The sequence below is a fragment of the Athene noctua genome, chromosome 2 (genome assembly GCF_965140245.1).
Source record: "Athene noctua chromosome 2, bAthNoc1.hap1.1, whole genome shotgun sequence".
Classification (NCBI taxonomy): domain Eukaryota; kingdom Metazoa; phylum Chordata; class Aves; order Strigiformes; family Strigidae; genus Athene; species Athene noctua.
In genome coordinates this window covers 38862070-39150427 of record NC_134038.1, presented here as the reverse complement: position 1 = coordinate 39150427, position 288358 = coordinate 38862070, and the positions used below count along the sequence as shown (strand labels likewise).

The 288358-nt window shown below is 38.5% G+C and overlaps 3 protein-coding genes and 1 non-coding gene across 10 annotated transcripts; 2 read left to right on the top strand and 2 right to left on the bottom strand.

Moving 5' to 3' along the window:
* Positions 1–146581: 146581 nt before the first annotated feature.
* ARMC1 (armadillo repeat containing 1) lies at positions 146582–180507 on the bottom strand. Its single transcript, XM_074898896.1, has 7 exons — positions 180374–180507; positions 177991–178194; positions 173720–173811; positions 152553–152742; positions 149029–149145; positions 148872–148946; positions 146582–148332 (listed from the first exon to the last, which is right to left on the bottom strand). The coding sequence occupies exons 2-7, from the start codon at positions 178162–178164 to the stop codon at positions 148141–148143; spliced, it is 840 nt and encodes a 279-aa protein (XP_074754997.1). The 5' UTR covers positions 178165–178194; positions 180374–180507; the 3' UTR covers positions 146582–148140.
* A 1197-nt stretch (positions 180508–181704) lies between these two features.
* On the top strand, positions 181705–205703 carry MTFR1 (mitochondrial fission regulator 1). 5 transcript variants are annotated; one of them, XM_074898892.1, is made up of 9 exons: positions 181713–181766; positions 186414–186526; positions 187742–187884; positions 191202–191300; positions 196729–196847; positions 199978–200216; positions 201830–202085; positions 202262–202430; positions 204017–205703. In XM_074898892.1, the coding sequence occupies exons 3-9, from the start codon at positions 187819–187821 to the stop codon at positions 204074–204076; spliced, it is 1008 nt and encodes a 335-aa protein (XP_074754993.1). In that variant the 5' UTR covers positions 181713–181766; positions 186414–186526; positions 187742–187818; the 3' UTR covers positions 204077–205703. The 5 variants fall into 5 exon arrangements, with proteins under 5 accessions (XP_074754991.1, XP_074754995.1, XP_074754993.1 ...); XM_074898890.1 differs by lacking the exon at positions 186414–186526 and having other exon boundaries at positions 181705–181766; XM_074898894.1 differs by lacking the exon at positions 186414–186526 and having other exon boundaries at positions 181712–181740.
* On the top strand, positions 194022–194094 carry TRNAV-AAC (transfer RNA valine (anticodon AAC)). Its single transcript has one exon. It is a non-coding gene; the product is annotated as a tRNA-Val (tRNA).
* A 1870-nt stretch (positions 205704–207573) lies between the features above and the next one.
* PDE7A (phosphodiesterase 7A) lies at positions 207574–285139 on the bottom strand. Of its 3 annotated transcripts, none has more exons than XM_074898887.1 (13): positions 285002–285139; positions 243656–243716; positions 236024–236107; positions 223653–223804; positions 221902–221965; positions 219544–219639; positions 216348–216448; positions 214340–214471; positions 213912–214003; positions 213142–213286; positions 212183–212279; positions 211075–211155; positions 207574–209712 (listed from the first exon to the last, which is right to left on the bottom strand). In XM_074898887.1, exons 1-13 carry the CDS (start codon positions 285137–285139, stop codon positions 209501–209503), a joined length of 1455 nt encoding a protein of 484 aa, XP_074754988.1. In that variant the 3' UTR covers positions 207574–209500. The 3 variants fall into 3 exon arrangements, with proteins under 3 accessions (XP_074754988.1, XP_074754989.1, XP_074754990.1); XM_074898888.1 differs by lacking the exon at positions 285002–285139 and adding an exon at positions 250484–250570; XM_074898889.1 differs by lacking the exons at positions 236024–236107; positions 285002–285139 and adding an exon at positions 250484–250568.
* Between the last annotated feature and the right edge of the window lie 3219 nt (positions 285140–288358).

Here is a 288358-nt window from a genome sequence, read left to right as displayed (position 1 = left end):
TCAACAGTTGGTGTGAGCAGAAATAACCCAGAAGAAGAGAAACCAAATCCCACAGCCTGGTACACTCCTTTCTCTCTTCCACTCCTGCATGGACCCCTGAAACATTTTCTGCAGCCAAAAGGTCTTTCTGAACATTGGGTTACCATGAGTTATGCACTCATCCATGTCCCCAAACTTTTTAATGCTGTAGGGATAAAAGATTGTTAAACTACCTACAGAAAATGATGACATAATAGTGGTGCTATAGAAAACTCTCAAATATATGGATATTTTAATTTATTTTAAGTGTTCCATCTGGAATATCATAATGCACTATTTACTGCTGTTCCTATATTTAAAAACTGATAGGCTACACTTATAGCAGCTGTTAAGATAATAACCAATGGGGGACAGATTGATATATAACTTAATATGCCAGTCTTTCAAAAGCTCTTAAAATAGTACAAACCCATTTCAGCTTCAAGGGTTACATATGTGCAGCCTTTACAATTGTAGGGTGAAAATCTCTTATGACTTACTGAGCCTTTAAAACCCAAGGTATCACCTGAGACAGTCTGAGCTAGGAATACTGTGTTTACCAAATGCCCTAATGAACACAAGCTAACTAAACACGAGTTCCAGGTATGTTTTTTTCTTCAGGTTTAAAATCATTCCCTCTTTTCCTTTTCTCTTCTTCCCCTTTTAAGTCTGAGCAGTTAGGCTTCATTGTTGGGATTGATTTTTCACTCACACTTATACTGAAAATCTGCTGAAGTAAAGTAATCAAAGAAATGCAGACCAAGACCCATGATTTTCACCTCAAAATGTATAATTCTTCATCCTTCTCTCAGGACACTAGTCTCCTCTCACAGATCAAACATAGGACAAAACCATCATGCTGTTATGAACAAGATGAACATCATACTTTCATGTAGGTATAGATTTCTTGCCCAGAAGACACCTGGAGTCATCTTTACCTCTCCTCCACACTACCAGGACCTCAGTGAATGTGAAGAGGACCAGCACTAGGGAAAGACACCACCACATTTTTCCATGACAGCTGACACTACAGCAAAAACCATGAGGCTCTAAATGGTAGAAATGGAAATAGATTTGATCTTAGGAAAAATCTGATTGGATCAATTTTATTGTATCAGGGGCTTTTAAAGGACAGATTATCTAAACACTGACTTGCCGTCACTGCCACCTGTACTCCATTGCTTCAGCATAGCCATTCCTGTTTGGGGGCAGGAGTGTGACTGCTTAGCCTTTTGAACTCTCTCTCATGTTTTCATGAGTATTCAAAAATACTCGTGATGGGGAATTTAACCCATTACTGCATGATAAGGTGAAATGGAAAACTGGAAATGATCAGAAACTTGAAGGTAATAGTTCATCTTCCCTTTCTTACTCCACGTCTCCATCCTCTATCACTGCTCATCAGTTGTTCATCTATCCATTTCCTTCACCTGATTTTCAGATGTTCTGGTCACTGGCTTGCCCCTCTGACTTGAATGGGAGCAGCCAACACCCAGCACTCGGAGTTTCTGGTGAGATTGGCTTAAATGGAATTACTTCTCTGGCGTTGAAACTGAGAGCAGATTTTTCAGCCCCTTCTCTCTCACACCCTCTTTTTCTCACCACTCATCCCCCTCCTGCTTTAGGGTGCTTCAATGTGATAAGGTGCTATACACAGTTAGTCTAAGCTGCTGTTTCAGAATTGTTAGTGAGAGCTATCTAACACATGTGCACTGTGCTTACATATTTTATTATTACCTTTCTAGCACAGTCAAGTCTGTCAAAGGAAGTACAGCTTTATTTTAGTTTTCCATTATATTTAATGTTTTACACCTCAGGAATATTTTATAAGTAGGGCATAAGTTGTAGAAGCGATTGAATTCGCATCAGCTACACAGTCTAACTCCAAGTCCCCTATTAACTTTTTCATCTCCCTGCAGAAGTTGTTTCTGTCCATATTTTTATTTCAGCTGGGCTGAGTGGGAGAAAGAACTCTAAGGGAGGTCTTAGCAGATGGTTGTCACAAACTGCATACGGCAATTGAGAATTAGTGTGCAAGCATATGCAACCTGGTACAGTATGAAACATTCCAGCATATGAACACTGAAGTAAATCAAGCTTGGACAGGATTTTTTTTTTTTTTTTATTATGAAAATTAGAATTTAGTTTCTCTTTTCATCTGCACATATGGATCTCAGGGTTTCACAACATATGGGGCCAAACTCTGGACTTAAGCATGACTCCTTGGAAACCTAGGTAGTTAAACTTAGTGCAAATTTGGTTCACAGAGATTAATGCAAAATAAAACATGCACAAATACAAACACAGCCATTGTGTGTGTGTGTGTATATATATGCATGTATATACGTGTATATATAAAACACCTAATTTTATCTTCATCATTCCCCCTGCTCCACACACTCTCTAAATAATCTGTGAAAGAAACCTAGTGAAGAATTGAGAAGAAAGGTGGTTCTGAAAATTATAACTTAGGTGCATATGTTGTTGATTATTTTTTTTTTCCTTTAGAGAAGCAGCACCTTTTCTGGAAGAACTGACTGGAACAGGAAAAATATCAAGTGGGGGAGAAAACACCCTTTTGTAGGTCATGTTCTAACAAGCACAAGGAAGGTATTGCCTTGAGATACGGCAATGTTTGAGCAGATCTCTGCCTAAGCAGGGGTTCAGGTAGCATCTGTTCCCCCGTGCTCTTCTTTCCAGGCAGCAGGAGTCACCCTGATCCAGGCCAGTGTCACCCACCTCCCCTCACCTCCCTCCCTCCTGTCCTCTCTGCACTCTGGGTGTGGAGCAAGGGAGCAGGGGAGCGATTTTGTGACTGGGATTTGCTGTGATGGAGGCTTCTGGAAAATACGCCTCAATGCTTTCTTAACCTTCCCACTTGCCCTTCTTGCTAAGTTATGGCGGAAAAATGGAACTGGAATGGAGAGAGGGGAAAGAATGCAAATACTGGCACACAAGGAAATACTGAATTACATATTGGTCGACCAAAACACAAATCAACTCAAAACTACAGGAGTCCACCAACATGCACATAAATCATTTATAACGATAATCCAAGGCTAGGTCCAAATCTCATTAAAGTATATGAATCCTTAATCTATTTTGGCAAAAAAGAGCCAATACACATTTTTTCTTTTTATCATAAATTACAGTTCTGTGGCACTGTGCAAATATTACCAAGCTGTAAGACAGCTGTGCTCCATTAAAATGTGTAATGGTCGCTGATTTCTTACAGCACATGGTCATCAGGCTGAATCTACAGCCAGTAATTAGGAAGATGAAATGTTTAATTGTGCCTTAATTTTGATAAAATTTATCTGTCACACATCCCGTAGTCAAGCAGTATGCTCACAAATCAATGTCATCAGGCCTGAGCAAGAACTGAAGCACCACACTCTTGTTCCTGACAGATTCATTTGAATATCAAACTGCTCTGGATGAGCCACCAGACTAGCAAAACAAGTGAAAACTTTCCCCAATAAGCATAGTTTCTGTAGCATATGTCTCACTGCCTAGGCTAAAAGACGCAGAGGTCAAAGCAGAAGGCGTCTAGTTGCCTTTTGCTTCTCTCTCAGCAAGTTCCCTGGGCACAGTAGCCCACCTAAAAATATTTAAAAATCAAAAAAACTTCTTATTGACTGCTTAATCAGGCCTCAAGGATCAGGAGGTGATGGGGTCAGGCAGTGGGTTTCATTCCTTGTTTCCCCCTCTTTTATTTGTTCTCCTGCTGAAAAACCATGTGAGGCAAAGCCGGCGTCCATTGTGTAGGCGAGAGGCAATCACTCACTTCCCTGCTGGCAGTACAGCAGTGCACATTACAGCAACCAGTCATGTGCAGATTATTACCACACATATGCATTATTTTTTTTTTTCTTTTTTTTTACACCAGAGTCCACATGGCGTGTCAAAATGGTAGAGCACTGCCTGAATAGTGCTCAATTCCATTTTTTAAAAATGCATGCTTTGCTTTTAATGCATCCAAATATGGGACACATTTTGATCAGGAATGATTTGTTTTCTTTCTTTCTTTCTTTCTTTCTTTCTTTCTTTCTTTCTTTCTTTCTTTTTTTCTCTCCCTCTTTGAATCAGACTAACAGGAACGGTATTCAAGATAGACTGACTACTTTACCATGATGGTGGGCACACTGGTCTCTGCTCAAAAATGCTTCTTAATTGTTTTCAAAGAGCCATTGTTGATATTGCCCATCTGTCCTACTGGAAAATACAGTTGTAGTGTAATAGCACCCCAACTATGGGGCCTGAACCCATCAATGCTGGATTAATGAACATAAGCCTTCCCTTGCTGGATCAAAAAGACAGCACCCATAACTTCAGATGCTGTAGCTGACCCAGAAGTATTGATACATGGTCCAGACAGGCTTGAGGAAGGAAGGATAATACTGATTTTCCCATGGGTCACAATTCAGCAGAGGCTACATAGGGACCTTGGTGAGTCCCTATGAGTGAGAGCAGTTATTATCACCTCCTTTATTTGGAGAAAAGCTGCACCGAGCCCAGGTATCATACTGTTTTGTGGTTGGAAGAATTTACCACTGTGTGCTCATTGGATGAAACATCCTGGTGTTGGGAATCTGGTTTCCCTTTTGCACCTATTGAAGGATGAGTGCCTGTGTGTCCCAGCAGACCGCAAGAACACCATTTTTGTTCCCCTAAATTATAGCCCTGTACACACAGCCATATATTCGGCAGATAGCTGTAAAAAGAAGATTATTGAAAGAGTGGCAAAAAGGTAGCTTTGGTAACATCTGCAATTCTGATAGCCAGTTCAGAGGGGCAAAAACTTAGGACTATATTCAGTTTGCTGCTAGGACTGGAGATTGCATGTACTGGGTTGCTTACTAGTCTACTTTTCTCTACAGAACAGTCAGCTGTCCATCCCTGTTCTTTTAAATCTGAGAGCAGGTTTTACTAACCCTCCTCATGAGGTCCGTTAACCTACCTGCTGATTATATTGTCTTTCTGGTTTTTCTACCATTCCTACTCTAGACTTAGTACATCCTGTGGAATGATTGATCAAAGTCTCCAGCTAGGGTTGTCCCATGAAACCCTGTTCTCCCTCTGTCTGTTTAACGTTCATGTGAGCTAGATTTTAAAAAGTCTAAATAGATGAGGGACCAGAAATTTAACATCTCGGCAATAAAGGTCATAATTAAATGTATGAATATGGTCCTGTCTTGTTTGTAATAACCTTGCCGTTGCATTTCTGCTGTGAATATAAAATGTGTATTTCTTATCTATGACCTCTCTGAGACTGCCTCAGTCTTAATCTGAAGCATGTCATTTATCTAAAATGAGTTATTTTACCTCCAGTCTAGAGTTCTCTTATTCTTTTCCACAACTAGATAACAGCTTTAACAAATGCTGAAGGATCACAGGCCTGGACTCTGTCTTCTTCAACATAACATTTTGATATAATTTTCCAATAAAATATTAGATAATCAGATTTACAATCTAAGAATTAGCTAAATTATTTGAAAAAGTTAGCTACTGTGAACATGTCAGTTGTTGGCGTTTTTCCCCCATTTAGAAGCATATATTTACAGATAGGTACTAAATGTATCTTTCAGAGACAATTGTCAACTATCATCCAGCCCTTTGTATTTTCCAGATTACATTATCATAACATACTCTAAACAGGACTACACACTAAAACAATGACAAAAATGAGCTAGGGCAGAATTGTTGCTTGCTCCCCACTGGCATAGCTCTGCATCGTGCTGTGGCCAGCACACCCTGACTATGGGCTTTACAGTTTTGACATCACAGCACTAAAAATCTTAAAGCCCACCTCCTGGAGAGGGCTTTCCATGTCATATCTCTTGCTTTGAACAGCCGGAATTTATTTATTTATCTGTAATTTATTCTATATTTTGAGTTTATTTCTTGCACAGTGTTGACATAGGAGAATCTGCTCACTTTCTCATCCTGGTTTTTGATGAGATGCTGCTCTTATCATACAGATTGTTGTAATGTAAAAAGAATTGCTTTGTTTTATGCTGAACTGCCACATTTAGGATTTCTCTTGAGTCTGTGCATTAGGACTGCCTTACATCAAATAGAAAGCTACCCCTTTTTAAAAATCTACATAAATAATGAAACTTCAAAATCTTGTAAAAATATCATGGGTGACAAAAAGGCCAAAACACCTGATTATATTATCTTCATCAAAAATTTTGCAATTCTGACTGCAAAACCAGCAATAACCAAGGTATACAATCTAGTTAAACTCACCAGCTCCTTCTACTTGGGATAAGAACATAAGTACAAAAATGTTGATTTCTGCTTCTAACCTATTAGGAAATTTTGACATAAACAAGAATGTACAAAAAAATCATTGAACAGATATGCAGGATTTTTAACAATGGAGAAAGTTACGAGCTCCACCGTGCTCCACCATTCTGTCTCCTTTGATTTTATTATTACTGTTATGTATCATTTGGATACACCCCTTGTCCCCCATGACAGAGCACTCTTAACAAACATTAGTTTGGAGTAAAAGTGAGATCTTCAATCGTAAGTGCTAGAAAGGAAGGCGGGAGATATTTAATCACAGCTTTCATTTCATCAGCCTCTTCAAAAATGTTCTTGCTCGTCTTCATTCCCTCTTTTATTTCACAACATTACTGGAGGCTATAGTAAAAATATTTCTTATCTCTTTTGAATCATTTTCAGTTTTGTTCAGTTTGGTTCCAGTTCTTTGATGTTAATGAGATTACAGATTTTAACAGTGATTATGACAGTGTTAGCAGCCTGTAATCTGTCAAATCCCTCAGAAGCGTGTTTTAGCTAAGATTTCCTATATAATTGTCTGTTTTACTTATTTACCTAGTTAATTATATGCATTTAGTGCCTTCTTGTAACATCTCAAGGGATAAAGCTTGCAATCAAAATATTTTTGATTACCAACCTACATTTCAAGATCTTTGAGGTAGACAAACATAGTTATAAATCCCTTCTGAGGTAGTCAAACATGCAGGTAACTATGCTGTTACCATTAGTGTTATCAGAACATGATAGTCCTTCTTTTTCTTTTTTGGGGTTCTTGGGTTTTTTGCCCCAGACAATCCACAACAGGGGGCTTGGTGGGGGACATTTTCAGCTCAGTATGTAAAGTCTGTGGTAGTTTCTTCATGAGCTTCTAGATCAATGTAAGTGATCTGTGGCTGGAACCTCAATGTAACATGTTCACACCCAAGTGATAGTCTCACTATTTACATTAAACCTTTTGTTGTCTGAGGAGTGACAAAGACTTTTTATTATTCATTTATATTAGAGTACCTACCTGCATGGATAATGAAAAATGGGTGCCTGACACAGACAGCTCACATCCTGACTTTCTGAAGCGACAAAACAGATGATGGAAAGAGACAAATAGTTTGGGTAAGTGAGGAAATGGAAAAAAAAAAAAAATGTTTTGCCATGTGAAAAATAGACTTCTCTCCCTCTGTTTAATTATTGTCAACTGGCATTCTTCTACTGACACTTTGTTAAAAACGAATTGTAAAGATGAAATTACAGGAGCATAGCATGGCAGATTTCTGGATTTAGACAGAAGCTTTTCCCCAAGCATAATAAGTGCTGATAAGAAGAGGGTAATTATGTTCTTTATTGGAATCTCTGCATTTTTGGAGACAGTATCAGTACTTTCGGTCCAGTACTCTGTGATTATCCTTCTAAACCCCAAAGTGTGATTCCTTCTGATAGCTTCCAATTAAAAAAGAGGTGTTCCTGTAATCATAAATATAATCATTCTACCATTCAATTAAGGTCAAAGCTAATTCCTTTAACTATTCCTTCACACCATTTTAGTCCAGTTTGCAAAGGGAACAATCAATATGAAATGCATCAAATACAGATTTGAATAACTCATCTTGCACGGGGCTAGCTTGGGTTAATTTGTATCCATCAATCTTGCTTGCTCATTATATCTCTTTCCTCTTTTTCTCCCAACTTTATAACTGGAAGAATATGAGAAGACTGCCATTCCTATGGGGAGCTCCTTTAAGGTCAATGAAGCACCAGTGGATGCAGCAAACTGCCTTAAATACCACCACTGCAGGACTACCAACTCTGTGATTTTAAAAATCAGTGTTTGCTTAGATATTGTGTTTGTAAAGGGGGTAGTTCAATGATAGCCTCTCCTCACTGATCTTCAGATGTTACAAACAATGCAAATTAATCATCATTAATGTAACAATGTTATACAAACCTACATTTCACTTGGCAGCAATGGAACCAAAAAAAGTCATTAGAATCCACCAAACATGCTAAAAAAGTCTGATAAATTCTGTAAATGAAAATATGAGAGGTCATAACTATCAATCACAGCCAATATCATGATCTTACTTCAGAACAGTGCATTGTCCTGCTGAAACACCAATGGAAGGAAAAAAAAAATTAAATATATGAATCTTTAAATCTTAACCTTTTGGGGACCTTTTTACCTAGGTTTTATGAGACCTCAGGATATCAGTATCAATGTGTCAGTAGAATGAGAACGAAAATGTACAGGAATGTACACTTCATAATTATTTGGAAGGAAAAGAATGTGGTGCTTGCATAACATTCAAATTAGCTATTTTACAATAGCTTTTTAGTATGTTTTCCCTACACACATTCTTTGGTTGTTGCTTTATATACTGTTATATACTTTATATACTGTTGGTTATATACTGTACTGATATTAAGATAATACCTAAAGGAAGCTAGTTATAACGAATGTCTTTTTTACTGGTGAACTTTTTGCTCATCTAATCAGAGAGAAGGAATAATGTAATGTAATTAGAAGACCATGGAGCCTCCAATGAGTGAAAAGAGGTTTCAAATAATTCGCAATTAAGCAAACAACTTTCGCTGTTTGCAGTATCAGCATACAGCATTTCATGTGCTGAACAAATCTGGAAAACATCAACTGTTTTGAGGAAAACCCTTAGAAAAAAAGGGTGAAGTCTGTTGAATACATTTTCAACATAAACCATTCATCCATTTCTATTTAGGATTTATTTCTTAGCACCCTGGTTTAGAAGGCTACAAGCCAATACTTGGTTGTAGTCCAACAACATCCCCCATCCCCCGGGCAGATGATTTTACATTATAATAAATTAATGTATTTTAAAACAAAAGCCACACATGAACTTACAAAAACCTCTGCCAAACAAGATGCCCTTACTCCTGGGTCAACATTTGGAACCTGGGACAGAAAGGTACAGGGAACAGTATTTTTAAGGAACATGCTTAAATTCAAGATTTTCTGGATTATCAGGACCTGGCACAATCCCAAATATCTGAAAGCTGCTTCTTCAGAAAAATGGGCTCCGCAGTACTGACAGCGGGAACAAAGCCTCATCTCCAGCCTGCGTAACGCTGCGTCCATCTGGACTGCAGCCATGGCAGCAAGCGATGGGGGCAAATGGAGGAGTGGGCCCAGCCTAGAGGGCCCCACCTCAGTGAGCCGGTGGTAGTGTACCTCGGCAGAAGAGGCTCTGCTTGGGCCAGCCAATCTGCCTCTCTGCAGTTGTATGGGCTACATACCATAACGCCACAAGCTGCCACGCCGTCGCCTGCGCTGCTCTTCCACAGCAGCGCGTGCCTGAGCCCAGCCATGCCTCTGCTCTGCAGTTTCACCCGGACTGCAGAGGGGGAGCAGAGGGTTTGTCCTAGAAAAGGACAGAAAAACCTCAGACCTGTTGGACCGTTTGTTACCAGCTGTAAAGACTGAAAGTAAGGAGGTAAATGCAAACCTCACCCGAGCAGTTCTGTTCTTTCAGTAAAATTTATACTGTATCTTAAGACAGGCTCAGTGTCTATATTCTTATGCTACGAGGCAAATGTGACATTTCCTGATCCAACCGTGTGTTGGGGACTTGCATGTATCTGCCATACAATCACAGTGTTGCTTTCAGGGAGCACTGTTAGACTCATTGTATGTGCAATAATTGGCTTTTGTTTGAGCTACTTGGACCAGAAAAAAACCCAAACTTCTCCTGCGCTGACCCCGGGCGCCAGCCATATTGAAGAATGAAGGGTTGTTGGCCTGCGGTGCCAACATACTCCACCTTCACGGGGAGGCCGTGCCCCTCACGCTCCAGCAATGCCAGACGGCGCTCGGATGAGGCGGGCTGGGTCTGGCAGGTGGCGGCACAGGAGGTAGTAAGTGAGAGCAGCACAGCATAACTAGCTGTAGCGTAGCAGTAGAATAATATCCTCGCGTCCTCAAAACCGTAGGAGTGTTTTTGACTTTGACTGCTTCCAATACCTAACAAATATGAGATCATGGCTTCTGGCATAAAAAGAACAAATTTATAGCCATGCCACTAAGACTGCCAGTGGTGGGAGGAGGTGTCACCCACTCTGTCCCAACAGGTAGTCCACTTTCAAACCAGCATCGACTCCTCTGTATACTGCCCCAAAACTCTTAATATTAACCCAGTTTACACCCATGCAGTTCAGCAGCTCCCAGAAAGGGAATCTTCATGTGAAAAATGCCCCTTTCTTTGACACTGGGAAGAGCAGTGTCCGTGCTATGTCCTAGGTTGGCTCGGTTTGCTGTTTTAACTGTACACAGTAAATAAGTGGTTTTTTTCCCAAAATGTGTTCCTTCTAAGAAACACAGATCTGGGGAAGCAAACAAGCAAAAATTTAAATGTGAGAGCAGAGGCAGACGAGCTTACAAGCACTGGGCCCAAACACAGCTAGACAACTTCACTATGCAATAAAAGTCTATGAATAATTGATTTCACTAGCTGAAATGAAGATTGGCTTTTGAAAAGCTGGTTTGGTACCAAAAGTAGAAACTCTCTGGACTGAAAAATGTCACAGTGCAACATTTTACCAAAATCATGCTCCAAAATGTGTACAAACCTCCCATTTTCCAGTGATGAGTATGTCAGCACCTAACTTTTTTTTACCAAAAATCCTTGTCTCTGCCAGCTAGTTTAAGGGAGAGCAAATCTGAAGCAGGGGTTTTCACTCTGGAGGATCTATCCTATTGGTAACCGCGGCTGCAACTCACAGGTGAGAGTGCCAGAAGGTAGGATTAAACAAATAGATCTAAACTTCAGTGACACATATTGTTCTGTTGGATGCATGCCCAAAAGCAAAGGCGAGAGAACGTGTATGTGTGTGTGTGAGACTGTGTGTAAAAAAGTTACAAATTCATATAATTTTGATGATATTTGCATTCTTTCTGGGAGACCAACAGAAAATAGGAATTATTGGAATTCACTGCAGTTATAGGGAGAATATAGTCATGAGCTGTGTTTTATGAGTCATCCATACCAATGTGGCCTTTCACTGTGCTAAGCATTTGGCCAACGGAGTTGTGAGATGTTGAGGTACAAGCAACATGGTCAAAAATGTACAGGTACAGTAATAGAACAATGAATGAGACATTCTGTTTACATCAGGTAGCAAGGAAGGGCATCAGCCAATAAGGATTTTTGGTCACTTCCATGTACTCTAGATGAAACAAAGAGGCATCTGAAAGGCCTTTAGTTCTGTAATTTAGCTTCTAGAGCAAAGAGACAAAATTACATCGATTGAAAACCTAATTTCTGGTTGTTCTTGTGCAAAGAAATCTCCCAGAAACAGAGCCTGGCCTAGGCACAAGAGCCACAAGTATGCCAATGGATGGTCAGCTGACAGTTTGCCAGAAAACCAATATATGGCCCAGAGGAACTTGATCCAGAAAAATGTTGGTTTGTCCTAAAAATACCTGTGAAATAGAGACTGGCTGATGTTTTCATGATTATGCTTCTGATTGGTTCCATTTCCACTTGTAAGCCTCCATTGGTATCAGCTGTATTGATATCAGCAGCTGCATGATTCCTCTCACAGTTAGCACTGAAACATTCCACACAGAAGTTTGAGGTTTTGCACTTTGAGGAAGCAATAAAGAGGAGAGAAGAAGGGTAAAGTAAATGACAGATAAAACCAATGAGACCCAGACATTTTGAAGAATGAGCCAAATGTGAACAGAGCAGAAAAAAAGGGTTAAAGCCTGAAGAAGTTAGAAAGATATTGTGCAGCTCTGGGCACAGGTTTCTACATTTGTTGCACTTTACACTTCTCCCTTCTGAATCCTGCTGGTAAGTGTCATACATTATTATCAACTTCTGTGTTACCATGGAGAAAAAGAGAGGCGGGAAGAGGATGAATGCAAAAAGACAATGGTAGAGGACAATTTATTTCAGAAACAAAAATCAGTGCTTTTATAGACAACAGCTACCTTTGAAGGTACAATGGAATCACTCAAAAAGGGGTCTTTACTTTTAATGGAAACTTGGCACTGAAAAATGTTTTCTAAACGAAGGAAGAGACTTCTGAAGAAATTCCTTTCAGCTATGGAGTTATGTAATTGTGGTTTTGGTCAAACTACGCTTCTGTCCTGGGGAAAGATGCTAAAAAAGCATACAATGGTTCTCTGGGATTTTTGTCTTTAAGAATTCTCAACTGAATTTCTTCAGTTCCTAAGTAAGAAGACAGTGAGCATTTGTTGTTATTTTTAAATGTAATTTCTGCAAACGTAACCTCAGATCTGAAAAAAAGTCAAGTGATATTCTTTCTGCTTTGAGTATCACCTCAAACAGCAAAAGGCCTGAAAAGCTTATTCAGTTCTTCATTTACCTCTGTGCAGTGCCACAGAATTCAGATAATCCAGAATGCAAAATGCAAGCAAAAATTCAGTTTGCACTGATACCTGTGCTAACATTTCACTGAGCATGAAAAGGAAGAGGAATGAAATACACTCTTCTTTTTGCTAAAATACCTATTAATCTGATTCAAAGTAGACAAAGATTTGATGAGAAAGAAGGTTATTGACCTAGAATGAATTCAAGCTTTATGGGGCAGTGAGATTACCAGGACAGAAATTTATTTACTTCCCATGGGAATCATGTCTTCTTGTCAGCATATTTACAAATCATAGAATCATGGAATCATTTAGATTGCACAAGACCCTTGAGATCACTGAGTCTAACCATAAACTTAACACTGCCAAGTTTCCTGCTAAAACATGTTCCTAAGCACCACATCTACAGGTCTTTTAAATACCTCCAGGGATAGTGACTCAAACAGTTCCTTGGGCAACATGTTCCAATGTTTGACAACCCTTTCTGTGTATAAATTTTTCCTAATATACAATCTAAACCGTCCCTGGTGCGACTTGAAACTGTTTCCTCTTGTCCTATCACCTGTTACTTGGGAGAAGAGACCAACACCCACCTTGCTACAACCTCCTTTCAGGTAGTTGTAGAGAGCAATAAGGTCTCCTCTGAACCTCCTTTTCTCCAAGTTAAACAACCCCAATTCTCTCATCTGTTCCTCATAGGACTTGCTCTATAGACCCTTCACCAGCTTTGTTGCCCTTCTCTGGACATGATCCAGCACCTCAATCTTTCTTGTAGTGAGGGGCCCAAAACTGAACACAGTATTCAAGGTGTGGCCTCACCGGTGCTGAATACAAAGGGACAATCACTTCCCTAGTTCTGCTGGCCACACTATTTCTGATACAAATGTTGGCAAGTACTTGTATTTGCCACAAATTCTACACCAGTAGCTTTTTCTATTTAAAATATTGCATTTGGTATAACAACTATTTTATTGGGAAATAAGTACGGTACATTTGACTAGAGTGTTTTACTAAGATTGGGCTCGATGAGTGTACATTGATTATTATGCCACACACTGGAGCTGATAGATCTGGTCTGGTATTTGTTGAAACACTACATTCATCGGGCGATGAAGCCCTGCAATAAAGAGAAACTAATGGAAGCAATTAGGAAAGAACACCTGTCGGTGGAAGACTGCAACCTCTACATTGACCATAGCCAGAAATTGCTCCCAATTGTTATTCACAACAATGGAAGGCCTCTGGACTGTGAATGCAGGCAATGATGGACTGCAATAAAATTTGCAAATGAGTTTTCACTTTGTCCAATAAAATTCTATGACTTTGTCAATCTGTGTTGACACAAACACATGGCTAAACAAAAAAATGATATAAGAAAAGTGCTAATCGCTATGGTTGGTGAAAAGTATCTTTGCTCTTCTGAAGGACCTGGGTCCAAATTTTCCATTAGTCACAAACGGGCCTGAGTCTTTTGTTTTTATCTTAATCTCTGGTGGAAGTTTAGCCTTATTAGACTAGTTAGGACAGCTACTGTTATTGGTTCTACATCCAGAACTGTAATAGCAAAGTTATTTGTAAATCAGGCATGGCATCAAAGTTGTAAGGAAAGTATCTTTCTGTACTGCATGGGTTTAGCTAGCATATGACACAGAACTGTTCATTTTACTAACAATGTATTTTATTTGTTACCTGAATTGTAGACGTAAATGGTCCACAAAAGGAGCAACTTTTGACTTTAAGAACTAGAGGGGCTGTTAGAAAGAAAAATTCAGGTAGAAGCATATGTTTCTTTTCCAGTTCTCAGTGGGACAATAAATATTTGACACACGGTTTAATTCCTTAGCTTTCCCTGTGAAAACAGGGAAGTGGAGGGGAGCAGATACATCAACAGTATTAGAGAGTGAGAAAAGGATGTGGAGAGAGAAGAAAAAAAGATGCTAAGAGGAGTCTGTCAGCAGTGACATCAATGGACTCAGCACGCTGTAATGCACGTGATCTGTGAAAGACCTCTGAACATGTCCTTCGAATGACCATGGTGTCAACAAGGGAAAGACTGGTAGGACTGGCACAAGATCTCCAGCAGAAATCTGAGAAGTCAATCAAATATTGCTTTTGAAATTGTTATCACCAAAACTTCACAGAAAAATATTCCTTCTAGTTTATAATCGCATGACTTTTTGTTATTATTAGTCAGTAAAATGTGTATATTGCCACTGTTCTGGAGAGAAGAAGCAGTTCCTTTTCCCTTAGATAGACTTCCCCTCACTACTGCAATGTAACTAAGTGCCTCCAAACAAGCCCAACCACAATATGAAGATTTAATCAATAGACTTAATTTAATTCCATAATAATGAGCTGACTCTCTTCAGGGCCTAATTTTCTGTTCTCTGCAGATAGTAGAACACAATTTTTTGTAGGCACAACTGTTTATGTACAATGAGACACAAATTTGTATATAGAAATTGATTAATTAGAAATCCATTAAAGAAATATAAATTGTAAGCATAATTAAAATTAAAGAAACACTGGTTTTGCTTGACTAGAATCTTGCACTCTTAATTTCAATATGCTCTTTACAAGGCAGATAATTACTACTACACTTCATTCTCTCTCCTCTTTTCTACATTTTATCTTTTTCTTTTTTCTTTTTTTTTTAAATTTTTCAGAAACCAGGTACAGAAGAGATTTCTGAAGATGTGCTCACAGTCTGAAATATTCCACAGGACCTTCCAGTTAAGTAGACTACTTTTGAGAATAGCTTTTACTTATGATATAAGAAGCATCAGAAAGAGGTATCAAGACATCTCATCTTAATTATTTATTAAAAATCTAACAGTAATTTGTAGCAGAAACATGCTCCTTGCTTTCAGTTCCAACCGGTCCAAGGTATGCATGAAAGCTTATACCTGTCTGATAATTTGACAGATTTCACACCTAGAAATACAATATTTTATTGAATCCATCTGAAATTGTGTCTTAAGATCCCACTCTCAGGAAAACAAATGGTTTCTTGGAATAAAAGTTTTCAGCAATGAAGACTTCAAACAACAGATTTACTGTAGGTTCTGTAGCATGAATAAAGAAATACATAACAATTTTGTGAGTAACTGTGTTTCCTCTGCATTAGTCTTATAGCAAACTCTGTGAAAGTGAGAAATAGTAGAAGGGAAATGAACATGTTCTCCTTCTCCAGATGTGGAAATTCATCACGTATTTTGTGAGCTGAGACGAGCACAGAGTTGAGGATGAGTCAGCACTGCACCCATCCAGCAGAGGAGGCCAGCCACATCCAGCCTGCAGAACAGATCTTAGCAGTGCACAGAGACAGCACATGGGCAACAGCCACAAGTTGCAACAAGGGAAATTGCAGTGAGATACCAGGAAACAAATGTTCACTGTGAAGGAGGTCAAACACTGGAACAAGTTACTCAGAGAAATTGTGGAACTTCTGTCCTTGGAGATACTCAGACTTGTCTAAACAAGGTACCTGATGCAAATAGCCTTGTATTGAGCAGGGGTTTGGACCAAATAGATGACCTTCTGAGTTAATTTCCTTCCTAAATTGCTCTGTGCCTTTTTATGAGTCTACAGAGCTACCTTACAAGTTGCTAGAAAGAAGAAAAGTCTACCCCCACACTTACATTAAAGTTTCTTTTTAAAAAATGAGTAGCATCATCTATTCCTTGAGTCACTGTGAAATCAATGAAAATGGTGTTTCTAATGGAGAAATCTACCTATAACCTGTGGTCATGTCCACAAAGTTATTGCAGTTAGGAGGAAGGTGAAGCTAAATTACTCACTTCTAATACTTAACTAAAAATAGGACCGAATATGAAGCAAGAAAAAAACCCACAGTACTCCCTCTTTTCCAGAGACGAAGATCCATCACACTCTGAACACACAGCCCCATACTAAGATCATGATGAAAACACATGAGTCATGATGAACATCTCTGGGATTCATTTTTTTAAAGAGAATGGCACCTGAGCAGAGATAATAGCATTCATATTTAATGATAATTTCACAAAATGGGCTGCTTTTGCCTTCTTTTTTCTCTTTCTATTTTCCTTTAGGGAAATTCTGCTCATCAGCAAACAAACATGCAAAGTAGACAGACTGATACAAGACCACATGGGTGCTCTTTTCTTCTTTCATCAATAAACATTTAACAAACTTTAACACTTTAATATACCTTTAAAATGCAAAATAACTATTTATGTTATAGGAACTTGTTTTACCTGAGCCAGATGATAACTATTTGTTCCTCCTGGGATTGTTTCCAGTATAAACTTTATCCTGAAACATGCTTGCATTGTTTGGAGTCTGACTCCTTTTTCTGATAATGTGTTAATGACTGGTCTGGATGGGACTATTCACCTGGAGGTTGAACGTCATGTAAGAACTTTGGTTTTCTCTCTTTGGTTTGGCTCTTCCTTGGCTTAAGCTAGGTTACAGCAACACAAAAATGAATACTTTCTTTTTAGGATCACACTCTGGCAGCCTTATTCACATTGAATAGTTCTTTGCTCTTAGGGTAATCTCCTAAAATGTAGAAACTCTTACTTTGTTCTGTAGAAGTTGATCTGCATAGGACAAGGTGTGAGGTTAGAGCTTGAGGTGGGACACTGGCAAGCAAGTGTGGTACAGTACAGCACTCTAAGAAATCATTTAGAGTGAAATTATTTGTCATTCTCTATCAGCACAGAGGTCTTCCTGCACAAAATCTTCAAGAATGGACTCACCATGTACTTGAGGAAACAACTAAAGCACTGAGATTTGATTTTCATCATGTCTGTCAGTATTTAGAAGCATATGTATTTAGCATGCTAACTGATACAGAAGTTATGTTTAAACTCTTTCATATTCAAAATAATAGTGATCAAACTTTTATTTTCATTTCTGCTAATGAAAGGGAGTGGATCAGATATGAGAAGAGGCAAAAAGGTAGGAACATGGAAAATACAAGAAAACCTTAGCAAAAAAATTCTTAAATGGGGAAATATTAGTTAAGCTGCTAGCCCAAAAGAATAAAGAAATCTGGTAATGCCACAGCTAAACAATATCAGAGATGTATACTAGGAATAAAAATCAAAGACTGTGTGGATTTTCCTTGTAAAATAGGATATTCTTATGAAAGTAAAAAACCTATAGTATGTGCCGGTGAGTATCTTGAGTTCAACATACAAATTCACACTACAATACCTTTTGCCATTTAAATGTCATTAATTCTTATACTGTATTTCTGAATTTATCCTCGTGTTGGGCTTGTGTGTGTAGCAGGGGGTTTAGTAGCAGGGTGGGGGCTATAGTGGTGGCTCCTGTAAGGTGGCTCCTTCTTGAAGCTCCCCTGGCTCCTATTGGGACCCTCCTCTGGCCAAGGCAAAGCCAGTTAATAACAGTGGTTGTGACTGTGATAACATATTTATGAAGGGAAACATGAGAAAAAGAGGAACTGTGAGGAAGACACCTATGCAAACTGAGGTTGGTGGAAGAAAAGGAGGAGGAAGGGGATGAGGTGTTCTGGCGCAGAGACTCCCCTGCAGCCTATGGTGAGAGGGCAAGCTGTCCCCTTGCAGCCCATGGAGATCCATGGTGAAGCAGATGTCCACCTGCAGCCTGTGGAAGATCTGCATCCAAGCAGGTGGCTGTGCCTAAAGAAGGCCAGGACTCTGTGGGAAGCCTGCACTGGGGCATTCTGTTGCTGGGAGGATTGCAACCCATGGGAGGGCAGTTTATGAAGAGCTGCAGCCCATGGAAAGGACTCACATTGGAGAAATTTTGTAGAGGACTGTATCCTGTGAGAGGGACCCCACATTGGAGCAGAGGAAGAGTGTGAGAAGTCCTCCCCCAGAGGAGGAAGGAGCAGCAGAGACAGTGGGTGATGAAGTGACCACAACCTCTGTCCCCTGCCCCTCTGTCCACTGTGGGGGAGGAAGTAGAGGGGTCAGGAGAAAAGCTGAGCCCAGGAAGAAGGGAGGGGCAAGGTGTTTTTAAGATATGATTATATTTCTCACTGTCCCACTTTGATTGGCAAATTAAGTGTTGATGGTGGTGGTGTTCACATTAAATTGATGTTCTTTTTCTTCCCCAAAGGAGTCTGTCTTTTGCCCGTGGCTGTAACTGGTGAGTCACCCCTCTCTGTCCTTGTCTGGATCCCCGAACCTTTTGTTTTATTTGCTTCTTCCCATCCCTGAGGGGGAAGGATTGAGTGACTGAGTGGCTGTGTGGTGTTCAGCTGTTCTGTAGGCTTAAACCATGAGAATCCTTTATGCATAGTAGCCAGGAATTATATGAGAAAACCTCACAATGCTGATACATCCCACTAAATTCCTGACAAGAAAGTATTTACCAGGAGTTGGATTAATCTCATCTGAGCATTATTCATGTCTAAGCAGTCACTCCAGTAACTGGAGACAATCCAGCTTTTCCAGGGCATGTTTCATCTGGTCTCTAGGAAGTACTTTAGAATGATATGAACCCCACTAAAGCATGACTTTTCCAATCTGCTTCTGTTAGGATAGGAGGGTTCCCCTCCTGGAGTCATCTAGCTCTCTTCAATGACTTCAGAGAAAGTCTATACAACTATCTGAGGTGAAATGCCTGATTTCCAGGTGACTGAAGTATCTGCACATTTTAGTATATATCCACCAAATACTATTTCAAGAAAAGTGTCATCCTAGCAGTTGCAATAAATCTGTTTCCAGAGCAAAAGTCAGTATATCCCTAATATGGGATTATTAGAATAATAAATACTTTACAGCTGAGCAAAGTAACATAAAGAGAGAAATAATTTAAATTTTGCCAGGAATCACATCCAGGTTTTGCATTACTGTCTCAATCCCCTAATACATGGAGCACTCTCCAATACATCTTCTGTCCCACTTGCCACCTACTGCAATGACTGGCAGGCAGCAATGGCTCCATATGGCCTTTTCATTTCTTATTGTCATTTCTGGCATGTGTCACAGTGATTTTTGGCCCACCAGAAAGGTGTGGCTGTGCTGGTGTACAGCAGTAGGGCAGGAAGAGCTCACTTTTGTACATGTTGAAAAGGCCCCTCATTCTGGTCACAGTCACACTGGGCATCTGTGATTGAGCAGGCTTTGTCAAAAGCCTTGGATCCACTTGCTCCAGTGTCCTATTCACTGCCTTGAAAAGATAAAAGCAAATTAGTAGCAGTAGCAGTTCTACTATATTTTATATTCATTCCCATAATAGCCAGATATCAAATTATTATCGAGATTTTGAAAATTGTTCAAAAGACTTAACTTTCTTTTGTTTAATTTAGCTGACATATTTAGGTTGACTAAGAATAACTTCTAGCATTTAGTAGAATAAAACTTATGAGGCATGGGGAAAATTGATCCCAGGTGTTGACAAACAAAGGAATGTATAGAGAATAACCATGCATATAGCAAATTCTCAGTCTGCAGTTGGCCTAGTGAATAGTGAACTACTGCTGAGAAGTCAAGCTCATTTCCAGTGTGTTAATCTCAAAGCATCAGGACAGGATCATGATTTTGGTAAAGGTAAATATGGAAAATCCACATAGTTTTGTGGGTAATTAAAACTGGGTGCCCCACTGGTCATTCCTAACTCAGTTATCAGCAAGAATCTCACTAATCTTAAATCAGGGATGAGTCTGTGCATGTGCTGTACATGTGGCTTTCTGCATATGTCTGCACATCATTTCACAGGAAACTATTTCACACTACACCAGCTTGGTGAGTAGCTGTTGTTCACACCCACCAAGAAATAAGTACATGTGAGAATAATACCTTTACAACTTTGAAATGTCCTTAGACAGACTTTTAATCTCCAGGCCATCAACCTGCTGTGAACTCTCCTCCTGACTTTTCACACTTACAGAGAACGAGAGTCAAGCAACACACCATAAGGCAATATGAAAAGACAGAAAAATTCTGGGAAGTGCAAAATTAAGTGTAAATAAAAATATGTCATCTTTTAAAAATACATGACTGTTTCATCGTATATTTAAGCATAAGCAAGCATACACTCGTATAAATTGGATTAGTAAATTAGATTGCAGTGCTCAAAATGCAAGATGATACTGATGCGTTCTAACAATAGTCTTCAGTTCCATCTCCTTGGTGTCTGCTCCATATGTCATGGCTGGCACAAAAACACCAGTAGTTAAAACACCTGTGTTTTCACAGATTTCCTACTAACGTTAAGCTTAACCGCTGAAGGCCTTTTCATTCAGTCTGCTACTATTATTTGTATATTGAATGAAATATATATCTCACTTAGCAAGGATATAGCATAACAAATTCCTTGACCTCAGGGTCTTTCAGCTGAAGGCCTTGATATGGTGCTAGTATAAACCTTGATATTAACACCAATTGATCATTTTTAGAGACAAAAAGAAAATGAGAGAAACAAAGGCAACGCCTAGTTACCTGCATCCTTTTAAAGAGGGAAGATACAAAAAAGAAGGGCAGATCATGCCAAGCAGGAGAGTTAGTATCTAATGAAAACAGACCATAACATTTTCAAATCTTGTGTCTTGATATTTCTTTTACTGGTTTTGTTATTTGCTTGGTGAGGAAATGGTCTACTGGCAAGTGAAAAGCAACAATGTGAGTTAAGGATGGATTTGAAAGAAGAGGTACTTGATGTCTAGTGGAGAAAGAAGGTGGTTTCAAGGACATGGAAAAGCTCACATAAATGATGATGGGAGAACTACGTGGATGGAGAAATGAAGTAGAAAGCATGTTAGTAATAGGTAAACCAGGAACAGGAGGAGAGAACAGAATCCAACAATTTGGACATGAAGAATTCTAGTCTTGTAAAAAACAAGGATTTCAAATTAGAAGGAAGAAACCTGAAGTCATCATCAGTGTTTTATGCCCTTCATAAAACTGGGAGAAATGGGGAGCAGAATATTGTTACATAAAACATAAGTGAACACAGCATCAAGAGGAGAAAAAAATCTGAAGCAATGGAAGTGTTTCCGTGAGAGAATTACTGAAAAATTCAACTGAAGAGTTAGGTAGCTAAAAAAGCAGATTTAATTTCAATAAAATGATCTGTGGGATGTTGGTGGGCATAAGTGACCGTGTCAGGTTAGCTTAAAACCTAAATTTCTGTCTGTGAGGACAGTGTTTTACAAACCTTTCTTTATTCTTCTGGAAGGGAGTGCTTAGTTTGCTACAAAAGAGTTATTCCTTGATCCTAAGACCCTTGATCCTTACTGTTATTGGGATTCACAAAACCTAAGGGGTAACTTAATTTAGTTTTCCAGCTGAGCACTTCACTTTTTTGAGTTTATTTATACAAGACAGCAGAGACTTGAAAATATGATTACCAACCAAGGCCAGCCAGGTAGAATTTTGTCACTACTAAATGCCCCAACCTCCTCAGATTCCTTATTTCCTTTTCCTCTAAAACTGCATCATAACACAATCTGCATCTTGAGCAAGCACATCTCCCTAGATGTAGCAGATGCATATTACTTTCTAAACAACACAGTTTACCCAATCTTCTGTCTAGAATGGATCTCTCCTTCCTTGTCACTTTTGTCAGTTGAATCCTCCTTATCTGAATACCAGAGGAAGTGAACAGAACAACTCTGCACACGATGCACAGATTGGGCAGCCCATCCAATTTAATTTTAAGAAGTCAAAATGGCGGTTGTTCTCACTGGACTTTGGATATTTGCAAAGGATGCCAATTGGTAGGACAGTTTTGGTTTACTTTAAACAATTCACAAAAATTTCACTCTGAAATTGCCTGCAACAAAATGTCACCTCCCTGTAAAGAACGATTAAGACAGGCAACACTGAACTTCACAAACAGGCTGTCTGACAATCTTGCTCCGTCAATACATGCTAGAGAATCATCATCCAAACAAACTAGACAAGCTGTCTCTTTTGACATCTGCTCCTGTTTCAGTACATGAATTATCCTCTTGGGTTATCCCATTTTCAGCTGCTTCAGCATGGATGCTATCTCATAATTTACCTATTCCAACAATTTCTCCATCTTTTCAATTGTACACATAAGTAAAGGAATAAATAGTATAGAAAGAATAGCCAGAAAAACATCACTGATGTTTTCTGTGATGACAAATATGTAAAAAGGGAGCACTGAGGGATATGGGTTGACATGGAATTCTTAAAAATTCCATATATAACCTTAGTAGAAAATTTCAAGCAATCAGTTTGTGAATATGTGAAAATGTAAGATTCTTCTGCTATTGTCTTAGCACTGAATAGTACATTAAAAGCCTAGCCCCCCATTTGGAATCTTTCTTTAAAATAAATAGTAAGGATTCTGAGCAAGGAGAGCAGATCTCTATCCCTTTGAATAGTTCCAGAGACTGGAATTTCAATCTCATGGTGACTTTTAGGTTCTACCGTATTATGGATAGTAATAGTTACATTCTGTCACATCCTGCTCCAATGTTAGCACTTCTGTCTTCTTGCCGAGCCTTTTAAAAGGTCATTCAGGTAATTTGTGTGCATCTGAGTACCATGATATACTTATGTTGCCTCTTAAGGAAAGTAAGGCATTTCTTCTTCATGACCATCATCGTATAACAACTGGGGAAGATTCACATAAACGGGGTTATTAGAGGAAGTGAAAGTCTTAAACGTCTTTAATAAAGTGATTGATAGACTTTCACCATGAAACAAAAACACAGAGCTGGATAAGCAGAGAATCTGATATTTGCAGACAGCTCAGCCAAATCAATCATAATAAGACTGAGAGGAACAGAAAGATTCCACATAGAATTACACAGACAACACTTCTGCATACTAAGAAGTAACATTTCATGGAAGTAGAGTGATAGTTTTTCTTAGGACATGATTTGGCACAGAAGGGTGGAGAATCTGTACATGATACAAATAAAAAAAGTTCAGAGAATCCTTTAAATTATCATCAAAACCAATGCACAATGTACAAAGCAATAGCAGTTTCTCTCTTATCTGAAAAATGAACCAAGGTCATTGGTCCAGAGCTGGGTGAGTTCTGAAGGGCTAGTTAGCTCAAAGGGCCTTAGCTGCTTTCTACATTCACAAAGTAGCAAACCCAAGCTAATGGAACAGAGGAGGCACCAGAAGGAGCCAGATCAGGTCTAGAGGTTAAAGTATATTTGTTGATGGGGTCCAAAATTAAAAGCTTGTATTTTTAGCACAACACAACATGCCTCACAGAAGGCACTGGTATGTCAAGTTACCCCCCTAGTAGCTGGATGACACAGCAAGCAAGGCTGCTAATAAAAACTACTTTTTGACCAGCATCTAAAAGGTCCTTGTCCATTTTGCAAATATTTCTGAATATGAAGTTAATAGATAAGCAAAGGTGAGTTTCCATTTCAGCATACATTACCATTTTTCAAGGGGGAAATGTTACAAATGTACAATTTCAAGCAGCAGTCCTCATCAATAGCCTTGCCAGAAGAGTGACCCAGCTGGAATATCTTATCAAGTGTTCTTCTCACTATCCAACAAAGTAATTTCTCTTTGCATTTGATGACACTCAGTCAGCTGACTGATAAGTTGCTGTCAGTTTTCACTAACATATCCACTCAGTTTTCTTATTTTGCAGAACACTAAAGTTTGGAAAACACTGAGAGTTGCGAAAATTCTCCTTTGTGCTTTTCAGGAGGCAAGTTTTTCTTCCTTCTTATTATCCTTGAAGTAGTTCTGCAGGAGCTAGGATACCAGCACCACAACTATTTTTGGCCACCAACCACTCTGAAATTAAATGAAGCTTGCATGGTTGGATTAAGAATGTAAAGTTCATGAGTGCTTTGCAAAACAAATTCAATGAGAACCAATATTGGTCTATTTTTCTTTCCAGCTCTCTTTACACTCAAGTAACATCTATGTAGCAAAACCACTTTCATTTACATACACTTCACTCTCACAGTTATCACAGACTTGGAGAAAGTGAAATTTCCACAGACGTCTCTGCTTTAGTAGCTGTAAATTCCAGCAAATGTAATTAATTCTGCAGCAAAAATTTCAAAAATTTCAACTGCCTATAAGGCACTACAGAGAAGTAAGAACAGAAAACATAACCAATGCAGTCACTGAAACTTCAAGCCACTGTGATGAGACTTTTTAATTTATAGCAACCTATTGTTTAAGATATTTTTCCTCTGACTGGAACAACCAAAGAATTACTATACTAAAAATTTAGTAATACTGCCAGATTTTAAATGTAACCAACAACCTGTTGGATAGTGGTCTTTATTCCCTGAGAATAGATACAAATTAGATAAGAGAATGCATGAAGGAAAGGACCGTGAAAAATGTCCTCTAGAAGTGGCCAAATATTTCTATAAAGGAGGATTATTTAGTAGTGTAGTAGGAAATTTTCCTGAGAGAAACAAAGATTCAAGTCCACACAAAACCACATTTGTATAGAATAGACCGAAGTCACAAGTGGACTTGGCTTAGTCCAAAATCAAGGATGCGAGTTCAAGTCCATCTGTGAGAGCTGGTATTACTACAAGTTTGCTGTATTTCCCAAGACACACAACCCCTGCAAAAGTCTCAACTGCGCTGTTACTAAGAAGAGTGCCATGATCTTTTTTATTAATAGGAAAGGTGACAGGGTTTCAGAGATGTGGTAGCAATATAGGTAATCATCTTAATTTTTAACGTTATGATCTTCTCTATTTAAAATTAAATTGTTAAAACATGAATTAGTGCATTGAATTTTTTTCCACACTTTACTTGTGTGCAATTTCTTGATTTGATTTATTTTCCCCTTGTAGATGGGGAGATTGGACCAAACAGAGAAATATGGCAGACGTGTTACCACTTTAGAATCAAATTTCCAAGGGAAGTCACCCAAAGGCAGCAGAATAAAAGTACCATAGGAAGCAGGACTGATATACCTGGTATACAGGACTTCTGCTTTCTTGACAGAACATTTACTACCCAAACCCAGTATGTTCTAGCCAACTTCCAATATAGAACTCAAATGACTCTTTAATGGGTTCCTATAGGCTCAGCAGTGCTACTGTGTAAGATAATGTCTTACTATTCTTTAACATCCATTATTTATATTGATATCCCCTTCTTCATTCTCTTAGTAATAAGAGATTTGTATTTGCAGAGCACAGCCAGTTAATGGAATTAGCCTGGAACAAACCCCACAGATAAAATGCTCCTTTTATTTTATTTTTTCTCCTTCTCTACAAGACAGTTAATCAGCTGAGTATTCTTCACACTCCTTTATTATTATTTTTCCCCTGCAAGGACATAATTCCTTCCAACACTAAGCACACCTTACAGCATGAAATAGATTACAGGTAGAGCTACATGGGATTCAAGAGTTACAATGGAAGTACTGAAGCCAAGTATTTGATTTTAGCCACCTGTGTTTTAGAAGGAGCGTGACGTTGTCAGATAAGGATTTCACATTAGTGAGAGACTATTTCATTAGATGTACAGATATTATTCCAGCACTGAGCCAGAGTGCAACAAGGAGTCTCTTCTGCTTTTACCAAGAGGAGTACAAATAATATGGGGTCCAAGAGAGTCACATTGGTGCACAAACTCGTCTGAGATCAGAATGCAGACAGACTTTGATCAACATCTGTGTTTTTACCCTGTTGGGTACAAATGTTTCTACTGGTTCACATTAGCACATAATCTGTAAATGTTCTAGATCAGAGAAGCTCATTATTTTCTGGTGTTGCTTGCCTACTGCCATTCCCAAAACTTCTGGACTACTTTCCTGGCACTCAGTATATCCTGAGATCTTAATTTAGCACTCATTCAATGACATTTGGAAAGGTTATGAAAGTCAGCAAGAGTTTTCCTTTATTATTATGAGCCAGAACTCATTCCTGGGCTGCTACGTGGGTTGAGAGATTTTACCATACAGCTATAAATGATGCAGAGCAGTCAGTCTGCATCAAAACTATCAAAGTAATTCTCTTCCACTGATCATTTTACAGATTACATCACTCTCTTTCCAGGAGGCACTGTATATTTACTTATTTCCAGCTGATGATCTCTTGAAGCCAGTGTATGTGCAATAGCTCTGGAGCATGTTCAGAACTGGACAATAACCCCTGAGTCCAATGGCAATCTCCCACAAAACAGATTTCGTCCCTTAGACACTACAGTGTGTATCTGTTTTTAACATTCTATTTGATGGCAGTATTTAAAATTGCAAAACCACAAGGTCAGGCCTTGTTTAGGTTTTCATGTATCTCCAAAAAGGAAACAGAGAGTATGAACAAATAAATGCACAGAGATATGTATGGACATTTATATTCTGAGTTTAATCTTGTTTGAACAATATAGCTAAATACAATGCTTCTGTCCTTAGTAGAACACAAAATCCAGCCTACAACCTATGATGAAATATATATATTTATTTAATTGCTACTTCCCTTTTATGTCACTGAATGCTTCTACAATCTTTTCATTCATCCCAATGTAAATGTCTCTTTAGAGAACTTTATACTAAGTCTTTACATAAAACAAATGCTTACCTATCTAAACCCCAGATTACCATTTTTAGTACCTTTTAATATCCTAGTGATTTTTTTATCTGTTAAACTACAAATTTGATACATTTACAAATTTCATTTTGATACTAAAAAAGAACTTTATTAAGAAGAACTTAGGAACATGTTATTACAATGGAAAAGGGTACAGACCAATATAAGTTGTCATTCCTTACACCAAAACTCTGTCTTAGGAAGGTTAATTATCATATTCTACTGCATGTGACATATAGTGCTAAAATGAAAGTGCCTTGGTACTAGAGGATTAGAGTACTGTACACAGCTCTAGCAAACAGAATGAATAATTGAAATCCAGTGCTTTTATGCTTCACTGAAAAAAAACAATATTTCATGGCACATAAAGTTATTCAGCTTATTTGCATTAAGGTTGAATGATCACCACTGACCAAAACAGAAGCAGTGATGGTACCTTGATGTAAGTGCCGAAGAACATTCATAAATATTCTTAGGAAGCAAGATGTACCTGCATTTAATCAGTACTTATTAAAATTTTATTCCCTATAGTTATTCAACAGGATCTGTGGTATAAAAACATAATTACAAAAATCAGATTTGAGCTCATTTGACAACAGAAGGGTTTTATGGTGACCTATCTCCAAATGTTCCTATTTGTAATTAAATGCAGCGATCAGCAGTAAGGATTTTGAAGCTGTTTTAGTAGTTCCGCTATTCTGCTTAACATGTGGCACCCGTAATAATTAAAATGATACTAACACATGCACAATTTTATGGCCCTTATGGTGCAACCCATTATGCCAAATAAGGGCCTCTGTTTTCACAGCATACTGCACATGGTCTCATTACACCCACTTTTCTTTTCCTGTCTTCACACTAACAACTGTTAAAGTGAATCAACACACGAAACGTACTATAACAGCTTAGTGTTTATGATATGTGTGCTGTTAGTCAGTGAACAGGAAAATCTAAACATTTACTGTTTATGTAAAGAATAGCGTTAGTGTTAGCGAATTGCTTGGGTCTGCTTACTTTATTGTCTAGATCACAAACATAATGACGGGTGTCAATGGTACCTATATTTTCCCTTTGCTTTGCTCTCCTGTGTAGATGTCTGTAAGAATTACAGGAAGTTCACATTTGCAGTTCTTGAAATGTTTTCTGTTAAGTAGTTTTCCTTTTCTGCATTAAAGCATGAGAAAAATATTTCTACCATAAACTCCCAACATAAAAAAATATTTCCATAAATTTTCTCTTCCTCTTCAACATATTGTGCTTGAATCAGTTTGGTATATCCAAGGTGTAAGAAAGTTACACAATTTTCCTGCCGCACCTCAGGAAATTCTACAAGAAACTGGGAATTCTAGATTAGTGCTTTTTTATCATGAATAATTTTGCAATTACGCAGCTACTCAAAGACCTCCTACACTCATTTTACAGTCATCAGTTCGGAATGGCTTTCACTCTCTTGGTCTGGGATCCATTCCAAGGCAAGTCCCATAGGTGGGACACCAATGGATTGAACTAAATCTATCCTCTGCATTTCATATTATAGCTTTGTGTGAACATTAGTTGAAAGTTCATATAAAGAGTAACAACCTGTCCTTTCATTTTCCCCCGTTTTCCCCTGTGGACTGCCACTTAATCCTAACAGTTTCAGAAATTTGCTGTGTTATCAGTGGTAAGGGGAAACTAAAGCCTCTGAATGCGAATGGCAGAACAACTCCATTGATTTCAAAGATATAAAGTGAAAATTTTCACGAAATTACAGTGGTTGGGCTCCAGATATGATGAAAATAGAGAAATAAACCAGAAAATACTAAAATGTGTCATATATAGGGTCCTCATACACATTAAACTGCAGTTTTTAAAAAGTATGCCTGGAACCATGATATTTTGAAGAGCAGCAGCAGTGCCATAATGCAGGAAAATGGAGTAACAGCCAACATTGGACTACTTTCACTGTTGTTTTCATGCTCACTGGTGAGTGATACTGTGCAGAAAACTTGCAGTTTTGCTCTCTGAAGTTTCAGGATGAGTATATGGTGGGGAGAGATATGAGGGAGAGGACCAAGGCAAAGAATGATGATATCTGTGATGTTACAACTTCTCCTTGGCTTGTTCTGAAACAACCTTGCTGAAAAAATAAAATAAAATAAAATAAAATAAAAAGGTACCCAAATCACTGATATTAAAAAAGATTAAGAAAGAAAAACACCTGATAATTATTCTGTCTGAACTTCAGGAAAGTTGAGTTCCACGATCCCTTTCTATTTGATTAAAATGAATGTTTGTGATCAGCATTACTATTTACTACCCCATGATCAAAAACAAATAACCCACTTTGTTTGTTTCTTACTGCAAATGAATTAAATTAGACGCCATTAGGAGCACTAGCTGTTTATATCCTTGTTTCAGCAGTGGTAGTATTTGAAGTTTCCTGCGGTAAGTTCATTACTCGTATTTTGTCCAGAATTAGTGAAGCGTGCTGAAAATTGCTAATGACAGATGTTTCTCCACTCTGTCACACTTCTTGTATCATTTGATTTGGAAAGCAACATACGGTGTTCTGCTCTATCAGTATGTCACAGACTGTCTGTAAACAGCTGGTCATAACTCAGTTCAGTGAAAACCATTACTTTCCAATGAAGTGCTGGACACCCTCCAAATTGCATTTTGGCATGGCCTGAGCTGCATAATGCACAAAGTTCTTCTGTTCTGAGGTTACCTAAGGAAGGATTTTTCTCCCCCTTCCACTTGTTTATTGTGTTTCAGGAAACAAAATATCTTTTAAAATGGTTAGATAATGGATGAACAACACAGGAAATAAAAATGCTTTTCCTTGTCTCAGGAACCCATAAAAGCTGTGACTGGTGCTGTGCTAAAAGAAAAAAAAAAATGCAACCCTACCTTACTATGTCTGTTTGTGCCTCAGGTTGAATGGGGTGTATTATCGGGGTCAGGGCACACAAGATGATGACAGATTGAAATGTCTCCTATCAAATAGTTGTGGCATTCTAACATTGCTATGACTATGGGGCTATTCCACAGCTCCTAATCACAATGAATCCTATTAAAAACACCTCCCTGTGGTTTATGCGTTGGTCAGATGCAAAGAAATCCATTTCACTTATGCATGTGAGAAGCATAAAACAGGGGGCAGATTTAATGCCATGCACATTACATGGGGATATAAGGCACAATTTACTGTTTCTTTCTAACAAAACCACTGCCTTGGTTGTTTTAAGACAATATGATATGCTATTAGCATATATTTAACTGAATATATATCATACATTTAATTAATACCTGTATCCATTTCTGTGGCAGAGAGAATCTGGAATAGATATGTTATTTATAATGTAAGCATAAAGTATTTAAACAGCACGTTTTAATAACTGTATTAATTGACAATGATTACCACTCGTATTATATTTAAATGAAATCTTTACATAGCTGCTCTTGGTTTAGAACATGACAGTAGGAAAAGGCATCAAAGCCACCTGTAATCCCTGGAGATGTCTGCAATGTCTGTACATTACCGGGTGAAGAACATCTTTCCAACTACTATAAAAGAATTTTTTTGACATTTAAATTTAGGACAACAGAACAAATATTTGCAATCTAGAATCATGAAACTCGAAAATCCCTGTGGAAAGGGATAGATTTTAAGCTATCCAGTTATTTCTTCAGCCTATACCAAGGTTAGCATCAGAAAAGATGGGGAAAAGCCCAACATTACCATATAAAGTTGGATTTTCTAACGTTTGATAAGATAACATTCCAGCCTATCTTAAGATGCTATCAAAAGTTGTCCTTGAAGAGAAACCCACAGATAAAAAAAGAGCTCTCATATACAGAAACAAATCTTCCAGAGTACTAAGACACTGAGAAAAACATTACATCTCAATGGCTCTTTTGTTTCTTTGAAAAGCATCGATCTATTGAAATAACAAGCCCGTTACATTAGGTAAATTTTTAATTTTTTTTTTTTTACATGTTTGACAATTATGTCTTTAGACAACAGATGGGATTTAGTGAGATATAGTCTCACAGAAAGTGTTCAGCAGAGTTTTGTTGAAGAGGATACAGCTTCTCTTTTGGTGTAGGACTTTTGTTCAGCTTAGAGTATAAGCCTGCTTAGAGGATCTGAAGGAATCTACAAATGAGAAAAAAAGAAAGTCACAAAAGTGTCTAGCCCATTCTTATACCTGTACTACATTTACTTCTGCAGAGAAACCATGCAAAATGTTTCACAGGCCAGTAGACAAAAAAAAAAAAAAAAAAAAAAAAAAAAGGCCCCTGCCCTTAAGAATTTATTATCTCAACAAAGAGGAAGAAAAGGATGAAAAAGGTCATACAGCAACAACACAAAAAGCAGCACTCGAGTTTTGCCATGTGTTAACACAATGACTTCTGTATAAGCTACTGGCATCTGTTGATTTAAGGAAAAAGTTTTGCAATTACTATTTAATTGAACTCAGTAAGTAGACAGCAAAATTTACATTGTCAAAATTTAAAATAAATCAATTGCTTTTCCCTTATCAACAAGTGGGTACCTGTTGTTCATCATTACACATGCTGCCTATAACAGGATTATTCACTCCTACAGTTTTTACCTTATCAGAAAATGTCAGAGGTTTTTCATTTGGCTTGGTATCCCATCCCACACAATAGGTCAGAAATATTCTTTAGCTTATGTTATGACTTATAACTTATTTTATATAATGAAATCTAATTAAGCAACTTCACTTTCTTTTACAGCTATTTTCCTGTTAATTTTGTGACTGTGCCCTCTGGCCCAAGCAAACTGCTGTAACATTTGTAATCCAAAACCGTTGCAATTTGTCTACAACTCTTCCATCAAAAATAATTAGTCATATAGTTTTGTGAAGTCTTCACCAAACTTGAGCTTTGGACAAAATATTTAATTGCAGTTTTTGAACTGCAGTGAGTTTGATTCAGAGAAAAAGTTCAGTTCTATCAAAAGAAAAAGGCTTAACATTCACAAAATATAAGGGGAGAAGATGCTGCAAACTCCCTTATGCTCATCCCCCAGTGCAGGCCAGTCAGAAGCACAAATTCATTCAGCAGTAAGATGTAACAACAGATCGTGGCAGACTTACCTGTTTGTGCAAATCAAATCAAAACCAAGCATGAACACCCAACTGAAGGTCTCTTCTTGCTTTACCAAACCATCCCCTAGTCTGCCCACTTAACTCCTTGGATTTCTGTTATTCTCCCACTTACTTAACCCTCCAGGAACAATTATGTTCTCCAAGGGTACTGAAGAGATATCATTCAATGGCAGTAAATGCAAAAGAACTTGATGACTGAGCTGTAAAACCATTGCCTGAGATCTCAGCAGCTCTCTCTTGCACACTACCTTCTAGTTTGACTAAAATAACCTCCAATGTTACGGTATCACTGAGTCTCCATAAGTTTTGATCTAACTAGGCTGAACACATTTAGGTAGCCAGTACTATACATTACTGGGCTGAGTTTCAAGTTCTTTGTTCACCATATGGAGGCAATCATAACAAGACACAAAAGCATGCAGAGTAAGGGGGGGGCTGTCTCATATCTCCAATAAAATTTTGCCAAAGTGTGTCAATCTCAGCACAAGTTGCAAAGACACATAAAAAGGAAACATATTCATGAGTGCACCACAACAAGGCAAAGCTCGGATGATGTTGATACCAAAACAGAGGTCTTTGTTGGGTCTGTTGATCAAAGCAAGATTCTATAACAGATTGGCTTTGTGAAAATGGAAATAACCAGTCAAAGTAAATTTCAAAATAGATACTGGAGCTAAATACATTATCATCATTCTAAGCACATGCAAAATTAAGATTGACCTCCCAGTACTAAAAGCAAAACCTAAGTTTTCCTCATAAAACAATCACAGAAAGTAGACAGGGCATAGAAAGTACGAACTCATACTGGCACAAGATATCTGTTGAAAGATATAAGATGAAAGGAAGTGGTATAACTGTCTACAAAACAGTGTTCAAAAGCTATTCTTAAAGAATCTGATGAGGCAGTTAGCAATCTGCGAGGCTCTAAGAATATAATGTATCACAGTTGCAGAGATTTCAGTGTGCCATCAAAATGCTTGCTCTGTTAGTACTAGGAGATAGAGTCTGAACTTGAGTGAATGATGAAGTGAGAAGTTACTGGGCACATTCACACATCAGTTGGCTGGAGTAGTAGCTATGTTGCCATAACAAAGCCAACAGTTAAAGATTGTCAAAATCTATAAGATTCCAACATGATTATCAAATATTATCATTAGCCAATAATGACAGCTGATATGGAGTAGACCCTGACACTCAAAAATATTGTGATTTCCAAATGCAAGCCATAAGTAGTACACACTGAGGAAATGTCACCAAACTGAGCAATTTCACATGCCTTCCTGGTACCTGCCTACATGGATGACTTATTTTCAGATTTCTACCGATCTTGAAGGTCACAGTCCTACAGGAGTGGATTAAGTCCTAACATTTATTGTCTTAAGTCTTAATTTCTTGGTTTTCATCTGTGTTGTAAGCAAGCGTTCATAACCCAGAATACTACATCCATATAATCTCCACAAATACGTCCTTTGCTTCAATGATGAACATGTATAAATTTTTAACTCGAAAAAGGGATGTTTGCAATGCTTTAACACAGAAAAAGTAATCTTTCATTTGTTGTGTCTTTGAATGCTTCAGTTGTCCAAGGCACTCACATATTTGATCCAATGTTGTGATTCAAAACAATTTTTTGAATGCCAGACATTTGCTATTCAGCACTGTAACATGTACCAAACTTTCCTGGAATAATAAAAATCTTAGAGGATACTAATGCAAAACAAAAAGTCCAAGAACAATCCAAAAAATGACATATGTACATTAGCTCATATTTATGGAGCATGCCTAACCATGAAAGTTGAATATTTTGACATAACCTTGTGTTTATACTAGGAGAACAAACCACATGTGACAGATTCTACTCATATTGTTTAACGCTCTAGGCGAAAACTCAGGTACTGTGGCACTGGGTGTGGTAAAGAACCTGAACAGACTAGAGTAGTTTAGAAAGACATTCAAATAGCTTCTATCATAATCCATAACTATAGATTTTTATGCGGTAGCGACACCAGCATATCCTAATCACCAAATGTGGGCATTACCAAAAAATTAACAAAAAAAATCAAAAGATACATACAGCAGGGATCCAATTGCTTTACTATAATAGAAACGTATATATCCTTCTTACACTTCCCTCCTGGGATTTTGATGCGGCCCGTTATGAGAAGATCAGATGCATGAAATTCTCAGGTAGGGTTTTCTCTTGTCATTATAGCATTGTCTGAAACATGCAATACTTTTTTCATTATAAAATACTAGTGCATTTTCCCATAGACTATTGGGATGTTTTATTTTAAAACTGTCAAATGGTACTTGGCTGAAGAAAGGAACAGTAACTCCTTTGATAGTAACCCCTACTCAGCAGATCAAGTTTTATCCCTTTATATCCTACATTTTTAAAGAGTAATGAAAAAATCCAGTATCACTTGTGGAGGAAAATGTGGTAAAAAAATCTGTCCACAAATTTTAATTTTTATTCACAAACTGAATGAGGTCTCTTATTCGTCCTTACATTACAGAGTACTGCTTCAAGGACGATCGCATTAGGCTGTTCCGTTCCCTCCTTAATTACTCTTCCGTATAGTTATAAATAGCAGACAGAAGGTGAGTGGAAAATGACAAAACAAGTTTATTCTAAAGTCTAACATAAAACACTACAGGCTAAATATGTACAGGGAATTACATAAACAAGTGTTGAACTATATACACATGTTATAACAGAAGGAAAGACATTTCATACATGCAAGGAAAATCTTCCCAAAATAACTTCAGCAAAATGCCTATTTATCCTTATCTAAACTAATCTACGAGACCTCAGCAGTAGCTTTCTCTGGAGACTAACATCTTCCTGAAGGTAGTTTTTTGGTGGCTTCTCAGACTCTAAAGGGTTTCCAGCAAGCTTTTCTTCTCTCAGTCCTTTGAGCTGCCCTACAGTAGCCAGCTATCTGTACTCAGGTAAGGCTGTCTCATCTTTGGATGTGCAGGCAATATATATGACTTTACCAAGCTGCACTGGATCCTGCCTCAGCACAACCAGTTGTACTACCTGGTCTTTTCAGGCACCTTTCAGGCCCATGTTTCAATCATTGCATTGTCCCCTGTAGATTATCCAAACTCATTTCAACTAAAGCGAGTCATAGCAACAAACCAACCTCTTAGGCTGGATTCCTGATACAAAATAAATGTTACAAGACTTATACTATCAGATACAATGATGCATCAAATCTGCCATGCTTAGTTTCCATAGAGATGCCATATGGATGTCTCCTCAGGTTCGCTGGTCCCTGGCTAGAGCAGCATTCACATCACAGAATGAAAACTGCACTAAATCTGTGCCTTGTCTACACACACAAACCAAAGTTGGTAAGATCATTTAATATTTGCTTTCTTTTGCTTAAGAATGGAAGATCTTAACAGAGTTTTGACTATAGTAAAAAAAAAAAAAAAAAAATCATAAACTAGCAGTAGTAAAGTGTGTACCACTTAAAAAGTATCCAGAAAACTTGATTCATTTTACATGAATTATTAAGCTTGGGAAATGTCATCTCTAAGGCACAAGATAGAATTACAGAACAGGAATCAGTTAGTGACTAGTGAGGCAAGGCTTAGACAGCCTTTGCAATGACATATCTGGACTCAGTTCCTACATTTGAATCCTCTTTCCAGATGTGATTCTGCTAGATGAGTGGAATAGGACCCAGGTCTGGATTAGACAGATCTGATACCTTACCTGACAAACTTTTCAGGAAAAGGACTCCAGAAGAGCTTCAGAAAAAGGAAAAGAGCACTTTGCAGTGAACAAGTTAGGAATATATTATTTTAACGAAAGTTTATTTTAAACATCAGATTTGGATCTAGAACTAGTTTATGCCTTAAAGCATGAGAGTTTTATTTCAGAAATGCTTGCACGCTTAATATAACTATGACTCTTCATATCTATAAACATGAATAATCTGAAATCCTAAATTATTACACTTACTAATATCCTGCACTTTCATAGTATCCTGCACACAGATCAGCTGTGAGTGATGCAAAGAAGCCTCTTATGTCACATTTAAATGCATCACTTTTCAGATTTGGTACATATTTCTTTTGCTATTATGAAGAAAGAAAAATGTGAATGTCTGGTTCACCTCTTAACCATTCATGACTTACAGATATCTAAAATTTTTGCTTTCATTCACCTTCTCTGAACAAACCCAGACATCCCTTCTCTTGTCAGATAGAAGTTTGACATACATCTAATAATTTTCCCCATTTATTCCAGGACCTTAACTTTGTCTCTTAGATCTTTTTTGTAATAAGTTTTATCCACTACTTTTGTGGTAAGGTTCATCAAGTGATATATATTTATACATGGTTTTACAGTGTTTCCCTTTTTTCTCTTACAATTATTTATATGTGCCATCATTTTCTTTTGCTGTAACAGTATATCTATATCATACATCAAAGGGAAATTTTCATTAGTCTGATACAATTTGAATTTGAGTATGCAAACTGTAAGTTTTATTATTCTTTGCAGCATACATGACTTCACATTTATCATCACTTAGTTCTATTACAATCAGTATTTTCATAACTCTTCTCAGATTAATCTGTATTTGATCACTTGTCTATACTTGATTAATCCAAATATCATCATATTACTTACAAACCATGCCACTTACTCTCCAAATCTTGCCTCAAGACTGAAAGTAGATCTGACCTAGGCATGGGATGAAGCCCAAGGGAAAAAAGTGATTCATATAAAAAAAGACAGCATATTAATGCCTGCCCTTGAAGGTGCCACAGCTTGCCAGACAGCTTTAATTCTGACATTCAAAATTCTAGTTTGCAATGTTAATAAAAGTCTTTTAACCCAGGGGGATATTTTTTGGAACGTTTTCAAGCAACTCCCCCCAAAATATCCAAAGCAAATGCCATGATGTGCTTTCAGACTGGCTGTCAAATGGATCCTAAGAAGGGTTGCAGTCTTCGGACCAATGTACAGACCTCCAGCTCAACAGTTAATGATGGACATGTAAACAACAAAATCTTCTTTCAAGTGCACAAAGACAGGGATGACACACTAACAGGGGACCAGATACTTGCCTCACTAGTGCCACAGATTTTTGCTTATAGCACAAACATGGTGACACTCAGGAACTTCAATCCAAACACAATAAGGGACTCTAATGAGAGCTGCCTCTTTCAATTTCTTTTTTTTGAGAATGTTGATTCACCGTTTGGCAACCATTAGCTGCAAATAAATATGCTCTAACGTAGCTTTTACAAAAAATCTGAAATTTATTTTCAGAATAATATACTATTCATGGTGAAAGCAAGTATATTGTTTAATGTACATGTATTCTCCTTATTTTTATTTTACTATGAAACACTATGGTAAACCACCTTTCCTATTTACTAGATTGTGTCTTTACTCACATTTGTGCCAGACTGCTTTTGGGTGGATATCAAAATTCAATTAACAATGCAGAAAATTAACACTGCAGATTTATAGAAGTTAAATAAAATTATTGCAAATATGCTGGATAAAAATATCAATACTGACTTGCATTTCAAAATAAATGAATTATTATAAAAAGACTTTATGATCTGTAGTTAGAGAGTCCTTCAAGACAAGAGAACTAACTGTCCTTAGAACGTTGAACCTATTGTTTAAATAATATAAAAAGGGAGCAAAACATAACATTGCCTAAAATTACTTTTATTACATTTTGAGCTCCCAAATACCTTTCTAGCCTCCATTCAGATATTTAAGAACTTCAAAAAAACCTGAATACATGGAAGTCAACTTAGTACAGTCTCCAAAAAAGGGTATAGATACCCCAGAAAAAACAGGCATTTTTTTCCACTTTCTTTTTAGACACTGAACTAATGATTTCTCCCAGTTTAGCAATCTGACTTACTTTAAAGATGTGCTGTTTAAGTTTTACTCATCGTAAGTTATTTAAATAGATTATTGGAAGTTATGTCTAAACATATGCTGTCATAGTTTCAAGTTTAAGTTTTAATATGTTTACATTTACAAGGAGAGATGTATGCAAAAGACAGTCAAATTGCAGTAAAACACATATCTTAAATAAATGATTAATTTATTCTGCTTCATATTCAGCAGTTATAACACAGACTTGCAATGAGTAGTGCATGCATGGTGATGTATGGAAACACCTGTACCAGGACACATTTTGTAGGATGGCCTCAGTCATATATCACCATCCCTAATGAAAAGCTAGACACTAAAAATATTATAGCTAACATACTTAGCTTAAGAGGCTATCTAGTTTACAGATCAGCTCCGTTAGTTCTGTAAAAGATTAGTTATTTGTCTAGGTTTTACTTTAAAATCAAAGAGAATTACTAAAAACAAAGCCATCTTGACAGCTTTTTAAGAGGTCCTGGAAACTACTGTCTGAGAAATAGTTACTTATACTGACAACTCCTAAATTTAATGATTTTATGATGTTGCTGTTCCAGGACAAAGTAATAATTTCTTCCAAAACTTGAGCTTAACACGGACTTCTTGATTAGAACTTAACTTGAATGTACAAAAGCACTCAGAAAGCAAATACCAAGACTGGAAAAGAAACTAGGACAGAAACACTGAAAAAATATCATTCCCTCTAACAGTAGGTGATTTGTCCTCATTTATTCTCTTCCAAGCCCACAATATTAAGAAGAAACAGCAGAAATCAAATATCGTCTTGTTTCCCAAGAAAGACAACTTAAAGGACAAGTAGTGAGGTGTAGCTTCTGTTGGAATGAAATATTATTTTGTTTGCAGTGAAAGATGGTCATCTTACAAAAGTGCTATAGAGAGTCCCCAAAACTAAATAATCAGATTCAGGGGGGAAAAAAAAAAAAAAAAAAAAAAAAGCTTAAGCTATGGAAGTTTGCTCCATTTTTGCTCAGTACAGGGTATCCCACTGCACAGTATAGATGATTTAGCCCATAAAACTATGGCCAAATGAGAGTTGCAAAGCTGAGACATGAACACTTTCTTTACTGCCATGGCAAAGACCATGTGTGTGTCACCATTTGAGCCAAGCATGCTAAAAACAAATCACAATTGCCATCCCATGAGTTGCTGAAAATAGAAATTTCAGCCACTAACAAAATGCCCTGTCAGTGTAAGACAGAGTGGTCTTGGAGACACCAAGCAACATGACTGCAAGAAATCAAGATTTTACTTTTCTGCTTCTTCCAACGTGTGGTTCTTCAGCAGCTGCAGACCTCACCTTGGTATCATGTAGTTGTATTGATTTGGTGCCTACAGTCACAGTAATGAAAGTGTGAGTGATTCTGCAGCCCATAACCTGCCTGCTGCAAAACAGGACAGGAGAGTGTAGCAAATAAATGCACTCTGTTCCCCTTTAAGAATTGCAATGGGATTAATTTGAAACAGAAATTTACCTTTCCCTACCACATGGTCTATTAACATATCTGTTAGCAAATAACTGTCAATATCTGACAAATAATTGCCCTACCAACCCATCCGTTATGGCAGTGAATGCTCATCTTGTACAATGAAATCTCTTTTCTGTTTGGGCACATAGGAAAATCAAGGTGATTTGAACAGTTTCATTCCCTCAGGTGAGATCGAAGGTAAGAAGCCCCAACTTCTACTCGTTACCACAGTACTTTTCTGCCTGACCAAGAACCAGGTGGTGATAACCTTACCCATGTAAAACAAAGGGCACTTCTCTCCAAGGGTGCTGCACCCCACCACCCAGAAGACACACCCCACCTGTTCCTGCAGGAGCCCCTGGAGCCTGGGCCATGTAACAGAGAGCACACCAACATGGGGTGAGATAATCAGGGCTGGGTGCCTGCTCTGGCAGACCAAAACTAGCCAGCCAGAAGCCAACCCTGCCTGGATGTTGCCTAGCTGTTTCTTTCGCAGGGATTAAGGCACTAGGTACAGAACCACAAAGACATAACCACGCTGTTCCCACTGGGGCACATGGTGCCAGTGCAGGCACTTCTCTACCTTCCCAGGCCAGGCATTCAGGTAGCTGAAACCCGCCTGGCATGTTTGCTGAGGCAAAATAGATGTACTGTGGTGTCATTATCCAGAAAATGGTGGTGCTGCTGCAGAGGCAGGGTTGACACGGAAAGAAAAGCTTTGTGGTCACTATAAGGAGAGATATTCAAGGGATGCTGAGTAACATTAAGCAGGAAACGCAAAAAAATCTTAACTTTTGTTGCCCAGAAAGCAAATGAGCATCATTTCTAGTGCCCCACGGAACTGTTTTCTCATGCCTTGCATTCAACATATGGCCCAGAGAGACACTCTGTACCCGCAGTGCACATGGAGTCAAGGACAGCCCCGGATGCTCCGTGACACTTAGCACCCAGCTCACTGCAGCTCACATGTTGAGGTCCTGGCAAGCTGAGAAAAATCTTGAGAGAAAGCTGTGATCCTAGAATAACAAAAGCAGCGTCTTCTAGGACATCTCTATACCATGGAAAAGGGAATGGCACAGATGCCCCTCACTCTGCAAAACCTCAACAAGTAAGCCCATATGACACAGCAGAGCTAAGCAAATGTATCAGCCTATGTCCAAGAGAAATTCAGTTATGTTTGTACAGCTCTGCGCCCGAACCATGAAGCCCTGCCTCCCAGCATGACCAGATGGCTGAGAGTAGTCCGCAATGACCAAAGCCTTTACACACACTTGTTTTAATCATGCTGATGAGATAAGTTCTCCTCAGATTTTAAAGAGCTTCAAATTTGTCTGTATTTCCTGTATCTGCCACTTATCTTTTCACAAGACTATTCCCCCATGCCCTCCAAGGGCTAAATCCATTAAAATATGCAGATGGATTTAACTGATTCTCTGATATTTTATTTTCAAGGAGACTGCAATCCCAGGTCACCCTGTAGCCATGGATATTCTAGGTTACTGGTGAGCACAGTTTTATGTGATAATGAAGATACCTCTGTTTGTCCAGAGATGCTCTCAAATAATGGAAATCAACACAGAGCCTCATTCAATAAAATAGAAATTGTCACCATTTTGCTGTGCTTCCGCCAGAGCAACATATGGTAGCACAGCTGACAAATATAATCTTTTCCTTTTTTTTTTTTTCCATTTCACATGCACATTTCATTTTGCAGAATACTAAGACTTTACATAAATTGTCTGTTAACCCCTTGCAGCCACAACATGCACTGCTTGGGCTGCCTTGAGCTTTTGAATACTTGAAAGCTGGAGTTAAAATGCAGTCAACATTCAGAGAATGGTTTATGCCGTCAGCATACAGCCTACTTGCATCTTTCACGAGGAAAATCTGCTCTTTTTTACCTTCCCCCCCTACCCAAACTTTCTTTTTAGCGGAAACAGTCTACTCTAGATATATATGAGCTTGCTGATATAGAAAAATGATACTCAGTTAACTTGCTGCTTCTTTAGGTGTTTTTCAGTGCAATAAGGCAAGTCACACACACCCAGAGACTTTACACTGATGTAACTCATTTACGCTGGTTGTACGAATTTGATTGTATAAAACCGAACTCCGTCCACTTTGCAACACCAGTTTAAGACACTTCACTTGCTATTTATTATATCCACACCCAGATCAGCTTCTCCACATTCTGGACAGATAGTCTCCAGTGCAATAACATTCTTGGTGCTTGGTGGCCTTTCTGCAGCAGGTTGTCTGCAAGGAGTCCTGCATCTAGAAAAATCTCATGAGCTTTTCTGACTCTTCACCGGAGATGATTGATTCATTTACTCATGCCAGTTTTCAGCCCTTGTCCAGCCATCCAAGTGATAAACTATGAAAGATCCACTCATAATTCTCATGGATACAAGCAGGATTCACTTTGAGTTCGACAAGGGGATGGAGGTGTCTTTTCTTTTTTGGCACCCAGTAATATGACGCAGGGCTGCAGAAGGCATACAGAGATATTCACACTGTCTCACTGGAAGTAGTAACTTGGTTGTGTAAATTAGCCTAAACTAATCTATTCCCATTCTCAGTTACCCTCCGGAGGATCCTTTCTCTCTCTGCTGAACATATAGGGAACCCAGAGAAACTAGTCTCTAAATTCTGTATCTTACAAGAAACTTAAAGCTGGGCAAAATAAATGAAATCTAACAAGGATGGCTCCATTCAGAAACAGCATTTGTGTATGGGGTACATCTTAGAGAACTCTGAAATGGACCAGCATGACTGTAAAGCAAAGAAGCTCACTGTAAGGTGAAGCTGCTTGTTACAAGGAGGATTATTTACAAAGAAAAAAATTTCTCATTTGTTTGGTTTAAAATCCAGTTGGCACCAGTTGCAACTGTGGTATATCTTTGTATACATACCCAGTGTAATGTCTTGACACAGATAAATCATAGCTCTGACCACCATTTGCCTCCAATTTGTGAGCAGAAAAGAAAAACCTGCTTTTCACAAATGTCAATTGCCTCCTGACAGTTTGCAAAAACATACTCCAACAAACAGTTGCTTTTAAAGACTGAGAGCACCTGCACAAGCTAAAAGGGAAGAGTGGGGGTTGAACCACAAACTTCTGACACACATGCGAAATATTCTACAATTAAAGGCTAACACCACACACTTCAGGGATGCTAAACTGAAATATGAAGGAAAGTCTATATAAGCTAAAACCAAGAGTTAAATACGACCTAACAACTTGTCTAGATTGTCAGTTTTACATGCTTTACTCAAACGTTCGGTATTAGCCAGCAGCAGCATCAGCACATCAAACTAGATGGGGACTTTCGGGCTAAATCAGTGTGTATGTTCTTATGAAGTATTGATACTTTGGGATACCTGAAAACCCGAGTCTCTGTTCATTAGATGGATTTTAAATGGACTGGAGGTAAGTTTTGCCTAGAGTAGGAAGGTCTCTGTCACAGTAGAACATAGCCTAGCTAATGGCAATCAACATCAAAGTATTAGACACAGTCTGAAGGGGCTGATTTTAAGGGGGAAAAAATGTTGCCGAAGCCTTTGATTTTCACTTGAATGAGTGTTTTAGAACTTGCTGTTTTGTTAGCTGACACATCTTGAGCATTTGCTTACTTTTTATGTTGTTCATTTCACAGACTGATACTTTCATATTATATCTAAACAAATTATCAGATCCCGTCTCCATGAAAAACTGTATCATATTTTATTACATACTGTAAACAAAACCTTTTGGGGAAAGAGGCATATTATGTCTTTTACAAATCACTGCATTTTTCCAGATGTACGGTATGTTAGAAAACTGACACAAAAGATGTGAATTGAGTTAACGAGCCCTGCTATATTTCCACAAAAATGGGCTGTTGGTTCATTTGAATAACTTTGACCTTTTCTGTTTATTGCCTTTCTAAAAAGAAAAGCACAAAACCACCCAAAAAAACCCCACAAATCCACAAAAACTATCCATAGCCAATCATTATGATGACCACAAGTCTACTCAGGCACCTTGACAGCTGAATTGCCATCTCACATCAAGAGATTTAGCCTTGGGCATCTGGCTGAGCTGACACACATTAGTTGGTCCTTTTTACACATTAAATGTCTTTACAGTTTTCATATTTCTTGTTTTTACACTCTCCAGCTCTGCTTTGTTGTAGAAGGGAAAGTTAAGATACATATTGCACAATGAACACCATTAACACCTTGCAACTCCTTGCCGTCTTTAAGACAAAACTAGACACAAGGAGGATGCTCAGATTTTAAAAAGGAATATACTACATGTGCCATATATTTGGGCAAGAATAGAATGAAAACAACAAACTGGTAAGAGCCTAGAATTATCGAATCCAACAGAGAGTTTCCTTTTTAGTCACACTGCAGGAAGGAAAAATGAGGGAAATGTGAGAGGGGAAAAGCTAAAAAGACATTATTCCCCATAATTTGCATTCACATACTTTTTTGTCTGATGCTCTAGAAGAAAATTTTTTTTCTAATGAGATGGGAAAAATACCTTTGGGACACAGAAAAATTCACACGTGGGCCTAATTCAGCAACCTGACTCACTTCACATGGGAATAGTCCCAACTGGTTTCATCTTCTAGTTATGACTTCAGTGATAGCCACTTTAGCTGGTTTACTCATGCAAACAAACATTATTCCAAGTGAACAGAGACTGTAGACTGGAAATGTCCCCCCCTGAGCTATGGCCAAATGGAAGAGAAAATGGAGGGAGGCTGAAATGTGAACACTGAAAGGTATTTTTCAAGGCAAATCTCAAGGGAATTTTTCAGTACAGTCAGAAATCTATTTAGCAGTCTCTTTGCATTTTAAAATCTCAGGAAGGAAAATGTCATTTTTCTTAGATTCTACCCCCTTGCCAAGATTTGTGTATCAGGAATAAGAAAGAAGACAACATAGCAGACAGAAATGAATGAAAACCTTAATGCACCAGCTTGGTGAGGCTATGTTTCCTGACTAATAATTCAGGTCTTTCTGACCTTTGAACAGGTTTTTCACTAAAACCCACACTAAATCTTTCCTTTTTCTTCAGCTCTACAGTCTTCCCATCCATAGCTATGTCTTTTGCAGTCAAATCCAGACACTACAAGTGCAAAATGTATTGTGTATTTTGATTAACTGAATTAATTAGCAAATATAAATACCAGGCATAAGGCTGGTAAATCTGTTTACCTGTGTTTATTAATTTAGACAGCAGGCAAACTACAGTCTTCTTTTGAGAGTTAATATTTTACATTCAACTAATATGGCATGGTTGCATCTTGGACTCTCTTTAGTACTGGGTATGTATAAGTAAGACAATATATGTGGGCTTATTAGTTTTGTGTCCACACAGATGTGTCTCACAGGAGGCAGAAGGACAGTTTAGGCATTTTAGGTCCTTAGTGTGTCATGAACTTTCCAAGCCAGTGCTGAGGCTGCAGGAGAAATGCCTCGGGTTACATCTCACGAAGGCGGTGGGCTTTGTCTGAGGAATGGCTGCCTTTTCTGCTGAGCACAGGGAGGGTCTCAGGAGCAGAGCTCCTACGTGTTTCTGCAACTTTCTAGCCAACAGTGGTATCTTAAGTTTTCCTTAAAATGAAGAGGAGGCAAATACATGGTACTGATCTTTCTGTTATCACTGGAGAAAAGCATTACAGAACTGAAAATAGGATAGAGGAGGCAAAGAGAATGAAACTATCCACATGAACATTATCACTGCATGAACATGACATCCCAGGATAAGTGGATTTAGTCTTCCATGCTCTCCTTGTATTATAAAATTTTACTGATTGAGTTAAGATTGTAATTCAAAAGGTGAGAAGTAGTCTTGATTCCAAAGGACAATCTGTGTTGATTCCTCCCTTTCCCACTGAAAAACAAACAAACAAACAAACAAACAAAAAAAACCAGCAGGGATGAGGAAGAGAAAATTTGTGAGGCTACACAAGAGAAGTATTAGGGTTTGAGTAAAAAGTAGCAGTACATCTATGCTAGGGAAGGAGTGAGAGCAGTACTCCTTGCTGCTCTCATAATCCTGCTGAATCACATTGGTCTAAAACTGGTAAATTCCCCCAGTTTTCGGAAAAAAAAAAAAAAAAGAAAAAAAAAAAGTATAAGAAAGCTTTGGATCCATATATCTTCATTTTCAGAAGTATCTTCAAGTACCTTTGCTGGAGACTTTGCAGACTCCCAACTCTGTGCAGCAGAGCCCTGATCTCAGTGGTCCATAACCCTAACCGTGAAGGGTCCAGAGAGCTGTTCTGAGCTATACAATTCAAATGAGGATTTATTGCATCTCTCTATATTACCACCCAATTAGTATATTCATTGCATGCCCAATGTCTCCCACCAATCTGCTCAAAGGACTTCACAGATCACTGTTCAACATAATCCACCAGAAGATGAACAAATCCTAAACAGAGTTCCTCAAAATTTTCTGATTTTTAGTATTTCAATCACACTTTTTAATTGATGTTTCTGTTTCCAGTGAAAGATGTGAATAATAAAAAAACAAACTTTCACATATTTTTAGAACCAAAGTTCAGCCTGTTTCAGTTTTAACTGTTCCTCTTAGATAAATGGAAAATACTTCCCTAACATAGCATTTCTCAAAACTAACAGTGTATTTTGCTTGACAGCATGATCACGAAATTACAAGATATTCAGTCCAGAGCAGTGAGAAAATGTCTTATTTTTCCAGTAAATACTACTGCTATTTTCCAACTTGGTATGACTGCCAGAGAGAGCTTAGGCAAAATAAATATATATAGTGCAAAATAAGCCATACAGACAGCAGGGGAGAATTTTTCAGACACCACTGGAATCATATTAAAATATTTAAAGTGAGAAGGCCCAAATTATCAGACAAATCCAGCTACAGGAAATACATGAGACTTTATTAACAGCTGTGATTATATGTTTATAATAACTTTCATCTGTTTCATGTACATCCAGGTTGTTCTTCCCCTCGTTTATCACCTCTGCAATACTAAAAAGTCAATCAATGCCCACGGGTGAAAGCTCTGCAAGCACAGCCGGTGCCTCTTCTCTGCTTCAGCCTCAGCAGGAGAAGCTTCCCCACCCGGCACTGCAGGGACTACCACCAAGGGTAATTGAATTTCCATGCCTATTCAGCCCCAGGTCTGCACGCTGACACCGCCAGCCGCCAGCTCCGGTTTGTCGCTGCAGAGTGCTCTCCACTGCGGCATCAAGGGCTGCTACCAGGGGACAATGGTTCCTGTGGGTAACATATCGAGGAATAAGTAGCTTAACCAAGATAACCAACACGCTGCAGAAAAGCTTTTTGCTAGACATCATATGAACAATCATTGGCTGCTATTGACTTCAGCTCAGTTTAAGCTTAAAGAATACATCTGAGGGACTATGTGTTTCTTTCTGGTTTCTATGAACCATGTACTCCTTTCTGTGTTGGTTGTCCCTGCGCACAAGCACACCCCATTAGATTTTCTCTTCTATTTTCATTAACCTGCCAAAAGATAATCTAGAAATCTAAAAGAGCACTGTCATCAGGACAGTCGAGTGATTCACATTTGACTGTGATGTTTAAAGTTTAGCCTGGCAAATACATACTGTAACTGCTAAGGCAAAACATTCAGTGCAGATGAAAAGGGACATCTTTCTTCCCCCTTATCATCATGCCTAAATATCCCCTTTTTGTAGAACAGTTGAGCTGTTAAGTTCTATGCTAAGGCACGTACACACTTTGGAAAGGTAATTTGAAAGCGAGTTGAGCCATGACAAATAGGGACAGCTGGCCTAATTGAATCATTTGATCTAAGACAGCTCAACTTGGTTATCCTCACTGCAGCCCACATTGATATTAGCGAGTGAATCATTAGCCATGAAATCATGTCGACTTTCCCGATGCAGCGTTCTTGACATGACAGGGAACGCAGTCTGCCTTTCATTACAGCACCAATGAGTTCTTCAGTCTGTCATGAAGGAAGGAAAAAAAGAAAAAAAAAAAGAAAAAAGAAAAAAAAAAAAAGTGCCTTGAAAACTTTTAGGCTCAGTAACAAAAAGTAATTTGTTCCTACGTACATCACAGAGAAGTTGAAGGAGGAAAGCCCCTTTTGGTTGGTCTCAGGTTATCCGTTAGCCTCAGTCTTGCTCACCCTACTGCTGCAGGAACTGTCTGCTGGTGGAACATCGGGTCACAATTTAGTAACTACTTCCTTATTTCCTAGGGTTTATTTCCTTTTCTTGTGTCTGTGTGGACAAGAATCTGCTGTGTCATACGCATTTGTACAGGCTATTTATAGGAGTAACTTCTTGTGTCATAGCTATTTTGTATATTAATTAATAGCAGTCTAGAGCTGCGTCTTTGGCATTTGGACCACAATTTTTGGCTGTTCTAAGTGCTAACTGGACTGCTCCTAATCTAACTCACATTTCATCTATCCTAGCAGAAAAATAATCACCAGAGTTATTTCCCAAATATCTCCAAGGTATTTAGGAAGAGATATCACTCTTTAAACTCCTTCCTTGATTTGCAAACTAATGGGCTTATCCAGCTGCCATTGAATGGAATGGAAATTTTCTGTGGGAACACAGCCAAAGATCCCAGGCTCTTTTAACAGGCATAGGTGGACAAAATTACCTGATGGTTTAGATCAGATTATTGGTGGCAGGACCAGACAAACATAATTTGGGCAAAACTAGGAGCCTGATGAAATTTGGATAATGTCCAATTAAGGAAGAGCGACAGAAGCAGATTTTTTTTTTTTTTTTTTTTTTTTTGCAAGTCAGAGAGACATGCCAGCACTGGATGGGGACAAGATTCAGACTTTGGAAAAGAGAACTACTGTATCTTGTCTTGCCAATAGTGGTCTAAATAGTATCTCTGTAATCTCTCAGGGAAAGCAGAAGAAAAAAAGAAATAAGCACAGGGGCAAGCGTGTTTATAAATCAAAACCAAGTGAACCTAAAGACAAAGCTAAAAAAATTGAAACCTGACAAGATACCAGGAAGTCTGTTAATGGCCCCAAAATCTTATTTTCTTTGTGGGGGATTGGTTAATAGGAGGTTTTCTTCCACTTAAAATATGAAAGATAGGTGCAAAGATTTCATTTTAAAATCTGTTTCCCTGTAACAAGTAGCTATCAGTTTGGTAAGCAGGGCTCTTTCCATCCCAAATGTGGAGTTACATTCTATGTCATGAAGGTTGGGAAGTGATCATTATTTACCAGAAGGGGAAAACCTTGCCAGCTTGCCTTCTGGAGAGATGGAAATATAACAGTAGCAAATGGGTAGGAGCTAATCAACATAGAAATTAGATGTACGGAAGGGGCACAGACTTTTTTCAAAGAAATAAAATCGTGAGGAATTTTCAAGTCATTGACACCAATGTTTTTCTCAATTTTTGCATTAAAAAAAAAAAACACTTATCAGGATGGCTACTTAGGTTCAGGACAAAATTTCTGTTCATTACAAACCACAGTGCTTAGGAAATTCATCTGATTGAGTTAGTGTCCTAACTGCTTGGTTATAATACAGTAGTAATCTTTAATTTTTGTGTGAATAACTATATAAATCATAGAGAAGGCAGCTATTTGTCTATTCTGGTGATTAGACTAATCGCCTGGGATGTGGGAAACCTGTGTTCAGGCCTCCCCTGTGCCTGATAAACCATGTTTACACTTCACATACCACTAGTGTATCCCCGTGGTGTTTCAGAGTGTGCATGGGGGCCGGGTGTGTTGGCCCGGGAAGTGTTCCCAGTGCTGGACCTGAATTCATAAGTCCTGAACAAGCACTGTGCTGCAGCCGGCAATCCTGGACTGTGCTCCACAAATCTTGAGCCAGCTCAGTCCGAGCAGGGATGCCAGAGCTCAGGTATCTCCACACCATGCCCACTGAATCAGCTATATGGAAAACACTTCCAAGAGATGTGTGTCTTAAAAGCCTTCAGAAAAGGAGCTACCACATTTCCCATATGTAAACCATCCCATGCTTATCTATTCCTCTCATTAGAAAAGATTTATTCACTCTGCAGCATGAATCTCACCTGTGTAACAACTTGAAGACTGTTGCTATATTTCCCCTCAGTCTTCCAAATCAAGATGAAGACATCCCTTATTTTCCTAACTACTTGTCAAAGATAGGGCTGAGGTAAGTTTGTAACTGTAAGTTATGTATTTTTAAAAATATTTTGTTGTTTTGAGGTAAGAAAATAACAACATATATCAACTAAGCTTTTGGACAGGAATTACTTCTTCAGCCCTTCAGCCTTTGCAAGCCAGTGAGATATACTTATGGGTTTTCTGCCATTGCTCAGGCTTTCTACCAACTGATTAGGTGATGTGGCATATTTGTTTAGGATATTAGTTTGTCTGCAAGACACAATGCTTATATGTAGGTCAGCCCAAACATGTGTCAATGAAACTTTCATAGCATCATTGTCTTGCATTTGGTATATGTCAACATGCCACAAAAAAGCTGGTTCTGAAAGATTTTATTAGTTCTGAAGTTTTTCATTAGCAGTGTATACGTGCATGTCTGTAAAATATGTCAGATTCTTACATTTCCTAGGGAGAGGAAAACATATATTTCAGAAATTTCTGGAATGGTCTCAGATGCCTTCTTTAAAACATCAAGAAAGTGACAGTTGATCTCCTGAGCTCTCCCAAAGCAACCTATGCACAAGCCTTTTACATTTTGAAAGTAGGTTTCCTGCCTTTCTAAAACACAGAGCAAGATCATTTTTTCACTTTGGACTGTTCAGATGGTGGTAGGCCTTAAATCCATCCAAAAAACCTATGACTATTTTCCACTTGATCTGCAATATGGTTTTTCAGTGCACACAGCCAGCTGCAAGGAAAAACATTTCTTTGTCAACCCTTTCAGACTGGCTGCTGAAGGAACTGGAATTTGAGTTAGTAAATGGTGAATGAGATGTCTAGTGTGCATGGATCATGTCGCTATCGTCCACATAAAAGCTTTGCGGGTACATGAAAACATACGTGCACCTTTGTAACACAGACATATCTTCCATTATTGCAAACTCTAAGCATTCAAGCCCACGTCATAAGACTGACTAAAAAATTATAAACTTTACATATATCTAAATATATATATTTGATTATATTGAGAAAAAAGTGCTGAACCTACAGATGAATGAAAGGGGTTAATTGCCATTGACCTTTTTGCACATGTTGTCTTTGGAGAGCAATTCCATCAATCCGGCTCAACCAGCCAAGCTCCTGTTGATTTTTCACCAGTACAGAAATGGGAAATAAACAAGGGTAGAGTAGACTATTCCCTTCATGCATATGCTGCACAGCTTCTCTGGTTTCATACTTCTAATGCTTGATCAGATTAAATTTTATTCTTTTTTTTTCCACCAAAATAATCTTGAAAAAGAACAAGCATTGGTTTTCTGCACCTTTCTGCCTTCCTTTTCTGCAACCTTTCTGATTTTTTAAAAAACTAATTTTAAAATGTCCTCAACAAACACAATTTTCAGTTTTCTCAAAATATATAAATATACAACTTAACTTCCTTGACACTAACAATCAGCCATAAAACTCAGCCAATTTTAGGGATCTTCCTCAAAAACCTTTCAAAATTACAGAGATAACATTGGCCCTGATTTCTTCATCTGTCCAATTTTCTCTAACCTAAAGATGAAAGGTTTATTTAGTACTTAAGAAAAGTGAATGTTCGCTGTCTTGGAAGAGTCTGATTTAGTAGCTTGTTTCAGCATGAACCACAATAATGTAATGCTTTTATTCACTGATGAATTTGAGCAGTACAGCGTTAATCACTCTCGCTACCGTATGTCACCTGAATAATCAACAAACCTCAATGATACATGTTCCTAGATCCTGTGGAGTGCCATTTATCACTGATGCAGAGCCTGTTTATTCTTGACATGTCTTATTTGTGCAGAATAAGCAGGGAATTTACTGCATAAATAATGCTAGGTGGGTATCGTTTAAACCAAAATACAAGGCATTTGAACCTACTCAGTACTACTTGTGTCTGAAAGAGGTAGAAAAGGTGGGAAAGTGGAACTTCAGCAGTAATCATAAAAACTCATTTCATTTATTTATAGCTTTTAAGGATGTTCTGGTGAACTCTTTAAGATGGAACCTACTACTTGTGTAGGTCATCAGATTTCTGATGGTGACAGTCTCAATTGTAGTTCAGAGGAAAGTCTTTCACACAACCAGCCTCAGCTTTTACAGGGTTTTTTTGTAATGTCATTTGCATATCCTTACCTGAGTGTATGAAGATGGTTTTATTCTTTGCACAGTTTTGAGATGGGGGTGGCACAGTGAAACAGGCACCAAATGACAGGATGGGGTCTAAGGTGGCAGAGATGATTCTCCTTACCCCTCATTCTGCCTGATGCATGCGGCTGAGCAGGCAGATGTAGCGCCTTTGCATTTGCCACGTCTCCACCCTCATCCAACACAGATTGTGGCAGATGCAGGATCTCACACACTGTATGTTGTTTCTTGATCTCCTACTGGAGTTAGGTTCCAGTCTGCAAACTGGTAGAAGCAGTGAAAGTCTAGATCCAAGCTTCTGTCTCCTAAGAATTTAAAGTTGCATTTCAGGAAGAAATAATGCAAGAGGTAACAGTATCTGTCTTAGTATTGAAAAACAGCAAGAGACGATTATGAAGCCTTGGCAAAGTAGTACAAATCAGGTAAATTTAGCCAGTTTTATGTGCAAGACTGAAAGCAACCTCTCTGGCAACATGGAATATTTAACTATATAAAGGTGACACATCAAGTACAAAATGGCAGAAAATGGACAAATATTGAAATCACACATTTGTATCATCAAAACATCTGACTCAGGCACTGCCTTGTATGAGACGTAAATTAGGTAATCCCTCAGGGACAGCCTAGCAGCGGTAACTCTCACACTTCTATATGTCAAGTATTTTCTGAGGTGATAGCTTGTTGAAAATCTCAACCTTAACATGTCTGAATCATGCTGTAAACCCAATGAGGTTACTTGTAGTTACTGAAAAGGCAGAACTACTGGAACATGACCAGCCTATGAAAGGACAGCACAGTACTTCAGAGTTTTATTGGAAAAGTCCTTCAAATGGTCTTGAAGAAGTTTTTCTACAAGCTCTGCAGCCCAGCCTGGGACAAAGTAGTTCATCCTGCCACAGATAAACAACTTTATTTAGAAATTTGAGGGCTATTAAACAAGGTGAATTTCCCCAGTGAATCAGCACAAATTTATTAATCCAGGTGTTACTCTAATTGTGATTCATTGGGGATGGGAACTCTGTTCAATGGTCCTCAAACTTACACTTCCATTTAGTGCTGTGCTTCAAATGCAGGACTGGGAGCTGCAAACTGGCTTAAAATCCTGCATGTTTCTTTATATTTCACCCTTATTTGTACTTAACTGTGTTAGCAATTCTGTATTTATTTTTCTAGTTATAAAGAGGTTGATCACAGTCAGGTTTGCTCCTCTAAACTCCTGTACCTGCAGTATAATACTTACCAATTTCCAATCACAAAGCAATACTAAAAAGGAGGAAAATCAACACCCGATTACAAAACAGGACTGGGACAGACCTTAGTTAGAGCAGACTTCACTATCAGTCATAGACAAACATGAGTTTAAATCTTTCACAAACTAATCCCACTCCCCTTGAAAAACACTTTTTCTTTTTCTTCCTTTGCAGTGGAAGATTGTTTAAAAAACCCACTCCTGCCTGCTCTAAGTATCTTGCTTAAATTCCAGCTACATCTTTTTTACCATGCTGTTGACTCTTTATAATCTTTATCTTCACCCTTTTAACAATCTTTTTTTTCCCCTATACTTCTCTGCCATGCTAGAAGAGATGGACAAAGTGGCCACTTCTTTCAAAACCTTCTTAAAATGCTACTCTACAGCAATGAACCTGCACAAACACAGCCCACAGACACCATACAGTGGGATCAGATATCAAGAACATGGTTGCTCAGTGTGATATTGCTGCATATCTGTGCAGTGCCAAAGTGATTCAGTGTCTTATTTTCCACATCCCTGAAATTGTGCATGTATAAGCATCAATGATGTTCAAGGAAAAAGTGGATGTATCTACCTCTGCATATGCACAGACATTTAAACTGAATTAAAAATACTGGGGCACATGATGTGAGTGGCAATTCTGCTCCATTGGTAGAGTGCAAAATGCTGCACATAGCTACAGCACCATGGAAATGTCAAGCTATCACCCAGCAGGACACAAACATTTACCTAATGGGTTGCAGGTATCTGTCTACTGAATAAACAGATACAGTCATGATAGCAGCCTTTCTGTTGCCCACCATCCATTTACTCCCTAAGCACTGTGTATTTATGGGTTTAATTTTGTTTGCTGAAATCGTTAAACAGGGAAACATCTGTATCTGGAATGAGTGTGAGGTAAAGAGAGACAGAGATTTAACACCAGTGTATTAAGGATAAGAGACCATCTCATCTTTTAATGCCACCTCTCACTCTACTCAAATCTGTTCAGCCTAGCTGTAACTTGCTGCTGGATGTTGAGACTACACTTCCAGATATAGAGGTTTTACCTCTCCAGTTCAATTTCTCCTGCCTCGGATGGGAAATTTACTTCAGTATTATACCTGCCACTCTCAATGATTCCTCTATATTGCTTAAATGAGCTGTGTAGGAAATTTTTTCAGAGTAGAGATATACCCATATAAGTTTGACTCTACAAACAAACCAGTGCTCTCTGGTGAAATAACCACATGATACTACAAGGAAGAAATTCCCATACTGATGCACTGAACTCAGTATGCAATACAGGACTTTCAGCTCTCTGTGGTTTCAAGCAGGTTAACACTTTGAGATGTTAGTTTCCTTCATGTTTGCTTTGAAGTTGCTATCCCTTGAATAAACCATGAATACAACATGAATATAGTAAACTCTGCAATTCAATGTCTGGAAACTTTCCCAAAGATATCACCCCTCACTTTACCTCTCCAGTTTACTAGGAAAAAAAATAGTTGGTCTGAATTATCAGATTGAAACTGGCAGACTTTTAAAATTTATTAAAAACATATTTAATGGAGTTCATTTTAGTATCACCAAAAGAAGTTGAAAATCTTGCAATTGTTTCTTTCCCTTAATGACACCCAAGATCGCAAATCATTGTGATTCTCCTGAATACAGTGGGGCTTCACATATTTTCAAAGACCAAAGATTAACCCATAATATTTTGTTGTGGTGACTGTAGAGGGACTGAAGTAACCAAAGCATCCAGTCTAGGATGAGATACACAAAAGATTCATGAAAACTGTCCACAGCCTCCGCAAACAAGTGCAGAAGTGGAGCCAGGCAGCCACCACTAGCTCTGTCCAGCTGTAGGGTGCCTACCCGTCCGTATCAGCCATGTATGGATGAAACAAGAAAAGGGGAGGCTGGGGAAAAAATGGGGAGGAAGCTGCATGGTGTAATAGATCTGTGTTTGAGCAGATGTTGGTAACTGCTTACCCAAAGCACCTCTGTGGTGATTGCTGCCATCTTCACTCAGTCAGCCACGTCTCCCCTTTGACAGCAGATCAGTGACCTCAGGCTCCAGATGATAACCACTTCCTCTACTTCGTCTCTCATGGTTAGCCAAAAACCAGGACAGGTCAGAGGGCCTCTCTTCTTGGAAGAGTTTTGAGTTTTGGAAGGATTTATTAGCCCTGGTCCAGATTTGAGAAACAGGAAACACTGTACAAAAGTCCAGCCCACAGTATTAGCCTCACCAACTCCACCAGACAAAAAAGTTAATAATAGTAATAGTAGTAGCTTGTGGTTTGACACATCATTCTCCAAAGCCTAGAAAGAGGAAGATGTTTTCAAGAGCAGCTTCCAAATTCACATGTAAAATTAGAATGCCAGAGGAAGAGACAAATAGGGAAAGGCTGTGACAACAGAAAGTGAAATGAGACATATGACTTATTTATAATGTTAGGTTACCTTTTTAATTAATTTGCATTCATGCAAATCCCCAAAAACCCTATCAAAGATTTTTTTTTTTAATTGGTAATTTCTGCTGGTTTTAATTTTTTGCACCTAATAAGGAAATAAACAGGACTTTGAGACTACTTTTTAATTGCACCTTTTTAGAAAGTTCCAAAGGAGTATTCTGAGGCTGGAACAGCCTACAAAGAGAGTCACTGATATGTTCATAGCATATTGCAAGTTTGCCTATAAGTGGAAGTCTAATTGAAATTTCTTTACGCAATATTAACTAGTAAAGAAACTCTCATTCAGCTGCCTTCCACTTTCCATAACAAAAAAACCTCCCAAAAACTTAGAGGCAAAAAATCTCACCATCTCACCCACTTATGCCATTATTTTAAAGTATAAGTATTAAGGGAAAAATCCCTACTTTGTCACATTCCCTGTAATCTTCTGGACAATATGCGAGTGAAGACATTCACTTTCATTTCGAACACAAGGCAGAAGATGTAGCTGGACACTAATCACACATTCCTGCAAAATTTTAGAAGTCTTCCCCTTTTCTCAATCACATGGTTCATTCCTTTTGAAAATTACGCTGGTTTAACAACAATTCAAGTTACTACTAAGGATTAATGTGAGATCAAGAGTGGAATGGAAAAACTTGCTTTCCCTTTGGCTTAAAGAAAAAAAAAAAAAAAGTGGAAGAATTTGATCCTGTTTTGAACATTTTTCACCACATCTAAGGTGAAAAGTTTGATGCCACTGTGGTTGCTATGTTATTAACGATTCACCATAGCACACAATTTTTTTGTTATGCTGTTTTAAGCTAAAAAACCTTTTCATTTCCTAATCAAAATTACTATCACTGCAGAACCTGAACATCAATAGCTCTATTCAAATCTCAGCCAAATGTTGTTTAACATCCTAAAACTTGAGACCTTCATTAAATGTTAAAGGGGGGTGGGGGGGTGGGGTGTCAGATTAATTTCAGGTTAATTTGCATATAGGAATTTGTGCAGTTGAAGCAGTATCCTTCCTTTCTGTCAGTTCCATCATCTGATGGACGGTGGAAAGAAGAAAATGCATAGAGAAGCTGCACAGTGATAAAGTAAGTTGAGGAAGATTTAATTACAGACTATTATTACATATTTTGCCCTGGCAATCATGAAAAGGTAAAAGAGTAACATAAATTTGCTAATGATTAGAGGGATAGAAGACACTGGAACATCTTAGATAAATAAATTGGGCAGTTTGAAATGGCAGGGCAAGGTACATGACTATTATTAATGCTACTGCACTTGCTGCTGAAGTTTAAAAATGGTTTGACAACGTAATATGTTTTATGCACATCAAATGAATTGAATATTTCTACTAGCACAGTTAAAAATACATAAGAAATTTCAGAAAGTGGGTTTATGGGTGTCTGAGGGAAATCACCACAGATGGGTATGGGAATTCTGAACTGTTGTGAAAATTGCTAACACTTGCAAAACACTAGCTGAAAGAAAACAGAAAAATATTCTTGCTGCTCCCAGCATAATAATTTATTTATTAGGGACATGCCATTTATGCTTGGAACTTTTTCATATGTTTCCAATAGAGTATGCCTACAGGGAGAAGTTGAAATGAAGCAAGTTATGGCTGAATATATATTATAGTAAGGTTCAGATCCAGAATCTTACTAATTATTTGTTTGGGATGCCTGTAAATCTGACCTCCATACTAAGGCTTGGATTTCCATTGGTAGCAATAAAAATCCAAATTCAGTTATTGAGAGGTTATCTCTGCATCACGTGGCTCCTTGCATGTTCATACAATGCAACCTGTTATATTTCCACCAGGTACTTAGTATCTCGTCTTCTAGAACACATTAAGCACTTCATATCCCCATAACAGGTAAATGGACCTGTTATTGACATACATTGCAGAAGATATCCTAACTGGCCAAGAACTCAAAAATTAGTGCTATGCTGTGCCCACTGGAGATGGCAAGGATGACCACCACTCTCCCCTGAGCCTCCAGGACAAAGCCTGGGTGTGATGGTGATCCCCCATGTTTAGATGTCACCACTAGCTGCTTCTTCAGCATCTTCCGGATCAGGACATGAAGGAGAGCAGCAGCAGCAGCCCAGAGAGCCATCTCTTGCATATCAGGATACTTCAAGTATAATCCCTAGGGCATGGAAAAGAGCTCTCTCAAGAGAAGAGAGAAAATATGGTTTGCCCCTTAAGAAGAAGAGCCAACCATGTGTGATAGAGACAATGGCTTAAATCACCAACTGCCAAGAAAAACATTGTTTTGATTGGGGGCCACAGGAGAGAAGCATAAAGCAAAAATCATTAAATAGCTTGAGCAGGGCGGTAGCTACTACAAAACAATCTGCTAAAAATGGCAATTCATGATAAATCATTCTTATCATCGTACCCTAAGTGCTATCTCATCATAGCTCACAAAAGAAAACATTGTCAATCTGAGTAATAATAAAACAAACACAGAAATCATACCACAATATTGACAAAATGTAAGATAATCAACAAACTATTAGAATGGGCCTGTTGACTCAAGCAAATGGAATGTAGTAGAACAGCTGTTCGCTTTATCCTGCCCATAAAGGAAAACCTTGGTGACTCACTGAAGGCTTTATGAATTACTGGCTTTTTTTTTGTCCTCCCTTGTATAAATAGAATTCTTCAGCCCTGTCTCTCTTGCACCCATCTTGACTCTGCTTGCCATAGCAAGTGCTATTAAACACTCACCACCTTCAACAAGAAAATGAGATAAGAAAATCACTAATCTATTTTCAAAATTGTTAACAGTGAGTTAAGTGATTTAGCTTCCACCAATGGGCAGAAAAAAGCCTGAGATCTTTTGGGAGCCTTTTCAGCTTCTGCATCAAAATGTAAAGAGGTCCAACGGGAACAGAAATTAGATTTCGTTGACTGATGCCAAAAAATATTCTTATTTGGGCTTTCAGGAAGATGGTATAGTAATAACCATGACTTAGGGGAAACTACAGACCAAAAAGATCAATTCTAGATCATTGCAATGATCTCAATCATAATTTTTCCTTGTTCAGGAACTTGAAATATAATAGAGACGTAGTACAGCAAAACAGATGCTTAGAGGCACTCCCTAGGGACTATAGACTTTTCAGATTTTTTTTTTAGCATTGAGTCACAGCATGGGGCAAAGACATTTATTTCCCTAAGAATATGCACTTTCTAGAAAAAAAGATGTTTTATCATTGGTTTCAATACTAAAATGACATTTAGTATGCTGTATGCAAAAGCACTCAAATAATCTCTAAGACATTGCATAGCGAAATAGAATATATCTAAATTGCTCCATCATTGCAATTATAAAAAACTACTCAAGGCAGGAAAGTTAAACTAGAGGAATACATTTACATAAGCATGACTGCATTTATTTTTGATGGCTGATACTGAGTAGCACAGTGAAGATCAAGCCCAGAAAAATGAAAGGATCTAGCCCTACTTTTTGAAGCCACTGCATTGAGATGTAGCCCAGCAGCTCTCATGGGGAGCTGTGAAGCTGAACCTAACATTTTAAAAACTAAGCAGTTTGGGAGTAAGAGACAAAAAAAGAGAATAAAACACATAAAGGACCAGTAACTGTAGAGGGAGAAAATTCTGCCAGTATAGAAGGGAGCAAAAAAATCCTGAAAACCAAACAAAAAATCTCAAACAATCAACCTAAATTAAAGCAAAATACTTTTTTAAATTTTAGTTTTATAATATACTTAACATTTGTAAATGCTCTTGTTCAACACGTGCAAACAATGCCCTGATGTGTGCTAGCTCAGTTATTGAGCTGCTGTAAAACTCAGGTGAGACTTTTCATCGGGTGGGAGCAGCCAGCTGAGTTATGAAAGATATCATGTCATCTTCAGAGCTACACCTTTCTGGCCATGGCGAAGGTCTTGTCTGCTGCCATGAACAAGTCAAACTCGCTAGTCTGAGTGAACTTTGTTCCTATTTCCAGTGAACATATTTCCCTGGAAAACAGAGATCATTTCCAATAGGTAATTTCCAAGAGTTGGGGAGGCCGGGCAGGGCTCCACCACCACCATCTCCACCAAAGCCGGGTGGCCTCACCAGTGGCCGGCCGGGAGCATCCGACTGGCAGTTGCTAAGAGACAGCACATGCCAATGTGGCTTGAACAGAAGCCAGCCTAAACGACGGGTCTGCAGGAGGGAACAGCTCACTCCCGGAATACCAACTCCTGGCGTCTTTTTCCTCGGCTCCCGACAGCTCCTTAGCATGGTGGGAGTCGGTTTTTATTGGGGAGACCATTGCAAGAGTGACAGTGGCTTTGCCAATTCTCCCTGGTCCCACTTTGTAGCATTTATTGATAACAGCAATGTATTAATTATAGGAGACTTGCTCATGGCTTGTGAATGCAGCAGGAAGGAACACATTGTGGTACAAAATGTTCCCCTTGCACCAGCATGTGCCCACCCACCTAGTTTCCTCCCATTTGAATTATTTTCCATTTGTCTCTCAATACTGCCACTTCTCCTTTGTGTTTCCTGAGGAACCAGAGCCATACAGACAGCAGGATGGGTCCTCCAGACAAAAGCATCATGTTTGGCTCCCCACAAACTCTCTGATGCAAGAGCACTGAGAAATTATAAGGCAACTCTGAAAGTCTTCATGAAACTCAAGAGCTCCTTAGAGTTTAGTCTCAAGGCTGGTCCTCAAAGATAAACCAGAAATATTTTAATTCTAAAGTTTCAGGCATGCTAACCAAGAGAAGTGCATTCTTCCACTCCATTCAACAGACACATTCACATAAGCCATAACTAGTCACAGATTAAGCATTAACACCATTCTCTTACAAAGACCATTCCAACTGCTGCAGCTAGAGATTTTTAGCAAAGAGTGTTTCTGAATTTTTAGAGGAGACACTTACATTGGTCACTGAGGAAACTAAAGGTTTTGATAGTCAGAAATCAAATGTGAATTGGCCTCTGAATGATGACGTAAAACCACTAGCAGTATACTGAATTTCTTGCTTTAATCTTTTGTCAGGTCTCTTCTAAACTGTATCAGAGTCACCTCAGAAGAATACAGGTGAGACACTTACAGGATTGGTCATGTTCAATTACATCAGTCTGTCTCTCAAAAAAAACAGTCAACAAAACCTCTAAATATTCAATTTCCTAACTGAAATTTTAAAAATCACCATGTGCATAGCGCCTACCGCAAAAATACATATTTGGAAGGCAAATTATAACAGTGTAAAAGGAGATACATAAAGTGAAAATATTTTAAAATTGCTGTCTACTATTCAATACATAGTTTACTGCTGATCAAAAAAACATATTTAGAATATTTCCCTGTAATTATTCAATTTTCTGGAACTACTACTTTCTGTTAAAATGTTATGTGCCCTAATGCAGAATTCAAAACTTAACTTACAGTGTCTTAAAACAGAAATAATAGACATTCAATTAACAAACATCAGTTAATATATCTATATAATCAGACATCATTGATATGAGACTATCCCAAATAAGGCCTCCTGTGAAGGTAATCTTTCACTCACATACCTAATAATTTTTTAGATTGTTTAAAAAACTACAAGATAGTAGTTGTAATAGCTTTAATGGACATTTTTGCCAGTTTAATAAAATACCTTTAATAAAATACCTTTTTTAGGGTTGCATACCATCTTATAAAATCAAACTTTAAAAATATAAACTAAGTGTCAACGCCTGCAATCCTTTGTCATAGGAGTCCCACTGAGATAAATGAAATGTTACAGTTGGAATGAGACAACAGAATGGACTGTTCATATCCTATGAAGTCTTGCCCTGAAAACACATTATTTTCCAACTTTATACAGACATAATCCTTAATTCACCCTTGGTCTGGCAACTTCCCCCACTGGGAGAGTTACAGACGAAATGACAGTGCAATAAGGACACAGTGGCAGCCTTATTTCTGAATTCACTGGTTTTTGTCACTTTCTGTTACAATATTAAAATTATTTACATCTGGGGGGAGCTTTTCTGTGAAGCAAACAGGCTATTGACACTGTGTGACATGGGTGACTGGGGGAGATTTTGCATGTCACAATATATTTGCGCTTTGACTGTTCTACCTATGGATAGATCTGTTTTTAAAAGCTTCAGCTTATACTATGTTCCTGCAGGCCATTTCTTTGAGTTGATGAAGCAAATAATGTTTTTTTGTTTTGTTTTAACACAGCTTTTAAGGGGCTGTCAGGGAAAGACTGATGAGGGGTTAAGAGTTACTTTTTGAAGTTGTACAGAATTACCAACTAATGAGTTGATTTCTTTGATGGGTCTTTTATAGTTGGCTGCAGCTGGACAAGAATCAACCACAAAGGGATCTTCATTTTGTTCGTCGTTAATTCCAACTCAACAGATGAAGTCTGGCTATCATTGTCACCTTCACAGTTTGCCTTTGTATTATGTGAAGCTCGTGTACTCAATTAACAATCTGATTAGCAAGTTCTTGCGTTCTTCAAGTAGCTTTCTTCGCTACTGCCAACATATCAGGTCCTTCAAGCAGGATTATAAAACCGTAATGCTTTTTTGGCAATGACATAATTTATAATGCTAGTATTTAAGTTACTGAAGCACAAAGGCCAGCAGGGGAAGTTAGCAATGAACTTCAGAAAAATCATAAGAATCACAAAGATAGGGAGAGAGTTATTTCATTAAAAGTTACAGCAGAATTAATCTTTCTTCCCTCCTTCGTACAGAAGCTGTGTGTAATGAGAAGGTTTTTAGTTTTGCTACTTTTGTTCAAATTATCAAATTCTTACGAATTAAAACAGAACAAGGAAGATCTGGTTTAGCAAAAGGCCCAGGTTTTCTGGACCCCAGTGCAAGTTTAAATCCTGCTCTGGACTGGAAACTGGTGTTGATGACTGCTTCACAACAAATAGATGCCACAGCCTTCTTGGCCCCTCTTCTCCAGTCTGAAGCCTGAAACCACTGTTCCAGAAGGTTGAACCACAGGGAGACAACACGGCAGTGGCTAAACTTGACATGGTTTAAGGCTTTGCTTCGTATTGGTTGTTTAAATAAGAGTAAATACCAGAATATTGAATAACATTTCGTTGGTTATTAAAAATGTCAGACTTGTGCCTATAGGAGGTACACTTGGTTTTAATCAGATTGAATATTCATGAAAATATTCAGTTTCATTTTACAACTTCATCTAGCCCCAGACAAAAGCAGAAGCAAGTACACAAAAGGTGATTACAACTTTTTAACCAAGTCATCCTATTACAAACACACGAAGAAAAAAAGAAAGACAGAAGCAAGGGGGTGAAAACCATTGCATTTACAACTTTATTTACAATGATGTGTTAATGTTTATTTTTTTCTATATCATATCTAGCAGGTACAAACTGAACCATTCCATTTTTTCCCCTGATCATCTCAAAGGGAAAATTTTGTATCCACTTAACTCTATAAATATTCAGAAGCTCCTGTTTATTAGGTCACTTCTATAAAATAACACAGAAATACGAATTTTTTCCCTATTCCCTTTGTAACATCACATCATGTTCCCATAACATATTATGAGGCACCCCTGTTACCCTAGTATCTTAAAGTTTAAACTTGCATTTTAAATTCAGCACAGTGAAAGCAGTCTCTTCCTTCACACTGTCCTATGGAACAGGCCATTGAGATATGATGCTAGACTGGACCCTGCATGCTTCAGAGGATGCTGTATTCCTTGGAGAAACATGAAATGATAAGTCTTTCTAGAAATATAAAGGTGAAAAGAAATCATAGTTTTTCAAGGAAACGCTAGCACTTTTATTACTGCTTCTAAAGGTTTATATAATGCTTTGCACTTGAATAGCACTCTCTACTCAGTGATCCCAAAATCCTTTGTAGTAGTGTATTTCACTTTGTGACAGCCCAACGAGATAGGCAAATAACACCATCTCCTTTATATAAATTGGTCAGTGAGTCTGAGAAAGTTAAGCACCTAATTCAAAGCCCATTAAGGCAAATGAAAAGACTCCCAGCAGGCTTTTGGTCACTTGCTAATGAGACGTCTCAGGTCATACAAAAAATTTGTGACAGAGAGCAGAACTCAAGTGTCCTTATTCCAATTCATGTGTCTTAGGTAGACATCGTCCACCTTCCATATAAAAAAGATTTTTTAAAGGGCACATTTGTGCCTGTCATCCTCATAGAGGAGTGTCAAACCTGTAAGGTGATATTACATGGATTAAAGAAATAACTACACAGCAGAAGGTCCCAGGTGGGCACAGAGAGGTCTCGTAATGAACAGCTATCTGAATCATGGTTCCAGGAAATTAAAGCCATATCTCAGACCAAAGTGACCCAAGTGTGTGCTGACCATTTTTATAAGTACAGGAAATCTTCACCAACTAAAGCATGGAGAAATAGGAGGAATAACACAAGGAATAATAACCTGATGGGATGGAGTGAAGAAGTTGTAGCCAACCACTACTCAGAGATTTCCAGTGACAGGATAAGAGGTGATGAACACAAACTGAAATGAAATAAATTCTGTTTAAACACAAGAAAAAACTTTTTTACTGTAAGGATGGTCAGACACTGGCACAGGTTGCCCAAAGAGGCTTTGGAGTCTCCATCCTGGACAACCTCCTCTGGCTGACCATGCTTGTCCACGTTGGTGGGACTAGAAAGCCTCCAGAACTAACCTTATGCTCAAGGAATTCAGTGGTACCTAAAACAGAAGAAACCCTCCTGGGCTGCTCAGAATTTAAGCGTGCTGTGCAATGGCAGAAAGCCTTGCAATCAGTTTACAAACACAAGAAGTAATTGCAAAGGAGATGCTTTCACCTCTGCTGATCTCTAAGATCCCCATCTACCTCATGCTGCTCCTCCAGGTCTCATGCCACTACCCATGATACTGCAGTGGCTGCTGGGGAGTAAGGGGTGTGAAGAGGTACTGGAGGGCTGCAGTTTCAGTGATGTTGTTGTTTAGAGATCCACCATGCCCAGAATGACGTATGTATTGCTCATATCCAGCTACAGTGAAATAACTCCTTAGCCATATTTCATAACATTCAAAATGGACAGTTCTTTTTCAAATAATCATTTAAGAGACAGGTAAAGAAATTAGGTGGGGGAGGAATACCTTATATTTAATCTTCCTACACTTTCACTGGAAAGGTTTGTATTTCTCTTTACAAATTCTGACAGACCTGTTTTTTGATGGATTTTACCTTCCTCCATCTCAGGTTGCATATTTAAAAAAAAAAGAACTTTCTTAGTTAGCATGCATTCCTTTTATTGTTAATCTTTTAAGTTCTTTTTAAGTTCTCCCAGGGACCTAGGCAGATTCAGACTTTGTTTTCTACACTTGTCTAGTTCCTTCTGTTTGAGGGGCAGCATCAGTTCACTTATTTGGCAATACAAATCTTTCATAAAACTGGAGAACTTCTGTAGTAACAAAGCAGTTAGTGGTCACTGTAATAAACCTTGAATCTGATATCACCCACATTAAGATCCATATCGGACACAAGAAGACATGTGGATTAAATTCCTACCTCTCTATTATCTCTTAGCTGGTACCAAACACAAGGGCTACTGGCTTTCTGGGAAACATGACAGGGCTTGAGATATTTGACTCAATCAGACAATCGCAGTAATGATAACTTGGGATTTCATGCCCAGTGTGTCTATACCCCTCTTGTGAAGCTTCAGTCCTTTTCTTAGATGTATCCCTATGCTTTCCTTCCTGAACAAAATGTATTTTTTAAGTAGAAGCAGAACATTTCCTTTTCTGCAGTGTCTGATCAAAGTTTATTTTCATCAGCATATAGCTTGACAAAAGTAGTCTTTATCCATGAGTGAGGATTTCCAACATAATACCACAAAAAAAACCAAATCAATGCTGTATTTTAGTTATGGAGAGACTTACAAAGAATATATTTATAAAGAATAAACTCCTCAGAAAAGAAGTAATTCTCCTGACACTGTATTTCTTCAGCTATTAGATATATTCTCAAGCTAAGGAGAAATAACTTTACTAAAAATATAAGTAACTGATACACTTATGTCCATTTAAACCTAACTAAAACCATACTACAAAAGCCAGCTTTATGAAAGTCATGCCCCTACCCCTCATATTCATTTTAGTCACCATAATCCTATACTGAGTGCAAAAGGTAGAGTTAAGCAACACATTTCCCTGAAATGGCAATGAAGTGCAGCCAAAATAGAGATAATTATTTTAATTAATGGTAATGATTTTAACGGTTGAACATTTTAACTAATTAATTATGATTGATTGCTTGTTACTAATCAGGAATGTGATTCAAAGTTCTAATTGAAAACCTGAGAGCAACGGGCACTAAAATATGATATACTTCTGCTGAAAGAACAGGCATTTATTTTTGATATGAAACACTTCAAACTAAAATTTATTTTGACATTTAAGATGGCCAGAAAATAACATAGATTTCCTTCACAGGAGGCTTTTCACCCACAGACACAGGTATCTGAAAACACCCAGATAACTAACTTGAAGGAAAATGGGGTGCTCTTTCTGGTCTTGTTTAAAATCTGCTAAACTCTCCTCTGCTATGTTCCCTGTCAACATGGCATCACGCTGTCATTAGTACACAAGGGAGAAGCTAACTGCACAATATTTATTCAGGATATGAACTCACTGAAGTAGCTTTATAGATCTGAAGCTGTTCTAAGGACCTCAGTGAGGCATTTATTGAATTAAATAGCCTTGTGATCTTTTTTCCGTGGATACTATCTTTCACTAACATGCTATTCCTGGCATCCTCAAGCCTGGGTTAAGGAGCACGCTCATAGACCAGCATCTTTCGTACCAGAACATCTCCTGTTGCATCTGTATGCCTGGAGGCACAGTCAACATTGTGAGGGGACGCTGTTCCCAGAGCTATAGGGATGCATGCTGAGGCCCTGTCCCCCCACCAGTGGCCGGGACCCTGGGGCAGCTGTAGGGTTTACCAGCCACTGTTGTCTGCCCCATCGCTGCTAACCAGAATCACAGAATAGCAGAATCATCTAGGCTGGAAAAGACCTTGAAGATCATCCAGTCCAACCATTAACCTAACACTGACAGTTCCCAACTATACCATATCCCTCAGCGCTGTGTCGACCCGACTCTTGAACACCTCCAGGGATGGGGACTCCACCACCTCCCTGGGCAGCCCATTCCAACGCCTAACAACCCACTCTGTAAAGAAATGCTTCCTAATATCCAGTCTAAACCTTCCCTGGTGCAACTTGAGGCCATTCCTTCTTGTCCTATCGCTTATTACTTGGTTAAAGAGGCTCATCCCCAACTCTTGCAACCTCCCAGAGCAGCTGCTGGGCCACTGCAAACGGCAGCGGGATGTACTGAGGAAAACCAGCCCCGGCACCAGGTTTCCCCAAGATGCCAGGGGTGACTCAGCAGCTGCAGCACAGCTGAGCCATCTGTCCTGCAGGCTGGGCACCACAGCAAGAATGACTGCAGGATGACTGAGAGCTCTCCATCTAAATCCCAAGACTGCAAGAAAACAAAATCAAGTGCCACAGAGGACAGTTTGGTATTGTTCTTTTAGTGGGGGTAAAGGCAGGTTACCCCTGAAAGGGGCAGCCCTGCTTATACACTTATCCTGGCCTTATTTTCTCTTCCCTTATCCCAGAAGATCTCTTACATCAGATCTAGACATCCTGTGGCAGTGGGGCAAGTCGATCCAGCAAGCTAATCCAGTAGATAACTTGTCTCTTGAGGAAAAGGGAGACAAATACCCCTATCAGCAGCAGCCCATAGTCAATGGCTCAAGTGGAACAGCCAAATACCGGCACAGAGAGTGATTCACAGGAGGCAGCAGCCCCAGGAACAAGCCACATCAGGCTGCAAGCAGGAAATATTGTGGCGTCAGAAGATCTGAAGCAGCCCCCTTTCCAGGAGTGGGGCATCAAATGTTGGGCTGAAAGAAGATCCTCTCTCAAAAATACATTGTCAGAAATCTTTCCCTGCAACTGGTGCCTTCGTGTGTTAAAAAACACAAATGGGGCTGGCTTAGGAAGAAGGGAGTAAAGTAAGAGTTGTAGTGCCACCAAAATGTTTACCGAAGAACCATGAAGCTGTCTCACAGTTTTGATAGAGGATTTGCTCCCTCGTTAGCTGATTTTAAAAAAGGAGAATCCCCAAAGTACCATTTGGCAACTACTATAAATAAATGTTGCAGACATAATATTGCTTTCTTCTTCCAAAAAACGTATTAATTTTCACAATAGATGTATGGGTTAGAGGCATGTAGAGCTCAATTAAGAGAATGTGACATTTTAAACACAGCCTTGCTACTGCTGGTACCAGTGAGACTGCCCAGGGTAGACAGTGCTTAGTCTGAGCTGGTGGTGATTTTAGTTAGCTGAGATCCAAGCAGGCAGTTCTGTGGGGCTGCAAGGCAACTGCTTATGAACATGTGGATGACTGGAGTAAGCACCATGCAGAGAACAGAGACTTGAAGAATCTGCCATTCTGCATCGTGTAGCTTAGCCACGGGTTTCGGGGCTCTAATGCATTTTTGTCTGGCTCAGGGGTCTGAGGATGCTTGCCTCCAAGTTCACACAAACCACTGCAGTGATTTACCATGGGAGCATGATTTTAAGATTGTTTTCTAAACCTGAATGTTGTTTTAATGTAAACTGTTATTTTCATCGTAAACCTTTAAGTGTGTTTTGCAGGGATGAAGGTGAAGCAATTTGCCCACATTTCTAGATGTTTAAATTCATTAGGCACTTCCATGCAGTCCCTGAGAATCCCTGGGCATTTAAATATAATCCCATATACATGACAAAAAAAAAGCATGTCACCAAATACTTCATCATGATCCAGGTTTAAGCAGTCATCCCATCTGAGCTCCACCTAAATCTTCACAAAGCCCAAATGTGGTCAGATCTGTGCTTAATGACGATAGTAATAACCCCTGAGTTTAGCAGCTCAACCGCTCACACGTGCAGCAGGTGCCCTGTGCCCACAGTGCTGCCCTGCCTGTGGGACACTGCATTCCCACCCCAAAACCAGCCAGGAGTGGCAGCTCAGGAACTGATTCATGACTGGACCAAACATCCCTGATTTAGGCACAGCAATGCCCATCGAAGGAATACAGGCAGGGACAAATTCATTCACCTTAATTTCCTATCACAGATGTATCACTGCCTCAAATCCAGCCCTTAATGTAGAGAGAATGGATTCCATCCCTGGGCACTGCACATTTACCTGCTGTGCCAAACTGTTAAGTTAATCTTGGAACAAAAGAAAAAGGAAATGTAGACAGCTTTGTTGATCTGAAGAAGTCTAGAAGGGAGTTAGTCTCAAAGGTAAAACTTCCACATACTTCTCTTCATATCACAGGCAGAGAGAATTTAGCAACTCAATCACGCAAATAAATTTAAAGATTTTAGCACACTTCTTTAATTATTGCACCACAGTAGAGGTAGGAATTCCCTTCCACAGCACTCCTATTGCATCAGTTCTTTAGTACAGCTGACCAGCAAACACTGATACGTGATAGAGCAATTGCAATTTTACCTTCTGGAAGAGGCAACCCAGAACAGATTCTTTCCTGGCCTTACCCCACTCTACCTCCAAGCAGCAAGCTGGGGGAACCACAGCTCCAGGGAGTATGGCTGCTAGCCTAAAAAGAGGGACAAACTGGGAGTGCAGTGGGGAAAAGACCGTGCCCTTCAGTTTACTATTTGTATGCTGAGCTATTTAGCTGGGGGGGGGGGGGGGGGGGGGGGGGGGAAATGTATTTGCTGATTGTATGAATAAGCTCCAAAGTTCCAGCCCTATGCATTCTTCTCCGTTGAAGGACTGCCGTATCATATTAGCAGTCATCAGAAGAAACCATGCCTAGAAACTTCTCTGAAAAGCTGCAGCACTTCAAGAAGGATCAGAAAGAAATGTCACCAGGCAATACACCCTCTTGCCCCTTTAGCATAATGGCTCAGGAGAGGGAGATTACAACAGGTTTTCATCATGAATATCTTCTGTTTGAGCAAGGAGCAATTTCCTGACAGCTTTGATTCCAAATTTCAACATTATGTCACTTGCTGAAGTATCAGACACATCATTAACCAGCTCTAGCAGGTTTTGTTATGATATGATGAGTCAATATCTGCCTAGAAAATTTAACCCACTTTTCTCTCTCACACATTTTGAACGAGATCTATCCTGGAAATGTCTGCCTTTCTGAACATTTCATTTGAATCATAAAATACCCTTTGATGCCTTAGTATTTACACAGCACTTGCACATGCTCGTGCCTTATTCTCCGGCATTTCCACGAAGAGGCTCTACACAAGATTCAAGGTGCTTTCTACGTTTAGCTTTAATTGTATTCCCTTTCTTAGGCAGTTTAGCATTATCCCCCACCCCGATTTTCAGAAAAAGGGAGAGAGCTCTGATATCTCACTGACTGCTGCTGGGTAGCTGTGGGGTCAGGCCCTCTAAATAGCCAGCTGCCAGGATGCACAGCAAGCCCAGACCACTCCTGCTAGACTGCTTCTCCTGGACCACCCTTTCTTTCTCATTGCACGTTTCTGTGCACTACCCCAAAGTAAAGGAGGGTCACAGGTTTTACAAAAAGTACCATTTCACAGTAGACATGCAGGATGATTCAGATAATCTAGCAATTTATATGTATCGCTGTGTACAATACTTTGCAAGACTAGGATTGAGAGGATTTTTTTAAACTGAGATATTTTAAGTATGAAGAGGGTTCTCTGAAGTCAAAGACTACTTATGCCAGAAAAAAAATACATCAGTGTGGCATTAACTCTCCCTAACCTTTGCATCCAGGGCAGGGTTGCACAGATGTCTAAAACATGGTGGAGAGATGAGGCAAATTAGACACTTCCCAAGTTATTCTTCTGCAGGGTAAAGAAGTTAAGTCTACCTTATTTTCCCTTTTAATTAAAACACCATTAGATGGGAAGGTAAAAGGAAAATTATTTATTACGTGGGGTCTACTGATAAGTACTTATTAAGTTATTTGTGTTATAGAAAATCTGTTTAAATGAGGGGACTAAATAAATTTATGTTCTTTAAAAGCAACAGAGAGGCAGAAGAGACAATATCCACAGCTTAGTTCAGCTGAGGGAAAATGACTAAATTATAGCCAAGATTTAGAAGTTAGGTTGCAACATTCGAGGAGTGCAAGCTCATTACAAAACAGCTGCTTCTGAACTGCAGAAACATGCCTGGAAAATGTAAAAGACTAGACAAGACACATGTATGAGAAATCAGGAGCTACTATTGTGCTGTACACATCACAAAACCAAAAATAGAAGATATTTTCCCATTCACATTTGACTCTGATCTCCAAAAAAAATGCAACACACAACCTCACCTGGAGACAGGAATGTCCCTTGCAGCTGCCCATAGTCTTCAAAATTCAGCTTCAGACAGGCTTTCTTACAAATCTCTGCTTGATCTGGGAGCAGGGAGGGTGTCCAAAACCAGGTGTGACCTGGTATTTGATAAAATACATTTTCTACGCTATATATCTGCATTCATTTAGCTCATCTATTCTGTTTCTTTAAAGCTAGCACATGAAATATTTTCATCAAAAAATGTTTGTCTGTTTAAATGCTTTGGAATATGCTTAAAGCAATGCATTTGTGTTTGTGAAACTGTCAGCCCAATTTTATGTTCAGCAGGTTATGACTGTTTGGAGGACTGCTTTCCCTTTCAGAGAGGGTTCAGGGAAGGAAAGCCTGTGAGGAGGATCTTCTCCTGGAAATCTCTTATACATCGTCTTCTAGACCACCATAGCAGGGGTATATGCTGAGATAATGTCATGGGTTATGTTCAGAAAACAGGGACGGTTCTGGACCATTAGTCCTGAGCTCTAATGCTAAATACTTTTGCATAAGAACACATATATTTTTAAATTAAACTGCCTGAAATCTGAATTAGATGTGAATTTAGCTTCAGGTTCTCCCTGCTATTTCTTGTGCTGTGAACAACTCAGTTACTCATAAAATGCACCCAAAAAAATATTATTTAGCTGGTAGGCTGAAATGCCAGTGCAACAAGCCAGGACTTGGACAAATATTTTTTCAAGGTGTTCACACACGTTTTCCTGGCTCTGAATAAAGCTGTTTTTCACTAACACCATACCATTTGTATTTCTGAACTTGTTTGCCCTTTATTCAGAAATACCAATCAGAAAAATAGAGTCAGAGATAGTAAAGACATTGCTCCCCTGAAAACTGTTCCAAGTGTCTCACCACTTAGAAGGACGATGAGTAGGATGTTAGAGGTATGATGAAGGCTCTAGTTCAAAATTCATTCCTGCTAGGTTACACCCACATCTGCTATGTCTGTTAATCATTAATTAATATCTCTAGAAAAAGTACCTAAATTAATATTATTCACAGAGAGAAATATAATTGCATAGACTTTTTAGAGTTGTCATTCAATCTATCAAGATGTTACAGAAGAATAAAAAACAGATTAAGATTCAAACTTGTGCCCTTTCACTCTTCAAGGCTGGTTTGAAATATGCTTGTTCCATACAGCAGCATCTAAACCCTCAGTTTTCTATTGAAAACTGCCTTGGAAAGGAGGGTCACACTGCAAAACCCCGGGAGGAAAGGTGGACTTGAGACAGAGAAAATTCTTCTCTGCATTCACGTGAGAGACATACAGACACAAATCCCTCAGACTGAAACATGAAGCATTGTTATTTCAGCAAATGACTGTCTACTGAAACAGAAAACAACAACTGCTTGTTGGTAGCCTCAACAGAAACACTGAGTATTCAGCAGGATAAAGCTCCCTTACTGGTGACTCATCTGGGGGAAAACTGAGGCACGAGGCAGGTTTTTGCTGTCAGTGCCCATGCCAGGAGAAAAAGCTTTTCCCAGGCTGCTGGCCTGACTCCTTCCAACACAACACTGAACATTTCCATCCGTCTTGCAGCTCCCTGACCTTCCAGGAGTGGAAATTCTTCCAGTTGGTAGCCAAATTGTCACCGTCTAACTGAAACTGGGTCCCAGAAATGCAGTGGTACAAGTCCATGACTGTCAGTAGAAAGTCATTTCCATCTTGTGAAGCCTAAACTGGAAACTTATTCCGATCGCTCGGGGTTTTGTTTTGTTTGCATTGCAGAGTAAAACAATATGGAGAGCCTACTTAATTTCTGTACAATTTGGAAAATCATCTAGATCACCCAAATCTGTGATAAGTGTATTATGAACTCGATAGGATGTCACTGGCTTAGATCATCTCCTAAAATATTCCAGTAAGAAAGAGAGGAAAGCAAGGCAAAGAAGGTGAGTTGGAAGGAGAGAGAACTTACTGTGAAGAATGCAGAAGTCTCTTTGACTGTTTAATAGATAAGAATGAATGCTGCTGTTTAACTAGATCCAGCCGCTGAAATATCTAATTAAAACTGATGTGCTTATTTAGTTTCCAATTCATCACAGGTGGGCCCACGTTAATGTGAAAATGAAAGTAAATTACCAGCATTTGGCAATCTCACTGAATGTCATTCACATTATTAGCTCAAATCTCAGAATGCATTTTAAAATATGGTTCATAGATAATACTGTGCCTGAGAACGAGTGAAACCTTGAATCGTTGTCTTTTAGTATTTTACCCACATATGTGAATTCAAACTTTACTGGAGGAGCTACCAATTAACACACGTGATGTTCTGTACGTAAGTGCCTTTAGACAGAATGTCCTAGGAGAGTTTCACCCACTTTCCTACCACTAATATCACTTGGGAATGGTTGTTTATATTGGCACAACTCCTTCCTGCCCCCTCCAGCTAGAAGCTCATAATAACTTCAAGCCATTTAATTGTAACTGCATTTCAGGCTCATATACAGAGACCCTGTGTGCTTCAACAGCAGCGCATTCAGCTTCATAAATGCACAACAGAAAGAGACAAATAGATGTGAAAATCAAGCATCTTTCAAAAGCATTTGAAATTTTTTATAAACATATTTATGAATTTTTTCTGTTATGCATGTCTTGAGCTGGTTGGAATAGAAAACAAAAATACATTTGAGTTTGACTTAGAAAATCTATTCAAATCTTTCCAAATATGTAAGGATGCATTTAAGCCACAGGTTTTTGTGAACTGAATGTTTACCCTATGCTCAAAAGGGGACTGGATATTATTGTCAAGAAATATACATCCCTTCAAATCCAGTTTGCAGGATTACACTGAACAGAAACAATTTTCAATCTCAATTTTTGTTCGGGTCAATGTAACCAACATTTCATAAAATGAAGTACTGTACTCAAGGGTTTACCCCAGGTGCTCAATGTGGTCAGTTTATGAAATATTGTGATGTCAGGCTGTGGATCAAGTTTCTCAAGTTCAGACAATTATTTTCTTTTACACCTAATCACAGCATTGTCTTGAGTATTATTGATAACTTAGAACTGCAATGTGGGATTACTATAGTGAAAAGGGCAATTTTTGTTTCAAGAATTCAAAATAATTTTTCCTCTGTTGCTTTCAAAAACAATGTTTTTCATCTTAAAAAATAATTGTCAAAATATATTTACTGGATGTTGAAAATATATTTGACTTCTTTTTCTGCTTTAATAGTCCTCCCCACTATGCTTTTCCCCGTAAAAAGGGGAAGAGAAATTAGAGTGAGAAATTAACAAAATTATAAAATCTTTTGTAACTGAAAAAAGACCACAAAAAAGTGCTGATTTTTTTTTTTTTTTATAGTTCATATTCTGTTTCTTAAAACATGTTTTTGTCTCAGGAAAGGTCTTGAAATTCAAAACAAAAGAAAGAGACACTTTTTCCTCATAGAAATTACTCAAGGGAATTTATTAAAACTTGGAGTGGCATATATATTTTTATACACATCTCTCTCTCTCAAAATGTAGACAAATTTCTTCACTGATTACACATGAACCGCAGCCTGTGTTTTTACTGGACAACTGTTTTTATCTTGGCCAAACAGCTATGTCAAGGCACTGCAGCCCCATGCAAACACCATTTTAAACTCAGTCTTCCATCATCAACCACAACAAAACATTCTCAAGAGCTGTACTGAAAAGCCAAACAAGCTACAAAATCTCATCTTTTTTAGAGCGAGAAAGTGAAGAAAGGGTGGAAGGTGAGCCAGAGCACCTGGAAGGAGAGAAAGGGGAGGAGAGAGAAGGAAAAGGGCTAAAGATAAAAATAGTATACCAAAGAGAAATCAAGTTAGGCAGAAATGTAGAGGAAAGAAAAGGAAAGAAAGAAAGAAAGAAAGAAAGAAAGAAAGAAAGAAAGAAAGAAAGAAAGAAAGAAAGAAAGAAAGAAAGAAAGAAAGAAAGAAAGAAAGAAAGAAAGAAAGAAAGAAAGAAAGAAAGAAAGAAAGAAAGAAAGAAAGAAAGAAAGAAAGAAAGAAAGAAAGAAAGAAAGAAAGAAGAATATGAGAACAAGGGTGCTAAATCACTTAAATAGTCTGGGAAAAAACCTCTATGTGGCATTCAAAGCAAATAAAAGGAGAAAAGGCATAAGACAAGTGCGTTGCCTGTCCAGGAGATGTGATGGACCACTCTGCCATGTTTGGGCAACCTAAAACTGATCACAAGGTGAGTTGTTGCCAGCTGAGCCTTTTGGAGCACGGAAGTGAGAGCATCCTCCCACCCTGGTGGGAAGTGCAGTTGGGGTGCCACCAGCCCTCGGTGGGGTGAGGACACTGACACCCCCAGGAACACTGACAACCCCAGGAACACTGACACCCCCAGGAACACTGACAGGACACCACCTGGGATCACATTTTCTGCCTCCACCTCACCACAGAGTGTCCTTTTGAAGACTCATTTGCAGTACATGTAGGGAGAGGAGGCATAAGGCTGAGAAATTGGTAGGAAATAATAGGAAAGAAGTGCTGTAGTTTGATGAGAGTAATAGCCTTTCTAACTGGTGTCCTATTGCATTAGGTTCCCCATGAAATTATTTAAAACATCAGGGAATCAAACATCCCCACATTATTAACCTCTAGCTCGTGCTTATTGAAGAAAATCAGGCAGATATTTTATGGGTCCCACGCAGCCGGTGAACCTGGCTTCCCAGATGATGCCACACAGCGTGGTGGGACCAGGGGACCAGGCCTCCCGCAGATGAAGGACAGCCCTCCCGCTGTGCCAGCCCGGCTCTGGCAGCCTGGGCACCGTCCTCAGGCTACCTAACAGACACTGACACTCTCCACACCCTCTCCCTTTCTGCCCAGCTGCACGGGGCTCAAGGCTTCCCCATCCCCTCTGGGAAGGCAAATATCCAAAAGTGAGAAAGGATGCTGTGTACGCTTCAAATCGCAACATAACACCAGGGTATAACCAGAACTGGCTCTCAGTTCCCGGCACTAAGGAGCCTGCTGCACTACTAACGCAGCTGTTAACAAAGTATTTGAGTATGGCTTTTTGTATGAAAGGTAGTCTAGATTTGTTAAACATTGCAGAGGAAATATTTTTAAAGCCAAATGAAAAGCTTTTCATGAAAAAAAGAAAAGCTTCAATCCAGAAATTTGCCAAGTTGGGAAACCAAAGCATTGCATTGTCTTCCTTACATCACTTGCACAGTTTCTAATGTGTGGCAAAATACCATACAGAAGAACAAGTAGCCACATTCAAAAGCAGCTATTAGATAAGTTCATGAATTTACATCATCTAAAGACAGAGCTGAATCATCTGAATGATTGGCTCTTCCTATCTATTCACAAATTGTGTTTGGAAATAATTTAGCACACTTTTTAAAATTGTGATCATCCCTCAGAGTGTTCAGATGGGGATCCACTGCTGATATTTGGGTTTATAGAAATAGAAAACATTCTATTTTGCTTAAATTCTTCATGGGGAATGTTTTTTTTTTCTTTGTCAACAAATATCATCTTTATTCCCAGCAAAACTCATATGACTGTCTATTTTTCAAATGCTTATGCTTATTGAGTAAACCTGCACTTTTATAAAATACTAAGGAATTTAGGACAGCAGAAAGTAATTTAAATGCTATTTTGAAATATTTAAACCTTTGGAGGGCAGGTTCAGATTTTTAAGGGTTTATTTTTGACATTTGTGAAGATATACATACATAAATTATTGGTAACACTGAATTCCAGCACTGGAAATGCAGCGAAGGACCTTGGCGGCACCACAACGAACAGCTGCTTGTGAAGAGCCTGCCTTCCCAAACACCCAGAGGAAAGTAGAGAATGCTGAAGTGTTGGCTGAATATTCAAAAACATTGCAAAGAATAAACCTCACCAAAAAACAAAATGTGAGGAGCACACTTCTGTTTCCAATGCCCCTTGGGCAACACTGCAGGAAGGACCTGGCTGTACATTTTACACTTCTGCTTTGTGTTCATACATACATGCATTTTTTTAAAAAAAAAAAAAAAAACAAACAAACAAACAAACAAAAAAAAAACCAAAAACCTTATTACAATTTCAGTGTCTCTGAATAACATTGAAGTCTCATAGAAAATAAGTGTTTCCCATGTACAGCACCACATAATCATCTAGCTGCATGATGGGAGGTATTTGCCATCTTCTGAAGTATCACTTATTAGCCCTGGCAAAACAACGAGATGATCCAGTACGATCAATTGGATGGTTCGAAGGAGCCGAGGGAGATGAGCAGGCATCTTCTGATAGCAAATGCAGTTCAGCATCTGAATGAGAAGGGCAGGACAGTTTTATGGTGTCATAGGATCATTTCTGAGAGATGCATTATTGATAGTCTGCATCACCTTCACGCAAAGACGTGCCTGTCAAGAACAAGGACCGCTGCTATGTCTGGGGCTGTGCACACACACCGTAATAAAGACGGATCCCTGCACCGAGGGTTTACAAGCCAGGTTTATGACCAGACAACATACAGATATAATACACAAACACAGAGGAAGAGATAAAAGGATATAGCAGTAAAATGAGCATGCTTTTTTCATAATAGGCAGTAATTTCATGGCTTAATTTAATCAATGGTCTAAGTGCACTACATTGCTTTTCTTCTGTACTCGTAAGTTTTAAGGCCTCATTAACATAGGATGTCTGTGGAATATTTTATGGGGACTTTACCATTTTGGGGACTACCATTTTAAGTATTGGCCCCAATGAAAAGTAAGTATTTACGAACCATCATTACAAAAGGTAGGTGAGGTGTTCTGCAATAATTTACATTTCCTGTAGTAAGAACAGTGAACGACTGCCGAATTTTGGACTCTGCTATGTGGGAAGTGAAAGCCAAGGCTTTTAAGGGTGTTCACAGCGTTGTACTGTGTGATTCCCGCTTACCACTGCATTACATTTGGAAAGGGCTCTGGGATCCACTGGAAAAAAAAAAAAAAAGAGGTTTCAACACCATAAGTTATAAGGTGTTGCTGTAATAAAACCATTTCCATGGAGGAGAGGAAAGTGCTGCATCAGTTTAGATGGTGAAGGTAAGCTCTAGTCCTGAAGAGCTGGGGTGAGGGGAAGAGGGCTCAGAGTGTGTCACTGGTTTCCCTAGAAAAACAGATTGTATGTGACTTGGCAATAAGGTATTAGCATGAATATATGTACAAGGTGGGGGGTAATGGCTTTTTACCTGTGTCTGCTGTCACTTCTCCTATCTTTACCTTTCATGTAAAGACGACCTCCTGTATGATGTAGTCTCAAGAATACCTGCACAGGTTTGGCCAAGAAACCAGCTATTGAGGTGACCGCACACCTTTAATTTCACTTCAGAAGATCACATAATGTAGGATGCAATTTTTAGTAGCTATCCTGATAGGCCCACAAGGCCCTTAAATATCAGAGGAGGAACAATCATCCTCCTACCTGTGTTGAGACCAAAATATACGCTGGTGCTGCCAGAATTGATTTGGGTATAATTTAAATTCATCTTAGAGGTTCAGTTTTTAAAGAAATTGGAGCAAACTCAGATTTGGTGCCAGCTGAACAAGGAGCAGAGTTAAAGGAGAAACTAATTTTCCCCAATTATTTTAATGTGAATTTACGGCTCTTGAAAGACACTGTATTAATAAAAGCCCTTTATTAATGCAAAGGGGTACAACACGAGTGACAGTGGCATTCCTCACCAACAAAATTTAGTCTATTTCTAGGGAGAGGCTCTAGGGAAAGTGTTTGCATCATGTTTATCATGTCCAGTGGCATCTCTTGGCTTCCTGGACTTGCCAGCAGAGCCATCATCATTTGTATCAGCATTTCTCTCACAGTGGGGCCTTTGGCTCACAGAAATGAAATGAGATCGACTGTTTCATAAGGGCTGCTGAACCATGGCTAGATGATAAAGACTTTCACTTGTAAGAGATCACAAAATCTCAGAGCTAAACTAAATCATGAGCACATTAGAGGCACATTTCTCCATAAGCTCCCACCTCCAGCTGCATGCATGACTCTACCCGCTTCATATTGCTATTAGTGAGAGCTACAGTGGAGCAGCAAGTTTCTGAAGAGTATCCTAAACTTCTAGAAACTTCACAGTTTGAACCAGGTCTCCCCTTCAACGAGACTATACTTGATGGTCCTTTAACAACACAAACACTGAAGTTTTAATAGGTACCACTTTATAGAAGAAATGTCATTTCTGATTACATTCCATCAGTCTTCAGTGTAACTTTTGGTAGAAACCCATTGATTTTATTAGATTTATTTTTGGGGGAGATATTGCTTTAAGGGAATATGCAAGAGTAATTACCACATGCTTTGTCACAGACAAGTCTATGCAGTTGACACTGCGTGTGCTTGATGTTTACACCCATGATATAGTGCAATAGAGAAACATGCATGTGTTTGGCTTAGTGCTAATGCAACCAAGATCAGGCAGACAAATCAACAGCTAGAAGCAGTAAGTCAAACGTCCCGGTCTGACGTTTGGGTATGAAGTTTGGTAGACTTTTTCGCACTTGTGGCAGAGGGGAAAAAACTCCCGCATGCCAGGAGAGTCTGCCAGCCACTTGACTTTTTGCCATGGAGAATACTTCTCCTTCACTGAAGGCTCAAAACTCTTGTTTCCACGGGAAGCTCTGGTTTCTCTAAACCATTATATTCAGCATTCACCTCTAGCAGTGATGAGACTCCTCCAGTGAAGAGCTGAATAATACAAACTTTTTTATTGTTGTGTTTTAAAATTTTCAGAGAGAACAAGAAGACTAGAAAAACACTTACAGAAGTGTTAGTCTTACACCTTTGTGATGTTTATCCTATATATCCTCAGTCTGTGCTCTCATTCCAGTTACACTCCACAGCCTTCGCAGAGCACATCTTCCACAAGTATCCAATCTGGTATTTTGGACCTATTCAGCATCCATGATCTCCTTTCATTGGTGAGCTGTAATTATTATTACACAGCTGTAACAGTGCTCACTGACTCATGCAATAGTCTTAAGAACGCACGGTTTAGCTGTAAGATTTTAATTTAATTTTTAATCAAACTTTGAATTTTATGCCCTCCTTTTCAATCAGAGGGTTGTTACATATTTTGATTATGTACCAGGTGGGGTAGACATAGCAGAATGGCACACATGAAATGTTTGGCTTTCTTACTTCAGCCACACATTTCCTCTCCCTTTTAGCGTTAATCATTCACCACCACAGAGTTAAGCCCAGCGTAATGTATTTTCAATTAACACAAACAAAAATGCATCATCAATAGCATCATCATTAACAATCTGCAATTACTGCTTAGTTACAGCACTTGTTCTAGCTTTGGGGTGGCGTGCATCCCCACGCTGATGACGGTGATGATTACAATAGCAAAGGTCAGGCTTGCAGCCTCTCCGAAGCCAGTCATCCAGACGATTACCGTCATTGACAGTTTTTGCCAGAAGCACGCTTATTGAAAGCAATGTGAATGCCACAAGGACTGTGTATAAAAATAGAGGAAAATTGTCTGCAGTCTTCCCTCATCTCCTGGTTGCCAATTGTAATTAGATCTTCAGGCTGCTTTGTAATCAGCCATCAATTCCGCAGTATAAAGACCTCTGCAGCAGAATATGCACTCTATGTCTTTATCAGCAGAGTCCTCCAGTCATTCAAAAGGCTTACATTATAAATACCTTTTCCATGTAACTTAGGACATGCAGAAAACAGAAAAATTAGTATACCAGAGCTTCTTCTAGCAGCAGCTGGAAAAGAATATAGATTGCAACTACCATGCAGCATTTCCTGCTTCAATCCCGTACTAGCAGAGGTACTGAAATATTGTCAAAAAGAATCTCCATTTATACATCTAAAGCCCCACCTCCTTTTACATTTTTCAATATATAGGATTATCTCCCTTCATACAATGTACTTGATCTTCTGAGTATTACCAGTTCAATATTCTTAATATTTGTGTTTTGAGGGGTCCAGGATCAATTTCATTCCACTGATATAAGCAAAAATATACAAGTGACCTCTAAGATCATATTCATCTACATGTTATATGATGTTTCTGCATTATTTTATCTCAGACAATAAAGTTTTTTTCCTATCTATTGGCTGTTGTTTAAATAATCTGCGTTACAGTTGTATTGATTTATAAATAGATATGTTGAGAATCCATTTTCACCATGTGTAGTTGTTAGACACACACAAAGAAGAGTGTTCACCTTATTGTGCTAAAATCTATCCCCTTTCTAGTCATTACCCTTAAAAGGAATCTATATGGACAGAAACTCTAATTTGTACCAGTTTTCTGGTTTTCATCATTAAAAATATTGAATAAATGCTTTATTTAAGTATTGAAAATTTGCTCAGATGAAGTCTCTTAGTCAATTGTCTTGTAAAATGTATTCAATATGGCAGAAATCTCTCTCAGCTACACATCTTTTACTAAACAATGCCAGAAATTACACTAAGCCATTATTTTTTTCTGTCTCTGAAAATGCTACTCCATACTTCTCTTTGGAGGAACTTCATGTGAGTAGTGCAAGAACAAGTACCACTGCAACTCATAAAGCTGTAGACTACTAGCCCAACCTTCAAAGATGAGTTTCAGCTGCTCTATAGCCAAAGAAGATTTTCATCAGCAGAAGACTTCTGGGTGCAGAGCAAAATTTTCTGTGTCAGCTGGGCCTTGTTGTTGGAGCTGTCAATTCTGTCTCCATCTTCTCCGATACTTGTCCACATGGGTCAAGTCAGAGGGTCTCCATAGTAAGAATAGTCCTGGTGCAGCCTAGATGTAGGAACTCACTGCAATTTAGAAAGCTGTTTCTTCCCTCAATAAGAATAATGACTCCAAGGAATTATTTCTGGGATGCAAGTTCCTACCACTTCCATCCTTACTTTAAAAAGTATTGTCAAGAAAGGACCAGTGCCATATTCCCTTGATTTCACCCTGTCTCTAGATGAAGAAGACATGTCAGGTGAAGAGATGGGGGCAAAAGTTTAAAATAAGGTATTTAAATAATGTTTCATGAACCTTGGAAAATGTCAAGCTGAGCTCCTCAGGTAGAAATTCAGTTTCTGTGCATTCTAATCTTCTTTCAATATGCCCATCTGACTCTCCAGATTCATTAACTGAGCAGCCACATTTTCTAGCAGGTTTCCTACAGTGATTGAAGTTTGCAACACATCTATTTCTGCATATAGCAATTCCAACACTTCTCAAAATGATCCCTTAAAGTCCAGACTTGTGGCAGATTGTCTTTCCAGCAGGACAGCACAAGATGGGCTCTGGTATGCGTCTTGAGATGTAGTGGTAATACACGTTGAAATAAATTAACTATTTATACAGAGCATTTAATCTCAGAATTGTATGAGCTATCTACCTCACAAACCCTGCATAAAAGTATCAGCCCCCAGAGTCAGACAAGGGAGATTATGCAGGTCAGGATCTTAGGCACTGAGAACACACCATACTCAGGAAACCTGATGAACTTGGGTGGTTCTGCTTATAACAACGATGTTATTCAGGTGACTAAATGTTGTGTAAACAAGTTTTCAGGATCAGGGATTAATGATTGAATTTAGGCAATGAAATGCAATTTTATACATCAGTGCAAAATGGCCTTTAGGTAAGACTGGAATGTTCTGCTTTTGTTTGTTAACCAACAGTTTTAAACAACATGTATTTCAACAGTCACAGAATTAACTAGAAAAAGTAAAGTTCCCAAAGTTCTCCTAACTCATTTCATTCCGTCGGTCTTACTGTCTGCTACAACAAAGTTATGAAATTCCTACCTAGCAATTGTACAGTATCATGTCAAGTGAAAAGATTTTAATGGTTTTGTTATATTCTGACATTTACAAGCCCCACTTAGTGGCTAATGGACATAATTTTGTTTTGGTTTTCCAGCTACCTTCTTTTACACTTACCAACTAACCATAGGTTGTGATCAGACTTGCTTCTTGTGTTACTCCAGACAACTGAACCCAAGTGGCCTTCAGACAAGTGAAAGTCAGGGCAATAAAGTATGTGATTTCTTTCTTATTCTTGTTTTTCTGATATAAGAAAAACAAAGCAAAGCAGGTTATGGTACAGACTTAGTGCTGAGCAGCACCAAAGTGATACCAAGAGATTTGTTCTCAGAGAACTTCCCGTAAAGTGAACATCCAGTTCCTCTTCTTCCTTGTCGTCTTTTTTTTTTTTTTTTTTTTTTTTTTTTTTTTTTTTTGTGGGGATTAAGGTCATCAATTAAGGCTATCATTGGCACTGCAGTCCACAAAACACAGTGCCAACTTTACCAACTTTTTTTTATGGGAAATGACATTCTAGCAGAAGCTTCTATATCTCTGGTAAGCTCCACATATTGTACAGACAGCTCCGAAGTTGCCTTTAGATCTGTCATATGGTGCAAACAGCTGCCGATGAGCCATGTGAACTGCTTTGACCTCCTGTATGCCATTTTCCTCTGGCTTCCCTTTGACTTTGAGCATGCGGCCTCTTTTACACAGCTTAAAGAATTGCAGTGCAGAGGTTCTTTTCCCATTTGAAGGGATCAGTGATTTTTCTTGAAGAATACAAATACAAATCGATATTTTCTCATCTTGACATAAGGGAAGTACTTATTTTCAAATGAACTCTCTTTTCACCCCTGAGACTAGTACAAAGCAACCAGAAGAGGCTCCCTTATTGCTGCACTGGGGATTTTAAGACTGTTTCACTTGTCCCCATTCCACAATGTCAAGACACATAAAAACAAAGGATCTAATTTCACTTACAAAAGACATTTCAGTAAGTGTACAACTTCAGAAGGAGTTTAATTACATGGTGCGTTCACAGGTGACAAGGTGCTAGCATTTGTGCATATAAAAACTACCTAGGCAAGCTTTCAGAAGGATTTTTCTTCCAACACAGGGAAATTAGGGCTACTCTCCCCCACATTTATTAAGTTCAAGAACTCCATTCGGATATCATACAGGGACCTGAATTGACTGAATTATCAGCAGTATAAATGCTTAATGTGTCCCTTGAACTGCACATTTCCTCTCTGCTCCTGGACAGCATGGTGTTGTTTACTTGAGATATAGAGATATAGAGATAGGTAGGTAGGTAGGTAGATAGATAGATAGATAGATAGATAGATAGATAGATAGATAGATAGATATTTTTTTTAGATTCATGTTATCTATTTGCTATTTGATTTAGCTATGGAATAAAGTCATCTTTATGTAACATGCCTCAATACCAAGTGGTCTGCTAAGCAGAAATTTCATCAGATGCCTCTGCCCTTTAAAATCCTGTTGTAGGGAAAGATGCAGTGTGTAACCATGGGAATATAACAGAGAGCTGTTCTGGGGAGAGTTACCAAGCTGCGGCCCCATGTACAGCCAGAATTGGGAGTGATGGATCTCCCCAGGGGCACTTGGCATCAGTACAGTGCAAATACCACACGCCCCAGCTCTGCCCAACCTTCTGCCATGGGGAAAAATGTCCCAAGAGATTTCACTGCTGGAGTACTTAAGCAATGTATCCTAAACTCAGGGCATTGCTGAGCAGGATATGATAGCAGATTGAGCTCTGGAACCCAAATTTTGCTCCATTAAGCTGCATGGCTTGCTGAAATCCTGCAAGTCTTACGCAGGGCTGAGCTGTGCAAGACTAAAGGCAAAATTTGTTTTCTTGTGTTTAGACTTAACAAAGTTACATTTCATTTCACTTTCCTTATTTGTACAGCAAAGAAGCAGATTGATATTTCAAAACCTTTTCCAAAAGTTTATTTTAAGCTGTGATACAGGAACTCTGTATTTTTACATATGGTTAGTGATGCTGTTTGCAAGTTACCACTCATCAGTTTAACTTTTAGTCAAAGATTTTAAAAGGTTTCTCTATCATTGAAAGTTTCACACATACTTAAATGAAGCTTGATGAACAGCAAAGTTTTCATGGAACAGGTGTCCAGAGATGGAGGCACACCTCCCTGAGATACCTTGGGTAGCAAGCCGCTGAGCAGCTCAGAAGTACAGGCAGCTGAGAGGAGGTGTGCTGACAGCGCACGTTCTTTGGTGCAAAATCTGTAAAGAAAAAAAAAAAACAGAAAGCAAGAGCAGGCTTTGCTCATTATAAAGGCTGCAAAGATAATTCTACAGATACAGTTACATATTACACTTATTACATAAATTATATAAAGACTCTATATCTCTAATATTTCATAATTCTTTTGTATTTTACTATGGAAATCTTTATACATACAAGTTCCTCGATTCTTTGTTTTGCTAGTGCTACCTTCTGATGATTGCATTTGGTTATATTACCTCATTTGAGATTACAATTATTTCTCTGCTGCCAGAAACAACAGAGAAGGATGCAAACAATGCAGGGAAATAATTTAAGCATGGGGAGTCTAAGAACCAGCATTTCTGATACCTGTTGTTACTTCTCTCCATTTTGGGGCACATATAAAATGTACGTGTAGTACATAATCTTAGATAATTTATTCTTATTAATTAAAATGTCAGCATTTTACATGCATACACATTACACAGCTAGAGACACAGGAACAGGTACTAAATATTCACAGACAGATATGAAGATTTAATTATGCAAGCAGCTTGGAAGCCTTGAAATCAATGTATACATTCATACAATGTATACATACACACTCTTAAGTGCAAAGCGGTATTGATACTGTATATCATACAACCCCAAGTGATGTTCACAAGGATTATTTTCTAAGCAACAGTCAAAAATAAGCATATGTCTGTTGTATTCAAAAGACAGAATTCAGAATCTTTAACTGGTTAAAATATAAATATACCAAAAATAAAGATCAGCAACAGATATAACACAGAAATAATTTAAGAAAACTTCACAAAAATAAAACATATAAAGTCAATCTAATTATTTAAAAGTTTCTCAATGTATATAAAATTCTAAATTATTAATAAATATATCTGATAAATAATGATGATAGTCTCCATATTTCTTTGTTTAATTCTCAGTTTTCTTGCAAGACCTTCTTGAAGTTTGGTTGTAATGGATCATTACGTCCATAATGTGCTCAATGTTGGAGTGAATTTTGAACAGTTTTTAGGCTGCATACTGTTTTCTTCCAGATAATTTACTGGATTAAAATTAGCAGTGTGAAAAGCTGTAGAGAAATCTAAATGCCTGCCAAATCAAAGAAATAATCACATTTTTATGAATATTTAATATCATAGTCATGGCAAATAAGGCAAGTAATTAGTACTTACCATAAATTTGCAAAGTATTATTTTATGTAAATGTTACATTCTACTAGTTTGATATGAATTATTCATTGTATTACCAGACGCTGACACAAACCAGCAAACACTAAAATCTATGTGTTATTAGTTTACTTACCTTTAATGATATTGTTTAGAGAGTAGTTTCGTGAGATACTATTTTTTCCCAAATGGGATGAAAACAAGAAGAAAGTCATTTAAAGTCACCTACTGCACATTCCAATATTGGAGAAACTCAAGATGCAAATATACAAAATGCAAGTTCTTTCATGTGTACAGATGAAGAGCTCTCAGCTATGCCTCTGACTGCAAAGACCGCACAGGCGATTACTATTAATGAAGTATGGTAAAAACTGTTTATAAAAATAATGGATGTGGGAGAAAAATGAACAACATCTTTCAAGATAACCCCCGTAACCTCTTACAGTTAAGAGGCAGAGTCCTTGGGTCAGGGAACTAAATGATTAAAAGAGAATCTAGACTTGACCACAACACCCAATATCCAAATAGCACTTAAGCTCAAAAAGGTCCCTGTAGCTTATGTATGGACATTGGGTTGTCACTTGTCTTTCAAGGCTTGATTACTAACATTTCTAAAATTCTTACAAAAATCAGTTCCTTTTCCTGATTTGTGATTGGCATCTACTGATCCCTGAAAATATTAACTCTCATTGTAGCTCCAGTGTTACCGTATAATAAATAACCAAAGCCACTTTCAGATCTTGCCCCACCTTAAATGTAACTTCATTCTCCTTTTGGTATTAGTAAGATCTTTCACTTTATTGTAACTGGAAAATGTTCACATTTTACCCATATTTCTTTTTTGGATCCACCAGGATAGAGAGTGATTCAACACTAATTCCTAGAACACACCCCTTTGTAATTACTTTATGATGTGAAAAATAACCATTTACCTTCCTCACCTATCTTTCACCTACCAAACTATTCTTATTGAATCTCTCATGAGCAGCATCTGACTTTTTGATCATACAAAATGAATCTTCTTCAAACAGTAAATCTTTAAGTTTTAGTAAATTACATCCACTGCTTTATGCTTGTCAGCTTGCCCTGTAACAAATTTAGCAAAATTAAAATCTGCTCACTGTATACATCCTCTCCTTTGGTAAATCCATGTACATTTTCTGCAGACAATTTTGATCTATTCCAATATTCATCTATCACAGTACAAACCAATTTTATTGTTCAGGAGACTTTCAGACCAGCTGGTTTTGGAGACAAATCCTCACAAAAAAATAAGTTCTGGTATTTCACATTTAATAAAAAACCCACTTTGTTCCTTTGGATCATAGTTCAACTTAGAGTCACCACAAATTACACTTGGGATCTACCAAGGGATGTTATAACTTTCATTGTCTACCTCACTTTTCAGCTGTCTGGTAGTGTCTTAGTGTTAACAGGGTTCACAGTACACAGACAAAAAGCCAATGTTCTGTTTCTATGTTTTTCAAATATGATCAAAGTAACAAAGAGTTTTCATGTCCAAACAGAACTCCGAATGGTGAAAATGTGGACTATATATGTACAGGTAAAAAGCAGTATTATCATCTTTGGATAGAGTTTGGAACAGCTGGAGTAGCTGCTTTACTCATAGTAAGTAAATCAGGCTCAGATTACAGGCTGGTAGAGGTAGTTCTCTCTGAGCCATTGGCATCTCTGAATCAGGAATTTGCAAGCATTAACAACATTGCTCTACATTTATTTAATTTAAATACAACTTTCCTCATGCAACTTTGACTGTCTTACTCATACTTTTCACTGATTGTTTACATAATATTGTACCTGGAGTTTTGTATAGCAAAGGCAAGCTTTAGCCTTACGTGTTACCATTACAATGTAAGCGTGATTTGGAATCATGTCATGCTAAGGCATGCACCCACCAGAATGTCTATGCAGCTTTGACTACACTTTACAAAATGAAAAACATACCATTTCCAGAGAAAACAAATACAAGGACTTTATCTAGAGGAAAAGGACCAGGTTTAAGATGACTACAAGATGTGGTTTCATACAATGAAATATTTCAAAGTACAGGAAAAAGGTGAAACAGCAACTTTGGGAATAGTGTTGTTAGAATAGCTCCTCACCGTGAGTTCATGTTTGCACACTGAACTTGGGAAAGTACATCAGGGAACTAGCAGCCAAGTATCAAGTATTAGGAGCAGTTTTACAAACTGCAGCTCAGTATCCCTCGTTTTAAATAAAAGCTTGCCAGCTGGCAAGTGGGAGATAAGGAAAGTTCCTGTCCTTGTGGGTGGTTTGGACTGTGCACCAGAAAGCCTTCAGTCTTTACACTAACAAAACTCTCATCAGTCTTTGGGAGTTCCATGTTTTGCCTTAAAATCACCCTTGTGTAACCTAGCTCCAAATTTGTTTCCACCTCCAAGTAAGCAAGTTAGCAAGGTCTGTAGAGAAGCAGAAAGGAAATAACGTAATGATCAAAAGAAATCCTTCAATCCCTGATTCTTTCACCCTTTAGTATGGGCTATCTTTTCCTCTTGTACCCCCCTCTGGCCTCCTCTCCCTGATCATAATGAAAAGAAACATGTGCAAAACATTGAATTAAAAGCAAAATAGTATTTGCACATTTAAAGTGATGGTAGAGAAGATACAAGAACACAGCACAATGGACAGCAAAAATGTGGTTCACGTAAATGTTTGTTTTTAGCTTTAATATTTTAAATAAACATTTCCTTCCACTTAGACTCATCCTAATCTGCAATCTCCACCTGGTGTTTTTCAAACCAGATGGAAATGTAAATTATTTAAAATCATGAAATTCCATTAGCAGTTGGGCTTAAGTGCTTAAAAAAAAAAAAAAAAAAAAAAAAAGAGAGGAAAGAAGAGAACTTTTGAGGGTTCCAGAAGACAACTGCGCCACCCCTTGTGTATGGCTGTGACCACAAAGCAGGGTCGGGGAGCACTCTGCTCCACGTGTGCCCTGGCTGAGCTCTGAGTGCCAGTGAGGTTTGCACTGCAGCAATGCCTGCAGCTCACTCATTCCACAGCAGAAAGAGTGTGACCCCCAGAGAGTCTGCAAAGCATAAATCCAATTCACCTCCCAAACTGCTTCGAGCAACACTACCTGCTTTGCTTCTGTTCAATGGGGAGAAAGGGTTTTCCCAAAATTTTTTTTTTTTTTTTTTTCAAAATGCAACTGCTGCCCATGATGATGTCTGTTCCTTCCTGTTAGCAGCATAAAAGCCTGGGAGAAAATGCCATATAAAGAAGATGGCTGCATGAACAAATACAGCAGAAAACAGAAAAGGATCATGAGGAAGAAAATATGAACTAACTTCATCGTTATGTAGGGGTTTTGCCATGAAAATTAATAAGAGAAATGACATTTTGGGGCACTGCACTCTTATCTCTCCTCTTTATGGAGGCCTTGTACAAGAGGTGATAAGAAAGCAGCAAGTGCTGATGGATGCAACTACTGACAAAACAGGAGCCTAAAGCCACTAGCATCAATGAGCTGAGATACAAGATGTTCCCATCTGCCTTCCTCCAAGTGGGCTGCTTTCTGCCAACCCCCACCACCCTCTGCCAAGTTCCCTATTGCCTTGCACAGCAAGAAATCAAGCTGAGGCAGCTTCACCACTGGCTGGAGGACTCTCTTCATGCATCTTTAGTATCATCTTTTGTGAGTTGGGAACTCTCTGACAGATTACTGTTTTGTTGGATTTATCTAGTATTTGGTCATGTTATACCATAAAACACTCTCTAAAGCTCAGTTACATTACTTAAAGTACAAGAACTTTAAACTCAATAGTGGTATGGATATAATCTATTCACATTAAGTGGCCATCTATATAGATGTAACATTTACAAAACCCACACCAGACATATCCATTCTGTCTCCGTTATTGATCCCGTTATTAACAAGCATACTATTGTTACCCAGCTATTAACCTCACAACTTCAGCTAGACTGTAACCCCACCTCCATCTTTAATCACAGTTTCACTGAGCAAAGAAGCATGGATGGATTTAAGTTTCATGAACCAAATCATTTGAGGGAGACTTAGGCACTGTAACACTATCTTACCTGTCCTATTCTGAATCCAGAACCCTGTGAGAGATATCTATGTTCCCCTTTCAAAGAATGAGAAGAGTTTGGTTTTTCTGAAGGGAATTCACAAGTATCAGCACACTGAACGGATGCTAAGGCCTCTCTTACACCCGAGGTCCATTGGACCTCGACAGCACAAGCATCCCCCTGAGCTGGCACAAGTCCCTCTACTGCTTGGTTTGGACCAGAGATCTGAATCCAGGTCTAGCCTAACATCAAATTACTATATAAGGAATTATGTATATCTTATGCCGTATGATGAGAAGATAGAGCAGATAGTTAAGGGCATTGGGTGGTAAGTAAGCAAGAACTTGGAGTCCTGCGTTTGGTTTTAGGTTCTGTGGTGGAAGGTGGTGCCAATCTCTCTGAGTATGGCCTTCTGGTTGCACATTGCCTAGTCCAGTGTGAGTCCTATCTGCTTCAAGTTTGTATGCTCTGTGAAACCCAGTGAAACTGCTAACTCAGAAACTGTGATTAACACTGATCATATTTACTACAGAAACAGCACCTTAGTCACATTTAAATGGTTAGTTTTGCACTATGCCTAATGATCACTTTGAATTTTTTCTTGCTTTGTTCCCTCACACCAATATTTCTGCAAATCTTTTCATGCCTTCAGTGCTTGGGCCAACATAATAGAACAACTTCCCTAGGAAATCTTGTACCTTCCTCTTATCTCTAAAATACTGGCATATTGACTAAGGAAAAAACACCTGTGAGTCACAGATGTGACCCTCTACAGGGAAGTATCTACCTACAATTCCTGGTATTTCATACCATTGGAAAAATCCCTCTGTTTATAGGGAAAAAACTTATCAAATGTTGTAGCACTAAAAGCACCCAGAAGCGGCAATGTAAGCAATAATCCCAGTTTCAGTATCTCCAAGTGAATTTCAGTTCTGAGCAGTTGCCTGATGGAAGGGAGAAGTCTGGTTGCTTCATACAGCTCTGTTCTGCTCCTTTCTCTCATTACATTATTTAAATGCACAACATGTTTTTGTCATAGTTTTTTCTCTTTCTGATTCCAAAGAAAGAAACTGGGGCTTCTGATCAGGATGGAGAAGCAAAGAGAAAAAAACATTCCTATAGCAAAGGGAATCCTGTCAAATCGTATTTTAAAAGAAACAGTATTTTTGATTATACCTGTACGTCATTTATTGGAGTTTGGCAGAGAGAATTGTATTCACTGTATGTGTCCTGGGGACATGGTAGCTCTTGTGGCACCAGAATCAGTGGGACTAAATGCCCCAGTGTTTGCTGAGTTACTTAGAAAGGCTTTACAGCCTGCACAGAGCTCTCTCTTTTATGCCACTGGAAGCATCCAGATGAGCTAATTTAAATCTAGCTAGGATGTATCTGCATGGACTGCAGTCAGCTCAGCTGCAAAGTAACTGCACTGTAGTGTCCCCTCCCATGCAAAACAAGTGACTCCATGTTGTTTATTTTTCGTAAGCTTGCATCCTGCCTCATGGAAAGAAGTCAACAGCCATCTGCACCACAGTGAATGGCACTCAGCATGACACAGGTCCCAACTGGGAGCAAGTCTTCCTCTTGATATCGCCTGAGAGTTTCCCTCTTCCCTTTACAAAACCCAGAGAAGCATCAAAAACTACTCTGAAATTTCCATAGCTTTATATCCAGATAAAGCTTCTTTTGTGCTCTCTGTGTAGAACAGCTTGCAGCATCTGGGAGTACCTTCCTTTTGGTGATAGGAATCTCCAGAAGTGCAACCACTTTTGGCCACAACCCACAGGGACAAACTCTGCTGTGATTCCTTAGAACATCATCCTCAGGACGAGTACTGAGAGAGCCTCTCCCACGGAAAAAGGAGGTCCAGGGTCCAGCTGGGGTCATACCTTCTGTCTGTGCCATCTTGGTCTCAGAGCTGCAGAAAAGGAAAACTTCTCTCCACTGTTTTAGGGAGACCAGAACAGGGTAGGGATTTCCCTACATCCAGTGTGAATCAGAGGGCAGTTCAGGTTGCACAGGTCAACCTTAAAGCAGACTCAGCTATGAGATCAGATTATATTACTCAAAGCTTTATCCCGAGAGATTATGTAAACATCCAAGAGAGGAGGTAGCACAACCTCTCTGCACCCTCTTCCACTGCTTCACTGTTCTCATGATGAAACAGTTTTTCCTTGTACCCTCTTAAACACAACTTTCCTTGTTTCAATTTCTGTCCATTGTCTCTTGTCCTTCCACCACACACTGGTGTAGAAGCTTGGCTCCATATTCTTGATAATCTCCTCATTAGTTCTGGCTCACTTTCATTAGGTCCCCCTGAAGGTGTTTCCTCTCAGGCTGAATAAGCCCAGTTTCCTCTGCCTCTCTTCACAGGACAAGTGCTCCAGCCCCCGACCATCTGAATGGCCTTCCACTGAATTTGCTCCAGTTTATTAATTATTACTTGTATTGGGGAGTCCAAAATTGGATGCATCAATGAAGCAACAAGGCCAGAAGGGAGACGTTCCCAGAACTTTCTACAATTTTGACTAGACTTTTCCCCACTCTGTTTTGCAGGTTTTGATATGAAATAATAAGCAATTGCACTCTCGGGATGTATTATCTCTTTCTGGCTATATCTCTTTCTGACTATCTGGCTATTATCCCTTTCTGACCAATAGCATGTACACACCTAACGCACCACAAATGCAAAATGAAGCATAATGATTCAGCCCTCCCCGGCATGGCCTAGTTGTGACTAGCTAGGAACCTGCACACAGCAGGTCCCACCAGATAACTGATGGGTAAAGCCCATTCATCTCCAAGATGCTCGGTTTTGTTTATCTGATCAGTAAAGGCAAATTAATTTCAGTTTTGTCTCCCTGCCTTCTTTTATCCTTTTCTTCATTGCCTTCCAGTTCTCTATTCCTCTCACATGGCCAAACGTTTTCTTCACTCTTCCTTCCTCTCCATCTTCCATCCTGAAACTCTAGAGTTTCTTTCGTAATTCCTGTGGTAATTGTCAGTATCCCCTTACCCAACACCAGTTTGAATCTAATCCATTTCAGCGATACTCTTGGTGGATCTGGGACCACTAGCCACTTCAATTTTGGCTAATAGCTAGAGTTAGGGGGCTCCATTCTTGATTCGTTGATGGCCATCTCCATAGAAAACACAATTATTTGTAATAATAACAAGACATATCACAAACTAAGTGTATTCCTACCACAGATTACCTCTTTAAGATAGATTCAGTACAAGGACACGGGATGGACTCATATTGAGATTGAGACACATGACTTCAGGTGTTTACAAGTGCCCCACTGACCTAAACTCCCATTACAGAAAGTGGAGATGTAGTGACCTGCCCACCTATGGCAAGTCTGCTCAATAACACTGCAGGTTCCACTGACTGCAATGGCTTCTGAGACACAAAGCTTATATGTAGACACCTACATTTATGTGTTTTAATCTCAAATCAAATCCTATGTGAAGGATTCAAAATCAGCCTTACAGAAATGTATAAACTTCATTTCCTACTACAAAGTTCATTTCCTACTACAGACAGAGGAAAGAAGGACAAATGTTAAGTAATTATACTAAGGTTTGTGCCAGCTCAGAGTCTCCCAGTAGGTTGCTCTGAATACCGAACCTTGCTGCTTTAAGATGCTACATGCAGCAGCTCAACTCAGTTTAAAAATACTTCTCATGGCTCCCATGTGCTTTGCATTTTGCCATAGGGAAACTGAGGCACAGGGATGCAAGACTCGCCAGAGACCCCCAGCAGGCCAGGTTCCCCACTTCTCCCTTCTACCAGCTGGGGCTAAGATGTTGGGTAACAAATAGAGGCAGAAGAGAGCTCCCAGGTGAAGGGGTCTTGTTGATGCAGTTGGCTGGGGCACCACACCAAGGGGGAGAGGATGGATTCCCTCCAGTAGTCGCTGTGTTGTCCTTTTTTTGTTTTCTTATTTGTTTGGATCCAGGACAATTCAGGTCCAGATGAGACCAGGTTCAGAGCCAGCGGACTGCAGCAGTTTCCAGTTAAACAGAAACCTTTCAAAGTTAATAAACAAGTCTCTGAAAATGGGAAGAGAGATTCATGCATTAAAGCTGCATTAAGAGAGGAAAGAGAAAACAAATAATGCTGTCTGCCACAAGCTTCACTTTAACTAACTGAAGCTTATTTGAGAAGAAATGCTGTGGGTCCCCAGTGTAGAGGTGCAAGGGACAGGAAGGTTACGTGGAGAGAAGAAGAAATCACTTTATTTCTATCACGATGCAGTAAGATATAAATACAATCAAAAGGGGTTAATCTAATCCTTTTGTGAAGCACTGAGTCAGAGAACAAGACAAAAACAAATCTGTGATCTGGAACTTCCTGAGCACCCACTCAGGGTGGATTAATGAGGAGTACACGGCTGTGAAATTACGTGCCCTCTGAGTCAGGAAAATGGTCCTAGTGGTGCATGACCTTGAAATGAGGGGAAGCAAACTTCACCTGATCCACAATTATAAAGACCTAAAAGGAGGGGGACTAAGGAGGAGGGAGAACACATTAAGAGCCAGGAAAATGTTTCTGAATACGAAACCAACAAAATACTAAACAAACCCAAGGCTTGAAAGATGAATTAAATGTAGCATAAAAAAATCCAGAGGCTGTAAAGGATACTGGCATTAGTGTTCGAACATTATAAGGAAAGCTTGTCCTCTTTATTTACATGAAGTGGATATTTTGTTGCTGTTGTTATGGACTTAGCGATGTTTGTCTGCCTTCAATTTTCTCTTTGCAATGAAAAATTGTTGTGAGATGATTTCTAGTCTTAGCTGCTTTACATGACAGTATTATCAAGGATTCATCAAGAGGCCATCTGTCGAATTTATGAAAAAAAATGCAAAAACAAAACAGATGAAAAGGAAAGAGCAAGACAGAGACTGGTCCAGGGGACGATAGATGTGGCAGCATGTGCCTCAGTGTGAAAATTACAACATTTAAATACTGTAGAATAAATTACTGTGCCGAAAAATTAGTGATGCTCTCCCACTTCAGATTCTCCCCTTATGATGAGAACATAATGAAATAGATCACAGACCAAATCATTTTTTCCTGTGGCTATTATTATATTCTAATGAAAAATTAAAATGGGGTAAAGACATAAAACCTGTAAGAGAATCAAATAAACTAAGCTGCTGAATCATTTCATAGGTACCCCCAAAATGTACAGCTGATATAGAAGCAATCAATATCTTTTTATGTATGGAAGCAATGGATCTCCCCCTGTTTTCTCATATATTCTTGAATCTTTATAGCTGGTATATGTCGACTCACATACATGCCTGGGATATAAGAAAGACAATGGAGGGGCAAAAAAAACCCCCATCTGTCCTCATTAGAAGCTGGTTGAATTGTATATCAAAGTGGAGTCAAATATAAACATGTATTCCCAACCAATATATATTGTATATAAAATTCACTGAATATCTACTGTTTTCTAACTAGATTGACACCTGTTTACATACAGTGTATGAGAAATAAATTTGAATCAAACATGCTTATTGAAATTAAGCAGTTTGGATTTAATTGGAATTTAAGAGATTAATTCCAGTTTGTACTTACTGTATTTTGAAATAGAAATACTACAAAGTCTGTATCTTTCCTAGCCTCTCCCTTCATCTGGCCTCCATCAGGAATGCAGCTGAACTTCTGTGCAAATCTGTGATAAGCTAACAGGTAAAACATCCCATCGATTGATGTACAAATTTGAAGATTTTCAACAGCCTGCCCTCAAAAGCAGTGTGCCTTTCTCTTTTACTGATTATGTTTAAAGTTATGGAAAGCCAGCCACCAGGCTATCCCTATGAAAGTGCAAAAAATCAGAGTATGACATGCCATATATTTTTAAATATAACTATATTACATAATGAAAATTTGAGTTCTTTGTGTCCTGATTCTTAACACGGAGAAAAACTAAATGCTGGTATTTCTTTTATACCACAGTTAGAAAGACATTCACAATAGTTAACTCTGACTATCTTCACCACCCGCCCCCCCCAAAAGTAAATGGCCTACCAGTGATCACCTATCCAATGATGACTTTCTGCACCCAAGAGAAAGAGCAGGTGAAACTGCCCCTGAGCTTCATCAAAGACCTTCCTAAACTATTCTGATTTATATGGCAGATAACCAAACTCTGTGTTAATTTCCACCAGTTCTGATTTTAAAACTAACAAGTAAAGAAAGGCTACATCTGGTAGTCCATCAAACAGTCCTCAAGCACATGGTCCTTCAACTTAGATGATGAGCATACTTGGTGCATGGAGACAGCAACAACCCAAAATCTTCAACTGACTTGAAAAAAAACCAAAATAACCACTAATTTTAACTTAACTGAATTGGTCTGATCATCTTGATACAGCAGTAATTAAATGACAGTAAACATCATAAAAGCAAACTGTGAATGTATCTTACTGGCACAGAGCGAAGCAAAACTACTTACAAGTTCTAAACTCTACATCCTTCCAAAACTAGAAAAGGGTTTATGGCTGAAGACCATTGTATCATTCACTGTAGTCTACGGAGACTGCACTGGGGAGAGCCTGTATGTTTAGTCCTAAAAATATATGCTTACTTATTTGACTTTGCTCATGAGAATAAGCTCACAAATTTCTGTTGTACTTGACCCAACTGTAAGGGCAAGCATATACAAATCCCTCTGAAAGATGGGCCATAAAATTTACATTCTGGAAACTTTTTAAAATACAATTATGCAAATATAACAATATTATGCTTTAAGGATCAATTCTTTATATAAGCATCAATATTCACTTGACAACTGTGATGCAATTACAAGACAAAGAAGAGGTAGCTATGCTGGGGAGGGACTAATTAAGTAAGTCTTCTGTGAAGTATTTTCTTTTGAATCTACTCAAATATCTGAATATTAACTGAAGTCAGGAGAACGATTCTCAGACAAAAAATACTGTACAAGTCTGCAGGATTTGGTTTCTGATTTAAAATAAGATTGGTATGTGAATATCAGACCTGGTACCCTCTATGTAGAAGGAGTCAACATGTAAATGCAGTGAATCCATAACTTCTCAGTGATCAGTAATCTTGTTTGTGAAGATTAACAGAGAATAAACCCACAGCAATCAAGTATATTCTATTAACATCTGCGATATGACCAAGCATTTAAATAACTGTATCACAGTAAATGGGAAACAAAAATACTTGTTGACAGTGATTTTTGATCCTTGCTTCACTGCACCTCTAGGGACAGTTCAGAATCAAAAAATGTCATCGACAAACCATCACTGTCCTTTGTGACTGTTTTTTAAGAATCCAGCTGCCTTGTTTAGAGAGCTGGCCATTTCTTCTCTGCATTCTCTCAAATGCCAGAAAAAAAATAAAGCCTCTGCCTGAATCTATGCAAGGATCATCTCACACTGAAACAGTGCAAGACTCCTTTTGAGTTTCAAGGGAGTGGGATTTTTCACACAGGTGCAGAGCTCTGCACCAAACCGATGTCCAGCCTGATTCCTGCTATGGTGGGTCATTTAAGTGCTTTACCTATGCCAAACCATTATTGCTGTACAGTTCAACAAAAAGTAACAGTCACAAACAATAATAATCAGCAACAACAAGCATTGGAGGTGTGGTTTCATCAGGAGCAGTGAATTCTTTGTAACCTAAATTAATTTACTGGGTTCAGAGGCAGTTGCTTTGCAGGCAGCAGATTTACCACGGGAGCTGGCTCTGACTGAACCTCTGGCCCCATCTTTGAGAAATCAAGAGCCCTTGTGCCACTCTTCACCTGTCCTGAATTGCCAGGGCCCTGAGAGGAGAATTATGCTGGGGCAGGGCTGTGTGGGAGAACATGAAAACACATTCCATTAAATTAGTTACTCAAGTGTGTAACACTGCCGTGCATGGGAGTCAATTACCCTGATAGCCCGGCTCTGCCCCACTCCCTATAACCATATGACTGAAGAGCCATTGTATAATAATAGCCTGCAATAAGGTGTCAGGAAAGGACATTAGGGGTCTCTGAAGCAATGAGCATTAACTGGGTGCAATATTTTCCTAGGTCCCTTTTATTGGGATAATCCTTGAACTATTCAAATACATGAACTCCCATATGAAACGGATATCTCTCCATCTGCACGGGCTCAGGTACTGACGAACAGGCTGGAAATATATGGGAAGCTGCAATATTTTAAAGAATTGTTCCATAAAATAAATAGTAAGCACACAGCTCAGCATTTCAAGAGCCATAAAATAAATTGTCATCAAAAAACCTTATTTTATGAACCCATAAATCTCCTGGAAATAAACGTTTTCTTCATCTTCCTGTGTTTTAATAAAAATTTCCTTTTTTTACTCACTCAATTACAATATCACTATCAGTTCAAATTACAGGTCAAAGATACGGGGTTTAATGTATGTACAGCCAGTTCTCTTCTCTTAATAACCTGTCATTCCCAGGATTTGAATGTCAGAACACAGCCTGCTGCGGTAATGCTACCCGGCAGCACAGTGATGAAAACTTTGGACAAATCATGAAGAACATTCCAGATCCAAATCATCAGAAGGTTACTGGGGAGAGCCTTTCATCCCGCTCTGACCCCTTGATCTGACAAGTGACACCTACAAAATGAACAGCTCTCCAGCTTAAATTGTTTAACTGTAGCCTGATCAGTTTTATTATCTTGCTAATCCGGATATCAGCCGTTTCATCAGAATGGAAGATATGCATATCATGAATTATTTTGACACCAAGACCTTTTAATTTTTGCCAGCAATATTTCACTACACCAATCAGGGCCTGCAGTCAGTGATGCTGCTCGCCTCCTGGGATGTCAGAGGACAGTGCACTCCTGACAGCACCAAATCATCTGGGAGCTGTAACGAGCTATTGCTGCAATTATTATTATCTCCTGTAGTCATGCATTTCATTACAGTGCAGGCAGACAGAGGTTTCAGTTTCGGGCCAGTCTTATTTAGGAATCTCTGCCATTTTATGGGCTGTAGGGCTCTGTAGTGTAATTTCTTTTCTCCTCAGTAGACAAGGATAGGTGAATTTCTAATAAAAACAAAACACTATCTAGGTACTGTAGAAAGAGGGAGCACAATACAGTACATTAACCAGCAGTGAAACAGCTTAAATGGCCCACTTGTAGTTTATGAAAGCAGTGGTTAATCAGCAATATGGTTTGCTGCAGAGAGAAATAAAAAACAGTTTGTCTTTAAATACATATATATTATCATTTTTCCAAACTACCCACTGCTAAACTTTTTTGTAGGCTAACACTAAATCCTGAAGGGACAGGGGTATGGTTTTCTGTGAATTTTTTCTTCCACTTGATGGAAGTAATCCAAAATAGAAATTTCTTGAAGAAAAGATTAAGAAAAATGCAGCTTAGGGGGCATTATTGCAAAGCACAGGTATGCAAAAGGCATGTTGGGGAGAAAAGGGAGAGAAGCACTTTCAACTAAAAACTGACTAAAATGATAAACATTCAAAGATGGATGTTCACAGGTAGAATGCACCCTTCCCAGAGAAAGCACCAACAGCCACCATTTTACCTCTTTCCTGCATCCAAGGTTAAAGGGTGACACAAAAGAGGTTGTCCTGCCAGCCGTGTGTTGAATGTCCTTTGCAGGGTATTACCAGCTTTCACAAGCATTATCTAAAAGAAAAGAAGACAACAAAATGCACATTGTTAAAGATGTACATCGATGCAAAGGCAATGTTTTGAAAAATACCCAACGCTTTCTCCCCCTGTTCTCCATCTCTCCTTGACGTTCACTTTTACTATGACCAGTGTCCATGTGCTTAAACGTACATCATACCACATGTTCATCCTTAGTCTTTTTCAGTTGCATGCATCTGATTTCAAGGCCTTTTCCACTTTATTTCTCCTCAGGATTTCCTTTCTCCCTTGGTTTCCTCTCTCCTTTTCAAATCTGTTCCCCTTTTTCTCAACATTTAAGCTACAAATGATTTAATATCATAATAGAAAAAGAAGCACCAGCAAATACAAGGATAGAATTCAGCAGTTTCAATTCTCCTATGTTTTTAGTAATACTGTGTAATACATGAGTAAAAAACAGGTAGGAAAGCTTCTACTAAGGGGGGCGGGGGGGGGGGGGGGGGGGAAGCATCTGACTATCTGTGTACACATAATAAAACACAGGAAAGTCAACCACACATCCAGAGAATCTAAAATTAAGGTACTACTGTTACAACAACAAATTACTGCTATAAAAAAAAAAAAAAAGGCATTAAAGGAGATTAACTGTAAATAATGAAAGAACCACTTCACACCACTTTTCCCCGTGAAAACTACATGACGTCTTCTTCTGTGCTGAGGTATTTAATTATGCACTTTCTGCAGTCAGCAATCCCCTCCACATGTATAGCTTTTTGACAGCAAGACAGACAAAGTTCTGAATATTAAACTTAAAGTAACATATTCTGCCTCATCACTTGTGTAAAGACAGCTGATATTGCCTGAGAGTTTGGCACCAGAGGCCAAGCACCATATTTTCAACCACCCACACACAAACCCTTTCAATACAATCGCTAGCAACTTGACTGTGAAATTTCCAGACATTGATGGCTAGCAAAGACTAATAGCAATGCTCCTGTGATGGACTCCCGTCATGAAAAAGCAGTTCTTCAGCTTTTTGATCCCATCTGTGTGATGCGAAGAGAGCAGGGAAGACTTTGCCTCAGCAAAGATAGGATAGTGTGTCCAAAAAGGAGCAGAGCAGCACACCAGGGTCTGTAGTGTTGTGTTTATTTACAGATGCCATTCAGTTTTACATAACTCCCTTGTTAGTTAAGGGTTGCTGATCCTGCAGACTCTTACACATGTGAGCAGTTCCATCAAAGTCACTGGGACGTGCATGAATTAAGATTCCTCTTTTAAGTAAGGCTTAGCAGGATCAAGGCTGGTCCTCACGGCTGTTGAAATCTTTGATTGCAATTGACTTGTAGGAGAAGCTAAATCCACTCAGCACTAAACCAACTGGAAGATACTTTCTCATGTCTCATAAACCAACTCAGTCTCTCTTTGGCTAGTAAGACATTCATTCAAAACTCCGAGTGACTGACACTGCTGAGGTGCTTGTGGTATGTAGCTAAGGAGTAAGAGAACTGCATTACATTCCCAGGTTGGTTAATGCTGGTTAACACAGAATAGCACCAGCTTAGGGCATGGACTGACATGGGCACTGCAGGTTGCCTTATTGCCTGAGGATCATGGTGCCCCCTGCTCTGAAAGGGCTGGCACATGTGAGACTTGGAGCTAAAGTCTCAAAGCTGTGGGTCAAGGTCAATAACCACTGGCTAGGAGCTTAAAATTACAAGCATCATCCCCCTCTTCCTTTCTTCAATTACAATTTCCACTATAGACTTCAGGAAACAGCTTATTAAAGTCACTGAACTTTGCATGCCCTTTACATTGACTGTGGCTATCACAAGGGGCAGGTGAAGACATTTAGCATAAAACCAAAGCAAGACAGATCATCCAGGTGGATCTAAAAGCATCCCAAACCAAGCCAGAATTTTCTGTACATTTGCAGCTTTTTCTGAGCTTCTATGGAAGGTGCTGTTTGCAGGAGGAAGACCCCTGCCAGGTCCTTCATGGCTACGTGCTCCACAAACCCTCTTGGACTAGTGACAATGACAGGAGCCCATGTGACACTATTCTGGAGTGGTTCTGCTGAGGAACACAAGATGTGCCTGTTGTATGGGCTGGGTCCTACTGTACATTGAATGCATGTTCTGTGTTTTGCTCCATCACAGCTAAGGGCCAGTGAGCAGCTGGCCCAAGGCCGGGTGTGCGCTGGCCATGCCAGGTGTCTCCTGTTTGAGGATGAGTAGGAAGGTACAAAATTTACTTCGAATTATTGAAAAATTTTAATGTAAAATAAAAAAAATAATAAAAAAAAAAGATAATAATTACTAATAGATTAGAAATTTTTAAAAGGGAACCCAGGCACCTGAGCTCCCCCACCCACCCTACAACCTACCACTGCCTTCAATGCCCCTTATTTTATCTATTTTATAAGCATTTTTATTCTCTTTGGACCAAATGCTTGTTTTCCTAAGTAACTGTGAAATCCCTTTTGAAATTCAGCTGAAAACTACTATCACCTCCTTATTATGGATTTATCTAGATAGACTTGAGGAAAAATCCTTTTAGCTCTTGAAAAGCTATAATTCTTGCATGTGTGTCAGTAAGGAAATAAAAATGCAATGCAGTAAGAAAAGAAACACTGAAATTGCCACTCCAGATCTGTGAGAAGCTCTTCAAAAGCATTCATGACAAATGTATAGGATTACAGATTTCATATGGTGCCTTCTTCAAGATACTTTTGAATTCTACATTATTGTGATTAAAAAATTCATAAGTCAATATGCAATGATAATGCAACAATATGCAATGATAATGTCAAAGTCACATGTATTTCTAGCGTCTTCTGGTGTGTCTGTAAGACAAAACATCTTGCTAACTTTTTTTTCCCTCTTTGTCTTGCTTTTCCTCTTGCTAAGTATTTTTTACTGAGAATAAAGTAGGTCAGTGTCACTGTAGGTTCTGGAATGTGCAGACACAGCTGAAGGTTGGTGTTTTTGTGAAAAAGAAAGGGGTTTGAAGATAAGATAGTAATAAATAAGACAGTTGGGGCCTATTCTTGAAGATAACAGGAGCAAGGACAGGACAAATTAAAACAAACCAGCTCAAGATACAACACAGCTGCACAACACCTCCTAAACACACCTTTGTGAGCATGCATGAGCTCTGAGGTCAACCAGCAGAAACGGTGAGGAAGACTACCAACTACCACCAGGGTCCCCTCGAGACCACCACCCAGTAAGAAAGTGCATACATAATTAGGATGCAGATGTTGGAATTACTTCCAGGAAATCTAATGCATATGTAACTCATTTCTCAGAAAAGTTAAGAATATGTATAATCTCACGGTATATCAGCTGCCACTTATAGATCTGGGGCACGCTCACCTTTGCAAAGCTATTCACATGTATGTCCAGCGCTGCAATAAGGAATACCTGCTTTCTAAAACTCCAAAACAAGTCTTGTGAGTTCCTCTGCTGGTTTTTACAGAAACAAGTGGAGGTTTTAAACAAAAAACAGAACACAAGACTACATGACTATGAGACAGTTACACAACAGATTAGAATCAGTTAATTAAATACCTGTAACATTTCAAATCAGTCTCAATTTTCAGACTCATCTTGGGCCAAGTTTAGCTGTATCCACCAAAGCAGAACAGTATTGTTAACTGGTCTGACTAAGGTCGGATTCCTTATATTTTCATGGGCTTTTAGCATATATTAGCATGTTGTATAAATCCTGAAGTGGTTCTTATTTCTTTTCTACTACATATTTTGTTGCCTTAGTAACACCTTAGCTTGTTTTATTTACCTGCAGAGAGTTTGAGCTAAGCCCTTTGTATTACAGTCTAAAGAATGTTCTAGTTTATAACATCAGAATTACAGTTATTTTTAATGGCAATACAACATCTTGCACTGAAATAAGCAAAGCTCTTCATTAACATTAGTATGTTAACATTAGCATGTACAGACTTAGCCTTTTGTTTTTTAAGAAATCAAGCATGACAGATTCTTTATAATACTTCTTAAAACAGAGAACATGACTTCCATTTCAATCCTGATGATTAGCTGCAGCGTAACATTACAGGCACCAAATACAGTGCGTCAGCATTTACCTTCTTAGCTTGTAGGTGTATTTAGTCATCTAAGTGATCTGACAAAAATTAAGTGGAAAAACTGGAGGAATTTGTAAAAAACTGGCTCTCAGCAACCTGTCAAAAGCCATATCCTTAAATTCAGGGTAGGAATTCAACAATTCATAGCTCTCATGTTTGAGCTTAAGCCATTAATTCATTCTTCATTGTAACTCACGTAAAATTTTTTCCTTCCCCCTTTGCCCTCCTGTAATGTATTGTATCTTTTATTCTTACCATGCTAAAAGGTTAAGGATGAGTAGTGTACAGCAGTAAGAGCGCTTTTTACTTGCGCACTGGTAACCTCATGTCCATATAGGGAATGTAATACAACTTGCTTAAATTTCAATTGCTTCTACCTTTGGTGAATTTAATATGGAGATTGTAAAATATTCTGCAGTTTATACCATATATAAAAGTGATAAAACAAATTTAGAGAGAGATTTCCTAGCTCATGTATCACACAGACATGAACACTCGTTTTGAAAGCAGAAGCAAAAATCTGCAATTCCAGAATGACCTGATAAGGTTTGGACCAAAGTTTTCAAACGGCTTGGCTGGCAGCAGGTTCCTAAACCCACATCAGTCTTACAGCTTTCAGCCAAAGAAGGGGTTTAAGCCCTGCGTGGAGGAGCCCTACAGCATTTCAGTAGGCACCTGCTGTTACCACAGAGAAGGAGCCAAGCATTACCAAAAACAGTCTTGCTGGATCCATATTGTGCCAAGGTATAGGCTGGGAACACAGCAACTCCGCCAGCTGTGCCAGGAAGGAGATTGCTCTCAGTGTTCAGGGAAGAACTGCAGGCTTTAGGGAGTCATTAAACCCCAAAAGCTAGGTGCTCCGGGGTAACATCCTCAGCAGGAAACTTTAGGGATATAATCTTGGACATTTAAAGCAAGACTCAGAAATAATTAAGAGACTGGACTCGTATTTGGACCTGATATTTGCACAAAAATGGTTTGACTTAAAACTGCTAAGTGCTTGTATTTCCCATTAACACCAAAAGGTATAGTAGCTTTTTTATGGAAGAGGTAAATCTGGAATGTAAAATTAGGCAGAATATTTGAAAACTTTGGCCTATAAACTTTGTGTGTATTGCCAGGCTAAATTCAGCTCCTAAATATTTAAAATCTTGTTTCTTTTTTATTGAACATAATTTTGTGATTAGGAATAAGAAGAATGGAAATAAAACCTCTTTAATTTTGCTCATAGGATTCATTCAGATGACTCCATGAGATCACAGTTAGATACATAAATTAAATTCAACTACACAAATAAGTGTTCTTAGGCTTGGAAAGAAAGTTAGGGAAGGACAAAATGACCATTTTTTTCCCCCTTTTGTTTTAATCATTTTTAATTATTCTTCCTTGTGTAGCCACCTCTACCGTTCATGATAAAGTTTAAGAGAATTGAGAAAGGATATATAGCACTCTACTGCATTTATAATGATTTACTCAGTTTTAAATATGGCATGAAAATTTTAGAAGACCATCTTAAAAGCATGCTAGATACCCTGACCAATGGAGTGACTGCACCATTCTCATTTATCAGTAGAGCTAAGGGAAAAGTCCCAAGATGCAAGTCAGTGTAGAGTAACGACATAGGTGACTTCCCTCAGAAAACCCACGCTTGGATGGAAGTTTGATAAATTTAAAATCAACCCCTATATTGGTGTTTACATACCGCAGAGAGCTAGACATGTTTCAGCAAAGCCTGTCAGCAGCCTTCAGAATATTTGCTTACAGTATTCTGGGTGTGTTCACGCTTTTCTTTTAAACCTAAGGCAATGGTACACCTTCCTGTGATATCGGTATGTTGTTAAGCCACCACATTGGAGAGAGAAGCCATTGGCTTTTGAAAGAGGGCTTATTCAGTGCAGCCGCTGTCTACTTCATTGAGAGCTTTGGGCTTGCTTTTGCCTTCTTCATTCACCCAAGACAGTTCTCATTTCCAAGTCAATTTGCATTAACTCATACACTTCTACGCAGACACATTCGTAATCTTGTTTAACACTGAACAATATGTTTCTTGTTAATAATTAAAAAACCTTTGGGTTGGTATAAATCAGTAGTTCAGATTTGCTGTTGTCTTTCTATAGTAAGTAACCCTCTGAATTACTTGGAAAAAGAACTGCCCCAAAAAGCGAAGAAAATCTCTTCAATTAAATCAAGAACATTTTATAACATATATTGGCATCCTGGAAAAAGACTATTTAAATTTTTGTTAACCAATGCAATCAAAGCTTGAAACAGCATTGAGAGGTAATGCAACTCAACTTAAATCTTAATGAAAAGAGTTTTAATAAAGCATTTTATTTTGTAAGCAGGTGGGGAACTAGAGAACTCACACACAATACGCAGAGGATGGGCCATTGCTTGCAGAGTTATGTTGTAACTCGGTGAAGTGTTGATATGTGTTCATACCTGAGCATACGTAGCCAGCTTTGTTCAGGAAGAGATAAAACTACTTTTAATCACAGCCCTCATATGGAAAGCTGAGCATGTACTTGTCTTTGCAGAACTGTGGCCAAAATTACTTTACAAGGCAAAAGATGAGGCAGGTCACTCATTTCTCTAGTGAATATTTATGTACTCCTGTGTTAGGTAGGCAAAACAATACTCAGCTGTCAAACTAAAATCAATCATAGTTTGCTTTATTTGCAATCATTCTGCCATGGGAGGCTTGCAGTTTTGTCTTTGTTTTTTGTGGTTTTAGAGAGCAAAATTAGAATGTGAAACCCTATCAACATGTGAACTTGGCACCCTCTGACATATGGGGCATGCCCCTCATCCAACACAATCTTTGGTTAACAGCTGTGAGGAATTTTACCAGGCTAAACAGCTTTTTAGTTTAACCCAGGGGAACTGGCACGTGTTAGCACAGCTACAGAAGGTCTCTCCAGTCCCTAAATGCGAAAACATATTGAGGATTGCAAAGAAAAAGTTACAAGGGGGACAGAGTTCAAATAAAATTTGTTCTCCGGTTCGTGGCAAGATCTATCTATGCTCACAAACACATTCAAGTCAGGCTCATTTGCCACAGGTTTGCTTTTGTGAATGCTCCGTATGAAGAGCTCCCACTGAAACCACTGGGAGCACTGGCACTCTGAAAAGCCATTCCTCTGTGGGGTGGAGACAATTTGCACCAGCTGAGGATTCAATTCAAAGCACTTACAAGATGAGGCTTGAGTGCTGTGTTCCATTATAAGCAAAATGAGACGCAGTAGCACTTTTGTTTTATTTTTCTTTGGGGATTCCTGTCAGTGCAATATCTGTGAAACTCAGCCTGATATGTAACAATCTATTGGCATGGCAAGGCCTGAGTATGGCAAACCTAAAAGGTCTACCTAGACAAAATTTTCTTGTGGTCACTGTTTGAAGGTAGTCCTAAGAGAAGCATACGGTGAAATTTTCTCACTTAGAGTAGCAATGGAAAGATAACAGCATGAGAACTGGTGCCCATAGCTAGGATTGCCATACTTCTGCTCCTGATTCTCCTACAATGCAGGCAAAAGAGAGATGATGCATATGGATTACATCAAATCTGCTATGCAAATACAGGCATACCAGTATATCCAGGCGCTTGAGGCTCACTGTACCTTTAGAGTTCATCTGTGTGTGCTCAGCTACCCTCCGGGGCACGCACAGCCTGGCCAGATCCAGTAGCTTGAGCAGGCATCAGTCAACCCAAACCACTAAGCAAATGGCGAAGTGCTATTTCCTACCAACCAGGTGAAAAAAGAAAAGATGTTCAAGGAAAACTGGATATATAGTAGCAAAGTCGATGCAGTCAAGAATGCAGACCGTTTTATCTCAGTCTGACTGCAGGACAATCTCTTCAGGCCGGTGTAGTCTGTAAAAAGCCCATCTACCACTTCAGACAACCACTATGCTGCATGAGGAGGAGGCATCAACACTTGTGTGCCACAGCCCAGAAATCAGAGGCGGGTGTTTTCTCCCCTGTCAATGTGGAGGGTTTGTTTCATTATTTTGGCCTTGACTGAATTTCCCTGCCTCTTGCCAAGATAAACTTCCATTATCACAATAATTCTAGGTGCTGCTAAAGGCATTTGGTGAAGCATGAGGAAAGCTAATTGACATGGAAAAGGAAAATTTGCAGGCCATGTTTTCTCCTGTGGAAATGATGTAAAATTGTTGCTGCTGCATTACACAAATAATTTTGATGCATTAACTTGTCTTTTGTTTGTCTTTACCTCAATCTCACCCAAATGCTATGTTTTTTTACATGCCCTTTTAGGTTCTTAGTTGACTGCTTTCCAGAGAACAATTCACAGAGGTGTCCTAGAGAGAAAGTTTCCCTCACATCACTCCAAATGCTGATATGCAACAGCAGTTATTCAACAATATAGGGTTTTTTATTTTAAAAAGAGCAATATCTTTTCAAGCCAACTAGCATTTCTCCGACAGAATTGACAATACTAGCTCCAGTCGGGCTCTGCTGTGTCTTGTGCCATGGCATCACCTGAAGCAGGGCTGCTGCCAGGTGAGGGTAAGTCCTTCGTGGGGGCTGTGTCATGCCCTGCTGAACTATTTTCGCCTGTCATCATCATCCTCATGTGCCACCTCAGGTAAAACCCTGACCTATCCCATCCTGCTTGAAAGTCATATTTAGTGCTTCTGTGGTGACAGCTCCATGTGAGAACAGGGTCACCGCCTTTCCCCATCCAAAGGTACAAAAAGCATTACTGCCAGAAAACTGCAACATTTCTGAAGCATTTTGTTCTGCCTTCTCTCTTTCATTGTTCAGTGCTCACCCACACTGACTCTGTCATTAGTTTCTAACATTTTAAGGAATTCCTGTTTCTCTGAAACAGCATGTAAGCCTCTGACAGTCATATCTCACTGATACTCTTCTGTAATTTAGCAAATCGAAATACGGATCAGAATCTGACTCCAAAACCTTGAGACAACAGACACTTCATAAATTTTACACTATTTCCACCTACCCATTGGGGTGACAATAGCAAGGACTATTAGTTTTTTATAGTGTAAAAGTATACAACATTTATAATTCATATGTATTTTATAAATATATAAAAGCTTAAGCAATTTGCTTCACTGCACAGTGCTGAAATACATGCCCACTAAATTGTGGCCAAATCTGAAGATGGCTATGAATGAGTCCCTCAGAAACTAAAAAAAGCTAAAAAGAAAAAACATTGATGTTAAAATATTTTTAATTATTTATATCTTGTTGTTTCATTGTATCTTAGGTATCATTTTAAAAATGAAGCCATATTTTATCTTGATTACTAACAAATATAGTAACATTATTTTACTATGGACTTCACATTCCTATCTGTCTTGCTAATGGATATTTTCCTGTTTAGAGAAAATGAGAACAATTCTATTTTATTTAGAGACCAATAATATTCCTGAGTGTTCATCCTCACTGTTCTGGAAGAACAATGAAACAGCACTTATGAAGGATTTACTGGTGTACATGCCAGGACAAAAACAGATGGACAAAACAAGTTTAGACAAGTGAATCTGAAAAATTGGATGACCTTTATCTCACAAACAAAGTTACAGAAATTCAGAAAAAGCCAAAAGTTATTTTATTTCCTTCAATGGAGAAATTCCAGTATTTGTGATTGAGCCAATGACTTTAATTTAAACTTGATGATCTAATCTGGTAGCTAGCCCTTACAGCAAATACATATCATTCCTAAACCAAAAATATCTCAAATTCCTTAAAAAAACCCCACCCCACCTCAAAAACACCTTAGTATTATCTTACACAGAGGTAAGATCAGGCTTAATAAAGGAGATGTGTGGGTTTGGGGTGATTCTTTTTGCATCTGGTAGCATGAATGGACTCCTAGCCAAGATCGAGTGACTGGCAGTAACAATGCCAAGCTTAGGCAACATCTTCTGGCTCAGAAAGCTCAGGGCTGGGGATAAGGCAGAAATACAGAAGGCAGACAAAACAAGAGGTTTGATATGCTGCTAAAAGGTTAAGGAGGAAGGAGCAAAACATACCCTTGTTAACAACAAAGCACAAGGTTTGGATCACTGGTTTTAAGGCAAACAAAAGGACATTATATAAAGGAAGTCTCCCGCTGATGTTTCTAAGATACCAAAGCTTGCTCTTTGCTGGAGATATAAAAATTGAAGGGGTCAAGACAGGGCACCAAGATACGGCAAGGCTACTGCAAGTTTTGTATCTGTGCACATACATTTCAAATTTGGAAGGGATCTCCATGGTAGTTATACTCAATGAAGTCTAATGAACACAAATACTGAATCCATAAAATTCCCAGGTATACTCTTCACACCTATTTGAGAGCAACTGACATTATCAAGAAAAGCTGATTATTGTCCTTTAAGCTTTAAACCTACATGTTCTAAGAAGCCAGAGATTTGAACTAAAGAAAAGTAAAAGGAAAACCTACACAGGAAAATCCCCTTACACAGCATAACTGTCAAGCAAGTAGAAAACCTTCAAAAAAATGGAATGAGAAAGTTTGGGTCTCACAGTTAATTCAATAATCAAGCCCTCAAAATGTCTCGGTATTTGGTAGATTTGCAGGTAGATATGCACACTTGTTTTCTTTTCCTCTACCTATTGTTAAAGAGATCCATATAATATTGATACAATACACTAAAAATCAACTATATAGTAGAAAATAATCAAAGTCACTTCTCAGCTTCATGTGATCCTCCTCAAAGAAGCACCATATTCCCTAAGATTTCCTGTGAACTGCACTAATCACACTGGCAACTAACCACACTGCTCAAACACAATGAGGCACGAGGTCAGACTTATGTGAACGGGTAATCCTTCTTCCAGCATACACTTCTTACGCATAGTTCTTACTCATGTAAACTTGAGTAACACATGACTGAAGCGGTAGCCCTCATGAGAACACATCAGGCAATTTAGTAAAAAGGGACAGCCTTGCCCTGTCCTTTTTAAATCAGTGTTTACAATTTTACTGTGGGTATATGGGTCTGAAATGTTCTACGCTTTTTCAGGAATTTTATGTTTCTAGAAAGTCTATTCAGCACCATGATATTTCTTAAAAAAAAAGAACTTTATGAGAGCATGAGGACATTCACTATGTTGCTTGTCCAAGCACTGTCTTCTCTACAGTCATGCCACATGAAGAGCATGAACATACATGCCTGCTTGAAATGGACAATATTTTAAAATAAACATTGTTGTGGGAGAATCTCGTTTTTGAGAGACCCCTCTGTCTGGATTCCTGGTGGTTATGACTTTGTTCTCGACTTAATCCATGCACATTCTGACGCCCAAGTTAGGCTCCAGTAACTGTAATGGGACTCTGCCCTGGCTCAGCAGATAGAGGATCAGGCCCCAGGTACAATCATATCTCTGCAACTGCAAGAGTACCAGGCACTTTTGCTTTCAAGTGAAATAGCTTTTCCGCAGTCATTTTCCTGACTGCTTGAGTTGTGAGCCAGGAGAGATGCTGAGGCAGACCACATCGTATTATGACCTTAGGAATATTTTTTGGCAGGGAATAAAATTCTCTTTGTTTCTCATCTCTCAGCAGAATCAGCCTTTGTTTCTTAGAGCTGTTCAAAGATCCAAAAAGACAGAATCATCCTGTTCTGCCTTTTGCAAAACAAGCTGCTGTAATCAAAATGAAAATGCTCTGCGAAGATCCAGCTTTTTATTCTCAGCAGTTCCGTTTTATCTTTTTTCTTTTTTTCTTTTTTTTTTTTTTTTGTAGCACAAAATGGTTTAATTCTGTCTAACAAGCAATTAATATGTTCTTCCAAACAAATCAGAACTGGAGAACCAAATTAACACCCTTCAAGAGTGATATATCAGCGCCTGATTTCACAGAATGCTTTACGACCCTTCCACCTAATCTAATGGATGGATTTTAAACATGAGAAAGCCTTAACATGGTTTGAATTTGAACACTTCGACTCCTTATAAGTGTGTATCACTAATTACAGTGAGCCTTTATTAAACCAAGTATTCACTTATCTATTTCAAAGACAAGAACACCTCTTAAAAAAATAGCGACCATTAAACATTACATTCACTGTTATTTTTATTGAGCCTTACCCAGCAAGGGACTATTTACCATTTCAGTACTGCATACATATCAAGATTATTTGTTAATCTAAAATCAACTAAATATTAAAAATGTAGCAGTATCTAGTCAGAACTAGGGATATCAACTGCTATTTTTTTCCACTTGTCTTTCACTTCCTTCAGCTCATAAACAGATTTAACAAAAAAAGAACCACAGAATCAAAACAACATATTCATGGGGAGGTATGTTCATTTAAGCAACAGGCTGTTCCGACTTAGCTTTTAATAAGATAGATGAAATTGAGTAAGTGATAATTTAACCAATGACAAAAATGGTTTTTTCATACATTACAGTAATGCCAAGATTTGAATTCTAATGAATCCTTTGTTTTTCTCATAAAAACTCAGATCTTATAGTCAGTTAATTAGGCAGTAATTTCATTTTTCACTTGGGGGAGTGTGTAGAAAGTACAATTCTAGGTGTTGAATTTACAAAAGAGTGATATGAAGCAAATGCCTTAGAAAGCAGACAGCAAAGGAAAAAAGAACACAGTGTGCTGGTTTCAAAATCACATGTTTTTTGTGTTGTACAGTGGACAAAACCTATGATTACACACATGTTCAAAGTATCCACACCAAGACGTAACTGCTGAAAGTCCAGGTGGTACTATTGCAGCAGCACATGCAAAGATGGGGCAGACAGGTAATATCACTTGTGCTACCTGAGCTGCTTGTGGACTAATACCCAGAGTAATATCCAGTGTCAGCATATATATTCCCCACGAGAGTGATCAAGTGGTACAGAGAGCTAAATATCCTAAATAAACGGGCAACAGCAGGGCAAGCTTCCTAATGATGCCTCACTCACATAGAGTAACCTTGTTCTGAAGAAGTGCCTCTGAAAACGAGCCTAAATCAGCCTGCGCACCCGTACAGCTCCTGCACTGCCAAATCTGGCAGCAGAGGTTTCTGCCAATTATTTTTTGTTAAGGGAATTGGACTGCAGCCTGTGATTCATTTTACATATAGTAGAGCAAGAGTTGGCCTACATATAAAAATTCACACTGGTATAACTGTGTCAGTTTGGGGTGTGATATTTTGCTGACAGTTTTACCTTTAAAAGACCTAAAGTAGATCTGGTTAAATCTGTACCCAAATACCTTATACTCACTGAGGGTTTTTTTTTCTGGTTTTCAGCTAAAATAAATAGGCTAAACTATATAACTATGGCACCTTACAGCAGGCTGCCTATTTATCTGTTCTTATCAAAATCACAGAGATGACATGTAAGGCTAGGCATATACCAGAGGTTCCCCAAAAAAGAGAGGATCATTAATAGTGATAATCCCCTTTGGATCCATCATCTCTTTACAGAATCCCACAACAGCTGAGGTGGGAAGGGACCTCTGGAGGTCACCTGGTCCAACTGCCCTGCTCAAGCAGGGCCACCCAGAGCCAGTTGCCCAGGATCATCTCCAGACTTTTAAATATCTCCAAGAAAGGAGACTGCACAACTTCTCTGGGCAACCTGTGCCACTGCTCAGTCACCCACACAGTGAAAAAGTATTTTGCGATGTTCAGACTGAACCTTTACAGGAAGAATAATCTTGTTAGGTACAGATATTCGATAAAATGTTCCGATATATCATAATTTTGGAGAAGTTAACCGATAGGTATACGTAACATCCTGTAATACCAAAAATAAGAGTTTATACCTTTGTTCTGAAAATGCTATTATGGTAGTGGTCTCTGTATTCACACTTCCTAGAGATGGATATTTTTGACTGAATAGGGGAATTCACCATGTTTAATTGAAACATAAGGAGGCCTGAAAATAAACCCCCTCCTTAGATATGAGCAACCTTAATCTTGTCAGAAACGTACAACCAAAGATGAGCTTCATTTTTAATGCAAGTTACCAGTTTATTACTCACGGTAGTTGTAGAGAGGGGGAGATCATAATGCAATACAAACGTTTTAAGAGTCAAGATTTACATGGGGAAAAAATTACTTTGTTAGCCAGCTATGGCTTGCTTTATTAGCATCATTTAGTTCTAAGTAGACTGAGAAATGAAAAACGAATTGTTTTTCATTTTTAACATTTCCCTCCCCCATTAATACTCCTCATCAATTGCAGTAATCAACCTCAGTTGGACACACTGAGATTTCAAATAGTAGGGTCTAGACAGGGGGGCTGGTTTTTCCAGCTCTTCCATACAGTGCTTTCTCCAACAAAACTAGTTTGGCAACCGCATGTCAGGCTCTTGGGAAAGGTTCTGACCTCACCATTTTAAGCACTGTTTTCTTAATATAATGTTGACATATGGCTATTGTGCTTTTAATCTAGTTCTTTTGTGTCTGTGTGTTGTTACTATCTCATCTTCTGAATTTTCTTCGGGCAATTACTGTCAGAAGCATTTAATTTCTTCTGCTACATATTAACCAGTTGCCAACATTCCCCTCTTTTCAGTGTGGAGAGGCTGGTTATGGGGCCAAAGCAGTATTATTGCAAGGTGTCCTAGGTATAGCTGTATACCTGCAAGGCCATCTAAAAATATTCTGATCGCACGCCAAAGAATGGTAGAGAAGCTTTGGAGAGAATAAAGCTGTTCTTTTGGCCTTCACATGTCACGAAGCCAGAAAAACATGCTACGTTACTTTCATCTCTAATATGTTGAATAGTTGCCTGTGGTTAATTACACTGCATCATGGAAGGTGCCACAATCAGGCAGTAGGATTAAGCCAGTTGAACGTGATGTGAGGAAACAGATGGAAAATAACTCAGGTAACCATATAAAGCAAGTACAAGAGTTATAGCTGTAAGTAAGCAAAACAACATGTTTAACTATTTTATGCTGTGCAAAAAGCAAACACCTCTGCAACAAACAACGGTACAAGCTAACAGGCACTGTTCACTACCATGTGTTGACAATATTTTGACCTTGAGCAAGCAAGACCAGAGGTACATACGAGAAACTGAGAAATGTGATAGCTGGTAGGCACAGATTTAACACAGGGACAGGGGAGGAGATGTTTTTCATATTAACTCTCGCGGTTCACAACACACTTTACATCCTGTGATGGGGAGCAGATGCCCTCCTGCAATGCTGCCCAACACCCATCAAGGCTGGTTCCACCCTGACCAGTCTGTAGTATTTATTATAGTTTATGGCTTCTGTTCGGTTCTTGCATCTTGTTCCAATATCCCTTAAACCTAAAATGAAAAAGCTGCCAACAGAGTATGAGATCAGGAAGTATTTATTCTACCAGGCTTCACAGGGCTAACTCTGAAGGGTCCTCTGAGGAGCTTCTCTCTCTTTTCATTAACTGTAAATAATTCACATCACAGGCATCTAGTCCAGGCAGTGTTGAGCACCTGCTCATCATCTTTGTGTTACCGTGCTTTGTCCACATTCCCGGTGCACAGTGCAACTTCATTTTTCTGTGTCTCTACTTACAAAATGGGGATGGCATCACCTTCACCAGCTGCAAGTATTCCAGCACATTATCGGGTGATCAGATTTCCCTTTACAGGCATGACTGGTGGTAGTAATGTTTGTTTTGGTGGAACAAATTGCAGATCTCAAGAAAATCAGCATCTAAATTTGTTCCAGTAGTCCATTTTCAGTGCAAGCTAATCCTATGTTTTCAGACTGTACCCCACAAATACTAAAATAACCACTTCTTGGGGGATGGAAAATAAACCCTCAAAAAATATACCCTTGATTTCTCAGGGAAGCAAGAGCAGATACTTGAAAAGAAGGAACAAAAGATAAGTGATCCATTCCTGTACTTCACAGTTTGCCACATTTTGCACTGAAATCCAACCAGACATTCAGTTGTAGGATAGCATGTACTATTTACAAAAAACTAAATATAACTGTTGGTTTTACTCACAAATGCCCATACTTTTCTTTAATGATTTCTAAAGGAATTTTATCATATGAGCATAGGTTGCATAAATGCCAGTTAGACAGACATGACAGGGGTATTGATAATATCATAAAAGCAGCAGTTACGCTTTACTTGAGCACTTAGATTAAATGGTATCTGTGGCAGCTAATCAGACAACTGGTTAGCAATTTAGAAACCAGTTTATTCATAAAATTAAATGTAGCATCAAAAACAACGTGGCAATATGACTAAGCTGCAATCATATAGGTTGAAGCATATTGGACAAGAGACCCGTTTGCAAAGTCCATGAGAATTCAGCTGTACTGCAATATTCTTTCGGCCGTCATCATTATCTTGTACAGGTACCTAGTGGACAAAATAACAATCTGAACTACAGAGAACCTGTTAAAATTCACAGTTCAGTGAAATACTGATTACAGCAGCAACCCTCTTTTCTTATCCCTGTCACTCCCACCCTTTTGTTCTCCTCCACTTTGCTTTTCTCCTTGGAACTGCAGACTGCGGTAAAATGGTGTGGGTAACATGTGGTATATTAGTCTTACTAGCACTCATTTACAACAAGCCGCATAGCTGCACTCTTCCTGAACCCACGCTGCTCAGCATCCCTACTGCCAGGGCACACACTTCCCTGGCTCCACATGGGGATCCAGCCCGTGCAAAGGATCAGGACCCCTTCTTCTGTGGCGGGCTGCCTTCTCCTCATCTGCCCCAGGAAAGAAGAGCTGCTTTCTGCCTCCTTTGTGCATTTGAATGCCTCATTGTTTAAATCAAATTACAAGCTTACATTTCAGCCAATCTCTTTATCCCCTGAAACCAAGTTTCAAGACAATACAATATTTACCATAAACATTAGTCTGCTCCATGACTGTAATTTTTATCTCCCAGTTGAAATACTTATTTTCCTTGCCTCATTGAGCTATTTTAAGGAATAGTTGAATGAGATTTGTTGGAAGACACACAGAAAATTGCTCAAAACAAAGATTGTTGCTTCCAGGGGAGCAAAATATACCACTTCCAAATGATTTCATGATTAATCACCTGACAGGTACCTAGATTGTTAAAAATAGTCTTTTCCCCCCAGCTTCCATAGCCAAGCGATTACGAAAGGAGAATTCATGCAAAGTTATCTGAAAATCACCTATATGTCATGGCTGGATATCATCCTTGTGTGAGGCCCAACCCAGGCTACAGAAATGTCCACCCATCTAAAGCAGCTTTCTGAGCCCCATGATGTCACTGTTGCTTGCAGAAGAAATCTCATTTTTAAGGGACATTATAACACTCCTTAGCCCTCAGCAAACCATTTTGCTCAACACTTTTACGGTAAAAAGTAAATAATTATTTTTTATTTTTCTTGGTTATCTTAAAATAGGAAGCTATGGGGGAAAAAAAGTTCAGACAACAGGCCAGTTACTGAATGGATTACTTGATGCCATCCCCAAAAGCTGGTTCACAAAATCTCTGGCTCATTGGTCAGGGAAATGGGAAGTCTGTACAGTGCCTGATCTATTATTCTAAGCTGCTAAATTTTTCTTCCTACCTCTCCAGCCCTGAATCCGTGAAGCACACTGATGGATTTTGGCTAGCACAGTCAGTGTGATTAAGAAGATGTCCTGAGACAGTGGAAGTCACCTGTGAGAAAACAGAGATATGAAACAAGGGTCAGGGCAAGGAGCTTCTCTGGGGCTTGGATAGAGTTGCTCCTCTATCATGTAGCACAGTGAAAAATCAGATGTCTGCTTCAGGACAAAGGAAACATTAAGAAAAAGAAAGGTTAAAAAAAAAGGGAAAAAATGCAACTGATGGGTTTCCTCCTTCTTTTTGCTTTCCTGCTCCCCCCACCCTCAACAGAGAGATAATAAATGGAAAGACTTGGTGTTGTCAGCAAATCAGGGCCCAGCCTTCATCAGTGTCTAGAATCCAATTTGAAATCATCATGCCATTTTCCAGGTAATAGATATAAAAGTTTCTGTAGGAGACAAAGCACCTGAAGTTGGATCACATCATCAGTTTTGTACTGATGAGACATTGGATGGGTTTTCTATTACATATCCAAAGAGTGAACATCTGTCTTACCAGAAAGCCTATTCAGGCTCAGCCAAAAGCTTTCATATTCAGGGATACATGTCATAATTTGAGACTAGTGAACTGGAGATATTCTGGGAGAAGAAACATGCTAGCAGGGAATATTTTAACACAGCTGAGATTGGTCTAACATGGAAAGGACACTCAGAGAAAAACTCAGACTTGGGGTTTTCTATTCCTCTTTAATTCTGAGTTAATTTTTTTTTTTTCCTATAATTCTGGCCTGCTAAATACCCACTGGACACCTAACAGGAGATAAAGCCACTCTCCAAAAGTAAGATTTATCTAACATTAAACAAAATAACCATAAATTTTAAAATCATTGCCTCTAAAAAAAATTTACATATGTGGCTTTTTTCTCTAATGATGTAACAGGAAAATCCTCCCAAGCTAAGCTAGACCTGCCCGAGATTTAGTAAGCCTCCAGAAAGCATCTATCTGTGGCCAGCAAGATCAGACTTTAAGGGAATCTTCCTATAAAGCACATGGGAAAAATCAGGCTTTGAACCTCTGTGCTCTGGCTTGCATCCTGAAGGCAGCTGACTGCAGCAATCAACATCAAAGCTACACCACTTTCCAGAAGACCTAAAGTTGGCTGGCGTAAGTATCATTCAACATGACCAAAAAATAGCACCTTCCTGGACTCACAGTATGCTATAAATCAACCAGCTGCAAGTCAACCAGCTGTCATAAAATTTAACTTCCCAAGAAGACTTTCAGAAGACAATCCACTTTGGACTCTTAGGTATCCAGGTACAAAACATTAGGGTCCAACCTGGGAACTACTTCTACACACGAGCAGCACCATCGATTTTAATGTAACTATTTGCATGAATAAATCTTTTGCAGACTCACGACTTTATTTCATAAGTATCTTTTGTACAAATTACATCCTAAAGCCCTTTATGGAATGAAATAACACTGTCCACTGTCTTGTATCTGACATAAATTACAGAAAACAGCATCATAAAGATATTGCACAGTGAATAAATGAAACCATTCAGTCATAAGACCAATGACCGAGGGAAAGAGAAATTAAGAGACATAGGCAAAGGAGAAAAGATACGTTTTAAGATGAGGTTTGAAAAGAGATCGAGTCAATGAAGCAGAGAGATACATTCATGCAACGGTACTGCGTACCAAGAAAAACTTTCAGATGTTCTGATATTCAGACAAACCAAGCATGGACAAGTTTGACTAGACACATGGTACATGGAGGCTGTCACACATCTTCCTACACAACAGCAATTCTCACACCTTGCAAATTAATTACACGGAGAAGTCTAGTGCTTGACTGGTCTATAACTTGTTATGTCTCTAGTTTTTCAGTTCACTGCCCTATAAAAGACATCTATGCTAGCACAAATCCAGCAAGACACTAGGAGAATAGCTCCAACCTGTAAACCAGACACATACATGGTATTTCCTGAGAGGAGGAGGAACATTTGTGAAGGTCCTCCAAACCCTTCTGCTGTTATGTGCAGAACTTAAGTCACTACATTTTGGATACTGACAATCCAAGGTGCTAAAGAGGTGGACAAGATTACTACAGTCACAGTAGTATAGTCACAGCAGAAATTCCAATCAGGTAGCACTGAGTTTGGTTTTCACTTCTACTAAAACTCATGGGCCATATCCACATTCATATTTAGGTATCCTGTGCCACTAATTTCAACAGAACTTAAATACCTAAATACCTCTGTAAACACAAGTTTCATGTTTGACCCCCAGCAAGTCATTTAAAGATTGTGTACCTCAAATCTTTCCCTGTAAATTTGGGATGTTAGCACTTGGTAACAATAAATGAAGCTAATGTTCCTGTAATAACACACAGCACTAGAGCTGTAATATCTGTCTAACAGTTTCCGTGTCACATTAACCAAGAGACAAATAACCCAATGCCACAATCAGAAAAAGCTGACAGAATTTTAGGTCTTACTGACAGTACAGGCAGAGTGAGACACTGTCAGAACCAGAAAGAGATTTTGAAAGTTCCTTTGAAGTTTACAGGAACCTGCTTATACATCAGTCCGATCAGAGCTGATGGAGCAAAGCTGGAGCCAGCAAGCCCATGGGAAGGCAAGCACATATGAGTCCTTTCATCAGATGCAGAGATACCTGGTCTACATCTTCACACCTCTTCCCACTGTCAGACTGGCTCTTTTCTATTAAGGGGAGATGCATCATTTATATAAAGAGAAAAGACTCATTGCACCACATAAGTCTTCACTCCAGATCCTCCTGGCTCCATTCCCACATGCACCTTCTCCCAGTCATGCTGCTGATCGCTGCCCTAGCCTTGTTACTCTTGCCACCTCTGCCAGTGAGCCTCCCAACCACATACGGATCACCTAAACATATTTTTTTTTCAAAGAAATCTTATCATCTGAAGTTTTCCCTCATGGTAAATAGCTTAGATGTGACGTAGGTGTAATGTGCACTTCACATGTACTCATGTCATCCATTCATATTTAAGTATGCTTGAAGGCAGCATAAGATAAAGGATATTCACACACAAAAACTTGGAGGGAGGGTGTGTGTAACAATAACAACTTGTATATTTTCCTTTGAAAGCAACAAGCCTTGGGGAGAAGGCATTTATTTTAAAATCATTTATTATGTGTGGATGGTGCAGGTTTGTTGCTGAATAGGGTAGTTAAATAAAATATGTCCCACTTTTGGTTCTTGCACTTCATTAATATTTTGCAGCTGTCTGGTCAGTCAAATTCCTTATTTGACCTTCCAAGACAGTATTTTTTCCAAAAGTCTTACTCCATCACTCTGACTTTTCCAATAAGCTGGGGTTTTTTTCCCACAAATATTACACACGTGCTCACACATTCACACATGCACACTGTGAGTGCATCTGAAAAACGCTGGTGAGAGAAGTACAAGAGTAGAGCTACAGATATCTCACCTGGAGCAGGGGATATTCCCACTCCCTCCCTTGCCGTGGGTAGAGAGCAGAGGAGAGTGCAGGGGGAGGAAATGGCATGCTCCAAACTTGCTATCAGGAACACTGTAAGCCATGTACGTACCTTCTCAGTCTGTATGGAGACCCATCTACTTCCCTCTGACCCTCACACTCTGGAACAGCTGCAGCAACAACTTCTCCATCACAGTGGGCCCATGCCCCAAGACCACTATTGTCAACGTTTCAGCTGATATGCACCTCTGGCAGGAACCAGTATTTCAGTTCCACAGTCTAGCAATGATTTCCTTAGCCTATAGAAAGGATTTTTAATTTTCACAGTTCTCATGTACAGTAGCTGCAGTGAATGGCATGACATGACAACAAAACAAAGGTTTGGACAATAAGTAATTATTTTTTTCTGTGGTTTCCCTGTCCCTTAGTTGGCTGTTCTGACATTGAGGTTAGATATTTTAAAAATTAACCCAATCCCTCCAACGTATCAATTATCTTTTAGAACTGAAGTTGATTCATGTTGGTTTTACTTTGGAGAAATTGCCACCCTATCCTCCCCCTTCCTTCTAAAGGTACTGCACTGCAATAAAATATTCAGCATACGTTTGATTTAAACTAGGAAGCCCTCAAAACAGTCACCTTGCAAAGTTCCTCCTGAAACGTCACACTAACTTTCAACACTCTACAGAGACAACTGCTGATAACTCATCAATATTTTTTGTCTGGAAAATAATATTCTCTATCTTGCTAAGAAGAAACAAGAGCAAAATTAGTCACCTTTTTTTGTCTGATGACAACAGGAAAATACAATCTTACAGGTCTATCTGTAGAATAGGAACTGGGCATTTAGGTTCTTGGTTTTGGCAAAGACTTTTCATGTTTCTCAAGACTAGTCACACTGGCCTGTATTTTCCATAGTGATACCTTATTTTACATTCTCAGACACCAGAAGCTTGGTCGCCAGATGCACTGAGCATTTCTAGATTCGTGATATTTTAACTGGAGGTACAGCCAGATCATGCTTCCCTGAGAACTGGTTGAGAGGAGACTCAAGTAGATCAAAGAACAGAAGAGCCACACATAAAAATCCACCACTGCTTTTGAAAACTTGGATACGAGCAAGCCTTCCTCTGAGTTTTCCCATCTAGAGAAAAAAAATGCTGTACCTGCTCAACACATCAAGGCATTACAGAGTTGAAATCTAAGTTTAGAAATAATATAAGACTCTTGGAAGAAGCTGCCTCAGAGAAATGGTTACTTTGCAAATTCCTCCTAGGAAAGGGAAGGGACACGTGTTATGTCTTACTGAGACTGACTGTCGAAGTGAGACCCCAAAGACTGTATGGTACACAGAAATGTTAGACATTTGCAAAACAGACACATTCTTGACATGCTCTTTGTCACGTGGATACTCACTAAGTCTTCATTAGCCTGCTGATTCCTATGCATGAAAGGACAAAGACTACAGATTTTCCCATGTAACCTGGGAGCCATGAGGTCAGCTTTACTGAATGAATTCATCAATAGAGTTAGAATTTCAATTTATCTAATATGCCTTACCTAATAAGGCAGTTCCTGTTGTAATTGCTGTTGTAGGGATAGGAGGTTAATCTTTTAAGTGACGGCACTGAACTCACCTGCTGAGAGATGATCTGGAGCACTCCAGTAAAACATTCATGGCTTCATGCCCCCTCTGTTGCACTTAAATCTATGTTAACAGTTTCAAAAAGCTGAAAAGCCAGGCCTATGCTCTGCAGTGATCAATAGCACCACAGTTAGATATCAGCGTATTCAGCTCAGTGGGATAAATGTTCAGTCTTTGGTAGATTTAGCAGTGGGTGGAAATGACAGATGGAATTTAAGTCTTTTGTGCAAAGGCTTTGTTCTCCTCCTTCTTTAGTGCAAAGATTTTCCCTGTGATATTTTGCTTTCTTTCCAAGAGACCTGAAGCACCAATCATTTTTCTTTGTTCCCCTTGCGGGGGGGGGGGGGGGGGCGGGGGGAAGACAGGCCAAAAATAGAGAAGGAAAACACTTACATCATAAAGATAGGTCGTTAACAAAAAGCTTAGATCAACAGAAACAAGACCAAACATGTCTGGACAGCATCCTTTCAAATTTGAAAGTGTACAATTAAATGAAATACACTTTGTAATAAATGACCATTTGAAAGTGTACAATTTGATCAAATAAAGTTTGTGATAAATAATCAGGAATAGGAAACCCCATTTTTTGACATTAAACTATGATTGTCTTATAAGAATTTTAAATACAGTCACATTTCCAACGGTTATTTTTTTAGCCCTGGATTCAGTATGATACTTACTTACAAATAAAAATTGGAAACAAACACATTTTAATAAATGTAACTCTTAAGGGTTGTGAAGTATAAAAACTAGCAATTGAGAAGAAAGAAGAGAGTGAAGAGAGCAAGGTCTCCTGGTTTCCCTTTAACTACACTCTTCTCCTTAGTCTGGAATTTTCTGAAGTTAAACTGTTTTAGAAAAAAGCATAGAGTATAACTCAGAATATAACACTCTGGAATTGTTTTCTCTAACCAGAGGTTGAGCCTCTCCTGTGCCCAGATTATTGACATACAGTCCTCAATGAAGGCTACATGTTTGTAACTCACAGTAGAATTTGACCTCAAAACTTTGAAAAAGCATGCAGAGTTAACTGAAGGTTTCCTGTCTCTTCACTAAGTATTGTCCTAGCCCTTGAATTATCTAAGTGGGGCTACATCCATGCTTGTAAAATTCCTCTTCTTCCCTTTGTACTTTTGATGTGGTACAGAAATACTGGTACAAGTCATCTTGGGCACAGTAATGTTTTCATACAAATCATACAATCTTAAACCAAAACAGAGTGGGAATTGAAGTCCCTCATGGTATTTCTAATGATTGTTTACTGAAACTCTTGAATCAATTTTGTTCTGGGAGAAAATCTGATCCAGGAGATCACAGGAGAAATAAATTTATTGTGGTAATATATTTATTAAAAACTTAAAAGCTAATCTCAATATATTTTATTTTCCAAGAAGATGATTTTTATAAAGTGAACTGTATTATTTTTATCAGGATCTGGTTTTACTAGACACTATGCAGGTACAGGGGATGCTTGGAGAGGCAGCAGGAGCATTGTGAGTAATGTGGAGGCAATTCTGTGTTTTGCAAAATGGATTGCTGTCTGCTAACCAACATGCAGATCAGAAAAGTCCTTCAAGATATTTAGGTACATGATGGATTGCCATGTCTTCTATCTGAGCAGCTCAAAGGTTTTCTGTGTTAAGTCCATGAGCTTTGCTGAGGAATATCCACACACTGCTCATATTTACTGAGTACAGTGTGAGGAGAGGGAAGAGGAAAGGAAAAAAGGGCCACATATCCACACCTTCCCTACTGACGTGACCTTGAGAAGATTACATGAGATAATTGAAGGATTTAGAAAACAAAGAGGTAGAAGTAACCGATAAAAATGGCAGAACTTAACAGGATGACTCTGCCTGTAATAAGTTGTAGTGTATTTGAGTAGCTCATTAACTCGTTACACCATACTATTAAACCCCAGGGACATAGGCTGCTTTAATCTGTTGATGATAGAGTTAAGAAAGATTATGGATAACTGGTTATTGGGTGAAAAATGGTATTCTAGCATGAATCATCAAGGCCCCCAAACTACCATTTTCTTTCTGAAAAATAAGAAGTCTCTCTTCCACAGTGGACATTTTACTAGTATAGCTCAAGCACGGAATATGATTTATTGGTATCCTATTTATTATCATCAAGTGAATGTTCAATGTTACACTTTCAAATTGCTTTTTATAAAAGTAAGGTAGTTAACAAACAGACGATGGACATAATTTTAAACTTGTGGTCCAATCAAGGATATATATAGAGGTCCAGGTCTGTTATATTTAAACAGCAAAAAAGAACATATGCTAATTCAAAGATTTCTTAATTAGATCTTCCAATCAGACTGCTGTCAAGGATCTTCTTATTTGATTACAGTTTTGGGGGGAAACCCCAACACCACCACTCAAAACTGTCAGCAGTTCCCTGCTAAAGGTATAACACATCAGAACCATTGGGATCATTAAATCTTTTACGCAAACTGTCCTGGTTTCAGCTGGAAGAAAGTAAATTTTCTTCTTAGTAGCTGGTATAGTGCTGTGGTTTGGATTTAGGATGAGAATGATGTTGATAACACCGTGATGTTTTAGCGGTTGCTGAACGGTGTTTATACTAATTCAAGGACTTTTCAGCTTCACATACTGCCCTGCCAGCAGAGGCTGGTAGTGCACAAGAATCCGGGAGGGGACACAGCAAGGACAGCTGACCCAAGCGAGCCAGTGGGCTATTCTATACCATATGACGTCATGCCCAGTACACAAACTGGGGGGAGTTAAATGGGGGACACTGTGACTTGAGGATTGGCTGTGCACTGGTCAGTGGGTGATGAGCAATTGTGCTGTGTAGCACCTGTTTTGTATATTCTACTATTATTATCATTATTTTCTCTTCTTTTCTGTCCTATTAAACTGTCTTTATCTCCACCCATGAGCTTTACATTTTTTTTCCCAACTCTATCTCCCATCCCACTGAAGGGGGAGAGTGAGCAAGCAACCGTGTGGTGCTGAATTTCCAGATGCAGATAAACCACAGCAGTGGTCTCAGTACAGCAACCCTTCCCATACAGTCTTTTCCTCATCATGAAATGAACTGAATAATGACAGAAAACTGGAATGTAATTATTTCTTAAATTTGAGCTTCTCTTAGTTTAATCTGTGAGAGAAAGGAGTTCTGTTTCTATCACTTCCAGACCCGTGCTGTCAAAGTTAGATTAAAATTCAAATATTTGTAGGCATCAAAGACAGACCATCAGTGATTAATCATTCATTATTTTTTTCAGACTTTTCAGGTTATTCCGAGAATGGAGTTCATTTGCAATGTCCTTCACTACTTCTCCATGATGATGAAATTTCTTTATAACCTCTTATAAAGCTTTTTTGGTGCAGTGTAAGTAACTCTTTGACCTCTTGGTACCTGCAATCTCAGCAAATACCAGCCTGCCAATGGGGAATCAGTAGACTTCCACCAACCCACCGGGATTTTGCTGAAGAAGTCTCAGAAGAAATGCACAAATTCAACAGCTGAAGGTTAAAGTCCAGTTACCATTGGCAAGGACAAATACAGTCCTGGGGAACAATTTCCAGAGACATTGGAACGAATACCTCTTACAAGGTCTTTTTTAAGCCGCATTCAGAATAGTTTGTTTGGTATGCTTCTTCCTGAAGACAGATAGTCAGGTATCGTAGAGATTTCAACAGTGTAATATATTTTGTGGACTATAGCATAAGGAACACTGATTAAGATAAAAGTATCATTATTTCAAACCTTAAAAGGAAGCCCTTTTGTCTCATCAAGAAATTTTACTGTGAACAAAATGGAACTTGAAAATCCTTGAAAAATCCTACTAAAAAAAGGCACACAAGGGTTAGAATAATTTGGAAGCTGCAGCATAAGTAGAGCCATACTGAATACGAAGATGAGACACATTTAGTTTAAACCTCAGAAAGGGATTTTCTCAAAGGGGGATGAAACATAATGTTTGCTATATGCAAAACATAAAGATTGCCTCACCATCCTTTTAGATACAGCATATGAACATATCTGCTAAAAGTCAAAAGTGAAAGACTCTAGGAAGCTGCCAGACCTAGGGAAAATGAATATTCTGCAAATATATTTATTTTACATGTAAAGCAAAGCAAAGAAAAATATTGTTAAATATTTACTCATCACCCAGTAGCTTATTAATCTCTGTCGCAGCAAATACAGCTGACTATAGAGTGTGGGCAGAGATGTTCCTTACCAGTAAAATACCATATCTGAGACTCATAGGTAAGCAAAAGCCCTGACAGGAACAGTGACTCAGCTGCATGAAGAGCAGCTGCACAGGCAAACCTGGCTGCAAGGATCCATAATTGTTGCATTCTCTTGCTTTTCTTTTTCTCCCTATGATTTCCTTCATCTGGCCCCCAGAAGTATCTTGCACTAGCAGACACCCCATAATTATCACTCCAGCACCACTGCAACACTATTGGAGACCATGGAGACATGGACTATATTCTGACCACCTACTACAGGCATTTAATATTAAGGGTTGCAACACCTAAAAACCAAATGTCTGGTCCCAGCCTGGTGATTCAGGCTGCCTATATAAGAGCAAAGGCTCCCTGGTTGGCCTGTGGGAATCTGATTCAGCTCATCAAATGTCTTTTTCTCCCCTTGTTCCTCTAGGCTTCCTGAATGCCAAACGCAGAGCTGCCTCCCTCCAGCTGGTAGGAAACGATGGTTCCCAGCAGGTCTGCACCAGAGCTTGGTGCAGTTTCACACCACCACCTGCTCGGAGAGGACTCTGCAGTCTAAGTATTCTTCTGACGGATGTAGTGGCGGCAGTGATAACCTGCCTTTGCATGACAACATGATGGCAGGTTCCCAAACCCAGGAAGAGGAGATTTAAAATCTGAACTTTACTTCACACTGAGGAATCAACCCAACAGCTCCCATTTCCCTGGGAGTATCCCACTGCACAGGTTACACACCAGGAGAGGATGTTCCCTGTCTCTTGTTGAAACTGTGCCTTCTGGTCTCACTTACGTGCTTATGTGCAAGACCCACTGCACCAGAGAACAAACAGGGAACCTGTCTGGACCATCCAGAAGAAGGGAAAAAGTCTGGTACGTGATTTCTGTCACTCAGAGTTCATCATCTATTCAGAAGGAAAATATGAAGCCTCCTCGAGCAGAAACCAAATTATCTTGAAAGAGTCTCCTAACCAGTGGTGTAGAGGAAGCTTTTTGATTTGCTCTTGATCAAAATATTCAGAGAAAAGAAACCAAACCAAACAAAAAACAAAACAAAACAAACAAAACCCCCACAACAATTAACACAGCGCACATTGAAAAGACCACAAAATAGTTAACAGATAGCTCCATGGGAAAATGTGCTAAGAGTTGCGGTGGGCTCTGGCAATAAAATCAGGAATGGCTGTTTTCCTTGGGGATATACTGGCCTTCAAGTGTGAGTTATTTAGTGAATGTCCAAAGGTCTATGTTATGCAAGAAGGCAGATTAGATGGTCATAGCAGTCCCTTCTGGTCTTAAGCAATTAATCTCTGATGTAATGTCAGAAGGTTGGTTCATCACAGCCAAAGAAAGTAATTTCCTTGCTGATAAATGAAAAAGTAAATCAATTTTTACTCCAAGATGAGGATGGGATTCCACTGGTCCCTGGGGGCTGTTTCCTTGTTCAGAATCTGAGCAACTGAGCAAGGGACTGCTGCACCAAACAGCATGGGCTTTTCTCAGGACCTGGATTTATTCTCCCTGTTCCCAGAAAAATCACAGCCACAAAAGGTGAATTCTGGCCTCTGAAGACACTGATAAGTTTAGATGGGGTCTTGGCTTGCAAGGGAGTACAGAATGTGCCATGATGTGTAGCTAAACAAATGATGGAAAACAGAGGAGGAAAAAATGGGCTGATATTTATGTTGCAGGATCACGAGCTGGGACAACTGCACCTTTGATAAACAGCTGTGTCACAATCTTACCAGCTGATCTCAGCCACATCACTTTGGTCTACATTTTCCCCCAAAATTTAGATCTTCGAGTCAAGATTGGACACTGACAGACAGTTTTGAGGAAGTTTTACTAGAAGAATTGTGCAGATATTGAGTAATTGATTCTCAAATGCCTGTGTGACGCTGGGGGCAATGCCCTTCTTATCTCCAGTTCACCAGGGAATGTGAGAGGACATGCCCAAGGGCCAAAAACAAAGTGAGCAAAAGAGAAGGGTTTGAAAGTTGAATAACCCAGCTCCCAGTCCCATATTCCTACCAACAAATTTCATGGTCCCCCAGAGGTCACTCCTTCCATTTCCAAAACCAAAAATCTCCATTTAAATTTAAATCTCCATTTAGATATCACTATTTTCTTTTCCATGCACTGCAATCTTATGAAGGCAGTGAGAAAATAACTGTGGTCAGAACCTGCCCCTTTTTTGACTGAGGAATGGCTGTAATTCAAGATGGCAGAAGGAAGCAAAAACACAGAATGAATTATGCACCGTCATCCACATGGAATGAAAGTAAGTGGATTACACTGCCTCCGATTACATACTTAGTGATACCACTGCCAAGAGGATCTGCAAATGCAGATGTAAAGTTTTCACTAATGCAGTTGAAGAAATAGTATAATTTATTACATTTTTAAATTTCCCATCGGTTACATTTAAGTATATAACAGAGAAATTAATGTACGTGTTTCTAAAGGACTGCTACAGAGGAACCACTCAGAAATAATTTGAAGTGGGGCCACAGTCTTTATTTTGTATTTGAGGCATCTTCCCAGTCAATGAACCTCTATGAAAGATTAATGTCATTTGAACTTTTATTGTGGAATATCATTCGTGCACTGTCACACTTCGCACAAATGGCGCTTCAGTCACAGTTCGGTAACACTCCAGCATATTATTTCCAAGGCATTTGAGAGTTTAGAGAATTATTGAAGGGCAAACTGTACCCATTTGGTAATAAGGCAGAGTGCAGTTGAAGTCTCCATATGATTTCAACAAATGGAATCAATGTTAATTTCACTAAACGTAGCAAAATAGTTGTGATAATAACCCCAGTGAAATATTCCACTGGAGAAAAGAGACAGAATGTAGTGTTACAGTGCTTTATATTATCTACACCAGGGATCCTAGAAGAAATACAGAAATGGGTGGGAAAAAAAAATCTTAATAATTTCTGAAAAAACCATACTCATTTGCAAATCGAAATTGTTTTTTCTCTCATTCTTTACACTTTGATTTTAAGAATGTGCTGCAGAAGAAAGAATTAAAGAAATCAACTGAAAATCACATCCTATTTTCACCAATGATACCCAGCTTTAAGGCAGTCTAGATGTTTCAGTTTGTCATTACCATTTGTGCAAATACATGTTATAGTGATCCTGAAAGTAAACACTTCTGAAAGCCATGATTTGTTAGCACTGCTTTCACATGTTATAGCCAATTAGTCAATAATTAGTCAAATAATTAAAAATATAATTATGTAACAATGTTGCCTTTTTAAAATTAAGGACTCATTCACAAGCTGATTCCTCTTTCGGATTATATATTGCTTTGCTGCTACAGTTTAAGCGCATAAGCCTTGGTTGCTTTTTTCCTCTCCTTTTGAATTAAAACAGGATTCTGTTAATAAATGGACAAGTGCTTATTAATATGCCATCACCAGCAAAAACACAAATATGCAACTAAATATTTATGCAGCTCCCAGCAGATGCAAATAAATTTGTAAGAACCATCACTGATGTGTTGGAGACCTCTAGAGCTGTAGCTCTTCTCATGAAACTACATTTGCTGATATTACCAATTATTAGGGCTACGGTTCAGGTATACAGTATCAAGCTTTAATAAAACAAACAAAACCACAAAAAAAAAACCTGACAGGTCTCTTGCAGAATTATCAAAATATCTCCTATATACAACTGTAAAATGTGTAACACACCAGCAATCACCATGTTTTCAGTATCTTTAGACACTTACTTGAAGCAGAAGGACCCTGATTCCATGCAGGGGACATGGGACTACTGCTAGAGAGAGACATCAGCGGTGTGTACTGGCACCCAGAAAAGTTACTTCTACATGAGACAAAACACTACAGCCACAAGACAACCAAAATCAGGAATTCAAAGGGTCTTTAACCACCTGTTAGCTGGTTCCCATCTATCTATCTATCTATCTATCTATCTATCTATCTATCTATCTATCTATCTATCTCAAGGCTATGGGATTTCCAGCCTGTAAGGTCTACATGGGGGGACAAAGATAGTTTGCAGTGAAGCAAAGCATATACGTCACCTCACCCCTCTGAGCTAAATCTGTGTTATTAATGTAGAAACAGAACTGTATTACACCAATGCTCTCCGGTGATTATGTTCACCCTTCTGTCTAGGTACCTTTTGTAGTCATGATAATGAAACCTAATTCTCTGAGAATTTCTTTCATCTAGGCACAAAGTTAGCAAAAGGAGTAGCAATCGCATGGTGCTGTCCCATGTTCCATCGCAGTCACCTCCTTCATGTGCATATGTTAGGTATGAATTGTTGGATGGCTGTGAAAAAACTTCATCTCCCTGCAATCTCGTGAAGTTAGATATGGTCACGCTACCAAACCAAGCACAGGCCTGTTCATTACTGCACAAATACAGAAGGAGAAAGGGACCTTCTAAAGACCATAAACTGTAAATGGAAATGGAAATTAAAAGCAGGAGAACATTTACAGTTTGAACAGAACTCATGCTAATCATCTCATCTCTTTAAAAAATGCAAAATGCTATTATTTTACAAGGTTCAAGCCATTCCTGTCAAAACTCACAGAAGTCCCTTACATTTTTTCTTAAGGTTGCTCAAAATCACCCCTATGGGCCAAGCCAGCCTGAATTAAAGCTCAGTGACAAATGAATCATGAATCCTAATATTAGAGGCTTAAGTACTGAAGGTACTAGACTGCCACTTAGGTGAGCAGGATTCTTGCCTGAACAAGAACTAAGTAAAAAGATCAAGATTTTTAACTACAGTTAGGAAGACAAGCATGCAATTCCAGTCACGCATAACTTGAAACTTCTAAACTAAATGCATCCAATACTCAATCAGAAAGATTCATTTTGTTATATGGATGTTTTTCCAAGAAAACTCTCAACCATAATTGGTACCAAGATGTGGGTTTGGCAGGTGTATAGAAAACTTCAATTTTTGTCTCTTAATATGTGGTACTAGAGATGGGAAACATTTTTGCCTTCATACAGGACCCAGATGGCAAACTGTGAAAGCTTAATTTCAAGAGCATTCAGGCTGACAGCTCTACAAGCAGCAAGCTGAATTTAACTTATGTGATTATGACACATACACAGGACTCTTCAACCAAGTGGTCCAACGCTCTACCTATTAGAGGCATGCCTATAAGATCTGCATGTGCTGCATGAAAGCCTTTAATGTGCCGATCGGGTCTGGATTACTACACTAGAAACCACACGTGCATGTGCACAAAACATACTTCCATGGGCTACTTGTCAATCAGGAGTTTAATTCTCTTTCTGCTTTTGCAAGAGGTACCAAAGAGCTTCTACAGTCTCATAAGCAGGATCACTTTTACTCTGTACTTTACCTAAAAGGCTTCACTTGTGTGTTGTGCCTTACTCAACTTCATGCTGGCACACCACCTACTGACAATTGCTTTCTGTATCAAGTGTTTCTTAAAATCCTGTGCCTGTATGAGATCATGAGCTCTGGTCCCGAGATGGCTGGCTATGCACAGCCAGCACAGCAGCATTTGTCAGGACGCTGAAAAGAGAAAGGATTGAGAAAAAGGGTCTTCAGGCCCCTGGCGATATATTGATAAAAAATAGTAAGCTCACTTCTTCAGTGTTTCAAGCCAGGAAGTGAAAACTGAATTGTCTCCCAGCTGAAAGAGAAGCAAGCAGTCAGACAGCTTATCAGTAAATGGTTAATGAAACTCTAGTATTCTGAAAATTTATTTCATCCAGGCACAAAATTAGCAAAAGGAGTAATAATTGTATGGTGTCATCCCATCCTCCATTTCAGACACCTCCTTGTCTCCCAGGTGCCAAGGTCGGTTCAAGTTTCTTTCAATTCTGTATTATTTTAAGGTGTTTGTGTGTTTTAGTGGTTGCAGATTCGCAAGCAGATTGTGGTGCACAAAATAGAAATGCATTAAAGCACCATCTTTTTTAACTTTCTGACTTTTCTTTATATACCACTGCTGTACAGCTCAATAGGTTGATCTTTCAGTCCCTATTTTCGGCAACGTTTGATGGTCTTTCCCATGTATTTACTTTCATGCTCCATAGGTAGCACCCTTGATCCCCACAGGGTATTCTAAGAGGAAACTGTGGCAAAAGAGTTGATCCTATTGGTGAAATTAAGAGCGTCTAGAAAGAACTGCTTACACCCAGTGACCCCCATTTCTCCAAGTTACAACTGCCTGTATATTAAGCTAATCGATCTTTCCTGGACTTAATAATGCTGGGATTTGACAGATATGCCACCTCATCCTGTCATCTTTGGCATTGTTTGAGGTATTCTGATCCACTGACTTTGCCACCTTCAGCAACTCAATGGTATCTACTTGTCCCCCTCTCTCCTTGCTCTCTTGTGACACCTCTGTTTGGTCTGACCTCTCCAGATCTCAGCCCATCTGTTTTACCACAACTCACAAAACTGCCTTAAAAACCCTATTTTTCGGAACTTCTGGTGCTAGGAAGATACCAGTGATAAAAAAGGAGGGATAGGCTGTTACATGTCTGTCTGACCCGAAGAGCTATATGATCAACCTCCTTTTCATAACATGAAGGGTACACAGTCACACCACTGGAATTTGTGTTCCTTGGTGCAAAGATCGCCACTTGCTTGTCCCTGTTAGATATTAAAAAGCTATCTGGGTAATAAATGAAGGGATATTTACAATAGAAGAGTCTCTAGTGTTGCAGTCTCTTGAAGAGACTAGTCTCTAGAAGCCTGTAGTGTCTCTATTCATCTCTAGGGTCAATTGGAAAGAAGATTAAGGCTGGTCTGATCCAATTAGAGGAGCTTGAGGAGGAGATAAAAAAAAAAGTTGTAGATTAACCTTTAATAAGTTCTCAGACAAAAGTCTGAGGAATTTATACAGATTCTGAGTAGCTGTACAAGTATGTGTGTGTTCTTTTATGTGTGGTCTTAGTGGGCACACCACTGCAAGGGGCTTTGTCCTCCTACCAATGTCTCCTTGTTTGGTGTCCATACATCAGTTCACATGACACAGGATCCACCAAGCCATCTAACTCCCACTGCAGCCGCATCCTCTCTTGAATAGTGTTGTTAACCTTCACATCCAGTAGGAAAACACAATGGCTTTGTTTGCCCAGGTGGGCAAGCTTCAAAGTTTTGATGACTTCCCCAGTCACACAGGTACAGCAGGGAACAGAGCCTTGGGATCACTAACCAAAAATCACTGCTCTCAACAACAAACCTTTCTACTTCGAGAGAGAAGAGTTAATCCTAAAGTAGTACCACAAAGACTTTAGGGCCCAAGTTTCTACTGCACAAAGGTGTTGGCATTTGTAGAAAAAGCACTCTCTTTACTTCAGTTTTAAGTGTCGCAGATAAAATTTCATTAGATCAAACCATAACACTTAAACTAATGAAGATCCAGCAGATGTTGAATCTGTGATAGTTTAAAGCATTGTTTTATTTGGGGAAAGAATCCAGTTTTGCTAAAATATTAATGAAAAAAATGCTCATTTTGCTTCTGGATTCACTGAATGCCTGTGTTCAATAGTTTGTTCCTGTTTTCAGTTCCTACTGTTGCTTCTTTGTCTTACTAGTAAGAAAGCAATAGGCATAAACAAAGAACTAATAGTCCTTGTGCCTTGAACTGTTAGATGTATACTGTGAAAAAGACAACATAGAGGCTGATGTGAACATTTGTTTTCCTCTACCAATGTACCCTGGAAACCTGTCCATTTGAAGCCAGATTGGATTCAGACCCCTTAAATTTCCTTTTGATGATGTCTATATGTATGAACATAAGTCGGGAGATTTTCCAAGTCTTGAACTCCAGACTGAAAATCTCATTTTGAACAAAGTACCCGGGAGTGTATTTCTTTGGGTAAGGCATCTTGGAAGTTTTCATCTAATGACTATGTTTGGCTTACTATGAAAAAATAAAAGAAACCCAAGTATTGCACTATGAAACTCAAAGAAAGTCACTGGATCGCAACCATCTAGACTTGCCGTGAGTCCTTGCCACTTGGGACATTTTTAAAGGCTGAGACTGAATTCTCTTTTCTGCCTGAGTGCCAGGAGAAGATCTCTTTTCTGTCCCCACAAGAGAAAACTCAACTTCTGTCATCTCCATAATACGCAATCCTGTGCCTGTCTTTTCTGAATCACTCTGCTATACATGCCTCTCTGCTGTTATACATCTGTTGTGGCACAAGCTCATATCCCCACTGTCATTCTCTGAGTCAGTATTTGTACTTCTGTCTCATATTGTGATGAAAACATCTCTAGTGGCACTACACTTTAATTGGTATCAAAATATTTGGTAGCATAGTCAGTAACACCCACAACTTTCATTTATCACTTCTCTCTCTATGGAATATTGGTATCGTCATCCACTTTTACATGGCATTATTCTATCCTTATTTTTTATTTCAGTGATGGGACTCCTAGTTCTGAGCAGTCCATTGTAGTAATACATGTCAGAGCCTTTCCAGTGTCTAGAGACCTGAGAACGGAAATTTAATCCCACTTCAAGCATCAGTAGACTTTACACCAATATCTCCAGTTGCACTTACAACCAGGGTCTGACACAAGGCCAGACAAGACTGTGAGACAAAGGCATTCCTAAAATTACTGTAGGTTGGTCTTCTTGGGCAGCAGCTCTGCCCACACAACAAGATGACTTCTGTTGGAAAAGTCCCATGAGCGAAATTACACTAACTATGGTCATGTGTCTGTGTACTATATGCTGCTAGAATATTAAAGCATTTACTGCTGTAGCAGTTTGATGAAATTGAACTTTTTTAAATCTCTCTATATATATTGCATATGCATATTGCATATGTTGAATATGCACTGGGTGGATAGGGGGAAGTGTGTTTATAAACAGAGTGATGTCTATTCAGGAAAATCCAGGTAACAAGAAGAGTTCTTTGAACTAATACCTACAGCATTACTCTCTCCTACACACCCATACATTCACACCCACCAAGTCAACTGATCTTCCAGTAAACCATATTAAACTGGGCCTACAAAGGGAAAAAAAAATTGTTTTCACTTGCTGCCTTTTGGAATAAAATGAATACAGGGCACTGTGAAAGAGAACAGTGCATCTCTTCTGGGTGTCTCAGTAACAACGGGGTTACTTTCCTCTAATTTCACAACGAATTCCTCTGATTTTTGGAGGCTAAGCCCAACAAAGTGGAAGGGCAGCACTTTCTAAGGAAGAAACTTAGATCTCACATTTTGGCTACATTAACCTGGGACCTAACTTTATTTACACCAGCACAGTTAAAGGGTGCAGACCCTCACTCAGACCTCTCCTTTGCCTCGCTCACCCTTCTACCCACCCATGGACCAGCCCCACAGCCACAGCAGTCGGGAAGCATTTCAAGTGTGAGCACCACTGTGGCAGGGGAATCATCTCTCCCTAGGAAAGGTCAGAAGCCAGGCTGCCCTCACTGCTCCCAGTGCTGGATGGGGCACAATACTGTCCAAAATAAAAATAAACACAGACTAAAAGCCTTAGGTGCTATCTGGAAACACATTTTTGTGCCTCTCACTAATTCTTCATTTATGTGGACACTCTTCCAATGTGTACGGCCATGAGAAACAGCAGAATAGGTGAAGAAGATATAGGCATTGCTCACATTCCTGTATTTTAAAGGCAGCTAGCGGCAAGGAGACACCCTGGGTGTTGGATGAAGACCTGCTGCCGAAGACTAGTGGTGTGCTGTGCAGGTCTGAGAGCAGACCACCAGCCTCAGTGACTCTTTATACAAACTAAACCTGCAATCTCCTGGGCAATACCTGGGGCCTGTGCACAAGTACTGCTCTGGAGGCTGGAGCAAAAGGAATGTCCCTTGCTCTTGGAACCAAAGCATGATCTAGAAGGGGGCACTTATTTACAGAGAGCCTGTGCTAATTTCTGATTTCGGTTACACCAGGATAAAACTAATATTAAGTTAGCCTGTGCTTGCATTGCTGTCAGGTAGATCTGATCAGGACTTGTGTCACTCGAGCAGGTGGTACACAGAGCATAAATATGCAGGTATTTACACCCGAGCACACAAACCCCACTATCAGTTCCATTTCATGGGTCATTAGGACTGTTTGTAGCGCCGTATATGTTTTTATGAATAGCTCAGCTGTAAAAAACTGATCTTCAGCTTGAGACAAAAACTTACTTCTCTGGGCAGTTTTTCTTTAAAGAAACCTAACAGATCCACGTGAGAACAAAGAAAGTGTAATACTCCATCTCTTGACAACCACACAAAATTCAGCAGAAAAGTGAAAGAATGCATTTAAAAAACCAAACAAACCAAACAAAACCAAACAAACCCAAAACAAAACCCAAACCCACCACAACCAACCAACCAACCAACCAAAATAAAACCCACACTGAGAAAACGAGGAGCCCCAGGCTGGGAGCCCTCTACCCGCCGCCTCGCCCCCGAGCCGGGATGGCGCCCGGGGGCCGCGGCGGCTGCACCCCCCGGCGGGCGGGCGGGCTCCCGCCCCGCCTCGCGCCCTCCCTCCCAACGGCACGGCCATGCTGCCCCCTAGCGCGCCCGCCCCGCCGCGCACCGCCGCGCTGCCGCCGCCGCCGCCTCCTCCCGCCCGGCCCGGCCCGGCCCGGCCCCGCCACCGAAGCTCCCTACCCGCATCTGGGCAGTCGTGACAATCGGAGCGTATGGGATGGGAATTAATTAGCGTTCCTTCGAGCTTAGTTTGCGGAGAGATTTTTCAACAGGGTGATGAAATATCTTCTGGAAGCGGGCGGTATGAGCTGCTGGCTAGGAGGGAATAAACCGTGTTTAATAGCATTGCCAAGGCCCGGGCCTACAGTTTCTACGGTTGATACAGGACCAAATAAATAGTAGTGGGAGCGAGTGCAGACTGCAGCAGCTGAGAGAAGCACAGAGGCCTGAGGTACGGTAAAAGTGGAGTTTCTACCCACACAGCAGACCTGCATGGCCAGGCAGGCTATTGAAAGCCCTTTTAAAATTAGGGCAAAAAGACACGTCATGATTCCAAAGCCTGAATTAGAAACTCAGAGTGAAAGCACATCAGGGGAAGGTGTTGCTGCGAGCGGCCGGTTATGTGGGAAATCTGGTGATCCCACCTTCCCTTTCCTCCTTCTCGCCGGTGGGTGAGATAATGGAGAGTGAGCCTCAGCTCCAGCCAGTGCTGCGGGTTCAGAGGCCCAGCAAAGGAGGAAAGCACCACTTCTCCACCACACAACCGGGGTGGGAGTTTCCCCTTTTCATCAGGACTGCAGGGTTATCCCATAAAAGAATGCCTCTTTGGAAACTTCATAACATTTTAACAGTCATAAACCACTAAGTAGCAGGTTGGGGAATGAGGCCAGATCATCAACTACCAAAAATATCTGGGTTGGTGGTAGTACAAGGTGGGAGTCATTTCTGTCAGCGCTGGTGGGTCACACTAGCAGCCACCCAGGTCTCTAGCAGGGAAAGCTACCCATGCTTTAAAACACGGAATAAAGGAGTTGCCTCATATCCCACAGTTTATACAAGAATCGTCCAGGAGGGGAGGTGATACAGCCTTTCTTCATAATCTTCACCTCTCAAAAAGCAACTTTTTGCTATTTCCTAAAATGTGTGGGGTAAGATTTGCTACCAGACCCCTCCACATTCCAGCCTTTACATCTGTGCTGCTCAGTCAAGTATCTCTGACTTGATTCAAACACTTCACTTTACCAAAGCCCAGAAGAGCAGAGAGAAACTCCCTGCCCTGTTTCCTTGCTTTGCCTGGTTGAAAAGTGAAATGCAAAATTATGGTAAGCAAAGCAGGCCAAAAAAACCCCCAAAAAACGAAAGTCCCCGAACTTTGGAAGACCATGAATGCTTTACAAAACCACAAAGCCAAGGAAACAGAAAAAGTTATAATGAAACAGCGGAATGATCACCAGACTAAAACAGACAAGTGATGAAACAGGTGAATTAGCAAAGAAGGGTGGAAAGCTTTTTAATCTTTCTACAGGGTTGGGGTTTTTTTGGTTTTTTTGTTTTTTTGATGTTTCCTTTTGCAAAGCCCTAATCTGTAAGGGAAGCAATTCTACAAAGTCTCAATTTTCATTAAAAAACCAAACATCCCTAATCCTCACAGCTGCAGAAAAGATGGGAAAAAAAGCTTGGAACTGTACTCTAGCATACCCAAATGGCTGGAGAAAACAAGCAAGAAACAAAATTATTTGGTTTAAATCCTCAAAGAAGCTAAGTCCAGTTCATGGTGGGACTTTATTAAACTACAGTTTCATATTTAGTATTATCAGGACTGAAGGGATGGAAGAGTACAACAATGATGACCAACATGAATACTGTAATAAGAGCAAAAGACAGGAGCAAGGCATGCACTAGAAGAAGAGGGTTTGCACAAAAGAAAATGTCCACTTACTCGCTTAAGGATGTCACACCCTGAGCATCATGATAGATGCTGAAGCAAGGTGAGAAGTCCAGAGCAGTCTTGGATTTGCCTTGCTCTATGAAGGGGACTGTTAATTTTAAGTGTCTGGAGTTAAGGTCCCAAAGAGTGAGCAGCTCAGGTCCAGAAACCGAAACCAGTTTCCCTGTCTTAGTGCTGATCAAGCCAGTGTTTTACAGGATGGCCCATCACAAAGCACTGCACAGTTCTGTTGAGTGTCCAGTTTGCTGAACAGCTCTCCCCTTGGCAGGGGACAGACTGGGTTCTGTTTTTCATTTGGATGTCTCACACAGCAACCTACCGCTTTCTTTGTATAAATAGCTACCTTCATCCACTTTATATTCTTTTATAATGCTCAGGCTTAGAGAGTGGGGGGCCCCAGTTATGCTGGGATTCAGTTATGTTGTAGGAGAGTCCTAGATGTATTTTACTCTTCTACAGGAAAAAGAAGAGGAAAAACTCCTGTACAGAGACCATTAGTGGTCATTTCTGAAGAAAAGCTGGTGCAAGGAGCAATCACTAATAACCAAATGGTTTCTTCAGAGTTGTAACTCTTTCCCTTGCCAGATTTAAGGGTCAGCTCCAGAAGGGTATGAGTGAAATACGTTCTTGCCAAGATAACACTAATGTTAGAAAACACTGCTCATGAAACAGCGATTGCTTTGAGGTAATACTGTGGCACTGCAAACCACTCCTAACAATTACTATGTGGCTTACAAGAGTTGAGACAGAGAAGGGAGACCACATTACCCGTGGACAAAATAAACCTTTTTTACAAGATTTATTTCTATCGAAGAAGGTTTCCCACTAATAGCAGTGGAAGAAGTTGATCAGCTCGCAGACTTCTTTAAAATCAGCTTAAGGACAACATTGCAATCACAACAGCATTATGTGGGGGCATTTTTGTCAGCATTGACAATTTTTATCCTGTACAAATGGTGGTGTTTAACAAAGACATATGTTTACACAGATGGAGGAGGGAGGTTGTAGTAATGGTGTGATTGAAAGTAAATTGGATTGGTTGAGTAGCTGATGCCAGCTGCCGTTTCAGTCTAGGAGTAGGTGGGTACTCGAGATGGGCTGTAGTTGCCGGGATCACATATTGAAAGTTTGCTGGGTACCTGTTATCTTCCATTTAGGTGATCCCAAAATCATCACTCAGCATCTGCTGTAAGCCCCAGAAGTGCTTTAGCTACAGCTTTTGCTGCTGCTCCGTTTGGCTAAGCGAGGAGGTTGCTTCCTGAGGAACCTTTCACAGGCCCCTGCGTGGCACAGAGAGCTGGCTCGGGACTCAGGGTTCAGTGGAGTGCTTGGCTTTGGGTGTTCCCATCCTCAAAGAAACAAATAAAATGTTCACTGGTGGCATTTAAGCACCGAGTTTTTTAGAGGCGGACACAAAGCACATAGGTGAAGGCCAGACTTGAGTATCCTTACAGCTCTCCAAATGGAGAGTATGTTTAAAGACTCCCTCTCTCTATCCTTCCCCCGTGCTGGCTGACTATCCAACAAACCAAATACAAAGACCACCACAGCGCTCTTTAGCCAGAATAGTAGAACATCAATCTTGCACAAGAAACACTGCTCTTGGAGCACTAACATTTTGGCTAGTCCAAGAGGGGCTTCAAAAGACAAAAACCTGTTTTCAGGATTTGGGTCTTTATGAGCTATCATCACTGGAATATTAAAGTACTGTAGAGCTAATGGGTACAACACACGTGGGCCCCACCTTTTTTCACATAATGCTAGTCTCACATGAGCAAAGAATCCACTCTTCCTCACAACTCTGTTTACAGGCCCTGCTGCAATCTGGTGGTGATGGTGTTGGGACAAGGGACAGAAAAGGACCAGGAAGGCTGGGCTACATTCAAGCTTTCACTTCATTTTGTGACATTAGGGTCTTTTCTTCTTCCTACTGCAATTACTTTAGATAACGCAGGGAACTTTTACACGTTAAGGGTCTTCACAATTATTAGTCGGGTCTAGCTCTTACTGTAGTTTACCAAATGTCAATTCACTTTACAGACAGGTTAGCATCATGCTTCCTTATGTATTATCCTGTATATTATCAACAGTGTCTCCATAAAGGGTTTTTAAAAAATCTAGATACATTAAAATTTTTAAAAGTTCTAAATCTATCTTTGGTGTTTTCCCCTAATAACTACAATTTCCTTTTCATAATTATGGACCCTTGATTGCATTGTACCTGACTATTTATCTATAGCACTAGTGATACCTGTGTCAGGTTTATTATACTGAGAGTGCTATATATATATATCTATATGTGTGTGTGTGTGTGTGTACATGGAAGGCTTAAGAAAAAAAAAAACAGAGGACAGTATGACAATCTCAACTTACCTAGCCAGACACACAAATGTAAACTGCAAACATAATATTAAAAATGTCACGACTTCTGAGACACCCCAGGTGAAGGACTAGCCATCACCAGCTTTCATTTCACTGGTCCTACCTTTGAAATGGGTAACATGCACCTCTTCATAATAGCACTGTTTCAAGTTTCAAGAAGCTGTTTTCACAGTGAAGGCTTATATACAAAAGCACTGTGGGTTTTTTTCTTAGAACAAAAACTTGCAGGATGGCAGAGTATTTTCATTGTTGCAACTACTACAGTGAAAGAGATGTCAAAACCAGTCATTATTTACTTTATCTTTGCTTATTCTGGTGAAGGGTCCAGATATAACTTCATTTAAGTAGCAAGAGGAGCCTTGGAGCACATGTAATTTACTGTTATGAAACAGCAATGCATTTTATACACCAGAACATCTACACATATGGAGAAACAAAACCAGCTACATCCACTATAATAATAAGATTGCTTCAGCAGCCTAAATGACAGAGTTAATGCTCAACTATGTTAAATGGCTGCTATTTCCCTATTATAGTGGGTGATATATCTTCATTGTTTCAGTAATGTAGCCAACAATTGAGAGCTAAGTAGTAGCCACTCTTCACCTTCAGTAAGCTTTACAGGTATTTTATATGCAAAGAAATAGACTCCTTAAAATATGCCATTTACTACATCCCACTGAATTACAGTGTATAAACAATAATGGTTATTTGCTAAAACATTACAGCACATATTTGTTGTAGCAAAGGAGGTAAAGCCATGAAAACCGAGGATAACGTATAAGCTTTTAGTTTTATACCGAGATAATGAACGCAAATGGCTTTGTCAATATTAAACTTGGGACTTCCATATTAAAAATATAGGGTTTTATAATCAAAAATCTATTATGGTAGTTTAAGTTTTTATTCAAAAAAATTGAATCTTGCAATAATACAAATTAAATCATCACCTTTAGACAGTCTCATGTAATGTTTTATTAGTGCGGTTCCTCTGGCCAGGAAGAACAGCCTTTTTCAAGTAGAGAGCCTGTTTCTCTGGGAATTGGCTTCCTGCTCCCCTCCCCTCCCTCCCATCCTTCCCCCAAAAAAAAGTCCCCATGCTGGATCATCTACCTGCCCTTCAAAGTTTAATACAAACAAACACACCCTGGATTCTTCTTCAGTGAAGGAAGCATGGATAAAAGTCACATGATAAAGGAGACATCTTCTGCTATCACTTTCAACCTGTGCTATATATGGGCGGAGAAGGGGAGTTTAACCCAAACATGCTCTTGAAAAGTAATTAAAAAGAAGTATCACGTTGGTATCAGCTATATGATGGTGTACATAAGGGAGTCTATAAAGGAGATGACACCTTCTTAGAGAGGTGTTAGGGATCAAAAACCACTAATGACATTACTTGCTGGAAAGGGTGTAAACACCACAGTCGGGGTGATGCTTTAACTTATGAGAACACAGCAAAAGCCTTGGGCATGTTATGCAGGTAACACTCCTGGAATAAATCTTGTGTACAAACCTTTTGAAATATACCATAATGTATGCAAAGATAGCCAAATACTTTTGGGGAAGCCAACTAGAAAGGCTACTTGTTACCAAAAGTTCCTTCTTACCCAGAACTTCAACAAATCAATAAGGACTACTTTGACAAGAAAATTGGCTTTCAACCACACCTGGCTTGCGATGCAAGCCTATGTATAACTCGGTAAGGGAAGTTGCTTATGACAGGTTTGAATTTTCTACTTCAGGCCAGAGAAGTTTGGACAGTACAAAGGCCTCTCTTGAAAAGGAGGGCAATTCCGCTGAAATTTCTAATGAAGTATGAGCAAAGAAGCAGAGACATCTCGCCAAATCTTGCACTTCCCAGGATTCCTGAGCAATTTGGGTAAACGGACTCAGCAGCAGTCTTGTAAAATGAGGCTAGGAGAAAAACCTTTGTAGAGACCTCGTGTTATGGATGTGCGCATTTCTGTGGGTCGCTAGGTGTCAACAGTGCGTCAGCTGCTCCCTGCTAGCGCACCACGGGCTCAAGTGGTAGCTCACCTCCCCTCCCACCAGCAAACACCCAGAGGGGCAATTCCCTGCACCGGTGAGTTAGCATGCCCACGTCCTTCAGTGAGAAGAGGATGAAACAGCAAGGTACTACTTCAAACCAACAGGACTCCCTTGGTCTCAGTATCTACACTTAACTCGGTGCGTGGATAAGCCATGAAAGCAACAATCCCGTCATATGGTGGTTTTGTGGTTTTTTATACCCACTACTTAAAAGACGCTTTTCATGCTAATCAGACACTTTGACACACACTGCTGGCATGGCAGTACTTTTTACATAAGAAGTTTGGTTCCAGTTGTGATTTTATTCAGAACCTTAGAAATGCTGGTCAGGTTAGTGCTAGCACTGCTGGCTAACTGACCTGAACTGTAGGCACTGGGCAAGTATTAAACACTGCTGGAAATTATTTAGCTACCGGGTTTTGTGCAGTCTTCATGCTATGAAGAGACAGCTCCTGGGACCTTGATCCAGATAACAGCCTGCAGATACTAAGATAATAAGTAACTTCTACGACATCAACAGGCACAAAAATATGGTAAGAGTGTGCACCTGTTCTTGTGAAGTTTTTGTATGTCCAGACAACTTTTAACTGCTTTAATGGATCTTAATTTATTCCACAGGGGAAGATCTAACTCTTCCAGCCACTAACAAGCCTAGTGCAACAAGAACATAAATAAACAGTAACATGAAGAAATTTTGAAATAATGTGAATTCTGATGTGGCACATGCATCAGCTTACAGACAGGGACCTTGCTCTCCGTGTTTTAACCAATACACATGCAAAGTACTGCAAATTCAAATCAGCTTTTTTCAACCCCATTCAAAACCTGCACTCAAGCAGGCTAAGCAAGTAAAGCACTGCGTGCTCCATGTGAAGTGCAAGAAGCAGGACAATTTTCTTTTGCAACAGCTTTGTAAGGTTTGGAGCAGGAATATTAACAGCCAGTCTCACCCTTGAGGCTAATTAGCTGCTGTACCTCACTGAAGAAGTCTCCAGTGACCCCACCACTCACTCCCTTTCGACAAATAACGTGGTCTCAACCTTCCTTGAAGAATTACAATCAGAATCTGAGATAGGTTGAGAGGTTATTCTCATCTCTATCTTATTTTCAGTCCTTAGTTTTAACAAATGGATTTGTTATATTTTAGGAACTCAAAGATTTAAGTACAGATGAAGAAGCAGGAAACACTCTATGGTCCAGCCTTCTGCAAAATGAATACAGCAAGGAATGCTTCTGCTAATTTTTATTAGGTATGTTTTAAACTACGCTAGTTGACAGGTGGAGTGTTGTTCACAGGCAAAAAAAGGAGCACCCACATTTATTTTACATTGCAGGCAGTTACAGGAGTACTTCACACCTGCCAGTTTGCATCTGCCTAGGTCTTGAATATTTTCTTCCGAATTAGCCCCACACAGTACTCTCCCCATCAGCTTACACGGCCTACGGCAAAACTCAGCAACATCAGCTATTTTTATACTGAATAAGCCATAGGTGACTGTGGAGTGGGAACGCTATATTGTACTTCACAATACTGCAGAAAGCTTACAGTGCTTTGACAGCTCTTCACAGAGGCACAGTTATGAGCCTCAGTTTTGCCTCTACCTATCCCATCAGCATTTATTCTTATTATGAAGAAACATGGTAGTGATAATTCCATTATGCTGTACACAACTATAACCCTAGGACAATTCAGGAGCTTAAACCATGTGTGCAGCAGCTTCCTTGGCAATAGAATACTTTGCAACTACTGCAACATGATACCAGTGCTTTGTCATACAGTTCAGCTTCTTTTTGGAAGCCTCTGATTTTACAGTAATTTTTTCTTGGCATCTCCTTAGGTCAGAGTAAAAGGGCTCTTATCCTTAATCTGACCTCCGAAAAACTACAAACATAAAATTAATTACTGTGTGCTGTCTTTTTTTTCCACTTTTTCAAAATAAGAGGTTTCACCAGGAATGTTGATATTTCTTAACTTCCCTAACAAAATATGACCTACACAGCATCAGTTACTTTAAAAAAAAAAATCTACTGTCCAAACAAACCCAAACCCTAAGAATGAATTTGAGTCGATGTCCTTAAATAGCTTCTACTCACCTACTTTTTACAAAATCTTTGTTTAAAATGCCAGCATGTTCTAAACATATACAAAAGCCCCACTGTAATGTGGAGCAAAGGTCTCACTGTGACTGGACATTTGCATTCCTCTGTTAAATGAAAGATGAAAATACCACAAATAGCTTAAAAGAATGTCAAAACATTTAAAAAGGCACCAGCCTTTGATAAGACATTTAAAAAAGCATCAATCATATTTTTAGTTATATTATCCTTTATTACTTTACAATATATTTCAAAAACTTTTACAGATGCCTTAAACTGTTCTACAAGAGCTGCAATACTGTCATAAAAGCACACCTACAGACCGAATGCACAGACAAACTGTAATACCTACTGGTATTGAACCATTAATATCCAAAGGGTGTAGTCTTTTAGTAAATAGATGTGCAGTAATGCAAATGCAAACAGATGTTAATGCAGAAAAATAAAACTCTGCATTCATGGCTATAGAACAGAGGACTTTTCAAACACATTTGGTACTGTAACATTCTAGACAGCGATATGAGTAATATTACATATTTAAAGCAATACATGCCCTGAAAAGCCTGTATTTTCAATCTGTGCGTGTAAACCTGAATCAAAAATAAACTAGATATATTAAAAAACATGAGACATCTCGTCTGCTAACAAGTTTTTGTTTCTTTTTTTATCCTAGAATGACAATTAACTTGTGTGGGTGAACTCTGACCTGCATTATTATTTTACACTATCACTTCCTCAGCATTCCTGTAGTATTATGATGGCCTGTGATTTTTTTTTTTTCCTCCTTGTGCATAGGCACAGGAGAATAACTTTGATGCTTTTTTTTTTCTGAGTCTCCAAGTGGTAAATATAATGAATATTATACAAATACATTACCAAAAAAAAAAAAGCATTTCATAATGAGGTTTATAACATTATTTAAAAATTCTCAGCTGTATTTCTCTGGTGCAACAAAGCAGTGGCACTGCAGTTTTCAAGAACTGTGTATTGAATCCTCTCAGGCACACAGTGTTTGCTAATAGTTCAGATATATATTATTCTCTACGTAGAGAAGTTTAGCTTTTTTTATCACTGCTGGTCATGGAAATTACCAAGACATCTTTGAACTTATACTGTCTGCAAGTAACAAGGTAAAGCCAATTGTTTGCATGTTTTTAAGCCTATCAAAGCTGATGTACTTTCATGGCAGTCTCATGAAAGACATTAGGAGGGAACAGTAAATACGTAACAGATTTGTTAGGTAAAAAAATAAAAAGGATTAAAGTCAAAATTTATGAGTGTGGCACTGTGGCAAAAGAGGCATTCAGTTCTGCTTTATTCTTCAAGTTTAAAGTTTCCCTTACATTAAATACTTGCTAATGGTGAACACCATTTCTTAACCAAATACAGTCCACATCCCTCTATTCTCTGCAGACAGAGCTGCATGATGGGTCATCACTACATTAGACCACAGCTTTTTTTGCTAGTCTTCCCAGCTAGCCTAAACAGCAGTCAGTGGTATTTATTAGTTTTATATATATATATATATATCAGTCAGTCACACCCATCATTACAAATATGTTCTAGTTTATTTACTGTACAATGTATGTATACATATTTGTGTTTATTCAATCCCTTATTTCATAATCTCAAGCACTCCAATGGTTAAGGGCAGGCTGGAAAAAATTCAATATACATAAAACGGTTATAAATTTCAAGTCTGTAGTGATTCTAGTTTAATAGCAAAAGGGGAACATGGTGCTCACACTGTGAACATGGTTGGCAAAAATAAAGGCAAAAAAAAAAAAAAAGAGGCAGACTATATTTTTCTCTGGAGTCAAAATCTAGAAAATTAAACAAAGTAACGTTAGTCCAAAGGGATGCAGAAATGAAACAGGCATTTTATTTAATGCACAAATAGAGCTCTTAAGAATTTTCTTTCACAGAGGCCCTGAGACTTGAGTTAAATGGATTCTCCCTATCATGTGTTCCATGTGAAGTCAAACTTAAAGCTCTATACGCATAAACATTTGGTATATAACAGTGGACCCATTTTTAAAAAGTGAAGAAATAAAATCTACATGAAAAACAAATGAAAGAACAATTTGATTGGAGGCCTCTGTCTTTTGACCCCTGCCCTATCAGGCTAAATGTCCAATAAAATGTAAAATGCAGCATACATTTGCTTAATCTAAAATTTCTGTGATGATTTATTGCAAATTGCACTTGGCAGTTCACCACACCAATGGAAAACTGGCCCCCCTGTTGGTTCATTCACACAGTCTTTTAACACCAAATACAAGTCACCAGTAGAAAGATCTCGATAGAAAGTTTGCTGCTGTGCTGAGCCAGCTTGCTGCACCTTCTGGGTGTGACCCAACACGAGACACTGCTTTGTCCTGTTCCTTAGTAGGGCTTTCATCTTCTGGTAAATACTCAGGTAGATCTGTATTCTGCTCTACTTCCACTGGAGTATCTTGGAACGGAACCAGCATCTAATAAAACATGACAGATTAAAATTATGTCAAATGTTGTAACTTAAAAGAATGAATGGAAGTTACACATATATACACATTCAGGATGACAGGCATGCATGTTGTGAGACTCCTCCCCATCCCCCTACACAGCAAAAATATAAATGGAACCTACTATATATCTGGAATCTAATATGCCTAGAAGATATACAAGAAAAGCTTTGGCTTCACACAGAAGAAAAAATACCAAATAAATAAAGACATAGCCCTTTTACTGCAGTTGTGAAATAAAAACACTTCAGCAACTGCAGCCAAAAAAAAAGGTTCACTGTGATCCTTTCCATATCATTAAGGAGAGAAACAACTACAGTATTTTTGTCCTTCTGAACAATAAATTCTGTACAACTGTTCTATGGATACACATTCTGACACAGCATACTTGTTACTGTACTGTATGTGTGGCACTCCCACCTACAAAATTTTCCCTGGCATCAGAGGTGCTGGTATTAGTGATACAGCCAAGCAAAATCAATTGTTATTTAGAAAGATACATATCCTACCTCCTCACCACTTTCACTTTTCACAACTTGCTGTGCCTTCATAACTTTGGTTGATGCTATTGCCGTTGCCAATGCCTACAAGCACACATTAAAAACCAAGAGCTTAGTGTGACAGAATGCAATAACACGAGGATCTGGACAGTTATTGAGCACTTACCTCCGCTTTTAAGTCTGAGCGAATTCGGACCACACACCTTTGAACAGCCATTTGAAAGGTAAAACTAATAACACCTTTAATTTTCAGCAAGGCTTCTTCACAAAGATTCCTTCGAGACTGAAAAACAAAAAAAACCCCACAACTAAAGTACTTTGTTAATACACCATATGAAAATGCTCACAATTAATTGTTAAGGAATTCCTGTATGTCTGAGGGCAGGTGGTTACTCAACCATATTTTTGTAAAAGAAAAACTAAGACTTACATTTTAGTGCACAAATATTAAGACTCTCTTGCCACAAAAAAACAAAAAAGAATGTTTACACTTTAGAAGTCAAAGAAAGATGGAATCAACTGTAAATAATTAGAAAAAAGTGCTGAAAAGCAAAGAATGTTTTTCTCTGTATGATCAGCTAAACCATCCCCTCTGGTTTAGTTCTGATTGACTGAAGTGCTCATTGATGAGTAGTTAGTGTTTAAGTTGCTATTTATCAGACACCTTGCCTCCATACTGACTGAATGCATCAGAGCAGCTGTTGCACCTTTCAGCTGCTTCATCTGTGGCAGCTTAGACATCACTGCACAGCATACGCTTAATTCTTATTTCAGAGGGAAAATATTTGGTTGATAACCCACGGAATGTTATGTTTAAAGCAAGTGACATCGCCTACTGTGAGGTAACATTACATTGACCTGTACTAGTTGCAGCTGTTCTACATTATCTTAGAATGTTCTATTTTTTCTTTTCCTTTTAATATTTGCACAAGATGGTTGTAACAAAAAGGATGAAAACATACTTGAAGAGACTGCTAGTATAGAAGGGGAAAAAAAGAAAGATGCACTGTTCTAGAAATAAACTAATAGCCTTATGTATTTAAATTTTACTGCAAGTTTATACAAGGTTTTAAATAAGTTATTTCAAAGCATATTTGTAGTAGTTATTAAATAATCACTTGTCAGTATTTGGGATAGTTTCACACACAAAAAGTAAATTATTTTAATCTCTGGAAGAACTAACTGAAGTGGGGGTTTTTTTAGCAGTTTAGCATATATATTGAAACAATTCATTTGTGTAAATTTATGTATTGAAATAATTAACATTTTTGAGATTTACAAAAATAACTTTGTCAGACAGGCTACCTTTCCTATACACAGGAAATATTTAATGCAAGTTGACAGGCTGCCTTATGTGAGTGAAAGTTGAAACTACTTTTGGACACAAGAAGCAACACATTATTACCCTAAACAGATAATTTACACTTACATCAGTGTATAGCAATTCTGTGACGCAATCTGGCTTTTTACTCTGAGATCACAGGTTAAATCACAGGCACCTCAGTTTAATTTCAAATGAGGTTTTCAGTGATCAGATAACTGGTGAATCACTTGTTAAAGACAAAACTTACCAAGGTCCATACAGACTCCTTAAAAAGCTGGAAGCTTGGCAGCCACCAGCCTTGCTGCACAAACATCTTTTGCAAAGTATGTCTAACTATGGCAGTTAGGCACAAACCTCAGCATTACACAGCTAGACATCTTTCTGCATGGTACTCCTGAAGCATGGGCACAGGATAGGAAAGGTACAAGGTAGGACAGGTGAAATCTAGGTTATTTTCTTGCACATGGAACCCTGATTACCATACCCTAACAAATACTACTAAAATGTACAGACTAGAAAACTTACTGAGGGGGATGCCCCAGACTCCTGAAGTACTGCTTCGGGGTTTGGTTTTTTTTTTTAATCATCAAATTTGATAATGGGATCTTAAAATAAAAACATCCAACCCCACACTAAACAACAAACAACCTCTCCCCTCCCTTCCTACTATCTGAGGTTTCAAAATCCACAAGCATTTGTAGGATTTGCAGTCATTCCTAACAGCAGCTTCTTGTTTCAAATGTAAATGACAAAACACGTAAAGTCAGAACACTGTGTTTAGAGCCCTGCACTTACTTACTATGCCTTTTAAATCTCTTACACGCCACCTAGTATTTTTTTGCTTGTTAACTCAGGAATACACTGTTGAATGAAACTAAGCTGCTTTTATTGTTCACATCCTGCATCACCCCCCACTGCAACTTATCGTGACATCTAAAACAGCACTATAGGGATGTTTAACTGCTGGCTCAGCACCTGGAGTATCACTAACATTTCTTTAATCATCTGATGAAATACAGACCTATGCATACTAGCCACCTCCAGCCAGTGCACAGTCAGATTTTCTTCAACAATGAGCTAAGAAAACATGCTGGTGTGCTCTAGGCAATTACAGAAGCCTGCAGTTTTGCTCTCTGGAGCTGAATATCTAAATATCCTACACTTTTTCAGAATACCTTTGCCTCAGCATTTAAGAAAGAAACTCCACAAATCTTGCTAAATTCCATTTGTTGAAGGACACAAAGAAACACTTTTAAGATAGAGTCAGAATATAGCTAGAATATCTAAACTCACAAAGTAGAAGTGGATGAAATTTCTTGCTTGGAGATACCTGTGAACAAACAAATTAACTACAAGCTTAAAAACAAAACAAAACAAACTTAACAACAGACAACTGATAGGACTGAATTAAAAAAACTTTTAGAGTACAAAAGCCAATGGTGTTGACAAAGCACTGCCTTTCTAGACAGAGCAAGTGCTGGAAGGACAAAACTGTAAAAAATATTTACTTTGTATAAAGTGAGCTAGAGCAGCATGTTATTTCTAAAGGAATTAACTATGGTCTTATGAAAACAGTACGACGGGTATGCTGTTGATAAACTGGGCCTGTGGACACGCTTACTTGGCAAAATGTAAAGCAACAAAGCAAAGGATCAGGTTTGATCATTTAAAATGGGTACAAAACCGAAGATACAGAGTCCGGAGGGCACTTGTGGATAACGTGCTTAAACAGTCTACATGCTGTTTGGCAGCCGTAAAAAGGCAAACATGGCCCTGGGGTGTTATCTACAGGGGTATGGTAGATAAATCCGTAGAAGTTATTCTGACATTACATAAAGACTCAGTGAGACCTCATTAACTCAAATGCCATTCTGGTCACTACAGTAGAAAAGATCTCACAGACAATGAAAAGCTGTAGAAAAAAACAGCTCAAAGAAAATACAGCATTTCTGAATTAAGAGTAATAAAAAACCACCCCAGTGTCTGAAACCTCTCTTGACTAAAAGGAAACTTCTTTTAACACACTGATACAAGCACAAGATATCCTTAAGTGAAACTCCTGATGGTACCTTGTGTATTCCATTCATTCTCGAAAAAGGGAAAAAATTAGGAGAGGTGGAAACAGAACACTTTTTTCAGACTAATTAAAAAGCCATCAAGAAAACTGCCTTTAAACATCTTTAGATATTCTGAGTAAGCTCAATTTATGCAAGATTTTATACACATCTTGCAATTCAAAATATGATTCACATAAATTGCTGACAATTGATGATACCACGCAAGTAGCCTGAATACATTATTTTTGTGGGCAAAATACATTTCAGTACAGCATGCCTTATTTACATAAAAGCTGAAGGCTTCCTTACCGAATCATCAAGGCCATCTATATGCAAAACCACTGTCTTGGCACGCTTATTTGTGCTGCCAAGGAAAAACTGCGCTTTCCGTCGTCGGTAATTCATCTCATTCACATTGTCCATGTCTGACATGTTGGAAGACTGAAGGATATCATAGACTTCAGAAGCTAAAAGTTTAGTCTCCCCTGGGGTAGTGGTCCTTCAAGAAAAAAGAGATTAAGATTTGTAAATATTTGGTTTTGCATTAGTACTCCAAACAGCTGCTGATACAACTGGAATTCTCCACATGCTACAGAAATACAATTATACAATGAACACAGCAAAAATTTTAAGAGAAGAGGGGAGAAATTAAGTAAGACTATTTCCTTTCCCACACTCCAATTTTTATGTTGATCTGCTAATTCTAATACCATTATAAACAAGTCTGTTTCAAACAGTTCTCAAACATGAATACAGTTTACATCAGTTTGACAACTACAAACAAAACACAGTAGATGCTCAGTACACTGCTGTTGCTTTGCATCGAGCTTTTATTTTTTAAACAAAAGACGTTCTACTGCCTTCTGATACTTTTCCCACTTTCGTTATTACATAAGAAAAACAATTTCTCTGTAGAACTCTAATCTTTCCGAATGTTTTCTTCTCCAAAGTTACTGAGCATCATCAGCAAAGCAGAACCTCAGACTTCCTTGAAGAATCCAAAGGTTACTTCTGATTAGACTAAAATTTATGGTATAAACTCTATGATAGCATTTTTTTTAGATAGAAAAATATACAGATAATAGACCAAATGCATATTAATTTCTTATGATTAATTAAAACTAATTTTAATAAGGTACTAATATAAATCTGTTGTCCAAATTCAGCCCTATTTTAATTATGCCAGTGATTTAAAGCTATGTGCAGAAACAAAATTATTACCGCATCAACTTGCAATTAATCTTAAAATTATGAATGACAGCTTTGCTGCTTTGTTTAGCAAACACTAAGTAAGTAACAAGTACCTTTAGATTTATTTTTTTTTCCATCTGACTTCCTTAATTACCATACATTAAACTCGTTTTCCGTACTACCATATGGACAAGAAAGAACACTGAAGCAAGCAACTTGGGAGTTCTCAACTTCTGGGGGTTCCAGCTAGCCTTTTTTTTTCCTTTTCCCTTCTCTGCACCTTACTTTGAACAGCATCCATTAGGAGAGGAAAATTGGAGTTCTTTTGATCATTCAGTCCACTGATAGCATTCAAAGGAAAAAAAAAAAAAGGGGGGGGGGGGGTAACAAGCAAACAAGACCTACAATAGAAAAGCATTTCAGCATTTGTTCAATTTTAAATACATGCTTATGTTCTGCTTTCCTACAGTGAAAAAAACTCTTCTGTTAATTCACAGAAACAAGTACTGGAACCTTACAAAGATTTCAACTTCAACCTTCCATAATTTATTAGATAAAGTAATAGATTAGATGATAAAGCCATGTAAACTGATGTGTCTTGAGGTAGTAAAAAATTAGCTTGTGCAAAAGTGACATCAAGATATGAAGAAATTTACTCATTCGTTAATTTTGGCAAATTCTTTCAACAACAGTCCTGTCCATATTAAATGATTTACAATAGAGGACTATTTGTGGGAGCAAGTTTAAATACAGTTAACTAAGCACACTACTGAAAATGTCCCTATCCCACCTACATTGCCCACTATGCTGTTGGTAAGAGTTTTTGCTTGAATACAATTGCCCTACTCCATACCAGAGCTTAAAAAAAAAAAAGTCAGAAAGATCAATGAGAAAGAAAATATACTTAGTATTAGCTATAATATATATATGCATATATATACACATATGAAAGAAAGATAAAGTTACCAGAAGTCAGCAAATATAAAATATGCATGTGCCTTACAGTAAAAAATCAGCAGTGGTTTTCATATATGTTTTGTGCTCCGAGCATTATAGTTGGCATAGCTCTTGGAAAACCAATAACCTAAGAGTAACTGCACAACTGAAACAACCTGTCGATTTGAAAACACAAATTTAAATCTGCTGTTATTCAAGTATTCCAAAACAAGTCTATACAGGTAAATGTTATCCCTATTCACACACACACAAACTTAAACAAGCTACTCAGGTAATTTCCTGTAGTTTTCCAGATAGAGGATTACTACTACCTACCACTAAGTTACAGATGGTAACTCTAGTTACACCTATTTAAAAAAAAAAATAAAAATAAATCAAACAATCCCAAACACAAGATTTTAATCTTACATAAAGGGAATCTGTTTCAAAATAAGCAACTAACTGTGTAGTAAGAAGCAACATGAAACTCGGACACTACACTACAAGGGCAAGAACAACAGATGTCACATATCAGACTGCAAAACAGTCCCTAATGAAGGTATAAACCAGTTTTATTCTGCAGAAATCCAATACTACACTTTCAGCAACTCAGTTAAAACAAAGATGTACAAAATTCCACACAAAGCCTTCTACAATTTTTAGCATACTGTAAAATGAGTGAATAAAAGTTTTGCATCAATTAGTTATTCTTTTATTAAAGTAATTTATACAACAGCTATAAAAAGAACAGAAACCTTAATATCAGACTAGACGTAAGGAAGAAATTTTTTACAATGAAGGTGGTGAAACACTGAAACAGGTTGCCCAGAGAGGTGGCAGATGCCTCATCCCTGGAAACATTCAAGGTCAGGCTGGATGGGGCTTTGAGCAACCTCATCTAGCTGAGGATGTCCCTGCTTATTGCAGGAGGGTCAGACTAGATGACCTTTAAAGGCCCCTTTCAACCCAAACTATTCCATGACTCTATGATCTTTAAAGAAAAAAAAAGTATCTGGAAGTAAATATAATAAACACTCTCTATTGTAAAACCAAGGTGATGTTCAACACCGACTCTGTTTCTTTGTACACTATATTGGTAACAAAAAGATAAATACAACAAAACTACATATAAAATTAAAACACAGTAGAATAGTGGGTTTTTTTTTTAAATAAGGATAACACATGGGCTGTGGTTTTGTTGCATGAAATGAGAAAAAAACTGCCAGCTTAAGAGGGTTCTGAGGGCACTGACACAGGCCTTTGAAGCACCTCCACGTTAGCCATTTCAGATGCTACTGCTCACAGCCATCCAACCCAGCCTCCTGCCACCATCACAGAGCAGAAGGGAACTAACGTTTGCTCATCTTTCCATCACCCCCACTGACACTCTAGTATAGCACTTCAATCACTAGTGAAGGTGCAGGTACATACTGTAAAGTCACTATGCAGCGAGATTTGTTTGTTTGAGAACAAGCAATCCCTGGTACAACTTCCCTAGGGACATGGCAAGAGACCCCATCACTGAAAGTTTTCAAGACACAATTGGACAAGGCGCCAGATAGTCTCACCTAGATTCCCTTTCCCAGGAAAGGTTGGACCAGATGACCTTTCAAGGTCCTTTACAACCTGGGCTGTTCTATGATTCTACAACTAGTGTTTTGCTACCCTGCTAGGAAAATAGTAGTCTCTAGTTAGAGTGGAGTAACAGTTGGTAAGATTTGGTTACCATCTCTTTCGGAGACGGTAACATCTTACATTACTTCAGTAAGATTCAGAAGATGCCTGTCAGAAACCCAAACCTTTAATTTTCACTGTTGTCTTGAATTCCTGTCATCCTAGATTGCTGCCTGTCCTTCCATTATGTTCACCCAAGGCTGGCTGTATAAGTAATACAGAATCCAAGTGACATGTGCTGTATCTGACAGATGAGGATACAAGAAATAGTTCTCATTTTCTTCACTATTAAAAATAACTTTATAAATATGGTCCAAGTGCTGCAGAGGTTTTATTAGCATAATGAGACACTTCTTAAAGGACACAAAAATTGCTTGCTATAACTCCAAAGGTGTATGTGATGTGGGTTGAGTACACATGCTTGGAAAGAATGTATAAGCAGCATATAGCATTATGGTTGTACAACCAGCATATAACTTAAGTATACACACAGCATCATAAATAGTAATAGAAGGGCCCCAAAAATCTTCCTAGCATAGCTGCATCTGATGTAAAGGTAACACAGAAAGTTATGTTTCTTCCTTGAGAAAAAACACAAAAGCTGAGAAAGACTAATATAGTGGATTTTCCCCTTTTGGAGAAAAACAAGATATAAATATGTTCATAAATAATATATATAATGCTCCCCATATATATAATGTGCATGTGTAAAAGACCATCTTATCATTTTTTTAAGCTATTTTATGATTATATTTTAAAATAAACATGTATGTACATACACATATGTGTACATTACATACACACTCCTATATCAGAGGAAGCAGATGCAACCATAACCCTGCTCAACCCTCACAGCAGACCCTGGGCACAAACACAGGAACTATTACATGCATTTCCTTAGTGGCATACATTGTGCTCTGAAGACACATTAGTCAAACAGATAACAAACATACTATATATAACAGCATTTCATTAGTGTTTCTACTGAGTTTATAACCTAGAGACAGGAGGTTTTCAAATTAAAGAGGGTATCTTTCTTTGCCAGAGATTCAATTACAGCCCAGATTCTATCAAAAGGAGATTTGTGTCATTTAATTCCAAAAGTCTCACTTCTACAGTGATGCTGCTTTTGGTTACACTTGCTCTGTTTGCTCACTACCCCACAATAAGACAACAAAGTTAATTACCCATTCATGAAATTTCAAGGCTCTTGATAAGCTTTGAATGATCACCCCAACCCCTGGGAATGTGATGGAACAAATCTGGAAACCATTTCCTCCAGGCACATGAAGGACAAGAAGGTGACCAGGAAGAGCGAGCATGGATTCACAAAGAGGAAGTCACGCCTGACCACCCTAATAGCCTTCTACAATGAAATGACTGGCTTCATAGATGAGGGGAGAGCAGTAGATACTGTCTTTTGACATTGTCTTCTATATAATCCTCATAGAGAAGCTGATGAAAGTAGGACTGGGTGAGAAGATAGCAAGGTAGACTAAAAACTGCCTGGATGGCCAGGCCCACAAGATGGTGATCAGGGCCATGAAATCTAGCTGGAAGCCTGTATCCAGCAGTGTACTGCAGGGCTCAATCCTGTTCAACATCTTCAGTAAAAATCTGGATCGTGCAAGTCTGCAGATGACACAAAACAGGAAGGAGTGGCTGATATGCCAGAGGGTCATGCTGCCATCCAGAGGGACCTTGACAGGCTGGAGAAATGGGCTGACAGGAACCTCATGAAATTCAACAAGAGGAAGTGCAAAGTCCTACCCCTGGAGAGGAACACCCCCAGGCACCAGCACAGGCTGGGGGCTGCTGGAAAGCAGCTTAGTAGAGAAAGACCTGAGGGTCCTGGTGGACACCAGGCTGAACATGAGCCACACACGTGCCCTTGCAACAAAGGCGGCTATTGGTATCCTGGGCTGCATTAGGAGAGGAATTGCCAGCAGGTCGAGGGAGGTGATCCTACCCCTCTACTGAGCACTACTGAGGCAACACCTTGAGTGCTGTGTACAGGTCTCAGCTCCCCAGTACACAAGAGGTATGAACATGCTGAAGAGTCCAACAAAGGGTCAGGAAGATGATTAAGGGGCTGATGAGGAAAGGCTGAGAGAACTGGGACTGTTAAGTCTGGAGATGAGAAGGCTCAGGGGGATCTCTTCGACGTATATAAATACCTGAAGGGAGGGTGCAAAGGGGACAGAACCAGGTTTTTTCTAGTAGTGCCCAGTGCCAGGACCAGAGGCAGTGGGCACACACTGAAACACAGGAGGTTCCCTCTGAACATCAGGAAACACTTTTTCACTGTGAGCATGATCGAGCACTGGCACAGGTTGCCGAGGGAGGTTGTGGAGTCTCCATCCTTGGAGATATTCAAAAACCACTGTCCTAGACAATGTGGTTTACATGACCCTTCCTGAGTAGAGAAGTTTGATCAGATGACCTCCAGAGGTCCTTTCCAACCTCAACCATTCTGTAAATCTGTGAAAACATATTAGAAATTAAGAAGTCATTTAGTACATTGTTGTTTGAATTTACATGGAGCGTATCCATTTTTATCCACTTGCGGATATCTATTTTCTCAGGTTAAGAGTATTTTAGAAGTTAGGCTTTTATGTAAGTAAAGCAAAAATGTATTTCATTTTCCTGCCAATGACAGCTTATATAACTCTAATGCACCTGATAATTAGAATGACTGAAATATAAGTAGCTGTGTAATTTTACTTTGATTTCAGAAATTTCTCACTCCCATATTTAGACTTACGGTTCACTGCTCAGTCCTAAACTGTTTTATCTTAAGGCATCATGAACTAAAGGCAAGGTGAGATGGAAAAACGAAGGTTTTGTTCTCAAAGCCATTAAACAATTTGCCAATTGGCATTTGAAATGTTTTCACCTTAGCTTCTAGCATGATCTTACTAGCCACAGTCAGCAAAATTACTGAGCTTATTACATCTTAACAGTTAATTACATCTTAAACAACAGTTTAGAAACTTTAATACAAAACTTTAAAATCCAATATTCTACTGGTTCAAACATGACACTGACTTTAGGAAAACACTGCTCAAAGTTTTCTCCCTCAATCTATAACACTTTTTCATAATTTTACATAGCACAATAATTGTATTCAGTTAATTTAGTATAGAGCCAAAAAATGAGATCACATAGGCATACTAAAGAAATATTTTAATCTCAAGTAATTTCACAACATAGATCAAGAATGTCAATGTATATAAGCTCACTCAGGAGCTTACATTTTTATTCTCTCTCTTAACAAAATCTGATGTAGTTTGAGAGTAGTTGATTTGTAATCTAGGGACCTGCTTCAGCCTTCTACAATGGACCTTTTTCCTCAGGTTTACTCAGGAATAAGAGATCCAAAGACAGACCATTCTCAACTTCTAGCTTTAGAAGGAGGCATCACTTATACCTCAGGATACATGAAGAGGAGCCACAGCTCATTCTTTGCACAAGGCTGAGAAACCTCTGTGAGAAGAGGGCAACTACAGGTAGACTCATTCTATCATAGAACAACCCACTCCCCAAAACCCTGTTAAGATCCAAGCCAAGGAAAACGATATACAAGGACAGTACATTTGCAGTACACCACCTGTATGCACGTAATAGACACTTTCCGAGGCCAAGTGTCTGTCCTACATATATTTTCAGTATGCATGGCCCCATAAGGAGGGGGCATGGCATACAGCCTTACAACTCACAGAGAAAGGCTGTGTTACAGCCAATCAGAAAAGGTGGACATGAACTGTATGGCTCATCACTGTGCTGTTGCTCACGAGTACTTGGGAAACCAACACACTGAAAAATTACTATTAAGAGCAGCTCTGTAAAAGCAAAGGCAGCTAGCAGTGGTGATTAAGATTAACCCAAATCACAAAACTAAGGAAACAGATGTCAACCTTTTAAAATCAGTTCAAAATTTCCTGTATTGACATCTCAAGGAGTTTACATAACAGAAAAAGAGTATCTTTCAAGATAAAAGACAAATCTTTTAAACAAAATAATTTTAAAAATCTACCATACAATTCAAGTCCAAGAAATATGAAGAGTTTGAAGAATAAAAATGTCTTCATTATTTAAGTTAAGGCTCAGATATGAGGCAAGACCTCAGCTGAATCCCATACTAAATAACCTACTCATAAATTAAAAGCAACTCTCAGATTTAACTTACAGTCTTATCACAAAAACACCCTAAGCAAGTCAGTGAATGTAGCAAAGGACTGAATGAATCATTTTTTCTTCATGAGAGACTCAATTTCTAGAATGACCCCAATGGACCCTTCCAAAATTTTTGAGAAAATTTACAGTCATATAGAAGTAGATATTTTCACTTGATCCCAATCCTTTTCATACATGTAAGTACTGCCCCTATAAGGCAGAAATAATATTTTTCCCTGGGATCCTACATAGTGATATTTTCAGCCATTGTTTTATTTCAGTAATGAACCTCATTCACTGCAATAAACATAGTATCCTGTATGACACAAAAAGCACAAGTAAGAACTTAATGGATTGGTATGAATTCTATCTAAATATATTGTTGGTTAAGTGCAGCTTATTAGAAACTTAAAGCATATACTTGGTAGAGATTTATAATTTGATTAATTATGGTTAAAAATGGCTATCAAATTGATATTCACATCAACTGTGCCTTAAGATCACTGATGTATTTGTTTCCAGGTGATCAATTTCTTTCAGAGCCCATTCTCCCTATATTTAAAGACAGAAATTGTCTCTAGCACTATCTGAAGGGAGCAGTAAACTGCAAAGAATTGCTACATTCTGTAAGGGGGGAGAGTGGGAAATCACTAATCCTTGATTCTAGAAGTGAGACACAGTGATTGACATGGTTTTGATGAAAACTTTGAGCATGAATGACAAGCCTAAAGAAAGAGCATGGTATTAGAGAAAAAGCAATCTGTTTCAAGACAGTTATCTGATCTGGCTGTTTTTCTGGCTGTTCTGCTCCAGTGCCAGGGCAAGATTCTTTCTTATCTCCAAGAATGCTGCTCTTTCTTGTGAGCTTTTAGTGCATCCCATGATACTGTGGGCTCACAAGCATATGGCTGCTCTCCTGACTCATTCCAGGCAACGGGCAAGTCACTTGAAAACAACCTTAAAAAGCATTACTTCAGTGCACACTTTTTCACAGTCCCAGTACAGTACTATTACCATGCTACCCATTGCAGTACACCTCAGTTCCCTCTAGCCACAAAACACCCAGTAAAGACCAGATAACATTATACAGCAGCTAACAAAGATTACCACCTGCTTTCTTAAAAGAAATAAGTCAAAATCCTCAAAAATATAGACAGCAGGATCCTTATATTGGCCAACAACAAAGTATCAAGCATAGCAGTGGGTTAACAATAGGAAAAATAATTCATAGATGTAGAACAGGAAATACAATAGAACCTGTCAGACTGTGTAAGTCTGAAGCTACACAATAAGCTGCAGCACTATGAATCTCCAGATTCAAAACTCAGCAGTTGGATTGCTCTATGAACCTACGTACACCCTGAGAGCAGTTGTATTACATGATTGCACTCTAATGGTATCAACCATGTGCTAGCTACGTGTCACCTTTATTTACTCCAAGGCTGTTGCACCATGGAAACAAGGCAAGGTCAGTCAGAGTTTCCTAGAATGCTCTCTAGACCTGCAAGATGCCTGTCACTTGGAAAGTCTTCCAGATCCTACTCACACTACTAGATGTGACAATCTGACCAGGAGAAACTAACCTAAGAAAATTTTGGAACAGAACGAGGAAACTTGATGCCTTGAAGTTGATTCTGTACTAAACAAGATACCTCACTGAAATTAGGAGTGAGGACTGGATTTCCCAGTGCCACTAACAGCTCAATTTAAGTCATATACCTATTGACCCTGGAAATGTAGAGCAATCCCATGGAAATGCTGGGATGTTCTAAAGACCGATGAAAAACAACAACAAAAAAAGCTTAAATATTAAATATGTCATAAATCTAAAATCACTGTACAATCTAATTAACTGCTGTAAAATAATTTATATGATAGAATCTTAAACATTTAGCAAACTGAGTAATTACTCATGCTTAGAACATTTCCCTGATTCATTCTATTGTCCTCTGATCACAAGAAGAGAACAAACTTTCAAGAATGGGATAACAGATTTGAACATATGCCATATGTTTAACCCAGCTATTCATCTAATTTTGTTTAACTCTTGCTATTTATATGCTAAATGGAAGATCAACTTTTGATCTTCCACAGCTTGGTATCTACCATATGGACATATTCTCCATCTCAAAAAAAAAAAAAAAAAAATCAAGGCCTGTTACTCAACTAAACTCAAAAGGCTTCAGAGTAGCATTTGCTAGACAAGAGTCTGCATAACAGACACAAACTCCATGTTGAATTTCACAGGAGCTAGTTCCAACATCTTGCCTGCTAATGAACAGTAATCATTTAATGGATCTATATTGAAAAAATAATTTTCATTATATGGCTTCAACAAATTACATTAGGGTTAAAAAAAGGGTAACAACTCTCACTAGTCCTTTGTGGTGGAAGATACCAAATAATGGCATTAAAAAGCCAACCCTTCCGGGTAATAATGCTGTAGCGACCAGGAAGAATTGGTAGTGTTGGAACTAGACTCTGTACTGAAGCATTTTAGGAACATCTTGAAGGAAGACAAATATCAGTTACTGTATTATCAGCATGTGAACAACATGAAGTATATCATATAACAATATACGATGAAAGTATATAATTATCTGGAAAATCCTTGTATTTCTTGAGAAAAGCCCCATAGTCTTATTTTCATTTTGAGAAGTAAGCTTCATCTGATTATATCCCTGAAATCTACTGGAGAAAGTAAAAAAAAAAAAAAGTTTGTAAACTTACAAAGAAAGGCTTCCTTAAACAAAACATGTGTGAATGATAAGAATTAAACTACAGCAACAACCTGTACCAGAGAAAAAAACCTGCAGGTTTAGGCTATGTAGGCATATGTATGTATAAGCTTTGTATTTAACTCATTTGCTAAATAGTTAATATTAATCTATTCAGCTGAGACTTGAAGTAGGTAATTTTGAAAGCGACAATTTAAACATCTTGTTTTCATACTCATGAACTACTTATTTGTTGGCAATGGATTTTTTTTTTTTCAAGCAAGCCAGAATTAGCAGCTTCACGGGTAGCCAAAGGGACAGCAGTCATGCAGGATAGATTTAAGCATGCACCAAGGTTTAAAAAAGAATTTTGTGTGAACTTGATGATGTACTGTATAATCAGTGAATGCACTAACCATTTTAATTTGTTCCAAGTTACTACATAGGACTTCCTACCTGCAAAATTCAATGGAAATCTTGCAGAAAAAGATATTGTAGCATGTACTGGAAAATGACAAAATATAAAAAACACATTCCTGAACAGAAATACATCTATAACATACCTTCCATTAGTTGTTCCAGAGTAATATTAATTTCTCTCAGAGTAATATTATTTTCTCCATTCAGAAACTGCTAATGAAGACTGTTTCATCATTAATATGTTTTGAGGCATTTTCCTTTGTGGCATTTATTGCCTGTAATACTCTTGTGAAACTAGATAAGTTCTGATCACCCACCAGTACCTTACTATATGTTTCTTGCTTGAGCAGCATTCAGGGGAAAAAAAAATAAAAAAAAAAGGTAATCCAGACACTTATGGTTTAATAAAAAAAAATCTACCATTTTTTTTGGGACCCCAGCATGAAGGTCAAAACAAAATCCAGGGACAAGCATCACCTGTGCACAAATTTACTGTAACCCAAAAGCAGACATATGATATTGGCAAGGAAAGATGAGAAACCTCACAGGGTTAAGTAACTATCAACTTCCTTTTCATAGATAAATGGCTCCAGCCTACAATACTGTCAATCTGCACCTGCTGTAAGTATTAAATACTTCACAACACAACTTGCTACTTTTATTTCAAAGCATCTTAAGCCTTCTTTGCTCTTTATTTTAGTAAACTGTCAGAAAAAGTCAGCATATCAAAGAACCTACCTCAGCATTTTTTCTTGTAAACTCAATAGTAACCAGTGAAGGTCACTGTATTCCTAAAATGCTTTCGACACCAGCTGACAAGGTTTAGTGAGTGATAAAGGCACCCTGTGTTGCCATTGCTATTCCTGACTCTTCTGCCAATCCACTTAAAACTCTTCCCTCCCACCTCAGTACTGAACCCCATCACAAAAAGATAAGACAGTTGCCCTTTCGCATAGCCATGTCAGGCGGGTCTTGAGGTACTGAGTTCAGCATGATAGTATTTTTTTTCCTAACATAGAGCCAGCATTTAGTTAAATGCAAATTCATATTCTATTCTTTTTAACATATCAGAACATTGTGCTACTACCTGTAAACCATTTCATTTGTTATAATCAATGTTTCTCATGAGTTCCATATTTGTTTTAATATAAAGTCTGCAGGAAAAAATAGGAGGTAAAAACACCTTGAGCTTATACTCGTTCCTAAAATATTTAACTCCCTGCTCCAACCAGTTTCTAAATAAACTAAGATATTGAGCACAAAAGCCTTTCAAATATATGTATCATTTTATACTTCACACCCTTTTTTTCAGTTTCGGTGTTCTTTTTTTATTCTGCAATACCCATCATAACATTTCTTGCCTATAATGAAAAGCTACTAGTTAATTTTTCTAACTTCCCAACTGATTTTTTCACATGTAAATACAAAGCACTCAAAGCAATTATGATTGTGACCCTCTTTCTGCCAAAAAAGCGACAACAGAATAATGCCTATTCACTCAGTAAGAGATACTGAAAATTCTAGGTTTAGGAACCCACAATTTGGTGATGTGGCTTTTCAGATACTGTACGTAAATCATCACTGTAGAACTTCAATGGTTAGGTAACAAGGCATGAAACTTGCACTGCTTGTTATCATGTTCTTAAGCCAGTCATTGTAAACCAGCCTAAGGCCATGATTTTTAAGAACTTACAGGTAGTAACTAAATCTTATGTTACTTAAATAACCAATTAAAAACACCACATTAATGATTACTCAGTTACCTCACTATTCATCAATTAGCATTCATTAAATACCAAGAAAATAAAATATTTATATCAAAGAAAAGGGGTAAGAAAAACTGTTGAAATGCATTTCAACATTCTTGAGTGTCAGAGACATACCAAGAAAGCTGTGCATTAACTGCAAGTGCTGCACAGAAACCAGTAACAAAAGGAGCTCATATGCTGTTTCATGATCACACGATTTGCTGGTTAAAAAACTGGCTGGATGCTGGGCCCAGAGAGTTGTGGTGAATGGAGTTAAATCCAGTTGGCGGATGGTCACGAGTGGAGTCTCAAGGGCTCAGTTTTGGGGCCACTCCTGTTTAACATCTTTATTGGTGACCTAGATGAAGGGATCGAGTGCACCCTCAGTCAGTTTGCAGATGACACCCAGTTGGGTGGGAGTGTTGATCTGCTCGAGGGTAGGGAGGCTCTGCAGAGAGACCTGGACAGGCTGGAGCCATGGGCTGAGGCCAACTGGAGGAGTTTCACTAAGGGCAAATGCCGGGGGCTGCCCTTGGGCCACAACAACCCCCAGCAGCGCTACAGGCTTGGGGAGGAGTGGCTGGAGAGCTGCCAGTCAGAGAGGGACCTGGGGGTGTTGACCGACAGCTGGCTGAACAGGTGCCAGCAGTGTGCCCAGGTGGTCAAGAAGGCCAATGGCATCCTGGCTTGTGTCAGCAATAGCGTGGCCAGCAGGGACAGGGAAGGGATCTGACCCCTGTACTCGGCACAGGTGAGGCCGCACCTCGATTCCTGTGTTCAGTTTTGGGCCCCTCACTACACAAAGGACATTGAATGACTCGAGCGTGTCCAGAGAAGGGCAACGAAGCTGGTGCAGGGTCTGGAGCACAGGTCGTACGGGGAGCGGCTGAGGGAACTGGGGGTGTTTAGTCTGGAGAAGAGGAGGCTGAGGGGAGACCTCATCGCCCTCTACAGCTACTGGAAGGGAGGGTGCAGAGAGCTTGGGATGAGCCTCTTTAACCAAGTAGTAAGTGACAGGACAAGAGGGAATGGCCTCAAGTTGCACCAGGGAAAGTTTAGACTAGATGTCAGGAAGCATTTCTTTACAGAAGGGGTTGTTGGAATGGGCTGCCCAGGGAGGTGGTGGAGTCCCCATCCCTGGAGGTGTTTAAGAGTAGAACTGACATAGCGCTGAGGGATATGGTGTAGTTGGGAACTGTCAGTGTGAGGTTAATGGTTGGACTGGATGATCTTCAAGGACCTTTCCAACCTAGTTGATTCTGTGATTCACTGATTGTGAAAATGTATTGAATTAGTACAGTAAAAGCTAGTCTACTGAACTAGCATTGTGTTGAACTGGTATACTAAAAAGTCTATGGATGTACAGTACCTGAATTAAATGGAGACAGACATCAGATGATGAGAAGCCACATAACCAACAGTTCTGATACAGATGACAGATACCATGTGGAATGTTGTAAGGTAAAGGTAGTAGCTTGGAGAGCAAAAAGTGAAACAAAAATGTAATCCTGACTGCAGTTAAAAACATTATAATAGGAATTATAACAGGAATTACACACACGACAGAATGAAGAATACAAACACACAAAAGCCCAATCTAGAGGTTGACAACCACCTAAACTGTTGAGTACAGAAACAATACTGATCGTATAGAGCTCACTAAGCAAGTAAGTTGAGTGCAAGATGACTTTGTAACACCTCTTTGACAGAGAGATCCCAAGATAAAAAAGACAAAATGGAATATCAAAAGTAAATTGAGAGAACACCAAGTACATCTTGTAGGGCACAGGGCAGTCCCTTCTATTTGGTCACACTTTCATATTTTTCTCAGTGAACAATCCTACACACACAAACAAAACCAGTAAGCTTATCCTAAATTGCACCTCTCATAATAAGACTTTAGAACAGTTATTTATATGACTGATAATTTCTATTAACTCCTGCAAAATATAAACCCACAGAAATATCTCAACACATAAATTACTAGTTACATTTGAATTGTTGGCAGTCAAGTCTTGGACTATTCTTACAAAAGATATCCATCTTTCCAAACCGTTAAACCTTATTTATTTACTTCACAAAACCTGTCAGTATTCTCCCAGAAATCCCATTACATCATGACTAAAGTCCAGGATAAAACCAATACTGTAAAACTAGAATTTTACACCATTTCATTACTTAATGCTTTTTGTGTTTTATTTATTGTTACCATTTGTCCCTGTGCCTGCATCTCTGTGTTGAGATCATGACTTCCTATATCCTTCATAACACTAAATATAGTACAGGAATACAAAAAAAGGGTATTTTTAAACATTTTTTTAAAAAATTCTGAATTAGGAGAAAGTCTGAACCCTTTGTTAGTTTGTCATGACCCACAAGCAAAAATAACACAAACTTTTACTAAGTACATGCCTTAATAACATAGGTACCCCACAGCACTGAACTCACCCTCTCCTCTGCTCCTCCACTCTTTTCCTATATATAACCTCCTCCAAACACCAGGAAGCTGTTTGACAGACAAAAGGAGCTTTCATCCACTTAGGACAAACAACATGGTATATTTAAAGAGGACATACTAATGTTTCCTACATTTTCTAATATTTTTGGGGGGTTTTTTTGTCAGAGGACGCTTTTTCAAAAATAACTTCAAAAAAGTATTTGTGAAACTTGTAAGATTAATAAAATATACAATAAAAACATTCCTTAAAGAAACTAGGGGTGGAGGAGGGGGATATTAAGCCACTTTGCTTAACAATGCTGTATAAACCAGACTGCAGACATCTTCCTGCTGTGACCATCTATTACTAACAAGCACACTGCTATAGCACTGAATAGACTGGAGCCCCACAGCCCAAAGAGATGCACCAGCAACCAGTAGCGTAATTTTGTAGAAGCACTTATACATTCAAATAGACAAAATGTAACCAAGTACAGAAAACAAGGAAGCTTGGGAAAATAACAGGAAGGGAAAGGCCAGAAAAGTGAACATGGAATAGACAGATGTGTGTATTACTCTTGTTCCAGGTGATACACAGCAATTTGTAAATAATTTCTAAAAAACGGAGGGTTTGGAACTTCCTGCTCACAGGAATTCAGAAGACATGGGATAACCATGTTTTCCTCCAAAACCACAACTACTCAGTACACAATCACGTATGGTAGAGTCCAAAAACAATCATGCAAGAGAATCATGCTTCCCATTATCTAATCTCAACTGTTTCTCAATTCTGATCGTAAAAAAACCCCACATACCAAGGATTACAAAAATAACATTATTAACTGATTCAGTTATAGAAAATCTCTACAGTCTGTAAAAAGGTACTTCCTTCTCCTTTGTAGATGAGAATTTAAATACTCCAATCAACAGCATAGCATAAATGTATAAACGCAGTTTACAGAATTGTTTAGCTTTATTTTCTCACAAAGCATTATCTTGAAGCCTGTTATGATAAGGCAACATCCCCTTCATCATCAGATATCCCTTTAAATACGTAGTTTGCTTTCTTGCTAATTAATACATGGCCTTTGACCTTTCTTCCCCAATCATTCCTCCTTTCTCACAAAGAAGAAAAAGAAGTATGTCACACAACAAAAATGATAAAACTATTGTGATGCTACATCCCTATGATTTTAATTTCAGCAAATACTACCTAAAATACTTGGCTGGTTTTTTTTGTCAGACATCATAAATTTGAACTCCACTTGTTTCAATGAATAATTAAAATTTCAGAAAGTATAGGTAATTAAGACTACCAAAAATTAAAATTGAGTAAGAAGTCAGCAATTATAGACTGCATGTATTTTACCAGATCTGCAAAGGACTCTAATTAAACACATATTAATTGCCCTAATCTTCTTAGGCAAGTAATAAATTGGAAGAGCTGATTAATGCACTGGATTTAGTTCAGCTTGTTAAATCTGACACCCTGGCAAAGGAAGACTATCTTGAAAAGCTCTTTTAGCTAAGTAATTGGAATTTTACTCTCAGTAATTTGCCATTCCATAATAAGAGCTATTTAGTATATTGACTCTTCATCCAGCTTTTTTTTTTTAAATACATGTTAGTTATATTTAAACAGTACCATTATGCTGCTCATAAAGATTATGAAAAATTATGAACTTTGACCTTTACTGTCCATCAAAAGTCACTTCCACTCTGAACACAAATTAGTATATTTCCTTGTAGGCTATAAATCCTAATTAATTTTAATTCTAGAAGCTGCTAATAACATTTTATAAAGTCCATACGGACACATTAAGTCCTCCATACAATTCATAAAGCCAGCAACTAAACCAGTTTTCAATACTAAATAACTGCTGATCACTGCTGGAATATAATGAAACGCCATTCTCCAATAAGTCTCGATTTATCCTCTCCTTTTTACCTAGTTACACAAACACTTTTACATATACACTTACAGGCACTCAGTCACCTGGCAAGGGAGTGAAACATTTTTGTGATAGCACTAAAGCAGTCTCAGCCATAAAAATAAAAATAAAAAAAAAAAAAAAAAAGAAAAAGCAAGGTCTGGAAACGTGCAGGTAGGAATTTTAATGGTCTGACTTCTCTCCAACACATTTACTAGTCCTATCTTATAACATGGAAAGATGTGTCAAGCTTCACTTAAAAATAAGCAAATGTGGATGAACAAAATAGAAATCTCCCCTGCTAAGGGAAAAAACAGTAAGTATAGAATAGGACAACAGAAACTTTTATATTTGAAAAATGTTTTGAAGTATTCCATGAAACTTGAACAGCTTCTGATACGTCCTAGAAAATGTGAAAGTGTATAAAGCCTTTCATATGAAGCATTTCAGAAAGTCATACATGTTCCAAATCAAGTTCAATCTGAAAAAAATCCTAAATATATAAATATCTCACTGCCTTCAAATTCATATTCTGTACTCTTCAGAGCTGACATTTCATATTTCTGCTCTAGAGCCTATAAGCCCCAGTCACTATATCAAAAATCTGTTATTTTTCTGTTAGCAAAAACTAGCGTTCATACAGCTTGAAAATCTTTGTCCCCAATGAACCTAAAACCTACCCTTTGTTCTTTAGGTGAAATGTAGTATCAGCTAAGAAGTCAGCCAAACATTCATTTTAAGCAGCAAAATTATTTCCACAAATGAGCTATAATGCTTATAAGCAAATACCAAAAAGCTGATCAGATAATCCTAGGGGACTGATTTCATAACTGAGTCATGAAATGGAACATGAAGGTACCTCAAAGAAGAACTACAGTTAAACTTGGATGTCTATCAAATATTTCCTACCCATTTCACATGATGCAGTACAGAGTATAATTTACTGCTTATCACTGATTAAACAGGTAGCACTCAATTTCAACTCTCACCCTCAGTAGTCTTATGAAGAAAATAATACAAGTGCTGTATTCTTCTTCCACTGGTTGTGTATTACTTGCAACAAGAGGGGTTTGACCTGTGCCTCAGGCTTCCATGTACTAAGAAATCATAAGTAGCAAATCAACTCCATCTATTTTCCAGCTGCTGGCATCAACTGGTTAGCTGTAGGCATGTTATGACAAGAAATTCCACACCTGAACTTGAGGTCTCTAATACAGAGACCTTCAAAGCTTATAAAAAGACACTCACATGTTGAGAAAAACCCTCAAATTTCAGTATTTTCATAACTGAAAGCAAGAGAAAACTGGAATTCTAAACAAACTCTTGACTTCCTAAGCACAGTGTCAGTTCAGAGCTGCTGAACATCAACTTAAGTCTGAAACATGACAAATATTCAGTTTGCAACTTGCCTCTGTGCACACGAGCTCCATTTCATTGCTTGAAAAGATGTGACACAGCTTTATCAGTGGCAGAGTAGTTTGTCACAATTCAGTACCAAACAGGGAAAACCACTGAATATTATTTAGTTAAGTGAGAAGTCAATGAAAACGAACAGTGAGAATTACAAAATCTTTGATGAAAGGGAAAAATTTAGATCACAGGATGTGCTTAACCTGCCAAGAACTAAAAGACTACAACTTCTGGCCCAGAAGATGCTGGGTTCTGTCTCACTTGAAAAAATCATGCAATAACTGGAAAAGCAGAATACTGACAGAAGTTCATACCTCTTTGTATGATTTGTTTGCGTTATAGCACATCACCAAAAAAAAAAAACCAAAAAAAACCTAAACCCCAAGTTAAAATTGTGGAAATAGTAAAAATTTTAGATTAGTTAGAGCAACAAGGTAGATACACAGATACTGGAAAGTACTCTGGAATGCACTGCATGAAGTCATTAAGACTAAAGCATTTAAGTACTGCATTTATTAATGTTTAGTTTCAGTTCAAAGGACTACAGTATTATATAAATACAACTTCTGGTAAACTGAAATCACATTAAAAGCTAGAATCTGCATTTTATAAAGCAAATCTAAAGAAGAGAGACCTTGTTTTCTCCCCTACAGACTTTCTAACAAAACAACACAACCACAAACCATTGGGTTTTTGTGACAAAAATAATTCTACATCTATCTTCTCAGCACTTTTCTACCATCTTTCTCCATATTTCTGCAGGCAACGCAAAACTAAGCTTCAGCATTTCCTGTCAACATTAAAGCCTAAAATCCTGACAAGCACATGACAAACTCTTGTGTTTGAAAATGCTATGTATTTAAATTTTCATGATATCACACTTTCCAAATGTTACAAGCATACAAATCAAATGTATGTTCTTACTCTTGCCAAAGAGCTTTCTAGAAAAAAAGAACACCTACAAGATTTCCAGTTTTTACTGACTTATCTCTCCTTTTCTGCATGTTTCTGAACTTCACACTCTTTCGGTCCTTGAAATTGAAATGTAGAAAAAAAGGCTGTCCAAGATATTTCCATAGAATTCTTTAAACAAAAGTTTTAATAAAGACTGTTTCCTCAGTAATATTTATAAGCTGCAGAGACTGATAATGAACTACCATTCCTTTTTCAAGAACTTCTTAAGGATGTCTCTGTGCTCTAAATAGACATGTAATATATACTAGAAGTAGGTTATTCTGAAATACAATCTTATTACCTAAACATTTCAGTTCTTATTGTTATTATAAAAATAGGAAGCAAAGACTTTTTTGCTATTTTACCTTAATTACGCTTGTCCTTAAAAAAGGAGAATACTGTAAGAATTCAATTTTTCCCCATACATCCTACTAAAACCAGCTATCATTTTAAAGTTATAATTATTACATTATTCAAAAAATTAAGAACTATTCTCTTCTGAATTCCTGTCATTTAGTTTATCGTCCTGTTTAAGACATTTGTTTTAAATCTCTGTGTTTTGAGTAACTGAGTAACAAGATGGTATTTAGGCATAATGCTGAATGTCATGCCAATACATAATCTTGTTAGTTTCAGCAGAATTTAGGAAGAACATAAAGGAAAACAGTTTTAATCCTTCTTAGATCACATATCATATCGGACTTGTGAACAGACTGGAATTTCCCCTCCAATTCTACAGGTTCACACCTCTAGATAAGCAGCAGCAGAGAGAGAGACAACAAAAGGTACACACCATGAAAAACTGGAGGGGCTATGGGATGAAGGAACTAGACAAGTCTAGCCTTGGGTTTTTTCCAAAAGAAACTTGTAACTTATACCACAAGCGATAGATTAGGGATTCAATTGACTTATTAATGATTCAAAAGCTTTCCACTTGAATCTGTAACACACAATTTTACTCGTGTTTCATCCTTCTCTAAGTGATTGTTTTAAACATTCATCTGAGTCACATCTCAGTGAAGCAATGACTTTACTCCCTCGTGGAACAGTCCCTCACATCTGAAAAGTCCAGTTAACTAGAGTGCTATCAAACTGTGTATAAAATAATCACCTTTTAATAACTTAATGGCAAACTAATTTTTGCTATGACAGACTAATCTTTGGAGGAGGGTGGGCTTTTTTTTCTAATAATGATTTGTCTTAGTTCATCCTATTAATTTCTACTGATGTGCACATACACATCTTCTCCAGTGTGCATATACCCAACACATCTTCCAGTATTGAAGACTCAACAGTTAGCAGTCTTAAAATGTGCGACCTGGCTTTTGTTAAGAGACATAACCCAGTCGACACATTCTACAAAGAAATTAGAGACCACTACAAACCTCACTAACCTCTACTCTGTCTGCAAGCCATTTCCACAACACAGATCTGCAGATACATACCTTCAAAAATACATCAAAACAAATACATTGCATATACGATTTATCTTTTCAACAGTAAGATTCAAAGAATAACGTGGCAGATTCCAAGCAATTTCATAAAATGCACTAGTACAAGGCACCCTTATACAATGATGGGAAAGATTATAAGAGAACCTAAAGGGAAGGGACAAAATGAGTTATCTGTAACAAGGGCAAGAAGTCTCTTGTTTGGAAAATTACTTCCAAATTAATATTTCTTGTACACTATGGTCTAATCACTTGCTATACTGTAAAATTAAAAACATTAATTGCTTGCCACAATTTGCGGCCACAAAACTTCAACAAGGAAGAAAGCAGTATTAAAAATTCACCATAGAGATTCATAGTCAAGGTTTTACTTTGCATCAGAATTTTATGTTTACACTGTCTTTGGATCCAACAACCCATCATAAACTTACTTTTGTATTACATTCTGTAAGCTGAGCATCATACCCAATTCACTTTTCATCTTTTCTCTGTTGGCACGGCACTCTGCCAAATAGCGGAGAGCCTAAAAAGAAAGAGGACCACAGCAAATCAGCAATATGTCCAGTAGTATATTATCATTAATTTTTATTAGTGTACATCTGCAAAACCTTATAATGTGAGTTCTAGCAAGAAGATAAAGAGGATTATCACCTACCGTGAACATCAAAAAATCTTTTTATTCTTAAAAATACACAGAAAGCACAGAAGATCTAATCTATGAGAAAAGGTTGAGAGACTGGGTTTGTTTATACTGGCTAAGAGAGTCTAAGGGACAATCTAACATCTGTCTACATCTACTCAAAAAGCGTTTACAAAGATGATTAAGCCAAACTTTCCTGTACGGCAGCAGACAATGTAACAAGGGGGTGCAGCCACAAATTGCAGCTTGGGAAGTTCGAATCAAATATTACAAAAAGGTTTTGCACGATGAAGGTAGTTCAACACTGGAACAGATGACCTAGTGGGACTGCAGGATCAATGAGACAAAGCTACAACTGACCTGATTGAGTGTTGGTGACTGTCCCAATTCAAGCAGGAAGCTGAAGTGAATGTCCAACAAATATTTATGTGACCTGAGATCTAAAGTAACTTTTATACACTATGCTTCTAGTATAATTTCCAACAATTCTATGGGCTCCCTCAGTACTAGAAAACTCACTATCACCAAGTTTCTACTGTCCACAGAAAGAGGTCTATAACATTTATAAACTGAAGACTAATTGCAATACTCATCATTCCATACAGGAATAAGAATATAAGTAGCAGCAAGCTGCTTAGGTTATTGTCACCTAAAGTGGGAATGTACACTTATTTGTTGCCCAAGGTTTTGTTTATTTGACTTTCAGGGTGGACTCTCTGCAGAACTTCACACTGCTGACACCAGTCAACAACTGTATATTTGCATGATCCTCTTAACATAAACCTCTTCCAGTTAAAATGTCAGTCCTTTCCATAAGACATCTCTCTCCTGTTAGTGCTAAAGTTTTCTTAGAAGGAACCTCCAAAAGTGTACTGTGCATTGTACTTTAATCAGTGTTTTATTCATGTAGGTAGAAGAACTGCACTTGCAAAATCCTGCAACACACAGATACAATGGTTTATAAAGTGAGGTTTGCAATAGCAGGGTTTAGAAGTGCACTAGTTTTTTAAGTAAAGTCATATAATAGCTATGCTGCTCAATAGCTGCTTTAAAAATAATATGCTCCTTAATCCCTTCAGAGACAGAGAACTAATTATCTGGGGTTTTTTCTAAATCAACTTTAGCACATATTAGGTGAAATTCAAGACCATTTTACTGCCTTTTGAGAGAGTCTGGCTGTTGTCTGGCATGATAAAAACTCTTAAGTGTGATACTTAGTATTTCCTGATGTAGATCAGTATCAATAACTGCAGTTTATACATGTTTTATATGCATTTATTTTCTTACTTTTCAACTATGGGGAAATACCTGAGTGACAGCTCTGAACTACTAATTCTCACGTTAAGAAATGTATCCTTACTGGTGGAAAAAGTTTCTTATTTTTATTAGTCTCTGTTCAAGACATTTAGTAAGGATATAATGTTGTCGGACAAAGAAAAACCCATTCTCTTAACAGCTAATTATTTGAGTCAAAACCTAGGCAGACTCTTCCATCTGTCACATACTCTTTACACACAAACATAACTTTCATGAAAATAAGGCCAAAGACAAATTTATCAGAACAACTTAAGTGACCTGACTTTTTCAACACTAGAAAGTTGGTCCTATTCCCCCTGGCCCCCATGGGAGATGCAAAGGTCTGCACCTTCAAAGAAGTGAGATCATTTATGCTTATTAAACTCCAGTCTACTGAAGGCATAAGAAAGATTACTGTTATGGACTTTGCCTCAGCCTTTTTTCAGCAAAACACTTATCCACATTAGCTTTAAGCTCAGAAGTCATTTCATCATAATCAATAGGACTACCTCCATACTTGAATCTAAAAATACTCTATTGTCAATCTTAATAACAAAAGACACGATGTTTCATAAGTGAAATGTTAATGTAGTTTCTTAACTTCCAAGTCCTATTTTTTTACATTTTAGTCCAAATTTAAGAGGGGAATAGAAAGTAGTACTGCCTGGGTTATTTCTGATTTTTTAAATTTAAAACATTCAAACTTTCACCATTTGAATTGTATCATAAAGAGTTCCTGGAATCAAAACCAGAGAAAACGACACAAAGAGGTACCACCTCTTGATCAGACAGAAGAAAGGACTCAACTGAAACTGCACTTAGGGAGGAAAACACCCTCCCTGAAAGATTCTACAACATATCAAAAAAGTTACGTAGGGAACTATTATGATTCATACAGATTATTTATAATTTCAGCTGTGGGAACTGCAGAATACCTTAAGAAATTTAAAGTCGGTGTTGTACAACCTTTTATTAAGTACAAACAACGGAAAATCATTACATTTAATGATTCCCATCCAAATGGAAGCACCTTTTTGACCAAAGGGATGGTTAGAAAAAGAAAAACAAATCAAAACGACCTTTTAGAATGGAAAAATATCAGAAATGAAGGCTATAAAGTTATCAGCAAAGATATTAAAAGTTACAGAACCTAAGAGGTTCAAGAACTCATGAACACAAAGTGTCTTGAGTAGCAGACAAAAACATGTTTTCACAGTAAACCAATCCATTTCTGACTGCAGCCAGGGGCCTGGAATATAGCATGGTTTCCTGTCAATCCTGATTCTTAATCCACTCTAACTGAAGGTTAGCACTAAATGGAAACACACAGCTGTCTCCCACTTCCACCCAATGAGATGTCTGTACAACACAACTTGAGTAGTATTTGGGGCTATGGAATCATGCTGCAAACTGGATTAGACCTCATCAATCCCACAGTCAGTCCTTTTTATGTAGGGTTAATTTCTGCAACATGATCACAGACTGATTACTGAATCTCGTGCAGGCAGTGAGAATACACAGCCCAGAACAGAAGAGGCAGGAAAAAGAGGGAGGCATCCGAACAAGATCCTCTTTTAAGAACACAACCTAAGGAAACCACACTGGAAAGAAAACCCTTACAACGTATTCCCAAGAACTGTAAAATCAACGCAAAAGTTCTTCCAGTAAAGAACATTACAGTCTGGCAAATGCTATGGCAAGGTTAACCTAAAAAACAAGTAATGGGACACAGGTCTCCTGGATTATGGGACCTCATTCCCTGAATCCAAAAGAGCATTGGAGACACTGAAGTAATTCCAGGTTGTCCACCATTATCCTCTATAAAAGTAAACCAAATGAAAAATAAAGAATTATGGTACAGATAGATCTTAATGGTATAAATAATAATGTATACTGTGTGGAAAACCCAAAGCTCTTTACTCCCTAGTTTCATATTGTTTAGAATTCAATAATGACATTAAAATGGAAAAGAGCACCACATAAAATTTAGTAACTTAAAATCTTATTAGAAGAATTGAATTAGACTTTTTAAAAAAATTTGACTTTTGTTTATCCTGTTTCTAAGCAAGAAATACAAGTTAGTATTTAGATTTAGGATTTAGAATCAGGACTTTAACATTTAGAATTTAGGAGAAGAAATGGACAAAAGCTGGAACAAATTGTATTTGATATTAATAGATTTTGGGTTGGGTTTGGGGGTTTGGGGTGGGGAGTGGTGTTTGTTTTAAATTCCATGAGGGTATCAAATGCTGGAACAGGGTGCCAGAGAGGTTATGGAAACACCATCCTTCAAGGTGTTCAAGAATCAAGCAGATGTAACCCTGAACCAAGATCTGAGTACACTTAATTTGAGCATGGGTTTGGACTTTATCACCTCTGGAGGTCGTTTCTAACCTAAATTATCCTACAATTTTAAATTTTTTTTCTCCAAGATGAATGTTGAATCACTGTGTATATTTACCAAGCTCCATGACTTCATCTTAAGAAAGAGATTTAAGGGTGCTTACCTCCCTCCACACAAAAAGTGAAACAGCTGTATTAGGGAAAAAACGCAAAGTAAATTATCTATTTCAAAAAATATAAATTCCCCTGGAATAACACGTCATTGCTAAACAATTTTTGAAATATATGTTTTTAAAAAAACATGTATAATGAATATCGACATAATATAAACCCAGATTTTTTACATTTTTGCTTTTTTAAAGATACGTCAACAGAGTTACAAAATATCCTACTGACGTACAAATTTATCTCCAGAACACTTACTAGCAAAGCTGAATGAACAACTGGAGGGTTGGGATGGTCCAAAAACAAAATAAGACCAGGCAGGCATCCTTGATCCTGAACAATGGCCCGTCTGTTCAGTGGGTCAGCCGCTAGATCTCGGAGTTGGTTAACTACAGATAGTGCATCAGGCTCCTCACTCATAGTAGAATTCATTTTTTCTGCACCATGCACACAAAATACCTGCTAAAAAAAAAAGTCTGTATTACTAATAGTAAAACATTTATCATCAATTAAAACACAGTTAAGATGAAAGCAGAAAGGCACTGATTTGTTATGAGCATGAAGGTATAAAAAACCCAAGGACTAGAATTCACGGAATGTGGATCTTGAAATTTGTAAACTGGAAATCTAAACTTCCTATGCAGAAAACAAGTAAGTTTGGTTAATAATATTATGATTTGTTTCCCATATATCATTTCAGACCAGTAAGCCGCTACAGCAGTATGTTTGTGTTGGACTTTTTACACTACTGACAAATAATTCTGAGAAATCCATAGTTTTCTCACAACAAGGCACCCTAGAAGTCTATAAACATCCTTCTGTATAAACGTGTAAAATCAAAAAATGTATTTTCAGAGTACCTCTAGCAATAATCAAAAAGTGAACCAGAAAAGCCAGCAAAACATTAACACTGCATCAAGAACAGTGAACGCTGAGTTTTAATCTGGATCTATAGATCAAATAAGTAGTGTAACGCCATACTCATTAAAAGGCAAAGGGGTTTGGAGAGCCAATTCTGTTTGTTGGGGTTTTTTTTTCTTTTCACTAGTATCCTCTCAATAAAAAGAAAGCAAGCAGGTCACACCTTGCTCCAGCCGAAGTCCGAACTACCATATCAATTTCAAGAGACACGCGTTAGCTTGAGAGTATCAGATTCCAGAGTTGCTTAACAGGGAATAACTACTTAACAGACAACAAGCACATAAGTTTACTCAGACAAAACACTACATCTTGGTGTAAAAACTAGTTTCCTTCAAAAGACTGATTACATGCCTCTGAAACTACTAAACTACTAAACACTAACTGTGGTCCCGGTGTTGCCAGTACCAACACATGTGAGTAACTCTTCTTAAGGCACAAAAGTAGGAGTAAATATGTATTGTTAATTTGTGTTCTCTCATTTTTCTCTTGCATAAAGTGAATTATATTTGTAAGTGGTCACACTCTTTTAACATAATTTGCCAAACAATATTGTACAAACATTACATTTTTTTCTTACTGAAGGTGGGCCTTTCAGCAACACAAGTTAATCATACTCAAAAAACACCAAACCACAAATATGCATTTGGGTTATAAGACTTTCTGACACTTTCACATAGAAATAATGCTGTTAATCTCTTAAATCACCAGTGCTTCCTTCAGGAACAGGAGTGCTAATGTGAAAAATACATGCCAACGATTATTCTCCAGGCTATTTTTCTTGACTATCACAAGTCCAAAGATCAACTGGGAGATACAGCAGGTCAATTAATAAACAATAATTTATATTTTCAAAGCAGACAACTCTATATTATAAAATTTCTGTTAAGTATTATTAATTGCTTTTCATAGTTGGCAAAGAAACTTATTTGAAATTTAAAAATCAAGTCAGTTGTGGAGCTGATGCTAACCAAAGTCTCCAACTTGCACTTCTGTGTCCCAAGCAGCAGATCATTCCTACAACTCTCCATACCGCGATCACCTTGTATTTTTCCTTCTAATCTCCTGAAAAAGTATGAAGCCAAATGTTGCCCACATCCTATCCCATTAGGCCACCCTCAGGTCCTCCCCAGACCCTTCTCTCTCTCTCTCCTCGGCCACAACCGACGAGACAAGTCCTCACCTTCTCCATCACCTACAACAATCAATTTTATGAAAGCTAGGACCCGTGACACTTTTTTAATGAAAAAAAACAATTAAGCTGCTTTAAAAGTTTTAAGAAGTTATCGAGAATTTGGGAGCTAGCAGATAAGTTAGGCAGGTACTGGCTCTTTTCTCCTTCTTGTAGCTTTGTGACCAACGCTTAACAAAGGCACCGCAGATCCCTCTGTCGGTCTCCCTTTCCGTTCTGTGTCCTCACCAGGGAGGCCCAAAAGAGGAACCGCCAGAGCTTCACACCTCTGCTGTCACACTGAGCGTCCCTTAAGCGCCGGAGCTGACAGTCCGGCTGCGACAAGGCCCCGGGGCTCAGCTCCCAAGCCCCTCGGCCGGCGGAGGCACAACCCTCCAGCGACCGGCCGACGTGAGCTCCAGGACGTGGTTAGGGAGAGCAGGAGGGACCTCGGCCGGCCTCACCGCCCCCATCTCACGGCTATTCCGCCCTTCCCCAGCAGCCCCCGTTCCCGCCCCCGGGCGCGGCCTGTTCACCTCCCAGGTCCCGTACCGGCGCAAAAGACGTCCCGGCGGAGCAGCTCAGCCCCGCGCCGCCATCGCCCGTGGGGGCGACACGGCCTAGGTAGGGCGGCGGGAGGAGGCGGCGGGAGGAGGCGGCGGGAGGGCCCACCGCGCACGCACCACCCGCCCGGGCCCGCTCTGACCCCAGCACCTCTCACCACCCCACAACCCGATTGGCGCGGGCCCGCCAGCACCCCTCCACCACTCGCGGCGCGCTTTGTTCCTGGAGAGGCGCGATTGGCTGCCGGCGGATGCCCCGCCCCCGGTGCTGGCGGCGCCGCTCTGCATGCCGGGAGTTGTAGTTGGGAGAGGCCGCAGGACCCCGCCTGGCAGGAGACGCGGCCCCTCGGTTCGGTTTGTTTGTGTAACTTCCTTTCCATAGACAGTCACCACCTAAATCTGAACCCGCTGCTCAAGTGTAAGCTGTACTGAAATAACACAGCGTGATCCACACCTGATCCTGCATGGGGACACAAGCACCTTCCCCCGTTTTGAGACCCGGAGGGGGCAGTTCCCCACCACGTCCGTGGGACCCGGACAACTTTATTCAAATTAAGCAACTCTTCACCCTATTTGAAGGTCTGGGTTCCTCCCCCCCTCCCGAGTTGCAAAGGTTTTTCGTCTTCACATTCCTCTGCTGCACTCATGACAGTTGAGCCTTTTCAGTTCTGTTAAAGTTGCCACAGTTGCGAACGTCTCCTGAACAACCCGTAAGCCTCGGGTCAGCACGGGGACACAGCCCCGAGCTCCCCTTTGCCTCGGCAGCCCAGCTCGCGCCACTGCACTCCTAGCGGCTTCGCCTCTCGCCGCCGCTGCTCCCACAGAAACCCCCTCCCGCCTGCTGCGCACGCCAAGGCCTTCCTACACGCTTCTGAAGGTGACGCAGCCGACACGACCCACGGAGCGACCAGCGGCCGCCTGGCACCGCCGTCAGGCTCCTGGGACTCGGGAGTGACGCTAGGAAACCTCCCCCGGCCAGGCCACGAGCGCTTCCCACACCGGCAGCTCCCTCACTCCGGGCAGGCTGCCACCGCCGGGGCAGGAGTGACCAGGCAGGGCCCCCACCGCCCGCGGCGGCCACGCGATGAGGGGCCGGTACCCCGGGGCCGCCTCCCACGAGGCCCCGTCTTAATGGAGGGGCGGTCACGTGACGGGGGCGGGGCTACTTCACCCCTTTCCTCCGAGCCCGGTGGCTGCTGGGTAGGTCGTCGCGCGTAGCCTTGTGGAGGGCGCTCGAGGTCCCTCCCCCCCGCGGGCTCGGCGGCTATTGGTCGGGATGGCGCCGGGGTGGCCGGGGATTGGCTGCCGGTGGCGGGGAGGGGTGGGAGGGGTCGTGAGCCGCGGTGGAAGAAGCGGGTGAGAGAGCGCGGCCTCGGCGGCCGGTGGGTGAGGCGGTGGGGCAGGCGGTGGGGTGGGTGGCGGTTGCCCCTTTCCTAGTGCGGCCCTCCTCCCCTTCTTCCCTTTGCTCCCCTTGCTCCCGCGCGGCCCTTCTCGCCGCCTCCGATTGTGGGTGGGGGAACGCGACCCGAGCCCGGAGACTGCGGCACTTAGCGCGCCTCTCTCCGTCTGTCTGCGGGCCGCTGCCGCCCGCGGACTGGGCAGCGCTCGCTTCGCTCCTCCGGCTCAGCCGGGGCCCCTCGGACTGGGAGCCGTGGGGGGAGTGTGTTGAGGGAGTGTCCTTCGATGGAGTCTGTCCTCGGGAGCTCCCGGGTCGACGCTGAGGGGAGGTCGGGGTGCTGCTTGACTGCAAGTGGGTACAGGCCGCTCCGGGCGGCCCCGCTTATGGCTGCTGGCCCCGGACTGGGCGGCGGGATGGAGCCGCTGCCGCGTCCCGCGGTGAGCGTGGCACTGCCGAGGGTCGACCCTCGGCAGGGCAGGTGCCGGGCGGGCAGCGGCCTTGCGAAGGTGCCGTGCCTGCGCCGCCTTTCCAGAGGAGCAAAGCAGCGTGGAAACGGCTCAGGGTGTTGGGTTTGAAGCTGTCGTTTCTGTAGGCAAGCAGACCGAAGCTGAAACCCTCTCACGTTCCTGTGATGGAAGTGATCTGTCATGGAAAATCATGAAGTAAAAGGCAATCTGATGATAAACGGGAGAAGTTTGAGGGAGGTTTTGTTAAAGAGTCTTTAATATACCAAAATAACACCTGAAGGGAAAAGGAGCCAATTCTTAAGGGGTCTGATTCTTATTTTCCTTTTCTGTGAACTTACAATGCGTACTTTGTATACCTTTAGTGATAACTGTTGTTGTGCTCAGGTTCTTCAGCAGTTGTTGTAAATAAGTAACTTGCTAGATGCTTGTTCTTATTTTGTTTAACAAGCTGTCAAAATTCCAGATACTGAGAGTAGAGCTTGAATGTTGACATCGACCGTAATGCATTGATCTTTGATAGCGTCAGCAAGACTTCATTAATAGTTACATGCTGTCCTCAGTCATAGTCTTCTGTAGCTCTTGTGAAGACAAGTCTTACAAAGGCTAGATGAAAAGGAAATAATTCTGTCTTCTAATACCCACTGCTTTTGATAAAAAGGGAGCTGAGTTTTCTGCACGGCAGCTCTAAAAGTTACAGTTAACTGTTGCTGAATTGAAACAGTTTCTTCACAGAGGTCACTAGCTGAAATACTATTGCTGTGTGTACAAACTCAGCATTGTTACAAAAGAGATTGGGGGGGGATTGAACATTTAAAATGCTTTTTCAGACAAATACACCCTTTTGTTAGTAAAATTTTTATGTTCTTGTTTCTCAAAGATGTAGTAGAAGGACTTGCATTCACGAAATGGCTAGGAAGGTCTGTGTGTCTGGTAGGAAAGTGTAGGGGTGTGGTTATGTCTGTGTAGTATTCCATGTGGTTTAGAGATGTTGAAGGATTTCACTTAACCTCTCCATCATATTGCACTGTGTAGGTATAATCTCCACTGAGCAAAGGCTTTTGATTAAACTAGTGTTGAAACATGGATTTTCTTGTTCTTTATCCTTAGTTGGCAAGATATGGTAACAGGGGTAAGATGTGATGAATATGCTTTTGCACTTTGAGGTATAGATGATTGGGCTATATGTTTAAGAAAGCTTTAGCAACTTCTACTGCAAGTATGTATTTTCAATTCTTGCTTTAGATTTCATGCTGATATTAGTTTAGATAAGCCTTTGATTGTCTCTGTAGTATTCACTGACTTTTATCTCTCTTTGTGTATCTTTCCAAACAGATGTTTCTGAAAGTAGTAGGGCACTTCATTATTTGTGGCTTCCATGCCAAAAACTAGACCTCTGTGTTTGTGTGATCTTTGCCAAATACTTACACTACTTAGAACTGGTCTGTGTTGATCTGGGAAAGAGTCTACTTCTTTATCAGAAGATTCTTCCTGCCTGTTTAGCTTGCTGGTGGTGTGATAATTTATTGTTGGCTTTGTCTTTCTTTACGACTTCTTTAATATGTTTCCTTATGGATATAATTTCATGAGATGAGCTTAGGTCATGTGTCAGTCCTAAAGACTGTGAAGATATGCATGCCCTAGTTTCCTACTAAAATAAGGAGGAACCTGCTCTTTTTGGATGTGACTTTTCATTTGCTTGTTATTCCTTTGAAACAATGCTTCTTTGAAAATTTTGTGCTTTTTATGTTAGACATACCCTTTCAATTTAGAGACTAGACCTTTCATTTTTGAGACTTCATGCATTTATTCTTTAAGGCTGATCTGCTGCATCAAGCCCATTAAGTCATTCTCTTTTCTTTTTTTGTGGCTCTTAAATGAATGAGAGAAACTTCCTTCAGTGAGAAAAATATGAATATAGTATTACTTTTTAAGAGCGAGAACTCAGAATTTGAAAGGGACTTGGACAAATACAACATTGGAAAGTACACATGGAAGAATTTAAATTTGAAAGCAGTTGCGTCTTTTTTTTTTTTTTTTTTCATCTTTCATGTGTAGGACTCACTAGAAAGCCTGGCAAAGGGCTCCATTTCATGTTTACTGAGTGATATGCCTTATGTGTACAGCTGCCAGAGCCTTTATGTTTATTTAATGAACATTTTGTAATTTATAAGTAGTATTATCTCTCAACTTTGTAGACTGATATTTGATATGACAGTACTGAACAAAACCTGCAAAAGTGGTTGGGGAAAGTAGGTGCAAAAGAGAGTTCAAGGAGGTTAAAGTGAGAATCCCAACACTCAAAAATTTAGACCTTGTTTCTGAACCAAGGAATTCCTACATGTTTCTATATCAGAATGAAACTTCTTCAGCATTGCTAATTTCTGTGTGAGTTTTGTAAATGAAGAGTCCATGACATTCCAACCCCCACATGCTTTATGCAGTGAAGTGTAATTCTTTGTGATATTACTCTTCTAACCACTTTCAGTAATCTTGCCAATGACACCTGCTTATTGTTGCAATAGTTTTGCTTAAGCTCGGCAGAAGGACCATGTTTTATAGCAATATTATTATCACTCAGGGTGTTTTATTATAGTAATTGAGTTGTGGAAATTTTAGGGGAATTAAACTACTACTATTTTTAGTTTAGATAGCATAAAGAAGATAGAGGATAAATAAATCAAGAATTACTATTTTAAAAGTGGTATTATTCTAGCTTGCTAAAAGCAATAAACATGTAGCTCCTGCTTCTGAAATTGGCATGTATACAGAGCATGAGAGAAAAATTTGCTAATGTTTTCATTCTTGCTGTCCAGCAGTTTCTCTTGGAATGAACCTTTTCTGTTCTTGACACATAAAATAATTGTGAAATAACTGAGATTTATGAAGAAAGGTATAGTGCAATATGGTCTCAAAGAAATGAGTATGAAGTTTGGGCATAATTTTTTTAAAATTAATAGATCTGATAAAAATATCAAGCTGATGTACTTAGAAGCATTCTGCGCTTGGATCTTTTAGGTAATTAGCTGGGTTGGTACTCTGCACTCTTACAGATTGACTTTGGTCACTTTCTTCTGCAAAAGCAGAGAACGGGTCATTGGCAAGAACAAGGAGCTGATGACCCCAGTCTTAGGTTCTTCTAAGTGTTTAGGCTACAGAAGAAACAATGATTTATAATGTGGACTCTAAATATCCATTTTACTCAAATAGTTGTTTCGTTGAATGAATGCTCTTTTGTGTTCAGTCATCAGAGTCTTGGAACCTGGAATTATAAAAGGTCACCTAAATGGTTTAGGGCAGGATAAGTATTTTGGACTATTCCCTGTGCTTTGTGTCAATATGCTGCTTTCTTTTATTCCTGGGTCTTTTGCATCTCATTGAAAAAGTTTCTAAAAGTAATCACTAATATTTCAGAAATTGCTTTGGCTCATTGCTGAGCTGCTCAAGGTGAGTTTCAGTAGACGCTGCTGTCTTGGATGCTTAAAACTTGTCAGAGTTTTCTGTAACTCATTCTAACATGTGTCTCTGTCTTTTCTACCATCTTCAAGTGAAAACATAGAACATACTATCGATATCACTCATTGCTTTCAGTCCTCTCCTCTTACGTTGTGGCTGTATCCCTTGTCTCCTGCTTACTCCTAATACATGTGTAGGACTTTTTTCTGTGCATGTAAGCTGAAACCTATTTTGTACCTTAGCCTTTTTTAACTTACTAATATATATTTATACTATTCTGTCATCCTGATATTAGGCTATTTTTTTTCTGCATCTGCTTTTGTGAGTTTAATTGGTTGCCTTGACAGTTTTTGTGTCATTCCTTTGCCTTTCAGTTTCTTGAGTTCATGGAAACTTTCTAGACCTGCCCTGATTTCCTCAGAGGAAGTTCTAACACTCTCTTTTCACATCTGTCCGAATTGTCTCTGTTATTAAATATTCAGACGTCCCAGTTGATCAGAAACAAAATAGTACCTTTTCTTCACTTCCTGAAACAAAACATGACTGACTACATTGTGGGATTTTTAAACTAATGACCTGGCTAGCTTTTGAACGAGCAATGTATCAGGACACGGTCACCCCTTTATAGTCCTATCACTTGCCTTTACCAGCCAGCCCTGCCCTTGCAATCGCTCAGCAATACAGCCTCTACCTCTTTTTCTCTGTTTCAGTATCTTGACAGGGCTTCTGTTTTCCTTCTCTTTGATTTCCACACTACATGTTCAACAAGTCTGAACTTTGGAGTGAGGTGGATTGCATCACGTGTACCACGCTTCTGGAACAGGTTTTCCGTTTTAAAGGAGCTTTCCCAGTTTATTCAGAAATAAATGAAATTCCTGTTAGGAAATGTCTTTTACTTTCTGTGGTGATGAGAAACAAATACCAACTTTTTTAAGCATGTCTAAAAAAAGATAACTGTAGAGTTGCACTGCCAAGTTTCCCCAAGAAGCAGGTTATTACTAAGGAACTGTAAACTGTTGAAAAAAACCCCCAACATTTGTAATGGAAACAGTGATAGTTTAACTGTAATGCTTGTGGGCACTTTCAAACAGCATAGCTTTTCCATCTCATGACTTTCAAACTTCCCAAGTACCAGTTCCTTGCTGCTGCATTGCTTTAGTCATCACTATATTTATATAGTGATTTCAGCAACACTGAAACATGTTCATACTACAAATATGTTGCTCGAGGTGGTTCACTAGAGTGTTGTTTCTAGCCTGATACACAAAACAAATGTAAACCCAAATCTGCGGCTTCCGTTTTGTTGGTGGTGGCATACGCTTCTCAGTGGCGTCCAAGTTATGACTGGTGTCGAACACAGTTAAAGAAAAACTACAGTATTTGCACTAGAGGAGCAATAAAAGCCATCTTGATTTAAGTGAATGGTAGTGCATATAAATAGTATTTGAAATCTGTCCAACTTCATAAATCGCTTGAATATTTTCAGGTTGCACATCTACACTATTTCCTGTCATTTTTTTGCATTAGTCAGTTTTCCATGTTTTCTTCCTCTCCTCAGTTGTGGGAAAAAGGAGCGAACAACAAAGCTGTCAGAGAATGTGAATGAAGAGAGGTGATCAGCTTTCTGTAGTTTTTTCCTGCACAGGAATGAGGTTTAGATAGGAGTATGGCCCTTTAATTTTAGTGCTAGTCCCCAGCTGCAGGCATTCCGTAGTGTTCCATGCTCACTTAAGAGTTGCTGAACACCATCATCTGTCCAAGCTCAAGTGAGCAATAATTTCCCCAGCTTTTTAAGCATTAAATTTGCAATGGCTTTGATTTCTTAGAAATGATGGGACAAAAAAATTGTTGTCACCTGTATTAAGTAAATGCCTTCTGAAGGCTATACTTTGCAGGACTAGGAATTGTTGTCACCTAACAATGTCTTGTTTTCAGTAACTGTTTCTAAAGCTTGGGGTTTTTTAGGAACACACATAGCAGTTTAATTCTGTATATGTTCCACAACATGCATCTAAAATTCTTATATTTCTCGTTTCAGAAGTACTATGGAACCTCTGCAGCTCTGGGGGTTTGGAAGGCTTAAATCTAAGTTTGGAAAGGCTTTTTCCATTCCAGATGATTTGCTGGCTTAAGCGCTTAATTAGGATGGCTTTTGAACAAGTTGGATTAAACATGGAATCAGTAAGTGTTTCAAATGTGCTTTATGTTTTCAGAAAATCGGGTATAGAAAGCACTTCATATATTTTAGCTTGGGCTTATCTATTCCAGCAGAACACTTGAAATATACTCAATACTTGTATGATTCTGCACTGCTGAAAAAGTATGAAGTTTACTACTTGGACGCTGAAGTATTGAGTAATATAGGTGTTAAAATACCATGCAGTTCCTTCTAGCCCTAACAAACTGTTTACTTTGTAAACACTGCTTTTCATGCTGGACTTCTATGTGTGTTTTGAGTTGAGGAAATCTTTCAACTGATTTTTAACAGTGATGTTAATTCTTGAATAATCTTATTTCTTTGCTCTTACTTTGGAGATATGAAAAGCCCCATGAAACTGAGATGAATGTAATTGTGCTATATTTACTTCTCCTGAAAGTGTGACAGTACGAGAGCAACATGACTATGTTCTTTACAGGGGAAACAGAGGAATGTGCATGCATAGCTCTCTTCCTGTAGGAAAGTGTATGTAGAGTTTTCTTTGAATGCTTAGCAGGGAGAGAGATCTGCTACACATCAACTGCTTTGTCACTGGGACCTTTAGGAAGCTATTTTAAGTACAAGTATTGACCTCAGTGCAGTAATTCCTGTAAATTGTCAAAATATTTTCATGTTTTAACAATGGGGAAATCCTTAACAGCTATGTGCAGTACTTAGAAGGGCAGTTCTTACTCTAGATTACAGTGGTAGAACCTTTTATCAATCTTGCAGATCTATGGAGAACAAAATGTTTATACATTGTAAATTAAAATTACAAATAAGAATCTGTATTTTAGGATTTTATTCAAACTTTGGTCTGAGATTTTATGCAGTGTAACTTTGAAAATTCAAATTATGAGAATATGCTAGACTGCCATGGGTATTGCTGTGGCCATTAACATCTTTCAGCCTAAATGGGGGGGAACAAGTTTCTAATCTCTTTTCCCCCCCATTCTCTATTTGTATTGTTTGTGATAATGCAGTTACATTTCCAAATGTCTGCTGTTTTTGCTGTTGTCCAGACACTGATGCAATAAAAGGCTATGACTAAGTAATATTGTGCAGACTTGCTCTGCCAGTGCTTCAAGTCAAGAAATTGTTGTAGAGCAGTGCTGAGACTTATTAGCTCAGCTGAGCAGCGTGCTGACTTTATTTGCATACCTTGTGGCACAGCTTGCATGCAGTTTTCTGAAAACATTGTCCCAGCATATCCTGAGTTATCAAAACTCAGTCATTAAAAGTTTTGGTGCACCAAACCACTGTTGTTGAACAACCCCAAGGGCATTTGAGCACGAAATATTTTTGAAGATCTGGGTGCTAATCAACATCTTGTCGATGGTCTGAGCAATCTCTAAACAAGTTTTGCCACTTGTTTAAAATGAACTGCACTTAGGTTGGTAATACAGCATGTAGTCTAGGCTCTTTTGCTGTTGTGGAAGTACTTCTATAATTAAGCCTTCTCTTGACTAGTATTTTTTCCAATTATACATTGAGGCTGTCACCAACAGTTCTGCTTCTGACATCAGAATCTGTTGTGAATAGTGGGCTGTATTACTGTGGTTCTGCTTGTCAGTGCCTTTTTCTTGAAGGCTTCTGATCTACCTGCTATTTTTCAGACATAGAGACAAACAGTAATACAATAGTCACAAATGTGAGGTCTTTGAGGCATCCAAAGTGCAGAATCAATAGAGTACTCAGCCTTGAAAAAAATTGTGTTCAAACTTAGCAGCATATTAAGCAAGAGAATGTACATTACATAGAATGTAAAAAATGGGTCCGAGTGGATTAACAGCAAAGTTGAAGCTCTGTGAGGACCTAGCATAGCAAACATGCAGGGCACATCTTTTTTGTCAAAATTTATACACTCCAGTAAAGCCACAGGAAGGAAAGATACTTGTTTAGAAATAGGCAAAATGTTTGTGTGAAGTTTCTGAGATAACATAACCTGGGGATAAATACCAGGGAGCGTAAATTTTTCTTTTTAATAGAACCATTAAAATCTAAGAGTACTCATCTTTGCTTAGTATATCAAAATGTTATTCAGTGTGTTGTGAAACTCTCACAGCTGCACTACGCTGATCATGTGTTGCCATGCCAGATGAGGGTTGTTTCAGTATTAATAGCCTGGATTTTTATCTAAGCTTTCTTTGTTGGGCAACCTTCTAACAGGATGTTGAGTGAGCCTTTAAAAACTAAGGTCTGAGTAGTAAATTCCTATCTACAGCCATAAGTAAACACTAGCCAAGTTTTTAAAATTACCATACAGTGTTGTGATTGTTTACTAACAACGTACCATGTGTTGCAGTCTTCCCATTATTATTCTTTGTGTTGTTGTGTTGTTGCCTTTCCCGGTGCTGAAGTTTTTCTTTCTTTGTTGTTTTGGTTTGGTTTGGTTTTTGCTTCTCTTCTCACACAATTTGTAGTATTCTCCTAGGATTAAATCTCATTTTGTTTCATGCAATTATAGTAAAAGTAGAGCAAACTTTCATGTCATTAAGTGCAGCAAAAGAAAGCGAATTGAATCCCTGCTGAGAGAACATAAAAGAAATCTGACTTATAGTAGAAGCAGTTCTGATGAAGCCAGCTGTGTGGAGGTGTTGTGGGCAATTTTCTCTAGGTGAATATTTGGGTGGTTTTTTAGGACAAAACTTCATTCTTAGATATTTATTTTCTCCCTTATACTCTCCTTTGCTCTTTCATTTCAGTTAATTTCCATGCTTATGCTAGCTGATATTTTTAAGACTGGTAGACAGTATTCCCATATGAGAAGAGGTCTCAGTTAAAGAAGAAAAATATATTTTGAGAACTATAGAATTATATAACTTTATTGATTTTTTTCATGATTGAGTGGCTTTTCTTGAAGTCCCTTAAAAAGAGGTGTCTGACCCAGTGCAGATTCTTTATTGCCTTGAAAGTGGACAAATTATGCTTTTGAAGATGCTTCCAACTCTTTAATCTTTCAGTGTTACCTTGTTTATTGCTTTGAATTTAGACTTAATGCAAAGGCTGTCTTGAACTTACGCAGCCATAGATGTATTTCAGTGACAAAACCAAATTTTGTGCCAGTTTGGGTACAGAATGTAAGGAGTTCACTGATACAAATTTCAGTGTGTATATATAGTCTGTTCCAGCATGAAAGGAATAACTTCAAAGTTAATGTATTTTATATATTTCAAATACATGTATTTTAAATGTATTTAAATATATTTAGCACTAGCATAGTATGGAAGAGTAAGGGAAAACTATTCCAGTATGATATAAAAATCAGTTACATAAGAGCTTTCTTTTCTTTCCCATCTAGGTGCTATGGTCAAGCAAGCCTTATGGTTCATCTCGGAGTATTGTAAGAAAAATTGGTACTAACCTCTCTCTTATACAGTGTCCAAGAGTTCAGTTCCAGGTAGGTGTTCTCAACAGTTTAGAATATGTGTTTCAGTATACTGAGAGAAGGACTTGTCTTCCATCAAAAGATTTTAAGGAAATAAGCAGTTCACTGAAATAAATGACTAGAGGATTTGTAAAAGCAGAATATGATAAACCGGGCGCATAGGAGCATTAGCTTACTTCAGTTCTTCCCACTTCCAGTTCAGATTTTTTCCAAATGTGGGTTCTTCATCTTCTGTACTGCCTAAAATCTGAATCCATGTTGCTGAAACACACATAATGAAACGGATTTTTTTTCTAAGGAAATTGGAACTTTTAAAATGAGGCAATAAGTTATTCTTGGGTTAAAATGAGGTAAAAAGTTATTCTTGGAAAAAAATATATTCATAAAAGAGAAAAATGTTTGTAACTTATTTCTGTAAACTACTTACAAGCTAGGCATGTAAAGATGAACAGTGTTAACTAAAAATATTTGGGAAAATAACCAACTTTATCAGAAAGTTAAAAATTGGGAACAAACTAACATGTATACCCTGTTTGCTTTTATCTTAAATACAAGGCTGGCACTGTATAGGTGAAAGGGGAACATCAGTACTGTGCAGCTGAATTGTTTGCTTTTAACTTCAACTGTGTATAGTGGGAGGGTGAAGAGTGAGGGTAAAAGCTTAAGGAGGAGAACACCCTTGCTTTTTATAACAAGTCTTTCAGGAACAGATGGGGAAGTGGAAGCTGTTACACATAATCTCTTCAACTCTGTGTTAAGGATAGGGGGTGGGTATGGACTGGAGAAATTTAGTGTTTGAAACTCAAGCTGAGAGAGCAAGGGTGGGGAACATAAAGATGAATGGTGGGAATCATCACCCCCAGTAAGACAAGGTAATTTCCACACAACTAAATTTTTCACTATTTACATTAATTTCTTTATCCTATATGAAATACATGAACAATATTTAGACCTGAAATTATAATAACAAAATCAGATTGTTCAGATTACCATAGAAGCCTTTTTGGTGTGATAGTAAAAGCCATGCTAACATTTTGCCTCTCATAAATAATTACATTTAGGAACTATGGGGCAACTATCTCCCACTACTAGTGGCATGGTGAAGCTTAAAAAAATAAATATATACAGTGGTATATTGGAGATCTGTACAGGTGAGAAGACCAGCAAAATGACATGCTGGATTTAAACTTTTGGATACATAATTAATAGTAGTTATCCTAGCAGTAAGGCTCCATGTGCCTCAGATTTGAAAGGAAATGAAGTTCTTCTATAATGTGTCTGATTTTCTCTACTGTAAAGGCCATACAAGGGAAGGTGATGCTCATTTGTAGATAGTTAGCCAAATACTGCCTTCTCTTAATATGGTACATAAAAGAAGACATTTCTGGTTTATGTTCTTGCAAAGAGCTATAAGATACATCTGGGGAGTCTGTTCCTGAATATTTTTAGTGTTGAAATAAAAATGTGTATATATATCTTCGCCTGAATTCTGTGTTAGAATAAATAAAATATTTGCCCGTTTTGCCTCTTAAAGAGACATTCAGTCAGCTTTGTGTAGATTTTATGCACCCTAAGTATAAAGATTCATCATCTATTAGATGAAAGGAAAGGATCCTAAAAATAGAAGTACACTTGTCAGTTGATTGAATTAGAAATAGGAATTTCCAAATTTGAGCCTTGAAACACATTGAAATTTATATGGTTAAACTATTTTCATATATAAACTGCTGAACATGTAAAAGTGTGATGCTAACACCTGTTTTTTATGTCTTTATCTCAGCGTTAAGATTCTGTAGTGAAGTTCAGTACTGGTCTTGATTGTTTTTATGCTGTTGCAACTGATGCTTTCCTATAGCTGTCTCTTCCTCTTTCTTTCTTGCCAGCTTTAGCTATAATATGAAAGGACCATGCACTGAACCTTGCTGTAAGTCACTTTATTTAAAAACCAAAGCAAACCTTACTTGCGTCATCTGAGGGTGCATGTCTGTCATCAGTGTTTCTAACATTATCCATAAAGAGCAAGAAACTTGCCACAGGTCTTTGTTTTCCTTACGATAAATGGATAAGAGATACTGAGAGAGTATCTGTTATGTTCATTCTTTCTTCTCTTCTAGCATGCTTTTGTTCAGCTAGACTGAGAAGAAGAGCAGTAGCATACGTAACCTTTTGATTTTTGAGGTCTACTGAGTGTTTTAGTATCTGTCTCTATGGGATCTTGCCATATTCAACATTTAGATTAACTGCTAAGTGCTGCTTATGTATTCAGTAAGTGGTGACAGAGCTTACTCTGTCTCATGAACAGATGAAAGTGGTTCATGTACTTCTTTTGTATGTCATATTTTTGAGGTTTATGTGTAGTCTTTAGGAGAAAATAAAGTTAAACTTGCCAGTATAGCCTAGGTAGATTGAACCAAACCTACAATACTGTCTCTCAAGATAGTATCCTTAAACTACGTTCTAGTCCCATGCTTTTCTTGTTTGTCTGATGGAAACCTGGTAACTCAGTAAAAGTCTCCTAAGGAATTGGTGTGCATGTAGCAAGCCTCAGAATTTACTGGGCTAATTTGAAAAATCATAGCAAATGTCTTACTTAAACAAGTCTTTCCACATGTCTATTAGCTAACTGTATTAAGAGTTTTTAATTCTATCCTTAAATGTATAGAAGTGGTTGTTCTGGTTTCTGCTTCGGAGCAAACAAGAAATAGGGATCCGGCGGGGGTGTTGCACAGCCAGGTTTCCGTAGTGTAGTGGTTATCACGTTCGCCTAACACGCGAAAGGTCCCCGGTTCGAAACCGGGCGGAAACAGTGGCCAGGCACAGTCCTACGGAGCTGGGCGTGCTTGCTTTTTATTGGGTCCCTTCCTTCCAACTCGAGATATTCTGTGACATCAGCCAAAACAGTACAGTGTGTATATTCTTTTCTTTAGAAATTCCCGGAGTAGTGGGTCTGAAACCCACAGGCATGCATGTCTGTGTGCAGTATACATGCCCATGAAACAGGCAGAAAAACCTGTGAAGGAATAAATGAGGTAAACAAACTACATAGTTTCCAGAGACAAAAAAGCTGGTTACTTTCACTGTTTCATGCAGTTCCTGTCATGTGGTAGAACTGGGACTCTCAGCTCTCAGTTGTCCATTTCAGGTGCTGGCAGAGCAGTTGTCCAAGTTCTCCTCAGCAGAGTTTCATTCTGCAGACAGGCAAAGGTTTTAAGGGATGGGTGTTGGCTTTTAACCTTTAAATGAAAGTAAAAATCTTGTATTTGCATGAAATTCAAAATCCACTGGTGTGGAAGACCTTGTTTTTAGGGATAGAAAAAAGAAACATCTGTATATGGGGTAACAAGCAGATTCTGTTTACATATAAATAGAATAAAAAAGTAAGAAGAAACTTACATCACAATGTAACAGAAGGCTTGCTACTAATTGTTGGATTAGAAGTTATTTATCTCACAATATAGGAAACCTGGCAGTGGTAAATGCATTCCTTACTGTTGATTTATAAAATTATTTTTGATGCAAGTATGTGTAGTGCCTTTATCTAAATGTGCCTTCAATCTTGTCATGGTAATAGTTCCTCATGTAGCCATTACCAGCAGCAAAATCTGTATCACCTGCGGGAAGTGGCTAATGTGTTACGGGTTTTTCAAATTGCCATTAACATTAATACAGATGCTGTGGTCATGAAAATTTCTTTTTATTTGAAAAAAAAGCAAAAAAGCCAAGGAAGCCTCAAACAATGAAAATCCTAACATGCAATATAGTATTCTCTAGACTGTTTTAAAGAGAGGCAGACTGTGATGGTATTAGGCACAACTGTTAATGTGATAAACATATTACCATCTGTGCTGATGCTACCTGGAAAAAACCCTGTTGTTTCCAAATGATCTGATGGTGCCAATACACACTCCTGGGAGCTGTGATAAAGGCTCACATACAAGTTGCAAGAGTGTGAGGTGAAGATGACTAATCTCAATTTCCAAAGCTGTTTGTAACAACTCCTGAGGAAAAAACAACCCCAGACACACAACTCCTGTCTTCCTGGGATTTGTGTATCAAAGGCTACAACTAAAATATCTGTGGATGTTCTTCAGAAACTGTTTCAACTCATCCAGATTACAGTCCTACTGTGATATAGTTCTGATACAAATTCAGGTTAATGCTATCATTTCATAGTTGCTGCTGCATAATAGTTTCCTCTTACAGAGGTGGGTTGCCTTGAAACTTGACCGAAGTGCTAACAGGCTGGATTCAAGCTGTCTTCACAGACTGTTACATACTACCACCATCTTTGTCAGTATTACTAGCTTCTTGGCTGTGACCAGCAGCAGGCAGGACTTAAACAGCTGAATGACTCATGCGCAGATTTGCCTGGTGGATTGTACGTATAATAATACAAGCAAAAGAGGTGGTTTAGTTGCATTGGAGATAGTAACTCAAGGTGACAGACTGAGCAGAAGAAATTACTGAAAGATCTTTCAGTAGCTTGTATCTGCTAAAGTACTGAGACCAGGCTGCTCAGTAGTCCAGTGACTGAGTACACTTGCCCTTGTCTAACCCAGGGAAGCAGCCAGTATTTCAAAGCAGATTTGAAATAATTTTGTGTAGTTATGGCTATGTAGCATGTATTGATGGTCCAAACAATTTTTCAAATCTCATTCAGGTCATTTAACTGTAAATGTAAGAAAGATCCCAGTCTCTGTAGACTTGCTCAACTTTGGCTTCAAAGAGCTATAAAGCTAATGGCAGAACCATGCTGGAAAATGGTCAATTTGTTTGGCATGCTGTAAATAGGCTTGTTAGCAAATAGTATATTCTGTTATGATTGTATCCTACCTCTCACTCGAAGTCTGTGATTACTGAGCTAGTAGAAATGGCTTTCTGCCCCCTTCCCTCCCCCCCCATGCCCCATGTAATATACACAACTTCATTCTAGCACAAAAGTTCTGGAAGTTCTCTCTAAAAGTAGAGGAAGGGAAACACTTCAATAGAATTTCACTTTCAAAATAATACTAATAATAATACTAAGAGCAAAAGAAGTACTATTAGCCTTAATTTTTTTTAAGTACTGGTCATTAATAATAGTTTAAAACCACATTATTTTAAATGTTAAAAAAACAAACCTCTTGAGAATGTTGAAGATTTTATGTCTCTAAGGTAACAATTTGCATTTCATTTTCAATGTTCAGTAGTGTCATGTGATAGTATATGTAGTTAGCCATGAACCTCTGTCAAGTGTTCAGCAGACTAGACTGAATAGTTTGAAGTCAGTGAAATGGTTCTGGGCTAAGCCCAGGACAGAAATAAGTGTGCTAAGTCTACAGATGTGTTTTGTGCATGTATGTGTTGTCACATGTTGCCTCACTAAAAATACTAGGTAAAATAACTGACTTGGGCTGGAAATAGTGACTCTAAAACCTTCAATCTTTTCTTTATAATTTAGCTTACTTCTCATGCCACAGAAGGAAACCATCCTAATCAACTTAGAGAAGATGCAGTGGCCTCCTTTGCAGATGTGGGATGGGTTGCTCAAGAAGAAGGTGAAGTCTCCACAAGGCTCAGGTATGCTCCTCTAATCTGCTTTTTGAACTTCTGAATTGAGAGGAAGAAAGGTAGCTTCTCTGCAGTGAGAATCTACTGTGCATTGCAATTAACGGAGAGCACTTGGATGCTGGGAGAAGAGAGAGGGAAGATCAGCCAAAAAGGTAGGATCTGGAAAAGGATTAGTAGCGGTTAGACTAACAGGGTTATGAATGAAAGACTAGTTTGAGAACAAACAGGAGACTGGCTTTATACAAGATTGGTTTTTTTATTTACTTATTTACTGCAAAGAATTGCTTGTAACAGCTTCAAGCAACCTTGTCCCCACAAAAAACACACTTGCTAACGCTGTTTCTCCCGTTCTCCTGAGATTTTCGTTAATACGGGGCAGTGTAGTGTACAGCTTCCTAATTAGCAGCAATGGTCATTCTAACAATCCAGTAAATGGCACGTTGTTTTTCACCTTTCTGATTAAGGCTCTGCAGCCTGCTAAAGACAATTTAAAAAATTATGGTTTATATTTTGTCTTTAATCTTCATAACAAAAACTGGCAGGGAAGCATGTGAGCACCCGTGTCCAGAATGGTGGGATAGGTACTGTTGTGTTGGACCAAGAGTACTGCATAGCCCTGTAACTGCATGGCACAGGTTGGCTGAAGTAACTAAGTTCTCTATTCCAGCCTACCCAAATTGCTGCTCAGACTAGCCAGAAACAAAGGTACAGTTCTGTAGTGCAGAGGAAGTTTTTTCTTCTAAACAAACTAACCATCCAGAGAAAGGCACAGATTGTTGGCTTCAGAGATTACTGGAGGATACTGTTCTTAATTTGAAAGCACAAAATAGGTTAGTAATGACCTAGATGCCCTCCAACATGACTTGCCACAGTGAAGCTTTGCATAACAAACATTCTGGCACTGCCACATTAATTTCACAGACTCAGAGGGGAGTCACACAAATCAGCACTTGTTTGGGAAACACTATTTGTAAAGTCTGTTTGATGCAAAGGAAATTAACTGGCCAATACTACTTTTGTTTGCACAGAAACATTTTGTCTAAGGATTGAACTGTAAAGCTATTATGTTTAATGGAGACAACAGGGAGAATAGCTCTTTGGTGCTTCAAAGAACCTATTATGAAAGATGTAGGACTTGCATATTTGCTGAGATGTCTGCATGTGAAGGGGGGAAGGGGGACGGGGGACAGATGGATGTGGGATGGGACTAAAATAATCCTGCAGATATATAGTGACCTTAAGGCAAACAGCTTATAATGGAGCATGGTAAGTGAATTACTTAGCAAATATGAGTATTTCGATGTGCACCGATTATTACATCTGTGCACAGTATTATGTAGTGGAGCTAGTATGCATTAGGTGTTTTTCGAGCATTTGAAATTCTCTGTTTTGACAAGATCGCATAGGTGTTACTTTTAAATATATATTCACTGTGTAATTCAGTAAACAGTCTTGCAGACATAGTTTTTTCTGTGAATGCAGTTTATAGAGCAAGAAACTGAATGACAAATCATTTTTTCCCTACCCCTAGTCAGAGCAGTAGTGACAATTCAAGCATAATATTTTTTCCACAGTGTTAGATTCCAATCAGTTCATTTCCTTAATAGACATTACTGATCTGGGCAGAAAATACCCTTGTTTAGCTATTCTGCTCCTTTAAAGAGTTTCTAGAAGGCAGATTTTAAAGAGTGAAGTGACCACTGGCTCATTCCACCTTACTTATTTAGGGAGAGGAGGGAGGTGGCTGCTGTAGGAAGCATCCTGTTCTCAGCTTTAGCTGCTCTCTATTCCTATCTAGGTAACACCTGAATTTTAACATTCTTGATAATATTACATTCTGCTTGATCAAATTTCTGCAAGTTGTGCTGATGCTTTCTGTCAGTGTTGTGGAAGACTCAAATGTGTGTCTAATCCTGGATTGAGGTTGTCAGAGCACAGGGTTTGTTCTGACCTTAAATCTTGGCTCTTGCTTCAGGTCTAGCACAACTGCATATTTAACATGATGCACATCCAGGGTAGCTTAACCCATGCATTCAGAGTGATGGGGCTCTTTAGTTCGGAGCCATTTACACATTTTGAAAAGTCGTATCATTAGCCACTGTTCTTACTCTCGTGTTTGAATAAATAATGGAATCCTGACCTGCCTGAGAAGCTTTAGGACTGAAGTTAAGGAGGACTGATATCTTGCAGTTACGTTTATGATAATCTGTTGTCCTTAATCCTTATTGATTCTACTTTACAGAATCATAAAATAGTTTGAGTTGGAAGGGACTTTTAAAGGTCATCTAGTCTAACCCCCCCTGCAATAAGCAGGGACATCTTCAACTAGAACAGGTTGCTCAGATACCGAGAGTAAACAGTTTAAGATCTTGGTGTCTCCAGTGAATATAACCTTTTATAAGCACTTACTTGACTGCAGATGCTCTGGGTAGTGCCTCAGTGTTTAACATAGCTTGAGCTTTGGGTGGTAATAAAGGAAGGCAACTGAGTTGCATTTTCTTGCTCTTGTGATAAAGAAGGGGGAAGCTTATGGACTCTTTAAAACTGTAGGATGCTTTCTTCTTTATAATTTTATTTATTGTGATAGAAAAATAGATATAAGACCCTTTGCCATTTACTGATAAACAGCCTCTGTGTCACTAAACTGTTTAATGTACTCTGTACTCCCAGCACTGCTAAAATGGAGGCCTGTCTCTTCAGAAGTCCAGAAAGTACAAAAATATGCTGTGGAACTATAATAAGAAACTTCTTCAAAGGTATCAATTGCAAGTGACTACTTGTACCCCATGGGGAGAAAATGGTAGCCTTTGAGGAAAAAAAAAAACCTTAAATTTTGATTCCAACAAAAACCACAATAGCTGTGAGGCAGAGAAATAGATTGGGGATGAGGAGGAATTTATTCCTTTTTTCTCCTGAAATCAAGGATTCCATAAAAAGCTGGCTAGGGGAAGAGAAAAAATACAGCTAGTGATGCAAACAGAAAGGATGTGAAGCTTTTACTTACTTTAATCTGTATAATGTCTTGGTGGAAGCAATTTGTGTAAAGACAATTTTGAAGTTTCAACTTGTATTAACATTGGTTTAGTTTTTACCTTTTACAAAGCCTTTAAAAAAAAATCTTGTGCTGTTTTTGTTACAGGTCAGAAGTTTGGTCAAAAACAGCCCAGCCTTTTTCAGGTGAACTTCATCATTCTGGAAAGTCCCCATACAGACAGATGTCCTTACAAAACCCTGTGGAAGAATCAGTGTCCAGGAACACAGTGACCGCAAATGAAGAAGCTCTGCAGAAGATCAGTGCTCTAGAAAATGAACTAGCCACTTTAAGAGCACAAATAGCCAAAATTGTGATCTTGCAGGAACAACAGAACCTGACAGCAGGTATTAAATTTATTGTACTCTTAGCAAAAATTAATCCCTTTAATAATGTGTTAATTCTTTTTCGTGAGATACTGCAACACTGAACACTTCTCCATATTGTTTTGGTTAGTTTGGTAGACAGACGTAGCAATGCTAACCAAGGGCTACAGAGTAGGTCTTGAAGACAAGAGACCTGCCAGATTTTCTGTATTTCTAGTATTCCAAAAGCCTTCATGTTTGTGTGAAAGTCTGCCAGAGTTCTGAATCTGTGGATGAGTAAAGAAGTATTAAACAGCTTTCAGAGCAAAAGCTCATGATAAACATGATGTCTTAAACCAAACTAAAGGAATGTAACTTAATTACTAACACTTAAGTCTTCCCCTCCAGTAATGAAATAGGCCCTCTGGTATCATGAAGTAATCATACAAGATGCTAATTACACTTCTGGAGTATGTAATATGCATCTCAAGTTTATGAAATAAATAACAGAAAAGGAGATTGTTTACTGGCATCATCTCTGGGATCAGACACATTGTCCAGATGGAACGAAAATGGTGCACAGTTTCTGGTAGTAAACAGAGTAATTCTTCTTTTCCTGAGTTTCTCCTCTTTGTCACCTCTGACTGCGTTCCAGTTCCAAGTTTACCATCTCTAGAGATTAGTGGGAGATGGCCCTTGTCCACTGCAGATGAGAGCCATTTGGTTTTCACTCTTTCCTAAGGTCACTTAGCAAGCACAGTTTTGCATATGTTTATGTCTAAAATCATATCTGATTCTTCAGATGCTCTTGTTTAGCTTCTGTCTGAACCGATACCAGTTACTCTATTTTTCCTTAACTGTTCATATTCAAAACTATGAGACACTTTTAAGGATCACATGGTTTCAGTCTTGAATTGTAATTATTGTGGGGGTTTTGTGAAATAACTAAAAACTTATTTTTCATCCTTCTCCTTTTACCTCTGTTAGGAAAATTAAATTTTGATTTGATCATCTTTACCTCCCTCTTCTGGCAGAACACGGTAACTACACTGTGTGTATGCCTACATGTACACAGACTAGACTCCTCTGTATTACCTATATACATATCCTTACACACTTGATTCTCCAAGCCTCAGAACTCTGGTTTGATCTGGGTTTGCCGGTTTCTTTAAGGGTGCATTTGAGCAGAGGTTTCTTCATTTATTTGTCAAGTTATTACTGCTGTTATATGTATAACATCAATTTTTACCTAAAGAGTATAGGGAACTTGAAATCAAGATTACCATGAGACTATATTCAGACAGATGATGACCTCAAAGACCTGAAATAAGCCTCAATTTAAGCACTATTTGAGCTCTGAAATTTACATTTAAAAATCTTCTATGGTAATTTTTTATTTGTGATCAGCAGGAAAAAACAGTGCTCACATGGTAGATTGTATGTGACTTCCAGCTCAGTACCTGCCTCTCAGGGGAAGGTGAACTACTGATAAAATTAGGAGCAGAACATAACTAAAAGACATTGTGATGGCCACCCCACTGCAGTAAAGACATGAATGTACCTGGAATTTGAACTGGAAATTCAAAAGAACGCTTCTTACTCTTAGAGAATGATTTATGATGTGGCTTTTCACATAATGCATGTTTTATTTGTAGTTGGGTCAAGTCAAGTTGGTTCAGCTGCTCTCCTGGTTGCACCACCACCACCACCTCCTCCTCCTCCTCCACCACCACTCCCTCCCCCAGGTCTGCAACAGAGTACATCTGCCATTGAGCTTATTAAAGAAAGGAAAAACAAAAAAATGAACTCTGGACAGAATCTGACAGAAAATGGGCCAAAGAAGTCTGAAATACCAAACATGCTAGAAATCCTCAAAGACATGAACAGCGTGAAACTACGCTCAGTGAAAAGGTAAGAAATATAAATAAATGTCAATGTATTAACATCTGCATTAATGATTTGGTTTTATGACTCGAACTATTTCAAGGTGAGACAGATGCTGATGTAACACCTGACAATGCAAAAACATTCACAACTTCTAAAGCTTTGTTTTGAACTGTGTTAATGGTTCTCACTTTCTTTTCTAGATCATCAGAAGGTACAAAATCTAAAGTGGCTGACCCTACAGATCCTGCGGCATTAATAGCAGAAGCGCTCAAAAAGAAATTTGCTTATCGATACCGAAATGATAGCCAAAGTGAAACAGAAAAGGTGATTCCAAAGACTGAAACAAAGACAAAGACTGAGGTAGTGCTGGTGAGTATTGTGATTCTGAACACATGCTAAATTATAGTTGTCATGAAAGCCAACATATGTCTTTGCCAACATACGCAAATACCTATGAGTTAGTATCCCTGTCCACGAAATCTTATGAAGTACTACTGATATGCCAGGATTTTTGACAGTCATGCTGTATACTCCTTAGGCCCTAGGCGTAAAAAACTCTTGTTACGGTTTCCTTTTTTTAAACAAGTATTTTCTGTTGCCATGAGCATGTGATATTCAGAAAACTCAATTCCTAAGGGTTCATACCAGAATCAAATCTGAATAGACTTTGCCTGTTAACTACCAATCTTAACCATTCAGATAGTACTTGTGAGATTTTGAAACAAGATCCTGAAACATGTCAGCTATTCCTAGGAATGAAGAAAGCAAATTGTTCAGAATGCCCACTGTATCTTGGTATATTGAGTTTCTTCTACTAACTGAAAATGCCGAGTACATAGAAGCAGTTTCTTTATAGTGTGAAAATAAAATTAAATTGTATTTTAAATCTGCATCACAATGCAAGTTAATGACTTCTAGTTTATTTCAGATTGATTTGAAATTAAAGGGGTTTTTAAGCTATGACTGTTCAAGATACCAGTTTCTAGCAATATACGCTTAAACAGGCTAATATAGATCAGTTTTGTTAGTAAGCAATCCTTGAAGCCTTGTGCTATAGAATCAGAGAGAAAGAGTGGTTTTTCCTTTTGTGTGTTTGGAAAAATGAGTGTAAAACTTCAAAAGCTGGCTCCCCTCTGAATTACATTCTGAGGAAAGTAAGATTCCCAAGCCACAAATTTCAGGACTTTCGAGTACTTCAGCTTATTAATGTTGACTGACTCACCTTCTGGTTTAGGCCCCTGGTATACTCCTGGAATGTTCAGGATGTTCTTCATCAATAAAAGGCTAGGTATTCCCTAAGAATCAATCACGTTTCCTGTCATCTCCAGGGCTTTAAGGAAAAGAACATGAGTTGGCAATGTTTAATTCACATATGGGTTTTTCATGACTTTCCAATTGTGAAATTTACAGTCCATCTTTTGAGATTAAGGATCAAGTCCTAAAAAGCTAAGAAAACTGAAGGATATAATTTGTTAAATGATGATCCTAAATGAACCAATAAACATGCCATCAGTTACTTATCAATATGTAACTTCTTTGCTAGATCAGTCCTCTTATGATATCCTTGTATGATACAGTTTTTTAAAAGGATTTGCACAGATATACACAAGAGAGTAAAAACAGAAATACCGTTAAACTGCTGCTAGAGCAATTGCTTGTCAACTTCTAAAGAAGACAAATGCAGTTATTTTGCTGTGGCAGAGCAAACCATCACTAGTCAGAGCTGCTCAAGCAGATGGTTAGCTGCCTCATCCGAGTGGTTTCAGCTGACTGCTGACACAAGTTCCCCGTTACTTTGTGGTTATGAAGTGGGTGAAATCCACATACAGAGGAGCAGGTTGATAAAGGAAACTATCTCTGTCCAAGTTCTTGTTTTACTTACAACTTGAACGGATAACAGTTCAACTAGGTTTCTATTGGAAGCAATCTGAACATGTTTCTGGTTTCCTTCTCAGTTTGGACCGCACATGCTGAAGTCTACAGGAAAAATGAAGACTTTAATTGAAAAATCTTAACATATTAAGATCACTACACGAAAGACTTAGGCTGTTTTGTCTGAAATCTTTTATGTTGCAAATAGCACTAGTACTGAGTGGTCTCTTACAACCCGGGAAGAACCTAATGTGAAACATAGAATTGAGGCACTAAACATGTTTGTATGTGATTTATCAAGGGGAATAAATTTGACCATTATACTCAGGTATTAATTTTGTATTCAAACCTGGCTTTCTACTCAGACTTACGTGGTGGTTTATTAACGCTAAGTTATATATGAACATTCTTTGTGCATAACTGACCACCTTTAAAAAATTTATGTACATGTTAATAACAATAGTGATACACTCTTAAGTTAATACCAGTTATTTGAGCTCTAGCTGTAACTTGCACTACAATGTTTAGTTTAATACTGAATTTTTCATGTCAGTCTTTCTTTTAAACCTAATTTTAGCAAACTTTTAGCCCAAAGAAAACCCAAATGCATTCTGCTTCTTACTGAAAAAGTGGAAACTTAAACCTGTTGCAGAGGTTACCTGGTAGGAGACATTTTAAGTAGCAGCACGTTTTTGTGCAGGGTGGGGTTTTTTTTGTTTTGTTATTTTCAAATGAGCTTGCAAGGGCAAGACAGCAAAACCTTCTTGTATCATCCTGTGGCCAGTGTAAAGAGTGCATGACAAGTGAGTACATCATGATGTGGGAGCCTCTGTGAATAGCTAGTCCAATTAATTTGAAATAACCAGTAGATAGCAGCAGAGTACAATAATGTCAGAGTATGTGTTAACTAGCATAGAAGTGGTGTAGATAAGAAAAAAGGTACCAAGTACTGTGGGGTGCAAGTTGCCAAAAGTATATTGTTCTTCTCAGCTGTGCTAATAGATGCTTGTGGACACTTCTTACCCCCAGCTGTCTTGGGTCCCTGGCTAGGTTTCCAGCAGCTGGGGACCACATAAGCCCTCATGGTCCTGTCTGCAGGAATGAGATGGTATAAACTGTTGCACATAACCTGTTTTCCAGGGGAAGCTCTTTCAGGGACTTCCCACAGCAGCTATTTGCTGCGAGACCTGTACAGGCCTAGTTCATTAACCAGTGACCTGAGCTCACATCTCCAGGCACAGAGGTAGAAAGGATGCAAGCCAAAAATAAAATTCAGGTTGCAAAAAGCTGTTTTAGAACCAGAGAGCTAGAACTTAGCTGCACGTTTAAATGAAGCCAAGGATTGTTCTGACTGTTGATGAGCGTAGAAAAAACTGAGTCTGGGTATTTCAGTGTTCTAAGTTGATCTGGCTACTGGAACAAGTACAAGTGCCTCTTGGAGCTTCTATTTTCTAGGAAAAGAAAAAAGCAGCACTTCTTAAATACAGACAGCTGAATGGTTACTGAAGATGACTGAAGCTTTGCTGCTTGTAACTGGAATGTAGATTATACAATTGAGAAGGATGTTTCCTGGTGTGAAACTTGAAATGGTGTTAATATGTACACAATGTCACTTCCTTCCAAAACGCTCTGCCAGCAGGCTTACTGACAGGCCATAAAATCTTCGTGTTCTTTTAAATGCCTTTAAAAACACCTTTTCAAAAGTTAAATTCAGTTTCAAGTTTTGTATTTAATGCTCTTTTGCCACTATATAAAATTAAAAGCAGTTAAATTAAACACTGTGTGTGTGATTTGTGGTACTCTACAAACAATAGCAGCCAGATAGCAACCACAAAGTACAGTTCATTCTGTTACAGTGACTATAAATCAGTGGTGACAAGTTACTTGCATCTCCTTCAGGACTGGACCACTTACCTTGCTGTGCAGCAGGAACAACAGTAGACTTAGTTGCAGAACAGTACAGCACTGTTAATTCAGTTACATTCAGATTTAAAAAAAAAAAAATTGGGAACCCATGAGTTTATGCCTCACCACAAACATAACAGGAAGGTTCTTGTTTAAGGGTCTCTCCCTCCCCTGGTACCCTGAGTTACCCCCAACAGTTCCTTAGTGTGGCACAGTCCCCTGCTCCCAAAGACTACACCTTCAGAACAGCTGGCCCAGAAAACCTCTGCTGCAGTTCTGGTCTTCAGAGGAAAAACCTCTGTTGAAAGTGCTTCAGCTTACATTATTGTGAATGTCAGAGTTCAAATGAAGTAACTCACTAATTAAATCATTAATTTGTAAAAGTTAGGATATCACTTGGCCTATTAAACTAGGCTAAAACATGAGAAAAACCCACACCAAACATTGTCTGAACTGCTGACATGAAGTGCAGGTATCCAGCACCCCAGAAATACAAAACGATGTGGCAAACCTTATTAATGATGTAAAATGATGGTAAAAGAAATGTCATCTGCACAAGAAAATGAAATCACAAAGCTGCCATCACATAATTTATTTTCTGCTTTTCTGCACCTTAATTTGTATCTTTCTACTTGAAGTCTTTTACATACACAGTGCCACTGCCCACAGAAAAACATCCCAAGGAGATGGATGCAAACTAAGGACATTCATGGGCAGAGGCCTTGGGCATAACCTAAGGCCTGTCTGTAGCTGCCTGCGTAGGTGAGTGAATAGTGCAGCCCACAGGGAGCAGATCTGTAGATCAAAACAAGTTCTGGTGGGGCCGTGGCCTCCATCCCAAAACACAGTGCTGGGCTGCAGTGGGCTGACAGGCTGTTAGCAGTTACAGCACATTAGCTACGCTCCTGGCGTGCGTAGGCTCAGCTCTCACATGAAGTTTAAGGTAGATTTGTAGAGGGTGTTCCTGGACAGCATGTTCAAGAAAATGTGTAAATTTCTCCAGTTTAAGTTTGGTCTAAATCAAGCCTGGTAGGACAAGACAGAAGCCCCTTTCCAGGAAAGGTGGCTTAGAACAAAACTGCTCATGTTCAACATCTTGACAAGCTGTACTCGTTCCTATCAGAGCAGATGACAGCAAGATTGCACAGTGTTAAAGAATCACAGGTTGTTTATAAGTATTATATTGAAATATTGCTATATATATGTTTGTAAATTCATTAACTTTAATTTTCATTGAAATTACATATTAAAAATATGCTTATAAATAGCCTGTAAGAAGTAGCAACACTTATATTGCTGTTGAAGGCCTGTCTTTAAACCATGTCCCATTTTGAAAAAAATTTGAGTCATAGAAGACATCATCAGATACTGATTTTAGTGGTTGTTTTGAAAACAGCTGCAGGTTTGGCATATGTTTTATTCAAAAACGTCAAAGAGGAATCAGTACTTTTCCACACTTAACCCTACAAATCTGCACAGGCTGTAAGGAAGCTTAGCTGCAGTCTCTCTGTAGTGAGTTACACCCAGATGTTACCTGTTTGTTCTGACAGCTCCAAACACCACTGGCAACTATCACCCTTTCAAAGACAACCAGTTAGAATAAGGCTTTTCTGTTACTTACTGCAAGTTATAACCAAAGCTCATTATCCCATTTGATCCTTCTCTGTTGAAGTCAGACAACAGCAAGAACTTGCACTGACAGCAAAGGAAGGAAGTTCACGCAGGTTCAAAAACATGGTTTCATTACAAATTTATTTTTTTAAACATGGCCACCTTGAGATTAATGATACTACTTCAGGGAACATGAAAGAATAATAAACAACTTAATTTTAGAAGGGAAACAATCTGATAAGTCAAGATTTGCTGTTCAAACAGTAAAAGGCCAAGCTCCAAGAGGCAATAAATTTTGGCATGAGGACTAGTTATTTTCAAATCCAAAAGTTGGCTTATTTTACGGTGGGAGCTGACTGCAACCTTAGCTACCTTTCCATAATGCTGGACTCGGTCGTAACTTAAATGTACAGGAGCATAATGTGAAAAGATTTTTTTTATTAATTAAAAGTTAACAGCAACAGGCACATATTAAAATGAATATGGCAAAGCCTTTACAAATGGCTTTACGCTGAAGCTCTCTCCCAAAAATGGCTGTTGCAACAAACTGTAAACAGAATTAATAAACAGTCTTTTACAATAATAACAGGGAAATACAAATGAACTAAAAGAAAGCACCAGTTTCTCAAACTAGATTACAGTTGTGCTTACTGTACTTAAAACAATGTAAAACAAATTACAAAAATGGAATGTTTTAAGTTTAAAATTAGTCCTTTAATTTTGTCCTAAAAAACATTTTCTCCTTTTCCCATCAAAAACCCATTAGTGGGTAAGGTTTCAGTAGAGGGAGGAATACGTAAACAATGCACTTTTTTTTTTTTAATTATTATTTTTCAAATCAAAAACAAATTTGGTCACTTAGCTTTGTGCATAGTTTAAGGCATCTGTAGCAATTTGTTACAGTTTCCTCCCCATTGTGGCTGTTCATGAAATTGTCACATTCTGAAAGAATAAATTAAAAAAAAAAAAAATGTTGCCGTTCAAACCCTTCCCAGTACCCTCCCGCCCTCCCCATCCCAAACATACTCACACACCCACACATACACACACGCTGCAGCGAAAGGGGCATTTGTACCCTTGTTCTGAAGGACACGCTTCCCATCCCACTTTATTTCAGATTGGCAAATACCCTGAGCTGATTATGGTGTTTAGACATTCCACCTTGTTCTTGCATGTGCAGTTCAAGTGTACAATAGTGAAAACAACATGCGATGTTTCCACTGCAGAATCGCAATGCAGTTCGGACGCTTCCCCCCACCCTCCCCCGCCCCCCCACCCTCCCCCGCCCCTCCCTTCCCAAATTCAGAAGTGTTTTCTGCCGTTAAAAAATTGCATTCCCATATAGCACTGGAGTAAAGCTTGGCTGTGCTCTATGATGAATGCTCAGTTCCCAGTGCACAAACAAAATTATGGCAAATGGGAGGCTTTTCTGGCATCCAAAGAAACAAGAGCTGCAGTCTCAGATTTGATCTTTTTCTTTAAAAAAAGCAAAAAAACCAAGTTAGTGGTTCCTTCACAGCCATGCGCAAAGGTAAGTCTAGAACCGATAGTTTCAGAGTACATTTGTAAACATCAAGTCTTGCCAGAGGCAGCAGAGGATGGGCACTTCACATTTCCGTATTAAAACAGGGACTGAGTGGAAGGTATGCTTTGAAACATACTGATGCAAGTCTTGCTAAATTCCAAGAAAGTGGAACAATCCATCTCAAGTCTTAGATTTGAAGACCGTATTCCAAATTTCACAAAAAAAACAAAGCCATGTGGCACAATGAAGCGTTCGTACTCTTCCTCCAAGGCTCAGTCACTGCTGTGCTTTGCATATTCAAGGTTCCGAACAAAAACCAACTGAGGCGTATGCATATTGCTCTATGTTCAGCTCTTGCAGTTTAAAAAATTTCTGGTTCAAATGGTCTGTGTCAAAGGAAAACTTGGAAATAAATAATGCTGGCATCATTTTACCGTGTCACCAAAACCTTGGGCTGGCAAGTATCTCCTTTAATCCAACCGTGCAGATACCAAGAGAAGAGGCAGTTTTGTCATGAAGATTGAGGTCAGGACAATCGAGGTTCCTGAGGTAATATGTCTGAGTCCATTTCCTCAAAAGCGGGGTCAACATCATCACCACTGCCGGACTGTTCCCTCTGCACTCCCTTCCAGCTAGCCTTGTTCAGTCCCAGGTGGCCAAGCATCGTCTGCGACAGCCTGGTATTTGAGAACCGGGCCCATTCCCCAAACAGTGGCTCCACTAAGTAGGTCATAAAACCTTCAGAAACAACAAACATATTCAAGTCAAAACAACAGGGAAAAACAGACACCCTCTAATATTTTAAATAAAATTTAGTAACAAAAAACAAACAGTGCGTCCAACTACTCTCTCCAATGTGCGTTTAAAAATTCCTTTCAATATTTAGGGCATCTTTAAAAAATAATGTCTCAAAATGTAAAAAAATTTTACTCATCAGTCAAAAGAAAAACATGATATTGCATTAAAAATTAACCTTTCTTTCACAATGATGACCAAATAAAAGAAAATATGGGAGGAAATTGGGGGGGGGGGGGGGGGGGGGCAGGGCTGCAATCTAAACATCAGCAACTAACACAAATTAATTTAGGAAACCTAAATTTATAAAAAAAACATTTTTATAACAAATTACCCCACAGACAGTCTGAACTGTATTAAATGGGGGGGAAAAAAAAAGAAGATACTCTTGTCACAATATTAAGCTGACTAAAAATACTTAAAAATAGAAATTACAGGAATTTTTAAACAAAAGGGCCACAAAACATCACATACATTTATATACATTTGCATGTCTGTGCACATGCACTTATTTATAGTGTCTATTTCTATGAACCAAAAATTCAGTGGTAAGACGACCAAAATGGAATCTGTCAATTACAGAAATGTACAATTTTCTAACATTCTAAATTAAAAGAGTACAGCTGATTCAACAGATCAGCTTTTGCCTCTAATTTAAAGCACTAATTCATACTGTGCATGTGGTTAAATTTATTCTTTTCTTTACTATGTGTTTAACAGTCCCATTCGATCTACACAAGCAACTTTACAGAAAGTAACTATGAAAAGTCATTTTACTATTTTAAATCAAATCAAGTCAGGAAAAAGAATTAATATAATAGCTGTTTACCACTGTCCATCAAATCTCTGCTCACCACCCTTCTTAAGGCTGCACTTGAAAGGAATACTAACATTCCAAAAAGCCAAACCCAGCAAGCTGGAACCCTGCTGTGGCAACCTCAATGTGAAAGGCAACCCAAGACTGCACAGACAAGGGGAATCAACACTCCTCTTCCCAAAGTGACTATTTCTGATGAAGGAAGTTCTGGGCAGCAGCAGTCAGACAGCTGCTTCCCATGCAGTACTTGCTCTGTGAGGAAACAGTGGGCTTTGGTCTCTAAGACCATCAGTGCAGCACTTTTTGTAAACCCTAAATTCAAGGGCAAAATGGTATATAGCATATTGAAAACAATTACTCTTTGTAACTAGTGCTGCCACACACACACACACAGAGCAGTTACAACCTCTAGAAAATGTATCAAAAAGGTACTTTTTTCAAATTGTATCCTGAAAGAAATCTACTAAAATAAACTGAACTGCAGTTACCAATCTGGATGTTGGCAATAGTTTCCGTCTGTCGGTCACAAAGTGGGCTCACACCCAAGTGATATTTTTTTTCAATATCTCCTAAAGAAACAAAAGTATAATACAACTATTAAGTCATCAAGTCCAGACCCAAATGGAGTCATCAAACACTCAGAGGTGAGTTGTGCACGTTGCATAACAAGGATGGTGATCTTAGAGCTGGCTGAATGCATTTACTTCCCTCTCCCATCTCCCAAAAAAAACAAGTAGGTCTGTCTGTGGAACTAACAGTACTTTGTATTTTTCATCAAACAATAATCAAAGAAAAAGAATCAAATCACAGATTTCCTGAAGGATTAACATACTTCATTGGAAAACCTCCTAGACTGCCATAGAAATGGCAAATTAAGATCCCCTCTTTGTAATATGGAAGAGAATCGCTCAGCCTTCAGAAATTTCTCACTAAAGGCATGCATTTGTTGTTCTGCTTCCTCATCACCTTTATCTAATAAGCTTCACATGATTAACACCAAATAAAGCAGTCTGTTCCCCATTTATCATATCCATGCACAAATTAGCAGATTTCAAGTCAGCTAAACTAGCCTTAAGAAAGGAGAATAACTTTATTATTTTAAACAATGTAATAATAATGGGAGAAAATTCACTCCCATTTGTCAATTAAAAGCTTTTTATTAACTGCTTACATATGTAAGCAGCCTTAACTGCATGGTAAATAAAAATGTCCTCCCTAGCTCTCACCTGCTTACTAACAGGCCTCACAGCCAAAGTTTAAATATTGAAGATGAATGTATTTCATAATTTACTGAAACCACTACATAAATGTGAAGTGAGCATGGTTATTCATCTGAAGCACCTTTCAGGCTGAAGGATCTATTGCACCAGCCATTCTAGGTTCAGATTTTAAGCAGATTCTTCACTGGGTTTTAGTAACACTGACCTTTTGCAAGAAGTACAACCCATGAAAGTAAAAAAAAATCCCATACTGTACTGTAAATCTCCATTAATCCTAAATATTATTTCCTTTATTTGCAAGCAGCTATGACTCATGGTTGCTCTCTCCACAGTATAAATACATTATGTACCAACAGATACTTCTACTCTTACTTGCCTTGATGGAAGAACTCCTCTGTTACTTTTTCACTCCACTGCTTACTCAGCTCCCACGTCCGACACGGATTACAAATATCAGCGCACTTCAAAGCCATCTAGTAAGTTAACATACAACATTAGATTACCTATCCCTCCAACAGAAGCATCTGTAATTATTTATTTCCTGACAGCAGATTATTTAAAGTTTTGTGAATAACAAACCTACCTACCATTTGTGCTTCTCTAAAGTTATGTTCTATAATCATATTTAAAAAACGCTCAGGGAACTATCAGATCTCATGATCATCTCTGAGTAATATGGAAATTCAGTCAAGTCAAAGTATATTTCAGGGGCACTATATTTAGTACATTCACTAGTACAGGAGACAACAATAAATTCAGAAAAAGAAACATCAAAGCAAGCAAACTATTTTCCATTGCTGCCTCTGAAGTACACATTTTTAAAAACGGTTTGCACAGAACTGAACTTGCCTATTTGTCTACTTTCTTTTGTAGTCCACAATATGAACCCAATAATAAAAATTTCTATAAACCTAAAGAGACTCTCAAGGCTTTTGTTTTTAAAGCTTGCTAAACCTCTCTCTAGCACAGCTGCAAACTGACTCACAACAGTGCTTTCCTTTCCTGAAATAGGTTCTGACAAAGCATTTCACAGTTCCAAAACCACACTGGAGTCATCAGAAGCACTAAACCTTGTCTTGGAAACACAACTCTCCTTGGTCAAGCAGCCCTAAGTTATCAGACTTACCAACACATAACACCGCCTGGGAGAAGTGCTGGGAGCAGTGGGAGATTGAAGTGGAGGGAACAACCTTCTTGTAATGAAACAAAATGACTAAAAGATATTTCTACTTAATTTTGAAAGGAAGAGACAGCTTGGGAGTACTGTTTAGCATTTTAAGTAAGTTATTTTTGACACTAAAGTGATGTTTACAAAAATATTACTACAAAGATCACCTGTAAAATGAAGTGACGATGGTTCGCATTCTCTAAACATAGGTCTCCTCTATCCAAATGGGATCGAAACATGGACAGATACTCATTTTGCTGACTGATGTCTGTGGCAAGAATGAGATCACCTATCTGGCTTTCCATCAGCTGCCTGAAATTAGCGATACCAAACATTCAAAAAACAATTAAGAACAACAGCCATCACTAAATTGACATGCTTTTTTATCATCATATTCATTATAATACAAATCCAAGCCACAAGCATTTTTACTGAACCGTTTCTTTTGTTTTCTCTCTCTGAAAAATTCCTACAACATCCATAGAAGTATAAGGATGTTTCATTGGCAGCTTTCGGGGAAGACTGAAACAGTTTTTAGCTCTCCTCCACCCTCCCTTTTTATTTTTCCTTAAAAACGCACCAACTAATTGTTTAAAGCTTTTTTCTTGCTAAAATAGGTGAAGAGGGTCTATTTTAAACTACAGTTGTGCTTGCAGAATGAGAAAAGGCTGCCAAGTTTAATCTGAACAGGTGCTTGACTATATGAATACACTTCTTCAGTGGGCTCACAGTACATGTTATTTTCCAAATATCACATTGCACCATGAACTGCTCTACTCCAAAGCACGGTATCCGGGAATTCTTAAAATAGATCATAATCTATGTTTTGTATTCAGAACTACCATGCAATAATGTAGCTTGTTTTGCAAGGCTGTCTTTCTTCAGTGGCAGCTTGCTTACATCTTAAATTAATCTATACTAGTTTGTATAAACGTACCTGTTTTCTAATGACATATGTGCAAATAAACCAGACTCTCTCAGCAACCCCACTGCTGATCTCCAGTGATGGTTCTCCAATACTGAGGTATTCTGCAAATGAAAAGGGTATTACAGGTTTCAGTGACTTCTGAAATTGAAGAGCTATAGACTAAGAGAGGTACCACAGAGAGTTTTTTTGTGTTTTAGAGGTGGTGGTTTTCTTTCTTTTCTTTTCTTTTTTTTTATTATTTTTTTATTTTTTTAATGGAGATTAAAATTCACAAATCCTTTGCTGGCTTGCACATTTTTTTCATCCCAGTGGCATGGAAACAATGTCTGGATTGAGCCCTACCACTAGCTAAACACATCACAATTTAGATTCCTTTTCTGTACTCCTCAGGCATTCAACAAACCTGGTATTAACAAAACAACCGATCTTGTCCTTACCTTATATAAAGTTGCTAAGTAATGGTTTGTTTTAATTAGGAAAGGTTGGTTAACACCTGGATGATCCAAATCATGTGTGGCAGCTGCTATTAAACTGAGCAGAACATCCCATGGAGTTAAAGATTTGGAAAGCTGTAAGATAACAAATGTAATTGTTAACAATGCAAGAGCGTCTTCAGAAAAAGGGTATGGGTGTCACATTTTTGCTTCTTTTTTAGTAATTAACAGCCAGTAGGAACACACAAAAAACGTCAATAATGTAAAACTAATATTCCACTGACTTTTCACAGTCTTTCTCCCCCAAAAGCTATAAAATTTCAACAATGGTTTAAAGCATTATTCTTTCTGAAGGAGAAAGTTCAGTCTTAAAAAATACTGGCATACAAAATGCTACTTTCTGGCTGGTAATGAAGTACTATTTCTAACTAGATCCTGTAAAAGCAGCAAATTCTTAAAATTAGCTCTCCATCTCATTTACCAAGTCTGTCTGTATGTGTCAATTCTGCTTTAAATACAGAGTATATTCTGAAAAAAAAAACAAAAAACAAAACCAACTTTTTCATCTTAGAAGAAAGAAACCAATGCTCTGGAAGACTTTAGAAATCCATTCTGAACAGTTCTAACTCTTACGCAAAAATTATTTCAAAAAGTCTACCAGGAAAAGAATCAGAGGAGAATCTGCCCAAAATAAATATTTTCAAGAAGTATGCACATGTCAACTCAGCATGAAAATGCACGGACTTATTTTCACTGCTCATAGCTGTTACTAATTCTGGTTGGGAGGTTTATGAGTTAAACTCAGTAATAAAGTCTAGCTTGCACTAAAACAGAGAGGACAGTTCTGTCTGCACAGAAGTGAAATGCAGTAAAAACCCTGCGAGGACAGAAGTTTATATTCCCTGTTGCATTAGCCATCTATCATGCCTCACATGCTTATAATGTACTTTGGTGCAATAGAACCAGTAGCTGTATATGTTACTAAAAATACAATGCCTATACTTGTATCTGAAGCATTACAAAACTTCCATCACGAGTATTAAATAAAAAATGCTCAGAGCTTCCAAACTGCATGCCATAAAAAAAGCTCATCATGCATCAGCTCTGATTTGGCTCACTGCACCAACAATTGATCTGAGAGCAGCACTGAGAAACTGAGTGGGAAGAGTGGGCAAAGAGCCTCTGGAAAACATCCACGGAGCCAGAACTTATTAGTTTTTACCTCAGAAGCAGAATAAAGAGCTATGCTGTTCAAGGAAATACCAGATCGGTGATAATCTGCATCAAGGTAGGTAACATGTCTCACCTGGCTAGAAAGCACTACAGTTTTCAATTTAATACATAAGGACAGGATTTAGTCCTAAAAATGTCTGAGACATCACTCAGAGCAGATTGACAGCAGTCCACATAGTAAGAAACACTCAACTCACTGAGCTCTTTAAGTCTGTCACACTGGGCTTTTTTTGAAAGAAAAGCCAAAGAGAACTCCTGATGTCTTGCTTTAAGGTGCCTCTAGCAGCAACATGAACATTTCATAAACATAAGACTATGCAAAGCAAGGGTAATGGTAGTTTCTGGAAGGAAAAAAAAACCCGCCCCAACCCCAAATGACAAATACACAGGTTTATTATTGCTAGCTCTGAGTCAGGCTGCGATTCTATGTAAATGTCTTAGGGCACTGTGCTATGTTAAACATCTGCAATCTTAATCAATTCCCTATTCTGGTTCAACACAGTCACACAGAAGACAATGCCAGCTCAGAAGAGGGGAAAAAAGAAAAGCATACTGCTAAGTATGAACCCACAGTCTCAGCAACACGGAGAGTAATTCCCTGCCTTTTTGTGTTCAAAGTCTTTTTGTTGGGTTTTTAGGTTTGTTTGCTTTTAATAAAAAGTGTATGTACATACACACATACATGTATGTATGTGCACACAATCTATTTATATGCACACACACAAATACATGTATTTCTGTATGTACATATGATGTGAAAGTGAGAACAATCCCTTACCTTGGGCTCTTTTAAGTAACAGTGCATGGCCTGAGTCACATCAGCAGCATGAACTGCATTATGATAAGGGTTTTGACTGTGATAATCTTCTTGAACCATAACTGCAGGAAAATAACAAATATCCAAATTTAAATAAAATAGCAGTTTTTTCAAGTACCATTTTATATGTCCTTGTTAGGCACAGAAATATGCAATATCACAAGTTACACACACATAAAAGTGTCAAAGTCAATAAATCGTCAGCTGAACCACGACGCAGATATAAAAGATTTTTATGTGAAGAAACAGTATTTTCTAAAGGAAATCAACTACATATAAAGTCATCTCAGAGCAAAAATTAAACAACTCGAAATCAATATATAATCTGAGATCTTCTGACTTTGAGAACTTCCCAGGAAAGGCTCCCTTTGATAATCTAGCCTGCCTGAATGTTGCGGCAACCTGTAATACAAAATTAAGATACTATTTACCAAAGCATCAGGATGACTTCCTATCATGTCTTGAAAACAGACAGGATCAGAGGAATTAGGCACTGTTTTCCTGTCACATGAAATGTTTTTCTTTCCCCTTCAAAAGAGTGGTCATGGAAAGCCAAAGCCACCTCTGCACAGTTTAGGCATCTTCTTATACTTGTACTCAGACAAATTTAAGCCTATATGAAATTTAGAAAAGAATCTCATTTAGACGATGACTGACTAATCACTCCTAGATTTAATATTCCCTATTTAATTTCTTCCTCACTTTCCCCCATCTTCCTGGCTATCTTTAAACATTATAGGTAAACTACTTTAAAGGACATAAACATTAGTTTGAGTACACAGAGTCAAAGAACTATAATGTTAAAAAGCATGGAGGGGGAGAAGATCTGAAGCACAGCAATCAAACTATATTCTGAAGTTTTGCCTGATATGAGACATTAGCTCTTTTAAACTCAAAAGAACATTTTCCTAGCTAACTAGTCTGTCAGTCCCATTCAAACAAGCATGCCCATAACCTCTTCTACTCAGGTTACAAACCAGTACCCTCCATGTAATTGTGACTGTAATGTCAGAGTATTACTGCTACGGCATTTGTGAAAAGCTGTAGTTCATGAGAAGTCAAATATGGTAACCATTGTGTAATCTCAATAGTACTCAATGCACAGCTGACACCTCATACAGAAAATAACAAAAATAAGCATCTTCAGGCTCTATTAACCTGCAGGAGAACTCCCTTTCATCTATTCCTCTCATCCAGTGCATGAATGAGGATGTCCTTGGCTTATTCCTCAATTTTTTGTGGCTTTACAGACTGGCCCAGCTACCTGAAGTCTACAATTTTCTTAACTTATTTTAATAAAACAGACCTAGGACAATATTTTGATCATGGTTTGCAGAATTAGAACGGCACAACAACCCTATGTTTCCAGGAATGTACTACTCGTATTTTCTCTCCCCCTGTTCAGGTCTGGAATAAGAACTTGAAAACACACAGTAGGAGGAGATAGATCTTCAAGCAACCTTTGGAAATCACAGAAAGACTGTGTATGTGTATAAACAAACATATATATATATACACACACACACATATGATGTGACATATATATATATACACACACAAAAATAAAATGTTGAGATCCTACTGAGGACTAAAATCAGATTTCTCTCCTTAAGATTCCAGTAAGTTCTCAGATGAAGTGCATTTGTGTGGCACTGTGGACCACTTGAGCTGTCCTAGTCTCCTGGAATTTGACCTTCAGATTTTTTTGGACTAGGGTATAAGAGGTAGAAAAAGAAAAGAATGAACTGGGTTCATGCTAAAAAGCTGTATTTGGAAGAAAGGTTCCTTGATTGGACAGATGGGCTAGGCCAGAGATAAGAAGTATTTTTCTTACTGCTATTAAGTAGAAGGCATTAATGAAAGGGGAAAGGTGGTGAATTTCAAAGCTAGAATAAAATTTTGTCTTCTTTCAAGTCTAATTTCACTTTTGACTTAATTTACAGCTTTGATAGTTAAGACTATTGTTATCTTTTGACAACCAGTTAACTAATCCAGTCATTCCTACCTGGCCTTTCATTTCAAGTACTGTCATTTGCTAAATCTCAACAAACCAGGAAACAAGCAAGATGAGAAAGACAAAACACACTCAGTTACAAATTGAATAGCCTAAAACCAGAGTTTTACATTTGTTTTCTTTCCATTTCAATTTATCAGTCCTCAAGGTCAGCTGATCTACCTTTCTGAAAATGGAAGGAATTGAATCCACTCTAGAACAACATGAAATGCAAGACAGAACTGGATTTTTTTAAAGCTGAAAGAGAACTAAATGATGAAGACAACAACCTTCCCTTATTTGAAAGGGGAGAAAAGCCTTCCAAGTGTGATTTCTCCCCTGTTAGATAACAAGCTCTGTAACCACAAAACTGATTTCTGTGAAACTGTGAAAGCCTGCTAAAAGGGACCAGAAACTTGTTTCTCCTCAGTTAAAAAAAAGCATCCCACTCCACAAAATTAAATAAAAGGTACTGTCATAGAAGAACTGAGGGAAGCCTCACACCAGCATCGGTGTCTATGGGGATGCAGAAAGACAGCTCTTTCAGCTGTCAAGTCTAAGTACCACTTTGTTCAAATATTCTACATCGTATTTACAGTTCTTTCCATTGAAGCATTCCAGCGCCACAGGCCCAAACATTCAAGTAAAATTGTCTTGCGCTCTGTCTATAGAGAAATTATGCCCACAGTACAGTGCTTATCTGTAGGAGAGTCTGAGCCAGCAAGAGAGAGCATCAAACTGGCACCATTAAATATGGCCAAGCTGGCATGTTCAATACAATTAGAAAACTGTATCATGAACTTCAGAAATTAAGATTAATACAAAATTGAAAATCAAAACAAAGAAAGAGGCTGTCCAGTCTTTCCCAATAAAAATGTCCCACCATGTCACACATATTCCTGATTATTTATAATAAATAAATACAATACAGCATCTGCTACAAACTACTAACCTTGTTAATACTTGTTTGGATTTAACATGGAGATTTCTATACTCATAGAAACTTTGACAGATTGTCCCAATCAATACAATTTAAATCACTGCACAATCTGAACTGCATCAGTACTCTTCAAACCTTATTGCTAAACTATAACCAGCACTTCAGTTAAGATATAAAAATGCGGATAAACAGCAATATTCATCATAATAAAAAGCTGTATTTACCCAAAAATCTACGAAGTTTCATCGTATCTAACTGGAAGTGTTCAATTAGTCCATGAAGATTAAACAGATGAAAGGTTAAGCTGACTAGACTGTTTCCTAAAAATAAGATGAAAATACTAATTCATTGGAAGCCATGAAATCAGTGACTCTTTCATAAGAAATGTATTACTTCAAACAAATTGGTCACAAAAATTATACAAGCAAATTTCTCTACACCGATTTATGATAAATATTTAAATCTTACTGCATGACAAGATTCCATTAGCTATCTCCTCTAGTAATCACCCATGGTTTTGCATAATTATAATGAATTCACCAATTGTCCACTGTCAACTGACAGAATGAGAATGTTACTGAACATCAAAAAAGCAATAGGTTTCGACGTGCAAACCTGTTACAGCAGTATTCAACTTTATAAATACCATGATGAAACATATCACAGACATACAGCTTAAAACCAAACACAAATATAATCAGGTGAAGAAAAAAATATCTATTAGCATACATTGCACATATGCTATTTCTCATTTTCATCGTGTATTTTGCTAAACTACTCTTTATTGCACCTGGAACTCAGGAAGCTTTAAATTTCTCTAGGAAATGTATTCCATTACAAGCTTACAATATACTTCACCTACTCACAGCTATAATATTACAATCACTTGGAGTGGTAAAACAGGTAAAACTGTAAGAGATAAGAAAAATAGCCTGCAAATGTTTACTTGCAATAGCTTGCCTGTTATTTACTCTGCAAACAACATGTAGCAGCAGATAACTCAGTTTTGGTAAGTTGACTCTGACAATCTTCATTTATCAGGAATTAAAGAACCTAGTATAGAGAGAAACTGAGGTACAAAAGGACAAAAACTTCTGCTAAATCTGGCTTATTGCTAGGCTTAATGTATTCACACATGAATGCCACTTCCTCACAAGATACACAATTCTTCAGACAATATTTACTAACTTTTGTCTTACAGGTTCATCCAGGGTAGCTCACCAAGCAGTTTTATATACACAGCGTTCTCCCCTTATGAACTTTCAAGAACAAGACTGCATGTTTAAAACATCTCCCTAAAATGACTAAGTTAGGATGCAAAATGGATGGTATAAGAAGGCTTCCACAGTAGAAGCTGTACTAGTAGTATCTAAACTGTATTTGAAAAAGCATATTTAAAAGGTAGAGAAGGCCTCTTACAAGAAGGATGACTTCAGATTACTCCCATCTAATAAACTAACCCAAAACAAACTATGCTTACAAACAAGTTAACTTGCCCACATAGCTTTTTCTTGTTGTTATCTAAAGTTTATCATTATCTATATAAACATTCCATTTTTTAAAATCCTCGCTGTTTGCATCTTTTTGTATTCATCTTCTGTATTAAATCAAATTGTGAGGATATTACTTTTACACCAGATTAAGACAAGCATCCCTTCAACAAAACAGGAGAGAAAATTATCTTTTGGTACCACATTTCCTTTTCTGAATTTCACTTCTCTTTCTGCCAACTTTAAACACTCTGACTGCATCTCTGCCACCAAGTCCATTTGACTGATGTAAAACCCACAAGAGCTGCACTCCGTTCTCACACTGGCACAAATGTCACCATGATACTGGACTCACTCATCTTCTTTCATTCTATTCAAAATTCAGCTTCCATTCTTGCAATTATAATACAAAACTTCATCCTACCCACTGCAGCAGCCCTCCCTCCTTTCCAGCACATTTACAGATCTCTTTTCTGTCTATCTATAACTTTAACAACACTTTATTTTTTTAAGCCAACTACTTCTGTAGTTCCTACCGCTATTTGTAATGTGTGCACAAGACTAACCATAGTATTCTCTTCCTTTTTGTCTTTTGTGCAAATTTCTGTCTGCTTCATTCCTATTTCTTAGGTATTCTATGTTATAATTATATTGCATTCATATCAACATGCCTTCTTATTGTATTGTAAAGTAATAGAACTGTTCTATCTAACATTAAATTTATCAGAAAAATACTTGTTTGATATAAATGACCTTCTGGACATAACCATATAAATTACCATCACTCTGTAATTAAAAAAAAAAAAAAAAGAAAAAAAAAGATTAAGTTAGAAAAATTGTTAATTTACATCAATTTACTACTAAAACTTACTGAGAGAACCACAACCTACAAAGTACAAGGGCCCCTTCTACAAAGTACCGACAGTAACAGTATTTTAACAGTGACCAGGCAAACTATGATTTAAACACTATTAAATGAAAAACTACTACTTAATGAAATTTGTGCTTTTCCAGTGAACAAGCAATCAGATACCACAAGTAACAGTTATGCTAAGAGATAAAACACAAATGAAATAGCAAAAATAAACTCACCATTTGTCAGTCTATCAAAAAGAAAAATATCAAAATTCCAATTTCCAACCTTCTCCAGCATACACTGAAAGAAAACACAAAATCTGTCATTTTTTTTCTCAGTACATGCCTATCTTCCCATAGCCCAGACAAGTCTTTAAGATTGCAGAGACAGATGCAAGTCTTAGGATTTCTACATACAAAAAACAGTATTAAAAGAATAATTAAATTTGCTGATAACGGGAAAACTTTAAAATACATGTCACAAATTAAAAAACTGAAAAAAATGAGAAGTGCCTTGACAGAAGTGGTTGGAGATTTTCCCTTCATCCTTCAGTCAATTTCTTAAAAGAAATAATACACAGTTTAAAATAATTCAGTTAAAACCAGAAACAGTATGACAGAACAGCTCTGTATTCAGACTTCTTCCACTTTAATTTTTGCAGGTAGCTAGTAAATTAATCTGTGTCCTTTACCTTGTTTTCTCTCTTCCCCTTGTTGTCTACAGAAGAGATATAATATATAGATGCTTCAGTAGACATACAAGCCAAATTTTTAATTTCTTTCTTAAGAAACTGGCTTTTGACTTTGCACCTTACTGAACTAGCACTTCTTCACAGCTGCTCCACATGAACTGTTCTTCCAGCAACAGGGATGAACAAGAACACCAAACAGCACTTGAGGCCTCACCAGAATTCAGCAGTGACAATCTTTGCCTCCCATACCTCCATGAGAAATACCTGTCCAGAACATTTTACAACAGCTATTCTCATTAGATTAGTAGGGCTGTTTTGTGATCCAATTATATGTTCTAGCTTTTCTCTACCAGCCACTAAGACGCCACTACAAGAAGAAACAAGACCATTAACAAGATCTTTTTAAATTACATGTATATTCTTAAAATCCATCCTCCAGGTTATCAGATTCTTCCTAAACTGCAGCCTGATTGTGTTCAGGATGGATACGTTCACTGTATTATAAGTATGTTCCTTTCCTGAGTCAAGATTACAAAAAGCACTACATGCAGTCAGTAAGATGACACAGCCTTTGGGATCCTGAATACTCTGAATAATGTTTGCCTGCTCACTCCCCTTCAGCACTATCCGTTCTCTGTCCACAGCACATTGCCTTTCATCCAAAGAGCTGTTCTCTTCATACTGCTGCCCATCTTCCCAAGACCCGCTTTCCCTGCTTTACTGCAGCACAGGCATATTACAGCCATCACCCTTTTCTAGAAGAATTGCCTGCCAAAGAAAAAGTCCATTTGGCATAATAATTTTCTGATAAATCAATATACTGCATATTATGAGTTTTCAATAATAGACAGTCACTCTTTCAGATGTTCATTAGTGAGGTCAGACTAAAAATGAAAAGGGGAGGGGGATAGTTGTCCAAACCGCTCCATTACATTTCTTAAATATGAATATATTTTCCTTTCTTCACTTTTTCTTCAAGGATTAAAGTGCATCCTCCATTCACCAGAGTTATTTAAAAACACCCAAAACACTAGCCACATAAGCTCTAAAAATCATCCCAGTAAACCTGTGGGTGGTAAGGAGCTTGTTAGAAACCATGTAATTTTGTCTGGACTTATATTAAGAGATATAGATACATATATTACACACACACACGTGCACAAAAAAATACATACACTCATAAAAAAATACATGCTTAAAATCTGTACTCGGTTGCACTTTTAACATCAGATACAGTTATATAATAACAAACATTTTAAAAAACATACTAAAAAAAATAAAAATCAAGCAACCAACCTTTGCTTGTCCATTATAATCATCATCTAAAATGTTTGAAGAATTTGGAACAGTGATACCACGGAAAAAACGGGAAGATCTCAGGTATCGCTGGAAACTAAGCAACCTTCTCACATTTCTCGCAGACACAGACACCTCGATTTCAGAATTTGCTACAAAAAACAAGAAAATAAATACTCTCTCTAAAAAACCTTTACCAAAAAGAAGACTGTTCAGGGAAGTTTGGTAGAACAAAGGCGATGCAATTTCTTTGTGTTCTGAATGTTTCAGCTACAAATACAGATATTTTTATTAATAGTAAGTGCAGAGCTATGTCTTAGAACAGAAAGTTTTCTGTGTACATATCCTGTGAAGAAAACCAAATATTTACATCCCAGATGAAACACCTTTTTAAGGAACACTTATTGAAAAACAGAAATATTATGGTATTTGTGTAAAAACACGCAAATTACTGCCAACAGCTTCTTTTTCCGAAAACTGCTCTCATGTATACACATTCAATCCATGTCCCTAGCAAATCACAGAAGATACGTACACCAGCAAGAGAATTGTGTGTTGATACAGGAGTTATACAAATAACTTTTATATGGATTTTAAAGCTCAGAACTTCTCTTTACTGGCAAAGTTTTAAACACACTCAAGCAATTTTGGTGCTTTTGCAGATAATTATGCTCAGAACCTCTCCTCTGCCAAGCCAGTACCACATCTACTTTCATGGCATATGTAATTCCCTTTCCCAGTACAGAGAAAACACTACAGAAAATTGTTTTACCCTGTTTCCAAAGATTAATACAAATATTTTGCTTTACTCTAAGTTAACAGGTTTATTCAAATTACTGATGCTAGTTTATGTTCAATTCTATTTGATATGCTTGAAGTGTTTTAGAAACCTGAAGATCAAACCATGCATAGCTACAGTTTCTTTGCAACAGGCCAAATATTTTAATTCTGAAATACATAAGGCCAAAGTTACCCTTTACTTTCTTTTCAGCAGTATCCCTAACAGCAGTTGTATATAACCAGTCAATAATCTGGACAGTCCCTCATTGCGCCTGAAATGACTTATGTTAAAAAAAAAAAAAAAAAAAGGTATTAAGAAAGAAAGTCAGTGAAAACATGCTCTTTTCCAAAAATGCAGATGCTCAAAATCAACACAAACTCAACTCTGTGGCATACACCTCTTGCCCTTCCAAGAATAAGGCGTATTAGAAATTGGTGAAGCAAGCAGTTAGAATTTTTGTTCTTAAAGTCAGTGTTGAAATATTTTACAGGGGAAGGTGTGGCCTTATTAAAAACCTCAATGATTTCTAGTGAAAACAGTTTAATTCTACATAGGATAAATTCTTATCCATATAAATTCTTCTCCCTGCAGAAGTTCCAATGTACTTTCTGGTCTACATTAGCTCATTAATATATTAATTTCCAATCCACACTAATAAAACACCTCTGAACAGAACTAACAATTGGATGAACATATAATATCTAATCAAATGCAGCAGTGCTGCACATCAACAGTCTGCACTAATAGAGATTAAATTGACAAAAACTGGAATATTCTTTCAGGCATGCCTGAAACACTTCATCAAGATACTGAGGTTCCTATCAGTTTCAAAGGGCTCATACAGACAATTTCACAGGAAATATCTTTCTTCAAGTCATCACACTTTAGGCCAAGGGCACTTCCTCAGAAGACACTGGTGTATATATATATATATATATATATATATATCAGTTATGCAAGGAGGTGTACTATGTATGATAAAGGTTGCTTACAAAGCAACATTCACACATACAGCAGGCATTCTGTCATGCTGCATTACTCTACCAGTATTTCTGATTGCATTCATTAACATGAGGCTACAGTCTGAGCACTGCCAGTCTGCAGATCAGAGAAGCAGGGAGCAATACAGCTGTTTCTCTTAACAGAGTGTAGACTTCAGGTAAGAAGTTTTTCCCCCCTCAATCTTGAACCAGTCTCTTAAAATCTGAATTTCAGAACAGAAGTCATTAGGTTTGAAATAAAATAATATGAAATAGGTATCTTTAGGTCATAAAATGATCTAAAATGTCCACAAAGTCACATACAAAATCCAGGAACTTCACTGATTGTCAATAAAATATTTAATTAGGAGAAATCAGCACTCTTCTGGAAGTACAAATAACTTTCTGGATAATAAGCACTCTTTTATAGATCTATAGCTAACAAAATGCTACTTTTGTTGTCATGCTACAAGTAAGTCTGTCACAGATGCCACCTGTTACATCTTTGGCAGAACAGTATGATGTAGGCAATACAAGTAGAACAACAGTTTTTGTCAGCAAATCACCCAACAAAATACAGAAGGGAAGTAATTTGGCACTATAGACCTGTGTTTAACCTATATTTGTGTCTGTAAGTCACTTGGGGGGATGCCCATGGTTTTGCTTCAGTATTTTTTCTGATGATGATGTGGGTTCAAAGGTAAATGAATTACTCAGTTCTCTGTGAAACTGAGCAGTCATTCCTCTCTACTTTGCAATATACTATTGAGACATTAATCTTAAAAATATTTTTAAATTCTCTAAATTATCATCAGTTTGTATGGCTCATAAGCCACTACTCTTACGCATTAATCCCACATTTTCTCCCCCTCAGTTAAAAAAAAAAAAAAAAAAAGAAGAAAGAAAAAAGCAGCTCTAGCTGCGTAATTCAAACAAACAACAAAGCCTACTTCAATCCAGCTTCCCTGGCAGCAATGCTGCTATTACAAAATCACAGAACAGCTGAGGTCAGAAAAGGCCTCTGGAGGTCATCCGGCCAAACTCCTCTGCTCAAGCAGGGCCACCTAGACCACATTACCCAGGACAGTGTCCATATGGCTTCTGAGTATCTCCAAGGCTGGAGACTCCACAACCTCCCTGGGCAACCTGTCCCAGTCATCGGTCACCCTCACAGTGAAAAAGCATTTCCTGATGTTGAAGGAACCTCCTGTGTTTCACTGTGTGCCCACTGCCTCTGGTCCTGGCACTGGGCAGGCACCTCAGTAGTGCTGAGTGGAGCGGTAGGATCACCTCCCTCGACCTGCTGGCAATGCCTCTCCTAATGCAGCCCAGGATACCAATAGCCGCCTTTGTTGCAAGGGCATGTTGCTGGCTCATACTGAACTTCATGTCCACCAGGACCCTCTGGTCCTTCTCCGCCAAGATGCTCTCCAGCTGTTCAGCCCCCAGCCTGTGCTGGTGCCTGAGGGTGTTCCTCCCCAGCAGCAGGGCTTTGCACTTCCCTCTGAACTACTATTTATTCCACATGTATAGCCCAAGCTAGGTCATAACAGCTTGACCAAATGTCTTATTTAGATTTGCAATGACCAGAATAACTTCCAAAAGAGAAGATATTTCAAGCCCTACCAGACCTCTGCAGTTCAAGAACACCTAATTCAGGAGACTACACCAACCCAAAAATTGCGCTCTCTTTATCAGCCAAACGTTTGCTATGGGACAATTCAGAAAAGGTGAGTCAGATGTGGAGGTTTGACAGGTAATTAATTTAAAAGGGAGGCTGAAAAAAGAAAATAGCTAGCTTTCAAGGAAGGAGAAAGGAAGAAAAAGAAAAGGGGAAAAAAGATAGGTTCTTCAGCTGCAGAAACACCGATAGCTCCCATGCTTGCAGTTTCCTTTTCCTCACAGATAAATTATTAGGAAGGATACAAAAATCAACTGTTCTGTGGTTCTGGCGAACCAGCAAAGACAAGTTCATAGAAGGACTGGTAAACTAAATAATACCGTTGTGCAGCAGAAACTTGGTATTTCCCTCCTGGCAGAAGCAGAAAACTCATTCCCTTTATATGTATGATTAATAACAGAATGTCAGCCTACCCTCTTCTACATGAGTCACAAAACGAGATGTTAATTGCAGAGACCCTACCAAAGCAAGGTTCAATAATGTATTTATTATGGAAAGAAGAAGGTGAAGAGTGAAGAGAGCCTTACATTTGCTCAAGAAAAAGCGTGTTGCAAAAACATCCCTCCTCCCAGCCCCAAAGTCCTTAATTTCATATGGAGCTTTCAGTGTGCTAAATGCCTCTCTCACATCCAATAGTGACCATTTGCTCTTAAGAGATAAGGACAAATTAGAATGAAGAAATAAATGAAAGTGGGACATTTACAGCCTTGAGAGCCAAAACACAACAAAAGCAGCAAACTTAGGATGTAGGGACTGTCAAGAAGGAAGCTACAGCATTCAGAAGTGCCTTTGATGCAAGGAACCAGACGACTGAAACTACAGGCCTCTATTCCTAGTCAACAGTAGCTTTCCTATGAAATTATTCTTCCCTTCATAACTCTTCATGCCCTACTTAAAGGTAGAATATCACACAAAGTATTTATTACTTACAATGTATTTTTTTATTAAAATGATTATATTCTTGTTTCTAAGCCTCTTAAGTGAGATGCTGGTATAATTAAAAAATGCCTCTCTAAATTTTAAAAAAAGTAATAATTCCATTTACTAACATCAGTTATTATGCTAGTGTTATGCATATACAGCAAAAAAATAAAATTATGCAAGTTGTCTTCATGCAAAAAATTTCCTCTAGATTCCAAGACACTTATTTTAATCCCTTCCCACTCCCCATCTTTTAAGTGTTGTCCTTCATGACAAGCTAAAAAATTAATTTTATCACATTTCACAGGATTATTAAATATTTTTCTCACGCTTAAATAAAAACACAAAATATGTAGAGAAAAGACAAGTGACAACAACTTACAAAATCATAATATACCGATATACTTATTCTCATCTATCATATAGTAAGAACAGACAACAAAAGGAAGAATGACAACTTAATTGTTGTTTGGTTTAATTTTTTGTTAATAAAACCCTTAAATCCTAGCAAAATGCTTCTCCTTTCTTTTCATGCAAAGATAAAAGACTCACAGCCTCTGATGGGTCCTGGTTGAAACAAGGCAATCCAGTGTAAGAACTATACCTCCATTTCTTCCCTGCTACAGCCCAAAAGGTAAATAAGAAATTATCCGTGATAAAAATAATTTAATTTTGCTATTACCAATAGAAAACACTTAACTGAGGATCTTGGGTATCACTGCCACCAACAGAAAAAGTAATTAAAAAATATTTGAGGACGGATGAATCTTACGCTTGAACACGAAACCTGAAATTTGGGGTGCACAGATCCACCAGAGGAGGTTTTTTCCTAAGAAATACTTCCATGAAAAGAAGAGTGTTCCTTGAAATGTCTCACATTCTTCTCATATAAAACCCAACTACACATTTATCATTTTTACACAGCAGATACTATCACCAAACCTGACAATACCTGAAAGTTTCCACTACCTGTAAATATATACGTTTGAAAGAAATATTCAATTTCACATGCCAGTTATAACCAAATTTCTAACACCTTCCAGGATACAAATAATTTTCTATTTATGAATAATTTGAAAGTATTACCTATCATTTCACACCACTAGGGGGACCCATAAGCATTCTAATGTCACCTCTATTTCCATCAAACCATTAAATGCATTATACTAGATTCATGTACATTAAAAAAAAAAAAAATTTCAGTTCTGTTATTTAGATCCTCTAAGTTTTCCACTCATGATTCACATTTTAAAGTACTTTTAAGACATTTATTACTGAAGTCATATATAAAACTATTATTTTGTCTGGAAGATATAATTTCAGCAACAATTTTAAAGTTGACTACTGGTGTCTAAATTATTCTTATAATTCTTCCTGCCTTCCTTAGAACCACTCTGAAGCCCTGCTTAGCATCATTGCAAGGCACTATACCTCCTCTTCTGATTAAAAGAAAAAATTAAACCACCCTTTTTTTTTTAATGTATCATATACATGTATTTATCTACACATTCATGCATGTTTTTCCAAATAACAACAATCACCAGAAAATATGGTGTGGGTTAAGGATTAGTTAAATAAATGTGGCTTTGCAAATGTCTTCTAAATGAATGGAACCAGAAAAAGTTGCTAAGTTTCAAGAAACTCTAGTAATACCACAACTAATAAAAACTCTAGTACATTTCAACAGATCCTTCCTGACGGAGGGCAACTTCTAGGCATCACCACCACCAAAGATAACTCCCTTCCTAAAGAATCTTACAGAATGAAACACCATGTTAGCAAAGTACAGAGGCACAGAACAGTAATTTAGGCTGGAAGGGACAGAACAGAATTCTGGAAGTCCTTTGGTCAAATTCTTTGCTGATTTGAGAGGAATTACTCAAAATGCAAGGATTAGATTACTTCAGTATGAATTAAGTGCTAATTCTCCAATGGCACTGTAAAGCATTACACAGTAGCAGAAGTGTAAAGAAAACACATCTAAAGGATTCTACTCATATCACTCTTGAATTTTGGCTCCTCTTAATATTTCTGTAAACACCTCTGGAAGGATACAAAATTAAGTAAATTGAACAATGTGCTCGACTGCAGAACATTTTGCAATTATCTTCTGACTAGGAAACGGGATATACAAGGCCTATTCTTTCACTACCAATTTACTGAATCATAACCACAGCAATCCTGCAGTTGCATACATTTTTACCTGATTCCACCCGCCGGGCAAGGCAAATCTGTAGCTCACAACAGCACAGTGTGAACTAATAAACCTCTCTGAAGCAAAATATTTAGAGGAGTTTCATGAGAATATACATATATCCCTTACAAAAATGGGTTATGCTGTGTTAATCAAAATACTGATACTGCTGAAGAACAAGTACACAACACATAATGGTTCCCAAAAGAAGGATATATTCCAGACCATCACCAACTCCTTTTCTTGATGTCTTCCAAGAAAACACCATTCTTTGGTGTTCTAGAAATCTTCAGTTCTACATAAATGGAATGACAGAACCTTTTTTGGCTATTTTTCACCCCCAGAAATGAAACAAGAATTCAAAAGTAACACATCATGGTTGACAGAAAAAAATATAACCCTTAAGAGTCTGTATGACTGTCAGTATAGAGATCAAACGGAGAGCAGACATGAAAACAAAAGAATTCTCACATACTTAAGTTGTCCAGTATTTAAAAAAAGCACCTTTCAAAAAAAGCTACTTGGGAGAGACAACAGATTGGAGAGGATCAAAAGAAAAAAAAAACAAAAAAACACAACAACCTGTATCTGTGTCTTCTTCTAAGGTTAAACTTACCTCAGCAATAAAACACTGAGTGAGCTGTACCAGTACAAGACTCCAGAGCACACCTGCTGTTTTACATAAACTTGAAAAGAAGAAATTGTAAGTAAAATAACAATCTAGGATAGCAAAAGAAAAAACAAACAAAAAAAATCTGTCCTGTATTCTCAATTGGAAGCTTTTACCCTAAAATCTTCCTTAACCAAGCTCATTCTTCAAGTTTATCTTCAACATTTTCCTTTGGCCAAAGCTGTATTTAAGACATTTTCTGTGACTGTCGCTTTTGTGACTGTATTCTCCACACTAAACTGATCAAAATTTCTCTCACAGTGAGGAAAACAATTTATTTGAATAATCTGGATTGTGAATAATTAGACAACAGTTTTAGAATGCATCCTTCACAGAAAGGCAGCTTTTAGAGAAATCTCCTGAGTACAAGCTTTTCACTCCTCAGTGCTGGTATTTTCACAGGGAAACAAATACTTCATTCAATCTATGACCATACAGAAATCATGCATGACTCTATCCATTGTGAAACTCACCCTTCTTCACAGTAGACCGTTGAACAATACAATTACTCTTAACCAGATTCAATTAGGTAATTCCTCTATTTTCTTGACACAAAAAAGGGCATTCAGCTTCATCTGGACTATGCTCATTTCATCTCAACCTCTAGATGGTATTGTGAAAAGCATGATCAGGTGCTGTTACACAAAGATTTCGCAAATTCTTTAAGGCAATCAATTTGGATTTGAACTCCTCTCTTCTTTGACTTCTGGCCTCTCACCCAAGGGAAGTCTAAATCCACTATCAAAGGTAAACCTTTTTTAATGATTTGTGAGCAAAAAACTAGGAAATTCAAAACACTGAAAACAGTAGATGCTGACATCTTTGCCAGATCCCAAAGCAGCATATAAAATGTTCCATGAACTGCAATTTCCAAGCAAACAGTCTGAAAGTTGTATACCAAAGGAACAGTACTGTATGCAAGGCTCAATTTGAATCAAAATTGAGTCATTCCTAAATGTTTACAGAAACATGCTGATTAACTCAAAAAACCCTTTCTTCTAAGATAATTTAACTCATGTGACATATTCAGTTATCTATAGAACACAAAATAGAGCCACACGTGTTGGCAAGATCACCATCTCCCCACAGAAGCATGCTCAGACTGGAGTGGCATGAGAGAATTCTAGAAACCTTCTGACAAGATCTTATCTATTCTGGTGCAGATACAACAGGAAAAGTATGAAGAAAAAATGTTTCCTCTCCACAAACCCGAAGTATTTGGGTTTTATCTGGTTCTTCCAGACTATATCCAACAACCCTTTCCTAAAAAGGAAGTCTGAAAGCATTATGTTCTATCTGCGTAAGACACTTCCCAATATTTTTGCTTTTATCTTAATTATTCATTTCAGCTTCACTTTATTCATTTTGGCTTCACTTCCTTACTATAACATACTGTACACATCACTGAGCACATTTGCCAAATTTTTTTTTTCAGGTGAAACGGTGCATGATTGGGGCACATTATATATTGTTTGTGCATGTTAGAAAATCCTCACAAACATAATCACAGTTTCTTAAGTGTATGTGTATATATATACACACATAGACATGAGTATAAAAAAATTAGATGTTACTGACAACCTCTCAATAGCAAGAAAACAAAACCTGAAATTTTATTGCTGGCTTACTATTTTTGAAAAAGGGACTATTTTTATACTGCCATTTACCAAAGATTTTGCATTAGCTTTTATCAACATATTCTGTCAACACTGCAGACTGAATTACTATCTATGATGTCTTGAGTAATGGAAAAAAAAAAATTAAAAGTAATCACATTAACTGTAGTCTATTTGTAAACCAGTAGAGAGCAAAAGTGGTTATAACCACTGTAATCACTTTTTCAGTAACTTCCCTGAAAACCAAGCAGTACATGCTGGGTTGTCAGACAGAAGTGCCAAACCCTCCTTATTACCTGAGGAGTGAAAAGTAGATCCAGTGCTCTACATTCCTAGTTGAATAAAATATTAAAGTGTCTGCAGTTTGCTGTGCAACTGTGAAATATGTACATCCACTGAACAAAACCAGACCATTATATTAAAGGTAAAAATTTACTTCTGAGGAAGAAAGTTATGTGGCTGCTCTCTCCTTTCCAGGAACAGCAGCTTTTAGCTGCTAATTTATGCGCATGGTCCCACATGACATGATCAACAGACCACAGTAACAGAAAAACTAATTGATGTCTTAATGTTAACCAATTACCAACCAACATGAACACCACAATCCTGACTTTCCCCATTCATCAGGAAGCAGTCTTGTTGAAACAAAGATTTATTAAGCTATTCTTCCTGGCTAGTTTCTGCAATAGCAATAAAAATGCGCCTTCTGGAATAGCGTATAATACAGAAGGAAAACTGCCACTCAGTTTGATCATCAGTCAAATCCTACATTTAATAATTTTCAAATACAACTCCCATACCACCATCTCTAGAAACAACAACAAAGATGTTTTTTCAACAATTTTTTTAAAACAGAATTTCCTAGAAAGACGTTACTATTGAGAATACTTCTAGCCAGTTTCGAAACCTGAATATTTACATGCCAATTACAGAACTCTGGGATGAATATATAGACACTGAGTTTATAATCCTTAAGAAGAAACAGAAGTGGTCTTAACTAAATGCTAACAAATTTTACTTTGGTAACACTAGTTGAAGTTGCAAGTAAAAATGACGTTATGAAACAGAAGTGATTATTACAAAAAAAAAAAAAAAAAAAAAAAAAGAGTAATGCATTTTAAATTCAGTATTCCTCAAACCTAACAATAAAATACTGGGTTAAGAGCCTATCAATAAAATATTAGAAAAACAACTGGTCAGCAAATTAGTAGCTGGACTTCCTGAAAGACATTCATCTTCTTCACAAAACACCATTGACAGAAAGAGAAAATAATACTAAACAACAGAAGTTAGCTAAGCAAAATGCAGAATGGCAGTAATGCTTCAACACTGTGAATGATAGCCAGTATAGAAGTCATCTGCAAAACACATAAGCAATGATCACTGCAAAACATTTAGAACCACAGAGTAAAGTTAGTGGACACTAGAAGAAAGTTACAGTGAAACTTTACAAACACCATGAAGGAAGCATATCCATGCATTACTGATGTTCAATGTGCAGCTGTGGTGGGGAAAAAAAAGCCAACACTGATGGTTTGGTCTGCTTCAGCTGCAGAGGAGACACTTTTCAGTCCAGTTTTCGCCCCAAAAATGACCCATCTGGCTTGGCCAGCTCCTCTCACATATTGTCTATTGCTCATATAGGTGAACATTTTTCAGCCATGTAGCTCTATGTGTCTGTCCAAATCCTGGAGTTACCAGGGAACGGCAGGAAGAATATCCTAAAAATGAGATCTGATTCCTACAACTTCTCTCTACTCACAGTCTGAAAGTACAATACTAAAACTCTTTTGCTTAAAACAATTAAGGAAACACCAATCAGGACTCAATTAGCATTGCAGAGAAAAAGAAAACATTTTATTGATTTTAAAGACACATGTATCTAAATTAATAGATAATCTAGTGACATGGTGAGAGATGGAGCTAAATTCCTTACTGACTGAAAGAAACTCCACAATGTAGCAGGAGTCTGAAGTCAAAAAGCAATGCTGCAAGAGGCCACAATCCTCAAGTGCAAAAAAATCTGACTATAATATGGAAACCCTGAAAACTGCCACAGCAGCTGACTTGAGAGGGAAGCTGTAGCCAAAGAATTTTTTGGGCCTCCTAGCAACATTCTTTGCTGTCATCAGACACCACAGTTGATGTTGCTAAAAGTTGGTGCCTGTGCCTGAACAAGTAGGGGCAAGAAGAAAGGGTGTGAAAATCCTTTTCCTGATTAGTCATGATCTGCCTGATGCACAGACATCAGAATGAAAAGAAACAGCATGAGTACCATAAAAAATACAGTTAATTTGACAACAGCAATAGTATCATACCTGACTGCCTTTTAACAGGTAGTTCTTATAATACTTTTGTTAGTATTTTCCCATATCAGCATGAAATGCCACATATATATACACAAAAAGACAGTTACGTAATTCATAAATAGCATGCTATTTCTACAGAGAATTATTATACTCAGTAGAATTATCAGGACTTGAGATGGAAATCTTATCCTCTTCATTGAAAAAAATCAATATAGCATACTCTTCAAACTTTGTTTTCTCACCTATTTTATGATACTAACTTTTGAATGAAACTAAGAGTTTAAGAGTTTTAAATAAATTTAAGTAGTGATCTACTTTTGAAAAGAGTAACCAGTTAAGATCAGAATATTAATTAGACTAGTTTCTGCCACTCATTTTTATTAATAAAGTAATTATAACAACCACACTTGTTATCATTGTTTCTAAATCTTTCCACTGCATTCAGAATACCTGGAATTATTCTGATACAATGTTGGTATAGATACAACACTTAATACATTAATATTATTGGCATAATTTAATTAAGACTTAAATGCCCTGAACTTTTGCTGCATACTGGTTTGGTGGTTATTGAAGCTTTTATATTACAACAACTACTGACATATTTATTTATAACAATATAGATGTAGAAAAAAAGTGAAATTATCCCAAAATATTATTCTGTAATGCTTTACATAAACAATGTTTCCTAAAACACATAATCAAAATAATTTAGTCTGCTCTTTTCTTATAACACTTTAATCTTTCTTTAAAGTTTGTCTATGTCAAAAAATTTAAGTCCTAGCTACATGTCTGAGTAACTGTAATGTTAATTGAGTATGATGAGGTCAAGAATACTGACATCTACTGTAATTTTCTTCAAACATCAAACCAGGCCCTTCTGCTGCTTTATAAAAGCAGGATTCTTCTCAACTGATTGTGTGTGTCTGGTAAGAACTCGGCACACAAATCAGTGGCTGTATATAATATAGGGATTTCCACAGGGATTCAGGTCTAAAATCAACTGAGTTTAAAGTATATTTTTAAAACCAAAAAAAATTAGCCGTGAAGATTTTCCTCTTCTATTTTTTTGTAATGATGTAACATGAAAGATTTTCCTAACAAGTATAAAAAAAATGGTCTTGCTATATAAGCTGCTAACTTTATTTTTAGAGGCTCAGTAGTTAAAATTAATGGAAGCCTTTGTTTATTTGTAATTTATCTGCTTTTAAATACTTACAGTGAAAAATACGGAAATCAATGTATGGATGAGAACCTCTTCTCTCTGTTTCAAATCCTGCCCGACTTCTTACTCGCACATCTCCTAGAAACAGGGTCAAGAGTGAAATAAAAGTGTGGAAGAGTGGCAGAGATAAAATGCAAATGAACATAGCCTGGAGGGGTAAAGATTCACGTACTTAATGGAGAAGGGTTATTCAAACAATAGGCCTACTTCAATGCTTTTTGTTTTAAAGGTGAAATTCAAAACAAAGTTTGAAGACTTGTTAAACATGCAATCGCATGCTTTCTTGTCAAAATCTCTCTGCCTAAGCATACTTGCCAGAAGCATGTGATAAGCATTCAGATGAAATTAGAACAGCTTGCTACACCAGTATGGTAAATAATGCACCTTAATATGACAGGAAACAAGAACATTAAAAGTTGATTTGTTCCTCAGTAACACACATAAAACGATAACATTTTGTATAATACAAAAAAGATTCAGCTTCTAGAAATGGTAGCTTTTAGCAAAGAAGCTAGTTACAATATGGTTTTATATTACATAATAGAATACTTTCCCACTAGCATTTACTTACTTGTGCTCAGCTGTTTGAATATTACACAAGAGCCTATTAAAATACCAAAACTCAGTATTAAAATTTTATCAAACTATTTTGCACTGCAATTAGCTTCAACCTGAATCTTTTAGCATGCTAGTTGATTTCTACATTTTACCAACTGAAAGCTGATCAGTATTCTTTTCATTAGGTATTTGTAATGTATTAATGTAAGTAGTTCACCTGGATTAAAAGCTTTCACTTAAAATCCTTTAGCAATTACAAATTCGAGCAAATCTTTGAGGATCAAATGCAAGTGTTTCCCTCCTCAAATCCTAACAAAGAAGTGAAATTTAAGATGTGAAAATGTTCTGGTTTCTAATTACGAAAATCCGTCAAGTGTAGTATTATTCTCTCCTCAAACACAGCGATTTTCTTATGAATCAAAACTAAGTATTTAACACAAGGAACTAAGACTAATTTTATAAGAGCAAAATAAAAATACAGCTATTTCATTTCCAGCAACTGGTAACATCTTTAGAGTTTTTTTTCCTTTTCTTCTCCCACCTGCTAATTTGTAATGCTGAAGCAGGCAACTGGTCAGAACATAGCTAAAGATACTGACTAAAACGTCAGTAATAAGGTTTTAATACTTAACAGGTAACTTTCTAGAGATACATATCTATAAACACTAACATATCTGTAGTGACACACTTCACGTGAATGTCATATTGTGAGGCACGCTGGAAGGACAACAAAATGGTAAGTAGGCCCAGGGATCCCCAAATAACAAGTATAAAGTCTACACATATCAGTAAACATAACATGGTTTTCAGTTATTGCTTGTTTTGGCTTTATGAAACTGAAAACCTCCACAGAGCTGCAAGGGACAGTAACCCAATTACCTGTTAAATGTTATTTTTTCAGACCACTCATAATACATTACTTAAAAAGGTTTCAAGCATTTATCTGAGCAGAGTGCAAGAGGCTTGTCTTGTTCCAGGCAATACAGAGGCAGCAAATTGTAGAACTCTTCTGTTAGGCACAAGCAATTGGTGAATTTTATTTACAAAATCAATTAATAAAAAGGAAAAAGGGAGGAAATTTTGGGAGAGAGGCGGCAAATGTATTAGTAGCTGTGTATGAAAATATCAGTTTACACAGAGGAAAATGTAATTTTCATTACCTTTCACTCATATTTATCTGGAAAATCAGTCATAGCTACAGCTGTGTGAATGAGTTCACCAGCTGAATTAAAAGAAAAATAAAAGAGCTTTTTTAGTTGAACTAATTTTTTTACACAAAAGGTGATACAACTTTTGTGAATTATATTTTGTTTTCAAGGCAGTCTTAACTTTCAAAATTTGCCAACCATAACGTGAATTAGCATACAGTTTCAGTGAGCAACTAGGTTTTGATGAACAATTTACTTGTTCAAAGTGTCAAGCATAGAAAAAGTTTACAGGAAAACACCTGAAGACTAACAGAATTCTGCAAATAACAAACAGGCAGGTTCATCTTATAAACGATATCCAGAAAATTTCCCTGTGCCTTGTTCTTTATTTTATTTACTAGTACCTAGTCTAACAGCACAGAGAGAATAACAGTATCCCTATTACCCTTGAAATGCCCATAGTGTTGTGGATTTTGAGTAAGAAAACAAGAACAACTGTCTACAAGTGAAATGCAAAAGTGCAACTAACTATATTGCTTTTAATGGGGATTATTAAAACATCTTTTTACAGGAATAGTTAGCCAAAAGAAGAAATTATATACTAAAAATGCACATGGCAAACAAGACAAGTGTAATAAGATAAAGGTAAAATGAGGGCATTTACTTGCATACATATGAAATGAGAAATTCCCAGCAAGGGAAGCAAAATGTTTTCATTAAATAGTTGTTAAACAAAATTCTCTCTCCTTGATTGTGGTAGAAGCAGACAGTATGTTGTTAAGAATCAAGATCTCAACAATGGACTAATTTTTTTTTTAGAATACATTTGCATTTATTCTGGAGAAAGGTATCACTTCTACAGGACTAGAATTCACCACAGCAAAAAAAGTAGAAATCTCTATTGGGGCAAAATGAAGGCTGAAGGGCTGTTTCAATTATCAGTGTACAGAACTACTGTATTTTTCAAGATTTCAGACAATAAATATGCTTGGAAAAAATCAGTAGAGTGGAATTTGAAGATACCATACATCGACCTATATTTTCTATGTATATAGAAGCATAAAAAGGAATAGCATCAAACTGGCTGCACATTTGCACATTATGAAATTACGGGCTACTAGCACAGCGAAACCAATCTCTACTGTGTACGTATAGTTAACCCCAAAACATCCGGAAATACTGGACCACTGTTATACATTTACTGTTCAGTTGATCTGACCTGCAAAGATCAACAGATCCCAAATGCACCCACTTCATTATGCTTGCACACAACATAACATATTCGCATCGATTTGCTTGGGAAATCTTGCACAAGCTTTTTGTAAACCTGTGACTCTGAAATGATATAGAATTTAGTTTTAAGAGACATGTTTATCACCATAGGGAACTTAAAAAGGCACATTTCAGATTACTTTTATCACACAAAAGGACACTGTTACATAATTCCTTCAAATAGCTACAGAAGTCCCATCTCAGAGCCAATCATTATTCTGGTAGCTGAAAGATAATCAAAATTCAACATCTAAACCAAAAGAACTTACAAAGAGTTTTCATTTATTTAGGCCTTTTAAAAAAATATCAAAGTGGTTGCTAAATCTTTTGAAACCATAAGATTGCACTGTTTGCTTACAGGTAAATTTCCATGGCAGGGGCAGAAGTGGTAGCAAGCTGACTGTTTTTAACTAAAGTGCCTCTTTTTTAGCCACTTTAGCCACTCTGAAAAGATACCTCTGTTTCCTTAGGGGAACACATTTAAGTTCAGCATCTTAATGATGTGGACTTCCAGGAACATTTCCCCCCCTCCCTTTGAGAGTTTCTGTGAATCCAAAGAATCAAGCAAAAGACCTAAAAATCATGAAGCCTTCCTTTCAAAATCTCATTTTGTGCAAAACATGACAAAATATGTTGGCGGAGTAATCAGATTTCTTCCAGAATAGTTCTACATGACCAGGACTGCTTGCGTTTTTAAGAGAAAGACCATACAGGCAGAAACTCAACTGAAGATTGAATAAATAGTGGAAGAAGGAATTTAAGAGAGGTTTGCAGCTACAGTTGCAAACTGAAAAGGGATCGGGGCTGTAGCAAAACTTACCTTGAGACAGATCGTTTAGTTCCTACTCCTCTCTCTGATTCCTGCTCACACCACAAGGACAGCTCTGATACTTACGAGGCAGCTGAGATGCCATAGCTGACATCCCTGCGTGTTAGGGTTACACAGCACATACTTCAAGCTACCCTAATACTCCAGTGTGGCACAGTAACAATGCAGCAGCTGCTTGGAGAGCTGAGGCCTTCTGGAGCAGGGGCAGAAATCTCAGAGATCACGGAGGACAGCTGGGAGCAGAAATTACAACAGCCACCTCAAGGTAAACCACCCAAGTCAAAGCCATGAAGTCATGAAGAGCAGGATTTCCAGAAAGAATTACTAGCTTCACAGATTAAAGTTCCTATTAAATTTGTTGGAGAAACAGATGACAGGTCAGCTGAATATGCCCAAATTAAAGCAAAAGGAATACAACATAGCAACTGCTACCATATAAGAGCATGCACCTGCATTACACAGTAGCTGGCTTCCACTGTTTCCTATTTGAAGTAATCAAGACCTCTAAAAAAGGGTAAAATGCTCCAGCTTTAGTTGAGAGGTGCATGCTCACCGATACAACCAGTCAGTGACCCACTCTTTCTATCCCATGCACAGCAGCAAAACTTTCAGGCAATATAAATCAACAAGGAAAAGAAACCAGAAAAGCAAAGAAGAGAAAAGTCAGGAAAGTACCAAGATTATGTAGAAGCACTTACAAGAAATTTTGATAATTCCTCATAGTTGCTGAGAGAAGTAGCTGACTGAGGTGATGCAGATATATTAGCCCTCCCAAGATCTTAAAAGAAAAATTCTACAATGCTGCATCTGTATCTATATTTTTAAATAGTAAACAAGCCACTCGGGAGTGGCTTAGTGTATATTTTGGGAATGGGTATGACAGATGAGTCAGAGTCAACAGTTTGTTTATATCGACACTGATGAAGACAGTTAAGAGTTAGTTGTTTATTTTATGTGCCCCTAAAATTTGATCTTTTAAATTGAACCTGGAAACACTGCTATAGCACAGGAATTTCTGTTTACTTGGTGCAAATGAATTTCCATTGGATTCCCACTGGAACAGCCTGAAAACGTTAAAGGAAGCAACTCTACAGCCAACACAATGAAGCAGAGGCAGAGTGAGGTGCCCTGGGTACCCTTAACTTTGTATTTTTGGTTGGCTAAAATAAATACCTTATCAAGGTACATTTTATTAGTAGATATAGTCTGTTTGGAATAACAACCAAGTAAAAACCAAAACCTTTCATCACTGCCTAACTTCCCATTAAGTTACAGCTGAGTATTCGTTACAGTTTACTCTGCTAAAATGTACTAAGATAAATTAAAAAAAAAACAAAACAAAAACCAACCTCAAAATACTCTATGGGAAATGCAATACTTCACATTTCTTGGAAAAAATTCTAATTGAATATATTCATTCTGGAATCTGGTCTGATATGAATGTTTCTACATACCGATGCGTCCAACTGTTCAGCTTTCAGGCTGGTCTTTTTTACAGTCCATTTACGAATACAACAGTAATAAATCTGTAAACAGTTGGTAACTTGTACAGTATAGTGCACATAACATTTGGGAAAACAAAGTGATCATCAACAAGTCAGAAAGTAATACCAATTTAACATACTGATTCAAACTTCCAATGAGCAATTTAATTGCTTGTTGGTACCCTTCTTCCCCCTGTCGAAGGTAGAAGAGGTCAGTCCTTTCGAAGACCTACTGCCTCTGAAGAGCTAGCATCATTGAACAGCAACGAATGCCAGCAAGAGTCACGCTATTTATAACAAGCACCAATCACAGTCTAATAATTAAATCCAATGAGAGGACAAGTGAAAATTTAATTTACTTAACATCATGTTCTGAATATATTCCAGTTCTGCCTATGAGAACAGTCAAAGAAAGATTTCAAAAGAAATGAGATTTTTCTCTCAGTTCGGGTTTATATACCAAGAACCACAGGAAGTCATGCTTTGCTTTCCTTTAGATTTACTTGGGCGTTATCTGCATTATCCCTTTTGCAGAAATTATGAGCCTAACTACTTCATGGTACAGTTAAACTTCCAAAGTAGCAAAAGAAATTAGAATATTCTCCCCAGAAATTAAGAATTATTTTCTTACAAGCTGAGTTTCTATCCCTAGCAGATTAATTTTTAAAAAGATAAAAACACAGACATATACTTACAGTACCTTTAACTCAAACATATCAGTGCATTTTAAAAATTAAAACTAATTTCACAACAGAGAAAATATGAAGTACTTAATCTGTAGGATTTTGAAGCAGAAAAAAAAATGTATTGTCTAATTATAGCATAAGTTTAGTTTTAAAGAAGTATCATAAAAATCAAGAAAACAAAGCTACCTTAGGCCTAAATTTATTTATTCTTATGACTAAAGCAGAAAAATCACATTTTGAAGAATTCTAGTGTTCATCCTGCAAAAAGGATGATTAAAAGAAACAAGTTATTTTCAACAAAAAACCCAGTAGCTTTTTCAATAAACATTTAGAAACCAGTATCTTCTGTCCTCTTCCTCTCAACAAATTGCCAAATTACATTCTCTTATCAAAAATCCTTCAGTAGATAGTCAGTACCATAATATTAACAACTTCACAAACTTAAAAAAAAATCAAAATAACCTAAACACAAAAATGCAAAGATGCTAAGTCAAAATTGGATTTATATATACTTATGCACATGTATGCCTACATATGCAAATTATGACTAAATTCATATATATATACACATGTGTACACGTGCATATAGCTTACAACTTTAAATTTCTGGACTGCAGTCATGAATTTCTGGGGACTAATACATACAATATACAACTCAACTGAAAAGACTCAGGGCATAAAAAGACATTCTGGCTGATTTAGTTGGAGCTGGTGTAAGAATTTATAATCACTAGCTGTTGATGTTCATTGAGCAGAGGCATCATGCAAGCATTCATAGTCCATTTCAACACAAAATCATAGCTCAAGATGGCTTAAATTAAGTGGCATGATTTTGCCATGAAACAGACCTAAGAGTATATATGCAGTTCCCTTGCCATCTGCACCACCAGCAGCCTCCAGAAGAGGTGTGGGAAGTACTGAATCTGGCAGCCAGATCTGCAAAGGCTTTACATCCTTCTCCTCTCAACAACTGACCTCAACTCCTTTAGTGCATTCACAATCACAGAGGGTCCTGCCCAGGCGCTTGCCCCTCCCAATACTGTTCTTTCATTTTGATTGAGCTTTACCCTTTATCTAGTTGCTACTCCAGAGACATTCTTCATCAAGCTGACTAAACTACTGGCCCTGGCATGCCTCCTTCCCCTTCTCAAGTCATCTTCTAAGATTAGTTAAAAAACTATTGTTTAAAATCATATAATTATTTTAAGAACACCTTGATCATTTTATGGCCCCAGTATAGAAGTTTTTAAAACTGTGTGGTAACTCTCACACAAATGTTCTCTAAGCTACAGTTTTAACCAGAAGGATACCATACAAAGGTGATAAATTCCATCACAGAAATAAAGATCAATCATGAGTCAACTTGGAAAACTCAACTTCTACCAAATACATTAATTATAAGAACTTTTTTTTTTTTTTAATATAGGAGGAAAACATCCAACACAATGGTTAACTCAGGAAAAAAAAAGGCAAACAACCAAAAAAACCAAGTCAACACAAAAGAACCCAAACTCTTCTAAAGAATCTAACCAGAATATTATCCAGGAGAAAGGAAATGATAAGTTTAAGAATTCAATACTCAAATATAAAAAAAGTATTTTAAATCAATCAAATGTTAGACTTTGCAATATAGAAACTGGTATGCTTACCTAGCATACGAATGTACAACGCAGTCTGATCAGAGCTGTCATAGGAAATTGCTCCACGTCTCTGAAAAAAAAAAAAAAAGGCAGCATATTTTAAGCAAGTTAGGGCCGAATCATTTTTAAACTGAAATAAAATATCAACTTCCATTTCCAATTTAACTCTCAAAATTAATTTTAACATGCATCGTTCAAATATATATATACACTGATTTTGTTTTAGAAGGGGACAAAGGAAGGACAGGAATTGGTGATGAAAAGATTATGAAAAACAGGACCAGAGCGTGGAAAAAAAATCCCCCTCTAAATTTCCTTCCAGATGCTCCTCAATCATTCTTCACCATAAAAAAAAAAAAACACACCATGGAACAAGATTAAGCAGACACAAAAACATGCTCCTCATAGCCTTCTAGAATGTAATACTTAAATAGTTGCAGTACCTGGTTTATTTTGTTACTTTTACCTATGGGGTATTTCCATCTTTCAAAGCAAAAAGTAATTTTAAAAGAAGAGAACTCAAATGACACCATTACTATAGTCCTAGCAATTCAACCTATATTCTGCAAGGGCAGGACTTTGCTGCCACATGCTACTTTCGTTCCACCCAGTACTTTCTGTAGGCAAATCAAGGTACTGCTGAAGCAGGATGTAATGCATAAAGGTATTTTAAAGAAAACAAGCGAGTGGTATTTCACATTTGATGATAAAAGTCATCAAGCTATCCATGCACTACATTGAGATACTCCCATATAGGCTGTACTTATTACCTACGCAAAATATGTATGTTCTATACATATTCAGCTAATGTGATAATAGTTATAATCCAGGAAGACTCCCACAAGTGTGGTGAGCTTGTCCTCTAATAGCTGAGAACTGGAGGAATGTTCTCCTAGTTACACAACACTGGCATCACATGGTCTTCAAAGGTTGGCACAGCCTACCACCCAGCCTCATGCCTTTACTATACTTTCACCGTCTTCCACCACTTCCTAGGGCCTTCCTTAACGATATTTCTTAACCCTGTGATCAGAGGATCACCACAACCAGACTTCAATTTTGTTGTTTAAAGAAATAAGATTGTGTGCATGCACCTTTCCCTGTCCGCCACACTTCTTATTTACACTGGGGACAGTGAAGTGCTCAGTGCCACAAAGGATTATCATACCCCTTTGGGAACTTCACATAAAAGCCAACCTGGAGATGAATGCAGTCACCCATTTTTTACTCTCTTTAGCAGGAACAACACTACACCAGTGACATACACCATCCTGAAAACGTGCAAGTTCAAAAGATGGGAAACCAAATCACATTAAGAAAAGGGACAGAAAAACAGATGTTGGCTATTGAAAAGAATTCTGAAGGAAAGAAAGATATAAATTACTTGGAAGGGGAAAAAAGCAAAATTGCTTATATGCATCCATCTACAGAACAAACCGGAAGCACACAAAGCAAGACTAGAGATTAATAACCTCTATCAGCATGATTTGTACAACTGGTGTGCTAAGATTCCAAACCCACAAAGTTACACTTAATTGTTTTAGTATTCTTCATGTTAAAAGAAAAAAGAAAACCTTACACTTGAAGTCAGAGAAGTTTTTCCAAAGGTAAGCTTAATATTTAATTACAGAAATGACCAAAGACCTAGCTCCAAATGGGGTCCAATTATAGTAGCTGTTGTAAAGACTACAAGAAGGAACTCCCTGTACAGCACTTTTATGTTGTCTTAGCTTTTGTTCTGTATTTCCTTGGAAGATCATAAACCATGCAAATAATCCTTCCCTTGAAATATGTTTGTACAGAATTTCTCACAGCAATGTGCCTGCCCTGATGGGCAAGGCAGCAATACAACTCATCAGCCAGAAAATGACGCTGATTTCCCATTAACATTTTCAAATTTCTGCCTATAACCCTCCTTTGAATTTCAGCAAATTTCAGCTCAATATACTTCTAGTAGCCTGGAACATTTCATATCACCAACTAGGCACAATCAGTGATGTAATTTAGTGCTAACTTACAATTTGCACCTGTCTATCAGATTTCTGGACATGTCCAGTACAGTTCTGTAATCTAATACAGGAGAACACTAAGCACACACACAGCTAGAAGAACCATGCCCAAACGGAACATTCGTCTCCAAGAAGGAAAACAATGTAAAAATTTACTGAAAAATGAATCTGTTTGATATGTTGATTCTAAAGTATTACTTGCTCTCTAAAATCTGAAGTAGAACATCCAGTATGATATCAAACATGAAGCAGATTTTTAAAAGCATAATCCCGTTGTTTACACAAACAAGTGATTTCATTCTGCAAGAACTGACAGATCTCACAGGAATCTTTGAGCAATCAAATCCTTTTAAAAATACCTGTCAAAGTTTCATTTCCTAAGGAAAAAGAGACAATGTATTGTGTCCTACCACTTTTGGTAGTAAGGTTTCTTACTAATAATACTTCAAAAGTGGTAGGACACTTTCAGCTAATTTTGCTAAAAGGGTAGAGGTGCAAAAGGCGCTTCACTCACTGAAATTTTTTAAATAAAATAGGTAAGAGGAAAACACTTATTAGCAAGTTCCATCAAGGGACAGATACAGGGTGGGCGACGCGCAGTCAGACCTCGTACCTTTAAAACAGGCACATAAGTGAGGTACAGATTGTTAGGAGCACTGTGGTGAGAAGTCAGAGACAGAGGAGGAAGCTAATGGTACAAAGATTTTTAGCAACTTGTAATGGGTAAATTAAATAATATTACACTCATCCAGCCAGACTGCTTTGTGTCAGCTCACGCTCCAAACTGGTAACAGACTATGTACCTCAGGCTGAGGTCTATCACCTATTCTCCCACTTCAAATAATACTGTCAGCATATCTGTTATACTACCCACTACACTACTCTAGAAAAACGCAAGGGGAAAAAAAAGGCAAAAAGAGAAGCAGTTTAATCTACCCTGCCTGTGGTTCTTTAAGATACTCTGCCCAGATTCCACTTTTTAAATCCAGCAAACAGAAAGACCAGCTTCTACCGAGATGTGAACTCTTACTTCCAGCAAACCTGTAAGCAGAAAGGCAAACACGTATTTAAGAGCTAAAGTTTCTGTAAAGCACTCAACAGTTCAAACAATTTTATCACCAGGATTCTACCCTTTCTGACCACCAAAAATACCTCCTCCCTCACTGCTAATCAAAGTCCCACTCTCTGTAGCCTACACCAAGACATCAAGACTATACTTACATTAAAAATTTACCTTACACAGTCAAGATGACTAGCCTGCACTGTATCAGCCTACAGAAAACTTGGCTAAAAGCTTCCTGGACTTGAGCTTGACTTGTGGCACTACAAAATACCACGTTATTGTTAATATTTAACTCATTCAGCATAAAATTTTATTTCTAGATCTCTGTCACCTCTTTAGTCTACCTGAAGCTTTGTACCTGTTAATAACCATAAAGCATATTGAATTCCTTGACCATCTGTACAAATCTCAAACAAATAAGCATCATTCCAACAGGCAGACAGAATTACTAGCGTCCAAACTGAAGACAATCCTAATGTGCCTAGGCAGGTTCCCTTTTCAAGCACAAGGATAACTTGGTCTGGTGGGATTATGTGCTGGACTACAAGTGAATCAACAAATTTCTCAAAACATTGGATAAGGTTCTTAACCACTCCACTCCTTTCCAGACATGAGCACAGCCTGGGTGAACTGGGTGGGCTGTTTTGCTTCAGCAGTGAAGACAGATGTGAAAGATGACTGGGAAGGATTGTTTACTCTGAATTTACAGTTTGAAAACCTCACCTTAAATTTCAGTTTCATATAGAGTGTCATTCACTCTTCCAAAGGGCAATACAGGAAGAGAAGCTTTCATTTCTCTCTCTTGTCACATCTTCAGGGAAAGTGAATGGAAGATGTTCAAACTAAAGTGGAAGATCCATTAATCCTTTAAGAACAACAATGATACAAGGACTCCATAAAAATAAGTGAGGGGGGTACTCTACCAAAAGATAGATTTGTCAGATCTGTCTGAAAATCTTTTCACAAGAGTGCAGGAAGTTATTAAAGGCCAGGCAGTGGGAATGATATGCCAAAATAGCACACAAATGTGTCTTCAAAGGGAAACTGCTTCAGTGATGCTAGGGAGTACAGCATATGCATCTAACACTTGGAAACAGAGCACCTGCTGCTGTTTGTGCCAAACAGAAACGTTTCCATTGATGTTTCAGTTTTATCACAAGGACTTCACAATCCAGTTCAGAGGAGAGCACCAGCATTACTGTTGGGCACTTCATTCTGGCAAACATCAGCTAGCCAGCTTTTGGACCATCAGGCGAAATAACTGCTGGTCTCATTCTGTAGCAGCAGAAAGAAACTGGTAGAGTTCTTAGCCTTCAAAATTCAGGTGCTCCTACTAGAAAGAACCATCCATACTTTCTGATGGAGTTCACAACCCTCATTTTGCAACTCAGTTTTTTATTCAGAAGCTGGGAAAGAAAAGCCAGAAGACAGCAACACAGCTAGTCAGGTTTTGTCACCTACTTGGCTTTTCTGTCCAAGTCATTTGCCCAACAATCAGAGGACTGTCTTTAGAAAGAGAAATTGAGAGCAAGTTTTGAGAAGCTGTTGTATCATGGCAACTGCAATTTACTGGTTAAGCTGCCTCAAATACTTGGTTAACTATTTAAGATTCTAAGACAGTTTATCAGCTAGAAGTCCCTAGAATGACAAACTCATTAGATCAGATTTCTCCAACTATTACTGGATTTTAAAAGCGACTGTAATTTATTTTAATTCCTAGAATGATTTCAAGTAATTAAAAGTAATTAAAAGTTCTATGCTAACATAAGATCCACAGTTTTCCACAAGGCATCACCAACTTTTTACTCACTAATGCACTGGAAAATGTTCTTTAAAAGCACTTAAAACTGTCACTGAACTCAGGCAAGCCACTGCAAAATGGTCCTACTACTGTTCTCTAAATATTTCACTGGAGTTCAAAGCAGTATTTTGAAAGTTTATCAAACAGCAATAAGAAAATGTAGTTAATTTCAAGAAGATACTAACCAGCAATAATCCGTACACACCCCCTTCAAGTATCTGAATGTGGTAATTCTAGTATTTTCTTCTATATTAAGCTATTTCACATGATTGTCTCCCAAGACAGATGGCAATCACTTATAAACTTAGCTATGGTTTGAATGATAGTTATCAACCTTAGTGATACATACATTTAACAAGCACCTGTATTTTCTCTTACACACCTTAGATGTGTATCATGTGGCATCATAAGATTTACCTAAAGTTTTATTAATATAAAGCTTCAAGATTTAACAAAAATACACAAAACAAAAGCTTGAAAATTCATCAGAAAAGTGAGCACAGTAAAAAAAAAAGCATAAGTGATTGACTTAAGTGAGGACAGAAACACACAGGGATATTACCTTTAGAAACTACATCAGAATGGCAAGACTCAAAAGCAACAGCAGAGTAGGATAACTGGATGAACACAAAAGAAAAATTCTTTAAAAGAAACAACCATTAGCACATTTAAAAACACAGCCATAAACAGCAGAGGGTTTTTTATGCTTAACTGTATTATGTCAGCTACCCAGGATTACTATTTTTCCCACTTTAACAGAATCTTTGACCAAACTGAATTATGGCCATAATCCTTATGCAGGCTTTTTATGTCAAGTTTCAGAAATCCAGCAATTCAACTGTACACTAGTAAAACGAGGATGATGTACCAGGCTAGCACACTGGCTGTAAAACTTTGGCATTTAGAATCTGCGTTCAGTCACAAGTGAACATCCCTTAGGGTATCCTGGTCTTTTTCATGATGTGACAAAAGTTATCAGAAATGCAAGCAACTAAGCCTGACCACTTTTACTTTTAGAAAATTTAGAACTGTGTTATTGGCAGTGGCTGAAGAGTACAGGCATGGATATGTGGAAAAGCTTGTTTTCACAATAAATTCAAATTCATGTTTGTTTAGGTTCTCCTGTTAATCATACAAAATTGTTAAAATTGTGTATTAATTAAAAAAAAAAATCTATAAATAAAAAAATCCCCCCCCCTTCCCTCATTCTCACCAGTGATTCTGGCCATCCTTCACAATCCTAAACTTATTTTTTTCCTCCTTTTGGAATGGATTTCAGGTTAGGCAGCAAACTATGCTGAGAAGAGCCTTGTCCCTTCTCCACGCACCAATTCCACCTATATTTACTCCCACAATGTACATTATGGTGACACATTCTTTAGAATGGGAGAATAGGAACTCCTAATTTTGTCTAACATTAGCTCACATTTTTCAAAACACAGGCATCTCAGATGGAAAGGCTACAAAGTAAGTGAAGTAGCCAGTATTTTACCTAAGCAAACAAAATTGGTATTTCCACTCCCGTAACCCTGAAATCAACAATACAAAAAGGATATCCTGTCCAGGAAGCAAAATACACTAATTTGTATTATTCTCACTATGTTTAAAATTGTTTTTCCTTATTTTCACAAAGCCTTTCAAGTGCTATAAAATTGAAGATCTGTTTGTTAAGGAGGCAAGCATACCCTTGCCATTCAGAAGCCATTTCAGATCCCTTTTCCCCGTCTCCTACCTGGCACTGCTACAAACACACTCTTCCCACTTCAAGGCAGGCAAAAGTTGAGAGCTACAAAATCATGTATGAACACTTAAGAAACATAATCTTAAATGACGAATGATGTGTTTCCAAAACAGATTATATTTAAAAAAAGAAAAATAAGCACTCGTGAAGTTCTTAATGACTTGTTTTCTCGCAGGCTACTTATAAACCCAGTTAGTCAAAACAGAATAATAAAATGGCCTACCTTAGAAGTAATCCATTTGATAAGGATCAGAGCTAAGCACCAGATCAATGCAATTCCCATTGGATCACCCCGAAGACCTGAAGCATAATCTCCTCCCTGATCCCAGCCAGTGCTGGAAGCTGTGTGAAGGTTTAAGAGCCTGGGAAGTAGTGTGCAGTGGCAAGGCTGAAGGCAGGCAGGCAAGCAGGGGCTGCCTGCACTGCTAACAGCTGCACCAAGGCTTCGGTCACCTGACAGCCCCAGCAATTTGCTCCCTGTGAGCAGCACTGCCCTGTACATCTCGCTGCCAACTCCATATTCGACAAGACAGTTTTACAACCAGAGGACATGGTAGGTAGTAAAACCATACTAAACCCTACAGAAAGACGAAAGAAATTAAAGACCACGATTGTGTGCTTTTATAACACATATTTTAATACAGCAAAGCATGTTAGACTACAGAATCAAACTCCAGTATTCAAACCCACCTTGAGCTAATTCAGGATACTGCCTTCCCTTTAAATGCTATGAAGAGCCTGTTTCCAGCAGATTTCACCATAGCTGATATTCACAAGTTCCTTTTATCTCTGCCACCTGGAGAACTGCTATGAACTGAACTTCAAAACATATTTCAAGGTTGCTTTTATAGCAACTTACTATAAATAACGTTAATGAAAGAAAGTTAATGCACTGAATACATGCAATCATTCACACCAATCATCATCCTCTAATCTCTTCTTTTGTCCACTAAATATCGAGTCATCCTTCATACTGCCTTTCTAGGTAGGTCTTGCTCATGCCTGATCTGGCATGTTTCTTCGGTTTATTGCTCCAAGGGTTGAACTTCCTTACAATCCCCCCCAAACGCGCACACTCCCCAGCATCTTCCAGGACTGGAAGACAGAGTAACTTCCTCTAAGAGCACTGATGATGCAGCCAAGTGGTCCTATATACTTAGTGCATCTTTGAGATTCATTTTCATTTTTGTCATTTTAAGCTGACAAAAATGTTTCATTTCAGAAATACAAAGAAGACTCAAATAGTCTGGAAAAAAAAGCAGTTACGGAGGGGAAAAGGAAGTGTGGGATATTGACGAGTTTAAAAGGATGAAGTTGAATAATTTAAAGGAAAATTGTATGAAAAGTCTGCTCTTCCTATCATTATTTTTTATTACTAGAATATAATATTGCAACTTCTAATATATGCACAAAATACACGTTTTCACAAGCTACCAAATGAGCAAGCAACTTTAGCACCAAGAAAGTGATTTCCTCCTATCCACAGGAAAAGGGGACACATACCCCAGTGGATGTTTACTGAATGAAGGAGAAGACTCAATAAGTGGGATAGGGCTCTGTTATTCTGTAATAGGATTCCTAATATTTGTGCTGGCTTTTAAGCTATAATCATGATCTCTGTACCAGCTGCGGGTTCATATAGCACCATTACATTCCAAACACGTACCTTCTGCTCTCTCCCCTCCCCATGCCCTTGAAAACCAGTCAGATCAAAACCACCACCAAGAACATTCAGAACAGACCTTTTTGGTATCTCACTCAATTAATACAGTGCTTATCTAAAGGTCTGTCAAGTTCCACCCAAAATACAAACTGTCACGGAGGTAGATTTAAAAACATTATGATCTCCAAACACTTGACAAGGTTAAGACACCCTGACAATTAGTCATCACCAGTCTGTTGTTACTTTTAAAAAAAACAAACCGACAATAAATGGCATTCGGCTGTATCTGCATTAGGAGTTTGGCACAACTGGAGCAGATCAAAACACAGCTGCTCCTGAGGTCTTTACACCTATACTATATGAAGCCCTGGAGCATTTTTTTGCAGGCCACATTTACTCAATCTTCCTGAACCAGATCTTATCACAGGAGCCTCAAAGATGACAAAAATGACCAATAACTGGTCAAACCTCTATGACCCTACTAAGGATTAGAGTACACCTGGTGCATGCAAGTAGTGGAATGGCTTAGTTTCTTTTGAAAGAAGCCTAGTTAGCACATACTGAAACCACTCTGGAAAACAAACAAATAGGCATGATAAACAGGGACAATGAGGTGATTTGCTTCAAGACTGAACTCTTCTCCAAATAAAACTCTAACACAAATAGCCTTGTACTTTTTGAAAGGTCAAGCATTTCTCTCCATCACCACTATTTTCAATCCCTGATCAGTCTTCTGTTTTCCTGTCTCAAAACACACGATGTTCTCAGAGTGTGTGGATGGTCTTATCCCAGGTGCACAGAGCAAACCTTTCTTCCACCTATGTTGGAAACACAATATTATCTTAGAAAACAGAGATACAAAGTAATCACCCTTTCCTCTTTTGTCTTCCAGTAGTAAGTGGCTTAATTAATTAGCCTCCTCTTAAAGTTTTTCTTAAAACTATTGTCTCATGTATAAGTTTAATACCAGAACACAGAAATAAAAATACTCGCCCATCTGTTAAGCACCAGTATAGCACTATTTATTTTAACTATGGCTTGGAAACAGAAAGACTGCTTCAGAAATAGGACTCTGAATTTGGGGACAAAAGAAGACCAAAAAGTCCACTGGCTTGTATGAGAAGTATGAGAAATCAACAAAGAAGCTGAATTTATTCTTCTGGGGAAAAGTACTGCTTTGAATAACTCCATTTACAATTCTAAGGTGAAGGCAAAATAAATTATATTTTACAAGTATATGAAAGAAATTATTCAAGGTCATCAGCAAGTATGGTAAACTCTCAGGTAAAAGAATACATAAAAATAAGATATTACTAAATTCCCTGTGTGGTAACATACTACCTATTACACTACCTAAGTTCTGGGAGTGCAATCAGTGACCCTTGGGCTGTGGATATCATGAGTCTTAGCTTCATCTCAGAATGAAGGAGCACACCAGAAAACACCTATCCTATACTGCATTTTTTGTCTTTTAAAAATTGTGGAAGATCGTAAGGATGTTTCATTTTCTTTCTTGTCTTTTTCTCCCCTGCTTTCTAGCAGATTCTTTTTCAGTTTCTCTAAAATTCTTTTGCTGAAGGAATACAGAGATACCATGTTTGATAAAGCAAGATTGTCAGTACTTAACACTCAAATATAGCACACAAATCATTACCTAGTTCCTCTGTTCCTACCATCAGCTCACACACACAAATGCAATTGCTGTCTCTTACCATTTCCAAACAAACAAATATCCCAATGACTTCAATGTAAACTTAATGATATGTAGATGCATCTAAGCAGTTAAAGGCATGTTTTGCCACAATTTTTGCATATGCTGAGTAAGTGTTTCTGTGTAATTCCTTAAGACAAGAACTCATTATCAATACAGCAGAAAGCACCCGGGGTCTTGTAACATTTGTTACAAAGATTTCACTAAGGAATTTGCTAGATACCAGTTTGCTCTCATTGTGAAACTGGCAACAACATGGGACCAGTTCCTACTGATTCAAAAGTAGCTCTCCGTTAATAAGCCCTCATGATTTTCAAGGATTCAATTATTTCTTTACACACTCCTAGAGATCTGCAAGGCTCCACATGGAAACCCATTATTTCCTATTAGCGTACTCTGTTATGTGAAGTACCAAGTACAGGATCCCAGTTTTCTAAACATCCATCTGTTCCAATCCTTTTTCTTACTTTAATAAATTTCAGCAGCCCTGAAGAATGACTCAGTGTTGCCTTACAAACCTCAGTAACTACTATATCTACAGAAGTGCCTTTAAATGCTCTGCCCCCCCCCCCGCCCCCCCCCCCTTCAATAACACCTACAGGAAATCCAGAGTTGAAGCAACAGCACCATATTTCAAAGATATTATTGGGTCTCATATGATGCTCCTGTTTAAATGAAACAGGGCTTCACAGATCTCCATCACCACATGAGTTTTTAAGCAGAAGTTTGAGGCCCCTTGCTAATCACTCCTACTTTCCAGAATGACCTGATTTCACATGCATGCACTTGTACACCTGGCCCAGAAATGAGATCTCTGTGGAGTCTCCTTTGCCCTTCAAACACCCACTTCCAGAACAGGGACAGAACAGTGGCTTGTGGCACACCGATTTCTAGGATGCTCTTCTGACTGGCATACTATTTGTTACGGACCAGTCAGGGAACTTAACTGTATTTATAGTAACAGCATTTAAAGACAGCACAGGAATAAGCCTATCATTTACCAATTCATCAGCATATAGAGAAAAAAAACCCACAGCTCTAAACTCATTTCCATCTTTTCTTCACTTTTTTCCGTTTTATTGTCTACCATGTATGATCTCTCTCTCCAGCAGACTTCACTAACAAAGAATAATTAAATGGTAATCTATGAGAAGTATTGTAACAAATGCAGGTAGTAGCTATTGCTGCAGCCCAACCCAACCACTATATGAAAATATGCCATTAATTTTATGAATGAGTACAGACCTTTTTAAAATTTCACAACATCTACAGAGTGATCAGCTTTTACAAATGCTATTTCTGTTTATGTCTTAATTTGAAATGTTATCTAAGCATTTTACTTTCAAGTTCAGCTACTTATTTAAAAGATTTAAAATGTTAGCCTGTTGCAACTAGGTACAAAATTCCAATCATTCTAGCTGCTTATTAATAAAGCTACATATCAGCTAGTAAGCAATATGCAAACATGACAATTTCTTAAAAGTTAGCAAAAATCACCTTATTTACTACATATAATCATCATTACTACAGCACTTACTGCTACTAAACTCAAAAGGCTGGTTAAAACTCCAGAACATGAACTTCCAAAGCCAAGGACAGATACAGACCCAGAAGGCAGAATTTAGCTATTTCCTTAAAGATCACTTCTCATTTTTAGAAATGTTCCATTTCAGTCTTCAATAAGACAGAAGAAGAAAAAACACACACACCCCACCCCCCTTAGAAAAAAAGGATCCGATTTCAATGAAAGGAAGCCAACCACCTACATTTCTATAGCACCACTCTTTCATCAACTACTCTAACATAGCAATAGAAAACCATCAGGATCATCTTATGTACACTGCATTTCCAGAAGCAGTAAGAGGTATTTTATATTTTAAAAACAAATCACATAAATCTTTGTCAATCTTTCAACACCGCATTTTTCTGATGGCTGTTTTTAACCTTTAATCTTATTTGCTCAACATCATGCTTATGCAGGTTAATAGAAATGGCCATGAAACACTGAAAAAGTCATTTGGCAAAAATGCACATATCTTAGTCGATGGGGGAATGAGAACACATGTTTAATTTCCTTGCACAGATTAAACATCTAGAAACAGATTACTTCTAAAACGCTTCTTTTGCAATACAAATTAGAATACTCTCAGTGCCTCTCAGATCATGTGCTTTAGTTAATCTTCTGATTGGTTTTACCTAACATAGTAAATTTCAGAGTTTCTACAAAGAATATATACATTTAAAGAATCTAAATTGGATTTGTCACTGTGCTAATGTGTACCATATAACCCTTGTTCTTATGAAAACCTATCTAGCCAAAAAAATGAAGTTCTACAGTACAGTATTCTTTATCAGTTTTTTCAGACACCCATTTTTCTGAGGCTGCTTACTTACAATTGCATTGTAGGGCTTTGCTTAAATCCACAGACCTGTGATTTCTGCTCTTCTTCAGAGAAGAGATGTTGGCAAGAAGCTACACTCCACTTTTACCAAATCCTCTTTAAGGAGAGAACAGACGTACTGTAATACCGAAATAACGAATAGTTATTAAGATGACAGTCTACACAAATATATTTGTCATATGGTATTTAGGAAATATTTATTTTTCAACTGTCTGTTGGATGTATTGAGGCTTGTAACAACCTTGGACAGAGAACCATTTTAGCATGATTGTACAGATGCTCAACCAAGGCTGGTCTACGTAAGCCTGTACTTGTCCCCACCTGTTTGAAGATACTGTCATCTGCTCATTCACAAAAGGTCTGTGGCACAGCAAGAAACTAGACTGGTTTTAGAGTTCAGTTCAAATACATTCATCTGTGACTTTGAAGATGTAAAGAACGGTACCATTGTTACAAGACAAAGTACTGTCAGAGCCTCAGACTGCAATCCATTCACTACGGAGAGCCTGTTCTGAAGGTGAGATGCAAGAAGTTGAGTTTTAGCTGCTCTGAGTTACCATGTTTCACTACTAAATACATCTTCAAAGACTGAATGGTACATGGGAAACAAATAAAGTCATTTCAATTCCCACATACTTCACGTATTACAAGTAACCTGGATATGTAAGTGAAAACAGATGAACAGTAACACGTGACAAGAAAAGCTACCAATGTTTTAGACTTTGTAATAAAATATTTATATTCTATTTCTAAAGCACATCCTTTGAAAGACTATCTTACTGTCTGTTTTATATTTAACTGGAAATCTAAATAAAAACATTGAGGTTATAATCTCACAGAAAGACATCATCACAAAATTGTCAACACATCACAACACCAGAAAAGGAAATTACAGAAATTTAAGTCACAGTAGTTGCATCTTATAGTTCTTCATAAATTATCAAAGACAACACAAAGAACACATGAAGTTCGTCCTCTAAATTCAAAGCTTAAGCTTTCTTCCTTCTAAAGAAGCTTCTCCAATAACTTTTATTTTTATTTGAACACTACTAGCTAAGCTCCGCAGCTTCAGAGCTCATAGAAGTTGTGTGTGTGGAAAGGGGGAGCGCACAGGAAGCAACCAGGGCCTCCCCAGATAGCAGTTGTATGTACAAATTTCCAGATTTGTCTGTCTAGCTCATGAACCCAAAGAGAGCAAGGCAGTGCAATGAAAAAAGGCTAAAAGGCATGGGGGCAGGGCACATCGTGAGCTGTTCCTTTTCACTTGCACCCTGGCTTCTCTCTCATTCAGACATGAAAAAGAATCAGATTAATAGAGTGAATAAAAAAAACTAAGAGCTTCTAGTTGGCTCCTAAATGATCGGCAATCTCCCGTAACTACATGTACTTTTACCCCCGGACTCAGCATTGGTGAGGTGAGGCTGCACCTCGATTCCTGTGTTCAGTTTTGGGCTCCTCACTACAAAAAGGACATTGAATGACTCGAGCGTGTCCAGAGAAGGGCAACGAAGCTGGTGCAGGGTCTGGAGCACAGGTCGTACGGGGAGCGGCTGAGGGAACTGGGGGTGTTTAGTCTGGAGAAGAGGAGGCTGAGGGGAGACCTCATCGCCCTCTACAGCTCCCTGAAAGGAGGGTGCAGAGAGCTGGGGATGAGCCTCTTTAACCAAGTAACAAGTGATAGGACAAGAGGGAATGGCCTCAAGTTGCACCAGGGAAGGTTTAGACTGGATATTAGGAAGCATTTCTTTACAGAACGGGTTGTTAGGCGTTGGAATGGGCTGCCCAGGGAGGTGGTGGAGTCCTCATCCCTGGAGGTGTTGAAGAGTAGAACTGACACAGCGCTGAGGGATATGCTGTAGTTGGGAACTGTCAGTGCTAGGTGAACGGTTGGACTGGATGATCTTCAAGGTCTTTTCCAACATAGATGATTCTGTGATACAAAGGCTCATCTCCCTCTAAGCCAAAGAAACATTTGGCTTCCTGGCTCTTAACTAGCAAGTTTTCCATACTTCAATGTTGCTAAAAGATGTTTTTAAACCCTTCATACTCACTTCCATTCACTTTGTAGGAAGTATTTAAAAAATAGTGTACACAAAAATATTGACATCTATTAAGACTCCCCAGGCAACACAGCTTCCATTTATTATAAGCAGGTATTTATGCAAAGATTTTAGATATATTTTTCAGATTTTATTAAAAAAAAGAGTTCCCACAGAAAAAAAAAAAACACATTTCAGCATTTTACTAGGCACACAGGCATATATGAAAGCTCAAAAAAAATGTTAAACATTAAAAAGGCAGTAATAAAATCATCTTTATTTCTGGTTCCTTGCTAGCCATCACAAAAATATTATGTTGTCAAAAAAAGATTAACTGTTAAGGGGAAAGCTGGAAGTTTTGCATTAATAAAATAGGCAGAGATGGCAACAGGAGATCTGAAATAAATCAAGCCTGGCTTTTATTTTCCTATTCTGTCATTATTTCCATTAAAATAATTGAAGGACTACACAGGACAAACACTGAAACTAGTTACACCACCTGCTGTCAAATCTACAAATCAATACAGTATTTTATTTAGAATATGATGGCATTATTTAATGTAATTATTTTCATTTGTAATCATCACAGAGTTTAGAAAGATTAAAGAGATTCAAAGAAATATATTGGTCATGCCCAGCATTTCACAAAAAAGCAAAGCACAAAACTAAGAAGCAACATACAGTTTCTGAAATACAAGAGGTTAAAAGAAGTTACACTGGCCAACTACATTCAACTTATTTCACCTCAAAAATCTAACATTTCAAGCTGAAAAAAACAAATAAAACATTAGCAGAGTTACAGTTTCTGCTACAGTGTTCCTTCCGGAAAAAGTTCATCTGGACACTCGTCTAAATACTTATTTCAGAACTTGCTTCTGCACCATACACAAAAATGTTTGTAGCCTTCCATGCATTTTCCCAAGAGCTAATTAAACCTATGCCCATTAAGGCAATTTTAACTGAACTGGTTAAACAGACCGACTTCAGCTGAACTACTTAAACTTGGAAAGGCTCTAATGAGGCAGTAAGCTGAAAACCCTTGCCCTTCCAAATGCCACAGTTCAACATGTGACACTGCAACACCTTCCCTCACTTTCCAGGTTGCAATATATTATTGCTGGCTTCTCACCTTTTATTTTATTGAGCTACCAATACAACCCTGTCTTACATACTTCCAAATTCTCCTCTGATCTGTAGTAGATGCAAATTTCTTATAGCGAATGCTTTAAAAACTTGCCAATAAAGTTTAATAAAGGTATTTTTATGCAAAACAGCTATTTTAGACATTTACACATTCGTAGAACATGTAGTTATTGTCTTCCATTAATATGCTGTTAGCATGTGGGTGCCAGCAATCCATGCATCCAAAGACTTCATCAAAAATCTAATTAACTATTTCAGCATCTCACCCACTATAGATAAAGCTGACCCAGTAACAGAGAGCTTTTCAGTAGCGTTGTGGCCTATGTCTGCAGGTGTTAAACTGAAAAAGACTACTGTGTTGAGACTGAAAAGGTGCGGCCTTCTATTACAGAGATGTCAGCACAAGATATTTTTTCTTGGATACAAAGAAAGAGTTTTTATATTTTTTTAAATTACATCAGTACAAAGAAAAAGGTATCTGACAAAGGAACAGAAGAATTACAAGCTCAAAAGTAATATAAAAGAATTCCCAGGCAAAAAATTCCATGTGATTGCAATACCCTGTTAAGGGGAAGCATGGAAGGAGGTATGGAAACAGGCATACAAAGAAAGTGTTCTATTAATAGATTAATACATTTTTTGATACACTTCACAGCTGACACATTGACATACAAAAAAGGTGGAAAGCTAGTAGAAAAAAGTTTAGGGACTTCAACTACAACTGACATCCTTCTACAGCCTTCTCAAAAATACAATATTCTTCTACAGACTTCTCATTATTCAACCTCCGTGTGAATTTTATCACATGTACAACATTCAGAGACCTCCTACAATTAAAAGCCACTTTCAAGTAATTTTTCTTACAGGGATTTCACAGCAGCATACTTCTGAATTTAATGTTCCACTTCTGAAGGTAACAAGATGCTACTTTTATTGTTAAGTTTTAACATTAAACCGAAATTGAATTTAAGAATCTAGCATAAAAAAGTTATTTCAATAGGATTTAAAAGATTTACATTTATAAAATTACATTCTATTTCCATTTTACTTAGTTACCCTGCAGGAATGCTGAAAAAAAGCCATACAATTATTACATTGTTTCTTAAAGAAGCAAGAATTGTAGCAGTACCAACAAGAATGTTTATCTCTGAAGCTCCTTGCCACCCACTGGACACCTGTCAGTCTTGGCACTGGCCTTTATGTGCCCATGTAAAGAAGATTTTGCATGGCATAGCCCTCTCTTGACCAAATTAGGCTAACCTCATCTGCATTGACATCAGTGCCTATAATTTTGGAATCTCATCGACAGAAATAGCTTTATCACAGGGCCCAGCATACAAATTAAGCATCTGTATAGGGCATGCTGAACTTGTGGAAGCGATGAAAAGCTGTAGTGGAAAAATCTTAGCATACGCTTTGAAGCTATATCTAATTAAGGCAACAGTTAGCTACTTTGGGTGAATTTATTATTTGAAGTCTTGGTTTTAGTCCGCTTGCAGTATTCTCTGTTTGCACACAAACTAGTGTTAAAAACCTTTCATTTTAACTGAGAACACTGAACTTAGTATATTTGAAAGCATTTAATATTTCAGGTATATAGAAATCACACAAATTTTTATTATCAGATCCCAAGCTTTGTCTTCAAATTTGGCATCCCTCACCATCCCGTTGTTCTGTGAGAAGCCATTACAGCTTGCTACAGGATTATCTCCAGTACTAAAGTTGTACTGTCTGTGCACGACAAATCAAGAATACCAAGACACAGTTAATTTCATTAATGTTACATGACTTAGGCAGCAAGGGGAAAGTCTGGTATATTGGATCATAATTTCCTTATGCATGTAGTGATCTAATTTTATAGAGGGACTTTTGGAAACAAGCAGAACGGCAAAACAATTAAGCTATATGAGCAACCTCCAAGACACATTTGGAAAATGAGGGAAGAGAAAGAGAGGAGTAACTTGCATGACTGTAGCATAATTCCAGGCTCCTCATCACTCTGTCAGAGCTGGGAGTCTGCAGATCAAAAGACATACAGCACCGCTCACCCTGTTCTCCCAGGGAAAGGAGGATCTGCTGTCAGTTACTTCTCCAAATACGATGGCAGACAGACACGAGCCTCAATATAATTAAAGCCTTTCTCACCTTATGAAGAAATCTTAAGACGTATGGAAATATAGATGAGCGTGCAGAACTAAAGACCAGAACAAAAGAATAATAGAGAACACTAAAAAGATTCTTTGTTTTAAAATAGTTACTGAATGCAGATGTCATTGCTCCTGAAGGGAACAGTATTGGAAGCACTGAGCCTACCCCCAGAGATTTACTAGAAAGAAAAAAGAAAGATATGCAGCCCCAGCCTGTAGTTCAAGACCCCTGCTCTTGAGGGGGGAATATGGGGAGCCAACCTGTGACATACACAGCAGAGCCTTGCTTCTCATGCTATAATCAGTCTACCTCCACCATAATTAACGCAACTTTTTCTTTACTGCATCCTACACAAAATTACAAGTTGTTCCTCATACCTCTAACCAAAATTTTCCATGTGTAATTAAAAAACTCACTCTCATCCTACTGTCCTCTCTTTTGCATCATATCTCAAACAGTAGTGCAGGGGAACAGGGAAGGAAAGGTACCAGATACTGTGGTTTACCCATAAGTCTGATGAAAAGCATAACTCTTGGTCTTTCATTCACTTTCCCAACTGTGAAGAGCAAAAACTTCTCAAATCCTGAAAATAACAGATTAATTGGTTTTCAACACTGAACTCTTTTATTCTGCTTTGGGAGATATGACTATTTCTATTAAGTAATTCCTATTTCTTTCAAAAAGGTTTCAGACACATCCTTCTAGTCAAATGATACAAGCATTTTGGAAAATATCCTGAACTTAAAGGTATTTGTGGCAATAAATCAGTAGTCAATATAGTTAGCTGCTTGTGATACTTCTGATACTTCATACTTCTGATGTCCTTAATTTTAACACACACACATCCCCCCAAAAGTACTAGCGCATCTTAACTAAATTATTTTACAGCATATACTTTTTTAACAGACCAAGAATAAGATTCCATACTGGTTTTCCACAGAGGTCTCAAGTCAGTTTATGCACATAGGTTGTTGCTTCCATTAATTAAGTCATAATTCTTTACTTGAAAAGTCTGAAATGGCAACAGACTTCACATATTGCCAAGCACTCGAACTCCAAAGGCAGAATTAATTTTCTCAGTGGCTCCTCTACAGCACTCATCAAAAGTACCAGAGTACTGTGAAGTACTTGTCTTCAAAACCTCAGCCCAGCACAAAGAGATCAGAGCCCAAACATCACTCCTTCTGGGCACCCAATTTAATACTGTTAGAACTGTATTCTTCCAATTTTTTAATCACATACAGCCCTCATGTAAGCATAGCTCCTCAGTCTGAGATCTTTCCTCTGTTGGAAGTGGGTGGATGAAGAGGGCAGGAAAGGCAAAAGGGCTGCAAGATCTCACATCAAGCACTTAAATGAGAAGCATACAATCATGACCTAGGAAAAGCCTGATTTACATGTCTGCACTAATAAGTAATTATAAGACAGAAGCATGAGAAATATCTTTTTCTCCAGAACAGCATTTAACTGTCTTATAAGTACACACAATACTCCATTCTTCTTAGATAAAAAACACAAGGAATGGTTATAACGCTTCTCACAACACAAGCAAGTACATTCTGTGCAATAAAGGAGGCAAAGGTTTCCTGGAAAAGATTAACAAAATTAAAACCTCACAATGCATCAATGTAAGTATGTTAACATGGATTACACAGGCAATCCAAACACATTATTTCCTAAATGCTGTGCTTCTCTTTAGAATTACATCCATAAGGAAAGAAAACCGTTGTTGTAATGTGTTTTCTTTCAATTTAAACCAAACCAAAAAACAACAAACCGACAATCAAACTAAGAAATTCTCTTGAGTCAGAATATACTTTACCCACATAGCCTCCCAGAGAAGTTGCAAACTCTTAGATTCACCTCAGAGGCCACTTCTGCTGTTTTAAGATATAAACTACATAACTTATCCCATTCTAACAATAGAAAACAAATTAAAAATCCATTTTAAAACTAACAAATTGAAAACGTATCCCAAACAGAGTGATAAATCTTTACAGATATACAAATACATTCAGCATATAAGGTGTATTTGGAAACAAATGCACAAATTTAAAGCAATTACTCTTAACCAGTAAGTACCAACTTTTTACAGAAAGCAGTACGAAACAAAGTAGCTATGTACACCAGTTCATTTTTATCCTTCTTGAACCGAACTGTACTCTTTTCCCTGAACAACTGAACTTTCTACACTGGATTGGCCACTTCTGTTATCTACAAATCCAAAAGTTCAATAAAAACCCTTAAAAACTCCTGGGCTTAGAACTACTCTGAAGTTGCTTCCTCTAAGCAGGTTGAGAAGTGGTACAGTAATCGGGGCTAGGCGTGGCCAGGGCATGAGCCATAAAGCAATCTGTCCTTAGTGATGAGAATAAGTTTTCAAGTGCACAGTTCATACCGAAATGCTTTTGACCCTGGAAATTTAACATTGTACAAAGCTTTGAACAGGTTAGCCACAAGAGCACAGAAGAGTGCTGGAGAACCTCCTAAGAACCTTTACAATAATTACAATGAGACTAAACATCACTATAATTAAGTTTCCTTGTTTAATAAAAATAATTGCTTAATGTTTTAAAATCCACAGGTACAAGGCAGTTTATCTGAAAAACTGATGCCTCTCATTGTCAGGTTATGGCTTGTGTTTACTGGTACAAGGCTACTGTCCTAAGCACCTCAGCATAACCTTGAACTGAGAAATTGCTACGCTGTCTGTTACAGTATTTATGCGTGGGGCACAACACTCAGGACTGGCACTGACTTGCACCTCAATGCATTGACATTATCAGATCTTTTTATTCCCTAATTTTGCAGAACAGGTTTCAATATAACACAGTCAATATTTGAGAAATAGGAAGAAGTATAACTAATAAGCAAACTGAACTCCTTTCCTGGCTCCAGCCTCCCACATACCATGGATGCACGATACAGGAGGCTTGCTGCTCATCAGCTGCACACCTTTCAGCCTTCCACCAAGGCATGGCGTGTCCTAAGGCAATATATATTATTCTACTTCTTCCTGATTTCAGACATGTTGCAAAGGAGTGGGATAAGATCATACAAACACAGGGCTGCTGAAGAAAGGCACCGGAGTCAAAAACTTTATTTTTTGCAAGTAGATATCTATTATCACATGTTAGAACAGACCATGGAAAGACAGCTTTGAAATCTGAACTAATTTCTTCAAGGCTTAGAAAGGCAAGTCTGTTACTGGATTAGAGAAAAACATGGTTCTGTTTAAAAAACAACATATATCCATATCCTGAAACACTCAGGATAATTTCCGGTTTGCATCAAAACAGTACATTTTCATGTTAATACTACAGCATTTCCTTCTTTTTGAAGAAAAGAGTAACTAGAAACTAAAAAATTTCTTTGAATGTAAAGTTTAAAAGGTCACAGAAGTATCCCCCACATAACCAGATGAAGGGGCAATAAGCTGTTTTCCACTGGCAGGTGAGATTAGGTAGATATTCTCAGAATGTTTTCATGAAAATCATTCCGAATAAAATGGAATTTCATCCTTAAAATTAAGCAAGTAGCTTATCAGCCCCCAACCCCTTCCTCCATATAAATTACATTACAGACCCCTTAAAAGAGGAATTTAACTTTTATTCTCTAAACAAGTATCATACTTATTTTTTCCTTGACATTTTGTACTATAAAAATATAAATATTTTGTACTATAAATACAAAACATATCCTGATGAACTCACCCAATTAATCACTTCGGTATTTCTCTCCTAACTATGGTTAATTTCTGTGCCAACAGTTTGAGATTCTTCGTTTAAAAGTGAAAGGATGATCACTTCTCTAACTGCCAGTATTTTTGTTATTTCAAACATACAGAAGGTTGAAATGTAAGAAACACAATAAACAACTGAACTGAAAGGACCCCTGCTGTACTTCTGGTAAAACAGCTCAACATCAGAACTTACCATTTTTGTTTGCTCTTAAGACAGAAAAAAATAGGGGAAGGAAGGTCTGAACAAGTTTTTGAGACAGTAATATCATTTTTAAGGAACTATATTTGGGTTTGTTTTTTCCCCCCATGTTACATTATCTCTTTGATAGAGGTTTGTTTACTCAGTTTCAACTTCAATGTGTTTCACTTTCTACCTTTTTCTTGTACTAGCAAAAGTACAACCAACCTAGAAATTTCTGAATAACATATACAAATGTTTCTCAAGCCCAAGACGAATCTATTCAACAGTGCTACTCAGTTGCTTTTACCTTTTAGCTTTCCTTATGCATGAAACCTTTTTAACAAGGTCTGCAAACTGCTCAGGAAAACTGACAGTAAAAGAGTTCATTAACCAAGAGTTTAGAAAATGGGAGGCTGGGGAAACCCACCTCAGGCTTGTAACAAGGCATAAGAGCTTCTTCTGAAAGAAGATGAGCAAACATTTTACAAAGTTAGAAGAGTAACCCAATTCTTTGCAGGAGCTGGGAGAAGTGACTGAATTCATGAATCCATAAATGTACACAGTATGTGCACCCTAAGAAAGGAGAAGACAACATCCACAGGCTTTTCTTTATCTCTCACGTCAATTAACTAACTGCAAGTAGGAGCAGAGCCTCACCACCACCAGATTAGTCTAGAAGAATCTTGGGATCTGCTTCACAGTTCACACAAACAGGGAACCAGAAGAGAAGCCAGGCATATTCTTGCCTCCCTCAACAAGCAGATTATTTCCCCCTCCTGCCTGACAGCTTCCATTTTAGCATGCATATGCAACAGCACATCTATGAACTGCACCAGTTTGGACAAAGTTCTTAAAAAGTAACCTATCCAATTTCCCTATATTTATTATTCTGGACTGCCACGTATCTGGAAATCCTTCAGAAAGCAACTTGGTATCACACACAGCAAATCAGCATGTTCTGGGCACTGAGATCATTTGATATGATAAAGTCTAGAACAGACTAAGGGAGTTTATGAATATGGAAACAGCGTACACGTATGCACTAAACCTGTGCATGTCAAAGCCTGCTACATGTGTGCAGAAGGCTCCTCAGATTCCTAAACACTTTCTCCAATACAGAATATTAGGTGACTCATTTCCTTGATGTGTACATGCACCACTTCAGTGTAGCTAAGAGACCTTATTTTTTCTTTTTAAACTGCAGGTGTTGTCAAAATCCATCAGACCAAATCAACATAATACCAGTGGAAATAAAAATAGTCCTGCTAATAATCACTTGGCATGTCTGACATCAATCTGCATTCCTGAAAAAAAAAATATTTGAGGGGGGAGGAACAGACAAAGGGGAAGTAGGTAACCTAGCTTTCTAGAGTAATGCTATCTTTGTATCTGTGGTCAAAACTGACAGGCAAGCTACCAAAAGTATCCAGGCATCATCAGATCAGGAGAAAGAAGAAATAAGTAATTAAAAACAATGCAGGATGTCAAGCATTATACAAACCTTAAGCTTCCTAAATAGCCAGGAACTGTAATACACCTAAAATGGCATACCAGTTCTGTAATTATTATGAAGTAACAGGCCCATTATATCTGTTGAGATAAAAGGCTAATTCACTACCTATAAAGCCAGTTTAAATTTTCAGTATCTTGATAAAACTATCTTCAGTATCTTGATTTAGGTGCCTTCTAAATCTACAAAATCCTCCTCAGGTATGCCATCAGGTTTATTTCCTTGCACCCCATCTAGATTTCTGCAGAATATCAACAGCCTGCAACTTAATTCGTACGGCACAATGAAGGTCTCTAAGACATCAAGGATGCCAGATTCTGAATCCGTGTGATGATAACTTTACACTAGTTTCTTTCTTGTGCTGGTGAAAGAACAGTCAATCTGTTGATGGTACCAAAATGATTAATCCACACAAAAAGTTTCTCGTAACAGTACAGAAGAAACGTAGTCAGGTATTAACTGATGAGGCTCTTTCCATCCCCCAGCCTTCCCCAAAGAGCAGATCCTCAAACTCACTTAGAAATCCCCTATCAAGGGACTGCTTTTAGGAATAGCACCAACTCATGCCAAAAGACTATCAGAATAATACACTTGGTTATAATATAACAGCTAAGATAAAAACCTATTTTAGAAAGCATAACACACCTCAAAAAGTAATAATCACCCACCAATTTTATGATGCGACATCTATCAAGGTTTAAAGACACTAAAATAAGACTTTCACTTCTACTTTTTCCACCAAGAGAAAAACACTTAAAAGTTAATTGTTACAGAAATAGTGAGAATTTGATCTGAAATCTTAAAGTTATTGAAAACATACAATCTTTAAATGAAAGCTGAAAAAAGGGGAGTTGAACAAAAAATAAGAGAGCATTTTCTTAACTTTAATGCCCTCCACTAACATGAATAAAAGCTTGGGAACAAAAATCTTGTATATTCCAATAGCTGTAATTATGATGCTTCACCTATTGCACTTGAATGAAAGCGATAGGATACAAAAATAATTTTTATTTGCGGTGACGCACATACCATTTTTTTAATCAAAATTTTTACATCAATACTATCTGCAAATTATAATGAATGTATCGTATAACAGTTAACTTTTAAGGAAAGAACTTAGCCAGCTTATGTGACTTGGAAACTCTTGAGATAGTAAAAAAAAAAAATTCAAGTTTCAACTGGTGTTGTTTACATTTGTCAGTACAGATAGAGCTTCTGGATCACTGCTCTGTAAGCTTTCAATGTACAGTCATGCCTATATTCCAAACAACACCAAGGCAGTTAGTATTGCCCATAAAATCAGTTACTTTTTCCAAATGAAAACCAACACAGACCCACTAAAAACCAGCCTAGAAATGCACTTCAGAAGAAAACTACATTTATTTTTCACTTAATCTGCATACCCTGAAACCAGTCAGAAACTCAATACTTAAAACATTCTATAGGTCTCATCTTCCAGAAGGGAACTTAATCACCAGCTTCTTCAGCTTTCATTCTTCCTGCTGTTTCTTAAAACCACACTTTCCTTGCCAATATGTGAGGTACCACAAATTAAGTAACTGACATAATTTCCAAAGACAAATCACCTAGATGGCCAGACAAAGCTGATTAAGAAGATACAGTACAGCCATACCAGCTTCATTTGAATGCGTGGGAAGAACTGACAGTGCCAACACATTTATGTAATGTGGTCCCTGCAGATGTTCAAATGCTTTGAGTTGTCAGCTGGCTTTGGAGATACACATCACAAAGCAGACTGGCAATTTAAAGAACCACCCTCCAGGTGGTGTTGTGTGGATTTTAACATGGCAAGACATCTTGAGAAACATGCTGGGATATCTACCTTATAGAACAGAAAGTTTTTAACACCTCAGTGACACATTCCACCATGGGCTAATTAGAATTAATTTGTGCCCCATGGCCTCAAGAGCAGCTCTTGGAGTACTCAGAACTCCTTAATCATCTTCAAGATTATGTCCTTTTGCCATAATTTGGTCTGTGACTGCAGGACAATTTAAAGCAGCAAATCTTAACATTCTTAATTACAAAATTTGTCCATCCACACATAACATTTTTAAATGCCTTTATTTCTTCCTGAAGTGTGTGCCTGCATATGCACGCCTGACAGAGAATAAGTTATCTAGTCTGTCCCTTTACCATCGGCAGAAGGCTGCACTTGGGCCACCTTTTGTACCCTTACAAGGAGTCAAAGGACAAGACCAAAGCATGCATAGTTCTTAAATACCACTTACAGGAATTCCTATCTCAAATATTTGGAAAATCTACACAAGAACACACACACCCACCACTCACCCCCCAAATATTTTTTCCTTTTAAATTACGGGTTCTGCTATGTATTTTACCTATCTTTCCTGCTAGTTTTACACACTAGAACAGCTTTTTTCTTCTTGACACTACTGTTGACATATTTTACTTCTGTGTATTTAACATCAAAAAGCACAGCTCAGTCTCCTAAACACTACATATTTGCTTGAAGAATTCTAGTTAAAGTTGAGAGGGGAAAGGAAAAACAAAAGCATTCTTCTTAGACGAGACAGTAGGATATGCAAACTTCTACCTGCTCCATTTTGCAAGTGTGAAGGCCCAATTATTGGAGCTTTCACACAGTATGATGGAAAAGCCAGCATTACCAAGCACAGCTCTTATGTCCACTAGCTAGCTTAATTCAAACACTGCTTGAGAACTTTGAAAACAAACAGCTTGCTAGTCCTTCAGTCTTCACTTAGCAGAATGCCTATTAAAACAGTCAAACAGAATAATTTGATACTTAAATACTTGCAACGTACTCATGAAGGTGAATATTCATGAAAAATAAATTCAGTTCCTTTAGCCGGCCAACAACATTGCCCAGTAATCAGAATAATCCATGGCTGCTGCTGGAGACTTAAGTGAAGTGTTGGAGATCTAGCATAAAAAGCTATTATGAAAGACATGTCCTTATCTCAGGGTAATTTTTCACAAATAAGCCTAAATGTATTAATTTCATTTAGTGAAAAAGCAATATACTACCACAAGAGTACACTGCAGTTAGAAGTGGAAGCAACACGCCTGATACAGTAGCTGCATCAATAATTCTGTATTACTGGTCTTGGGCTCCAGCCTGCATCATCAGACGCCAGAACATTTATGTGTGTCTTAATTCTCAACCATGTTCTGTCTCAAACAGCAGTGTGAATGATTACAGAATGACCAGACCCTTTTCCCCTACACACGAGACCCTCTTCCCCTCAGAAGTGTAGGGGCAGACTTACCATATTCTGTGACAGACAGAAGAGCCTGTAAGACTGGGAATGGGAATTTATGAAGCAAGAAAGATTCCAAAAACAGCTGAGTGAAGGGATATACTTCTGTATCTGCATAGCTGAGATGGGGAGATGCTAGAGGAGGTGGATGCTTCAGCAGTGCCTTTGAAACAGATCACACAGTACATGAGAGGTCTCTGCTGTTAGGGCAGAGATGACCAAGTCCCTCATCTCACCTACAGTCCTTGTACAATTCCTCAGCCCTAGAACAGAGGTTTAACAATATTCTGATTCCTGAATTTATTTTAACATTATTTTTCATAACAGTACTGAGAAAGATTTAAAATGCAGACAATCCTTGCATATTTCAGCCAATAAGTGTAAGTAGCTAGCACACACACATCCGGTTCAGAGCTGCAAACTGAAAAAAAGAGGTATATAGGTAGGGTAGAACTCACATATTTAGACCTGCACACTACAAAACTAAAGAACATCATGACCACTAAATATCGATTTTAACTACAAAAACAATTTAACTACAAAAACAATTTTTACTGCTTTCAGAACTGCAACTCTCCTATCTTTGTTGAACCCAAGCATTACATTGTGAATGGACCAATGAATTTTCACTAATACATTTCTTTTTCCTGAACTAGAAAATGTAGTAACATGGACTTTTTAAAACAGTAAAAACCTGCAAGATACCCAGGATTGAATATAAAAAAAGAAGGTATTAAAGAAGTACTGCAATGATAAAATGTTAATTCCTTTGCTTGCATATAAGGGTTTTTTGCTAGGTCAGTTTGTTCATGGGATGAAACCTGACTTTGAGTTATTTCAGTTTGTTAATGATTCTAATTAATCCACATTAGTAGCTTCCTTGTTAGACCTCTTGGATATCATTGCTCTAGTGCTTTTACCAAATTCTTTCCAATTGCTAAATTGTGGACAAAGGACAAAAGCACATTTCACAGTCCTCCTTCAAAACTATTTCAGGCCTATACTCTACTGATTGATTTGGGTGTTCAGAAGACTCACAGCAGTTGAAGTGTAGGGGTCTGGAAAAAACTACAGAAACTAGAAACTCTCCACCTGAACACTCAGAATCAGACTCATTTCCAAAACCAGGATTCTGTCTCTTTCCTTGTGTCCTTCTTTTTTCAAGTTAAGTCACTCAAACTCTAACCACCACCTCTCTTCCCCAGTTACCAAGCACTTTAACAACAATGCTCCAAAAGACACTGTCACTCCATAGCTAGAGCATAAGTTCTTACACCTAGAATCATATCCTGTGCCCATCCAAAATCGCGGGCTGGCAATCCAGCAGCAGGGTCACTGAAAATGCTAGGGAATTATATGCTAGGCACACCTCAAATGCAGCCCCGTTATCCTGTGCAGGCAGCAGACCTCAATCTGCTGGAATTAGGAGGCAAAGCAGCAGCACAGCAGGCCCAAACTTGGAGCACAAACAACTATATAATCTGAGACAATACCACTGACCAGATGGACACGAAGCAGTTCACATCCTTGTGGGGCCCCAAGAGAGTCTTAAAAGATCACTGCAACAGAAGAGCTGTCTCACTGCTCTGGCAGTGTTAGAGGCCACTATATGGTTTCAACAAGGGTGAGAAAATTGATACAGAAACACTTAACTTAAGAAGTGATTGAGAAGCAAGCTCAGTGTTGGAAACCGTAACTCAGCAACTATTGCCTCACTGGAGGCCTCCCTGTATTGTGTAGGCGCTGTCATACTCTGCAGCGCGATCGTTTTTTCATCCCCTGCAGAGAAGTAGCAGCACAGCTCATAGCCAAAGAATATCACTTCATGAGAAGCAGGGATGAAAGTATACACCACTACGTGACAACACACACAAGCCAAGGTGTCCATGGAAGCCTTAGAAGTCCACAGCTTTCTCCTCCTGACCAGAGTTGTTTCCTTCGTTTTCCCAAAGCAATTAAATCAGTGGAATTCATAAAAATCAGAGATCTGCTTAAAACTATTACATATAATAAATAATCCATTTTTTTGCAATAGATAACTTTCTTTTATTTACCAAACTCATTTTCACTGGCACTTCTTAAGTAAAGTGAAGTACTTGGGCCCCATAAAGACACCTGAAACTTTCACACAGGGTTTGAGAGGCTGCATCTGGGCCTGGACCACCATGTAGGAATGTGAAGAAAGCAATGCCACAAACCAGGCAGTAGAGGTGAGAAAATACAACAGATAAAACAGACAGGGATCAATATGTGCATTCAGCAAAACCGTATTGCTTTCAAAACAATCTCACAAAATGCATAGGGAATATTCTGCCGTCAAGCACTTCACACAAATTATCTGACCTTCACCTTCTCCCAAGGGGGACAAACCCCAGAAGGTGCTTGTGGCATAACACTCATACATTGCCTTTAGTCAGTCCTCATTCTTTGCTCTCACAAATATTACAAAGGAAACTTCAGTTAAGACCTTTACACAGCATGTTCTACAGCAAACATGAACTACTAAGAAAGGATGCATGCACATTACTACATTACTTTTTCTATCAACAAGTTTTACTTCATCTGCAGAACAATCATCTGCTATTGATCAATTCTCTTCTCTCCAATGTCAGCATGCATGATATGGAAACCAATACATTTATTGCCACAGCTTCTTCTCTTCTATCATGATCCAGAAAATGTATCAGCAGTATGGTCTATCTCATCTCCTGCATATTGGCGGTTCCCAGGAATGTTCTCATGCTGCTGCACTGGGCAGACCAGCATATGCCATCCGGACTCCCTCAAGGAACTTCTTCAAGGACAGGGGTTCGGTTCCACACAGGCCCATAACAAACCCACCCAGAAATACCTCCACAGAACTGGATGCACTTCAGGCTGAGATTCAAAATAATTCTGCCAATCAACATAATCAGCATACTGTGTGCTCTACTAAATTCAGCAGAAACGGATGGTTGAACAACTGTGCACACATGTACTCAGTCAATCCAAATTTATTTGACTTGGCAACTCAGTAACATAGAGAACAGCTATTATGGTATGACTGTCCTTGGCCTAAGACATACTTCAGGGCAAGCCCCACAAAGTTTGAAGGAGATATCTAACAACCAGGAATGTGGAGAAAGGGGGGGGGGGGGGGGGAGGGGAGGAGAGACAAGACAACCGAAGAGTACAATCCCAACAGTTACTTGACATCATCCTGAAGCACTTACAAAACTGTAAAATAATGTGCCTTTATCTATTGTTCATTCTGACCAAGTGCTTCTACAACCTCACTGTAAATGATAACAGCTAGCAATCTAATAAGTATAAACTTCTTGCTTAGAAAGATCAAATGAAAGCAACAAACCGGCCAGAAATTGATCTATTTAGGATATGCTTTTGTCCTGTGACTTGCTGGACACAGGATAACATGGTAGCAAGTGATACAATGAACACTGGGGGTTTTTTTCTTCTTTTCTGAATCTATGCAGCACCCACCATTATTCAGTTACCACATTCATATATATTTACATATTTATTTTCATATATATACACACACACACATACTAGCAAGCCTTTTAAGTATTCTACAAAATTCTTCAAAGACAAAAGGTAGGATTGATCCTCATGTTCTGACACATTTGATTTATAAACTGTAAATCATAGCTACTTTTCAGTAAAAAATGAAGAAAAGGAAGATATTTTCAGTTTCACATGAAAATAACCTTTCATTTGTGCATTATTTTTAGATGTACTATTCATACACAGGAAAAAAAGCAGCAAAATTTCATATTTTGAAATCTAGTAACCCAAATTTTCAAAATGGATGTTTTGCAGTTAAAAAAAGGAGGAAGAAATACAGATTCTTTTGACTTAGTGTACTTTTTTTCCCAAGCATTTGTTCAAATGTTACAATAACAACAGCCTTTTTAAAATGTTCTTTTTACCAAGTCAAATCTATCTAATATCTGAAAAATATAGAAGCGTGGACTCATCTAATAAAGATGAAATCACAGATTTTGAAGTTATGTGAATACTAACATATAAAAGACACAGGGTGCACAATGCTTTTTCAAGAATACTAAACAGCAGAATACAGTGCATTAGTTAATATGATTAACATCAGGGAATTATTCAGCCCACTCTTCTTTGGGGAGAAAGTGAAACAATTCCACACAGTTGTCAGCTGTTCTGGACATTCCTCCAACTGCAATGGAAACAACTTAAGTCAGTGTTGCCACACACCATGCTGCCTCTGAGTGCATGTCCTGCTCCTTCCCTTGCACCAACACTCCTCAGATTTTGCAAGAAAGGCAGGGAGAGCCAAATCAACAGAAATTTACTGCTGCGAAAAGGAAAGGGCTTTCTGATGCTGTAAGTCGGTAAACTACCTTTCTGCAGGGTCAGAGGAGTGCAAATGTCAGCACAAGAGGAGGACTAAAGATACACAGCTAAAAGCAATTACTGTGCAAACAATACTGCTTACATTTAACACCAAAAGTGCCTTGGAACTATGACTGCATCCATTAAATAAAACTCTTATCTGAAAAAGAAGAACTTCTGCTTAAAATAATACTAGCAATAAAAACTATAGCTCCAGTCAATGATAATCATCAATCACCATGCCTCTCGAAGCACTAAGCACAACATCACACAGTGTCAAGCAAGGTAGAATTAAAGAAATTGCCCTCTTATTTTTCATGACACATTAAATACAAAAACCATTGTACTTAATTTTACCAATTTAATTTGAGGACTCTCAGAAACAAAAGCCTTCTGTAATGTGTATTATCAAATTAAGAAATGAGCTTACAATCTATTCTTTAGTTCATCGATCTTTGCCTCTTCCCACCCTAACCAGACTCTCTGCCGCACCCAGCCCAAGAGAAATATCTGACCTCCTGGCTCCCAAACTGATTTCAATACAATCAGATTTTTCAATATATAGCCTCTTTCTACGGCTCTCCTATGAATACAACAGCAGTAAGGATAAAAAGTCTTAAACTTCATTAGTCATAATAGTCTTTCCTACTTAGTCAACCAATCATGAATAATAACTTCTCATCTAATCCTCTCAAATCATCTTTTCTAAAATGCTCATGAAAATGGATTAGCCTTGCCATACACAGCAGATTATTTCACTTACAGTTTATCGTATCAAAAGGTGGTAGGTTAAGAATTTTAACCAAGGGCCTTTTATTAGGACACAAAACATCCCTTCGGGCCTTCACTTAAGCTGGAGGGCATTGGCAAAAATAATGCCGTATCATCACATGAAAAGCACCAAGGCAACCATAGCTTCAACCATTCAGCACTCCTACAGAGATGAAGCCTTCCTCCTCCTTAGGAGAGTCTGAAACTCAATACAAATCACAGAATACAAGTCCAACACATTCCCTGCAAACAAAACTTAGGGAATTTAGTACCTGCAATTTTCTGTGTTTAACTTCTAGTCTTCCTTTACGGTAGGTTGCAAACTTCTCACTATAATATGAAGTGACAAAGACATAAGCATAGTGACTATATTCAGAAGAGAACCTGTAAAGGTTTTGAAAGGATAAGGAAAAAAACTCTGGGGGATAATTTTTTTTTTTTTTTTTAAATGTATTTGGGACATCATGGGATTCTCAAGGTAAAAACCTCAAGTTCACTTGTTCTTTTTTTCTTTTTTTTTTTTTAATTCAGGCAATAAATAAAGTTCTACCATTTCCTCTATCAATGTGTGGCTTAAATACTAGATATTTTATCTGGACAAAGATATAATCAGGTTTTGTCCAAATGAAAACAAGCTAGGAAAAGGTGATTAAATATATATATTGTTTAAATCCAGTGAAAAGTGCAGAAATTCCTATTATTGCCAAGCTAAAGGAAAGGTAGCTCAGATTTTACAGCAGAAGAAATGACAGAACAAAACTCCATAAAGTTACTCTCTAGATCTCTAATAAGCAAGAACATCAAGGAAAACTACTTGCCTTTACTCTCATACATAGACATTATTTGTTTAGCAGTCTCATATCATGTTTGCAACTGTAAAAGAAACTGTATCGATTTTTTTTTGCCCAATACCAGAAAGAGCTCAATTATTGCAGTTGCTGAAATCTGAAGTCTAAAATTCCACAGATAATAATCAAGGGAATTTAAGTACTCCAGATTCTTTGAAAACTGTTCACAGGCCTCTACCATTCCAAAAGAGAAGCTAAGACAGGACACTAATGACAAGACCCCTCCACCACCACAAATGCACATTTCAGAAGATTACTGTTGCACAGGAACTTTACTGAAAAGTTTAAAAAAAATGGAAGTGAGAGTTCATGCCTGACTAAATGTGAAACCTCCTCAGCACGCCATCAACTGCAACATCAATATATGGAGTGTTACTGCCTACAAGCATAAATCAAGAAATAACACAGGCCAGTGCCATTCCTGTCATGACAGCTATGATTCCTTCACTACTGGACTATACTATTAAAAAACCCAGTATTTTTGTAAGAGTGTTAAATTTTTCTGATCTAGATGTATAACTGAGTCCCTCAGGAAACCACTTGCTGTCAGCATCCCAACACCATAGGTACCCCAATTTCTAAGACAACTAGGAACCACCACATCAAACAAAGATGCTAAACATTTCCTCTTCCAAGGCTGATCCACCTACTGAAGTCCCAAGCTTGCCATTATAACCTTTTCCCTCACAGCCTTGGAAGAGGTTACTGTATCTTTTCCTTTGTTTGTTTGGTTTTTTTTTCCTCTTGGGATAGAATTGACCCCTTGCCCTAAAGTGGGCAACAGGTTATATTTTGCATGTATTAAATATCCAGTTTTACTAGTCAAAGTAGCCTCCAGCTATGTCTGCTATGGAAGAGAAGAAAAAAAATAAATTACTGGTAGAGGAAACAGCCTCTTCCCCTCCACATATCTCATCTGGCAGCAAAGACTGGAAGAAATAGTAAAATCTTAAGCTAATACAGAGCTATCTTCATTATCCTCAACATACTCTTTCTGATGCTCAGCAGGCAAAGAAGGGCCTGCTGCAAATTTTGACTCCTTCATGCTTTCAGCTAGGAGCTGAGAAGAATTTGCCTTCTACCTTGCAATGAAAAGCAGACTCTAGGAATCTCTTTAATTATAATTATTGTGGGAGTGTGGTCAGGAAGATAATAAATCAGATTACTGTTATCACAGGCGTACAAAGTGGGGGGAAGTGGGAAGAAAACAGGAGTCAGACTGTTGTAACAGAAATAAAAAATTCTCAGTATGGAAGGAAGGAGAGCAGGGAAGGTGAGATAACAGCCACAAATTTATTTTCAACCAGAAAGAAAACAAAATATTTGGCTACAAATTCCTTACAATACACCTAGGATGCCAACATAGAAATAAACAACTCCCCAACTAACCCTTAAATCCCGTTTTCCAGAACTGCATTTTTATAATAAAATATTTTGCCTTTGGCAGGTTGCCTTGCTGGATTACACAGGGTGCTTATTTACACTGCAGCTACTTGTTAATGACATAATCAGAACAAACTGAAGAAAACTTCACATTTAATGAAACACACACTCTTCCAAGTTTTCCTATGAGGATTTCTGTGCATAACACTGAACTGGAATTTTGGAATTTGAGAGGTCTAGGTTCAATTCCTGGTCCCAGACACATGCTTCCTGTAAAACTCTACACGCATGTACACACCAAGCATTCACATTGCATATACAACAGAATTTTCTCAAGTAGAATTGAACATTTCATTTAGCATTCATGAATGCACACAAAGGACAATTTGCACTAAATGCATTATTTTGTATGACTTTCAAGATTAAGATTAAACTCTTCAAGTTTTTAGCATGTCCTCCTTTCCTTCATTTACAAGGAAAGGATATTATAAACAACAGAATCCACTACACAGCTTTAATCATATCATGAGATACATTAATTTGTATCTTAGACAGCCAAATTCAAATGTGGAAAGTACTGATGTGTGTGTTAAAGATTTACACAGTAAAGGACAACCAAGTTACTTTGGTTTCACACTTCTGAGGAAAAAAAAAAAAATCTCATTTGAGCTGCCAAATTATTCACTGTTTCCATGCAGATTCAGTGAATTTTTAAGAAAGGCAAATACAACAAGTTTAGTCCAATCCAAAACACGTTTATTATATGAAAGCTGTAACCTGGCAGCACCTGGAAACAGTCATGAATCGGAGATCCTCTATGCTAGAAAATGACTAAGTGTATTCAGAAACCTACAATTTTAGCTGAAAACCAGCAGAAACTCAGAGATCCTGAGTGACAAGGGAAACACAAGAAAACAATAAGCCAATGGCCACTGACGGAGAACTGTTCTACAAATCACCATTCTATTAGCAGGGCTTTTTTCCCCCCTTCATGGGTTTAGAGAAAATAAAAGAACTGAAGAAAGAAGGATTCAACTGCAAATGTCCTCAACATTATTTTCACATGCCAAAACAGCAAAACAACAGAAGTGTCAGAAAATTACGTTATTTTTATGATACTTAACGTGTAATTGAGCATATTACCATACTGACTCAGAATTAACGTAATTTGTATACTGTGCTTCTCTCAAGCAACCTAAAAAACAGATTTACTTAGCAAACTGCCCTGGTTTCAGCTGGGATAGAGATTATTTTCTTTTAGTAGCTGGTACAGTGCTGTGGTTTGGATTTCGTGTGAGAATAATGATAACACACTGCTGTTTTAGTTGTTGGTAAGTAGCGCTTATCCTAAATTAAGGATTTTTCATTTTTCCGTGCTCTGCCAGCAAGCAGGTGCTCACAAGGCTGGGAGGGAGCCTGTCCAGGACAGCTGACCTGCACTAGCCAAAGGGATATTCCATACCATAGAACGTCATGCTTAGTGTATCAACTGGGGGGAGTTGGGGGGGGGGGGGGAACTGATCGTTGCTCAGGCATCAGTCAGCAGGTGGTGAGCAACTGCACTGTGCATCACTTGTCTTTTCTCAGGTTTTATTTTTCAGTCTTTCATTCCTTTTCATTACAATTATTATATTTTGTTATTATTAGATTTTACAGCAGTTATTAAACCATTCTTATCTCAACCCAAGAGTTCTTTTTTTTAATACCTCCCCCCATCCCACTGGAAGGGGGGAGGAGTGAGTGAGCGGCTGCGTGGTGTTTAATTGCTGGCTGGGGTTAAACCATGACACAAAATACAAGGGTTTTTTTCCAAGAAAAGCTGCTAACAGACATACCATACAAAACACTTCCAACTCCAACAACCGATATTTGCATTGCACTACTACGTTATTAGTTCATATAGAATATTGAATATTCATATACTAATGCCAATTCCTTGTAAAATTGTTTTATGGTTAAAATTCACTATTTCACAACCTTAAGGGCACACAGCTACAGCCTCTCTTTTCAAACCAATTTCTTTTTAAAGATAGCATCAGAAATTCAAGTTCATACAAAGCACAAAACATACTATTACACAATCTGGACAAAGAAGAATTGACTTCTAATTAACAGGGACTTTAAACTCTTACTCTGCTTAGATCTTACACAGGCAATTATAGGCCATGAAATAAGCTGCTACGACCTTTTGCAGAATGAAAATACCAATATTGCTTTACACTACAACATATGAAAAAAGTTAACTGGTCATAAAACTCAGAGAGCATTTTAAAAATGAACTGCCACATAAAATTACTGTAGTGCATGAAATCCCCAATCAGAACTTGTCCGTGCTGTGCGTAGAGCCAGTCAGTCTCTGCCTCTCATATGAATAGATGCAATCTCAGCAACCAGACACAATAAATACAAGATGAAGGGAATGGCAAGCATAGCAGCAACACACAGAATTAATTCCAGAGGCTAAGAATCACAGCATGAAAATTACTTCGTTATTTTAACTTGTTAATTATTCATGCAGCAGAGATATGGGAAATGGCAGGAGAAAGCCAATAAAAGAGCAAGCAACTGAGAAACACTGATGGAAAGGATTAGAAAGATATAGAAGAAAAGTTACGAAAAACAGCGGATGAAGAAAGGAAGGGGTTTAGGGTAAGGTTCCACATTCAATATCAGGGCCAACCTAAGGCATTCCTTCTCTCTCCCCATTGCTCATTACTCGTGGTCTAGCATTGTGGCATACTGCTTCCTCCTTACTAACAGGCACAATCATTTGTAAAACTGTACTATGAGTCAGCCAGCACTGAAAAATAACCTGATTTTTAAAAAAAAAGTTGACACAACTAAGAGGAAAATGCAGGAACAGAAATGAGCAGCTGCAAGGGAAAAATAGGTCATGCCAACACTTCTCCCAGCAAAAAGGTGCAACCGTGGGATTAAAGACCAATGCCTATGTTCAGACCATAAATATACAGCTCTCAACTATATCTTGTAACTTGCAATACCGTATGCAGAGCGAAAGATGTATGGATCACATCAGGTGACAAACACTGAAAAGATGATTTACACAGCAAAAGGTAGCCAAAGCACTTAGTTGAATTTGGTGAACATTTTTCAGAGGAAGCATGTACTTTCACTGAAGAATCCACCAGTGCAGTATACTTTCAGCTGCTCTTAGTAACTTTTTTTTACCCAATACATCCTCTTAAAGTCAAATCTGGGATTCCGTGCGCATGATCTGCAGTCTACTGTTCAGGTGTGTATCACATGGGGAGTCACAAAGCAGGATGCTATACAGCTTAAATGCATGAACTGGAGATGCAATGAAGAAGGATCATGAACTAGTTTATCAAATTCCAGGTAGCACTACATGGTACTACCTGGTACACAGTAATACTTGGTACTTCAGGTAGAGACTTAGTGCCTACATTTCTGAGATTCAAATGGAGACGTCTATTATTTGCTTCATTCCCTCTCCATGCAATCTGATCCTCAGGAGATATCTTTATCATTATCCGTTTCAAACATTTAAGGACAGAAAGGCCAAAACTAGATCTTTACTTCTATTCAGACACTGCTATAGATACCACTGATGCCATTTGCCATTTTTAGAGATGCTGAAGACAGTGCAGAACCAGTTACAAGGTAGAGGAATAAAAATAAGTCAAAAATAGCAGGTTAGGCCAAAGTTTTCTTACTTGTGATACGTTTATGTCAACTCAGCTTTTGTAGGGAGCACAACACAGGACACTGATCACAGCTATGTTTGTAAAGTGGTTTTCATTATTTAAAAAATCAGACTAAAAATTTTCACACTGAAGTACAGTTTTAGAAACTTTTTACTACTATTACAACACAAGTTATAAATCAGATGAGCAAAGAATCCAGAATTGTTCTCTGAAAGCTCAGCTTTAAAAACATTTTGTAACATTTGGAAGGAACACCTTAAATGTACGATCCAAGGTACTACTTTAACATCTACCTGATCTCACAGTGAACCTAAATTCAATCTCATCAGTTTGAAATGTCCTAGTACTTTCACCAGTTACCTATTCAAGTGCCCTTAAAAACAGCTTTTAACACTAGTATTTAAAATTATTTCATGTTCAAAGACAATTATTAACTCAAACAATTGTATAAACCCATACAATAGCAGCTTTTCACTTGACTGGACTTGAACAATAAACAAATAACCTCCAGGTAACAGATGTCACTTCTACTATTTCTTTAATTTCCAAGTATTAACAACAAAAAAGACAACTACAGGAAAATAATTCATACATAAAAAGAAAACTGCAAAGAGAAAAGGAGTAAGTTTTTCATCTACGTTTACTGGAGCTAGTAACAGCTATAAATCACCGCAAGGATGATCTAAATTCAATATTAGGAAAGAATTCTCTTAGGACAAGAAAAGTATTACTAAGAACAGTTGTCTAGTGAGACTGTGTAATTTCTATTATTTGAGGCTTTTATGGGTTTCAAAAGGCTAGTGATACCATCTTTTCCTTTAAATCTGTTTGACAAACTTCACTGTCTATTTTATTCAAAGAGATGTCAGGCAGCTACCCAGTTTCCTGCTTGTGTTTTCTGCTGTTTTAGTGAACTGAATTCAGCAAACACCTGACAAGCATCAGAGATGGTATAGAGGAAGTAGTAATAATAGGTGCCCAATATCAGGACTTTAACCTTCAGTAATAATGAGTTATGTCAGCTCACCGCATCTCCTAAGACTCTATCTTAGAAAACAGATTAAGCAAACAGATTAGACAAACATCTGCTAATAATACTGTAAGTACAATTTATCCTTCCTGGGGCTGAGAGGAGCAGACCAGAATTCTCGAGGTCATTTCCAGCACCACTTTATTTAAGCTTTAAAAAAGCAACATACAGAGCATTTTGAACCTGTTTACTGAAACTTCACTTAATATATTAAAAGAGATAACTATTAGCTTACATAGCATTGTCACAATTAAATGCTATGTCTAATGTATCATGCATTTGTCTCACCTGTGCTTCCCATGTAAAATACCTTCATCATCATAGAATCACAGAATGGTTTGGGTTGGAAAGGACCTTAAAGATCATCTAGTTCCACCACCCCTGCCATGGACAGGGACAACTTCCACTAGACCAGGTTGCTCAAAGCCCAGTCCAACCTGGCCTTGAACACTTCTTCCAGGGAGGGGGCAGCCACAACCTCTCTGAGCAACTTGTTCCGGTGCCTCACCACCCTTGTGCTGAAAGGATAAGACTAAAATGTCTTAATCATCAATCACTTCTAATCTGTAAGTGGGAATTCAATTTTCAAAACCTTATATTTTTTAAGAACATCTGCCAAATGTGTATTAACTGTAAAATGTTGGCTGTACATACCTTCTTGAGTTTGCTAACACACATCTCCAGTTTTACTCTCATTGCTCAAAGCTAGTCCGAGCAGAAGGCTGAAAAAACGACAGACTAGTAAGGGTTCAGACCTCTTTGAACAGCAACAGAACTGGAATACTACGAGTCCTACAGGAGACTTGCAAGGTGAAGTTAAGTTCAGAAGTTACACAGAATCATTACTTTCACTGGTGATGCTTCTTAGTCTATCATTTACACCAGCCTGTGATTGCATGTCTGGTAGACATTCATATCCTATTGTCTGCAGGAGACTTTGGGGAAATTAAAAAAAAGAGATAAAGACAGTAAAACATAGTACTCTAATCAGCTGGCCAGTATTAGCAAAGACTTCTTCACTTAAATATCCTAATTCCCTTTTTAATGCATAGACTTACTTCCCTGGTTTATTCGAAAGAAATTGTACTTGGTCAAGCATACGTACAGGTTCCACTTTTTTTTCCGAGTTATTCAAGCACCTCTCCCTGTGACTAGCTGTAATATACCTGCAGCATATTGGTCAGAAAACAAGGAATCCATTAAGAATCTTGAAAAGCTGGAGGAAAAAAAAAACCACTTAAATGTCAACACCATATTCAATTTGATAAGCCTGTATACACTTCATGCGCCACCTGCTCTGGAGACCACAAAGGCAACAAATAAATACAGTATATCACTTTGAACATTTTGCCTACTCCTTTTCCCAGAAGACCATGAATGCTTCAACCAAGAGAGACTCTTATTTGCACAGGACAAAACAAGCTAAATTACGTTGGACTTTCAAGAAGGCTTATATGTATGGCTTATGGAAAATTCACCATCACCAAGTACAACTCAGATCAAGCCATAGAAATGGCAAACAGACTAACCCAGTTGTTACGTGGAAAACTAATTTGTCATAAAACCAAAGTTTTTGTCAATTATTACGTTCATACTTCGGAAGGGAGGGTTGTCAACATACATTCATCTTCATTTACTTACTAATAACTGCTTCCATATGCATTCAAATTCATGGTCATTAACACAGTATTTTGTTAATTCTTCCTAATACTCATACAGAGCTTCACTGCTACCAAACCAGGGACAAAGCTCTGTATTTTCTATACTTGCATCTATGAAGCAGAGCAAGTCATGAAAAAGCAGAATAACTTAATAAGATACCCCAAAAATACAAAAAACGACCATTACAACACCTTCTGTAAGGTCAATGAAGAACACTGAAGCAGACTTTTTAATCTAGACATTATAGGAAATCCCTAGAAGCCAAAACCGGCTGACTTCCCACCAAAACACATGCTTTCCACCATAATTCCAGATTTTCTCCAGAGCCTTCAGCCAGAATATAATTTTATCACAATTTGCTGGGAAACCATACTTATTCATATCCAGAAATTTAGGACAGTGTTCACAAGAAAAACCTCCCTTTTGTCCTGACAGTTATAATGACCCTTTTTGTAGTATTTCCAACACGATCAGATGAAACAAAATACAGTACAGTCCATCTTGTGACTGATGTAATGTGGGCAGGGAACAATACCATGGAAATGAAAAAAGCCAAGGATCTTTGTCTCTTTCTAGACCGATTGCCAGGTCTTAATAGTTGGAGGGAGAAATAGCTTAGCATCCCAAATAAAGCACTGCAGTGCATGTTCATTATTTCAGTAAAGTCACTGCAGGTTTTGGCAACCTCATAGGAAACTTAGACCCTTCAAAGAAAGCCCAAGTTAAAAAGCTAGAAAACAGCCCTAGTTTAACAATTACAGGAGAGAAAAATAATTCACTGGCTCTGGAAATCAACCCCAAGGAGTTCAGCGCTCGCATTACACCCAATGCTAAAAAGGTAACCTCGACAATAGCTACCCCAAAACCTATAAACCGTCGTATTTTCTCGCCACCGCCACGGGCATTTGGTAGCGGGCGGGGAAGGCGGGACCGGCGGCTCGGCCGGGGAGGCAGGCCGGCCGCCGGCCCCAGCCGCCGCCGCTCTCCGGGCGCCGGCGGGGGCAGCTCGGCCGCCAGCCCACCCCCGCCGCACCGCTCCGGCACCACCGGCTCCCCGCTGACACCAAAGGCAGGCCCCGACGCCGCCCGCCCGGGCAGGGGACTGGCGGGACGCGCAGCCGGCGCAGGACACCACCTCCCCCCCGCCACCGCCGCAGAGAGGCGGGAGCCGGCGGGCCCGGTGGCGGTGCCTACCTGCGAGAGTTGCCGGGGGTTGGGGCAGCCGAAGAGCGCGGAGCTGGAGCTGAAGCTGATGGCCCCTCTGCGGCTGAGGACGTGCTGCGGCACCGGCCTGTCCAGCGGCAGCACCGGCAGCTGGTAACATACTTCCATTGAAGAAGCCTCCGTGCGCCGACCCGCCGCAGGGCAGCGGCCTCGCCCGCCGCCGCACCTGCCCGCGCAGGGCTCGCCGCAGCGGGGCGGCGGGGGGAAGCCCGCGGCAAAACCCCGCGGGGGCCCGGCGCCTCCTCACCGCCCCCGCACCCCCCGGGGGGTCGGGCCGGGCCGCGCCGGGCCCCGGGCCTTTGTCCTCCGCCGCCAAAGCCTGGCGGGAACCGCCGCCGGCAGCGAGGGGGAGGCGGCGAAGCGGGACGCCTCTTTCAGCGCCCGAGGCGGCGAGTCCCGGCCCGGGGCCCGGGGCCGTCGCCGCTCCCTCGGCCTCGCTGCTGCCGCTGGCGGGAGCCGCTGTCAGCCCCGCTGCCCGGCGCCGCGCATGGAGGCGAGGCCGGCCGGGGGGGGCCGCTTTGGGTGAGACACACGCCGCGCTCCCCCCTATTGTCCGGCACGGCCGGGAGGAGGAGGAGGAGGAGGAGGAGAAGGAGGAGGAGGCGGAGGCGCTGCTGCCGCACGGCCCCGCTCCGCCGGGGGGAAGGGGCCGGGCCCTCGGAGAGGAGACCCGGGGAGGAGGGGGAGGAGGGAGAAAAGAGGAGGAGGAGGAGGAGGAGGGAGAGAAGAGGAGGAGGAGGAGGGAGGAAGCCTTCGCCCCGCCCGCCCCCACTCGGAACAGCCCCGAGCGCACTGGCCCAGGAGGAGGCACAAGCCCGACGGACTCTGCGTGGGTCGCGCGACTGGCGACACGCAGAGCGTCATCACGTAACTACCCACTCTCCCCTTCCTCCCGCCCGCCCGTGCGCAGCAGGGTGGCTCGGCGGCGGCAGCGGGCCCCGCGCGCCGCGGCAGGCGCATGCGCCCTCTTTTTCGCGCCTTCGGTGGCGGCCGCGGCCGGCGGCGAGGCCGGGGCTGAGGCCGGCGGGGGGACGGTTGGGCGGGAGGTGCCACGCCCCGCCCCGCCCCGCGGCCGGCGGCGCTGCCCGTGCAGGGGCGGGAGGCGGCACCTCCCTCTTTCCGCCCTTCCGCCCGCCCGTCCGCCCGCCCGTCCTTCCGCCAGCAGCCCGGCGGGCTGAGCACGTGCCGTGCCCGGCGCTGCTCGGGCGAGGCCTGAGGGGGCCGGGCCCGGGGGGCGGTTAGCGTCGGAGCCCCCGGGCCAGGGCGTGGGGTTGAGCCGGCGTCGGCGTTTTCCGCCAGCCCTCGGCCCCCCCCGACTGTACCCTGAGGGCTGGGGGAGCCGCGCTGAGGGGGCGGCCGACTCCCCGCGGCGGCATCCCGCTTCTCCGGCTGCTTCCGCGGGAGAGCAGGAGCGGTCGGTACGGCCTGGCCTTGAGCGCCCAGCCTGCGCGGCTACGCGAAAATCAGTCACGGAAAGACAGTTTTGTTTGAAATGCATTAGCTATCAGAAGCACTGCACGGAGGAGTTGGTATTTGCATTTGAATCCTTGCTGTTCGTTTTTTAGAGTGTGGAGGGGTGGTTTTTCTGCAAGATGAAGAAGTAAAGCCGTGTCATTTTTGTTAAGGTAAAAAGAGTTTCCTGGCAAACCACACAATTGGAGGAGTTGGACTTTAAGGAAAAAATAGAATAATTCATGAGGTGATCTGGTCCATAGCTATGTACATTGCGTTAGCTGGGACACTTAGAACTAAACTTTGCTTTGTTTTTTAGGACTAAGCCTCCCTTTGTCTCTCTCTGCAGCTGCTTTTTTCCATCTTTTCATCTTTTATTTCTCCATCACAAAAAAAAAAAAATCCTAAATATAGCATGATAGGTAAGGGAACGTTTCTGTTCTTTGAATAATATATGAAGTGCCTGTACCCACTTAAAAATCAGATTTTGCAAAATGATTCATATGATTTAATTTTGCATAATACATTGTTCTTCTAAGTGCTTGCTTACTGGCAGAAAGGTTTAGATTTCACATGATAACAGTTATTTATAGGCAATGACACGGCTTTGGAGGAACCTAATTGGGAAAGAATAGGTGACTTATATGGAGGATTTTCATCTGTTTGAACTAGTTGTAGAAGCAAGTAGTTTTACAGATGTGGATTGATAGCCATTTTACTCCAAGCTACAATGTTAACAAATGCACCTCGTTCTTTTTCAGAACTGCAATCCCTCATTGTCTCATGGATAGTCACAAGGACATACGGACACATGAGAGAGGACACTGGATCAACTGCCTCATCTTAAAAGCTTTCTTCAGCTGCTTTTCTCCCATTTCATGAAATAAAAATGTCACAAGCATTCACAGTGTGATTTTATAATGTACACATGCAATAATTCAAAATATAATAAGTACATAATAATTCAAAGTAAAATAACTTAGCCTTTTTTTCAGTTGTTAAGGTATGTCAGGTTTTCTCCTGAATTCTTTGACAATTTACTCATATTTGGCCTGCTTACATTAAATCAACAGTGCGTTTTAAGTTACTGGTAGAACTCCACCAGCTTCATAGGAGTCAGGGTTTCCCTCCCCCATTCATTTTTCAAAATTACTTTTGGTTCTTTCCTACTAATAACGAATTAGTTTTCTGTACTCACGTAGGAAGGAATTTTACTCTAGTCAATTTAAAATTCGATTTATGAAAAAGACGTTTTATAGGGAAAAAAGCACATATTCTTATTTTCACTGAATATACATAGTTGTAAAATTCAATCCTACAAGGTCAAACTATAAATAAAGATTATTAATAATGTGTTTTATGGCTCCTATCAGCTCTACGTACTTTCCATCTGACTAGTTCTCTAAGGTTGTATTAGCACTCAGTCTGAGCCAGTATATCCTTAAATAACAACAACGTTTTCCCTTGCTAATAATCAAATAATCTTTGATTTCTAATTAATGTTACATAAACACATTTAAGGAATCTGAAATACATTCTTATGAAGTAAGCATAGATTTTCCAGGCAGTGACTGTTTCCATAAGCGTTCTGCTTTCAGGAGACATTGCTAATTTTAATAAATACAGAAGTTACTAATACTAGCCAGGTGGTGGTTTCTTGTAAGAGTTTATGAGGAAGAAGCCCACCTCAGGATGATAGACAAAGCCTTAGAATTACAGCATGTCACATATTTTCAGTCTAAATATGTTTGTTACAGAAAGAATACATATTCTGTGTCTTACATCCTGCCTATTCTGTCTGCTCTCTTGTCTTGCTGCAAGTTAAGAGCTTGTAGCATAGAAAAGAGGTTTTTATTTATTTTTGTTACAGAGGTA

Bases quoted from the DNA above. Each gene is read 5' to 3' on its own strand.
- MTFR1 (XM_074898890.1), top strand. From the start codon at position 187,819: ATGATTTGCTGGCTTAAGCGCTTAATTAGGATGGCTTTTGAACAAGTT. The intron at 191,301-196,728 runs GTAGGTGTTCTC...TTTATAATTTAG, and splicing joins GTCCAAGAGTTCAGTTCCAG to CTTACTTCTCATGCCACAGA. The intron at 196,848-199,977 runs GTATGCTCCTCT...TTTTTGTTACAG, and splicing joins GAAGTCTCCACAAGGCTCAG to GTCAGAAGTTTGGTCAAAAA.
- PDE7A (XM_074898887.1), bottom strand. From the start codon at position 285,139: ATGGAAGTATGTTACCAGCTGCCGGTGCTGCCGCTGGACAGGCCGGTG. The intron at 236,108-243,655 runs GTAAGCATACCA...CCCTGTTTCTAG, and splicing joins GTTGTACATTCGTATGCTAG to GAGATGTGCGAGTAAGAAGT. The intron at 219,640-221,901 runs GTGAGTTTATTT...TCTTATTTTTAG, and splicing joins TTTTGATAGACTGACAAATG to GAAACAGTCTAGTCAGCTTA.
- ARMC1 (XM_074898896.1), bottom strand. From the start codon at position 178,164: ATGAATTCTACTATGAGTGAGGAGCCTGATGCACTATCTGTAGTTAAC. The intron at 173,812-177,990 runs GTAAGTGTTCTG...CTTTCTTTTTAG, and splicing joins TTGTTCATTCAGCTTTGCTA to GCTCTCCGCTATTTGGCAGA. The intron at 152,743-173,719 runs GTAAGTTTATGA...TTTTTCTTGAAG, and splicing joins TTACAGAATGTAATACAAAA to GACCACTACCCCAGGGGAGA.